We start from the raw sequence: 288,358 nt of genomic DNA on the forward strand, positions 1-288,358 counted from the left end.
ATTCACCACTGAAAGAAGGTCTGGGTTGTTTCCAATTTTTGCAAAGAAAGTTTCAATAAACATTTATGTGTGTGTGTGTGTATACATATATAAATATATATATTTGTGTGTATGTGTTAGCATGTCTCCATTTCTTTGGGATAAGATTGCTCTTGCTGGATGATTTGAAAGTTTATTTTATTTTATTTTTGCAAAACTGCCAAACTGTTTTCCAGAGTGACTGTACTATTTTACATTCACACCAGTAACGTATGAGTAATTAACTTCCTCTACATCCTCACCTACGTTTGATGTTGTCATTTTTAAAAATAAATTAGCTGTTCTGATAGACATGTAGTGATAACGCTGCTGCTGCTGCTAAGTCACTTCAGTCGTGTCCGACGCATTATGGTTTTCACTTTGTTTCACTAGTGGCTGTTGATATTGAACATCTTTTCATGTGCTAATCTGCAGTCTGTGTATCTTCTTTGGTGAAATATCTGTTTATGCCTTTTGCCCATTTTGTGATTGGAATGTTGGTTTTGTTGTTGTTGTTGTTTTTTACTGTTGATATTTGAGAGTTCATCATATGCTTGTTCTTTGTCAGATATGTGGCAAGTATCTTCTCTCAGTCTGTAGCTTGTTTTTTCATTCTCTTAACAGGGTCTTTTGTAGAGCAAAAGTTTTAAAATGAAGTTCAGCTTATCAAATTTTCCTTTCATGGATTAAACTTTTGGTGTCAAGCCTAAGGGCTCTTTACCTAGACTTGTATTCCAAAGATGTTTCTCATGTTTCCTTTTTTCTAAAAGTTTTATAGTTTACATTTAAGTCTGTGATCCATTTTGGTTTAACTTTATATGTTTCTTTTTTCTTATTTTTGTGTTGATAGATCTTCAATTGCTTGAGCACAATTTATTGCAAAGGCAATCTTTTCTCCATTGAATGATTTCGTACCTTTGTCAAAAGTCAGTTGGGCATGTTTGTACGAGTATGTTTCCGGGCTCTCTGCTTTGTCCAGTTGATCTATGTATTCCTCTGGTAATATCACTGTAATGGTTACTATAGCCAAATAGTAAATGTTGAAATTGAGTAGACTGATTCTTCATATTAGTTTTTTGTTTTTGAAATTGTTTTACTTTTATAGTTCCTTTATGTCTCTACATAAATTTTAGAAACATTTTGTCTATCTACAAAAGATATTGCTGGGGTTTTGGTAGAAATTTTGTCACAGCTGTACATCAATTTGGGGAGAATTGACATCTTTACTGTGTTTAGTCTTCCAATTCATAAATGTAGTGCATCTCTCCATTTGTTTAGATTTTCCTTCCTTTTCCTATTCCCTCTTTCCTCCCCCTTCATTCCTTCTTTCTTTCCTTCCTTCTTTTCTCAGTATTATATAGTTTTCAGCATGCATATCCTGTACGTGTTTTGTTAGATTTACATATAAGTTTTGCATTTTTTTGAGCAATTGGAAATGGTATTGAATTTCTACTTTTGGTGTCTATATACTCATTGCTAATATATAAAAGTATAACTGATTTTTGTATGTTTTCTTGTGTTTCATGACCTTGCTGAACTTATTTATTCCATAATTTTTTTTTTCAGATTCTTGGGCATTTTCTCTGTAAACTATAATGTCATCTGCAAGCATTTTAATTTTTTTCCTTTTTGATCTGCATGGCTTTTACTTCTTTTTCTTGTCTTCTTGCACTAGCTAGCATTTTCAATGCTCTGTTGGATAATAGTGGTGTGGGTAGACATCCTTGAATTGTTCTCAGCCTTAGAAAGAAAGCATTCTGTCATTGACCGTTAAGTATAATGTTAGCTGCAAGTTTATTTATTTATTTTTTTGTAGATACTCTTCATCAAGTTGAGGAAGTTCTCCTCTATTGCTATTATTCTGAAATTACTTTCTTAAAACTATGAATGGGTGTTGAATTTTGTCAGTTGCTTTTTTTGCAGCATTGATTTAATCACGTGATTTTTTTTTTTTCTTCTTCTTTAGTGTGTAATATGGCAGATTACACTGAGTTTTTAAAACTCATGGGTTGCAGTGGTGATGGGGGTGGTTGTTGTTTTTTGTTATTTAGTTACTCAGCCATGTCTAACTTTTGCGACCCCATGGACTAGTCTGCCAGGCAGGCAGAGGGGATGAAATTTCCAGCTCTCTACTTGGCCTTCTGTAACAGCACGTTGGTGTGGTATTGTAGCCTTCTAAGCATAGAAATATAAATTCTCCACTCAGCCGTTTCTGGGCTTTTGGTGACGGGGGCTGGAGCCACAGTTTTGTATTGTTTTTCTGGTGTTTGGCTACAACAGAGCAGTTATTATGTGAAACTCTTCTTAGGCCGCCCCTGATTTGGTTCTTTGATTGAGAGAGAGTAAGTTTAATTTATTTATTCTTTTACTTGTGGATGTTTCTGGTTGTTTGGTTTGGGATATTTGAGGCAAAAATAAGATTCAAGGAACTTACCACTGTGTCCTTCCCCTGGTTCTGTTGAGCCTAATTGGTCTTCTTTCCACCTTTCAGGGTTTCCTTGTCTTTGTGTATAATGGCCAGAGATTTTATTTTTTATTATTTTATTTTAAGATTTATTTTTTTAATTGATGTGGACCATTTAAAAAGTTTTTTTTTTTTTTTTTTTAAATTGAACTTGTTACAGCATTGCTTCTGTTTTATGTTTTGGTTTTTGGCCTTGAGGCATGTGGGATCTTGATTCCTCAACCAGGGGTCAAACTGCACCCCCTGCATTGGAAGGTGAAGTCTTAATCCCTGGACTGCCTGGAAAGTCCCACGTCCAGAGTTTTTAGTTGTACTTGGCAGGAGGAATAGGAGGAAGTATTTCTACTCCATATTCTCAGAAGTGGAAGCATGTAATTTTAGTTGTGGCCACGTTGAATGCATTAGGTTGAACTAGTCAGGATAAGACATTTATTTACACATGGCGACTTTCCTTCCTCATCGTTCTGCATGATAGAAGTATTATTTGCCTGCTTTAGCAAATGAAATCTTGATTACATGTTTTCCAGTACTGAAAATGTTGAATATTTTGTTTCACACATTTCACTTAAGCCTAATATCTGTCTCCAGAATTCTCTCTTATTAGTTATTATTTTGTTACTTGTCAACAGGACCCCAATTAGAGACTTTTGTGTGGAAAGAATGAAGGTTTTAGGGGAGGCATAACTCTTTTTGTGGGAACTGTCCTTGGGGATGGTCTTAGGGAAACACAAAGGGAAAGATAGGGAAGAGGGAGGGAGACAGACACTGTGTAGAGTCTATATGTTAGGTGCCTCACAAAGGTTATCTCATTTGATCTTACAGAAGTATTGTTACCATCTCTGATTTTCAGCTGGAACCTTGGCTAGAGAGGTTAGGATGATTTAAGTAGATGTGTCCAAATTGGTTTTTAAGCCTGTATATTGACAACAGCTTTAGTTGTTCTCCCAAGCTGCCTTCACCAGGTCATGAAATCATCACACATTTATATTGAAGTTTTGCCCTCAGTTTATGCCCATTTATTCTGAAGGATATACTGTGATAAGACAGTGGAGATAAGATCTATGATTACCTCGTCCTGCTGGCTTCAGTGACTATCTTGCACTTTATAAAATGATACCCAGCCGATGGAATACGACAGTTATCTTTCCTCATATTTCAACCTAGGCAACTGGATTCATGAAAAAACTTCTGAAGAGGAGTATGGGATAAGGATTTTGGGGAGAAAGAAAAAAATTATCAAAGGATGACAGCAAAAGAATATAGGCTAGAGAACTGTGTGTCTCAATAAAGCATCACTAACAGTCCAGCAGAAGCGTTTTAAGCATTAAAAATGAGAGTATTTTGACCTAGTCAAGTGTCACCCAAACATAAAGTTGTGGCAAATAGTGTATATTAGGTAATAGAATTTAGGTTCAGGAGAGAAGTATCAATCAGTTTGGTTCAGTCACTCAGTTGTATCTGACTCTGCGACCCCATGGACTGCAGCATTCCAGACCTCCATGTCCATCACCAACTCCCGGAGCTTGCTCAAACTCATGTCCATCTGCTATCTAACTATCTCATCCTTTGTCATCCCCTTCTCCTCCTGCCTTCAATGTCAATATAAAACACAAAAATTGTATGATGTGGGATTCAGTAACATAGGCTAAAGTACAGTAGTTTCATGAATTATTTTCTGAGATGTGACAGTGATATTGTGGCTTCATAGGAGAATGTCCTTGTTTAGGAGATGCCTGCCAAACTGTTTTGATGTCATATGTCATGATGTCTGCACCTGACCTTCAAATTGTTCAGTCAAAAAAAAAAAAAAAAACTTGGAATATTTTATTCCCATATTCACTTTACTTTGTTGCCACCTCTCCCTTGGACACAGTGCATAGGGCCAAGATACTCTGGAGGGTCTACAAAAATGTTTTTTAAACATCCTTCTAAAATTAAAAGACAAAAAATGAATTTCTAGGTCAAATATTTTAACTTATAGTATTCATAATTCACTTTTATGCCAACACATCCATAAAAGAGAGTTTTAAATATATTTTTATTGAGGAAAAGGCACACAAAAGTGTCTATGGCCCAGGAAAGCCATAAAGTGGTTCTCAATGCCACCATTAGGATTTAAACTTCAGGAGGTCCAAGATAAGTGGTTCCTTGGGTATTATGGGCAATCAGCACAGTGCCAGCTGTGACCATAGTCTCAATTAGCATTTGCTGATTGAATGAAAGGATCGCTGACAAATTTTATGAACATTGAACATATTCTTCTGCTAAAGGGTATAAAATGCCCTTCTAATAAGTGATGTATGTATTAGTTTTGGATTATCAAACGTTTTGAATTGTTAGTGTCTCATTCCCTCTTTGGGAGAAGGCAGTGGCACCCCACTCCAGTACTCTTGCCTGGAAAATCCTATGGACGGAGGAGCCTGGTGGGGTGCAGTCCATGGGGTCGCTAAGAGTTGGACACAACTGAGTGACTTCACTTTCACTTTTCACTTTCATGCATTGGAGAAGGAAATGGCAACCCTCTCCAGTGTTCTTGCCTGGAGAATCCCAGGGATGGGGGAGCCTGGTGGGCTTCCGTCAATGGGGTCGCACAGAGTCGGAAATGACTGAAGCGACTTAGCGGCAGCAGCATTCCCTCTTTATTGGATACATAGGATAATTGGATACATAGGAAGGAAAAGAGGGATCAATGGTTGAGGCATCATTTGTTGAATACTCACTATATCGGCATATATATATATATATATATATATACATATATATATATATATATATAATATAATATAATATAAATACAGATACATAGTGCATTTAGACACTCAGTTCAGTACAGTTGCTCAGTCATGTCTGACTCTTTGCGACCCCATGAATCGCAGCACACCAGACCTCCCTGTCCATCATCAACTCCCAGAGTTCACACAAACTCATGTCCATCCAGTTGGTGATGCCATCCAGCCATCTCATCCTCTGGCGTCCCCTTCTCCTCCTGCCCCCAGTCCGTCCCAGCATAAGGGTCTTTTCCAAAGAGTCAACTCTTTGCATGAGTTGGCCAAAGTCCTGGAGTTTCAGCTTCAGCATCAGTCCTTCCAATGAACACCCAGGACTGATCTTCTTTAGGATGGACTGGTTGGATTTCCTTGCAGTCCAAGGGACTCTCAAGAGTCTTCTCCAACACCACACTTCAAAAGCATCAATTCTTTGGTGCTCAGCTTTCTTCACAGTCCAACTCTCACATCCATACATGACCACTGGAAAAACCATAGCCTTGACTAGACAGACCTTTGTTGGCAAAGTAATGTCTCTGCTTTTGAATATGCTATCTAAGTTGGTCAAAACTTTCCTTCCAAGGAGTAAGCGTCTTTCAATTTCACGGCTGCCATCACCATCTGCAGTGACTTTCAGTTCAGTTCAGTTGCTCAGTCATGTCCGACTCTTTGCGACCCCATGAATCGCAGCACGCCAGGCCTCCCTGTCCATCACCAACTCCCGGAGTTCACTCAGACTCATGTCCATCGAGTCAGTGATGCCATCCAGCCATCTTATCCTCTGTCGTCCCCTTCTCCTCCTGACCCCAATCCCTCACAGCATCAGAGACTTTTCCAATGAGTCAACTCTTTGCATGAGATTTTGGAGCCCCCCAAAATAAAGTCTGACACTGTTTCTGCTGTTTCCCCATCTGTTTGCCATGAAGTAATGGGACCAGGTGCCATGATCTTCATTTTCTGAATGTTGAGTTTTAAGCCAACTTTTTCACTCTCCTCTTTCACTTTCATCAAGAGGCTTTTTAGTTCCTCTTCACTTTCTGCCATAAGGGTGGTGTCATCTGCATATATGAAGTTATTGATATTTCTCCCGGCAATCTTGATTCCAACTTGTGCTTCTTCCAGCCCAGCATTTCTCATGATGTACTCTGCATAGAAGTTAAATAAGCAGGGTGACAATATACAGCTTTGACGTACTCCTTTTCCTATTTGGAACCAGTCTGTTGTTCCATGTCCAGTTCTAAGTGTTGCTTCCTGATCTGCATATAGGTTTCTCAAGAGGCAGGTCAGGTGGTCTGGTATTCCCATTTCTTTCAGAATTTTCCACAGTTTATTGTGATCCACACAGTCAAAGGCTTTGGCATAGTCAGTAAAGCAGAAATCGATGTTTTTTCTGGAACTCTTGCTTTTTCCATTATTCCCTTCTCCAGTGGACCATTCCACACGGACCACAGCCTTGTCCAACTCAGTGAAACTAAGCCATGCCGTGTGGGGCCACCCAAGACGGATAGGTCATGGTGGATAGGTCTGACATTATGTGGTCCACTGGAGAAGGGAATGGCAAACCATTTCAGTATTCTTGCCTTGAGAACCCCATGAACAGTATGAAAAGGCAAAAAGATAGCACACTGAAAGATGAACTCCCCAGGCCAGTATGTGCCCAATATGCTACTGGAGATCAGTGGAGAAATAACTCCAACAGGGTATTAACCCCAGAGCATCAGATGAGGGTAAGCACCTCTGTACAGCTTTCTTTTTCACATCCAGTTCTCTTTCCTAGAATCACAAGGTGATTTCCGATACCTCAGTTCCAGGCATTACTATCGATAACATTTATAGATAAGGCACTTAATCCCGAATCATTCAGTCAACAAATGCTAAGTGAAAAGCTAAAAATAATCCCTGAGTTTTCAAAGGCAGCTTGCTCAAGACACTTGCAAATGACACATTCATGGGAGGCAGAGTGGAGTGAAGCAGACAAGAGAATGTGCATTGGAATCTGGTGAGCTGGCTTCAGGTCCTGGCCTGGCCACTTTCTCACTGAGTGATAATGAGGAGTTGCTCAACCTCTTGGGCCTCTCTTTGCTCATCTACAAAAGGAAGTATTGTTCATTTTTATATATGAGGTATTTTATAAGGATTAAATGAGGTCATTCCCATAAAGTGCTTTTGAGCATATGATAAATGTACACGTGAAAAATGCCAACAGATGCTTCTTGTTACATTGTTGCTGCTGCTGTTGTATGCAAATTATCTGCAGAAAAATGTTTGTAAACTCATCCTGTGGTTTCCTCCTACAGACAGACACATTGGGTTCAAAGCATGCTGAAAGAGGGCCTGAAATGCAGATATATAGTGTCTAAGTGCTTTGGCTCCATCCCTTCATTCTTTCTGGAGTTATTTCTCCACTGATATCCAGTAGCATATTGGGCACCTACTGACCCGGGGAGTTCCCCTTTCAGTATCCCATAATTTTGCCTTTTCATACTGTTCATGGGGTTATCAAGGTGTCCTCTGCATATTTGAGGTTATTGATATTTCTCCCGGCAATCTTGATTCCAGCTTTTGCTTCATCCAGCCCAGCATTCCTCATGATGTACTCTGCATAGAAGTTAAATAAGCAGGGTGACAACATACAGCCTTGACGTACTCCTTTTCCAGTTTGGAACCAGTCTGTTGTCCCATGTCCAGTTCTAACTGTTGCTTCCTGACCTGCATATAGGTTTCTCAAGAGGCAAGTCAGGTGGTCTGGACTTTAAGAAAGATCTTGGGGACAGTTAATGAGGACAGGAAACTGCTGGAGACGGTTGCAGGAGCTGCTGCAACACGATAGCATTTTGGTGGGCTGCAAAGCCACTGCAGGACCAGTGCTCTTGGCCCGGGTTCTGATGGGGGAGTTTCCCAGGCTGGGGAGGCGGTGTGATCAAAGGGCTCCAAGTTGAGGAGGACAGTGTCACAGAGCAAGCAGTCTGTGTGCAGGAGACCTGGGTCTATCAAGGAATTAATGGGAGTGTTGTGTTAGTTGCTCAGTCGTGTCTGATTCTTAGTGACCCCATGGACTTTTGCCTGCCAGGCTCCTCTGTCCATGGAATTCTTCAGGGAAGAATACTGGAGTGGGTTGCCATTCCCTTCTCCAGAGCAAGCAGTCAGTGTGCATGGCCCAGGTCTATCAAGGAATTAATGGGAGAGGAGGCTGGAAATGCAGGTTGGAGGAAAACAGTGACGCGTGGAAGGCTTTGAATGAATAACTAGGGGTAATGCAGGACAGGCAGGGAAGGGCAGCGTCCCAGTTAACTGTCAGCTACTCTGATGAAGTAGAGTACACACATCATCAGACCTGTGTTTTAGAGAGAATGGCAGATATCTAAAACCATGGAGAGAAGCTGGTGTTAGAAGGAGAGGAAAGAGGAGGAGGAGGAGAAAGAAGGAAACTATTGTAATAATATAGACAGAAGGTGATGAGACCCTGCACCAGGGCCAGGTCTTTAGACATAATTTTCAGGGGATAAATGTTAGATACTTTATACGACAACATCATACCTTAGTGAGGCTTGTTTGGCAGAAGATTTCTTCCCAGAGGCAGAGTTAACACAGGACACGTAGGCATGAATTACAGGAATTAGAAGGATGTATGCTCAGGCATAGCAACCCACTCCAGTATTCTTGCCTGGAGAATCCCCATGGACAGAGGAGCCTGGTGGGCTACAGTCCGTGGGGTCACAAAAAGTCAAACACAACTGAGTGACTAAGCACAGCATAGCACATGCTCACCATATCTATTTATAATTCTGATACCCAATGCGGAAAAATGATCGTCAGCACCAGTGTCCTAAGGTAAACAAGATCATAAGATCTCACACGTTATGATGTAGAGATAAGAAGTTAGTTTTCAATTTTTAGGTTTTTGTTGCGACTGTTTATTTTTAAGCTGAGAGTGAGGTTGATCCAACTTGGTGTGCCCCCTTTAACTGAAAGGAGTTGGGATTCCAGAATGCTTTCATTCTTTTACTCTTCTGTGTTAATATTCCTGTGCAGGTGTATGTGGTTTTGGGGGTGTCTCTTCTCTAGGTGGTGGCTACGTGGGGGTAGATGATGTAGTATTTGTTCTGAAAAGCAAAGGAGGTGATGGATGTGAATATAGATTCCATAATGCTGAGTGTGCTCTTCGTTTATAGCAGAGCACTTTGCACGCAGGCTCAGATTTTATAGGCGACTTTGTTTTAGTATGAGTGTAAAATTTTGCTAGATGTGTCTCCAGCAGACTTTCACCAGAAATTCACCTCTATTTGAACTGTGTAATCTTCCTTAAGATTCCAGGAGAGATTTTAGTACAAAGTAACTCTTAAGTTATGAAATGACACAATCACAGTTCATATGAGACCCAGTCCTAGTGAGGGGGCTCTGCAGGCTTTAAAATGGATTCTCTCTGTTTCTAAGTAGAAGTAGCAGCAGAAGTCAAGTCAGTATTTCTTTTCTTTTTTTTAAATTTTATTTTATTTTTAAACTTTACATAATTGTATTAGTTTTGCCAAACATCAAAATGAATCCATCACAGGTATACATGTGCTCCCCCTCCTGAACCCTCCTCCCTCCTCCCTCCCCATACCATCCCTCTGGGTCGTCCCAGTGCACTAGCCCCAAGCATCCAGTATCGTGCATCGAACCTGGACTGGCATCTCGTTTCATACATGATATTTTACGTTTCAATGCCATTCTCCCAAATCTTCCCACCCTCTCCCTCTCCCACAGAGTCCATAAGACTGTTCCATACATCAGCGTCACTTTTGCTGTCTCGTACACAGGGTTATTGTTATCATCTTTCTAAATTCCATATATATGCGTTAGTATACTGTATTGGTGTTTTTCCATGTCAGTATTTCTGTGTTCCCAAGGGCCCACTCTTTCATTCTTTTTTTTGTCCCTGATATCCATTGTGAATACAATCTTGCTTTACAAAATAAAATGGGCAATAGTATGGTAGATTGGGTGAAAACTCTCATTTCTTCACTCCCTTCCTGTGTTACTATTACACATCTACAGCCTCTGTTGTGTGACTTTGCAGAACATCTCCCCAGAGGGTATGGCTTCCTTCCCCATCCCTAGGTTTGTGACAATGTCCAGTTCTGAGAAGGATTCCCAGGTGGCTCAGTGGTTAAAAGTCTGCCTGCCAATGACACAGGAGATATGACTTTGATCCCTGGGCCGGGAAGATCCCCTGGAGAAGGAAATGGCAGCAACTCCAGTATTCTTGCCTGGAAAATCCCATGGACAGAGGAACCTGGCAGTCTATGGTCCATAGGGTCACACAGAGTCAGACACAACTGAGCTACCAACACTTTCATTTCACACTCTCATGGGTGCATGTTAATTTGCCTACTTGTCTATATCTCCATATGTTACCTGCTTAGAGGGTAAGTCTTGTCCCATTTCCCTTAGTAGGCCATACTACTTTGTACACTTTGATATCAACTTAAAAGTTTGTTTTTGTACTCTCTGCCTGCCATTAATAATAGTGATAGGAAAACAGCAACAATAGATTACATAGTGATTAAAAATATAAGCTTTGCAACCAGATTGCTTTTGTTCAATTATAGCTTTTCTTCTTAGCTGCTATCTGACCTCGATATCTTGGTGCCTCAGTTTCATCATCTGTGAAATGGTAATAGTAACAGTGTACCTACCTCCGAAGACTAAAGGAGTAAGTGAGCTAATACATGTAACATGTGCATAGTCTGTCTTTCCATTAGGTATAAGTTAAAGTGAAAAATGACCAAGCACATAAAATTTTAAATTAATTGATTTATTTTAATTGTAAGATAATTATTTTACAGTATTGTGATGGTTTTTGCCATACATTGACATGAATCAGTTGTGGGTGCACATGTGTCCCCCAGTCCTGAACCCTCCTCCCGTCTCTCTCCTCACTGCATCCCTCTGGGTTGTTCCAGAGCACTGGCTTTGAGTGTCCTGCTTCATGCATCAAACTTGCACTGGCCATCTATTTTATATAATATACATGTTTCAAGGCTATTCTCTCAAACCACCCCACCTTCGCCTTCTCCCATATAGTCCAAAAGTCTGTTCTTTACAACTGAAACACATAAATTCTTTAGTAGAGTCCTCAGAAAGGTATTGCCTCAGTAGTTTGGCAAAATTTATACTAAAGGCATTTTGGATTCACTCTAAGAAAATAAAAGTTCAAAGAATCAAACTAATTCCAAGTAATGTTACTGCACTCCTGAACAGAGTCCCCAAAATATTTAAAGTTATAGAAACTACAATTTTAAAAAAAGCCATTCAACCCAACAGTGTATAATTCATAATGTCTAGAATCCAATATAAGCTACCACTTGTTGCAAGAAGCAAGATAACTTCATCCATAAACAGGAGAAAAAGTATTTAATAGAAGTGTATATATATAAATGACAAGAATGAAGAATGACAGAATAAGTAGAGAAGGATGTTAAAATATTTGTTATAAATGTATATGTTCAAGAAAGAAGAGAGAAATACGAGCAAGTCAAAGGGAGATAAGGAAGATATAAAGAAGACAAATCGAGCTTCTGAAAATGAAATATACATTATCTAAAAAGAAAATTACACTGGATAGATTAACTGCTGACTATACATTATAGGGGGCTTCCCAGGTGGCCTTGTGGTAAAAAACCCACCTGCCAATGTAGGAGACATAAGACACATGGGTTTGGTCCTTGGATCTGGAAGATCCCCTAGAGGAGGCATAGCAACCCACTTCAGGATTCTTGCCTGGAGAATCCCATGGACGGAGGATCCTGGTGGGCTACAGTCCACAGGATCACGAAGAGTCAGACACACCTGAAGTGACTTAGCATGTACGCATGCAGACATTACAGAAGAAAAGGTTAGTGAATTTGAAAATGTAGCTATAGAAATGATCCAAAATGCTTAATCCCCAGAGGAATTTACTCCACTGATTCTCGTGTCAGGGATACTGAGTAAGGAAACTTCTCAGTATGTTCTCAGAAGGAAAAGGTGAAGGTGTGATAATGACTATAAGCCACCCAGCTCCTTTTTAGGAGGTTAAACTAATATATATTATTTCTGGAACTCCAAACTGGTAAAGTTGCGGAACTTAGAAAATCCCCATGGTGAGGAGTTCATATGTCCTCTAAAGGTAATCTTTTGGTCCTGGGTGGTCTCTCTCAAATACTGCTTCTTGAATAATCCTTTAGGTGGACATTGGGTGGCAGTGGGCTGCTCAAGACTTACTTTATTGAGGACATGGAAGAGGAATGATCTGTTTAGCATCAAGTAGATCTGCAATTATTACCCAGGTCTGACTGTACTGCCCTACAGCTGCCTAAAAAAAATGCACCTATTTGATAAAATAAAGGAAGTCACTTTTCAGACCATCAGCAGCAAATGTATTTGGCAGAATGATTGAAATTTTCATTTTAAAATATCCTTTGATATGAGGAAATACATGTTTCCTAGAAACACTTTAGTTATTCCATTGCCCAGATTTCTGTTTTATCCAGATTTCTTCCTGGATGCTTTAGAACTTTTCCAAAGAATGTCTTTGCTTCCATAATTCAAAAGGGCCATCTTAATGCATAGCCCTCTTATCCTTAGTAAGATCTGCTTCTTTACAGGTTATCTTTGCAGGTGTTTCCTTGTGCCAATACTGCTGCTCTCTCCTTGTTCATATTCTTCTTTGGTCTGGCCGTCAATCTGCCTCTGATTATTCTATATGGATCTCTTCTCTTCACTAGCACCATTTCCTCTCATATCTTTCTTCTTTGGAATTCAAATAAATGTATCCCAATTACAAAGAGAGTAATCTTCATTCTCTAATCAAAACTTATTAACTCCAAATGATCCATTCAACCAAGTTCCAATGAGAGATAGAAAAAGGTTTCTAATTCAAGTGATTATTATGATGCATAACTTACATGTGTATCAGAAATGTAATTAAATTGCGTGTTATTCACTGACTTCATCATTACAGCTGCATGAATGAAGCTTAATCACTCGGTTGCTTTTAACCACATTTAATTTATAAACTGTCATGCCAAAAATTTTACTTTTAAGCTTTCCATAAAATGGTTAAAACCCCAGAGGAAGGAAGAGATGATAAAGCCTGCATATATGATTACAGGATTATTTATAGTGTGAATCTGGTACTTCTGACTTCAAAGTTGTAGAGGTTATATAACAACATTAATCTCAATCATTCTCTGAGACCACTGGAGAATTGTCTTGTAGCTCAGTGCTTGTGCTAATTATTGTAAATTTTCTCTCGTGAAAAATAGGAACAATCATTATTGTAGTTTCTCAGGAGTTTGGTGAATATCATACAAAATCAGAAGGGGTAGAAATAGCAAACTATTTGGTGGCTGTGGCATGGCAGAACTGGAAAGGCCCTAGAGAGTATTAGACTGATGCTATTAGTCCAGTTTCCTCTTTTGGTAGATGGGTAAACTGTAAAATTGCAGGGAACTGTATTGATGCCCACCAGCCAAAGGGCCACCAGAGACAGTTCAGGTCACAAGCAGTTGGGTTTATTGCTTGATGCAACAGGGGCGATTAACCTGATGGGTAGGTATGGGCATCAGAATAAGAGGCTCCAGGAAGATTTGTTACAGAGTTTGGCTTTAAGTTCGATGACTTGAAGGAGGGTTCAAGGAGTAGAATTTTGCTATGCATAGGTATTATCAGGAAAAGGAACAATTCTATTTGAATTGTATTTAGGATGCAAGAGGAGCAGAGTGGGGATAAGGCTGTAACTGATTTTTCAAAAACAGCATATGGCACTCATTGTAGCTGGGAGTGGGAGATGTTTGGATATTTCTGTGATTTGCATGTTGTTCTTCTGTTTGTCTAGGATCAGATACGATTGCAAAGTGCTCTTGTGTTTTTCTCACTCCATCACCACGCTAGAGTGAGATCAGACGGTGTTGGTACTCTGTAATACCATTCGTGTCCAATAGAAAACCATATTCTAGCAGTACCAGGCCAGCTCCCAGCTTACAGCTCTCAAGACTTCTGTGCTGTTTCTCATTAAGACACCCAAATGGGAAGACTAGGGGTGGTAGTGTCCAGACTTGACCGTAAATCTCTTGAGTTCCAGGACGGAGGCCTTCTCATTACTGCATACCAGACCACGGACGTCTGTAATGTGAGGAAACCAACGAAGTGGACAATGTGCAGAATGTGGAATTTGATAAAATCAGGACCAAATCCTGGCAATGCCACTGAATTGATGTCCGTGAGTTTCTTTTCCTCGGTGAGGCCATTGAGTATCTTTAGATGAGTGTTGTTTCCTAATTCTGTGCAGTTAATTTTTCAGGAGGGTCTAAAAGATACAATTTTTCTTCAGCTTCAGGAAAACAGTATAACAGATGCCAGCTTATCCTGGCGGCTTAACTTTTATCTTAATTTAAAGTAGATTTAGATTTTTTTTAATCTTACAGTTTTTGAAATCCTTATGTCAGTACTGGCAAATAGCTGATACTATCAGGCCTTGGAATGTAATGAGATAATTTCCTGAATGGTATTGAATGTTAGGGGAAAAAACACCACGCAGTGTACTTTTCCTCTTGCCCAATTTTAAGGCAGTTATTCAGACATAATACCTCAGGTCAGTAAAGTTGTATTCTTTCCTATTAACCTCCAATTGGGAGTATAACTCTCAAGTAAAAAGTCTCAAGGATAATCTCCCTTGTTACATATTTCATTTCAACTCTTACCTTGAAAATTATTACAAGGTTTTTACTTCTAGAAGGTATTTACAAAGACTATTTTGTTTTTAAAGGACACAATCTTAAGAAAAGAATCACAACAAATATATACATGAAATAAGTTTAGAAAGTAATATGTCTATAATTTCTTTCAAACAAATGATGTTCCTATAAATTAAATTTATGAATAAAACCATGCACATTTTCTGGAAGCCTTAGGTTTTCCTTTCAATGTTTCTTATCCAAGGGATGAGATGTAGAAAAGAATTTCAAATTTCAGAGGGAAAATAAATTGCATAAATAAGGAAAATGATATTGAAACAGATAAAATGGGTAAGTGAAATTTCTAGAAATCACAAGTTATAAATAGAAAGTCTCTTCCTTTTACATTATAGTCACAGGAGGGTTCTGTTGGCACAGGGGTTGATTGTGCCCAGGGCACAGGGGCTACAGAGCTTGGAGAAAGGATTTGAAAGTAATCATTAGAAAGTAGAAGTCCCCCACAGCTCTTCCAAACCCAGAAATGCTGGATGAAATATACAACCACAGGAAACCTTAAGAGAGTGTCGATCTCAAAGATAAGGAAGAGAAATCCCATTTTCATACACCGCGAGGAGTTCAAACCTGAACAGTGAGGTAAAACTAAAGTCTAATTCACAAAAGCTGAAGACCCAGGCTGGGTAAATGTGGGTGGAGCTTCCCTATGAGGTTAGCTCTCATGATGAAAAGAATTCCCACTGAAGATGTCAAAAAGTATCAAGAAATTCTTGAGGAAGGAAACAAGTCATTCTATGAAAATACAGTCACAAGTGGATGTGTTAACAACCCAACAATTTCCAATAAAGAGCAATCTAGAGAGGACGCTAAGTATTTTAAAAGGATGATCAGAGATGAAAGAAGAATAGAAACCAAACATAAAAACAGGACATTATATAAAAAAAGGAAAAGTTTATATAAAAGAACCAAGTAGGAATTATCAAAATAAAAGATAAATGAATAGGACTTTAAATTTGGAAGCAACAATAACACCAATAACATATTTAGGAATTTAAAAGCAAGGGGACACTAAAAAAATAGAATATTTAGCTACTAATATTAAGTCCTAATCTATCATAATCACAGTAAGGCATAAATAAACAATTGGAAACAAATCCAATACCTGGATGAAAGAGCAGATTCTGTTGTGTTTATACAATGGTGTACTTAACTAGTGTAGTTGAAAATGAATAACATCAGTAAGTAGTAATTGAGACAGATTTTTTTTTTAAAGAAGCATTGAAAGTGAAAGCAAACTACTGCATATTGCATGGTAACATTCACATCCCATAATACAATACAATATGCTCTTGGATAGATAATAAGTAATTAAAATGTAAAACCATGGAGAGAGAGAATCACACAAACTTTAAACCGTGTTAACAGTTGCTCCTGGGGAGAGGTGGAGAAAAATTAAACTTGGGCCATTTTCAGCTGGATCTTCTAGTGTATCTGTAATGTCTTATTTACTTATATTGAAAAACTGAAGCAAAAATAACAGTTTATATTCCTAGAAGAGAGAGAATTTTTATTGTACTTTATTTTCGGGTGTGTTTAAAATTTTTCACAATTTAAAATATAGGAAAATATTTAAAATATGAAAAACAGAACAACTTTCAGGTGAACATGGAGTTTAATCACAACTCATAGTCTGTGCTTCCCCACACATAGGAGTGACTCTGCCATGGGAGGCTCATTTTTGAAGTATAGTATAGTGGCCAAAGATAAATAAAAGTTTTCTGTGTGAATTCATGCAACCCAAGTATGCGGAAAGGCGAGATTATTTTTTACTTTTTCTTCTAGCTTTATTTGAGATATAATTGACACTCAGCACTTTATAAGTTTAAGGTATACAGCTTAATGATGTGACCTACATACATTGTGAGATGGTATCACGATAAGCTTAGTGAACAGCCATCCTCTCGTATAGATACAAAATTAAAGAAATAGAGAAAAATTTTTTCCTTGTGATGAAAACTCTTAGGATTACTCTCAACACTTTTCATATATAACACACAGCAATGTTAATCATAATTGTATTTATCATGTTCTATATTATATCCCTAGTAACTATACATCTTACAATTCGGAGTTGGTACCTCTGACCACCTTCATATAATTCCCTCACCTGCCCTCGCCATCTATAGTAATCATCAATGCAATCTGAGAAGAGATTACCTTTTAAGTGCAGTGTTTCTATATTTACCCTGTCATCCCTTCACCTTTGTTAGTCTTGTTGACAAGTCTTTCCCAACATAAATAGAAGTGCAAGTGAAAGAAAAATAGAAGTGGTAACATCTGAGAGGCAGAGTACTCCTCTGAAGTTCTTTTAGTTCTCAGAGAAAAGAGGTCTTTCTCTTGACCTCTTGTTTTTGGTACAAGGTGCTATATGACAGCAGGTAAAAGGCAAGGATTATCTGCCTAGAGCTGTATGAACTTTGATCATAGTAGAATGAAGCCATTTGAAGAATCTAATCAGTATCAATAGGGAAAAATATTTAATTAAAAAATATTTGTGTTTGGCTGTGCCGGTTCTTTGCTGCTGAACGTGGGCTTTCTCTAGTTGCTGTGAGTGGGCGCTACTCACTAGGTGCGGTGCGCAGGCTTCTCACTGTGGCGGCTCCTCTTGTTACGAGGCACAGGGTCTAGGGCACTCGGGCTTCAATAGTTGTGGTGCACAGGCTCAGTTGCCCCGCGGCATGTGGGATCTTCCTGGACCAGGGACTGAACTGGCATCCCCTGCATTGCAAGGTGGATTCTTAACCACTGGACCACCAGGGAAGCCTCCAAGAGCCTCCAGCTCCACAATTCAGTGACCAAAGCCAGGAAGTATGTTTCTATAGAAATAGAAATTAGAGAACTGGTAATTAAATCATTTTAGGCAATTAATAATTTAAGAGACAAGTTTAACATGCCCTTTGCATTTAATGTTAACTATAGTTTAACATTTTAATTGCCCCAACTGGATGTGAAATAAAGCAAATTTAATCCTGCAACTGTTCTTTTCTATTTACTCTAACTGATAAGTCTTTCCTGGGTCTGCACATGAGATTTTTCTTTTTGAAATATTTGTAATTGTGCCGAATATGTGTAGATTTAAAAAAAATATCATGTTTTTCAAAGCAATTAAAAGTTAGGTAGGCCCTATTAAAATTCAGAAGTAAAACTTGTCATTAAATGAAGTAGTTTGTGTGCTGAATACCAAAGGACTTAGCAGTTTGAGGTTGATGACTCTGAGCCTAAGCTAAGGCAGAGTAACAAGGCTTTTGTGACTGAAACATGAATTAAGTCACAATTTTAGAAAGTCAAAGGGAAAATAATTTGCATATATAAGAAATAGAGTGGGGCAGTTTTTTCTTTAAACATCTTTTGAAATTCAGGTCGATCCAATGAATGTGAAGAAAGGAAAAAAGTACTCAGGCCTCAAAATAAATAGAGTGCATATAGAGTACATATAATAAAAAGAGATAATTTGGGCATATATCCATAGAACAAAGTTTCTGTTTCATTGGGGGTGGGGGGTTTCGCACAGTGAAGGCATTCCAAGCAGAGTAAAATGGAGGAGTCGTTGGTGCTGTAGAGGAACAAAATTTGCCATGCATCTTTCCACTACTGAGCCAGAGTTGTTGACGACACATCTCATCACTATTGAGGCCACACTCTACAGCAGGCATGCCGTTACTAATGATCTTGAATTTTGGATCACAAGACCCACCACTAAGTGCCTGACGTATTAATGACGCTCGCACTCTGTGATCATCTGTTTTAACTTTTATGTCTGACTTCTTTCATATCTGTTTAGTCTGTCTGCTAATATCTCAGTCACCCCCTAAGACATCTCTCTGTCATTTCTGCTTAACGTGTGTGCTTTTCTTTATTTGATTTTCATTATTTGATTTTCATTCTTCAACCATTCCTATTCTTTTTTTTTTTATTTTATTTTATTTATTTATTTTTTTTTATGCATCAGAAAAAATTTTATTTCACATGTTTTCCTTAAATGTTGCTAAAGAAATATTATAGAACTCAAATAGTATTACAACCACAATCCCCAATCTTCCTACTCCAATAATTATTTTTAGGCTTAATTTTTTTTTTTTTTTTGAAAATTTATGCCTTTATTTCAGTTGTTGTGTCGGCAATATCAATCTTAAAATAATGATGAAAAGTTAACTCTTTCCAAATATGGGTATTTTGGGTTATGGTGAAATAGCAGTAGCTTTAAAACAGTATAGTAGCTAGATCCTACCTATCTTTTCCTGGAATGCCCACTTCAACACCAAGCTGTCAGATACATTCCTGAACTTTTGAAGACATTATAATGATGGTAATGTCAGGCCAGGATAAAGAAAAACAGAAATGATCAGAAGACTGAGGGGAAAAAGACATGAGATGGAAAAAAAAATAGTTCGTATTGTCGACACCATCCAGTCTAGCAATTTTTACAGATGCTTTCTGTTTGCTTGAGACAGTTTATTGCTTATGTTATTTCTTCTGTTCCTTTTTTTTTTTAATTTTTCAGCACTTTATTTATTTATTTATTTTTTTATTTGATAAATTTAACGCCTTTTATTGCCATACCTCATTTTACTGTGCTTTGCTTTAGTGAACTTTATAGATACATGTTTTTTTTTCCTTGTTAATTTTCTGTTTAGTTGATCTATCCATAAGTGTGAGTGGGGTATTAAAGTCTCCCACTATTATTGTGTTATTGTTAATTTCTCCTTTCATACTTGTTAGAATTTGTCTTACATACTGTGGTGCTCCCATGTTGGGTGGATATATATTATATAATTGTTATATCTTCTTCTTGGATTGATCCTTTGATCATTATGTAGTGACCTTCTTTGTCTCTTTTCACAGCCTTTGTTTTAAAGTCTAATTTATCTGATACGAGTATTGTGACTCCTGCTTTCTTTTGGTCCCAATTTGCATGGAAAATCTTTTTCCAGCCCTTCACTTTCAGTCTGTATGTGTCCCCTGTTTTGAGGTGGGTCTCTTGTAGACAACATATGTAGGGGTCTTGTTTTTGTATCCATTCAGCCAGTCTTTGTCTTTTGGTTGAGGCATTCAACCCATTTACGTTTAAGGTAATTACTAATAAGTATGATCCCGTTGCCATTTACTTTATTGTTTTGGGTTCAAGTTTATACACAATTTTTGTGTTTCCTGTCTAGAGAATATCCTTTAGTATTTGTTGGAGAGCTGGTTTGGTGGTGCAGAATTCTCTCAGCTTTTGCTTGTCTGAAAAACTTTTGATTTCTCCTTCATACTTGAATGAGATCCTTGCTGGGTACAATAATCTGGGCTGTAGGTTATTTTCTTTCATCATTTTAAGTATGTCTTGCCATTCCCTCCTGGCTTGAAGAGTTTCTATTGAAAGATCAGCTGTTATCCTTATGGGAATTCCCTTGTGTGTTATTTGTTGTTTTTCCCTTGCTGCTTTTAATATTTGTTCTTTGTGTTTGATCTTTGTTAATTTGATTAATATGTGTCTTGGGGTGTTTCTCCTTGGGTTTATCCTGTTTGGGACTCTGGGTTTCTTGGACTTGGGTGATTATTTCCTTCCCCATTTTAGGGAAGTTTTCAACTATTATCTCCTCAAGTATTTTCTCATGGTCTTTCTTTTTGTCTTCTTCTTCTGGAACACCTATGATTCGAATGTTGTAGCGTTTAATATTGTCCTGGAGGTCTCTGAGATTGTCCTCATTTCTTTAAATTCGTTTTTCTTTTATCCTCTCTGATTCATTTATTTCTACCATTCTATCTTCTAATTCACTAATCCTATCTTCTGCCTCTGTTATTCTACTATTTGTTGCCTCCAGAGTGTTTTTAATTTCATTTATTGCATTATTCATTATATATTGACTCTTTTTTATTTCTTCTAGGTCCTTGTTAAACCTTTCTTGCATCTTCTCAATCCTTGTCTCCAGGCTATTTATCTGTGATTCCATTTTAATTTCAAGATTTTGGATCGATTTCACTATCATTATTTGGAATTCTTTATCAGGTAGATTCCCTATCTCTTCCTCTTATGTTTGGTTTGGTGGGCATTTATCCTGTTCCTTTATCTGCTGGGTATTCCTCTGTCTCTTCATCTTGTTTAAATTGCTGAGTTTGGAAGTCCTTTCTGTATTCTGGCAGTTTGTGGAGTTCTCTTTATTGTGGCGTTTCCTCGCTGTGTGTAGGTATGTAGAGGTGGCTTGTCAAGGTTTCCTGGTTAGGGAAGCTTGTGTCGGTGTTCTGGTGGGTGGAGCTGTATTTCTTCTCTTTGTTCAGTCGCGCTATGGGGAGGGAGAGAGGGATGCTGCAAACAAATGACACTGGCGTGCGCTCGCAGTGCCTCAGCCACACTGGGTCTGCCCCCGCTCACGGCGCGTGTAGCCTCCCTGCCCACACTGCTCGGGCTCTAGGTTGTTCCGCCGGGAACAATCCGAGGCTGGCCCTGGGTTGCATGCACCTCCCAGGTCCAAGCCGCTCAGGTTCAGGCACTCAGGTAGTCCTCAGAGGCGCAGACTCAGTTGGGGCTGCGTTTTGTGCTCTTCCCAGGTCCGAGCAGCTCAGGTGATGAGGTGTTTGGCGAGCGCCAATGCTGCGACTTATCGCCTCCCCGCCACTTGGTTATCTGGGTGTAAAACCGGCGCACCTTCTCAGGCAGATGTTGACCGTCCAGACCCCCAATAAGTTTTAGTTAGCAAAGAAGCCAGTTTTATAGATAATGTCTCTCTGGGGCTGCGATTTCCCCCTTCCGGCTCTGGCTGCCTGTCACCGGAGGGGGAAGGTTTGCAGCCGGCTACCTCTGTTTAGTCCTTTGTTCCGTGCGCGGGCTGGCGGTGTCTTAGGTTAGGGCTGGCTTTTCGCATGGTAGATATCCCACAGTCTGGTTTGCTAGCCCAAATTATTTCGCTCAGATAGTGCTCAGGGTATTCAGGCCAGATTCTTACTCTCAGCAATGCAGCCCACACCGCGCCTCCCTGCCCAGCCCCCGCTTGCTAATGGCAGATGCAGGCGTCTGCACTGCTTCTCCGCTGGAGGAGTTACCGTAGGGCTCGCAATCTGCGAGTTTTAATTGTTTATTTATTTTTTCTCCCTGTTATGTTGTCCTCTGTGCTTCCAAAGCTCGGCACGGATTCGGCAGTGAGAAGGTTTCCTGGTGTTTGGAAACCTCTCTCTTTTTAAGACTCCCTTCCCGGGACGGAGCTCCGTCCCTCCCTCTTTTGTCTCTTGTATTGTCTTTAATATTTTTTCCTACCTCCTTTCGAGGAGTTGGGTTGCTTTTCTGGGTGCCTGATGTCCTCTGCCGGCATTCAGAAGTTGTTTTGTGGAATTTACTCGACATTTAAATGCTCTTTTGATGAATTTGTGGGGGAGAAAGTGTTTTCCCCGTCCTACTCCTCCGCCATCTTGGCTCCTTCCCCCCCAACCATTCCTATTCTAATAGGAGGACTGAAGCAATGCAAGAAGTTGCCATATTTTCTTCATCATAGTTCAGTTGCTCGGTCATGTCCAACTCTTGTGACCCCATGGACTGCAGCACGTCAGGCTTCCCTGTCCATCACCAACTCCTGGAGCTTACTTAAACTCATGTCCATCGAGTTGGTGATGCCATCCAACCATCTCATCCTCTGTCGTCCCCTTCTCCTCCTGCCTTCAATCTTTCCCAGCATCAGGGTCTTTTCAAATGAGTCACTTCTTAGCAGCAGGTGGCCAAAGTATTGGAATTTCAGCTTTAGCATCAGTCCTTCCAATGAATATTCAGGACCAATTTCTTTTAGGATGGACTGGTTGGATCTCCTTGCAGTCCAAGGGACTCTCAAGAGTCTTCTCCAACACCACAGTTTAAAAGCATCAATTCTTTGGCACTCAGCTTTCTTTATAGTCCAACTCTCACATCCATACATCACTACTGGAAAAAACATAGCATTGACTAGATGGATCTTTGTCAGTAATGTCTTTGCTTTTTAATATGCTGTCCTGGTTGGTCATAGCTTTTCTTCCAAGGAGTAAGTGTCTTTTAATTTCATGGCTGCAGTCACCATCTGCAGTGATTTTGGAGCCCCCCAAAATAGTCTGTCACTATTTCCACTGTTTCTCCATCTATTTGCCATGAAGTGATGGGACCGGATGCCATGATCTTAGTTTTCTGAATGTTGAGCTTTAAGCCAACTTTTTAACTCTCCTCTTTCACGTTCATCAAGAAGCCCTTTAGTTCTTTGCTTTCTGCCATAAGGGTGGTGTCATCTGCATATCTGAGGTTATTGATATTTCTCCCAACAATCTTGATTCCAGCTTGTGCTTCCTGCAGCCCAGCATTTCTCATTATGTACTCTGCATATAAGTTAAATAAGCAGGGTGACAATATATAGCCTTGACGTCTTCCTTTCCCAATTTGGAACCAGTCTGTTGTTTCATGTCCAGTTCTAACTGTTGTTTGTTGGCCTACGTACAGATTTCTCAAGAGGCAGGTCAGGTGGTCTGGTATTCCCATCTCTTGAAGAATTTTCCAGTTTGTTGTGATCCACACAGTCAAAGGCTTTGGCATAGTCAATAAAGCAGAAATAGATGTTTTTCTGGAACTCTTGCTTTTTCCATGATTCAATAGATGTTGGCAATTTGATCTCTGGTTCCTCTGCCTTTTCTAAATCCAGCTTGAACATCTGGAAGTTCACATGTTTCTTTATTTGGTAGCTAACAAAATATTCTCTCCTTTGAAACTGAAAGTCACTCAGTCATGTCTGACTCTTTGTGACCCCATGGACTGTACAGTCCATGTAATTCTCCAAGCCAGAATACTGGAGTGGGTAGCCATTCCCTTTTCCAGGGGATCTTCCCAAGCCAGGGATAGAAGCCAGGTATTCCACATTGCAGGCAGATTCTTTACCAGCTAGCTGAGCCACCAGGGATGCCCAGGAATACTGGAGTGGGTAGCCTATCCCTTCTACATGGAATCTTCCTGACCCAGGAATCTCTTCTTTGGGTAAAGCCTGATTTGGATCTAAAATTTAAAGCCAGTTTCAGCCCAAATGTTGGGGTGGTTCTTAGACCTATGGGCAAATTTCATGAATTTAAGATTATTTTTTTCATAGTCTTCTGATTCCTGAAGGACTGTAGATCAACCAGACATGATACTAACATTAATAGCTAGACCCTAACTGTGGTTCTGTAGAACTCCATTGCAGAATAGATCTGTCTGCAAAAGTGGTAAACTAAAATAATTTTGCCTATCCACTGATGCTTTAGGAAAGCTCACCCTACTACAACATTGCACTCAATATGAAGACAAGCCACAGATATGGAATTCAGGGTCAGACGTCAGCAGTCCCCTGTGAGGACCACAGGGCAGATCTTTGGAAATGTTGTGGTGCCTACAGCTCAGCCTTTGTGAAAGAGCCCATTTACCTGTGTTTGGAGCTGTCATAAACTTTGATGACCTGACAAGGTTCAAGTGCCCCATGGGAATCACTTGCTAAAGCTCAAATTTTAAAGTTATCCATTTACAAACAGATAAAAACAATGAGCAAAACAAAGTAAACAAACAAAAAACCTTCCAAGTTACATGGCAGAATGTGGACTGCTGAAACCAAATGTCCAGAAGCAGTCTTTGCTTGGGCCATACCAGATACCTCAGTCTCCAGTTATTATTTTACTACCCAAGTTCCAGTCTTCGTCTTTTTTTTGGTCCTTGAACTAGGACATTAGAAGGACAGTATCTAACAGTTCCTTTGCCCATTCAATTAAAGACAGAGGAATTAGACAAAGGAATTAGAGACCAAAACACCAACTCATTACTAATAGGTGTTTGGAAAATACGACTTAGTTGTATGAGAACCGTGATCTTTTTAATGCCGCATCCCAGAAGTAGATAGGTTTATCAAGACAACCTTAGAAAGTATAGGCAATTCTTGAGGAGTGAAGCAGCCAGCTTCTGAGCAGACCACAGCATGTGCTTCCTAAAGTCTGGCTGGCATTTCTTAGGTTTTATCCCAAATTTATCAATCATCTTGTCACTTTCCTAAGAGTGTTCCAGTAACAGGAGTCCCTCAATATGAGAACAGGAAGCCAGAAAGGAGGGGGTTCCCTTTAACAAAGGAGGTAAGACATGAATCCAGATATCCTTTATACCAACAAGGGTGAAGGACCTCTTAAAAACAAACTCAGCTGCTTTAGTTCCTTACTTCTAAGGAAGAAAGAAGGATTCACTTATGATCATTGTCATGAGGAAGACAGCTCTTACATTAGATCTCTTTAAAAACTCAAGAAACTTTGATGAAGTAGCCAGTTATTTTAAAAAAATGTATTAATAAGAACAAATGATATAAGGGGAAATATGAGAGTGGGGAAAATCATTGACCAGGACCTTAAAATAAGTAGGAATAAATATAAACATTAGACCTTAGAGGACAGGAGACACAGCTCAAAGCAGGGAAATTGTAGAGGCATCCTTGGCATAAATATTGCAAGAGAGTAAGATAGAAAAGCTGATGGTGATGTGAATCTTCTCAATTCTGTCATCACAATTTAAGCTCCACTGCCTTACTCCACCCTTGGTTAGCTCATCTCATCCTGATTATCAAGTTAATCCTAGTTGTTATTCAGTTCAGTTCAGTCGCTCAGTCATGTCTGACTCTTTGCGACCTCATGAACTGCAGCACGCCAGGCCTCCCTGTCCATCACCAACTCAAACCCATATCCATTAAGTCAGTGATGCCATACAGCCATCTCATCCTCTGTTATCCCCTTTTCCTCCTGCCCTCAATCTTTCCCAGCATCAGGGTCTTTTCAAATGAGTCAGTTCTTCCCATCAGGTGGCCAAAGTATTGGAGTTTCAGCTTCAATGTCAGTCCTTCCAATGAATACCCAGGACTGATCTCCTTTAGGATAGACTGGTTGGATCTCCTTGCAGTCCAAGGGACTCTCAAGAATCTTCTCCAACATCACAGTTCAAAAGCATCAATTCTTTGGCACTCAGCTTTTTTTTATAGTCCAACTCTCACATCCATACATGACCACTGGAAAAACCATAGCCTTGACTAGATGGACCTTTGTTGACAAAGTAATGTCTCTGCTTTTCAATATGCTATCTAGGTTGGTCATAACTTTCCTTCCAAGGAGTAAGCATCTTTTAATTTCATGGCTGCAATCACCATCTGCAGTGATTTTGGAGTCCAGAAAAATAAAGTCAGCCACTGTTTCCACTGTTTGCCATGAAGTGATGGGACCGGATGCCATGATCTTAGTTTTATGAATGTTGAGCTTTAAGCCAACGTTTTCACTCTCCTCTTTCACTTTCATCAAGAGGCTCTTTATTTCCTCTTCAATTTCTGCCATAAAGGTGGTGTCATCTGCATATCTGAGGTTATTGATATTTCTCCCGGCAATCTTGATTCCAGCTTGTGCTTCTTCCAGCCCAGCGTTTCTCATGATGTACTCTGCATAGAAGTTAAATAAGCAGGGTGACAATATACAGCCTGACGTACTCCTTTTCCTATTTGGAACCAGTCTGTTGTTCCATGTCCAGTTCTAACTGTTGCTTCCTGACCTGCGTATAGGTTCTCAAGAGGCAGGTCGGGTGGTCTGGTATCACTTACACAATTTTTTCTAAGGCTCTTAAAATGCACAAGTGGTCACAACTGGATCTTAGTACTTCTAATCCAACATACTTTTCTGGTTCATCTTCTAATTAGGAGTCATATCTTGGCAAGTTGTGGTCTCAAAGGAGTGAATTCTGGACACTGTCTTAGGCACAAGGCAGGTGGTGATCTGCTGGATCATCCAGCCTTCTTGTGGGACCGTGCGGCAGGTGGTGATGACATAAGGAGCGACCTGAAGAAGGTAGTTTCTTTGAGCAGCACTACAAGTTTAAAATCAGGTAAAGATCTCTCCTCCTGCCTGGGCATAGAGAAAAAATGACTTGATGGGCTTGCATTCATGGAAACACATCCATCTCTGTCTTCCCCACACATCTTCGAAGGGAAGCACAAATTATTTTTAATGTAGCCATGTTATGCCTTGTAAACATAATTAGGAGACACATCATCATGATGTGACTCCTCAATGTTGTGAAAATCTTTTAGACAACGCACGTTCAAATATAGTAGATTTTTAGCCCTCCTTACAATCTTTACTTAGCTAGTTGTCAGGAAAATAAAGAAATCTAGACATATATTATTCAAATTTAATACATTAAAAATTCATCTCAAGTGAGAGTAGGGAGGTGAGCACAGTAGAATGCTAATAATCTTCAAAGGTGATAACTTTAGATAATGACTCTCATTGTCAAGTCTCGCTTGGGTCTTGATCTCTACCGCCCTTTCACTTCCCATAACTAGAGATATCTGGCTGCACACTTCAGGTTATCACTTAAATCAAGCCTTTGTGATTTAAAATGGAGGCGGCCATGTGGGTAATCAGGTCTTGATTATTCCGGTTCTGATAACTGAGCTTTTGCCCCTCATTCTCAGCTTTTGGCTTACATGTAGGACCCAAACTTCCAAGGGGGGTCCTCTTTGCTCTTACTAGTTTGCCCCCTGAGAGCATTTCACAATACTTTTTAAGTCTTACCATGTGTCCTGTTTTATTTAGCTGTGCTGGGTCTTCTTCACTGCGGTGTGTGGGCTCTTCATTAGGTGTGCAGTTTTCTCCAGCTGAAGTACGTGGGCTTCTCTAGTTGTGGTATGTAGGCTTCGTTGCCCTGCAGTGTGTGGGATCTTAGTTCCCTGACCAGGGATCAAACATGCATCCTCTGTTTTGGAAGGCAGATTCTTAACCGCTGGACCACCATAGAAGTCTCTCGTTGCTCCTATTTTAAACATGAGAGAGCCTCTTACCTCTTAGGGGCTGTTGTGAGGATGAAATAAGGTGTAATTTACGTGAACCACCTAGACCACAGGTACTCTAATGCGCGGCAAGGCCCTGCTGTCCTGCCTTCTCTTTCTAGGCATTTACTGAAGGCCAAATGTTGTGCTTATCATCCCAACGATTGAAGTCATTTGATGACAAATCTGTTCAGCCATCTGCTATAGCATTTGGAAGCTCCAAATATATAACCAGTACCGGGCACACACATCCCAGCCAAATGCCCTATGACCCTCCCAAAAGCTAGCGTGATGTTGGATTGTCCTTCTGAATGATAACAAGATTCCCCAGTAGAATTTAAGAGAATGCAAAAATTTCTGATATTAGTCACAAAAATATATGCTCTATAAACCTCAGTTTCCTACAATTTTATCTCTTGATCAACTACTATCAGATGCCTACTAACCTGCTCTTTTTTCCCTGATTTTCCTTACCTGGATATTTTGTACTATTTTAGTCAATTGTGTACATATCCAGTAGCTAATTATAGAAACTCTGGCACCCACTAACTGGCTAAATGACCTTAAGCAACTTACTTATTCTCTCTGAATCTCAGGCAGTTCATCTGAAAATCCAATAATAATCTCAAAGAATGATTGAAGATAAACTGAGGGGATATATCTAAGCAGCAGTTCTCAAACAGTTTTGACTCAAAGCTCCTTTCATTCTTAAAAATTATTGAGGATCTCAAAAAACTTATTTACATGAGTTCTGTTTATACTTACTCTTAAAGCTGAGAAGTATTTTTTAAAGCACTTATTTGTTAATTTATTTACATAAAGCAATAATAAACCCATGACATGTTAACATAAATGAAATTAAAATAACCATGTACTTTTTTATTTTTTAAAATTTTATTTTATTTTTTAACTTTACAATATTGTATTGGTTTTGCCATATATCAACATGAATCCACCACAGGTATACATGTGTTCCCCATCCTGAACCCTCCTCCTTCCTCCCTCCCTGTACCATCCCTCTGGGTCGTCCCAGTGCACCAGCTCCAAGCCAGAACTTTAGTGAGTGGCATTATTTTATATTTTGTCAATCTCTTTAATGTCTTGAAGAAAGCTGGATTCTTGTATATTCCTCTGCATTTGATCTTTTGAAATATATTGTTTTGGTTGACATACATGAAAAGAATGTGGCTTCATATAGATACGTTGCTAGAAAAGAGAAAATTGCTCTTATAGCCTTTTTAGGTAATCATGGATATGCTCTATTATAGATATTCTACGCAAACTCAACAAATGATGGTTTATAAGAAGGTTAGTTGCATTCTGGAATCTTAAACTGTATCAAAAAACATTCATACTTTGTAATATTCAAATCCATTGATCTGGCTTGTGCTTTGAATGGATCCTTCATTTAAGTACGGTTTAATGCATTGTGCATGGGTCAGTTGGAAAATATTGGTTTACTGAGTTGTGCAGGTCATCCAAATGTTGACATATTTTGTCATAGGATATTAAAAAAAAAAGATCACATTTGTTAAGCTCACTATCCATTGGATCAACAATGTCTTTAAGTATTGGAAAACTGTCAAGCTTGTGGTGGTAAATACAAGTCTTCAACATTCTAATTTTCACTTGAAAGTTCAAATTTTATCAGTGGCCACAAATATTGTTAGCTGTTTTTCTTGAGGTGACAGGTTTACTATGTTCATTTTCAAGAAAGTGTCTGCCAAATACTGAAGTCTGAAAAACATCATTTTGTGCTTTAGCTGCTCATTCAAGTACAAATGGTATCCCATGAAAGAAGTGGCAAGTGCAGCTTGCAGCTCAAATGATGAGACGAGTCCCTTTCCTCGAGACAACCATAGCACGCACTTCAGTATGTAGCAGATGAACTCTGTGTGCACTTTTCATTTAATCATATACTATATTAAAAAACGGGCACTCAGGGGTAAAACTTAGCAAAATTAATTCCTACTGCTTCATTAAAAACAATCTTAAATGAAGCTGGCTTTTAGTTTTTAATTTTTTTTTGTCTTTTAATTTTCAAAATTAAAGTCTTTGCTGTTCAGTTGTTCAGTCATATCCAACTCTTTGCAGTCCTGTGGACCGCAGCACGCCAAGCTCCCCGCTCCTCACCATCTCCTGGAGTTTGCCCAAGTTCATGTCCATTAAAGTCTTTAATTTTTTCTTACAAGTGCATTGCTATGAAGAGTACAATTAGTATGATACATTTTAATTTTGGTGCCTTGATTCATACTAAGGTGCCATCAGTTTTTCCCTTGATTATTCTTACAGCATCAATACAAATGCCAGCATAATGAAGACAGACATATTACTTCTTAGCATTATTCTAAAAACAGTTTTGACTTTATAGAGTCATTGATAGGGTCTTGCGGAGAAGGCAATGGCACCCCACTCCAGTACTCTTGCCTGGAAAATCCCATGGGCGGAGGAGCCTGGTAGGCTACAGTCCATGGGGTCACTAAGAGTTGGACACGACTGAGTGACTTCACTTTCACTTTTCACTTTCATGCATTGGAGGAGGAAATGGCAACTCACTCCAGTGTTCTTGCCTGGAGAATCCCAGAGATGGCAGAGCCTGGTGGGCTGCCATCTATGGGGTTGCACAGAGTTGGACACAACTGAGGCGACTTAGCAGCAGCAGCAGCAGCAGCATAGGGTCTTGAGGGTCCCAAGGATTCTTAAACCATACTTGGAGTAGCATTAGATATTACCTGACCTAGGACAGAGTAGGCCCTGAGTAAGGAACATCGATTCCATTATTAGAATGTAAATATTTTATTATGTATGTGTATGTAGCTCATCTTTCAACCTATGGTGTGGAGGGTTGAGTTCATGGTACGTTATCATCCTAGGTCTGTGGGAAAGGCCCTCTCTCCAAGTTTCTACCTATTAATAATTTGAATCTCTTCCCTTCATTACCCCAGACTGAGTACTAGCAGCTGCTTCCTGTGATAACTAAAGTTCTCCCTTTGTGCCTTTTTGGGTAACCAAAACCTGGTGTAGAAATAAGCAAAGGTCACCTGGATGAGAACAAATACAGGCTGTTTACTCTGTTTACTCAAGGTCATCCACCGTCACCTGCATTTGGCAGAGTCCTGAAGGCGGGAATGTGAGTGGGGAAGCTGGATAGTGAGAAAACAAAGGAAGGGCTTTGGGCATGCCCTGATGGGAGGTTTCTGTGTGAAAAAGCTGGAGGTGGGCTTGTTAGAAGTGGGCCTTCTTGTGTGGCTGATTTCAAGGGCATATTTGGCTTTCTCTGATTGGTTGTGAGTTGGAAGCGGGGGCAAAAATATGGAAGCTGGTTGTCACCAACCAACTCCTGACCAAACTTGGGTTGATCGCTGTAGTAGTTGTGGGGTCGGAGTTCCATTGTCACATATGGTCTAACCATTGCCTGTTTGTGTATCCAGTCTCTCACTGGTTAACAGTTCTTTTTATTTATTTAAAAATATTTTTAATAAATGTTAACCACTTACAATCATTTATTAATTTACTGTTTTGGGTTGTGCTGGGTCTTCACTGCTGTGCAGGGGCTTTTCTCTCGTGGCGAGTGGGGGCTACTCTCTGGTGGCGGTTCGCTGGCCTCTTGGTGGGGTGGCTTCTCCTGTTGCAGTGCACAGGCTCTGGGAACTCAGGCTTTCGTAGTCGTGGCTGAAGTGTCTAGAGTGCGGGAGCAGTAGTTGCGATGCCTTGGCTTAGTTGTTCTGCAGCATGTGGGATCTTCCCAGTCTGGGACCGAACTGGTGTCCTCTGCATTGCAAGACAGATTCTTAACCACTGGACCTCCAGGGAACCCCAACAGTTCTTTATATTAAGTTCTCTCTGTTAAAATAACTGGTACGTTCACTGTTGCCTAGGGGGACGCTGATGAAATCACTAAGCTATGTGCCCATTTTTTTTCTTTAAAGTCACTCAGTCATATTTGACTCTTTGTGACCCCAAGGACTGTAGCCTGCCAGGCTCCTCTGTCCATGGAATTCTCCAGGCCAGAATACTGGAGTGGGTAGCCGTTCCCTTCTCCAGGGGATCTTCCCAACCCAGCGATCGAACCCAGGTCTCCCGCATTGCAGGCAGATTCTTTACCAGCTGAGCCACCACAGAAGCCCAAGAATACTCGAATGGATAGCCTATCCCTTCTCCAGGGCATCTTCCCAAGCCAGGAATTGAATCGGGGTGTCCTGCATTGCAGGCAGATTCTTTACCAACTGAGCTACCAGGGGAGCCCCAAGCTGTGTTCCCACAGTTAATGGTTAATATAGTTAACCTTAAGAAGTTAATGGTTGATATAGTTAACCTTTAAAATTTCATGGCTAATATAGTTAACCTTAAATAGTTTCTTATAATAAGAAATAATTGAGTAAACTATTGGCCGGGTATTTAAATGATCAAAAGCCACTGTAAAGTTCTCCATAAAGATGAAATACTTAGAAAGGATGGAAGACGGTCCAGTGGTAGGATGATACAGAAGAACAAAATTTCCTACCCACAAATGTGTTTATTTGTCTTGAGGATTGATTTAGGCTGATTATTTTTTAAGAAACAGAGGCATCAGGAAGTTTTTCTTGTTACTTCCCTCTTTACTGCCTAAAAGAATTTAGGGAAAGGGCTTGCTCTGGGACTAGAGCTATCACCAGAGATAACAAAGTATATGGTCTAGGTAGGGTCAGGGAGACTTGGCAAGGCCTAGGGATCAGAGTCAGTTCTGTGTCCATTGCCTCTGCATGACCCAGTAAACATTTACTTACCAAGTATTTGCTTTTCCGTCTTGAAATAAATTGCCTTCTTCACCTTTGAAGTCCCAAACCACTCCCCCTACCCAGTATCCTCTCTGTCTTTAATGGTAGATGGCATTTAAGGTGAGAGCATCAGCTGTTTTGCCAAGTTACTCAGTTTTCCTGGGTCTCTTGTGTGCATCCATGCTATTGAATTTGTTGGTTTTTCTCCTGTTAATCTGTCTCATGCTAATTTAATTCTCCAACCTGCCAGAAGAACCTAGAGGGTAGAGAACAATTTCTTCATCCCTGACAGTGACCAACTCAGACTTGCTTTGGTGGCTCAGATGGTTAAAAAAAAAAAGTCGCCTGCAATGCAGGAGACCTGGGTTTGATCCCTGGGTTGGGAAGATTCCCTGGAGGAGGGCATGGCAACCCACTCCAGTATTCTTGCCTGGAGAATCCCCAGGACAGAGGAACCTGGTGGACTACAGTCCATGGGGTCACAAAGAGTCAGATACAACTGAGCGACCAACCACACAGCACAGAGTGTGTCTGGGATGCGTGATTTTCAGTGCTAAAATTGGGACAATCCAGGAAAACTGTGATAACTGGTTGTCCTATGACAGTGCCCAAAGTTGTACTTCATTAACAATCATTTGTCTTTTTCCTTCCTACACAAATAATACCATGTGCTCCAATCAATACAAACAGCATTCTGTTTCACTGAGTGGGGAAAATCGAACACATGTTAAAAATTAACACACAGAAACCCCAATTAAATAAAAAACCAGAAGGGGGAGCTCTTACACCCTCTGACTGTAGCAGAGCACAAGAGAAAAAACAGACTCCTCTTTTTTTTCCTGGCAAGGGCTCTGCCAATGAGAAGCTGAGAACTCTTTGTTTACTAAGCCCTCCCAGCCTCCTTTCCCCTCTGGAAAAGAATTCTCTTCCCTTGTGATGAGGGGACCTACACATGGCTGTCATGGTTGCAGACCCCAAATTGCAGTTCTCTGCTGATTCCAAATAAGCCTATGTTTGCTGGAGAAATATTTGGTGGTCTGTTTGTTTCAGGTCAACACTTCCAACCTGGTTGTGTGAGAGATGGGAATAGTTTCGTAGCCATCCTCCATTGAGAGTGTGCCCTTTTTTTCTGGGTAAACAATGATCTGAGTTTTGAGGAGACAAATCATTTCCTTAATCCAATCAATCCTTACAGGTGTTATTTAAACAGTCTGTGTCTGTTCCACACTTAATCATATTAAATATGATTCAATTTACCAAAATAATTGAAAAAAAAAAAAAGCAGCTTTCAGAAGTGTAGTACTATTTTTAGAAGTGGGAAATGCTCCCCACTCCTACTCCTGTGCATAATGCTGCCTGAGGATGATTACAAACATTCACAGGTGATATTGAAATTAGGCAAAAATGTGTATTTGTTCCAAAACAACTGAACAAAGGAAATGGAGATAAACGCAAAGTATTTCATCATCTGAAGACATTTTCTCTAGCTTCTTAACAGAGGCAATTTAATTCCAAAAGATTGCAGGTATTGATTGAAGTGCTGGCCTCTAGATACTTAACAGATGAATGAAACCCATGAAAAGGGTGCTTAATGTTCCCATTTCCCAATTTGAGACAACAAGTACTAATAAAGGGTGAGAGTTAATTTTAGAAAATTATACTTGTCCCCAAAAGATTGCATTTATTGAAAATGTTTTATAAAATAGGGTTGTAGGTTATTAGTCTAAAACAATACATCTCTTTTAATTCCGCTTAAAAGAGAATGAGGTCAGAGCAGCTTCCAGGGAGAATGCCTCCAGATACTGCTGTGGAGAGAGAGGTCAGCCTCAACTGCCTGAAGCAGAACTGGGTCCTGCTGCTGCTGCTGCTGCTGCTAAGTCACTTCAGTCGTGTCCGACTCTGTGTGACCCCATAGACATCAGCCCACCAGGCTCTCCCACCCCTGGGATTCTCCAGGCAAGAACACTGGAGTGGGTTGCCATTTCCTTCTCCAATGCATGAAAGTGAAAAAGTGAAAGTGAAGTCACTCAGTCGTGTCTGACTCTTAGCGACCCCATGGACTGCAGCCCATCAGGCTCCTCCATCCATGGGATTTTCCAGGCAAGAGTACTGGAGGGGGGTGCCATTGCCTTCTCCAACTGGGTCCTGAGAGAGTGTCTAAGCTAGGGAAAGGCTTTTGTAGAGTTGTAGAAGTGTGTAAATATCTGCTTCCCAATTTTAGGTCTTCTATTCACTTCTGTTCTGTTCTCTCCACATTTCCAGTTTACAGTGTTTTCAGCTGCTCCAGATTTTTGTATACCTATGGACTACCAAGGGCTTCCCTGGCGGTTCAGGTGGTAAAGAAGCTGCCTGCAGTGCAGGAGACCCAGGTTCAATCCCTGGGTTGGGAAGATCCCCTTGGAGAAGGGAATGGGAACCCACTCCAGTATTCTTGCCTGGAGAATTCCACAGACAAAGAAGCCTGACAGGCTACTACTGGTCCTAGAGTTGAGAGGAGTCAGACACGCCTGAGTGACGAAACACACACACACACAGCCTACCAAAATGGTACCTCTAGGCGAGCCTGCCTTAAGCAACGGGAGCCATGATCTCTCCAGGGAGTTTATATCTGACATTTATCCATTAAAAGAAAAGAAATACCTGCAGATCACATGCAGTCTCTTAAAAGGAGTATCAGTTTCTGACATAGAACATATAAAACCAATAAGTCATCTTGCAGTGTGTTAAGTGACTAAGGAGATGAGTTAGGAAGAGGCATTAACAGTGCTTTAGATGGTCAGGTTCTTTGGGCAGTGTGCTAGGTTTTATAAATGTTAGTGACTTTAATCTGTACAAAAATCCTATGATAATATCCATGATTGAAAGTGTGAGCAGACTAAAGAGGATACTTGGTCCAAGGTTGTTCAGATTGCTGTAAATGGGCTTAGTCTATTTGCTCCGTCTTAACTATTTTGTTCTTCTTCTTCTTTTTTTTTTTTAATAAATCATGATGCTGCTGCTAAGTCGCTTCAGTCGTGTCTGACTCTGTGCGACCCCATAGACGGCAGCCCACCAGGCTCCTCCGTCCCTGGGATTCTCCAGGCAAGAACACTGGAGTGGGTTGCCATTTCCTTCTCCAGTGATAAATCATGATAGCCACTGTCAAAGCAAAAAATTTGGTGGGATAATGCTAAACGGTGAGGAAGATTTTATTCAAGGTTGTGACTGTAGTTGTAGGAGACAACAATTGTATCTTAGCTCAACTCTGCTGTAACAAAGAGCTGAGTTAGGAGGATCTTAGGTCATCTTTGTTTGCTAATTGGCTTTATTCAAAGGAAAAATAAACTTTTTTGTATGTTTATGGCAGGAGATAATTTCACAACCTGGAGTAAGATGCCCTCCAGAGTTAGGCTCCTATCGTCCCATGGAAACTGGGAGACAGGGTCTTTATCTACCTCAGTGATTGCATTTCAGAAGGATGGCTCTCAGGTCTCTGAGAAGGATATTCCTGGGTTGTAAGACTAGCAAGAAGCTTTTGAAAAAATTTACATTTACAATTACAAATTTTTTGAGGTAAATGCTCTAAGAAATAGGTCAGGCGTCTGGAAGCAGGAAGGAGCATGTCTGAAATTTAGTCAGGCTGAGGGAAATGCTGAGGCGCTGGGCCTTGGCCAGTCCTCCCTTTTGTTCCAGAGAAGCCAGGCATCCATCAAAAAGCTTAAAAAAATGAGTCCCATGTAGTTTGCTCAGCGAATTTCTGTGATTGAAGGACTAGTTGAAACATCTGCTGAGTCTTGGCAGTAGAGAATATTTGCTGGATGGTGTAAGCAACCCATTCCAGTATTCTTGCCTGGGGAATCCCATGGACAGAGGTACCTGATGGATTACAGTCCACGCGGTTGCAAAGAGTCAGATATGAATGAGTGACTAACACTTTTACTTTAGACATTAGAGATGTTTTGGTGAGATTGTTCATATTCATGATTATTTTCCAGAGCAGAGCATGGAAGATGTGGGAGTTGCACTGAATTTCCTAAGAGCCCACAAAGCAGCAGCTTCAGGCATGAAGGTTATCCATGCATGATCTGCTGAATGATGAGACCTCAAAGTTTGTACAAAGAGACCCAGCTTCAGGTCACAGGGCTTCTTCATAGCCTGGGGGAGAGGCGAGCTACAAGGCAATCTAGGGTCCAGGAAGGATTTGGGGGTGGCGGTGGCAGTGTCAAGTTTTAGTTTTCAGTGACTCCAAGTCAGAAGGGTGGGAGAAGAATTAAAAATGTAAGTTTGGAGGGTTGAAGTTAGATGCTGAAGGAAACTGCAAAAATTTAAAATTTGGTAGGAACTGGAGAAGGCAAGGGCACCCCACTCCAGTACTCTTGCCTGGAAAATCCCATGGACGGAGGAGCCTGGTTAGGCTGCAGTCCATGGGGTCAGGAGGAGTCGGACACGACTGAGCGACTTCACTTTCACTTTTCACTTTCATGCATTGGAGAAGGAAATGGCAACCAACTCCAGTGTTCTTGCCTGGAGAATCCCAGGGACAGGGGAGCCTGGTGGGCTGTCATCTATGGGGTCGCACAGAGTCAGACATGACTGAGGCGACTTAGCAGCAGCAGCAGCAGCAGGAACTGACAATTTGTGCAAGATGACAGGATCTAGTATAATTTACAGATAGGTATCAATACCATGCAGTTTACAAAAAGGTAAAAAGAAAATAGCTTGAAGACAATGAATAGGACCAGGATCTGACAATGCGCAAGGCTGTGATGTAGTTTTCTACTGAAACAAAAAATTTCTGTCCACAGTCACCTCACTTCTGATCAGTGATAATCAAAGTAACAGTATTTTCCATCATAAAAGAAATCTGGCCTCATTAGGTTTGACCTGATTATTTACAGAGGTACAGCAAGAATGGCAATTAACCACATATACCTTTTAAATTTTGCTTTGATGAAAGCTTTTATAGGGAATTTCAGATTGGAACTTTAAAAGCCTCTTGAGCGCAGGAAGCTGAACTTGTCACCAGATTTTATGTGCAGTACTTATAGATTTGGATGAATTCCTCTCTTTTGGGGATCCCCAATATCTCCTATTTTCTTGGCTTGCCAGGAGTGACTTTTCTTACTCATCTCTAAGGCTGGGAACATATAACCTGGGTTCCAGGCTAGTTTTCCCAAGAGGATTTTGGAATTGGTTCCATAAAGTTGATCTTAAAATTCCTTAAAATTATCTAGTCATATCTGATTTTATGCAAATCATTCTCAAATGTGACAGTATAGTCAAAGCCTCGGTTATTTAATTAATATTTCTAATTATGTTCTGTTAAAAGGAGGACAGATTTTTGGTGAACATAAGCAGATAATTATATTGCTATGAAAATAAGAATACTCAAAAATTTCTGAATTCTAGGGAAATCAGGCAGGGAGAAAAGATAAATGTTTCATTTTTGTTTGTAAAAGATTATTTAATAAATTTTTATGAGTTATAGCTTAGGAGAAAACAGAAAGGGGTTCTTTATCTCAAGGAAAGATATTAAAGTACCAATAATGTTCCAAACAAGACGCATAATCTTCCTTTATCAGTTCATACAGTCCTGTGGACTAATTCTTGTCCTGCTTGATCTGGGGTTAGCAATCTCATGAACCCAGCAGTTTCTCTACCAGAGTTCTGGAAATCCTGACGCAGTTTGGTAGCATGGTGCGCTCAGTGTTATTTGAGCAATGTCATCAGAATCCAACAGAATTCTTCCCTGCATCTCTGAGACAGTCCCTTTAGGTTGAAGATGATGCACTGTGTCCTGTACCTGAAGGTCAGGTACAGGACAAAGGATTGTAAGAGCTTTCAGGGAAGCGTCGTTTCTCTGTGAATGACAAGAGACTTAAAATGGCTGTGTATAAAGATATTATGAGAATTAATTGCAAAAATAACGCAACTGACAAGGATATTCTGCTGTTTCTGAGACATACATTAAAGAAAATCTTGGAATTACAATTTGACAAAACCGTACTGTTGTTTGAGATCAGCCATAGCAGCACCAGGACTTATTATGGACATCAGGGACATTGACACATTTCTAGGAATTCGTATAATTTTTGAAATACACACACACACACACACACACACACGTATATATTTACCCATTTACCTATACAAACACAACCTAGGGAAGATTAGGTATCTTTTCTTATTTGACAGTGATTCCTAAGCAGTTTAACATATTAAAAAATCCTAGTCTTTTTTTTTAAATCTTTTTTTTTTTTTAGCAAGGTAAAAGATCCTTTGTGACCTTTTCTGGGGCCCTCTGGGAAATCTCACATACAATTTTAGATGTAAAAGATATAATTTAGGATTAGCTTTGGGAAAGGCAAAATATCAAATGTTGTTAGAAGGTTTGAACACCTGGTTAAACTGAATCATGAGTCATTCAGAAACCATGCTTGGCTGCCTATTTAATTAAAATGACAATAAAAGGTTTCAAAAGTAAATATAGGAGGTAACATAATTGTAAAATAAAAAAGTGATAAAACTTGGTTCTTTTAAATAATCAAGGACATGATATAGTCAACATAAAGCAGAGAGATTATTCTAGACAGAGTCTTTACTTCCTAGGTGGATGAGTCAGAAGGTAAAGAAAACCTTTTATAGCCTCTTAAGAGCAAACTGTGAGACAGAGTGAAAGACAGGGAAGCCTGGTGTGCGACAGTTCATGGAACTGCAAAGAGTCGGACATGACTTCGTGACTGAACAACAAAGAGCAAACCAATAACCCAAGAAACTTTTGTAATTTTATCAGAGAGGAAACCCAACTAGTTTTTCAACAGTTTACTGTTGATTAGTTCATATATAGTTGTTGTTGTTTAGTCACTCAGTCGTATTAAACTCTTTGCTGCCCCATGGACTGCAGTATGCCAGGCTTCCCTGTCCTTCACCATCTCATGGAGCTTGCTCAAACGCATGTCCACTTAGTCAGTGATGCCATCCAACCGTCTCATCCTCTGTCGTCCCCTTCTCTTCCGGCCTTCAATCTTTCCCAGCATCAGAGTCTTTTCCAATGTGTCAGTTCTTCACATCAAGTTACCAAAGCATTGGAGCTTCAGCTTCAGCATCAGTCCTTCCAATGATATTCAGGACTGATTTCCTTTAGGATGGACTGGTTGGATCTCCTTGCAGTCCAAGGGACTCTCAAGAGTCTTCTCCAACACCACAGTTTAAAAGCATCAGTTCTTTGGTGCTCAGCTTTCTTTATGGTCCAGCTCTTACATCCATACATGACTACTGGAAAAACCATAGCTTTGACTAGACAGACCTTTGTTGATAAAGTAATGTCTCTGCTTTTTAATATGCTGTCTAGGTTTGTCATACCTTTTCTTCCAAGGAGGAAATGTCTTTTAATTTCATGGCTGCAGTCATGAAATTTAATTTCCATCTGCAGTGATTTTTGAGCCCAAGAAAATAAAATCTGCTACTGTTTCCATTGTTTCCCCATCTATTTGCCATGAAGTGATGGGACCAGATGACATGATCTTAGTTTTCCGAATGTTAAGTTGTAAGTCAACATTTTCACTTTCATTAAGAGGCTCTTTAGTTCCTCTTCACTTTCTGCCGTAAAGGTGGTGTCATCTGCGTATCTGAGGTTATTGATATTTCTGATGGCAATCTTGATTCCAGCTTGTGCTTCATTCAGCCCAGCATTTCGCGTGATGTACTCTGCATAGAAGTTAAATAAGCAGGGTGACAATATACATCCTTGATGTACTCCTTTCACAATTTGGAACACGTCCATTGTTCTGTGTCCAGTTCTAAATGTTGCTTCTTGACCTACAGATTTCTCGGGAGGCAGGTGAGGTAGTCTGGTATTCCCATCTCTTAAATTTTCCACAGTTTGTTGTGATCCACACAGTCAAAGGCTTTAGCATAGAGAATGAAAAAGAAGGAGATGTTTTTCTGAAATTCTTTTGCTTTCTCTGTGATCCACAGATGTTGGCAATTTGATCTCTGGTTCTTCTACCTTTTCTAGATCCAGCTTGAACATCTGGAAGTTCTTGGTTCACATACTGTTGAAGTCTAGCTTGGAGAATTTGGAGCATTACTTTGCTAGTGTGTGAGATGAGTGCAGTTGTGCGGTAGTTTGAACGTTCTTTGGCATTGCCTTTCTTTGGTATTGGAATGAAAACCGACCATTTCCAGTCTTGTGGCCACTGCTGAGTTTTCCAAATTTGCTGGCATATTGAGTGCAACACTTTAATAGCATCATCTTTTAGGATTTGAAATAGCTCACCTGGGATTCCATCACCTCCACTAGCTTTGTTCATAGCGATGCTTCCTAAGGCCCACTTGACCTTGCATTCCAGGATATCTGGCTCTAGGTGAGTGATGACACCATCATGGTTATCTGGATCATTGAGATCATTTTTGTATAATTCTTCTGTGTTTTCTTGCCACCTGTTCTTACTATCTCTTTCTTCTGTTAGGTCCATACCATTTCTGTCCTTTATTGAGCCCATCTTTGCATGAAATGTTCCCTTGGTATCTCTAATTTTCTTGAAGAGATCTCTAGTCTTTACCATTCTATTTTTTTCCTCTATTTCTTTGTATTGATCATTGAGGAAGGTTCTCTTATCTCTCCTTGCTATTCTTTGGGACTCTGCATTCAGATGGGTATATTTTCCTTTTCTCCTTTGCCTTTCACTTCTCTTCTTTTCTCAGCTATTTTTAAGGTAAACAGTATGAAAGGCAAGTTCCTTTGTAGAAACTTGTAAATTTTTAGCCAGATTTGACCACTAGAAATTGAATTTTTTTTTCTGCATTTCGTGTGCATTCTGGCTGTTCCCACATTTTCCTCTTTCTTGTTCTGGAACAACTGTTCCATCCTACACACTTTGCATACTTTTAACACAATGTTGTTTCCATTTGCCCTATTGTTTCTAATAGTTTATACACATTGATGATAAATTTTAAGTACTAACTTTTCTAGAGAACTAAGGAATAGATAATTATAAATTATATATCATATGCCAGCATTTTATAACAGACTGGCAAAAGTTACGAGTATACCATCCCATAGTTTTTACCAGATTTGCTTCCTTATAGCTTCTCAAATATCTACCTTTCTGTACCATATAAAATAAGAAGCTAAAGCACATGAAATTTAATTATGCTTAGCAATTAATGTTTCAGTATTTAATCTTACTTAGAAATGATCTAGACATTTAGTGAATAGCTATTAGTTAATTTAGCATAAGTCTAAGATGGTGAGTCACCAAAAGGATGTTGGAAACTATTTTTAAATAGACATTATAAAACGTAATTATTGTTGAAATAAACCAATTATATAAGATACATGCTTCTGGAAGGACTGATGCTGAAGCTGAAACTCCAATATTTTGGCCATCTGATGTGAAGAACTGACTCCTTGGAAAATACCCTGATGCTGGGAAACATTGAAGGCGGGAGGAGAAGGGGACGACAGAGAATGAGATGGTTGAATGACATCACGGACTCAATGGACATGAGTTTGAGTAAGCTCCAGGAGTTGGTGATGGACAGAGAAGCCTGGTTTGCTGCAGTCCATGGGATTGCAAAGAGTCGGACAAGGCTGAGTGACTGGAGTGAACTGAACTGAGCATGCTTCTGGTTAGTCTACCTGCATGTTCCCCATGCCAACAGCCTCTAATCAAAGCATTCCCATTTCTCCCCTATGAAGGTTTCTTTCTCCTCTGTCTGCCTTTGATTCTCTGCCACATGTGAGTGATGGTGACTGGATCCCTTCTTATATAAAGCTATGAATAATACCTGTTACTTGCTCTCATTTGGGTGATTTTTACTTCCATACACCCATGAGACACCATTTATAGTATCTACTTTACTGTTTATGAGCTACTAATATTATCAATGGAAACCTTTCTAACATCCACTAAGCTAGTTCACCCAGTTTCTAGTCTAGCAGGAAATAAAGATGACTGAGGTATTTGTTAGACAAGGCTCTGGTCCATGTGATTAGATTGGTTAGTTTTCTGTGATTGTGGTTTTGTCTGTCTGCCCTCTGATGGAGAAGGAAAAGAGGTTTATGGAAGCTTCCTGATGGGAGAGACTGACTGAGCGGGAAACTGGGTCTTGCTTTGATGGGCGGGGCCATGCTCAGTAAATCTTTAATGCAATTAAAGAGTGCCAGAAAAACATCTATTTCTGCTTTATTGACTATGCAAAGCCTTTGACTGTATGGATCACAACAAACTGTGGAAAATTCTGAAAGTGATAGGAATACCAGACCACCTGACCTGTCTCTTGAGAAACCTGTATGTAGGTCAGGAAGCAACAGTTAGAACTGGACATGGAACAACAGACTGGTTCCAAATAGGAAACGGAGTACGGCAAGGCTGTATATTGTTACCCTAATTATTTAATTTATATGCAGAGTACATAATGAGAAATGCTGGGGTGGATGAAGCTCAAGCTGGAATCAAGATTGCCAGGAGAAATATCAATAACCTCAGATATGCAGATAATACCACCCTTATGGCAGAAAGTGAAGAAGAACTAAAGAGCCTCTTGATGAAAGTGAAAGAGGAGAGTGAAAAAGTTGGCTTGAACTCAACATTCAGAAAACGAAGATCATGTCATCCGGTTCCATCACTTCATGGCAAATAGATGGGGAAACAGTAGAAACAGTGTCAGACTTTATTTTTTTGGGCTCCAAAATCACTGCAGATGGTGATTGCAGTCATGAAATTAAAAGACACTTACTCCTTGGCAGGAAAGTTATGACCAGCCTAGACCACATATTGAATAGTAGAGACATTACTTTGCCAACAAAGGTCTGTCTCGTCAAAGCTTTGGTTTTTCCAGTAGTGATGTATGGATATGAGAGTTGGACTATAAAGAAAGCTGAGCTCTGAAAAATTGATGCTTTTGAACTGTGGTGTTGGAGAAGACTCTTGAGAGTCCCTTGGACTGCAAGGAGATCCAACCAGTCCATTCTAAAGGAGATCAGTCCTGGATATTCTTTGGAGGGAATGATGCTAAAGCTGAAACTCCAGTACTCCGAAGAATTGATGCTTTTGAACTGTGGTGTTGGAGAAGACCCTTGAGAGTCCCTTGGACTGCAAGGAGATCCAACCAGTCCATCCTAAAGGAGATCAGTCCTGAGTGTTCATTGGAAGGACTGATGCTGAAGCTGAAACTCCAATACTTTGGCCACCTGATGTGAAGAACTGACTCATTTGAAAAGACCCTGTTGCTGGGAAAGATTGAGGGAGGGAGAAGAACGGGACGTCAGAGAATGAGTTGGTTGGATGGCATCACTGACTCAGTGGACATGAGTTTGAGTAAACTCTGGGAGTTGGTGATGGACAGGGAGGCCTAGCGTGCTGTGGTCCATGGGGTCACAAAGAGTCGGACACAACTGAACGACTGAACTGAACTGAAGTATTTGTTATAGTTATGTTTTAGAATGTGGCCTTTCTCATCGTTAAAAATCTACAAATAACAAATGCTAGAAAGGGTGTGAACAAAAGGGAACCTTCCTACGTTGTTGGAAGGAGTGTAAATTGGTGCAGTTACTGTGGGAGGCAGCATGGAATATCCTCAGAAAACTAAAAATAGATTTGTCATATGATTGATAAACCCCTCTCCTGAGCATATACTTGGACAAAACTGTAATTTCAAAAGATACATGTATCCCTGTGTTTATAGCAGCACTATTCACAAGAGCAAAGTTGTGGAAATAATCTAAATGTCCACTGACAGATGAATGGATAAAGAAGATACGGAATATATACACAATGCAATATTACTCAGTCATACAAAGATTGAAATTTGCAGTAACATGAATGGACCTAGAAATTATCATACTAAGGGAAGGAAGAAATAGAAAGATAAATACTCTATGGTATCACTGTAAGTGGAATCTGAAACATGACTTAAATTAACTTATCTATGAAGCAGAAACAGACGCTCACAGACACAGAAAATGGACTTGTGGTTGGCAAGGAGGGTGGGGAGGGATGGATTGGGAGTTTGGGGTTAGCAGATGCTAACTATTATATATAGGATGGATAAACAACAAGGCCCTACTGTATAGCACAGGGAATTATATGTTTAATATCATGTAATAAACCATAATGAAAAAGAATATATACATGTATATATATATACATTATATATAATAAAGAATTATATATATATATGCACAAAAATGTGTGTGTACATATATATATATGTACACACACATATATATATACCCTGCCATAGTTTCCCTTTCCACTTAGAATAACGTACTTAGGGATGCTTCCTCTGGCCTCTCTGATCTCACTTTGTTCTGTCTTCTGCTTCACATGATAGACCAAAGCTTTACTGTCCATTCTGTTTCTTAAACATGTCAGTCTCCACCTCACCTGCACCTCCAACAAATACTTATACTTGGCTCAGAAAGCAAAAGTCTCCAAGATCATCATTGACTTTTCTCTTCCCACCATATCTTATGTCCATTCTACCCATAAAGTTGATCAACTCTGCTTGCAAAATATGTTCAGCCTCTAACCACTTCTTACACCTTCTGCCGTAACATCCTTATCCAAGCCTTCATCCTCTTTTGCTGTGATTACTGTTGTAGCTCCCTACCTGGTCTCCCGCTCTAAGTCTAATTGATAGAATGGTGGAGTCAGTCTGTTACACACATCTCCAGTTGCATCATCCTCTGACTCAAACTTACCTGTCTTGTTAGCCACTGCTCACAACCTTCCCATCTCACCCACAGTGAATGCAGTTGCCTGGGTACCATGGACAGGGAAGGCAGACCAGCTCTCCTCTGCACCCTAATATCACCTCCTCCCAGTCTCCCTGTCATCCATGTGCACTCCTGTCAAATGGGCCTTATTGCAGTTCCTTCTTCCCTGGTAGCTCAGATGGTAAAGAATCTGCCCACAATGCACGAGACCTGGGTTTGATTCCTCGGTCAGGAAGATCCCCTGGAGAAGGGAATGGCAGCCCACTTCAGTATTGCCTGGAGAATACCATGGACAGAGGAGCCTAGCGGGCTACAGTCCGTGGGGTCACAGTCGGCTACGACTGAGTGATTATCACTGCTATTCCTGTGACTTTTCTCTCAGAGAACTTTTGTACATTCTGGACTAGAATATTCTTTCTCCAAGTATTCGCATGGTTTTCCCCCTCATTTCTTTCAAATCCTTGTTCAAATGTGGACATATAAGCGAGAACTTCTCTGACCATCCTGCCTAAAACAGGAAACTGTTGGGACTTCTCTGATCGTCCAGTGCTTAAGACTCTGTGCTTCCACCGCAGGAGGTGAGGGTTCGATGCCTGGTCAGGGAACTAAGATCCTGCATGCCAGGTGGTGTACCGCCCCCTGAAGGAAGCTGTTTTCTGATCACTGTATACCCACTATCCCCTGGTTCTCTAACATGACTTTCATCCCTTATTCTACTTAATTTTGCATCTTAGGATGTCTACTGTTTGATATATTATTTATTTACCTATTTGCACTTTGTTTTATGGCTTATCTCTTTTCAGTGAAGTATATGTTCCGTGGAGGCCTGGACTTTTCCTGTTTTGGTCACACTTTGTCTCCTGTACCTATGACATTACCCAAACCTAGTGGGCACTTGATGTTCACTTGTTCAGTGAATGAGTATATCATTGGAGTTTTCAAATATATGGCCCTTTTTCTTGATATAAAGCAATCTAAATTGCATTTTCATCCTTTACAACAAGGTTTCTCGAACTTGGCACTTTTGGCATTTGAGGCCGTAGATTCCTTGTTGTGGGGGGTTGCCTGGTGCTTCGTAAGGTGTTTAATAGCATGCCTTCCCTCTACTCAGTAGAGTTAGGACCAAGCTCCCAGTTGTGATGAGTGAAGATACCTCTGGATATTGTCAGATATCCACTGGGGACCAAATTTACGCCTAATTGTGACTCAGCTCAAATATGATCTCCGTTAAGGTTTGACTGATTTTACCCTCAGTCTGAGTTAGTGCTCCTTTTTGTGTGCTTTGATAGTAATTTGTGTGTATCTCCCCTATTTGTGTGTGTGTGTGTGTGTGATTGTTTTCTATGTATCTACATAGTAATTACCTCCTTAACTGTCTATACCAACCAAATGGTGACACCCTTGAAAGCAAGAACTCTGGCTTTTAATCTCTGATCCTCATGTGTTTAGCATTGTTCTAGTACACACAAATGTATGAAAATATGAGAAAGTGTTTTTGAGTGATGGAGTGACTGAATGGCGCTTATTTTCCTGGCTAGGTAAAACCACTGAAAACAGGTTTGATACATTCCTCCCCATTTGGTAGTCAAGAAATCAACTAGGGCTTTGACAATCCTAGGATAAATAAACAGAACTATAGAGGGAAAAAATCTGAGAAATGAAGGGCAGTGAAGATTAGGGCTGAATGCCCACTGTAGGGAAGTAACTCCTATCAAAGAGAATCATTCAAAAGTCTGTGCAGACATAGGTGCTATGGATTATTTGAATAGTTTAGGCATGCCTACATCTAATGCACCAGAGGTGGGTAATTTTCTGCTCTATTTTTTCCCAGGACATGAGATGAAACTATCAGTGACGTTATTTCTCCTCTCAAAAATTCTCCTGAAAAAAGAAATCTGAGGTAAGTGATACAAAAACAAGCTTGTGACTCATTTGTTTTAGATATTGCTGAGCTATTTAAGTGAGAGTAAGAGCAACTTGATTCTTGCATTTGGACTATTTCACCAAAAGTGGGATGTGTAATTTTATACATATTTGAAGTTCTTCTTGTTTTTCTGGTTTGATGTTCTCTCCTGCTTTGCAAAAATAAAGAAAGAAATAAGTGAAGCTTGCCTATCCTGCATTATTTTTTCAAGTGTCCAAAAAGATTTAGTGTTTTGGTAATAACTGGAATAAAATTAAATTTCATTTTAAAATCACATTGAAAGTTTTCTAACATCTTTATCTAGAGAGATGTCAGTATGCATATTTTCAGGCAAAAGTGGAATCTACTGTGTATGTAAAATATATTTCTGGTGATAAACACTGATGGGAGGAAAAGGTACAAGCTTTCCTTTAACCCTCAACCCCAAAACTTCACACACATTCTGTGGGAAGGCTGAGTGGGAGAGGGATGAAACAGACCTGGAAAAGATAGAGTAGTTGCTAACGGAGACTGAGGAGGTAACTTCATATCCTTTCCTCCCCTGGAAATGTCAGAGAGTAATTTCATGTGCCTAATATAGCTTTATCCTTAGAATATCCTGTGAAATAGACAAGACATATTTTTTCCTCCATCTTACAGTAAAGGGTAATGATGTCTGCAGTGACTAAATGATTCCACTAAAGCTGCCATTCTGGTAAGGAGGCATCCATTCAGTGGAACTCAGCCATTCAGTCTCACTTTATGAGGAACACTGAGTTCACCTATTGCCTGACTCACTTCATGTAAAGTGGTGTGATCTCTGCAGAACCCTCAGGAGGCTCATTGATGTTCATGATCAGATTTCATGAGGTTCAGAGGAATTATGAAATGGATCACTGTGAAGGATGTCTTTACACATGCAAAAATCCACTGGAAACATGAGTGAGTTATCTTTGGTTGCTTCTGCCAAACTTCATGCTTCAACACAAGTCGTAAAGGAGAAGAGGTCAGATGACTCAGTTATTAATTTTTTTTTTGATGACTTGTGTATTCTGCTTTAGGAAACTAAAATAGAATGGCCTAAATTGAGGGTGATATCAGGAACAGTAGCCCAAGAATCATGATCTTGTTTTTCCTCTCCCATTCTCCTTCTACACATTTCTGAATAACTAATGCTTACTCCTTGGAAGGATAGTTTTGACCAACCTAGATAGCATATTAAAAAGCAGAGACATTATTTTGCCAACAAAGGTCCGTCTAGTTGAATCTGTGGTTTTTCCAGTAGTCATATATGGATGTGAGAGTTGGACTGTGAAGAAAGCTGAGCGCCAAAGAATTGATGCTTTTGAACTGTGGTGTTGGAGAAGACTCTTGAGAGTCCCGTGGACTGCAAGGAGATCCAACCAGTCCATCCTAAAGTAGATCAATCCTGGGTGTTCTTTGGAAGGAATGATGCTAAAGCTGAAACTCCAGTACTTTGGCCACCTCATGCGAAGAATTGACTCATTGGAAAAGACTCTGATGCTGGGAGGATTGGGGGCAGGAGGAAAAGGGGATGACAGAGGATGAGATGGCTGGATGGCATCACGGACTCGATGGACGTGAGTTTGAGTGAACTCCGGGAGTTGGTGATGGACAGGGAGGCCTGGCGTGCTGCAATTCATGGGGTTGCAAAGAGTTGGACATGACTGAGCGACTGAACTGAACAGAACTGAACTTGTTGTTCAGTCACTAAGTTGCGTCTGACTCTTTGATAACCCTCATGGACCCTCCTAGCCCTCCAGGCTCCTCTGCTATAAAGCCCTTCAAATGAAAAGAACTTCCTGGTGCTGGGCTGCTGAAAACACTAGATTAATATTGTTTTATTTTAATATCATTGATTTACAATGTTCTGCCAGTTTCAGGTGTAAAGTGATTCAGTTATGCATATATATAAATAAATATATTCTTTTTTTATATCCTCTTCCATTATAGATTATTAGACAATTGAATATAGTTCCCTGTGCTATACCGTAGGTCTTTGTTGGTTATCTATTTTATATACAGTATTAGCTATATGTATATTTTAATTCCAAACTCTTAATTTAGCCCTTCCCCCGCCTTGGTAACCATAAACTTAAAAAAACACAATATTGGCTTGAGAGAAGAAAGAAAAGTAGTTTGACTCTTTATTGACTGCTGCTACTAGGAAAAGAAAATTTGATGAAACAGCCTCAATCTGCAGGATATTTTAGCACAAATGTGAGCACAGAGGAACTCCAACTGTCATCAGCAAGCTCAGACTTGAGTGTTTTTTTCTTCTCCTGGTTCTGGCATAAACTCAGAGAAGTAAGGGTCTTTCCTAGTTCCTCCAGTTACTCCAAATTCTATCCTAAAACAGGTTGAGCCTTTAAAAAGCGAAGTATGTGGAAAACCTTTGTTATGCTCCTCATTATGTAGTTTTACCATGTTTTAATGTTTTCCTTCAGACTTTATCAAGTGCCAACAATGTCAGCATAAACAAGAAAAGCCTAAAACAGCCATGTGAAATTTATGACTACTGTTGCTGTAAAATGATAAGGTATACTATTTACATCAGTTATTCGTGGTTTTTTTTATCTTGGTGCTAAATACCTAGTAATTGTCTGGTAGATATTTGCTGAATGAAAGAATAAATGGGTTACTAGCAGAGCCTTTACTATTTCAGACCCTGTGTTATATGCTGGGATGTTTTGGCAAGTCAGACAAGGTCTGTACCTTTCAGAAGTTTGGAGTCTAATGGAATCAGACTCATTCATGATCATACACATATATAAACTGTGATTTGAACTGTGAAGGAAAATTATCTCTTCGAGAAAGTTTTCTACATTCTGTAGAAAAAGGAAAAGTTTTGTTGCCTTGAAAAAAATGGTTTGATTTTCCTGGGTGGTGCAGTTGTTAAGGATTCGCCTGCCAATGCAGGAGATGCAAGAGACATGGGTTTGATCCCTGGATCAGGAAGATCTCCTGGAGTAGGAAATGGCAACCCCCTCCAGTATTCTTGCCTGAAAACTTCCATGGACAGAAGAGCCTGGTGGACTATAGTCCATGGGGTCACAGAAGAGTCAAACATAACTGAGAGACTGAACACATAGATATACAACTGATTAAAATGGATCAGTTTTCTTCTTTTTATTCTATTTGCCAAGAAACTCAGACCTAATTTGAGTCTAATTTCATAAATTATGATGTATTCATTTTTATTGATCTTAATATTCTAGTTATTCATTTTTTTCATTCCATAAATACATATTGAATACCTGCTGTGTACCAGGCCACAAATATATACAGTATTAGACAGGCATATGGTATTAAAACAGACATGGTCCTTACCCCTATAGAGATTACAGTACAGAGGGGAGAAATAAATTATTTAGTAATTATGTTAGAAGTATAGTCCCCACATGCAAATAGTCTTATAGGGCTAGGGAAGGCATGGTACTAGGAAGAAAATAAGGGACAAGAAGGAAGACTGATTTCTTTCTTCAAGGAACTGATATTTTGAATGGAGACCTGAAAGATGAATTATGCAGATGGTGAGAGAGAAGGGGTGTGTGTGTGTGTGTGTGTGTGTGAAGTGGCTTGAGAATTGGAAGCGTGGAGGACCCAGTGAACCAGCGCAGGCAAAGGAGTATAAAAACTCTTGATGTGGAAAGATCTACTCTGTAACAACTAAAAGAAAGCCCAGTTGGCTTATGCTTATTGAGCTAAAAGGAGAAGGGCATAGGAGGTCATGCAAGGCTTGTAAGTCTCCTTTAAGGATTTGATTTTTATCTTAGGTTCATAAGAAGCTGTGGAAAGAATTTCACGGGAGAGGTGACGTGACTAGAATCGCATTTTATTGTGTTTACTCTCTCAGCTCTCTGTGAAGTAGATTTGTTATTGTTGTTCATTTGCTGAGATGTGTTCAAATCTTTTGCGACCCTATGGACTCACTGTAGCCCACCAGGCTCCTCTGTGGGATTTCCCAGGCAAGAATATGGGAGTGGATTTTCATTTCTTTCTCCAGGGTATCTTTCTCTGACCCAGGCATCGAACCCATGTCTCCTGCATTAACAGGCGGATTCTTTACTACTGAGCCACCAGAGAAGCTGTGAAGTAGATTAGAAAGAAACGAGTGAGAATTAAAAATATTGTGATCAACCATTCTTGTTAAGATTTTCAGTAATGTGTATAACATTGCAGTCTTTTTGTTTAAATTTAAACTTTTCATTGCCATGAGGAAGATTCTGTCTTTTCCTTTTGTGGTTGTTTGAAATAGGCCATTTAAACAGGTCACTGAATATTGTCAGGATTATTCTGAAAGGAGCTTTGAAGGCAAATGACTGAAAGGAGAAAACAGTAATAGAAAATAAGAAATAGTAGGGGAAAAAAAGAGGCTAAAGACCCTGAAAGTATTGTTTTATAAGTTTGTTAATGGCTGGCCATACATCCCTGAACTTGATTGGAGATGAAGTTTTTCTCGTTTTTATTCACCTGAGCATACAAAAACATCATTAGTAGTGGGACATTAATGTATGTTTGTAGAAATAATTAACTAATTAAGACATTCTTATCTTCTCCAAAAGTCCTTACACTCCGTAAAAGAAGCTATATTGGGGAGATTTTTCTTCTTTCCCTTTCCCCTGACTTCTCTCTCCATTAGGGCAGAGATAATTATGAAGTCTATAATGCTATGGACCTTGTCCTTTGTTTTTTGGTGAAAGTGAAAGTGTTAGTCACTCACTTGTGCCCTGCTCTTTGCAACCACGTGGACTGTAGCCCGGGAGTTGGTGCTGGACAGGGAGGCCTGCCATGCTGCCGTCCATGAGTTGCAGAGTCAAACACGACTGAGTGACTGAACTAACTGAGACTGTAGCCCGCCAGGCTCCTCTGTCCATGGGATTCTCCAGGCAAGAACACTGGAGTGGATAGCCATTCCCTTCTCCAGGGCATCTTCCTGACTGAGGGATTTTGGTGGGGAGGGCAATAAAGCAATTAATATAGCAATATGATCTTTACCTTTTCTTGTGATGGAATTGATTGTTTCTGTGAGTTCACTTTTGGTGCGACTCTCTGCCTAGAAAAAAGCCGACTCTAAAGTTTGGAATGCTTAAATTTCACACTGATGTCCTTAAGACCGCCAAAGAGCATGCTTGCATATGAATTCACGTTTTCGGCAAATGCAGAGGAGAATGGGGTCTGTGTTTCAGTCATGCCGTCACTTAGGCGGCTCCTCTACTCTGATAATAGCTCTAACTGGTTTATTAGTCCCTCACACATATTCATCTCACAATGAAATCATTTGTCTCTTGTTAGGGACGTGCACAATATTGGACAAGAAGTGCCACAGGCTACATTTCAACTCTCCATCACAACCTGACTGTCCAGCAAAAACCTTTAAAAAACACACTCCATATATTTCACACACAAAGTCCCCACAGCCAAATTAAGATGCTGATAGCTCCAGCTAAAGATGCTGGAGTGCTACTGAGAAGGAAATGTTTCTCCACTGCCATATCTATTTAGAATTTCAATTTCAAGCAATTGAACATTTTATTTTTGTGAAAAGTCTCTGGCTCTGTATGTTTTCAGTATAGGAAGATACATTTTATTTTTTCATCACTGAAGACTGTAATAGTTGTGATGGGTCAGATATGGAAATAGAATGTTCTGAATGTCATCTCAATATTTTTTTTCAACTGCATGAAAAAAACCTGCTCGTGACTTCCTGACCTCATTACAGTAACTCCTTTGGGAGAAGACATTCAGATATCCTGTCTAGACCCTGACTTCTTATTAGCCCCGTATTCCTGTCCTTTCTAATAACTCAAAATTCCCTAGTGGCTCTTATGTTTCCATGAAGCTGTAACTTATTCCAAAATATTTTCCTTCAATGGCACAATAAATTATTCAGCAAAAAATAGCTTAGTATAAATGTATTACCAACTTTCCATCTTCATATCTAATCTTCCTTTCTCACCCCACATCTATCCCTTTACTAGGCTTCAGTGGGACCTCTATCCATCATCAAGGCACTAATGCAGACATTATCCTCGATACCTCTGTCTTTTTCACTTCTTATATCTGACTATCAAATCTTGTTAATCATGATTTTAAAATATCTCTTAACTTTGAGCTTTCCTACATTTCCTGGTTGCTACTTTATTTCAAGACACATTTTCTTCCAATTGGACCAATAAGGTGGCCTCCGGATGGGTTAATATCTGTTTCTAATAGATGTAGAGTTTGCTAAGACAATGCAGCACTAGTAAGTAGGCGGAAAATACAGTTTAAAAAATTCTCAGGAATAAACAATGACAGATGTTCATGTTTTGGCATAAATTAAACCTCAGAACTTATTAGAATGTTGAAAGTGATATTAGAAATATTGAGTAAATGCAGACCCATGACATTCTCTTAGATGTGATAGATACCTATTTTCTCTCTATTTCATATTTCTAGTTCAATCCCAATTAAAGTGTCATGAAGATTGAGTTTTATGTTTCACAAAAATACATCAAATAGGATACAAATAGCTCTGCATATATGCAAATGCTTTTTAACATAAGCCAAAGAATATTTGGAAACATAGCCAAATTCAACACCAAGAGAGAGAAATCTCCATGAGACAAAAATGTAGAAAACATGTGACATCAAAGGTGTGAGCAGGGGCTTCTGCCAACATCTCCATAGGTTATTAAAAATATATTGATATCTTAGCAGTTTGGTTCTGTGTTTTAGATACACACAGAAAGAGAATTTTTTTAACCATAGATATCAAATGGCTAGGGTACTAGTACTAAGTATCTTGCCAAAAGTCAGAATGATCAAGGGTTGCCCTATCCCAGAAATGAACACCAGAAAGGCTCCAACCTCAGCCTATAGGAAATGCAAGAAAGTTTATCTTCCATTAGCTTGTCAGTGGGCACAAAATGCCCTTGAAAAATGAGAACTTCAGATTATGTCAGATGAATGTGAAGGGTCAAGAAATTAAGAGCCAGTGAAATACCTGGGACTTGCTGTGTTGAGCAGGAAACAGTCCAGAACATATTTTCCTTCCCCCCAAAGGAATACATAATAAGATAAAGATGAGCTCCTAGTAAAAGTGTTCAAATCACACAGAATGAACCATTATGGAAGAGAGTCACAGATCCAGTAAGTGGAGAACTTAGATGCTTAGAACTAGAAATAACTAAACAATCTGAAAAAAGTTCACAAAGCTTATTTAAATTATTCAAAGAGATAAAAACACATAAATCATGAGACAAGAACCAAAAATGATTAATTAGAAAGTTTTTTAAAGGTCTCTGTATAAAACATATTCTGGGGACTTTCCTGATGATCCAGTGGCTAAGACTCTGTGCCCTCAACACAGGAGACCTAGGTTCCATCCTTGGCCAGGGAACTATATCCTACATTCCACAGCTAAGAGTTTGCATGATGCAACTAAAGATCCCACAGGCCCCAACTAAGACTCAACACAGTAAGATAAACAAAAAATTAAAAAAAAGAATTCTGAATCCAAAGACTGAACAGTAAGTTAAACAACTGAAAAGAGAATTCATAAACTGGACAGTGAGTCTGAGAAAATGACTTCAACTGCACCATTAGGACAGAAAATGATGGAAAACATCAAAATATTATTTAAGGAATATGGAAGTATGAGAGACAGTATGTGTCTAATAGGCAGTATTTTGTTAGTAATGGGTAAGAATTTTATAAAGTTGAAGAAGAGTTTTATAAAGTTGACTTGCCCGTGACTGTGCAGGAGTCTCCGGTGGAGGCATGGGTCAGCCGTGGCCTGCTGCAGGGTGGGGGCACTGAGTGCAGCAGTGCCTACATGGGACCTTTTGAAGAAGGTCACCCTTATCTTCATTACCTCCATCATAGTTTGGCCTCAGATCAAACAACAGGGATCTGTTTGATCCGCCCATCAACAGAAAATTGGATTAAAGGTTTACTGAGCATGGCCCCACCTATCAGAACAAGACCCAGTTTCCCCCTCAGTCTCTCCCATCAGGAAGCTTCCATAAACCTCTTATCCTTCTCATCAGAAGGCAGACAGATGGAAAACCACAATCATAGAAAACTAACCAGTCTGATCACATGGACCACAGCCTTGTCTAACTCAGTGAAACTATGAGCCATGCTGGGTAGGGCCACCCAAGATGAACATGTCATGGTGAAGAGTTCTGACAAAACGTAGTCCACTGGAGAAGGGAATGGCAAACCACTTCAGTATTCTTGCTTTGAGAACCCCATGAACAGTATGAAAAGGCAAAAAGATAGGACACTGAAAGAGGAACTCCCCAAGTTGGTAGGTGCCCAATATACTACTAGAGATCAGTGGAGTAATAACTTCAGAAAGAATGAAAAGACAGAGCCAAAGTGAGAATAATACCCAGTTGTGGATATGACTGGTGATCGAAATAAAGTCCAGTGCTGTAAAGAGCAATATTACATAGGAACCTGATGTTAGATCTGTGAATCAAGGCAGATTCAAAGTGATCAAATGAGATGGCAAGAGTGAATGCTGACATTTTAGGAATCAGCAAACTGAAATGGACTGGAATGGGTGAATTTAACTCAGATGAGCATTATATCTACTGCTGTGGGCAAGAATCCCTTAGAAGAAATGGAGTAGCCATCATAGTCAACAAGAGTCCAAAATGCAGTACTTGGATGCAGTCTCAAAAATGACAGAACTATCTCTGTTCCAAGGCAAACCATTCAATATCACAGTAATCCAAGTGTATGCCCTGACCAGTAATGCTGAAGAAGCTGAAGTTTAACAGTTCTATGAAGACCTACAAGACCTTTTAGAACTAACACCCTTTTCATTACACTTTTCATTACAGGGGACTGGAATGCAAAAGTAGAAAGTCAAGAGATACCTGGAGTAACAGGCAAATTTGGCCTTGGAGTACAAAAGCAAAGGCTAACAGAGTTTTTCCAAGAGGACACACTGGTCATCACAAGGACCCTTTTCCAACAACACAAGAGAAGACTCTACACATGGACATCACCAGATGGTCAACACCAAAATCAGACTGATTATATTCTTTGCAGCCAAAGATGGAGAACTCTATACAGTCAGCAAAAACAAGACCAGGAGCTGACTGTGGCTCAGATCATGAACTGCTTATTGCCAAATTCAGACTTAAGTTGAAGAAAGTAGGGAAAACAGTAGACCATTCAGGTATGACCTGAATCAAATCCCTTACGATTATACAGTAGAAGTGACAAATAGATTCAAGGGATTAGATCCAATAGACAGAGTGCCTGAAGAACTATGAATGGAGGTTTGTGACACTGTACAGGAAGCAGTGATCAAGACCATCCCCAAGCAAAAGAAATGCAGAAAGGCAAAATGGTTGTCTGAGGAGCCCTTACAAATAGCTGAGAAAAGAAAAGACATGAAAGGCAAAGGAGAAAAGGAATGATATACCCATCTGAATGCAGAATTCCAAAGAATAGCAAGGAGAGATAGGAAAGCCTTTCTCAGTGATCAGAGCAAAGAAATAGAGGAAAACAATAGAATGGGAAAGACTAGAGATCTCTTCAAGAAAATTAGAGATACCAAGGGAACTTTTCATGGAAAGAAGGGGAAAATAAAGGACAGAAATAGTATGGACCTAACAGAAGAAGAAGATATTAATTAGAGGTGGCAAGAATACACAGAATAACTATACAAAAAAGATCTTAATGACACAGATAATTATGATGCTATTATCACTCACCTAGAGCCAGACATCCTGGAATGCAGTCAAGTGGGCCTTAAGAAGCATCACTATGAACAAAGCTAGTGGAGGTGATGGAATTCCAGTGGAGCTATTTCAAATCCTAAAAGATGATGCTGTGAAAGTGCTGCACTCAATATGCCAGCAAATTTGGAAAACTCAGCAGTGGCCACAGGACTGGAAAAGGTCAGTTTTCATTCTAATCCCAAAGAAAGGCAATGCCAAATAATGCTCAAACTACCACACAATTGCACTCATCTCACATGCTAGAAAAGTAATGCTCAAAATTCTCCAAGCCAGGCTTCAACAGTACATGAACCTTGAACTTCCAGATGTTCAAGCTGGATTTAAAGAAAAGACAGAGGAGCCAGAGATCTAATTGCCACCATCTGTTGAATCATTGAAAAAGCAAGAGAGTACCAGAAAAACATCTATTTCTGCTTTATTGACTATGTCAAAGCCTTTGACTGTGTAGATCACAACAAAGTGTGCAAAATTCTGAAAGAAATGGGAATACCAGACTGTCTGACCTACCTCCTGAGAAATCTGTATGTAGGTCAACAAGCAACAGTTAGAACTGGACATGGAACAACAGACTGGTTCCAAATCAGGAAAGGAGTACATCAAGGCTGTGTATTGTCACCCTGCTTATTTAACATACAGAGTACATCATGAGAAATACTGGACTGGATGAAACACAGACTGGAATCAAGATTGCCGGGAGAAATATCAATAACCTCAGATATGCAGATGACACCACCCTTATGGCAGAAAGCAAAGAAAAACTAAAGAGCCTCTTGATGAAAGTGAAAAAGGAGAGTGAAAAAGTTGGCTTAAACTCAACATTCAGAAAACGAAGATCATGGCATCTGGTCCCATCACTTCATAGCAAATAGATGGGAAAACAATGGAAACAGTGGTAGACTTTATTTTTGGGGGCTTCAAAATCACTGCAGATGGTGACTGCAGCCATGAAAGTAAAAGATGCTTGCTCCTTGGAAGAAAAGCTGTGACCAACCTAGACAGCATATTAAAAAGCAGAGACATTACTTTGCCAACAAAGGTCCATCTAGTCAAAGCTATTGTTTTTCCAGTAGTCATGTATGGATGTAAGAGTTGGACCATAAAGAAAGCTGAGCACCGAAGAATTGATGCTTTTGAACTGTGATGTTGGAGTAGACTCTTGAGAATCCCTTGGACAGCAAGGAAATCCAACCAGTCCATCTTAAAGGAAATCAGTCCTGAATATTCACTAGAGGGACTGATGCTGAAGCTGAAACTCCAATACTTTGGTCACCTGATGTGATAAACCAACTCATTTGAAAAGAGTCTGGTGCTGGGAATTACTGAAGGCCAGAGGAGAAGGGGACAACAGAGGATGGGATGGTTGGATGATATCACCAACTCAATGGACATGAGTTTGAGCAAGCTCTGGGAGTTGGTGATGGACCTGGAAGCCTGGTGTGCTGAAGTCCATGGGGTTGGAAAATGTGAGACGTGACTGAGCGATTGAACTGAACTGAACTGATAGAAGTTATCAGAAAGAAAATAAAGATGGCTTATAAGGATACATTTTAAATTGCAATATCTTTCTCATCAGTAGCAATAGTTCTCAAAATATAATGGGTTTACACCCTCAAAATAGTGAAGGAAAATACTGTTGGATGGTGACTTAAATTCTAAATTAAATATGCATGATTTCATTAAAATGGAATCTGAATAGCTTAGGTTATTCTGTGGATTTAACAGAAGTCTCAGTGGTCTAATGGAATGAAAGTTTCTCATTCTCACTCAATTTGCTGCAGAAATATCCAGATTAACTTTTCTCCATGCATTGGCTCCTTAATGCTGGCTACTCCTAACTCTTGGTTCTAGAAACTCACCAAGAGGCCTCCATTTTTTTTTTTTTTTTTTTTTAGCAGCTGGAGAGAAAGGGACACAGAGAGGTTTTCTGTGTCTCTTCTGGTTCAGCTCAGAATTGACATATGTCACTTCTACTCACGGTCCATTGGCCAGAACCAGGCAATTAGCCCACCTAGTTTTAAGGGATATTAACATTGGGAAAGTGTGTCTTTCACTTGCCTGGAGAAAGAGGCAGACTGGGCGTTGTGAGCACTAACAATTTCTACCATTGTTCAGCTCTCTTGTCATCAGATCTTCAGTTCACGCTTCTTCCCAAACACAGAGCTTACTAATCCCTTTCTCCTTTTTTAAAAAGAATTTTATTTATTTATTTTTAGTATTTGGCCATTTATTTTTAGTTTTTTACTTATTTTTGTTTTTTGAGTCTTTGTTGCTGCATGGGCTTTTCTCTAATTGCAGCAAGCGGGGGCTACTTTCTCATTTCAGTGTGCAGGCTTCTCACTGCAATGGCTTCTCCTGTTGTGGAGCACAGGTTCTGGGGCAGGTGAGCTTCAGTAGCTGTGGCACGTGGGCTCAGTAGTTGCGGTTCCTGGGCTGCAGAGCACAGGCTCAATGATTGTGGCCCATGGTCTTAGTTGCTTGGCAGCCTGTGGGTCTTCCTGGATCAGAGTTCAAACTGTGTCCCCTGCACTGGCAGGTGGATTCTTTACTACTGAATCACCAGAGAAGCCCCACTAATCCACTCCTTAACTGAGAAAACCCAAATGTCTTATTCAGTCACAAGATTATGATCTAGGTCCAAGATCTCTGGAAGATGCAAAGTCTTCCCTCAATTAGATCCAGGTATAGCAGAAGGCACTAATAGTAAAGAACCCACCCACCAGGGTAGGAGACATAAGAGATGTGGGTTTTATCCCTGGATCAGGAAGATGCTCTGGAGGAGAGCATGGAAACCCACTCCAGTATTCTTGCCTGAAGAATCCCATGGACAAGAAGAGTATAGCCTGGAGGGCTACAGGCTATGGGGTTGCAAAGAATCGTTTGAAGTGACAGCATGCATGCACATAGCCCTTCTTGGACTGAGGGAACTCTGATACCAAGTTCTCCTCTCTTAAGACACAACTGGTGATGGTGGAATGAGCTTTGCTTGTGTACGATAAGTACTTCCGATTAGAAATGGGGCTGATATAAAATGCACAGCAGTCACTTGTCTGTAATAACTGAAATCCTGATGGCAGACATTATGAGGACATGCTAGCCTAGTGGCGGGGAATGTTCCTTAATCAGGCCCAATTCTGACCTCGGAAGGGGCTTTCTTACCACTCCTTTCTCTACTTTATGGCTCCTCCTTATGGCAAGGTGCTTCCTTTTTGTTGCATATCCCCCTTAGCCACATCTGAAGTGCTGTCGTGAAATATGCTGTCCTTGGGAGATATATTGCTTTCTCATTATGCTACCTGCTCATAGAAATTTGGATGCTCAGGTTTATTTTAAAGCTTGAACAGTCACATGCATTTTTTTAATTCAAGCTTTTTAGTAAATCTCCATCAAAATTTGTTAGACTTCATTTTTATTTGGTTGAAGTCAGTTCCATATGCCAGTAATTACTTCTAGAGTTCTTTTCAAAGTAATATCCTCCAGACATGCTCTATATCTCTTTTTCTTCTCTGCATATAATTTTTTTTCTCTCTCTACTTAATGAGAGCTACAGTGCAGATGTCAGGCTCCTGAAGAGTAGATAAATCCTTTATTCTCACCTTTATTCTGAGTAATTTTATCCAGCTGAAAAGTTTTATGGGATGTTTTTCCTTAGTGCCTTTTAAAAAAAGTCTTACACTTTATGGCTTGCAACACAGGAAGATTTGACTTTTCAAACTTACAAGGTCCCGAATGTCTGAATTGCTGGACCTCATAGGCAGATGATCTAAATTTAAACCATGAACTTAACCTGATGCCAATCTGAAAATATGTATGATTATCTTGAGTATCATTCAGGGTTTTAGATATAATCCTGGAGAAAACTAGCAGCTCTGTTTATCCAAGCCATGGGCTTTCAACCGGTTGTGATAGAAGAATAGTTGGAGAGAAAAGTTGAATATACTGATAAGAGCGTGTCATACACAACAGAGTAAAGAATCTGAGCTGGGTTAAGTCAGAAGTGGATATAACAAAGGGCCTGAAGGAAAAAAATAAAACATCAAATGATTGGTCATCCATGTGGAGAGGAGGACAAATAGCTTTTCTTTTTGTGGATCCTTGGTCCACCTTTGTGGATGTTGACACGGTGCAAAATTGGGCCACTGAGACTATAGTTCCAGAAGGCCTACTCATTTGTTAGCACAGAAACCAGTGTTAAATATTGATGTACTACCACCCCCGCCTCCCCCACCCCAGAGGACTCCTAAAGTTTTCAGAAAAGATAATGCTGTTCTTCTTGGGGGTGTTATTATGGTTTACTGGCTACTCTTAGCCTCAGATTCTAGGGAATCCAAAATACCTCTAGCTGCTTAGATCACAAGGACAATGGAAAAGTGTCAGAGATAAAATGAGAAATGAATGTACCTTGAGCTGGTGTCATTGTCAGCCATCTCAGATATTTAGAGAAATCACCGGACAGGTAGTGCCTGGAGAAGACAAAGCCCAGGCAAACCTAACTCCTGAAATAGCTGACTGTGTACAGGGAGGCTAGTTCTGGACCAGGCCATTTGTGAAATGACAGCATCAGTGTGATTATCAGCACTATTATATATGTGTTACTGTGTCCTGGATGAAGACTAAGTCTGAAGTATCGCAGTAGTAACAATTGAAAATAGTATCTTGACAGAGGAACTTGATACAGTGTGACTTATACACCCCTTAGGGTAATAACACAGCTCTTCACATTTGATAGGTTGAAGTCTCCTGAAATATGCTTATGAAAGTTTATCTCCCAACTCACCCCTTGCCCCACCTTAATACCAAAAGATATTCTAGGACTTGCTTCCTGCCATAGTACATAGAACCCATGTGCTAGGGGCTTTATAGCACTCATATCACAGCCTGGATGGAGGCAGAGAGCAAAAAGAGGGGTGCATATCATAGACTAATCTGAGTCCAAGCCATATCCATATTTCATTCTTTGTTGCCTAGACCCAAAGCACCGAAGGAAAACTAAATTCTGTATTTTTTTTTTTAAATAGAACTATTTATGACAGAAAGTGGGAAACGGAAAGTGTACCCTGAGCTATTTTTAATACTAGGATGAATAAATAATTGCATTGCTAAATTCTCTTTAACTCATACTTTCCCTACCTAATTTAAAGCTGTTGTTCATGAGCAAAAGTGGGTACACAGCTTTCTGCCGTCTATAGTAAGCAGAGAATCTTCTGTGTTGTCCTGAATATAATAAAATCCATATAAGGTAGTATCACATATCATGTCTTCAGCTCAGATGGTTTTCACACAACACGTTATGTCATTGGCTCTGTGGTTTTACAAATGGCCTGACCCAGAACTGGTCTTGTATTCACGAGGTAGGTTTTCCTGGGTTTTGTCTTCCTCATCTACCACCTGTTTGGTGGGAGTAAGGCACTGTCTCCCCCTTACAAATCCAATCACAAAATGTCAACCCTAATATGAAGTCAAGAATCTGTATAGATTCACATTAAGACATCATATCTTGCCAGAAAGCATAAAAACCCATTTTGTTTTCTAGCTCTTGATGCAGATCTCTAAAAGGAATAAAATTAATGAGAGTACTGCATTCACAGAAATCTCTGGGTCAGGTCTGCAGATGCCAGCATTGTTATTATGGCGTCATCACTTGACAATCACAGAGACGGTTTTTAAGAATCCCCCAAGAGCATATTGCACATTATAACTTTTTCCTGTAGTCTTGAATCAGTTCAGAAAGCTTGTTAATTGCTTAAGCTACTCCAAACCTGTTTGGATAGAAAATCACCCAGAAACCTATTAACTCACTCCTCTCTCAGCATGGCCCTTTATACAGACCTGAGTATCAGTTCTAGATAAATTATTTTTTAAGGAGGTTATTCAATATTTCATCAATTTCCAGCACAATGGGTGCCTTCAAAATAGCCTCCATAATCTTTCTTCCCCCTGAAGTGTGTACAAATCTAATTCCTTGTTAGATGCTAATTGTAACTGCCATATAACTGTGTCTCTGAAACTTTCTAAAAGTGTTACCCATATGTCAAGGTCTTTCCCTAACTGCCTGGTTATCCTAATGAGAGAGTTATTTTTTCTTTCTCCTGCTGACTGCACCTCATTCAGTTTGTAAGCTAAATATATCGACTATAAAAATATCTTCACCATAACTAAAGATTACCAGTAATGGACCATGACAATAATTGTAATAGATAGTCCTGCAAAAGCATCATTAGTATAGGTTGTGTGAGGCTGGAAAATCTCCCTCATCTTTGGTATATTACTGAATTAACTCATTGCATATGGTAGTTGAAAAACCTCTGGAAAACAAACAAACCCAAGTGAAATTGATCAATGTATAAACATCTCTGAAAGCCTTTGGGTATGCAGAATTTTAAGAAAGAACCTAAACAGTTGATGAGAGAGAATGTAGGCTGAGAGAAGGAAATTGGTGTTCCAAGCTGAAATAAAATCCTTAAGATTGTTGGAGAATATGGTTCTGCATGTAGTGTAGGGGCTCTTATTTTAACCTGACCCAGTGTAATGGACACTGTAGTATGCTGCTGAGACTCCCTACGTAAGGACAATCTCCCAGCTGACTAACTGCCCAGGACTCAGAGCTGAATCTGCTTCCTATAACCACTCTTGGCATCACGTCTTGGGTTAAGTCTCTCTATGGAAACTGCCCTTGGCAGAGGGGAGCTACCTTGGTCAAGGTTATACTTTGGTTCCTGTGGGATTGGCTGATTCTGTTGCTATATATCTTAGTTTGTTTTCTCTCTTTGTGTAATCCTTATCCATGATGAGGGATCAGATCACAGTCCCTACAGACATTCTGCACCAAATCTCTAGACCTGAAATAGGTACACCATTGCTGTTCCTCATGTGGAGTTGTGTTGATGTTATTTTTATATCATATATAAAGTCATTTACTTGGGTAACTCTTACACTAGGGAAAGGGGAAGTCTCAGATATTTTAAGGACTATTGGGCATAGAATCTCAGCTGATGTTGATACCTAGCACCCAAATTGTCATCATAATCCCTTGGTTAGAATAGGTTAGCCAGGTGATAAAGTTCTGCTCCAAGTTGGTCAAAGAGCAAGTCCACTAGGGGCCATGGAGCAGTGGTCATTACCTAGTCTCTGTTTCTGAGTCTAATTAGAGCGGATATACTTATTATTTGACACAGCAGCAGTTTTAATTTCTTGGCCCGTGGAGTAACAGTTATTGTGGTCGGTAGGATCCGCTTCTTTCTCTTCCCAGTCCTGTCTTTTCTTTCTCTCTTTCAGACAGTGGTATTCTGATAACTCTTTAACAATGGCATCTCCCAAAGTGTGTGTGGGGATCACCCTTGCTTGTTGCATTTGCCAATTTCTGAGACGTAGATTTCCACCATGGCCAATTTTCAACTATCAACTTGGAATCATTGAACAGAATTGGGAAGAGACACACATAATTGCTTCTTGCTAGCTGGTACAGGTTGGTCCATTTTAGAGGCGTGGCCAGCAGCAGTCCCTAATGGAGCAGCTGTGGCATTGGTGGTATGGACTGTGTGGAGGAACCTGCCAGGCATGGAGTGTGTCTTAGCCAAGTAGTAGGTGATGAGCCTGGAGGAAGTGTGGGTGGTGGCCTGCGCCGGTAGTGGGGCACTGGAGCTGCCAGACTACATCTATTCAAAGATGGTGAGGTGTTACAGACAATAACATGTGATACTGATGTGGCTGGAAGAAATCAGTGCTGAGATCTGGGGACTTTTTCCCCCAGATGGTAATAGTAACTTTATTCCAGGATTTGTGCCATGCTTCTTATGTAAATACATACTGTAATATATTTAATACATATACTGTGATGTGAGATGGGAATACCAGACCACCTGACCTGCCTCCTGAGAAACCTATACGCAGGTCAGGAAGCAACAGTTAGAACTGGACATGGAACAACAGACTGATTCCACATAGGGAAAGGAGTACGTCAAGGCTGTATATTGTCACCCTGCTTATTAACTTATATGCAGAGTACATCATGAGAAACGCTGGGCTGGAGGAAGCACAAGCTGGAATCAAGATCGTCAGGAGAAATATCAATAACCTCAGATATGCAGATGATACCACCCTTATGGCAGAAAGTGAAGAGGAACTAAAAAGCCTCTTGATGAAAGTGAAAGAGGAGAGTGAAAAGGTTGGCTTAAGGCTCAACATTCAGAAAATGAAGATCATGGCATCCGGTCCCATCACTTCATGGGAAATAGATGGGGAAACAGTGGGAACAGTGTCAGACTTTATTTTTTGGGCTCCAAAATCACTGCAGATGGTGATTGCAGCCATGAAATTAAAAGACACTTACTCCTTGGAAGGAAAGTTATGACCAACCTAGATAGCATATTAAAAAGCAGAGATATTACTTTGCCAACAAAGATCTGTCTAGTCAAGGCTATGGTTTTTCTAGTGGTCATGTATAAATGTGAGAGTTGGACTGTGAAGAAAGCTGAGCGCTGAAGAATTGATGCTTTTGAGCTGTGATACTGGAGAGGACTCTTGCGAGTCTCTTGGACTGCAAGGAGATCCAACCAGTCCATCCTAAAGGAGATCAGTCCTGGGTGTTCACTGGAAGGACTGATGCTAAAGCTGAAACTCCAATACTTTGGTCACCTCGTGTGGAGAGTTGACTCACTGGAAAAGACTCTGATGCTGGGAGGGATTGGGGTCAGGAGGAGAAGGGGACGACAGAGGATGAGATGGCTGGATGGCATCACCGACTCGATGCACATGAGTTTGGGTAAACTCTGGGAGTTGATGATGGATAGGGAGGCCTGGCATGCTGCGATTCATGGGGTCACAAAGGGTTGGACTCGACTGAGTGACTGAACTGAGCTGAACAGTACACCACAATCCTGAGAACGACGCTGGAAGGCGGATGGGATTATTTCTTTTATAGATGTAGAAACTAAGACGGAGTGAGGTTAAGTGATGTTAAGTGACATATATATTCCTTAAAATATAAAGGAAGAAAAAAACAGAGTGGCTAAAGACAGTAAGTTGAAATGGCTGAGGTTTCCTTGATTATTATTTAATCCTTTGTGTTATTTATATATACTTTACTATATGTGCTTTCCAATTCTGTTGTTTTCCGCTATTTCTTTGCACTGATCGCTGAGGAAGGCTTTCTTATCTCTCCTTGCTATTCTTTGGGACTCTGCATTCAGATGCTTATATCTTTCCTTTTCTCCTTTTCTTTTCGCTTCCCTTCTTTTCACAGCTATTGTAAGGCCTCCCCAGACAGCCATTTTGATTTTTTGCATTTCTTTTCCATGGGGATGGTCTTGATCCCTGTCTCCTGTACAGTGTCATGAAGCTCTGTCCATAGTTCATCCGGCACTCTATCTATCAGGTCTAGTCCCTTAATTCTATTTCTTACTTCCACTGTATAATCATAAGGGATTTGATTTAGGTCATACCTGAATGGTCTAGTGGTTTTCCCCACTTTCTTCAATTTAAGTCTGAATTTGGCAATAAGGAGCTCATGATCTGAGCCACAGTCAGCTCCCGGTCTTGTTTTTGCTGACTGTATAGAGCTTCTCCATCGTTGGCTGCAAAGAATATAATCAATCTGATTTTGGTGTTGACCATTTGGTGATGTCCATGTGTAGAGTCTTCTCTTGTGTAGTTGGAAGAGGGTGTTTGCTATGACCAGTGAATTCTCTTGGCAAAACTCTATTAGTCTTTGCCCTGCTTCTTTCCGTACAATAAGGCCAAATTTGCCTGTTACTCCAGGTGTTTTTTGACTTCCTACTTTTGCATTCCAGTCCCCAATAATGAAAAGGACATCTTTTTTGGGTGTTAGTTCTAAAAGGTCTTGTAGGTCTTCATAGAACCATTCAACTTCAGCTTCTTCAGCGTTACTGGTTGGGGCATAGACTTGGGTTACCGTGATATTGAATGGTTTGCCTTGGAAATGAACAGAGATTATTCTGTCATTTTTGAGATTGCATCCAAGTACTGCATTTTGGACTCTTTTGTTGCTATGATGGCTACTCCATTTCTTCTAAGGGATTCCTGCCCACAGTCGTAGATATAATGGCCATCTGAGTTAAATTCACACATTCCCGTCCATTTTAGTTTACTGATTCCTAGAATGTTGATGTTCACTGTTGCCATCTCCTGTTTGACCACTTTCAATTTGATTTGATTCATGGACGTAACATTCCAGGTTCCTATGCAATATGCTCTTTACAGCATCGGACCTTGATTCTATCACCAGTCACATCCACAACTGGGTATTGTTTTTGCTTTGGCTCCATCCCTTCATTCTTTCTGGAGTTATTTTTCCACTGATGTCCAATAGCATATCGGGCACCTAGTGACCTGGGGAGTTCCTCTTTCAGTATTCTATCATTTTGCCTTTTCATACTATTCATAGGGTTTTTAAGGCAAGAATACTGAAGTGGTTTGCCATTCCTTTCTCCAGTGGACCACATTCTGTCATGGGAAATAGATGGGGAAACAGTGGAAACAGTGTCAGACTTTATTTTTCTGGGCTCCAAAATCACTACAGATGGTGACTGCAGCCATGAAATTAAAAGACGCTTACTCCTGGGAAGGAAAGTTATGACCAACCTAGATAGCATATTGAAAAGCAGAGACATTACTTTGCAAACAAAGGTCCATCTAGTTGAATCTGTGTTTTTTCCACTGGTCATGTATGGATGTGAGAGTTGGACTGTGAAGAAAGCTGAGAGCCGAAGAATTGATGCTTTTGAACTGTGGTGTTGGAGAAGACTCTTGAGAGTCCCTTGGACTGCAAGGAGATCCAACCAGTCCATTCTAAAGGAGATCAGCCCTGGGTGTTCTTTGGAAGGAATGATGCTGAAGCTGAAACTCCAGTACTTTGGCCACCTCATGTGAAGAGTTGACTCATTGGAAAAGACTCTGATGTTGTGAGGGATTGGGGGCAGGAGGAAAAGGGGATGGCAAAGAATGAGATGGCTGGATGGCATCACTGACTGGGTGGCCGTGGGTTTGAGTGAACTCCGGGTGTTGGTGAATGACAGGGAGGCCTGGCTTGCTGCAATTCATGGTGTTGCAGAGTCGGACACGACTGAGTGACTGAACTGAACTGAACTGAACTGATATGTGCTTAGTCGTGTCTGACTCTTGCAACCCCATAGACTGTAGCCCACCAGGCTCTCTGTCCATGGGGTTCTCCAGGCAAGAATACTGGAGTGAGTTGCCATTTCCTTGTCCAGGGCATCTTCCTGACTGGGATTTGAACCTGGGACTCCTGCATTGCAAGTGTATAGTATTTCAATACATAAGTAAAAGCCATTTGCTGTTTTCTACAGGATCTGGGAAATGCAGTAGTGGGAAAGCCAGTTCTTGTTTAGGTCCTAAACAGTCTTGGGTTTAATTTCTCATTGATTTGACTTTCTTATCTCATCAGGGTGACATTTTGTCTTGAAAGAGTAGTTAATCTATGTCAAGCAAATTGATAATAGGTGTCTTTATAGAATAGAACATAAATAGATTAATCATTATTTGGACAAGAGACAGCCTAGAATATCTTTGATCAGTGCATTCTCTTTGCCTTAGGACAATTATTTAAGAAACAGAATCAATTTTGGATGGTAGTTTTTGATAAGTATAGTGTCAAAATAGCAGGATGGCTTTATATCACTTTATGTATTATAAATTATATAATTCATATAGTTATAATGAACTAGAATTGCCTTATAAGCCAGAGAACTTCTCCCCTTATCAATATTATTGGAGCACATTCTTTTGTATCCACATGTAAAGATTCTTTTAATTACCCAAATTATCGGCATTGTCACATCCAGTCTTATAGCTTATGTTTCATTAATTACATTTTAAATTGGCAATTTCCACACTGATTCAGGAGTCAGTATAACCCTATCATCATTGTATTTACAAGTCATATTTTAATGAGGTTTTTTATGGGAAGATAGTTTCTTATGGACAGTCCCATGTGTCTACAGAGACCTTGTGGTCTTCTAATGAAAGATTAAATTAAAAGGAGATATGAAAGCGTGAAGTGTTGTCTAAAGCTCACTCAATCACCCCTCTCTCCCATAATCTAAGAATCTTGTGGACTGAATATTATGTTTATTTGAAAAATTCTTTGGCCCTTTATTCTGAATAGTCTATTTTTTATTTGCTGTATTAAATATCACCATGAAATCAATAATAAATATAACAAAGAATATTAGCAAAGCAAGGCATGCAGTACCCCATCTGTCTTGAAAAATGCTTACTTGTCAATTTTTGCTGACTCACGTTTTAATGGATCACCCTGTGCTATGGAAGCAATTAATGTTCTATGGAAGTAGCTAATGTTTTATGGTGTGACATCTGCAAAAATGAATCCTACTTTCTTTGCACAGAAGCTTAGAGATGAGTATTATACAGATTAAATGAATCCTACTTTCTTTGCGCAGAAACAAAGAGATGAGTATTACACAAATTTTCACAGCAAAAAGTAATGTTAAATTTAAAGTTTCAGTAACTATTGTAAAAGCCTGTGTCATTGACGTTTCTGAGTAAAATGGTAGGTTGTTTTTTCCTCTATGATTAGTACTGAGAACGTGCTTTTTACATGTGTGTGAATTTTGCTGTAAAAAGAATGTATTGTCCAAAGAGTACCATGAGCTAATGTGTTCTTACTACCAATTTCGCCTTTGCGCCCAGCCACGTCCCCTTTAAGAAAACCAATGTAGTCATTGATTATTTCTAGTAATTTTCTGGTGGATTCTTTAGGGTTTTCTATGTAGAGGATCATGTCATCTGCAAATAGTGAGAGTTTTACTTCTTCTTTTCCAATTTGGATTCCTTTTATTTCTTTTTCTGCTCTGATTGCTGTGGCCAAAACTTCCAAAACTATGTTGAATAGTAATGGTGAAAGTGGGCACCCTTGTCTTGTTCCTGACTTTAGAGGAAATGCTTTCAATTTTTCACCATTGAGGATAATGTTTGCTGTGGGTTTGTCATATATAGCTTTTATTATGTTGAGGTATGTTCCTTCTATTCCTGCTTTCTGGAGAGTTTTTATCATAAATGGATGTTGAATTTTGTCAAAGGCTTTCTCTGCATCTATTGAGATAATCATATGGTTTTTATTTTTCAATTTGTTAATGTGGTGTATTACATTGATTGATTTGCGGATATTGAAGAATCCTTGCATCCCTGGGATAAAGCCCACTTGATCATGGTGTATGATCTTTTTAATGTGTTGTTGGATTCTGATTGCTAGAATTTTGTTAAGGATTTTTGCATCTATGTTCATCAGTGATATTGGCCTGTAGTTTTCTTTTTTTGTGGGATCTTTGTCAGGTTTTGGTATTAGGGTGATGGTGGCCTCATAGAATGAGTTTGGAAGTTTACCTTCCTCTGCAATTTTCTGGAAGAGTTTGAGCAGGATAGGTGTCAGCTCTTCTCTAAATTTTTGGTAGAATTCAGCTGTGAAGCCGTCTGGACCGGGGCTTTTGTTTGCTGGAAGATTTTTGATTACAGTTTCAATTTCCGTGCTTGTGATGGGTCTGTTAAGATTTTCTATTTCTTCCTGGTCCAGTTTTGGAAAGTTGTACTTTTCTAAGAATTTGTCCATTTCTTCCACGTTGTCCATTTTATTGGCATATAATTGTTGATAGTAGTCTCTTATGATCCTTTGTATTTCTGTGTTGTCTGTTGTGATCTCTCCATTTTCGTTTCTAATTTTGTTGATTTGATTTTTCTCCCTTTGTTTCTTGATGAGTCTGGCTAATGGTTTGTCAATTTTATTTATCCTTTCAAAGAACCAGCTTTTGGTTTTGTTGATTTTTGCTATGGTCTCTTTTGTTTCTTTTAACAAGTGGTGCTGGGAAATCTGGTCAACCACTTGTAAAAGAATGAAACTGGACCACTTTCTAACACCATACACAAAAATAAACTCAAAATGGATTAAAGATCTAAACGTAAGACCAGAAACTATAAAACTCCTAGAGGAGAACATAGGCAAAACACTCTCCGACATACATCACAGCAGGATCCTCTATGACCCACCTCCCAGAATATTGGAAATAAAAGCAAAAATAAACAAATGGGACCTAATTAACCTTAAAAGCTTCTGCACATCAAAGGAAACTATTAGCAAGGTGAAAAGACAGCCTTCAGAATGGGAGAAAATAATAGCAAATGAAGCAACCGACAAACAACTAATCTCAAAAATATACAAGCAACTCCTACAGCTCAACTCCAGAAAAATAAACGACCCAATCAAAAAATGGGCCAAAGAACTAAATAGACATTTCTCCAAAAAAGACATACAGATGGCTAACAAACACATGAAAAGATGCTCAACATCACTCATTATCAGAGAAATGCAAATCAAAACCACTATGAGGTACCATTTCACACCAGTCAGAATGGCTGCGATCCAAAAGTCTACAAATAATAAATGCTGGAGAGGGTGTGGAGAAAAGGGAACCCTTTTACACTGTTGGTGGGAATGCAAACTAGTACAGCCACTATGGAGAACAGTGTGGAGATTCCTTAAAAAACTGGAAATAGAACTGCCTTATGATCCAGCAACCCCACTGCTGGGCATACACACTGAGGAAACCAGAAGGGAAAGAGACACGTGTACCCCAATGTTCATCGCAGCACTGTTTATAATAGCCAAGACATGGAAGCAACCTAGATGTCCATCAGCAGATGAATGGATAAGAAAGCTGTGGTACATATACACAATGGAGTATTACTCAGCCATTAAAAAGAATACATTTGAATCAGTTCTAATTAGGTGGATGAAACTGGAGCCTATTATACAGAGTGAAGTAAGCCAGAAGGAAAAACATAAATACAGTATACTAACGCATATATATGGAATTTAGAAAGATGGTAACAATAACCCGGTGTACGAGACAGCAAAAGAGACACTGATGTATAGAACAGTCTTATGGACTCTGTGGGAGAGGGAGAGGGTGGGAAGATTTGGGAGAATGGCAATGAAACATGTAAAATATCATGTAGGAAACGAGTTGCCAGTCCAGGTTCGATGCATGATGCTGGATGCTGGGGGCTGGTGCACTAGGACGGCCCAGAGGGATGGTATGGGGAGGGAGGAGGGAGGAGGGTTCGGGATGGGGAGCACATGTATACCTGTGGCAGATTCATTTTGATATTTGGCAAAACTAATACAATTATGTAAAGTTTAAAAATAAAATAAAATTAGAGGAAAAAAAAAAAAAGAAAACCAATGTAACAGTGAGTCTGAAAATAGATGAATTAAGAAATCCATCTATTAGAATTAAATTAAGAAATTAAGAAATAAATTTATGACATGCGTTATGAGGTAATCTAGAGGACTTACAACCTAAATTGATTCATAAAATTTACTTTCCACAAATTTTCCATACACTCAGGCATGCTACCAGATGACACAGGACTAAAAGCAATAAAGGATACAATTCTAGTGAAAGGAATTGAAGGCCACCTAAATGTAAAGAGACAGCCCGACTGACATTGAGACCAGGAAAATTATTTATATGAAAAGGTCTTCCCACTAGTTTGCCATTGTAAAATTGATGTCAGTATAAAATTACGTCTGTGACATGCTTTTCAAGAAAACACATGCAAAGATAGAAAAAATAAGTTTTCTGCTTTATTAATAATGTTAATAGAATATGTCCTTTTTTGTGTGTGAACATTAGTTTTTGTGGGAATATTATGGACCCAGATAAATGTGATTCTCATTACATGGTAATTAGACAGTTGTTATTAGAAATATTATTCATAATAAGAGATAAAATAAAATTTCAAATGTATTTTATGATGTGATTTTTTATTTTAATTGGATTCTTTCTAAAACTTGGTATCTTAAGTAGGATTTTTTAAGTCATCCACATTTTAATGATCAGCAAACTGAAACTCACAGATCTTAAAGGACTTGCCATGAGATCCACAGTTTATAATCGTTAAGGTCTTTCCTTTGCAATATGCTGTTGGCAATTTGGAGGAATAAAATATGAAGATAAATGTGGTTGTAAGTTAACTGACCATCTTCATTCTGGGACAGGAGAATCATTAATCAGGTGTCATCTTAAAAGCACATTAGTTATTTAAGTGAGAAACAATTTTTATATTTAATGGTCCCTGTTCACAATCTGCAATTACAATCTAATTAGTATATGCCAGGTATTACTTTCTTCATTACTAGCTTTTGTTGTTTTTGCCTAGAAATGTACTTTCCGCATCGTATAGCTGGGCTGTAGAAAATAACATGGGCATCATTTAAGATTTCAATCTTCATAATTTCTTCTTTTCTCAGTCAAAACCTGACTTTCTTTTGGTTATTGTTTTTCTTAATATACAATCAAAGTACATTTATATTTGAAAATTTAAAAATGAAGAAAAACTAACAGTAAGTTAAAAATAAATGCCTTCATTTACTACAAACCATTCAGAGGTAACCACTGAAATGCTGTGTTTGTCATCTGGTAATGTCTTTTAGGGAAAGTACTTTATTTTTTTTTTAACCAAAAACTGGATCTTCACATATTAACTTATTGGACATCTTTTTTCTCTCAGTTAATTTATTGTCAAACATTTTCCAATCAATGAATATACTTTAGCTCAGTTAGTTATAATGGCTCAAAGGCTGGTTATACCATGGAAATTCAAGCAAAAACTATATGTAATAAGCTTTATGTACGTGAAAGAAAGGAACAAAGGAAAAGACAGATATCATGTGTTTATGTAGAGATATAGAGTGTAGATACAGAGAGTCCCTTGGACTGCAAGGAGATCCAACCAGTCCATCCTAAAGGAGATCAGTCCTGGGTGTTCATTGGAAGGACTGATGTTGAAGCTGAAACTCCGGTACTTTGGCTACCTGATGCAAAGAGCTGACTCATTTGAAAAGACCCTGATGCTGGGAAAGATTGAGGGCAGGAGGAGAAGGGGACGACAGAGGATGAGATGGTTGGATGGCATCACTGACATAATGGACATGGGTTTGAGTGGACTCTGAGAGTTGGTGATGGACAGGGAAGCCTGGTGTGCTGTGATTCATGGGGTCGCAAAGAGTCAGACATGACTGAGCAACTGAACTGATAGAGTGCAGAGGACATAGTTTTACTTCCCAACTCAGCAAGGGAATTTTTGAGCCTTCAGAGTTTTCTCATTATGTTTGTAATGTGTCTAATTATATTGAAGCTACAATCTCTCTTATTGTACCCTATCACACGCAGCTACAATGAGCAGCTGATGCTTTTAGCATTTTACCTAAATACCACCTTGCTCAAGGTCATGAATTCATTAGGTATATTTTCTATCTTCCTAGTTATTATAGGTAATACATTGAACCAAATTTTTGCCTCTATATAACATGATTTGCTTTTTCTAGCTTCCTATAATGGTTTTCTCATTATTCTTCATTCTCCTTTGACAGGTTTGTTAATTTCCACTCAGCCCCAAAGGCATAGCTACATGGCTTTATTTCTTTTTATTATGAATTTCTGTATAATTAACCATTTCTACAAGAATGCTGCACGACAAACACCAAGTTTTAGTAATATTTAATAAAATTATATTCTTTCCCTCATCTGATTCTAGGTTCTTTGAATTTTCATGTAAGTTTTAGCAGCTTGCTGGTTTCAACAAAAAGCCTTGTAATTTTGGTGTGTGTGTGTGTGTGTGTGTGTGTGTGTGTTTGTAGTATTTTGATTGGGATTGCATTGCATTGGATTGCATTGCATCTATTGACTAATTTAGCAAGAACTGATATCTTAACAATATTGAGTCTTCTCATTCATTAAAATGGTATGATTTTCCATTTATTTGGTCTTCCTTAATTTCTCTCAGTAATGTGGTAATGTATAGTTTTCAGAGCAGGGTTCTTGCTATCATCTTTTGTTAAAATTTGGGTTTTGGAGATGCTATTAATATTATAGGTGGTATTTAAAAATTTCATTTTAAATTGTTATCTGATAATCTATAGAAATGCAGTTAATTTTGTTTATTCATTTTTGTCTAGCATCAGTGGAAAATTCACTTATTAGCTTAGTAATTTTCTTCTTAGAATCTGTAAAAAGTTTTTATTTACATGGCAATGTAATCTATGAATTAAGATATTACTTCTTTCTGATCTTTATTAAAGAGTATATTGAAAGATGCTTACTCCTTGGAAGGAAAGTTATGACCAACCTAGACAGCATATTAAAAAGCAGAGACATTATTCTGCCAACAAAGGTCCATCTAGTCAAGGCTACGGTTTTTCCAGTAGTCATGTATGGATTCAAGAGTTGGACTGTGAAGATAGCTGAGTGCTGAAGAATTGATGCTTTTGAACTGTGGTGTTGGAGAAGACTCTTGAGAGTGCCTTGGACTGCAAGGAGGTCCAGCCAGTCCATTCTAAAGGAGATCAGTCCTGGGTGTTCATTGGAAGGACTGATGTTGAAGCTGAAACTCCAATACTTTGGCCACCTCATGCAAAGAGTTGACTCATTGGAAAAGATTCTGATGCTGGGAGGCATTGGGGGCAGGAGGAGAAGGGGACGACAGAGGATGAAATGGCTGGATGGCATCACCGACTTGATGGACATGAGTTTGAGTGAACTCCGGGAGTTGGTGATGGACAGGGAGGCCTGGCATGATGCGATTCATGGGGTCTCAAAGAGTCAGACACGACTGAGCGACTGAACTGAACTGAACTGATAATGGTATATACATGGATATAGTTTTCAGAATTCTCTGAGTTTTCACAAACTCCCAAATTTCCTACTAATATTATAATATAATTGTTCTCTGGGATTTGTAATCTTTCTGAATTTAGGAAAATGGAAGCAGGACATAAGTGGATTTATATTCCTTTGGCACCTGGCAGGCATAGAAGAACAGTTAGATGATTTTCTGATTGACACAATCCCTAGTTTTCTGGGTCAGAAGCACAGAGAGTGTGAAAGAACAAATATTTTCCTGCCTATATTTTTAGGTTGTCTTTTTATTTTCCCGTAAATTGAAGCCAGTGTACGTCATTTGCTGAATTCCAAATTGTTTTTCTAAGCCTAGCCCCATAAGCCTTGCAGTTGTTGTCAATCCCTCCAAGATTATAGTGTGAGACTGTCTGATAGTTATGGTTTTCTTTGTGGTTTGGGGCATTTATCTTTTTCTGTCTTTGAGTATTTTGGTGAGAACCTGAAAGGAGGTTGCTGAGCCAGTTTCCAGAATGAACTGGAAGTGCTACTACATTTTACTGGAAACTAAATTCCCAAGGCCAATTAATTCATCAATATGTTTTAATCCATTTATGTTTTAGGATGAGACAATATTACCTTTTGCATAAGAAATCTTAGTCCTAAAAATTTCCCTATTGTTAAAGGACTAAGCACTTTGTCGGAGGCCCAGGGCAGGCAGCCCCCAAATATGCCTCATTGGCATATTGATTATTTCAAATGAAAGTTACTTAAGAAACAGCAAATGCAAGACCCTACTCTTGGTCTCCCTGAAAGCAGGAAATAAATCTGTCACGTGCAAGGTGCCATCTGCATATATGAAGGTCGATAGACAATCTTATCTTCAGAGATGGGGAGTTTGGGCCAAGAAGCCTGATTAAAATGCCCTTGTTATTCTTTAATTTACTACCCCAAGCCAAACCCTGTTTAGATTCCTCACTAATTAAGCATTCAAAGCCCAAGTTTTTTATTCTGTCAATTCCTCATAAATGTATTTTTTCTTGGCCTAAAAAGTATAAAAGCTGCCTCCTTTGTCCACTTATTAAGTCCCTTTTCCAAGACGTCCATGCATATGAATTAAAATTTGTATCTTTTTCTCCTATTAATCTGCCTTATGTCAACTTTATTAGTAGTCAAGCCACAAGAACTCATGAACTGTAGAGATGGAAATTTCTCCCTCCCTGACAGCCTTTAGCTTATTATTTGTTATAATTGTGCTTCTTATAGAAAGCACTTCCATGGTCTCATATGAGCTGAGGTTTGAATTACCCATATATTGCATAAGAGTCTGCCATAAATGATAGCTTTAGCGTCTTTTGAGGGTGGAGTTTTTGGCCCTTTGAAGTCAGAAGGTCATCCATCGGACACTCGTACAGGTCTGGTTGAATGTTTCATGGTCTCAGCTGATCTGAACTGGGTAAGAACTAGCTCTAAGTTCCTGAAAAACAATTTAAGCAACTGTTACTATAGTAAACCATATGTTGGAGGTATTATATCTAAGTAAGCTAGTGGGCCACGCTGAAGACCTTCTGTGTTCTCCATGACCTAGATGGACCATGGGATCCTCTAGGCAAGAATACTGGAGTTGGTTGTCATTTCCTTCTCCAGGGGATCTTCCTCACCCAGTGATTGAATCCGTGTATCCTGCATCTCTTGCAAGGGCAGGCAGTTTCTTTACCACTGCGCCACCTGGGAAGCCCCAAGCTAGTGGAAGTTTAGTTTAAAATCAATTAAAAACAAGCAACTAAAAACAACAACAACAACAATAAAAAACCGCAAGCAACTAAAAGCAGGCAAGGCAAGTTAGATACAGGGGACCCAAGCAGATTAGCCCTCAGTTTCAGCACCACTACCTCTGAGCGGTCTTCCTTGACAGTCCTATTTCAAATTAGGAAATTTTCTTTTTCCCTCTTTCCCCCCTCTTTCTTTCCTCTTATGTGGCCTTGTTTTTCTTTGCAGCACTATTATTACCTGTATTTTTGCCCATTTATTGATAGATTGATTGCCTGTTTATGCACTAGGAGTTTATACACTTACTGTTTTACACAATAAGTTCTATGAGAACAAGAAGTTTATTTTGTTCACTGTGCAGACCTCACACCTAGAACAGTGCCTGGCACTTCACAGGCAGTAGGTAATTAAAAAAAAAAAAAAAAGTTAACTAAATGAATGATGCATTCCTTGATCTTTCTAACTAGGCAGCATCCTCATTTCCACATCTCACAGAATTTATTACAATTAGAAAATACACACTAATATTAATCTCTCTCTCTCTTATATATATATGTATGTATATGCACAACCATAGGCTTCTCGGTGGCACTAGTGGTAAAGAACCCACCTGTCAATGCCGGAGCCATGAGTCTTGGATTCGATCCCTGGATTGGGAAGATCCCCTGGAGGAGGGCATGGCAACCTACTCTAGTATTCTTGCCTGGAGAATCCTATGGACAGAGGAGCCTGGCAGAATATGGTTCATAGAGTTGCAAAGAGCCAGACCGCACTGAAGTGACTTAGCATGCACAAATGTGTGTGTGCATGTGCACACACAAACACACACACACTCTTTCTCTCTTCCTCCATTCTGTGTAATAGAGACTTCAAGTAAGTGGTTTAAGCAAGAGGGAAGCTTATTTCTCCTGCATGTAATAGTGCGTAGGTAGGCTGGCAGAGCCTCTCTGATCCTTGAGGCCATCTAGGGATACAACACCTTCTATCTTATTACTCGACCCTCAGGGTCATAGCCCTCCTGCGCACATACAGGTAATCATCACGTACACAAGCCTGCCAGCTGAAAGGAGGCAATTTCCTGTTATAGTGTGACAATTATCAGCAGCAAGGAAGTCTGGGAAACACAGTGTTTATTCTGCTCATATAAAAACTCACTTATCAGAAGGTGAAAGAAATGATATTGGAGGACAAGCAGCAGGCCCTGCTGCAATCCTTTTGTGTAATAATTTAATGGTTGTTCCTCTTTCCCACCGAACTCTTGAACACTGGTGATTTTTCTTTCCTTTTTACCCTTGACCCCTAGAACAGTGCCATCAGGTAGTACTTACTCAATGACTGTAGAGTTAAATGATTATTTTACCACTCATTATCTATGTAGGTAAATAATTGTTTTTATTGATGACACAATTCTCAGTCAGCCATGCCCATCTGTCACTAGGGGCACTTTTTCAGGAGGAGGAAGGTAAAAAGGTTATTCTGTTACTCTAGGTGGGAGAAGAGGGAAGTTCAAGGTAGGGAAGTGTTGATGAGGATGAAGCAGGAAGAGTTGAGGAATTTTGAATTTTTTCAAGAGGAGGAACCCAGAGGTGGGAACTGTCTAAGAAAATCAGGGTGGTCCTTTGGGGGTAGTCCCTAGGTACTCTTACAGGGAAGAAGTGGGAGAGACACCCAGGTGTGTTTCTGGGGACCCTCGAGCTGCCTGGGTCTTGTGGTCTCTCCTTCCATTCCCTGAGACGCTCAGGTTCTTCATAAAATCACCATTCTGCTGAACATAGTTTCTGTTATAATTGTCTCTTTCAAACAAACAGAAAATCCTGACACATTCCTCAGAGAAGAGTCTTGAAACTTGTTTTTGGATTTATAGATAGCTAAGTTTACAATGTAAACATTTTATAAGCAAACATTTCTGGAATGTTGAAAGAAACATGGATTTCTGATGGAAGTTAGGCTTAAACTAATAGGAAAAGTATTTCTTGATTTAAAACTTGTAGGTACACTAAAAGGATTAAAAAATGAATGACATTGAGTATTATAAATATTTTCTATTAAAAATAAAATTATTGGTGAAAAAACTCATTTTCTATAACATTAATCACATAAATATCCTACATAAAGAAGTCACATTTGAAAGTTATTAAAAGGGAACAGAGTTTTTAACCTCTAAATTTATCTCTTTGACATAGGATTATTTTAGGTGATTATTTTTAAGAAACAGCATTTGTTGTTGTTCAATCACTAAGTCATGTCTGACTCTTTGCAAGCCCATGGACTGCAGCACACCAGGCTTCCCTGTCCTCAACTGTCTCTCAGAGTTTGCTCACTCATGTCCATTGAGTCGATGATGCCATCCAACCATCTCATCCTCTGTCATCCCCTTCTCCTCCTGTGCTCAATTCTTCCCAGCATCAGAATCTTTTCCAATAAGTTGGCTCTTCGCTGCAGAGGACCAAAGTATTGGAGCTTCAGCATCAGTCCTTCCAATGAATATTTAGGGTTGAAATTTCCTTTAGGATTGACTGGTTTGATCTCCTTGCTGTCCAGGGGATTCTTAAGAGTCTGCTCCAGCACACAATTTCATAGCATTAATTCTTCAGCACTCAGCCTTCTTTATGGTCCAACTCTCACATCTGTACATGACTACTGGAAAAACTGTAGCTTTGATTAGGCAGACCTTTGTCAGCAAGGCGATGTCTCTGCTTTTTAACACACTGTCTAGGTTTGTCATAGCTTTTATTCCAAGGAGAAAACATGTTTTAATTTCATGGCTGCAATCACCATCCACAGTGACTTTGGAGCTCAAGGGGGGAAAAAAATCTGTCACTGTTTCCACTTTCCCCCCATCCTTTTGCCATGAAGTGATGCGACCAGATGCCATGATCTTAGTTTTTTGAATGAATTTTAAGCCACCTTTTTACTGGCTTAAGAAACAGTATGCATGTGTGCCAAGTTGCTTGAGTCATGTCCAGCTCTTTGCAGCTGTATAGACTGTAGCGGCCAACCTCCTCTGTCCATGGGATTCTCTAGGAAAAAATACTGGAGTGGGTGGCCATGCCCTCCTCCAGAGGATCTTCCCAACGCAGCGATCAAACCTGCATTTCTTAATATGTATCCTGCATGGGCAGGTGGGTTCTTTACCACTGGTGCCACTTGGGAAGCCCTAAGAAACAGCAGACATAGTCAAAGCTCTGCAAACGGAGTAGAAGTTGTCCTTTTGTAAGACATGTTTATATTTATAAGGAAAATCTCCATTTTTAAGGATGTCTCCCTCTCTGTACTAAGAAGGAAGAGGATGATGACTAAAATCTGTAGAAACTCTTACAAAGGGGAAGGCAACAACCTAAATTTTCGTGACAACCTTACTCATGGTTTAGGCCCCCATCAAGAAAAGACTTATTTTTTCTTTAACTGGAGATGATATTTTAAGGTGGTGGCTTGATTCTTTTCAAGGGGTTCCTCAGTCTTCTGGCTATTTCCCGTGTGTACAAGAAATTTACACATCATTAAACTTCTGTTTATTTTTATTTCAGGGAGGATTCGGCCAAGAACCTAGAAAGGTAGAGGGAAAACTAATTTTCCTCACCTACATTATGAAAAATAATTTTTCTTGAGGACTTTACATACCTAAAATAATAATATTAATAACAGGAGTGAGCAATGATCCTTAAAAGGAATAAAGCAAACAAAACAAGAAAAAACAGAGTCTTCTGAAAAGGCTGATATTAACTTGAACAGGAAAAAAAATGACAAAGACAAAGGGCATTTTAACTATCAAGCCTTTATCATGTTATTATCATAGTAAGATTTGGTTGGCTTTGCCTGAGGTGAAAGCAATTTTGCATCTTACTTTGAGTCTCATGTTAAAAAACTGCAATGTGAAAAGGTCACTTTCACAACAAATCATACCAAGGATGAAAAGTGAACAATAACGCTGTCTTATTTTGCTGAAGTTGTCTGAAGTAGCAAAATTTGTGACTAAATGTGTGGGTGGCCATGTCAGTATAGTATCAATATTTGAATCTAGAAATCTTGAAAAAAGAAAAGTACATTCTGTTTAAGTTGAAGTATATTTAACCAAATTCTAATACATCACAAGATCCATTTATATGCTTCTTCCCTTACTTAATTTCATTCTTATTTTATGAGTTAAAAATGAGTCATGTTGAGAATGGAGTTGTGGACACAGCGTGGGAAGGAGAGGGTGGGATGAACTGAGAAAGTAGCATTGGCATATGTATATTACCATATAGAGACAGCTGGTGGGAAGCTGCGATATAGCACAGTGTTAGAGCTATAGGGCTCTATGATGATCTAGAGGGGTGGGATTGGGACTGGGTGTTGGGAGGGAGGCTCGAGAGGGAGGGAATACACACACACACACACACACACACACACATAGTTATGGCCGATTCATGTTGTTATATGGCAGAAACCGACACAGCATTGTAAAGCAATTTTCCTCCAATTAAAAAAAAATCAGTCTGAGACAGAAGGGCCTTGTGTGATAGGCTAAATAACTGGGACATTTTTTGAAAGGAAATGTGTGTGCTTAGTTGCTTAGTCATGTCCCTCCAGGCTCTTCTGTCCATGGCGATTCTCCAAACAAGAATACTGGAGTGGGTTGCCATGCCCTTTTCCAGGGGATCTTCCCGACCCAGGGATTAAATCCAGGTCTCCCACATTGCAGGCAGATTCTTTACCTTCTGAGCCACCAGGAAAGCTCATGAAAAGAGATGGTGGGCCATTTAAGAGTACAGGGGAGTGAAATAGTGAGAGCTTGTCTTCAAAAAGATTTCTTTGTGACAATAAAGAAGACTAATAAGAGGCAGCCAGGTGGTAGGGAGGGAGATTTGTAGCAGGGGATTGACATTTGAAATCAGGTGTTCTTTTTCTCTGTTTTAATGTATTTACTAAACTGCTGGGTAATGTTTGACCTTCTCCTCTTCCTACATTTCCTCCTCCTTGTTCTTTTGTCTTCAAATTGCAGTTACCTTTCTGAGAGGAATGATTTTTACTTAAAATCTTTGCTGTCCTAGTGACAGACCTCCCAGAGGTCAGGACTGACCCTAAGGAGAGATTTGAGTCCCTGCAACCATGCTGAGTTCAACATTATTATTCTTCACTGACAACTGGAGCCTTGCATTGGCTTAAACTCCTTGTGCTATACTCCTTCTTATGGAGGAAGAGTTTGATTATATAGACGGGTGGAATGGGGGAGTGTTAGGAGGGAGGCTCCAGAGGGAGGGGATATGTTTATACATCTGGCTATTTCATGATGTCGTAGAGCAGAAACTAATACAACATTGTAAAGCAATTACGTACATATATAAATATATATATATATATATATATTTTTTTTTTTTTTTTTTAAAGCTTTAAAAAAGGAAAGGTTTTTTTTCTACAAAGAGTTTTCAGGTTCCTGCTTACAGATCCTCAATTTGCCAGACCTGCCCAGATATGTCTGAACTTCAGGAAATGGTGTAGCGCAAGGCTTTCTCAGGGGTCCTAAGACCTGTAAATAGGCTTCTGACAGGCCTATCTTATCAGTTTGCTAAACATGCCGGAACCTGTCTGAGTCCCACCAGTGAGCAGGAGTGTCTCAAACTGAATTCTGTGTTCTTTACAGCATAGTAAATGCTATTTACAGCAAATATGGCAAAAATAAAAAAGCCAAATTGAGTATCTTTGTATCAAATTTAGTATCTGTTGATCAGTTTCACCAAAATAATCTTCAGAAGAACATTGTTGGGTACGCATATTTCTTATGATAACATGTCTTCCCATCCTATTTCAAAGCCAATAAAATAGTCGGACTCATGACATGAGTGAGAGAGACAAGGTTGGAAAGCAGCTTTGTGGTCACTGAAATGGAAGGTAACAGGATTTTGTTACCGCAAGAATAAGAGGGAGAGGTATGTGAAAAGATACAGAGATAAGTGACAACCAGAGGGACTGAGGAGCAGGAGAGGAAACCCCATCTGGAATTCAAAATCAATACGAGGTTTCTGGGGGGATAGAAACATAACGGAACAACATACTTGTGACTTTGTCTTCAACAAATTACAGAAAAAAGAAACCCAAACCCAAGAAGGTAAAGATCATTTAGTTGAAACATATTTATTACATCTGACTGCTTTTACAGAACTCTATAGTGTTTTGTTACTATTGAAAGTAATCCCCTGCATGATACCATAGTGAATATAAGAGACACTGTTGTTTTATGCATCATCATTTTTTTAAACAAATTCTGTCAATTAAATAAGGCAAGCTAGTAATTTTGATTTCAGAAATGGTAAAATATTAAAAGTATTGATACTGAAAACTTGGCCTCTGTGTACCAGTGCCCAGTCGAATCTTGAAGACAAGAGTTTTGGGTAGAGTAGAATAGTTTTATTGCTTTTCCAGACAAAGGGAGACACAGCAGGTTCATGCCCTCAAAAACTTTGTGTCCCCACCTGAGAGGATTTGGTGAGGAGTTTTACAGCAAGGGTTGGGGTTGCTGAAAAGATTAAGCTCTGTGCAGGGGCTGCATTCCTTTAATCTGGTCTCAGGTAATCTCTCTTTAAAAATTTTTTTTTAATTTATTTTAATTAGAGGCTAATTAATTTACAATATTGTGGTGGTTTTTACCATACATTCACATGAATCAGCCATGAGTGTACATGTGTTCCCCATCCTGAACCCCCCTCCCACCTCCCTCCCCATCCCATCCCTCAGGGTCGTCCCAGTGCACAAGCCCTGAGCGTCCTGTCTCATGCATTGAACTGGACTGGTGATCTATTTCACATGTGATAATATACAATGCTATTCTCTCAAATCATCCCACCCTCGCCTTCTCCCACAGAGTTCAAAAGTCTGTTCTTTCCATCTGTGTCTCTTTTGCTGTCTTGCATATAGGGCCATCATTATCATCTTTCTAAATTCCTTATATATGCGTTAATATACTGTATTGATGTTTTTCTTTCTGATTTACTTCACTCTATATAATAGGCTCCAGTTTCATCCACCTCATTAGAACTGATTCAAATGTAAATTCAAAAAAAGAATTTTTAATAGCTGAGTAATATTCCATTGTGTATATGTACTCGGGTAATCTCTTGATGAGCTTCTCTGGTTCCTTTAACCTGGCCTCAGGAGGTCTTCTCTAGAATGTAGAATGCTGACATCTTCCGTTTATTGGGGATTTTAGGTCTGTAAGGAGCTCAAAGATAATGTTATGTGTATCCCCTGAGGCAGAACCAGAACCTTGCCAAAGTTGTACTCTTGTTTCTTGGCTGCCCCTCCCTTGTCTCTGTATCCCTTCCCTTCCCTGATTAACAACTATCTGGATCCACTCTTTGGAAATTCAGGAAGGTCATAGAGGCTGGAGTCTATTTCCCACAAACAAAAAACAGGGGATAAGAAAAGGCTTCCATGCCCAGGAGCCCCACAGAGTCCTGCTCGATTTCAGTATGAATCTCAGAGGAATTGAATCTCAAGACCTATCTTCCACTTGTAGATCTGCTATGTTAGATCTATACCATCTGCAATGATTTTGGGGCCCAAGAAAATAAAGTCTGTCACTGTTTCCATTGTTTCCCCATCTATTTGCCATGAACTGATGGGACTGGATGCCGTGATCTTTGTTTGCTGCTTCTTTTTGTTTAGCGTTTCCATACTAACTTCTAATTATGGAGAACCATCTGGAGGTTCCTTAAAAAAATAAAAAATAGAACTATCACATAACCCAGAAATCCCACTACTGGGCATATTCCCTGAGAAAACCATAATTTAAAAAGACGCATGTACCCCAGTGTTCATTGCAGGACCATTCCCAATAGCTAAGACATGAAAACAACCTATGTGTCTATCAAAAGATGAATGGATTAGAAGATGTGGTCCGTGTGTATAATGGAATATTACTCAGTCTTAAAAAGAAATGAAACTGGGTAATTTGTAAAGATATTTATGGACCTAAAGTCTGTCATACAGAGTAAAGTAAGTCAGAAAGAGAAAAACAAACATCATATATAAATACATATGATGTTATCTAGAAAAATGATACAGATAAACCTATTTGGAGGGCATAAATAGAAATGCAGATGTAGCGAATGGGCATGTGGACATGGTGGGGAAGGGGATGGTAGGACATATTGGGAGATTGGAATTGATATATATGTATATATACACACACCATGTATAAAATAGATAGCTAATAGGAAGCTGCTATAAAGCACAGGAAGCTCAACTTGTTACTTTGTGATGATCTAGAGGGAGAGATGGGGTGGGAGGGAGGTCCGGGAGGGAGGGAATATGCGCACACACACCACACACACACACACACACACATATATATATGTACCTATGGCTGATTCACTTCATTATACAGCAGAAACTAACAACATTGTAAAGCAATTATATTCCAATAGAAATTAATGAATAAAATATATGACAACAATAATCCAAGACATGAGAAACATGGAGTTGTAATTCTAAGGTCATAACACTATCAGGAAAATGACAAAAGTAATAATGTATATATATATAAGAATATGTATATTAGATCATAATAAGTCAAGGAACTATAATTTAACTCAAAGACTTTATTTAAAGAGTAATAAATAAAGAAGCTAATCAAGGAGAAAATGTGAATAAAAAAATCAATTCTTTTCAGAAATTACAATAAAAGAGTAAAAAGAAACAACCTGTAAAATAACCACATGGTAAATTTAAATCTAAATATTATGATAATTATGTTAAATGCCAGAAGATAAATATTCTAGTTGAAAGACAAAGATTACAAGTGGATGAAAAGGAAAAAAATACCTGTAAGTTTGCTTACAAAACACAGAACTTAAATATGAGCAAACAGGAAAAGCGAAAAGTATGAAGAAGTATATACAATGCAAATTCTGTGTTGTCAGGATGTGGAGAAACTGGAACTCTTATATACTGCTGGTGGGGATGTAAAATGGTGCAGCTCCTATGGAAAACAAGGTGCAGTTCTTCAAAAGATTAAAAACAGAATTACTTTATGATCCGGCAGTCTTACTTCTGGATATAAATCCAAAATAATTGAAGTCAGGATCTCAAAGATATATTCACACTCTCATGTTCATTGCATCATTATTAACAATAGCCAAGATACAGAAACATCCGAATGTCCATTGACAGATAAAGAAAAATGATATACATATCATGGAATATTATTGAGCCTTAATAAAGAAGGAAATCCTGCTAAACTGTGACATGAGCCTGGAGGACATTATGCTAAGTGAAATAAACCAGTCCCAGAAGGACAAATACTGCATGATTCCATTTACAAGAGGTATCTAAAATCGTCAAACTCATAGAAGCAGAGAGTGGAATGGTGGAACCCAAAGGTTGGGGGAAGAGGAAAATGGGTAGTGATTACTCATTGGGTCTAAAGTTTCAATTATGCAGGATGAATAAATTCTAGAGATCTGACGGACAGTATAATGTCTATAGTTAACAGTACTGCATTGTACTCTGAAAAATCTGTTAAGAGAGTAGATCTCAAGTGTTCTTACTACACTAAAAAGGGACAGGAGGAAACTTGGAGATAATGGATTGGTGTTTTTATTTTTTAATTGACTGAGAGATTCTTTAAATTCTACAGTGCTTTATATTTTCTAGTTTCACACACATGATTTCATATCATCCACTAATGTGCTCACTCAGTCATGTCTGACTCTTTGTGGCCCCATGGACTGTAGCCCACCAGGCTCCTCTGTTCATGGGATTACCCAGGCAAGAATACTGGAGTGGGGTGCCATTTCCTACTCCAGGGGATCTTCCCAACCCAATCCTCTAATGCTGGTGCTGCTACTGCTGCTAAGTCTCTTCAGTCATGTTCGAATCTGTGTGACCCCATAGACAGCAGCCCACCAGGCTCCACTGTCCCTGGGATTCTCCAGGCAAGAACACTGGAGCGGGTTGCCATTTCCTTCTCCAATGCATGAAAGTGAAAAGTGAAAGTGAAGTCTCTCAGTCGTGTCTGACTCGTAGCGACCCCATGGACTGCAGCCTACCAGGCTCCTCCGCCCATGGGATTTTCCAGGCAAGAGTACTGGAGTGGGGTGCCATTTCCTTCTCCAATGCATGAAAGTGAAAAGTGAAAGTAAAGTCACTCAGTCGTGTCCGACTCTTAGCAACCCCATGGACTGCAGCCTGCCAGGCTCCTCCATCCATGGGATTTTCCAGGCAAGAGTAGTGGAGTGGGGTGCCATCGCCTTCTCCAATAGTTATTCTATATATTTTCTATTTAGATATATCTGTATATCTTTATCTATATCTAGGTATACCTATCTATCTATATATCTTTTTTTTTCTTAAAACTCAACATCCAAAAAACTAAGATCATGGCATCCAGTCCCATTAATTCATGGCAAATAAATGGGGAAACAATGGAAACAGACTATTTTGGGGGGCTCCAAAATCACTGCAGATGGTGATTGCAGCCATGAAATTAAAAGATGCTTGCTCCTTGGATGAAAAGCTATGACCAACCTAGACAGCATATTAAAAAGCAGAGACATTACTTTGCCAACAAAGGTCCGTCTAGTCAAAGCTATGGTTTTTCCAATAGTCATGTATGGATGTGAGAGTTGGACCATAAAGAAAGCTGAACACCAAAGAATTGATGCTTTTGAACTGTGATGTTGGAGAAGACTCTTTGTGACCCCATGAACCATAGCATGCCAGGCCTCCCTGTCCATCACCAACTCCTGGAGTTCACCCAAACTCATGTCCATTGAGTCAGTGATGCCATCCAACCATCTCATCTTCTGTCGTCCCCTTCTCCTCCTGCCCTCAGTCTTTCCCAGCATCAGGGTCTTTTCAAATGAGTCAGCTCTTCGCATCAGGTGGCCAAAGTATTGGAGCCTCAGCCTCAGCCTCAGTCCTTCCAATGAACACCCAGGACTGATCTCCTTTAGAATGGACTGGTTGGATCCCTTGCAGTTCAAGGGACTCTCAAGAGTCTTCTCCAACACCACAGTTCAAAAGCATCAGTTCTTTGGCACTCAGCTTTCTTTATATTCCAACTCTCACATCCATACATGACCACTGGAAAACCATAGCCTTGACTAGATGGACCTTTGTTGGCAAAGTAATGTCTCTGCTTTTCAATATGCTGTCTAGGTTGGTCATAACTTTCCTTCCAAGGAGTAAGCGTCTTTTAATTTCATGGCTGCAGTCACCATCTGCCGTGTTTTTGGAGCCCCAAAAAATAAAGTCCACCACTGTTTCCACCGTTTCCCCATCTATTTCCCATGAAGTGATGGGACTGGATGCCATGATCTTTGTTTTCTGAATGTTGAGCTTTAAGTCAACTTTTTCACTCTCCACTTTCACTTTCATCAAGAGGCTTTTGAGTTCCTCTTCACTTTCTGCCATAAGGGTGGTGTCATCTGCATATCTGAGGTTATTGATATTTCTCCTGGCAATCTTGATTCCAGCTTGTGCTTCCTCCAGCCCAGTGTTTCTCATGATGTTCTCTGCATATAAGTTAAATAAACAGGGTTACAATATACAGCTTCCTCCAGTCCAGTGTTTCTCATGATGTTCTCTGCATATAAGTTAAATAAACAGGATTACAATATACAGCCTTGACGTACCCCTTTTCCTATTTGGAACCGGTCTGTTGTTCCATGTCCAGTTCTAACTGCTGCTTCCTGACCTGCATACAGGTTTCTCAAGAGGCAGGTCAGGTGGTCTGGTATTCCTATCTCTTTCAGAATTTTCCACAGTTTATTGTGATCACATATATAATTTATATATGTATATATAATATATATTGGCTTTCCTGGTGACTGAGAGAGTAAAAATCTGCCTGCAATGTGGGAGACCTGGGTTTGATCACTGGGTTGGGAAGGTCCCTGGAGGAGGGCATGGGAACCCACTCTAGTATTCTTGCCTGGGGAACCCCCATGGACAGAGGAGCGTTTTAGGCTGTAGTTCATGGAGTTGCAAAAAGCCAGACACGACTGAGCAACTAAGCACAATGTATATATATATATCATATCTTCTTTATCAGTTCATCTCTTGGTGGGCACTTAAATTGCTTCTATATCTTGGCAACTGTAAATAACACTGCTCTGAACATTAAGGTGCACGTATCTTTTCAAATTAGTGTGTTTGGCTTTTTTTTTTGGATATATTACCCAGGAGTGAGATTTCTGGGTCATGTGGTAGTACTGTTCTTAATTTTTTGAGAAAATAATGGATATGTTTTTACCTTGATTATGGTGATGGTTTCATAAGTATATGCATATGTTCAAATACATCAGATTATATACATTTAAAGAAATGCCGCTTCAGTTTGGTGGGAAAAGGATAGCCTTTTCAATAAACTGTGCTGGGTTTTTGAATTCTTATCTGAAGAAAAACGGGCCCTTGCTTTGTAAAATACATGAAGATATATTTCTGCTGGATTATAGGCCTAATTGCTAAAAGCAGAACAGACGATGAAAGAATATGTTTATTACCTTGTGGTAGATGAAAATTTCTTTGTAGAATATTAAAAGCATTAATGATAAAGGAAAAAATATAAATATCAGATTTCACCTAAGTAAAAAACTATTATTCATTTAAGGATGATATTAAGAATATAGAAATACAAAGCACAGGCTTGGAGAAGACATTTGCAATAATCTATCTGAGGAATGTCTTATATCCAGAATATATAATTGCCATAACTCAATGGGAAAAAAAAGACAGACAACCCAGTTAACAAAATGAGCTGTCTCTCTCACTCCCAACAAAGATATCCACATGGTCAATGAACAAACAGTAATATACTCAATCTTTCTGTTGCTCAGGGAAATGAGAGTTAAAACTTCAATGTCAAAATTAGATACTATTGTAATACACAAGAATGCCTAAAATAAAGACTGATCATCCCAAGAGTTGGTGGGGATGCAGAGCCACTGGAGCTCTCATCCACTGCTGGTAGGGATTTAGGATGGTAGAACCACTTGGAAAATTGTTTTAGCAGTATCTAATAAAAGTGGATATATTCAGCATTTGATCCAACAATTTCACTCCTAGGTATACTCCCAAGAGGAAAAAATGCACAGAAATGTGTGACAAAAATGTGTACAAGAATTTTCAAAGCAGCACATATTAATAGCCTCAAGCTGGTAATGCCTAAAGGTCATTTAACAAAACATGCATGTAAAAGTTGTTATATCATACAATGGGATAATATATAGCGCTAAGAACAAATGAGTTACTGCTGCATAACATGACTGACTCCACAAGATTAATGTTGAAAGAAGAAACCTAGTGAATATGATATATTATACAATGATATTTATAAGGAATTAATAATACACAAAATTAATCTATGATGTTGGAAGTCAAGATAATGATTATTTCTGGTAGCACTGTTAATGACTTGGATGCTAAGAAGGTGGGCTTCTTGTGGCTAGTAATATTCAGTGTTTTGATCTTGGTGGTTCAGTTCAGTTCAGTTGCTCAGTCACGTCCGACTCTTTGCAATCCCATGGACCGCAGCATGCCGGCTTCCCTGTCCGTCACCAACTCCTGGAGCTTGCTCAAACTCATGGCCATTGAGTCGGTGATGTCATCCAATCATCTCATCCTCTGTCGTCCCCTTCTCCTCTTGCCTTCAATCTTTCCCAGCATCAGGATCTTTTCCAGTGAGACAGTTCTTCACATCAGGTGGCCAAAGTATTGGAGTTTCAGCTTCAGCATCAGTCCTTCCAATGAATATTCAGAACTGATTTCTTTTAGGATTGACTGGTTTGATTTCCCTACAGTCAAAGGGACTCTCAAGAGTCTTCTCCAACACCACAGTTAAAAATCATCAATTCTTCGGTGCTCAGCTTTCTTTATGGTCCAACTCTCACATCCATACATGACTACTGGAAAAACCATAGCTTTGACTAGATGGACCTTTGTTGGCCAAGTAATGCTTCTGCTTTTTAATATGCTGTCTAGATTGGTGATAGCTTTTCTTCCAAGGAGTAAGCAAGCATCTTTTAATTTCATGGCTGCAGTCACCATCCGGAGAAGGCAATGGCACCCCACTCCAGTACTCTTGCCTGGCAAATCCCATGGATGGAGGAGCCCGGCAGGCTGCAGTCCTTGGGGTCCCTAAGAGTTGGACACGACTGAGCGACTTCACTTTCACTTTTCACTTTCATGCATTGGAGAAGGAAATGGCAACCCACTCCAGTGTTCTTGCCTGGAGAATCCCAGGGACGGGGGAGCCTGGTGGGCTGCCGTCTATGGGGTCGCACAGAGTCGGACACGACTGAAGCGACTTAGCAGCAGCAGCAGTCACCATCTGCAGAGACTTTGGAGCCCAAGGAATAAAGTCTGTTACTTTTCCATTGTTTGATCTTGATGGTAATTATATAAATATGTTCACTTTGTCTCTTACACAATAATGAAATATTTAAAATACTCATTAGGTTGTAGATAACAGGGTGGCAGAATTTATGTTTAATATTCTCAAAGGAAAGGTCAAATTGAAAGTGAGGATTCATAAAGTAAATATTTGCTGCCTCCCATTTTAACTTTAAATAAAACACAAAATGTCTTTGAATGTGAGGCAATAAATTAGATTAAAATATATGGTCAAGTTGCAGTTATAATCTGAAGATTAAACACCTGATTATTTAAGAAGAATAGTGCAGATGTAATGAACTTTGAGATAGTAAAATGTCAGAAATGATTATAGACTTTGATGTATTAACAATAGATATCTGCAAAATAGGTGGCGTGAGATACATCCTCTTATTCCAAGCTTATTTGAGTAAGCTCCGGGAGTTGGCAATGGACAGGGAGGCCTGATGTGCTGCAGTCCATGGGGTCGCAAAGAGTCAGACACGACTGAGTGACTGAACTGAACTGAACTGAAAGTGAAGGTCATTTAAAAAAGTTATTTGACTGCATTGGGTGTTAGCTGCAGCATGAGGGCTCTCAGTTGCAGCATGTGGAATCTAGTTCCCTGACCGGGGATGGAATCTGGGCCTCCTGCATTGGGAGCGTGGAGTCTTTACCACTGGACTACCAGGGAAGGTCCAAGTCATTTTGTTTGACGACTTGCCTATATTTCCCTTTTGCTCTGCCTGTCAAATCTTCCCACTTCCCCCCACCTTTCACTGCCACCCTTCTGGTAAGCCACCATCAGCTCCCACTTGAGATCTTGGTAGAATCTTTTAAAAATTTTGTCCATTTGTGGTTTGCCCCCTCCTAAATCCTTTCTCCATTCTAGAGGCTAAGTAATCATTTTAATGCCAAAGGGCATTGTGGGATTCCTTTGTTTAACCCTCTTGACTGATGTCACATTGCATTGAGGATGAAAACCACATTCAAGACACAGCATCCACAGGCCTGGGTGATGGAGTCCCCCCAGCCTCATCTCACAGAGCCCCTCCTAATGCTGCTCCAGCCACAGACACCTTTTCCCCATTTTTCATACACTCCCGACTTGTTCTGGCTCCAGAGAGCCTACTCATACTTGGGACAATCTACCTTCTGTTCCTTTCTCATCCACCAAAATAAATAAAGTCTCTCTGTAACCTTTACTTTTTTATTAGAACTCAGATTGTATGTATTTCTGTGTTTATTCATTTTAAATGCCCCCATCCCTCTAGAATGCATACTCTGTGAAGGAGAGGAGTATGATTGTTTGGGTTTTCCTTACATTTCTGGTGGCCAAGACAATGCCTGGCATATAAAAAGTGTTCAATAGGTTAAATGAATAAATATATAGTTATATAAATGAATAAATATGATATAAAAATATCCATCAGAATCCAAATTACTAGTTTTATCTTATTATCTATTAATTTAGGTTTTAATTCAGATTTGTTTCTAATATTAAAGAAAATTCCCTCCTGTTTCTTCTCCATTAACTCCTATAGTTTAGAATTTTGAATGTAGGAGGAAGATAAATATTGTGAAATTTAAATTTCCCATTTTATAGACAAGGGAGACACTGACTTACTTGAGCCTCTCCTATGAAAAATATTTTTATGAAATTTATTAGGTAATTTATCTATTGGGTCCCAACTTGAATTTTTGTGGAAGATAAAGGCAATTGCAGTATAAGCTTTCCCTATTATAGCCTGACATTTATTCCATAGAATGCAATATATTTAGGGAACAGATTGACTTCTGTGTATTCTAACCTAAAACAAAGCATCATGCCTTATAAACTGTGTTTCACAAGAGATAAAATTTTTAGAATGCAAATACTTTTCCAGATCATACATATCAAGGCTTTTAGTCATAATTTCTATTTTCATTAATTCACAGTTAACATTGTCAATTAGATAAGACAGTTTCTTTCCAGGTGTTTCCCAAGTTGTCTTTGATTGATATTTTGATTATACCTTTTTCTAATTTCCCTAATAAGTAGGTAGTCTTTGTGCATTTTCTTTAAAATGTGTCATTTTCATTGTAGAGCTTCAGAGTTTCTGTGCAAAGACTAGGATTGTCCCTTAAACTCTGGGTTGCTGATGTGAGGGTGTCTGGTTGAGAGGTTGATCTGGACTTGAGTTCCTCCCTTTTTTCTAGCTTAAGGAATAGTGCCTAATCTCAGCATCATTTAGAACCTGTGGATTTTTCCTGGATAAAACATCCCCTAACATCTCATGCTCTCCCTACACCCGTGCACTTGCTTCTTTGACTCTCAGTATCATCTTCATGTACTCCATTTTTCAGAGCTAAATCTTACTCATGCTTTGGGTCAGAGCATATGGCCCTGATTACTATGACACTGGGTTAGCCACTCCTCAAATACATTCTTAGAACTTTCCTACTATCATCATTATAGTCTTGTCAAAGTGCGCTGTGATGCTAGTCACTTTTCTGCTTGCCATGAGATGTTAGAGTTTTCCTCTGGACCTGGTCTGGGTCTGTTGCTCACCCAGTGCTTAGCACAGTATCTGTTATGTTTCTTCATAAACATTTGTTGCCTGAAGAAGTTGCCACTTAACAGCATAATTTAAAAAGAACATGAGAAAATACCAGAACTTATCCTACATCTTACAGAAGTGAATATCCTGCAGATAAGCATGAAGTAGGCATTCTTTTTCAAATAATGCTAAGAGGGCAGCAGCCATAATAATATTCACTAACATGTCTTGTTAGGACTTAATGACTCATAGGATTTATATTTGATACCAAAGTCAATCTAAAATCACAAGTTAAGGCAAAGTGTTTTCTTTTAGATCAGACTGATAGAAGTGTGGGAGAAGGCAATGGCACCCCACTCCAGTACTCTTGCCTGGCAAATCCCATGGACAGAAGAGCTTGGAAGGCTGCAGTCCATGGGGTCGCTGAGGGCCGGACACGACTGAGCGACTTCACTTTCATTTTTCACTTTCATGCATTGGAGAAGGAAATGGCAACCCACTCCAGTGTTCTTGCTTGGAGAATCCCAGGGACGGGGGAGCCTGGTAGGCTGCCGTCTATGGAGTCGAACAGAGTCGGATACGACTGAAGTGACTTAGCAGCAGATAGAAGTGTGAGACCAAGGTAGAAATTATTTTTAGGTTTGCATCGGTCTGATATTCTTCAATTTTATGTTCCCTCACTATTAAGAGAAAAATCTGAAAACCAAGAATTCACTAGCATTTTAATCACTTCTCCACTCTCAGCTACAATTGATTGGTACAGGGTGGACCTTACTATCTCTTTTGTTATCTGTGATGTGTGTTATAGCTACAAGGACCATTTACTCCAGTCTTTCCCTATTGTCCTGGACTAATTATTTATATATTTTTTTATTTTGCATATATATTTTGCATATATATATTTATATATTATTTATTTTTTAACTTTATTTTATATTGGAGTATAGCCAATTAACAATGTTGTGACAGTTTCATGTGGATGGCAAAGGGTCTCAGCCATAATACACATGTATCCATTGTCCCCCAAATTCTTCTCCCCATCCAGGCTGTGAGGTAACATTGAACAGAGTTCCCTGTGCTATATAGTAGGACCTTGCATGCGTGCGAAGCCACTTCAGTTCTGTCCGACTTTGTGCGACCCTATGAACCATAACTCGCCAGGTTCCTCTGTCCATGGAATTCTCCAGGGCAAGAATACTGGAGTGGGTTTCCACACCCTCCTCCAGGGGATCTTCCTGGCTCAGGGATCCATCGAACCCTCATCTCCTGCATTGCAGGAGAATTCTTTACCGCTAAGCCATCCAGGAAGCCTAATTACATTGTTATTCCAATTACAGATTCAGAACTAAAAGAATGTCTGATTTATTGATCTTGTATTCTTCCTACCTTATCCTTTGATGATAGAGAGGGGTGGGTGTGTTAGCAACAGGAGTGGCTGATCAGTATCTCACCCTGCTAATGTTATGAGTCCCCTGATGCCTTAAGTGCTTTAGGGAGAGGCTGGGACGGACAAGAGGGCTGCTGGTTTGCTCTAGGCTTTGCCTGTCTGTCTGGACTGGAGGATAAGTGACCATGGTCTCACACAACACACCTCTGGCATCTTGCACATGTAGCAGTGGGTGTGAGGGAAGCTGAGAGGAAACAGCTTTCACTGAGGGCCTAATACACTGTGTGCCAATGATTCACCCTGGGCTTGGTCTTTCACATTCATTACCTCATTCAGTTTTCCCAACAGCTCTCTGAGATAGATAACGTTCATGTCAGATTTACAGATGAGGAAACTGAAGCTTAGACAAGTGAGATAATTTCCAAAGGCCAGACACATTGAGTTGGTATTTTAACATGTGTTTTACCATTTGGACTTCCCTGGTGGCTCAGACAGTAAGAGCATCTGCCTACAATGCGGGAGACCTGGGTTTGATCCCTGGGTTGGGAAGATCCCCTGGAGAAGGAAATGGCAACCCACTCCAGTACTCTTGCCTTGAAAATCCCATGGACGGAGGAGCCACTGATGGATGCTACAGTCCATGGGGTCGCAAAGAGTCAGACACAACTGAGCCACTTTACTGTATCACCCTAGATCCTGCAGGTGGAGAGAAGATGGGGGGAGGAGTACTAGAGTATAAGTTATCATGTGTGAAGATAATTTGCCAAGGTTCTTTCCATCAAAGGGCTTCCCTAATAGCTCAGTTGGTAAAGAATCTTCCTGTAATGCAGGAGACCCTGGTTTGATTCCTGGGTCAGGAAGATACCCAGGAGAAGGAATAGGCTACCCACTCCAGTATTCTTGGGGTTCTCTTGTGGCTCAGCTGGTAAAGAATCCGCCTGCATTGTGGGAGACCTGGGTTCGACCCCTGGGTTGGGAAAATCCCCTGGAGGAGGGAAAGGGTACCCACTCCAATATTCTGGCCTGGAGAATTCCATGGACTGTATAGTCCAAGGGGTTGTGAAGAGTTGGACTTGACTGAGAGGCTTTCACTTCACTTCCCATCAAAACTAAGTGAGCTAGGCGCAAAATGGTACTTCATTCTTATGTTTGAATTTCTGTTAATTGCCCTGAGAATGAGCATTTTTTCCCCCTAAGAGGCATAATATGGTCTCTAAGGCTTTACCTGCCCCACCTCTCCCATTCCAGACTGATCTCACTCCAGACACACCCCTCACTCTCTGTTCCAGCCACATTAAAAGTCTCTTTGTTTCAGAATCACACATGATCTTTCTGCTCCAGAGAATTATGCCCAGTGCTCCCTTCACGAGAATGTTTCTTCTGCCACCATAGCCCCTGTTTCTGCCGGACCATCCCTGCATTATTGCTTCTGCAGCAATGTCTCCTCTGGCTTTTCAGGCCTGAGTTAGTCCTTTTGTCTCACCCTGCTTCATAGCACATGGGGCTTCCCTGGTGACCCGGCAGTAAAGAAACCACCTGTAATGCAGGAGATACAGGAGACGTGGGTTCAATCCCTGGGTCGGGAAGATCCGCTGGAGGAGGGCAGGGCAACCCACTCCAGTATTCTTGCCTTGAGAATCCCATGGATAAGAGGAGCCTGGCGTGCTACTGACCATAGGGTCGCAAGGAGTCAGACACGACTGAAGCAACTGAGCAGGTTATAGCACAGTATCTCCTTTTTGGTAAGGTGCATCACACCTGCACTTATTTATAAGCTTTACATTGGCAAAGGTGATATGATGTGTACAAAATGCCGCCATTTTTCTAGTACTCGGCACAGACCCTAGCGCATCGTATTCGCACATATACAAGCCAATATTAAACACTGGCATTCTACCTGCTTGAATATGTTAATAATTTCCAGTTATTCTGACAGTGCCTTCATGTCTAAAGTGTAACAAAGCATTTTCTAAAAATTTTAAGCGTGAAGCAATATGTTTGTGGAAACAAACAGAACCAGAAAGCTTTAACTACATGTGTTGGAAAGACTTGCTCTTACTTGAATCTAGGAAGATAAAAAGAAATGCATTAGCCTTTCTGTTGCTATGGAATTGTTTTGCTAAATTTGTGATCGGGTTCACCAAAAGCTTTATTAGCACTCTTTAGAGCAAAGAAATAATGTCTGACATGGTTCACCATCTATCTGGAGCCAAATTAAAAAGAAAAATGTAAGGTGCGATGATTTGGGGGCACTCAGAATGTATCAATTATTTATGTTGACATTCATTATCAGAATAAAAGGCAGGATAAAGGCTTTGGGGGAATTGTAGGGTTCATAAAATTTCTAATTATTCTAATTTACTGTAATTAAGACACTAAAATCATCCTGACTAAAAGCAGTGATGTCTTTTAATATCAACTGAGAGGGAGGGAAGTTATTTTTGAGTTTTGGCTTTATTTACTATAACTTTTCAATATGACAGAAAAACTGGTCCTGATTTGTAAGGTTTTAAAATGATGGTTTTTAAAACTCCTAATGTGAAACTGGATAAAGCACAATTCAGAATTATAGCATTTAAGTTAAAGTATTTACAGATTCATAAAATCTATCCCATCAGTACTACATATAAACTCTATTAAAATCATAGACTTACAGAAAAAAAGGCACCTTTAATATACATTTTCATAATTTCAAGAGTAGAGAAAATACAAAGAGATATGTATTAGTTCCATATTTGTAGTAGGAGTTAGCTATCCTCTCTACAGAGGTCATTTCTGGATTCTGATAAGGATTTGGAAGGCAGAATTAGTACAATAGATACAAAACAGTATGATATTTATTATTTTTTAAAAAGCACAGGAACTATCAAAGTAATGCCGTGCTGTATTTCCCTTATGTAATTTTCAACCAATTCCTATTACGGTTGGGTTGTCTTGGATCAAGAGAAGCATAGTTTACAATGAAAGTCTACACATCTGTTCCCTAGTGCAGATCATGTTACCACTCAAGCTGCTGCCCCGGCATTTGGGAGTCTTAAAAGACTTTAGGGCATCTGCTAGTGTTGTAGGCACAGTATGGAAATACGGCAACTTAGGATCATTCAAAGACCTTTCAGAGAAGGGCAAATTGAGGCTTTCTTTGAATTCTTGAGGTATTTTTACAACATCTATTTGTCTGAATAGTGTTAATTCAGAGAAGTCGAAGAAAAACTGTTTTTAATCTTTCTTTTCCTAAAATATCCAAAGTCACATCAGATAGAATGATATGTATCTTTTGAATTTTTGTTCCCACTGGAACAAAAATATAGAGAGGGTGTATACAATATATACGCACAGTGTCAAGGATGTTCCTGACAGTGCTTCTGAAGCCCTCCATCATCTCTCTCAACCTCTGCTGTCTGAGTCATTTCCTGTTCTTTATCTGTCCTCTGGAAATGTGGGACAGCTCTGGACATATTGTTAAAGTTTGATGTTTTTGAACTATAAAAGAATGTGTGTACAACGTGTGTACAGCAGTCTGCTTTTTTTTCCCATTCAATATTGTATTTTTGAGATTTATCCGTCCTGATGTATGTAGCTTATTTTATTTCATTTCACTACAACTCATTAAATGAATGCACCAAATTGTGTGAATTGTTCAAATCCCATTCCATGCATTTCATCATATGAATATACAGCAGTTTATTTACCCATTTTGCTGTTGCTACACGTGAGTTATTTCTCATTTTCCACATTTAGAACAGTGTGACTGTAACCACAAAGATCCATCTTATACATATTCCTGGTACATACATACGGGTTTTCCAGAACTGGGTGTTCAATAGCTAGGAGTGGAACTTCTGGGCCACTGGGTATATGCTTGTTCAGTTTTACTCTTTAAAGTCAAATTGTCCTCTCAGTTGGCTTTTACCAATTTCCACATTAATTAGCACTGCATAAGTGTTCCCATTGTTTCATATACTTGGCAAACAACATCTATTCTAATTTTTCCAATAGACTTAAAATTATTCAAGAGAGATAAAATTCACATATAGTTTTGTTTGGGATGAATTAATATTAGTTCTGTATATATTGTAAGAAATATCTGTATTTTAAAATATCAATGTACATCCATACTTAATTATAAAAATACTCTGCTCATGGCATCACCGTGAGTCTATTGAATTCTTACTATGCACTGGTTAAACGCCAAGAGAAGTGAGTTATGATATGTTACATACTGAGACACCAAAATCTTCCTGTTGCTTACAGTTAAGCAGTTAAAAATTATAGACACCTGGGGGAGAACTCGGGACTTCCCTGGTGGCTCAAAATGGTAAAGAATCTGCTGCAATACAGGAGATGCGGGTTTGAGCCCTGGGTCGGGAAGATCACATGGAGGAGGCACGGCAACCCACTCCAGTATTCTTGCCTGGAGAATCTCACGGACAGAGGAGCCTGGCGGGCTACAGTCTGTAGGGTTGCAAAGAGTCGGACATGACTCAAATGACTGAGCATGCATGCCTGGGGGATAACTCATGCCTTATGTGTCAGAAATATGTAATTAGTAGCAAGATATTCTTTTTATAAAAAAATACTTATTGATTTTTTGGCTGCACCGGGTCTTAGTTGGGGCATGTGAGATCTTTAGTCATGGCATGTGAACTCTTAGTTGCCACATAGTAGCAAGATATTCTCAATGTGAAATGTATTTCAGTACATTGATTTTTGTACATTCAGTCACTGAGAAGGAAGAATACATTAGAAAAGAGTTATTTATGAAATTTATTCCATAAATTGATGCTTCAGTCTTTATGGTATAATATATATGCATATACATATATGTATATATTCATATGCATATCTCTATGTATATGCACATATGCATATATTTTGTCAGATGAAGGAAAAAATTAGGAGTATTATTTTATGTCATGTAGATGAGGCATGTAATTTATTTATGAAATCTGTAACAAAGAAATTGACAGTGTGTAATTTATCTTCTGCTAACTTGACATTCTGAATAACTTCAATGTAAGCCCTAAATTCAGGTTTAAGTCTTCTTGTTATGAGTTAGAGGGTATAATTGGCAGTTACATGAGCTCTATGTTTAGCTCAATATATAGAATATGTATAATCTAGAGCTCAATAGCAAAACACAAAAAGCCTGAGTAAAAAATGGGCAGAGGATCTGGAGAGACATTTTTTCCAAAGAAGATGTACAGATAGCCAACAGATAAATGAAAAGGTATTCAACATCACTAATTATCAGGAAAATGCAACTCAAAAGGACAACATTATCACCTCACACCTGTTAAAATGGCTGTTATAAAAAAATAACAAGGGTTGGCATTTAAAAATACTCTATGTAAAAGCTTTATTTTTAGAAGTTCAGTGATCTCATAAATAGAAACACTTACTGGGAGTTTCACTCATAAAGCTCCTTAGCAGGTGCCTTAGTAAGATGTGAAGGGGAGAGAACCCCTGTGCACTGTTGGTGGGAATGTACACACTGGTGCAGATATTGTAGAGGCTCCTCAAAAAATTAAAAATAGCAGTAGCATATAATCTGGCAATTTCACTTCTGAATATTTACCTGAAATACTCAGGTGAATATACATATAATACTGGAAAGGACAGTATTAACTGGAAAAGATACATGCACCCTCATGTTCAGTGCAGCATTATCTGAAATAGCCAAGACATGGAAGCAACCTAACTGCCCAGTTGATGGATGAATGGATATAGGAAAGATGGTTTAAGTATGCAGTGAATATTATATGGCCCCAAAGAAGGAAATTGCCATTTGTGACCACATGAATAACCTTGAGGACATTATGCTAAGTGACATAAGTCAGACAAAGACAAACACCAAATGATCTCGGTTTTATGTGGTATCTAAAAAAACAATAAACAAAGAAACAAAAATATGAACTAGATACAGAGATACAGAGAACAGATTTGTGGTTGCCAGAGGTTGCTGATGGTGGGGTAGGTGAAATGGGTGAAGAGGGTCAAAATGTACAAACCTTTAGTTATAAAATAGATGTCCTGAGGTTGTAATGGTGCATGATGACTATAGCTAATAATACTGTACTATATATTTGAAATATGGTAACAGCTAGATATTAATAGTTCTCATCACAAGAAAAAATACTGTAGCTATTGTGGTGACGGATGTTAACCAGAGTTATTGTGGAGATGATTTTGCAATATATACAAATATTGATGAATCATTATGCTGTATTCCTGAAACTCATATAATATTATATGTCAATTATACCTCAATTAAAACTATCTTATCTCAACATGACAAGCTTTGAGTGGCATTTGATGGCAGTAATGTATTAAGATTAATTTTTCTGATTTTGTTGCTTGCATTATTGGCATAAATAAGAATGTCTTTATTTATGAGAAATACCCATCAAAGTTTTTGGGGTAACAGGGAATCAGTTTACTAATCTATTCTCAAATGGTTAAGGAGAATAGTTATTTCTGCTAACAACTTTTTTTAAACTTTCTAATTCTTTCCAACAATATTTAATAAAAAATATATGAATAAAAAAGTGCTACCAGAAAAAACATAAAATATTCATTATATAACATATTCCTTCTAATGAACTAAGCATATTTTAATTTCTATTTAGAAGTATATTGACTGAACTATTTATGAGAGTAGTTTTAACAGTGATAAGATCGTCTTGACTTGTAAGCCAGAACTCCCCAGAGACCAACATTGTATCTCTTTTTCATCACCTCGTTGGGTGTAAAATTCTCAAATTATCAAGCTGCTTTCTGGCCCATCTTACACTGGGATATTTGCCAAAATTTGTACAAAGCACATCATTGTAAGTCTTGCTTGCTGTGGTTGAGAGGAGCAGTTTATTATATTCCTTTTAATTTAGAGGTTCCAAAACATTAGATTGCAACCCACTTTAGGTTTTGGAATTTTATCTTTATATTTTTAAGTGTCTTTCTATGGCCATACTTCATAATTTACCCCATTGGTCTCTACAGCTTAGACTGGATTCCCAGGCATGGGGTGGTGGTGGTAATGGTGGCAATGCCATACAGTGTCCTTTCTCTAATTCACTGCATGTTTAATTAGAACCTACTCTTCCTACAATCACTTGAATCCCAAGCCTTGAGGAAAATGAAAATCTGTTTTCTGTCAATAGAGCCAAAGCTCATTCATCTTTATTTATTTATTTTTTACTTTATTTTTATTTTTTTTAATTATGAAAAAAATTTTTTTTTTTTTTTACTTTACAATATTGTATTGGTTTTGCCATACATCAACATGAATCCGCCACGGGTGTGCACATGTTCCCCATCCTGAACCCCGCTCCCACCTCCCTCCCCATACCATCCCTCTGGGTCATCCCAGTGCTCCAGCCCCAAGCTTCCCGTATCCTGCATCGAACCTGGACTGGTGATTCATTTCTTATATGATATTATACATGTTTTAATGCCATTCTCCCAAGTCATCCCCCACTCCCTCTCCCACAGAGTCCAAAAGACTGTTCTATACATCTGTGTCTCTTTTGCTGTCTCGCATACAGGGTTGTTGTAACCATCTTTCTAAATTCCATATATATGCATTAGTATACTGTATTGGTGTTTTTCTTTCTGGCTTACTTCACTCTGCATAATAGGCTCCAGTTTCATCCACCTCATTAGAACTGATTCAAATGTATTCTTTTTAATGGCTGAGTAATACTCCATTGTGTATATGTACCACAGCTTTCTTATCCATTCATCTGCTGAAGGACATCTAGGTTGCTTCCATGTCCTGGCTATTATAAACAGTGCTGCGATGAACATTGGGGTACACATGTCTCTTTCAATTCTGGTTTCCTTGGTGTGTATGCCCAGCAATGGGATTGCTGGGTCATAAGGCAGTTCTATTTCCAGTTTTTTAAGGAATCTCCACACTGTTCTCCATAGTGGCTGTACTAGTTTGCACTTCCACCAACAGTGTAAGAGGGTTCCCTTTTCTCCACACCCTCTCCAGCATTTATTGCTTGTAGACTTTTGGATCGCAGCCATTCTGATTGGCGTGAAATGGCACCTCATTGTGGTTTTGATTTGCATTTCTCTGATAATGAGTGATGTTGAGCATCTTTTCATGTGTTTGTTAGCCATCTGTATGTCTTCTTTGGAGAAATGTTTGTTTAGTTCTTTGGCTCATTTTTTGATTGGGTTGTTTATTTTTCTGGAATTGAGCTGCAGGAGTTGCTTGTATATTTTTGAGATTAGTTGTTTGTCAGTTGCTTCATTTGCTATTATTTTCTCCCATTCTGAAGGCTGTCTCTTCACCTTGCTTATAGTTTCTTTTGTTGTGCAGAAGTTTTTAATTTTAATTAGATCCCATTTGTTTATTTTTGCTTTTATTTCCAATATTCTGGGAGGTGGGTCATAGAGGATCCTGCTGTGATGTATGTCAAAATGGATTAAAGATCTAAACATAAACCAGAAACTATAAAACTCTTAGAGGAGAACATAGGCTCATTTATCTTTAAAGGTTTGTCACTGATGTTAGGGCTTCCCTGGTGGCTCAGTCAGTAAAGAATCCACCTACATTGCAGGAGACCTGGGTTCAGTCCCTGGGTCAGGAAGATCCCCTGGAGAAGGGCATGGCTACCCGTTCTAGTATTCTTGCCTGGAGAATCCCCATGGACAGAGAAGCCTGGCGGGCTGCAGTCCATGGGGTTGCAAAGAGTTGAACATGACTGAGCGACTAAGCACATCACTGATGTTAACTTCTTCCAAGATTTTCTGACCTATGTCCCTCGTAGATGGCTTCTGGTAACCAGCCAGTCACATAGAGCACAATGCTAATTCATTATTTCTCAGTGTAAACTAACAGAAAGCCATCTAGATCAAAATATTTATGACAACCTTAAGGGCACACTTCTGCCTTTATTAAGGTTCCAAAGACTCTAATCAGCTGCTTCTTGGCAATGAGTTAAAAACCGTGGTAGCTAACGACACCAGGTAATTATAACTGAATGTGCCTACCTCCACTGTGGGGCTGGACCTGGTGTGCGGACCATTCTTCACCTTGCTGGAATAGTTTCTCTCCTCTAGGGCAGTACTGGATGGGTATTACCAAATTCTACCCCACTGATCTCATTTTCTCATGACTTCTTACCAAATAAATCCTTTTTTGTTGATTTCTTCCTTCTTTAGATACTTTTCCTTCTGTTAAATTAATTTTAAAACATTCAACTGAAATTAAGTCCTGCTTTTTCTGTATTAAGTCTAGATATGTTGTCTGGAGGTGCCTTCTACTTGTAGGTGATCTCTCTAAAGAATGGATTTTAAATATTTCTTTCTTAGTTCTGAGAGTTATTGCTGTTGTTGTTTTGCCAAGTCATGTCCAACTCTTCTGTGACTTCATGGACTGCAGCCCACCAGACTTCTCTGTCCATGGGATTTTCCAGGCAAGAATACTGAGTGGGTTGCCATTTCCTACTCCAAGGGATCTTCCGACTCAGGGGTCAAATCCACATCTTCTGTGTCTCCTGCACTGGCAGGCAGATTCTTTACCAGGGAGCCTCCAGGGAGGCCTTTAACAGCTTAGGTTAAATCCAGGGAGGCCTCTGACTGACTGTTTCCTAGCTCTATGAAAATCACTTTTGGCCATCAAACTTTAGTCTTTTTTGCATGAAAAAAACACAAAGGTAAGAAATCTACATAGACTCTCTCACTTGTATCTTTAAATTATATATTTTTTTCACCATGTATGTGCTGGTTTGAATATAAATCAAGGTGAACACAACTTGAGGGGGGCTAAGACATCTTTCCCACCAGTCTTGACTGAAGAACAGGCTGCATGCCTGGTTCAGCTCAAAGTGCCATTCTATAATGACATCAGGATGACTTTGTAATGTTGTTTGGAGACTTGAATACTTTATTCATAGTCAATTACCCTTCCCACAGGGCTTCCTAGGTGGATCAGTGATAAAGAATCTGCCTGCCAATGTAGGAGATGTAGGTTCTATCCCTGGTTCAGGAAGATCCCCTGGAAGAGGAAATGTAAACCCACTCCAGTACTCTTGCCTGGGAAATCCCACGAAGGAGGAGCCTGGTGAGCTACAGTCCACAGCATTGAAAAAGAGTCAGACATGATTTAGCAACTAAACAACAAAAACTCTTCCCATAAGGTCTCTAAGAGGGGAAAAGAGTTGTGTAAAGAAAGCAGCGTGCAGAGGAGATTTGTCTCTAAATCCCAAATCAGAGCTCTGATAATCCTGCTGGGGCCAGCAAAAGGCTTCCCTGATCTAAACTCCATAAGAAATCTTAGAGCTGCTTCTCCAATCTGAGCAGACATGAAGTCCTATTTATTATTCAGTTCAGTTCAGTCGCTCAGTCGTGTCTGACTCTTTGCGACCCCATGAATTGCAACACGCCAGGCCTCCCTGTCCTTCACCAACTCCCAAAGTTCACTCAAACTCACATCCATCGAGTCGGTGTTGCCATCGAGACATCTCATCCTCTGTCGTCCCCTTTTCCTTCTGACCCCAATCCCTCCCAGCATCAGAGTCTTTTTCAATGAGTCAACTGTCCGCATGAGGTGGCCAAAGTACTGGAGTTTCAGCTTCAGCATCATTCCTTCCAAAGAACACCCAGGGCTGATCTCCTTCAGAATGGACTAGTTGGATCTCCTTGCAGTCCAAGGGACTCTCAAGAGTCTTCTCCAACACCACAGTTCAAAAGCATCAATTCTTTAGCACTCAGCTTTCTTCACAGTCCAACTCTCACATCCATACATGACCACTGGAAAAACCAGAGCCTTGACTAGATGGACCTTTGTTGGCAAAGTAACGTCTCTACTTTTGAATATGCTATCTAGGTTGGTCATAACTTTCCTCCCAAGGAGTAAGCATCTTTTAATTTCATGGCTGCAGTCACCATCTGCAGTGATTTTGGAGCCCAGAAAAATAAATTCAGCCAGTTTCCACTGTTTCCCCATCTATTTCCCATGAAGTGATGGGACCGGATGTCATGATCTTCGTTTTCTGAATGTTGAGCTTTAAGCCAATTTTTTCACTCTCCTGTTTCACTTTCATCAAGAGGCTTTTGAGTTCCTCTTCATTTTCTGCCATAAGGGTGGTGTCATCTGCATATCTGAGGTTATTGATATTTCTCCCGGCAATCTTGATTCCAGCTTGTGCTTCTTCCAGCCCAGCGTTTCTCATGATACACTCTGAAATCAAATCCCTTATGACTATACAGTGGAAGTGAGAAATAGATTCAGGGGACTAGATCTGATAGGCAGAGTGCTTGATGATCTATGGATGGAGGTTCCTGACATTGTACAGGAGACAGGAATCAAGACCATCCCCAAGAAAAAGAAATACAAAAAAGCAAATTGGCTGTCTGAGGAGACCTTACAAATAACTGTGAAAAGAAGGGAAGCAAAAAGCAAAGGAGAAAAGGAAAGATATACCAATTTGAATGCAGAGTTCCGAAGAATATCAAGGAGAGATAAGAAAGCCTTCCTCAGCGATGAATGCAAAGAAATAGAGGAAAACAATAGAATGGGAAAGACTAGAGATCTCTTCAAGAAAATTAGAGATACCAAGGGAACATTTTATGCAAAGATGGGCTCAATAAAGGACAGAAATGGTATGGACCTAACAGAAGAGAAGATATTAAGAAGAGGTGGCAAGAATACTCAGAAGAAATGTACAGAAAGATCTTCATGACCCAGATAATCACAATGGTGTGATCCCTCACCTAGAGCCAGACATCCTGGAATGTGAAGTCAAGTGGGCCTTAGGAAGCATCACTATGAACAAAGCTACTGGAGATGATGGAATTCCAGTTAAGCTATTTCAAATCCTGAAAGATGATGCTGTGAAAGTGCTGCACTCAATATGCCAGCAAATTTGGAAAACTCAGCAGTGGCCACAGGACTGGAAAAGGTCAGTTTTCATTCCAATCCCAAAGAAAGGCAATGCCAAAGAATGCTCAAACTACCACACAATTGCACTCATCTCACACACTACTAAAGTAATGCTTAAAATTCTCCAAGCCAGGCTTCAGCAATATGTGAACTATGAACTTCCAGATGTTCAAGCTGATTTTAGAAAAGGCAGAGGAACCAGGGATCAAATTGCAACATCCGCTGGATCATGGGAAAAGCAAGAGAGTTCCAGAAAAACATGTACTTCTGCTTTATTAACTATGCCAAAGCCTTTGACTGTGTGGATCACAATAAACTGTGGAAAATTCTTCAGGAGATGGGAATACCAGACCACCTGACCTGCCTCTTGAGAAACCTATATGCAGGTCAGGAAGCAACAGTTAGAACTGGACATGGAACAACAGACTGGTTCCAAGTAGGAAAAGGAGTATGTCAAGGCTGTATATTGTCACCCTGCTTATTTAAATAATATGCAGAGTATATCATGAAAAATGCTGGGCTGGAGGAAGCACAAGCTGGAATCAAAGTTGCCGGGAGAAATATCAATAACCTCAGATATGCAGATGACACCACCCTTTTGGCAGAAAGTGAAGAAGAACTAAAGAGCCTCTTGATGAAAGTGAAACAGGAGAGTGAAAAAGTTGACTTAAAGCTCAACATTCGGAAAACTAAGATCATGGCATTTGGTCCCATCACTTCATGGGAAATAGATGGAGAAACAGTGGAAACTGGCTGAATTTATTTTTCTGGGCTCCAAAATCACTGCAGATGGTGACTGCAGCCATGAAATTAAAAGATGCTTACTCCTTGGGAGGAAAGTTATGACCAACCTAGATAGCATATTCAAAAGCAGAGACATTACTTTGCCAACAAAGGTCCATCTAGTCAAGGCTCTGGTTTTTCCAGTGGTCATGTATGGATGTGAGAGTTGGACTGTGAAGAAAGCTGAGTGCTAAAGAATTGATGCTTTTGAACTGTGGTGTTGGAGAAGACTCTTGAGAGTCCCTTGGACTTCAAAGATATCCAACCAGTCCATCCTAAAGGAGATCAGTCCTGGATGTTCATTGGAAGGACTGGTGTTGAAGCTGAAACTCCAATACTTTGGCCACCTGATGTGAAGAGTTGACTTATTTGAAAAGACCCTGATGCTGGGAAAGATTGAGGGCAGGAGGAGAAGGGGACGACAGAGGATGAGATGGTTGGATGGCATCACTGATTCAATGGGCATGGGTTTGGGTTTACTCCAGGAATTGGTGATGGACAGGGAGGCCTGGTGTGCTGCGGTTCATGGGGTCGCAAAGAGTCGGACATCACTGACTGACTGAACTGAAGTGGATGAATCAGATTAAAAAATAAAGCAAGGATCTGCCAATGTCAGGCATTTTTGTCTATTATTTTTCTTTCCCTTTAAAAAAATGGAAGCACTAATTATGCTGCTTTTTGGAATTCAGGTAGAATCTATCTATATATCCATATCTTACTCAAAGTATTATCATAATGAATCATAATGGATTTTCCATTTTAATATCAGTCTCTCAATAAACTCGACTTTTTCCCATTACAATCAATTAAGTTATTTTTCTAAGAGTGTTAAAATATTCTACTGAGAACCATGCTGATATTTTGATTTATTTCCCCAGGGTAATTCTTTAAGAAATATTTTCAAAAAGTGAAGTGAAAATATATATTCTGAATGCTGATGTGTCTGAATACACCTTTTTTTGTGCCCATGGCTGGGGATAAATCTGTCTGGGTACAACCGATAGTCACAGTCCTTTTTATCCAGCACTCCATAACATTGCTCCATTGTTTGCTAGCATTAATTTTATATACAAGATCATAAATACAGTCTAATTTTCTTTCCTTCATAGACAACCTGTTTTGGTACTATTTTTTTATGCAATCTTGTGGGATTTCTTCTGCTGTTGCAATTCAGAATTTCCCCTAGGCTCTAAGTGTCCATTTTCTATCAATATTCATGTTCTGTCCTCAGAAGGAGCTCTTTTTATCTAAAGATCCAAATTCAGGTCCATTTCCTTGTATTATTTTATTATTGTTTCCCTGTTTACATACCAGGTTTATCTTTTGCCTTCTCACTTGGGAAATACTCTTATAGAAACATGGGAGGGATGATCAGGGCTATTGCTAATGTTCTTGTGGCAGGAGTTTCTATGCTCTGTTCATGATCTTTCTAAACTTGGATGTGTCCTATCCTTTTAGTTTCAGAGCTGTGAAGCTCAGAGAGAGTTGAAGACAAATTTAAAAATATCTTCATGTTGAATACAGGGAATTTTCTAGAAGAATTTTTAATTTACTCTTATTACTTGACTAGACATGGGCTAAAAGGAACCAGGTGTTAATTATAACTGATAACTTTTCCCTCTCTTAGGAATCGTCATTAAAATGGCATTTTATGTGTAATAACTTAAATAAATTTGTCTTGTTCAAAAAATGTTTGTATTCCTGTCACCCTCTGGTGATCAGATCATGTCAATCTTCTATATTAATAGAAATTATATATATATATATATATATATGTCTATTCAGACGGTCAATTTGATCTTCTCAGAAAATTATCTTCCTTGGACTACTATTTTTTTTTTTTTTTTGCCTTTACTATTTAAAAGAACACATTTAAAAATAATCTACCTGGTAGTAATATGCATATTGTTTCTAGGTACCTTACTGCTACTGCTGCTGCTAAGTCGCTTCAGTCGTGTCATGACTCTGTGCGACCCAGAGATGGCAGCCCACCAGGCTCCCCCGTCCCTGGGATTCTCCAGGCAAGAACACTGGAGTGGGTTGCCATTTCCTTCTCCAATGCCTGAAAGGGAAAAGTGCAAGTGAAGTCGCTCAGTCGTGTCCAACTGTTCGCGACCCCATGAACTGCAGTCTACCAGGCTCCCCCGTCCATGGGATTTTCCAGGCAAGAGTTCTGGAGTGGGGTGCCATTTAGATCAGTAATTATCAACCTGATTTGTTCATTAGACTCACTGGAACTGTGACTGTGCCATGTCGCAGAACAATTAAACCGCTGGAGCTGGGGGCTGGGCTTCACTATTTTTCGCAAGTGCTTCAGAACCAATGGGAGAGAGAGAAGCACTTAGTATAAGGAATTGTCTAATATAATTACCGAGGCTGAGAAGTCCAAGGTTTGAAATTGGCAGGCTGGAGAAGAGCTAATGGTGTAGTTCTAGTCCAAAAGCCAATAGTCTCAAGATCCAAGAAGAGTGAATATTTCAGACCAAGTCCAAAGGCAGGAAAAGGCCAGTGCCCTAGCTGAAGCAGACAGGCAAGAAGGATTTCTCTTACCTGTGGAAGGAGGTAGGCTGCCCTTTTCTTCTATTAATATTTGGCCCTTCAATCAATGTGATGAGGGCCCCTCACATTAGGGAGGGCCATCTACTTTACTCAGTCTATTGATTCAGAATATTAATCCCATTCAAAGACACACCCAAGAAAATGTTTGAATGGCTATCTGAGTATCCCACGTCAAGTAAAGCTGACACATAAAATTAACCATCATAAGAATTTATCATTTCCCCATTTTGTACCTGCTGCAGGAAGGTTACATAAAATCTTACGGATGGCCAACTTTCTTAGTTTATTCTGATATTTTAAATCATCATTCCAGCTGGAAATTGAAAGTGAAAGTATATTGCTATTTCAAAACCTTTAAATTGGTTTGCTACAGGGAGTTACTACATTAGAGCCATTGTTTGTCCCTGAATTCTTGGATATTCTGAACTGAAAGGAAATATAAACTGCAGCACTACAGATCAGCTAGAAGTAATAAGACTGTCAAATTCTTTGAAAAGATATGGCAAGGAACCAGAAGTGTCAAAGAAGAAAGGAGATAACAGAGAAAACAACCAAGTTTCTGCTAGAGAAGTTGACATTTTGAAACCTATATTTCTCCTTGGAGAAGGCCTCACAGCTTCTATAATTAAAATTGTTCTGAGGGGGGGAATGTAAGGGAGATGAAGAAATGAAGTATAAGAACCTTTGTCGTACTCAGTCCCAAGTGAGTGACACTCGTAGAAACTGAGCTTATATCCATGACTGGAGAACAGATTTGAAAGTCTATTTTGAAAGTCTATTACATTTTACATGCTTATGTAATGAATTCTATATGTTTTCCCCAGAGAAATTTAATTGAAATACTTGAAATCAAAGTCTTTTGGGGAAAGGCAAACATTAGAATGTTAAAATTCATCTCACATGGATCAGTCTAATGAAAAAGGAAAGCCAGACTCAAATTTACATAATTTCATTCTTCTATTCAACAAACATTTATTTCCTACCCTAATATCATTATTTTCTGTACATAAAACATGTCTATGGGATGAAAGAGAGGAAAAGAGAGAAAGAGTAAGCATGTGGAAGTGAGGTGTGTAAGCCTACAAAATACGATGAATTGCTAAAGAAAATGATCATAACGGTTGTTTTGTTGTGGAGCAGGAGTAGAGTGGCCACCTACTCTTTACTTAAAATAATACTAAACGCTGTGTATTTATTTATCTTTTACTGTATGTGAGGCACTATGTTGGGTACCATGAGAGTCATTGGTAAAGAAGACAGTCATGCTTTATGACATCATGGGGCTGAGATAGTAACTAATTACATTAAACCATGAGGTGGTTTTGCTGCATGCTGTGATCCTAATTGTATGCTATCTATCTTTTGCCTTTATGATAATATCAATACTAAAAACATTTATATTTTCTTGGAACTGTTTAGACATAAAAATGTAGAAAGTCAGCTTTAGTGAGAAATATCTAGTTTCTAAGAAATATTTTAGGAATAAGTTTTCAGTATGATTCATGATGTAGTAAATACTCATCTACATAAGTGATACATAAGTCCCATGATTCTCCATTTATCTTTTGTCTGATGCATATTGGATGAGACAATATTTTCAAGCTCTTTTGTTGGAACATTTCATGCTGTTTTCCTTCTAAGTTGTTTAGTTCACTTCACTCAGTCACTAACTTACTCATTCAATACAGGATGATTGATTGGTGTGTGTATGGCTCCTTAATAGGAGCTGTATATGAAAAGGAACCAAACATTAATAAAACATAAATCCAGTCTCATGAACCTTATTGACCAGTCATGTAATGAAAAGAGAAAGCATGTACTTAAGATGTGATTATGGAAAGAAGGGTTAAGTGCCATAAAAGAAGAATGAGTAGAGTTTTATTTCTGTTCATGCAAATTCAGCAAAGGGGGCATTTGACATAATACCTGAATACTAGTTACTGTTTTGGCATGTGGGGAGGAAGTGGAGAAACTTCCATGTAGAGAGAACAATGAAAACCAAACAGAGGGTGCCAGGGGAAGCAGCATTCAGTTTTATCATGCATGGAATCTTTTAACAGCATTTATTAGAGATAAGACTGGTGTAACTGGGAACACATTGGAAGGCCTTAAAAGTATCTCAAGATGTTTTTTGTTTGTTTTCAATGGGAAACTATTGAAGATTTTCAAATAACAACATCCTTAGCCTGAATGACTAAAGAAATATTGCTGCTGTTTCCTGAAATAGTGGGTACAAGGGATGTACCCATTTGAGAAGCTGTGTATGTGTTCAGGATGGGTTCTGGTAAGTCTTTCTTGGAATGTTCTATTCAGACAGGTGGAGATGCAATACCAGAAACAGTAAGTGAGGTATGAGCTTTGGCAGTAAGTGTCTTTTCAAAAGAGTCAGCTCTTTGCATCAGGTGGCCAAAATACTGGAGTTTCAGCTTCAATATCAGTCTTAAAAAAAAAAAAATTCATTTATGGCTGTGCTGGGTCTTCGCTGCCGAGCACGGACGTTCTCTAGCTGCAGTGAGCTGAGCTCCTCTCTAGTCGTGGTGCACAGGCTTCTCATTACAGTGCCTTCTCTGGTTGTGGAGCGTGGGCCCTCAGGTGTGCGGGCTTTGGAAGCTGTGGTGCACAGGCTTAGTTGCCTGTGGCATGTGGAATCTTCCCAGACTAGGGATCGAATCTGTGTCCACTGCATTGGCCGGAGGATTCTTAACCACTGGACCGCTAGGGAAATTCAAAAACAGCCATCTCGAGTGCCCTGACCATACAGAAGGGAAAGAGATAGGACTTCTCTTCCTTTTAAGGAGATGCTTGGGAAATATTCACATTTCTGCTTGAATTTCCTTGGCCAGAGCTTGGGCACATGTCACATCTGGCTGTAAAAGAAGGTGGAAATATTGTCTTTTAGGTGTGTGGCAATATCTCCTTAAACTACAGCCAGAATCATCATGTTGTTTTGCTATATGTAATCTTCTTATAGACTTTCCATTAATGATAAATCAATTTAATAATCCTGCAGCTTGGTGTTTAAACTCTTCATAATAAACCCAAATATATTCTTTCAAATTTATTTTGCATTGCTCTTATACACACACACAAGCACACACATCTCAGCCATATTAAATTCAAGAATGTTTTACACATCTCTTGCTTTTCTTATTGTGTATTTTTTTGTATGTGCTTTTTTCCACTTAGTGTTTTCATTTTCAACTATTGCTTATTGAAATTTTATTTGTCTAATAAAGCCAATGAAAAATACCACATCTCTAAAAACATCTTTAATTCTTGAATAGTACATAAGTTTTACTCCTTTGACTTCCTATAGCTTTTGATTTGTATATTTTTCATAATATTTTATAAATTTTACCACTTATTTTACTTTGGACTTGACCTAACTTTCCTGTAGGCAGTAAGCTCCTTGAAGAGTCAAAGATATATTTCATCTCAAGTATTTCCATGCATCTTCTCTGAAACACCTAGTTTCAGATTTCTGCTTAAGTACACAAAATAGAATCACAATATTTAACTGAAATTGAATTTTTGCAGAAGTTTATGCCTACTTCTTAAGCACTATGGAAAAGAGTACAGTTATATCTAGAAACTTTTCTGGAGTTAAGATTGTGATATATTTGAAGTATGCATTTTTGAAATATAGCAGAGGACGGAGCATGTCCTTATGAAAGTGGGTAAGGGTCATGGTGGAGCTGGATATTGCTTATTCTTCGTGGGCAGAGAGGAGTTCATTTGTGTGGAACTCAGAAGCTCAGGGAAGCAACGGAAGCATGTATGTTGGATAACCTAGTCTATCTCTCATCTGTTGGTTTAGAAAGAGGTACTCCCTGAGCCAATATGATATTGCAGGATTTGAGCTTAGCATCTGACCCTAAGAACCCTGCAAAATTCCTTATGAATTCCCAAGAATTATTAATACAAACCCACCCTAATTTTCTTGTAGATATGATAATTCATATACATTGCTTAAGAGAATTCTACTCCTAATTTAAAACAGGAGATAAAAACTTTGTTCTACTGGTGGTAGATAGATTATTGCAGAAGAGAATTCTGGATCAAATGTCTTGTGTGGGAAGGAGTGGCATTGAGATTCCTGCAGGAGAACCGAGTCTTTTTGTGTCAGTGCAGTAGGTGAAAGATCCAGATTTAAATCTCTGCTTTACCACTTTGTGAGCTTGGGAAAGTTGCTTAATCTCTGAGGTCTAAACAATAGGTATTGTTGTAGAGCACTCAGCATTGTAATAATTTATCAATATCAAATTTATCAACTGTAATTATTTATCAATACTGAATGCTGCAGATCAAAATAAAAATCATATCACAAAATCACTGGATTAAGGTGTTTGGAAGGCCAGAGGGACAGTTTCCAAGAGAACTGATAAGGTAGAAGTTGTTTGATGGATTCAGATGCTATTGAACTAGCAGTCTGTACTATCCGTTTCCCCAGAAATATGCACCCTTTTCCATAGTGATGGGCAGAATTGTGGAGTGGAAATCCTCTTTATTGGCAAGAAACTCAGGAAATGAAAGAGATGCTGAGGCTAGTTTATCTATTCTATTTGTTACTATTACCAATTAAGATAGAGGGGAATAAGAGATCAGGAGTGTAACCATAATTTTGCTCCCTCGACAAATTTCTATTCCAACACTCCCCAACTTGGTATTCTCTTAATCTATTAGACTTAATCACCCAACAATATGATTAAGCAGAGTATAGTCATGGACAAACTTCATCCCAGGGGTGAGCAATCCTTAGTCCTAGGACAGTCGTCTTCCAACTTTAAGAGATTGCTCCCTCAATACCCACCAAACCTCCCTTGAATCATTCTTCCTGGGATCATTGAGTATTATACTCTGCAGTGATTCCAGCCTCTCAGCAGTGGCTCCCAAAACTCTCTGCAGTGGTTCAGAAGGATATATTATTATATCATTTCCATGATTTACAGGCTGAAACTTCATACCTTGTTCTATATCTCATCCAAAGTCTATGTAGCCACATTGTCCAATATAAAGAAGTTCTGCGGTGAGAATGAGTGCTGTAATGAAACTCACAAACACATAAATACCTCCCACCGACAACATCCCAGTAACACCCAGTCGCCTCAGACTGGTCCTTTGTTTTTCTTAAATTCTCTAGGAGAAAATAAAATTCAAAGATAGAATCCGTGTATAAATAAGGTCAAAGATTATAATTCCAAAAGTATCAAATCTGCAATAAAATTGTATTGCCCTCAAGTGTAAATCTAAAGTCCAAAATTCTTAGCTTAGATGCAAATCCTACATCCTTCTCTCTAGCCTGTTATTCTGCTCATTCTTAGCTAGAGTTTCTTTACGCCTCAGTAAACTTTGGATTCTGTTAGCTGCTGTAGCCTAGAATATATCTCATGGGAATGGACATTGCTTTAGGGCCTCAACAACTGTATTCCCATAAATGCAATGCATTCAAGGTTAGCTCGGCCAGTTTTGTTTCATGGCCTTTGATAAAGTTGGTCAGTGCTACTCTGACAGCCTTAACAGAAAAACTAGAACCCCATTAATGCCTGGAAGAGAGGTGGGAATCTTTTCTCTAGCTTTTCAAAGCAGCAATTATTGTCCCACGCTTGGAGATACAGTAGATCTGTAGTCAACTTTTCCCTATATTGGGTCTTTTCACAGGGTGAATTTCTGTACTTCGTTCTTATCGTTTCCTGTCTCCATCTCAAATCGCCCTTAACACATCACTTTCTTTTGATCACATATCATTGTCTAAGACTATATGTGTGTCTTTTTTTGTCTTACTTGTTACTAGAATACAAAGGAAGGGAAGGACATTATTGTCTTACCCTTGGTGCATACCCAAAGGTGAGAGAAACTCCTTGGACATAAAAGTCAAGCCGTGTTTATGAAATAAACAAATGGAGTAAAAACCAATACCCTACTACTTACCTATATTTAATCACCATTCTTAAGGGAAAATTACCTCTAACACTGTAATTTTTCTGATTATTATATATATTTATCAATGTATCAGCTTAGGGAATTATTTTGACTTCTTCCTCTAAATAATGAAGAATTTTAGCTCAGTTGAGCTGTGCGCCCACCTCCTGAGTGTTGTTAGTAATGCGACTTTGGAGACTTCATATTATGTACTAAAACTTACTTTCCTCATTGTGGCAGATGTTATTAAGTGACTCACTCAATACCCACTTTCTCTTAAGCTTTGGCTGCGTCGCCTTCACCCTGTCTGGAATATGAATATAAATATGGGAATATGGGAGGGGCGGCAGTCATTCTGTGACCCTGTTGGAGAAGAAAGACAGACAGGTCCCGGGTCTTGATGGGATTGTTGGTAAGATGCGCCAGTCCAGTCCTGAGGTAGACTTATCTGTATTCTCTTTTCTCTTAATCCTTGCTTCCCTGTAACTTATAGTTGAGTACCTTTCTGCTGATAAATTGTTTTGTCAACTTTGAGCCATAATTCTTGACACCCCAATTTGCAAAATGAGAAAAAAAGTGTTCCTATATTACTCTCCTGCCTTCTCCTCTGCCAATTTCTCTCAGCTATATCATTATTTTGCTATCAGAGTTTATAACTCTTACATGCTGTTCTATTATGGTAATTAATCCTCCTAGGATTTGCCTTCAGAGTTAATCTAAAATTTGATAAATAATGAACAGCAATATAATTATGTAAATATCAGTCACAGTTAGAAACTCATATTGTGATTGGACTCAGAGAAAAAAATATAATCATAAGCCACAAAACCTGAGTAGCTCAAAAGAAGAATCTTGAAGTATTGTCAAACACAGTCTTGCAATTCACTAAATCATGTTTCATTTGATTCATCTTTGAGCTTTCTTTCATATTTTTTCCTGAAGATTTTCTTTTTCTTGTCATCATTTAAAAATGGTTTCTTTGAGACTGCCCTAGTGGTTCAGTGGTTAAGACTCTGTGCTTCCAATGTAAGGGTCACGGGTTTGATCCCTGGTCAGAGAACTAAGATCTCACATGCTGTGTAGTGCAGCCAAAAAAGGGGAAAAAAAGAAATAAAAATAGAGATACTTTTTTCATTATGTCACTAATTTTTAAGCCAGTTTCTTAATTAACTTCCTTATTTTGTGTATTTAAAATTATTTCCAAATTTACCCATAGTTTACTCACAGACATATACAAGTTCATTCTCCTAAGACCAGTGCATAATGTTGCCTCTTCTTTCCTACCTGCCTTCTAGGGATTTTTTTTCATCTTTGCTAGTAGATATATATATATATATATATATATATATATATACACACACACACACACACATATATATATATAATATTTTAAAATTGAATTTATTTGATTACCAATAATTCTAAACAATTTTTCTTATTGTTTCATTTTTCTTTTATGAATTATGTGTTCCTTGTTTGTGTGCATTTTGATATTAGGATAGCTGTTTTTATAGTTCTTTTATTTTGATATATAAGCTTTCTCATTTTATTACAAGCATTCTTTCAGTTTGCTGTTTGTTTTCTATTTTTATAATAGATTTGTTTTTCTGTGTTAAAGATACTATTTTTTCATACAATAGTTTTAAGGTAAGGTAGAAGTTGGTTAAAAAAAATTCCCTATATGACCTTTGTCTTGATGTTATTCTAGCTAAACTTGAAAGTTAACTTTATCAGGTCATGTACTAATGTTGCTAAGTGATTTATCACAGAAATATTAGTTGTGCTTCAATTACATGCTAAACAGTGACTTTTTGGACAATTTTGTTGATGTGGGCCATTTTTAGTCTTTATTGAATTTGTTACAATATTTTTTAAAAATTTATTTTTCACTGTACCAGATCTTCATGGCTGCACAGGCATTTCTCTATTTGTGGCAGGCAGGGGCTACTCTCTGGTTTTGATCCTCGGGTTTCTCGTTGCAGTGTCTTCTCTTGTTGCGAAGCACAGGCTTTAGGACACGCAGGCTTCTGTAGCGGCAGCACATGGGCTCAGCGGTTGTGCTCCTGGGCTCTAGAGCACAGGCTCCGTAGTTCTGGTTCATGGGCTTAGTTGCTTGGTGGCATGTGGGATCTTCCTAAGTCTGGGGTCGAACTCTTGTCTCCTGCATTGGCAGGCCGATTCTCTACTACTGAGCCACCAGAGAAGCCCCTAACAATGTTTTAACATAGAAAATAATGAAATATAAACCAATGTAGTCATTGATGTCATGAAGCATACATTCAAAATTAAATTTGTTATTCAAAGATCTCAAGATTGTTTATGAACACTGTCTAAGTAATATAAACAGTTCCTTGAGGTTAGGCTTAAGATCATTAAACATATGGAAAGAATATGTTCTCTCCTATACCAATTCTCCTATACCAACTTAGCAACTTACCAATTTACCAATTGGTATAGCTGTCTCCTATACCAATTTCTGTTAGCTGTGGACTTTTGGTCCACAGTTATGAGTATTAACTAATCCTGCAAACACTTTCTTAGGTCAGTTAGGTGTCAAAATTGTGAAGAAAAAGAAATGTATCTTCATTTCTCTCCTCATGGTTAAAAAATTATACAAAAGTATATGTATATATATCCTTGTCATCTTAACACTGTGTTATTGCATGTTCTCTAAAATTAAATAATTTTCCAAGTTATGGTATATATACTTGGTATTCATTTGCTTTGCTTTAATAAGTTATATCTTACTGAAAAAATACCTTTGTCTTAATAAAGAAATAATCAACTAGTTTTGTGGCACTAGTGGTAAAGAACCTGCCTGCCAATGTAGGAGACATAAGAGATGGGGTTTCGATCCCTGGGTTGGGAAGATCCCCTCAAGTAGGGCATGGCAACTCACTCCAGAATTCTTGCCTAAAGGATCTGCATGGACAGAGAAGCCTGATGGGCTACAGTCCATAGGGTCGCAAAGAGTTGGACATGACTGAAGCGATAGCACGCATACATGCATGTTTTGTTTTGTTTTTGTTTGTTTGAGATGATAAATCCTTAGCAATATCAGGGGATGCACTATGTGTTTCCAAAATATAGGCAGGCACTGCAATGCAGAGAGGAAACAAAGGGTTTTAGAGTCAGATACTTAGGTGAGTTTTTGGCATGAAGTCTCCACCACTTGCTTGATGAGCTAATCCATACATGACCACTGGAAAAACCATAGCTTTGACTAGATGGACCTTGGTTGGCAAAGTAATGTCTCTGCTTTTGAATATGCTCTCTAGGTTTGTCATAGCTTTTCTTCCAAGGAGCAAGCATCTTTTAATTTCATGGCTGCAGTCACCATCTGCAGTGATTTTGGAGCCCAAGAAAATGAAGTCTGTCATTGTTTCTACTGTTTCCCCATCTATTTGCCATGAAGTGATGGGACTGAATACCCTGGTCTTAGTTTTTTGAATGTTGAGTTTAGCGCCAGCTTTTTCACTCTCCTCTTTCACTTTCATCAAGAGGCTCTTTAGTTCCTCTTCACTTTGTGCCATAAGGGTGGTGTCATCTGCATCTTTGGTACTTGAAAATGTACCAAATAGGTTTTCTACCTATATGCATATTTTGTTAAAGCTGATCATTCCTATGGATACTTGTTTCAAACCCCAAATAATGTAAATATTCCACCATTAAAAACAAGTTATTTCTTTATCCTATAATGTATGTATGGATACAGTGACTCTGAATAATTAATAAGTTTTTCTTCCAGTAGTTTCCCAGACCTAAACACAGTGAAGGACTGAAGCTGAAGCTGAAACTCCAGTACTTTGGCCACCTCATGTGAAGAGTTGACTCATTGGAAAAGACTCTGATGCTGGGAGGGATTGGGGGCAGGAGGAGAAGGGCATGACGGAGGATGAGATGGATGGATGGCATCACTGACTCGATGGACATGAGTTTGGGTGAACTCCAGGAGTTGGTGATGGACAGGGAGGCCTGGCGTGCTGCGATTCATGGGGTCGCAAAGAGTCGGACACGACTGAGCAACTGAGCTGAACTGAAACACAGTATATGTGCTTTCCGTCTTGTATTTTTGATTAGCAAATTTTGCAAAGACAAGTTATTGAACCACTATGTAAAACAATTGTCTTAAGTTTCTTCTGTTTTCACAGGTTACTTAATGCTTTCTTTGCTATTTGCTAATTTTTTTATTACATTGCTGCTGCTGCTAATTCATTTCAGTCGTGTCTGACGCTGTGCTACCCCATAGATAGCAGCCCACCAGGCTCCTCTGTCCCTAGGATTCTCCAGGCAAGAACACTGGAGTGGGTTGCCATTTCCTTTTCCAATGTGTGAAAGTGAAGTCACTCAGTTGTGTCTGACCCTCAGGGACCCCATGGACTGCAGCCTTCCAGGCTCTTCCGTTTATGGGATTTTCCAGGCAAGAGTACTGGAGTGGGGTGCCATTGCCTTCTCCCTAGTAAATAAATGATATGTTCAAACAAAAAATTTCTGTGGAACTAGTACTGACATGTGTGCTGTGGGCTAAGTCACTTCAGTTGTGACCCCGTGAACTGTAGCCCACCAGGCTCCTCTATCTATGGGATTCTCCAGGCAAGAAACTGAAGTGACTTGCCATGTCCTCCCAGGGGGATCCTCCCAATCCAGGGATTGAACTTGCATCTCTTAGGTCTTCTGCATTGGCAGGCAGATTCTTTACCAGTTATGCCACCTGGTAAATACTAATATAGCATGAGACATAGTCTGCGGTAGCTAGTACTGTGTGAGGAGAGTTTCAAATTTTAAAGACAAAATTGAATTAATTCAGAAACCAAAAAGCTTGTTAGACAAACTTTTTAGGTGCTTTAAAGTTATAAATTGTTTTCCAAAGTATTGAAAGAAACGAGATGACTTGAAGGTATGCTAAATTAGTGATTTCTCCTATGAACTATTAATAAAAAACAAGCGTTTGAAATACAGCTTACTTTGTTGACTGAGGAAACATTCTTATATTGAGAGATAAGGTGAGAATGTATCATACAAACAAGAAAACTCGACTTGCCAGATATTACCCAGCCTTTGCGTGGAGGTGATATTCTAAGCCTTTTTGTGAGCTGAGAAAAAAACCTTTTGTGAGAAAGGACCTTGGTATACTTAAGAGTTTTGTTGATTATGAAAAATAAAAAATTGAATAGATAATTTTTCTCTAGAAATTTTAAGGACACTTGTTTCCGTCATGTACATTTCTATAAGGATTATGGCACTTAGAAGAAAAGTGTATGGAAATACAGGAGTAAATTTCTATTATGTTGTAACTTAATCAGAAATCAATAAGACAAAAAAGCATTAAAAAATGAACAAAAAAAATGAAAAATTGCATGTTGTGTTAGTTGAGGGAAGAGTATTCTGGTTACTATTTCTATGTAACAAATTACTCCCAAAACGAGTAGTGTATGACAATTACCGTTTTGTTATTCACAGATTATGTAAATTTTGACAGGCACAAGGGGATAGCTTTTTTCTGCTCCATAATGCTTGGGGTCTCAAAGGCTGGAGGCTGGAATCATCAGAAGGCTCATTCGCTCGCTTGTACAGTTCTTGGTCTGGGATGGTTAGTGTTGCCAATATGAATGTCTACACTTGGCCTCTCTGCATAGCTTGGCTTCCTTGCAGTATGGCAGCTCAAGGTAGTCACACTTTTCATGGTGGCTGAGAGCTCTAAGTGTGAGCTCGGAGGGAATAAGACAGAAGCCCCAACACATTTTATGACATGACATAAGAAGTCAAAGCAGTGACAAGTTTTCTAGATTCAAGTGTAGAAGACATAGAAAGTGCTTTTCAATGGGATGAATGGCAAAGGTATGTAGAAGGGAATATGAGATGAGAGATGGGGCTATATTTAAAATACCTTTATGTTTTAGAAAGCTTTAGGCACTCCAGTCTATTTAATGCTCTTTTGGGTCCTAGAATAAAAAGTAGATTTTAACCATATGTAGTTTAAAGAGGAGAACATTATAATAAGTAAAATTGTATTATATATAATATAATATTAAATATATTTAATAAATATTAATATATTTAAATATATTTAATATAATATTAAAAATATGTCCTTATATTTTAAAAATATTTTTCCCTAAATAGGAAAAGATTCTATTTGACTTTTGGCTTCTTCACAAAACACATAAAACAGGCAATAGCAACCTTTGACTTCTTCACGAAACACATAAAACAGGAAACAAAAAAGTGCGGTTAACTTCATACGAGTGAAGGTGTTCTGAAGGGAAGAGCTGTTGAGCTTTGGAATGGGTGGCTGAAAGGGTCTGCAGGACCAGAAACACGTCCTGAAGAGCTGCTCTTTCCCCTCTCTGTGACTGCTTACAGGAGAAGAGAAGACAGAGTCCTCTGTCTTATGCTGCGTCATTCACACTGATGTTACTACAGAGTGACAAAAAGGCTCGTTTCACTTTTGTGTTTAAAAGAGAAAACACATTATTCTGTTCCCTTTCTAAACTAATGGATAGTGATTCTTTTAAGAATTTACAAGGTTTTTTTTTTTTTTTTTTTTGCAACAGCTAATCATCACTTGATAAAAAGCACAAGCAAACAGACTGATGTCTCTGTAAGGCTCCAGTTTCACTTGGTTCTGAAAGGTGAAGCAGTTAATACATGCACAAAATTAACAATACTGCCTAAAATTGTCATACAAACCTCAGTTTACAGTGACAAAGTCAAGTGCTTTGTAAGGTAAAGCTCTGTGACTTCTGGGAATGAGGTGACTTATTCTGGAGAAGTCTTAGGGAAGGACACAGAATAGGGCCAGGAACATGCCCACGTGACCACTGCTCAGTCATACTAAGGGGGCTCTGCCCTTACCTTTGAGATAGAGATGGAGAAGCTTAGGAAAATCCGTGCCCTCTTAGAGCACTCGTCTTGGGTTTTCCTTCTTATAACAGAGACTGATACTTAGCAGGATTGTGTAAATTCCTAAAGAAGCAAAACTCTGTGGGAACTCTGTTTTACTTGGTAGAGGAAACGCCTGTCTATCCTTGAACCTTAACATGGGGAGGGACCAGGCATGGGGTATGCTTTCTATGTCAGCTTTCGTATTCATATAAATCACATGCAGCCATTATTCTTTTGTCTCTTCTGTCAATAGCATTGACCATTTCTTTATTGAAATTAATCTATGAAGATATTTGAGTGAAATTGAGATGTGTGCAGTAAGAGAAAAGGTCTCATATATTGGACAGGCTTATGTTGGAATTCTAATCTACCACATACTAAATGTATGTCTGTGTGTGGCTCAGTTGTGTCCGGCTTTGGTGATCCATGGTCTGTAGCCCACCGGGCTCCTCTGTCCATGGGATTTTCCAGGCAAGAATATTGGAGTGAGTTGCCATTCCCTTCTCCAGGGGTTCTTCTAGACCCAGGGATCAAACTCAGGTTTCCCACATTGTGGGTGGATTCTTTACCATCTGAGCCATAGGGAAGCCCTATACTAATTATATAGCCCTCAGCAATGTACTTAACCTCACAGACCCTTCATTTATTTTTCTGTAAAAATCACAGAGGTTTGTAATACGGACTAAAATTAGAAGTATGAAAAGTGTGGCTCATAGTAATAGAAACTTAATAATACATATTACTTGCCTTTTTATTTCAGACACAAAAATGCTTTTGTATTGATTTTTGGAAATAATTATAGAGTTGGATAACTATTATGGATATAGATATAAGTGTAAACCTTAATAGTTGAAGCCATTCTGAGCAAAATTATTTAATGCCTCAAAGAAAGTTAATTGTTAAAAATTGTACCAACAGTTTATTTTTGTTTCTTAAAGTTTCCATTCAGTCTTAAGGCCTTGATATAATTTATAAATCCATAGAGATAGTTTTACATAAAAATATTTAACAAGTGTGAATTAATAACAGAAAGGAGCCATGATACTTTCAGGCATCATTTTGACAATATTCTTATTCTAATTATAAGTGAATAATACTTTTGTTCTTTGTCTACTAGGATTAAAACATGTTCTTTTTTGTCTTTTGTAATGCTTTGTTTTGGAGGGAGGCTAAATATTAAACATTCATATCTTAACTAAGTCTCATTGTTTTTAGGATGATATTAACTGCATAACAGTTTTCCTCTCACTATCTTACATTTATATACATATACCATATATATATATATATATATATATAATTTAGTACAGTTCAGTTGCTCAGTTGTGTCCGACTCTTTATAACCCCATGGACTGCAGAATGCCAGGCCTCCCTATCCATCAGCAACTCTCAGAGCTTGCTCAAACTCATGTCCATTGAGTTGGTGATGCCATCCAACCATCTCACCCTCTGTCGTCCCCTTCTCCTTCTGCCTTTAATTTTTTCCCAGCATCAGGGTCTTTTCCAAGGAGTCAGTTCTTCACATCAGGTGGCCAAAGTATTGGAGTTTCAGCTTTAGCATCATTCCGTCCAATGAATATTCAGGACTGATTTCCTTTAGGATGGACTGGTTGGATCTCCTTTCAGTCCATGGGACTCTCAAGAGTCTTCTCCAACACCACAGTTCAAAAGCATCAATTCATCAGTGCTCAGATTTCTTTATGGTCCAACTCTCACATCCATACATAACTAGTGGAAAAACCATAGCTTTGACTAGATGGAACTTTGTCAGAAAAATGTCTCTGCTTTTTAATATGATGTCTAGGTTGGTCATAGTTTTTCTTCCAAGGAGCAAGTGTCTTTTAATTTCATGGCTGCAGTCACCATCTGCAGTGATTTTGGAGCCCAATAAAAGAAAGTCTGTCACCGTTTCCATTGTTTCCCCATCAATTCGCCATGAAGTTATGGGACCGGATGCCATGATCTTCATTTTATGAATGTTGGTATTTAAGCCAACTTTTTCACTCTCCTCTTTCACTTTCATCAAAAGGCTCTTTAGTTCTTCTTCCCTTTCTGCCATAAGGGTGGTGTCATCTGCATATCTGAGGTTATTGATATTTCTCCTGGCAATCTTGATTCCAGCCTGTGCTTCATCCAGCCCGACATTTCACATGATGTACATTGCATAGAAGTTAAATGAGCAGGGTGACAATATATAGCCTGATGTATTCCTCTCCCTATTTGGAACCAATCTGTTATTCCATGTCCAGTTCTAACTGTTGCTTCCTGACTTGCATACAGATTTCTCAGGGGGCAGGTCAGCTGATCAGGTATTCCCATCTCTTGAAGAATTTTCCACAGTTTGTTGTGCTCCAGAGAGTCAAAGGCTTTGGCATAGTCAATAAAGAAAAGTAGACGTATTTCTGGAACTCTCTTACTTTTTCTATGATCCAATGGATGTTGGCAATTTGATCTCTGGTTCCTCTGGCTTTTCTAAATCCACCTTGAACATCTGGAAGTTCATGGTTCACATACTGTTGAAGCCTGACTTGGAGAATTTTGAGCATCACTTTGCTAGCGTGTGAGATGAATGCAGTTGTGTGGTAGTTTAAGCATTTTTTGACATCGCCTTTCTTTGGAATTGGAACGAACACTGACATTTTCCAGTCCTGTGGCCACTGCTGAGTTTTCCAAATTTGCTGACATATTGAATGCAGTATTTTCGCACCAGGATCTTTTAGTATGTGAACTAGCTCAACTGGAATTCCATCACCTCTGCTAGCTTTGTTCATAGTGATGCTTCCTAAGGCCTACTTGACTTCACATTCCAGGATATCTGGCTGGAGGCGAGTGATCACACCTTCATGGTTATCTGGGTCGTGGAGATCGTTGTGGATAGTTCTTCTGTGTATTCTTGCCACCTCTTCTTAATGTCTTCTGCTTCTGTTAGGTCCATGCCATTTCTGTCCTTTATTGTGCCCATCTTTGCATGAAATATCCCCTTGGTATCTCTTGAAGAGATCTCTAGTCTTTCCCATTCTATTGTTTTCCTCTATTTCTTTGCATTGATCACTGAGGAAGCTTTCTTATCTCTCCTTGCTATTCTTTGGAATTCTGCATTCAGATGGGTATATCTTTCCTTTTATCCTTTGCCTTTAGCTTCTCTTCTTTTCTCAGCTGTTTGTAAGGCCTCCTCAGACAACAATTTTGCCTTTTTGCATTTCTTTTTCTTGGGGATGGTCTTGATTACTGTTTCTTGTACAATGTGCAATGTCACAAACCTCTGTCCATAGTTCTTCAGGCACTCTGTCTATCAGATCTAATCCATTGAATCTATTTGTAACTTCTACTGTATAATCGTAAGGGATTTGATTTAGGTCATACCTGAATGGCCTAGTGGTTTTCCCTACTTTCTTCAATTTAAGTCTGAATTTGGCAATAAGGAGTTCATAATCTGAGCCACAGTCAGCTCCCAGTCTTGTTTTTGCTAACTGTATAGAGCTTTTCCATCTTTTGTGGCAAAGAATATAACCAATCTATTTCGGTATTGACCATCTGGTGATGTCCATGTGTAAAGTCTTCTCTTGTGTTGTTGGAAGAGGGTATTTTCTATGACCAATGCATTCTCTTGGCAAAACTCTGTTAGCATTTGCCCTGCTTCATTTTGTACTCCAAGGCCAAATTTGCCTGTTACTCCTGCTATCTCTTGACTTCCTACTTTTGCATTCGAGTCCTGCATGATGAAAGGACATCTTATTTTGGTGTTAGTTAGAAGTCTTGTAGGTCTTCATAGAACCATTCAACTTCAGCTTCTTCTGCATTATAGACTTGGATTCCTGTGATATTGAATGGTTTGCCTTGGAAATGAACAGAGATCATTCTGTTGTTTTTGAGATTGTATCCAAGTACTGCATTTAGAACTAGTTTTTTTTTTTTTTTTTTTACTATAAGTTACACCATTTATTCTAAAGGATTCTTGCCCACAGTAGTAGATATAACGGTCATCTGAATTAAATTTGCACATTCCAGTCCATTTTAGTTCACTGATTCCTAAAATGTTTATGTTCATTCTTGCCACGTTCTGTTTGACCACTTCCAATTTACCTTGATTCATGGACCTAACATTCCAGGTTCCAGTGCAATATTGTTCTTTACAGCACCTGACTTTATTTACATTACCAGTCACATCTACAACTGAACAGTGTTTTTCCTTTGGCTCTGTCTTTTCATTCTTTCTGGAGTTATTTCTCCACTTTTCTCCAGTAGCATATTGTGCACCTACCAACCTGGGGAGTTCATCTTTCAGTGTCATATCTTTTTGCCTTTTTATACTGTTCATGGGATTCTCAAGGCAAGAATACTAGAGTGGGTAGCCTTTCCCTTCTCCAGAGGATCTTCCCAACCCAGGGATTGAATCCAGATCACCCTCATTGAAGGTGGATTCTTTACCAACTGAGGTATGAGGGAAGCCCATATATAATTTACTATACATAAAAAACTGGATATATGTATATAATTGAATCACTTTGCAGTATACTTGAAACTAATACAACGTTGTAAATCAGCTATGCTTCAATTATATCCCCCAAATTCTATTAAGTACTTTTAGATCTCATCTGGTAATAAGTTAGCAATATATAGTCCAATTCTTCACTCATATTTAAAGAAATCGAAAATCCAAATAAAAATAAATTTCAGTAGGAGGTAAGCAAAATTTTTTGTGTAAAAAGAAAATATTTTTTGCAAATTCCAATTGTAAATGTGTGATGTTTTTATGTCTCATTTGTCCCAGTATAACTTTCTTAAAAGAATATACTTCAATACTTAGATAGGAAATTATTTAATTTAGTGTTTTATTTATGTTTTTGAGATTGTAAAGTTTATTTCAGTTAAGATGGTTCTGTGAGTTCAAACTTTGCTGCAGCTCCTTCTACTAAAGCTGACTCTTGAATAGCACAAGTCCTCTTATAGTCAGATTTTTTTTTCATTAAATACTGTAGTACTTCATGATCTGTGGTTGGTTGAATCTGCAGCTGTAGAACTGCAGATGCAGAGGGCTGACTTTGGGACTTGAACATTTGCAGATTTTGGTATCCATGGTGGGTCCTGAAATGAATCCCCCATGGATACTGAGGGATGAATGTAGATAACAATGATAGACAAAATATTGAACTAGAAACAACCATGAATGGACTAATTTGAAAAAACAGATCATCTTGGTATAAACTTTTCAAGGCACATCAATTTGAAATTCCAAACACTTTAGACTGAGAAGTTTCTTAACTTCCAGGGAAGAAAAAAGTAGGCTACAGGAGTACAGGCAGAACTTAGCTGCATTCTTCAACTGGGCTTTCACAAGGCTTCTGTCAAGTTTGGCTTCTGAGGAAATACTGGTGTCTAACCTCCCTCAGGTTGTTGGAAAAGTTCATTTCTTGTGCCTGTAGATCTCATGGTGGCTTGCCTCTTCAAGGTCAATGAGAAAACATCTCTGACCTTCAGGAGTGCCCCAGTCCCTCTTTCGAGGGATTTTTCCCAATTAAGTCAAGCCTATCCAGGATGTTCTTCCCCTTGATCAACTCAAATTCTACTAATTTGGGCCCTTAATCACATTATAAAAATCCTTCCCCTTTGCAAGGGCCTCTGGATTTGAAGCAAGTCATAAATTCATCCAGCACTTGGGGATTATATTAAGAGTCATAAGGTGTTACTTAGGGTGTGTCTGCCACAAAAGAGTATATGCATGGTTATGTGATGAAGGCAAAGGGAGAAAGGTGTCTCACTCTATGGTGACAAACCCATATCTATAATGCTTAAAATGAAAGAAATTAATTATCAATATTAACAGACATAGAGGAAAATGTTAAAATGATGTGCTAAAAGAGGGGAAGATGGTTTGTTTGAAAAGATGGATATGGGAGGGCAATGATGACAACTGCTGCTTTTTACAGGAGAATTTGTGTAATCACATGAATTTTAGAGTAGGTGATGGCAGAAGTTTGGTAAAAATGAAAACATTAAGGGAAGAAAATAAGAGGTTTTTCAACAGTTCAAGGAAGATCCAAGTTTTTAGGGAAAAAGTACCCTTCAAGTTACAAGCAGAATAAATGTTCAACAGATTTTAATGCAGCTGCAGAATATCATAAAAGTACAGAGGTTTCTTATATGGGTTAAGATAAAAATTCCAAAAAATACTTGGAACATAAAAGTCAACATTTAGTATTAAGGATGATTAAGAAGAAATCTTCAAAGATATCACATAGAAAAGGCAGATTATCTACAAAGAAATGACAATTAGGACAGGTCTCAATAAAATAAATGTCAAAAGAAAATGGAGAACCACATTGAATATGTCTCAAACAGTCTATCATTTTATATTTATATAAATTAGAATTTAAGAATTAAGTTAAAATAGAGGCATTTCTGGACATCTGGAAATTAAGAGCTTACCATAACTCAAAGGTTTTTCAGTAGCAGAACTATGAGAGAGAAGAGTGTGGGGTATATAGAGCAGTCCTGAACACAAAAATTATTTTTAAAATATCAATTAATTATAGTAAATATTAATTATAAAAGTAAATAATAATTTTGAGAGCTTAAGATGGATAGAACTGGAACTCTGGACAAGAATAAGTTATATTGGAATAAGAATGCTATATGAATAATTAACATGTGCTATATCTGTGTTTTGTTTTGGAGGACAGAAATTAGAAGCCTTATACTTGACTAACTTATAATTATGTATATTAAAAATTAATGGCAAATGATTGAAGCTATATACAACTATGTTTTAGATCTTCAGACCTTATTTATCTAATAACTAGAATTTTGTATCCTTTTATCAACCTCTGTTTCTCTGTGTTCCACTATCCCATCACCCCTGCCAGACACATTCCTCCTTTACTCCTGGCAAACACTTTTCTACTCTCTCTGTTCATGAATTCAACTTTCTTAAAGAATCCTCGTATAAGTGGTACCATGCAGTATTTGTCTTTGTCTGGCTTATTTCACTTAGCATAATTTGCTCCAAGTTCCAGTTGTTTCAAGTCACAGGATTTCCTTCTTTTTAGGGTTGAATTTCATGTGTGTGTGTGTGTGTGTGTGTGTGTGTGTGTGTGTGTGTATAGCCACATTTTCTTGATCCATTCACCCATCAGTGGATATTTGGGTTGTTTCTACTCCTTGGCTATTGTGCATAATGTTGCCAAGAATGTGAGAACACAGATACTTCTTCAATACAATGGTTTTGTTTCCTTTTTGATATGTACCCAGAAGAGGCATTCCTGGTTCATGTGGTAGTTCTATTTTTAATTTCTTTTTTTTTGACAAGTACATACACAGGTATTTTTATTGTTAAGGTATAGTCGATTTAATGTTCATGCAGTTTTCCATAGTGTCTTAGCAGTTTACATTCCCACTAATAGTGCACAAGGGTTCCCTTTTCTCCACATCCTCATGAGCCCTTATTATCTTTTGTATTTTTGAGACTAGCCAGTCTAACACGTGTGAGGTGATACCTGATCATGGTTTTGATTTGCTTCCCCTGATGATTAGTGATTTTGGAGCCCAAAAAATAAAGTCTGACACTGTTTCCACTGTTTCCACATCTATTTCCCATGAAGTGATGGACTAGATGCCATGATCTTAGTTTTCTGAATGTTGAGCTTTAAGTTAACTTTTTCACTCTCCTCTTTCACTTTCATCAAGACGTTTTTTAGTTCCTCTTCACTTTCTGCCATAAGGGTGTCATCTGCATATGAGGTTATTGATAGATGGTGATTGCTGTCATGAAATTAAAAGATGCTTACTTCTTGGAAGGAAAGTTATGACCAACCTAGATAGCATATTCAAAAGCAGAGACATTATTTTGCCAACAAAGGTCCATCTAGTCCAGGTTATGTTTTTTCCAGTGGTCATGTATGGATGTGAGAGTTGGACTGTGAAGAGAGCTGAGCGATGAAGAATTGATGCTTTGAACTAGGGTGTTGGAGAAGACTCTTGAGAGTCCCTTGGACTGCAAGGACATCCAACCAGTCCATTCTAAAGGAGATCAGTCCTGGATGTTCTTTGGAAGGACTGATGCTAAAGCTGAAACTCCAATACTTTGGCCACCTCACGCGAAGAGTTGACTCATTGGAAAAGACTCTGATGCTGGTAGGGATTGGGGGCAGGAGGAGAAGGGGACGACAGAGGATGAGATGGCTGGATGGCATCACCGACTTGATGGACGTGGGTTTGGGTGAACTCTGGGAGTTGGTGATGGACATGGAGGCCCGGCGTGCTGCGATTCATGGGCTCACAAATAGTCGGACACGACTGAGCGACTGAACTGACTGACTGACTGATGATTAGTGATGTCCAACACTTTTTCATATACCTATTGGCCATTTGTATATCTTCTTTGGAAAAATGTCTATTCATGTCCTTTGTCCATTTTTATTTTCTTTACGTTTAAAAATTTTATTTTATATTGAATTATAGTTGATTACCAATGTTGTATTGGTTTCAGATGTGTAGCAAAATGATTTAGTTATACATACACACATATATATATATTCTTTTTCAAATTCTTTTCTCATTTAGGTTTTTATAGAATGCTGAATAGAGTTCCCTGTGATACACAGTAGGTCCTTGTTGATTGTCTGTTTTAAATTTAGTAGTGTGTATAGATCAGTCTCAAACTCCTAGTTTATCCAGTTCTCCATCTTTCCCCTTTGGTAACTATAAATTTGTTTTCTAAGTTTGTAAGTCTGTTCCTTTGCCCACTTTTAAACAGAGTCATTTGTGGGTTTTTTGCTATTGAGTTGTTTGAGTTCCTTAAAATAATTTGATTAAGGCTTTCAGGTGAACTAGAAGACAATGTTTGTCTGTTTTAAGATGATATTCTTAGAAAAAGGAGTACCCTCAGGTTTGTGTTCATCAGTTGTCTATCTCAAAAATCTGCAACAATTAATGTGATGCAGCATTTGGAGCATTGTCAAACAGGGATATTTGTTTTGAACTCTCTGCTGCCTATCTTAGTATGCAGCCTAAGTTTCATGATTGAGTGTAAAGAGTGGATTAGCCATGCCTGTAAATGTCTGTGCTCTGTCAGATTGCTTCCAATGATATTCTTACTTTCTCTGATATTATTTCTCTATCACAATACATCACTAAAAATTCTTCGTGTTATCATGGCCCTTTAAAGTCTATCCTGCTTTGAGAAAAAACTGGTTATAGTCTAAAGATATAGGAGCTTTGATTAGTATTTAACATTCTACTGAAATTAAAACCTATATTATAAACCACCCTTAAAAATATTTTCCATTTTATTAATTGGGTTACATTTAAGATTATTTTCCTTATTTTCAGTTAACTATATATAAGATCTTTCCATAGGCTTGGCATCTTGTTAAGCCCAGTAGATTCAAATATTTTTATAGTATAGCCTTCCTGCCAGCTAGTAAAAATGTTTTCCCCTCTCACCTATATCTATATATGTATTTGCCTGTATGGTCAGGCCAATCAAGATGGCTGTTCTCTTGCTCTCTGTACATCACCTGCTTGAGTAGTTCTTGCTTCATTCACATGACTGGCTAACCCTTTTAATTTTAGGGCTTAATCAGTAACTACCTACATGCTTCATGATTTCTTGGTGGCTCAGTCAGTAAAGAATCTGCCTGCAATGCAAGAGACTGCCTGTAATGCAAGAGACCTAGGTTTGACCCCTTGGTTGGGAAGATCCCTTGGAGAAGGGCATGGCAACCCACTCCAGTATTCTTGCTTGGGGAATCCCATGAACAGAGAAGCCTGGCAGGCTACATGACATCACAAAAGAGTTGGAGATGACTTAGTGACAAAACTTCCACCACCAACAAATGTTTGACCCCTGCCCCAGCCCCTGGTTTTCCTGGTAACTGATGAGAGAATCTGGCATTGATTTCCCCTATAAATGGTAGCCTTCTTCTCCCCCAGGAGCAATGATTGCTATTGTGTCTTGTGAGCCAACTGCCATCCTTAGTGGGATGTTGTGCCAGTACTTCGCTTAAGACTAGTGAAATTCCTTCTCCAATAAACTGTTGATGTCTGTCGCCATCTCCAGGCTCACAACTCGTTCTTGCGGGCTGAAGCAGTTCCAAGGTTTACAGGCCTGTGGGGTGCAGCTGTATCTATAAATAAATAATCAAACTGAAAAATCAGGATTGCCTTTGATTGTGATCAAGCTGTGAGAAATTTCTGAAACACACGTGACATTGTTTGAAGAGGGAAACAACTCTGAATATGTGGCAAGGGGAAGGCTGGTTCAGAATGTGGGCGCCATCCCGAAGTGATTGAGATGTGGTGATGGCAGAAACCTGGAACCGGTGCCTTTGGGCTGCTATCCTGCCGTAGAACATCCGATGGGTCCACACCTCCTCCAGGCCTCTCCCCCTTGGGTCAGGTGGCAATAATCAGAGGATCTGCCATTGGGTGTGGATATTGAGTTTGGGAACTTGGATAGGAAAAGAAACACAGAGAGTCCCAGGTGACGGGGGCACTAGGAAGAGCTGGGGGCACCCAGGAGGCTAGCTAGGGGTACACACTGGGTCGCAGCTCCTTCCTTCAGGACGCAGCAGACGGGAGAATGCAAGTCACCTGAGTGATGAGCCTGCTACAAAACCTAATGAATTCCCAGACTAGACAGTTTTCTCTGAGCTGAGTTGATCGTGTACATAGGTAATGCTGAGCTGTTAACTGAATCTAAAGCACGTCCCAGTGTGAAAACGGAACTCGTGGGACGTGACAACTCATTGCCTGAGGTTGCCCAGAGGCAAGTCACATGTGTACTTCACTAATCTTGAGTGAAGACTGCTGGCTGAGACCTGAGATTCATGGGATTCTCATTCCGCAGCTCAAATCTTTGAACTGATAAGAGCACAAACTACGTGTCAGATTCAGTACACATGCTCTGCATTGAAACCTGATAACAGCTCTCTTCTGTCAGATGAAGAAACAGTACTGAAGATATAAGTGGTAAAAGCAGGGTGCAAACCAGCATTCCTAACCTAAAGTTACTGCACTGAAACACTTAAGAGAGAGGTCAAGATCAACTTGAATCAGTAGCCAAAAAGGAAGAAACTTGGGAATATTCTTGAAATGACATCGATTTCTCTCTGCTGGGAGTTAGTGAGGTGAAGTGGGAGAAGAACTTGGGCAGAGTTCTAACAACTGAACAGCTACCCCAGGAAAAGAGAAAGACAACAGTAATCGTAAGAAGAGTTGAATGTCAACGAACGTTTGAACTCTGAGTAGATTTTCTTTATTCAGCTTTTTCTTCTCAGGTTAAAGTTCATATGTCTTGAATTTATTTTAACGTATAAAACTTTGATACTCTGATGTTGTGATTTAGCTGTCATGAAGATCTTCAGTTTTTACATTCTCTAAGGTGTTGTGTGTTTGACCTTGAAATGACTGATAAGTTCTTTAGCTTTGGTGTTTCTCAGTTAATTAGTGTATATATTCAAATAAGTAGTCTAATCTTAACTACTGCCTGGTATTTTCTCTATGTTACATAGCAGATTCATTTAGAGTTTTTCATTTCAACTTTTACCTTCAGTGATTTAGAAATGTACGGAGTGTTTTCTGCTTCTCCACTTTTAGGACTTAAGAAGCTCTACTTAGAGATCAAAGAGGTGGACTACACTAATAAGCAGGAGGAGAGGAGATAGGAAATGAATAATTAAGATGGATTTATCAGAAACAAGTAAGTACAAACCCTGTTAGTTTTAAAAGCCTGTGTCTGATTACTTGATAAAGGAATACTAAGTCGTGTAGTAGCTTCTTCCATAGATGAAATGTCTCTTCTAAACTTTTTGCTTTAATAATTGACACATATATTTAAAACTTGGCTATTTTCAATATCTAAGCACATTTTATTTTTAATTACAATTATATTTTCAAATTTAGAAGTATTTTCAAAATAAGATTATTTGCCAAAATATTCTACTCTTCTACCCTGATAGTATTTGAGGATATCTAATCTGATCTCTCTTTTCATGTTGTTTTTTTTTTTTAATATTATGCATATGGAAAAAGCAAAGCAGAAGGGATTTTATCTTTGCCTAAATACCATGTTTAGGTCATCATCACTCTTATATTTTTAAATTGAAATAACTTTAAGTAGAATTTATTATATAGCATTTTGAAGATAAACAAATGTCATGATCATCTTCTAAAGAAGAGGCAAAGCAGTTTGCTAAACAGAGACAGAGCAAAGTGCCAGTCATTGCAATTTACTTTTGATTTTGCTGCGGAAAGAATGTGAAAGTCCCCAGAGCATATGATAATGTTTGAAGTGCTAGAACACATTTTTCCCCATTAATTCTTTATATTACCGCCCACATCAAATAGGCTTTCCTGCAGTTTACTGTTAGCTGTATACTCTGAATTTAAATAGCTATAGGACTGTTCCCCTGCCTAAGGGTACAACAAATGTCGTGACTACTAATTGAAACTGTAAAGCGAGGGCGATTATTTCTTCTCTTGGTACTTTGTACTTAAATATCTGACTATGATTAAGAAATAGGCTGCTCTGTTGTGTACGCTGCCTTCCCTAGTAATCACAAACAGCCAAGTAGAGTAGAGAATGCATGGGTTGTTAGTTTTTAAGTGCAGGTATAAAACCAATTGAAAATGGAACACCCTGCAGCATTCACAGGATTTCAAATATTTTATGATAAGAAAATACTTGGGAAAATAAGGGTTATATTCTTCATTGTTTTTATTTGTTCATTAAATTAGTATTTATTGAGGATTTGTTTTGTGTTAGCACTGATCTAGGCACTGGGAAAACATCAGGGAAGCAGAGAAGAAAACAGTCCCCATCCTCATGGATCTTACATTAAATAAAATATTTAAGTTTACATGTAACATAAAATATTCTAAAAGGTAGAAATGGAATAGAAAATAGAATTTTTGTATGGAGAAAAGTGAGCTGGGACTTGAGATGGCCAGTGTAAGTTAGACAAATGGCCAGGAAAGACCTTGCACAGAGGGAGACGTGTGCATAAAACCCGAAGTGAGTCACACAGAATATTGAAGGAAAAGAGCTCAAGCAGAAGGAAGAAAACAGTGAAGTCCCTAAAGCATGTGTGTGCTGGAAATAGGCAAGAAACCAGCAGGAGAATGGTATTGCTCAAGAAAATTGCCTCAGAGAAGAATAAGAGGTGGCCTTCAAAATAGGAGTTTTGGAGGTGGGGCTTTGTAGATTTTTATGATGTGATGGGGAGAGAAAATCACTGGGACCTTGGGGCAGCCATCTGACAAGCTCTGTGTTATATTTTAATAAAAATTCTCTAGCTGTGTTCTTGGGGGGAAAAATAACAATAATGGAACAAGGGCAGGAGTGAGGAGTAATGATGCTAGAAATCATGCTCCCCTCTCTTCCTGCTCTGTGCCTCCCAAGAGTGACATGTGTGGCATATATTAACTCTTAAGTGGCTTCTCTGAGTCTGTCTTGCATTGGGGTCAACTAAGGAGAGACATCTACAGGGGAGAATGGGAGGTGAGTAAAATTTACATCCTTATCACTCCCCTCTCCTGCTGTTTCCGGTCCCCAGTGGTTGTCTGTGTCCATCCCCCAGGGACTGGTTCTTGCCAGTGGTCCTCTGTGTTATCTACATCTATGACTTCCTGTAACAACTTCTAAGCGTGAAGGTTGTGATATCTTCCTGCCAGAGCTAACATGGGGATATCACGTTATCCCTTGTTGATTTTCTAATATCTGCTCATGCCTGCGTGTGTACTCAGTCACTTTAGTCATGTCTGACTCTTTGCAACCTCATAGACTGTAGCCCTTCGGGCTCCTCTGTCCATAGGATTTCCCAGGCGAGAATACTGGAGTGGGTTATCATTTCCTCCTCCAGGGGATCTTTCCAGCCCAGGGATCGAACCCGCATCTCCTGCACTACAGGCAGATTCTTCACCAGTAAGCCATTAGGGAAGCCCCAGTGTCTGCTCATACCTCTGTAAATAGCTCCTTTGTTATGTCCTCCTTAACTGTTCATGTTTGCCATCTGTTTTCTGCCTGGAATTGCCTGATGCACCAGATAGGGGACATGCCATACTCTGGGGACATAGCATGGTGCTTTGATCCAGGGTGATAGCAGTGAAGGTGGTGAAATGTGGTTGAATTATGGAGATGTGTAGACATCAGAATCTCCTGGATTTACTAATGAGTGCAATGTAGGGTGAAGTGTAAAAACATCTAGGTAATGCCTAGATTTTTGGCCTGAGGAACTCAAATAATGGAGTTGACTTTGGATATACTCTCTTGAAGTTCAAGGGAGAAAACTGAACTAGAGATAGAAAACTGGAAGTCGTATGTGGAGAGATGGTTATTACACCTTGATATAGGGTGAGATCAGTAAGGGACTGAGATCTAATAAGAATCTGGGTCTTGGCGCAGCCTAATATTTAGAATAAATGAGGAAAAATCTGAAAAGGAGAGTGAAATGCAGTTACACAGTAGGTAAAAGGCATTCCGAAAGATTGTTATATTCTGGAATCTAAGTAAAGAAACTATGCAATGAGAATGAGTAAGAAAGACTGCTTGTAAGGTTTTGAGAAACTGATGCTGGCTGACTTTCAGTGTGGAGTATTAAATTTAAAAATATATGTATATGTATATATATATGTAAATATTTTTGATACATAAGTTACAGATAGCACAAAGAGATATTTGTTTAGTCCTGACAGCTTCATAAGACAGCTTGTATTTAAGATGTGAAGATACAAATGTGACTACTTCTTAGCATCTTACAGTGTCCATCTATATGATAAGCCCTGACGGATTCTAGTGTCAGAAAGTTAAAAGTTATTTACCCTAAAGTTGCTATGTAACACAGGGAGCTCAATCCAGTGCCCTGAGACAGCCTGGAGGGGTGGAGTGGGGTTGGGAGTGGGAGGAAATCTCGAGAGGGAGGGGACATATATGTATGCTATGGCTGATTCACATTGTTGTACGGCAGAAACCAATACGACATTGTAAAACAATTATCCTCCAATTTTAAAAAAGTTATTTACCCTAAAGAAGTAGAAGCATCTGAATTAGGGGGAAAAACACAATATTCAGTGACTTCTACAGGACAAGTTCATGAATTTAATGGTATGAAGGGGAAGGAGGTGCTGCTTTTCAGCCCATCCTCAATAACCTAAATAGTGAAGAATAAGGAGAACTTGGAGCTCACCTGTTGGGAAACATATTTATAGCTACTGTAAATAATTTAAGGGAGAACTTCAGGTAAGGAGGGCAGCCATAGGCTACTTTGTTATGTCTTAAAATTCTTAACTCTCCATATCTTTTGTCTTTAAAAATAGCTAGTGATTAATTTAGTGATTAAGTAAAAATAATTCAATGAGCTTATTTTCTTGAGTTTTAGTTGATACATTATTTTTTGATAGGATACATTATTATAATTCCAATATTTCAGTTCATTGGAAAAATCTCACTTTTTATGAGGTTACTCATTAATCATTACAAAAATGCTTACGTGTGTCACACTTTTATAATTAAATTATTCTGCAGAATGAGCTATTGCTGTGTGAAAGATTGGCCTCAAAACCTAATTCAATACTAGATTAGCAAATTTCTTTCCAAAGGGATTTGAATCAGAAAGCTCACAGGAATCATGTAATATATAAAAGGAGATTTATATTTACTGACTGACACCAGTCTTAATTTGTACACATATGCCAAGGTGACTAATCAAAAAATCGATATTAATAGTCCTATGTGAAACTTTTGATTCAATTCATTTCAGGCATTAAGGATACAATTTTCTAGGACCACACTTGAACTGCATTTCATTTTACTGTGAAATTTGAGAGGAGGCCTGAGATTTTCTGATTATTCTTTTCATAAACCTTTATGTTCTACATGATACTCACTTCTCCCTAGAATTATGGTTTTCACAAGCATGCTAAAGATTTAGATGCTCTCTCTTACCAGCAAAATTTTTCTTTTTTAATCTTTCAAAAATATATTCAGCATGCTTCCCTTTATTTAAGAAGGTAGAGAGTTAAATAAGTAGGGGGAGGTGGCTGAACCTAGAACCTCTTATACAGAATGAAGTCAGGAAGAGAAAAACAAATATCGTATATTAATGCGTACAAATGGAATCCAGAAGAATGGTACCCTGATGAACCTAGTGAAGAGCGGACTTGTGGACATACTAAGGGAAGGTGATGGTGGGACGAATTGGGGAAGTAGTGAGGGGGTAACAGGCAGGAAGGCTAGGGGCCCCCAAGCAGAGGAAATAGACGGCAAGGGTCAGCCGTTTTTTGTTTTTTTTTTCCTTCTCCATACAAAATTTAAAGGGGATTTCTTTTAAAATCCTGTGTTGCCATGATGACATCTGGTTCCCCCTGAATGTAAGTTTTCTCAGACCTTGAGCTAACCAATGCATTTTTCTTATGGAAATGTTTTTCTTAAGCTATATTAATGAAACTATGTTGCTTGGAAATCTGCCTTTCTTCAAGATTCGCGTCCATTGTTTTATGGCCTAGAATGACCCACTTGTGCCAATGCTATCTCAAAATGCGTGTTGTGGGCGAGGTGTCTGTTGCCACTCTCAGTTTTGAGGCGTTTCTTTTCTCTGTTTAGCAGCTTGCTAATAGGCATAGAACTCATTGCTAAAAACTAGTGAGAGAGTCAGTTCCTAGGTAGGTTGATAAGGAGTCTGGGGGTCCCCAAGGAGAGAGGGGTCTGGAATTCTCAAGGAGGAAGAAAGGACAAACTTTTTTTCTTTCTCCACATTCCTTAGGATTATATAACAATAATGTATCCTGCCTAAAGACAGTCTCTGGATTAAACCTTCTGTTATCTTAAAATGTAAATTATGGGAGTAGACCTGGTCTTTACAAGGATGTATCCTGCCTGAGGACAGTGTTATCTTAAAATGTAAATTATGGGAGTAGGTCTGATGAGGTCTTTACAACCTCCAGACATTCTTTGGATTATATAACTTCATTGTTAACACTAGCAAGCGGGTACTCTTTCTGCCCCCTTCTGATGCCTATGTCAGAAGCTTTCTCTATCTCCTTTATACTTTAATAAAACTTTATTACACAAAAGCTCTGAGTGATCAAGCCTCGTCTCTGGCCCCGGATTGAATTCTTCTCCTCCAGGGGCCAAGAATCCTGGTGTCTTCGCGTGATTCAACAACAACCTTTCACTAGCAAGGGCACACTCTTTCTGCCCCCTTCTGATGCCTATGTCAGAAGCTTTCTCTATCTCTTTTACTTTAATAAAACTTTATTACACAAAAGCTCTGAGCTATCAAACCTCATCACTGGCCCCGGATTGAAATCCTGTCCTCCAGAGGCCAAGAATCCCGGTGTCTTTCACAGCTCATAGCAACACCTTTCTATCATATGTAAAACAGTGGGAATTTGCTAAATAACACAGGGAGCCCACCTTGGTGCTCTGTAATGACCTAAAGGGGTGGAGTTGGGGGAGGAGAGGGAGGCTCAGGTGGAAAGGGATATATGTGCGCGCACGCGCGCGCGCGTGTGTGTGTGTGTGTGTGTGTGTATGACTCTCTCATGTCATTGTATAGCAGAAACCAACACAAAATTGTAAAGCAATTTTCCACCAATTAAAACATAAAATAGAAAATAAAAAGGATAATAATTACAATGGGCTGAAACATGTCAAATGCTAAAATCCATGAGTTCATGATGATATATATTTTGAAAAGCTCATTGTTCTGAACAGAGGTGAAAGAGGGAAATTACCGAGGTTTTGCCCTGTCTGTTAATATAGTGTATCTCTCGGTGGGCTTCCTAAGTGGCACTAGCGGTAAAGAACCTTCCTACCAATACAAAAGACATAACAGATGAAGGTTCAATCCCTGGGTCAGAAAGATCCCCTGGAGGAGGGCACAGCAACTCACTCCAGTGGTCTTGCCTAGAGAATCCCATGGACAGAGGAGCCTGGCAGACTACAGTCCATGGGGTCGCAAAGAGTCAGACATGACTGAAGCGACTTAGCATGCACTCACGCACATATCTCTCAGTGACCAGAGTTGCTGAGGGGAAGTTTATCTTACCAAAAGATAAATGAAGCTGAGCAATGCTAATGCTGTTGATTAAAGATCCCAGGCTTACTGAAGTTACATGTTGTTCTGTAGACTTTTGTCTAGTAGATAAACAAATTGTTTCTGTCCAGTGGAAAAGATAACCCCTAAAGTAAGATACAACCAGTTTAGATATAACCTAGCAAACTGACTCTAACATTTCTTTATTAAACTGAAAATGAATCTGTAGCCCCTCAAAAGTGTACTTTGAACTGCTCTTTTTATCTTACTATTTTCCTCATTAATGAGTTGAGTAAAATCCTAGATGTGTGTTTATGCTAAATTTGATGAGAGTCATTATTTTATGTTTTTGAAAGTTATATTTTAGCAGCAATAAGTAATAAAACTAGTAAGTGAAGAAGAAATGATAGATTTGGATTGTCACACTGCTTTGCAACTCCTACGGAATTAATGGATTAGGCAAAAATCGTCAATTGCTAATGATGTAACACACAGAAGAGATAATTAAGTGATATGTTCGTTATGATGGAAATACACAGTACCACCTTGAGAGCAGCTGTGCCAAAAATACTGAACCTGGATCTGAAGATATAGGTCAATTAATAAACAGGTTTTGGAACAAATGGCGCTGTATTATTTTTAGTGATAATAAAAAGCACCTTTTTATTAAAATTTTTTTTAATTAAATTTAATTTATTAAAAAGCATCTAACCTTTTCAGTCAAAGCTGGCAGTGTCATGATGGTTAACATTCTCAAGAACTTCGTAGCTGTCTCATGTATATCTTGGGATTCACCTCACTGGGCAAGAGCCTCCTGCTTCACACATCTCCCCTGGTTATCTCCTGTCTCTATTCCTGGCTTCTGCTTAGCTTGCTGAAGGCATCTATGAGTCACATGCTTAATCTTTTAAGTGTCTCAATACCCTGACTTACTAATTTTTTTCTAAGTTATTAGTGAAACGATATTCAGTGACACCCTCAGGGTTTTTTTCTTTCTTCTTTGGAGCATAATTTCCTGAGAATGATCTCTTTACTTTCACATCTTTTACAATCTGAGATAGAATAATAATTTCCCAAAGTATCAAAATCCTGGTCCTTTTTGTTTAAAAGTTCTACCTTGAACTTAAATCTTTCCTCCCGCGTTTTATGAGGACCAGCAAGAAGAAAACCATTCATACCTTCAACGCCTTGGTTGGAATCTCCTCAGTGAAATATCTAAGTTTATCACTTACAGCTTGTGCTTTCTATATGATGATAGAACACAGTTCTCCTAAACTGTCTGCCACTATGTAACAAGAATTCCCTCTCCCAGACATTTGAGGAAGGTAGGCAAAATAATAGAACAAGGCAAACATAAAAAGTGACCTAGAGGAAGCAGAATTTAAAAAAATTTCTTTCTCCCCTTCATGCTCTGTCACGTCTGAGTCTTTGTGACCCCATTGACTATAGCCCACCAGGTTCCTCTTTCCATGGGCTTCTCCAGGCAAGATTCCTGGAGCGGGTTGCCATGCTCTCCTCAAGGCTTTCTCCTAATACCTTTCAATTAATAACTTAGAAGAATTCAGGAATGCATGAATATTCTACCCATAGAATACCATTGTACGCATTAAATTCTACTCATGAAAAGAAATAATAAAAGACTGATTGATATGATTCTAATTTCCTTCTAAGTTCTCACTAGAGGCACCTTTAATATCTGTAATATTTCTACTGGCAGTATGCTCATGATTTACATGTTCTCTGAAGGGATGTTTCTTCTACCCTACTCCTCACTTCCTGCTGAGTCCTTACTGGCAGCATCATTTTTTTTTTTTTCCATTTTTCTTTTAAATTGGAGTTCAAATGCTTTTCAGTGTTGTGTTAGTTTCTGCCGTACAGCGCGTGAGTGAGTTATGTATATACATCTCCTCCCTCTTGTGCCTCCATCCCTCCTGTCTGGATCATCACCGAGCACCGAGCTGAGCTCCCTGTGCTCTATGGCAGCTTCCCACTAGCTATATATTTTGCACATGGTAGTGTATATATGTTAGTGCTACTCTCAGTGTAGCAGCATCATTTTTTATCCACTTTTGTACTCTTGGTGTATTCAAAATGCTCTAGACTTTTCCTATCATGCTCCTCAAAATTCTTCTAGCCTCTGCCCACTGCCCAATTCTAAAGTCACTTCCATACTTTAAGGTATTTATTAGAGTAGCACTCTACTCTCAGTACTAAAATCTGTTTAGTTTTCGACTACTGCTGTATCAAATAACCACAAAGTTAGAGATTTAAAATAATATAAATGTATTATCTTACAGTTCTGTGGTTACAAATCCAACATGGGTCTCAGCGTGACAAAATCAAGATGTCAGCAGGACTTTGTTTAGCTTTCAACTGATCAGATTTCAGGAGAGTGCTGACAAAGTGGTGTGGAAACATGCCTCAGAGGATGGAATTTTAAACTAAATTTCTAGAACTGAGGGAAACACATGTTTCTCTCTACATGAGGGAAGGCCTCTTCATGAAAAAAGAGGTAAACATAGATATCTGTGAGGAGTTTTTGGAAATCAACTATTTAAATTTAGGAAATCAAGAATGCTAAAAAGCTTTCATAAAAGAAAATAATACACACAAGAAGACACATCTAGTTTGGGCATGTCATCAGTACCACTAGCAGATGATGAAGTAGAAACACTTTTAAAGATGTAGGTTTAAATAATTTTAAACACAGAGTACCTAGGCCAGTCAAATTATTAGTTATGAATGAATGTAAAATTAAAGATACACATGCGTTAAAGTACTCAGAATGTTTACCTCCTACACACTCTTCCTTGGGTTTTGAGTTTTAGTAAAATGAGGCACAATAAACGACAGAAATGGTACAGACCTAACAGAAGCAGGAGGTATTAAGAAGAGGTGGCAGGAATACACGGAAGAATTGTACAAAAAAGAGCTTCATGACTCAAATAACCATGATGGTGTGATCACTGGACTAGAGCCAGACATCCCAGAATGCAAAGTCAAATGGGCCTTAGGAAGCATCACTTAGAATAAAGCTAGTGGAGGTGATGGAATTCCAGTTGAGCTATTTCAGATCCTGAAAGATGATGCTGTGAAAGTGCTGCACTCAATATGCCAGCAAATTTAGAAAGTTTTTCAGTGGCCACAGGACTGGAAAAGTTCAGTTTTCATTCCAATCCCAAAGAAAGGCAATGCCAAAGAATGTTCAAACTACTGTACAGTTTCACTCATCTCACACACTAGCAAAGTAAAGCTCAAAATTCTCCAAGCCAGGCTTCAACAGTACGTGAACCGTGAACTTCCAGATGTTCAAGGTGGATTTAGAAAAGACAAAGGAACAAAGGCAGAGGATCAAATTGCCATCATCACTGGATCATAGAAAAAGCAAGAGAGTTCCAGAAAAACATCTACTTCTGCTTTATGGACTATGCCAAAGCCTTTGACTGTGTGGATCACAACAAACTGTGGAAAATTCTTCAAGAGATGGGAATACCTGGTCACCTGACCTGCCCCCTGAGAAATCTGTATGCAGACCAAAAAGCAACAGTTAGAACTGGAAATGGAACAACAGAATGGTTCCAAATCAGGAAAGGAGTAAGTCAAGGCTGTATATTATCACCCTGCTTATTTAACTTATATGCAGATTACATCATGTGAAATGTCAGGCTGGATGAAGCACAAGCTGGAATCAAGATTGTCGGGAGAAATATCAATAACCTCAGATATGCAGATGACACCACCCTTATGGCAGAAAGTGAAGAACTAAAGGGCCTTTTGTTGAAAGTGAAAGAGGAGAGTGAAAAAGTTGACTTAAAACTCAACTCTCAGAAAACAAAGATCATGGTATCTGGTCCCATCACTTCATGGTAAATAGATGGGAAAACAGTGGAAACAGTGACAGACTTTAATTTTGGGGGCTCCAAAATCACTGCAGATGGTGACTGCAGTCATGAAATTAAAAGACACTTACTGCATGGAAGAAAAGTATGACCAACCTAGACAGCATATTAAAAAGCAGAGACATTACTTTGCCAACAAAGGTCCATTTAGTCAAATGTATGGTTTTTCCAGTAGTCATGTATGGATGTGAAAGCTTAGTGCCAAAGAATGAATGCTTTTGAACTGTGGTGTTGGAGAAGACTCTTGAGAGTCCCTTTCACTGCAGGGAAATCCAACCAGTCAATCCTATAGGACATCAGTCTTGAATATTCATTGGAAGGACTGATGCTGAAGCTGAAACTCCAATACTATGGCCACCTGATGCAAAGAACTGACTCTTTTGAAAAGACCCTCAGGGTAAGAATGAAGGCAGAAAGAGAAGGGGACAGAAGAGGATGAGATGATTGGATGACATCACCAATTCGACGGACATGAGTTGAGCAGGCTGCAGGAGTTGGTGATGGACAGGAAGCCTGGCATGCCACAGTCCATGGGGTCGCAAAGAGTCAAACACGACTGTGTGACTAAACTGAACTTAACTGAAAATGAGTAAAGACTCTCCAGATGAGAAAGACATGAGAAAGAAATGATCCACTATTTACCCTAGTGGATCAACCAAACACAGCTGTTTGAGAAGGAGCTTGAGAATAGCAGCTGTGCACGTGACTTAGAAGCCCAGCCTGAAGCTGAGGGTGGAAGCCTCTGGGGCTGGGTGAGAGGAGGATGTTTTTAACTATGGAGAAGACAACTGAGAGATTTGACATCTTGATAATGCAGTAAACAAATGGAGGGCAAGAAGTATAGGATGAAAACCTCCAGGAGGGACCAAAAAAAAAAAATTGTATTCCAAAGTGTTATTCCAAATAAGAAGGGAAAAGTTTCAATTAGTACAGAAAAACAAAATGATTAAGAGATTGGGTGACATCAGAGATAGGGTGGGAAGTCATGTGATTCTTCTGCCCCATAACAACAAAAAATATCAATCATCAATAGTGAATGGGGAGTAGGGGTCAATAAAAAATGTACAAGAAAGGCATGGTATGAATCTGAAGCAAATCAAAACATGGCAAAAATTAAAAGAAATATAATGGAAATATGCTACTTGAACTGCAGCAAACAATATTTCCTAACCATAATGCTAGGATTTCAGATTTGAACTTTAGAATATGAAAGACTTTGAATACCACGAATTCAATATTCCTTATGTTAATACATAAATACAGTTATAATTAAAAGAGGTTGGGATGTGAGTGCCAGGTGAAGAAAGGAGGGCTGTTTCATGACAATTATCAGGTGACCAAATAAAGCTACAGATGCCATAATATAGAAATTATCTGTGTATTGACTGGTAATTCAATTTAGGAAAATGATACTTCTGTTTCAACTTTGTTTTGTAATTTTTCCTCCTTTATCCCTAAGTACAAAATAGGGCAGTAATATAAAAGTCTTCACTGAGAAAATTAATCATTCCCTCCTACTTAGCCATCCTTCTCCACTTTTAATTCTATATGCAGAAGCAATGGTTCAGATTTTGCTGTTTTAAATTTTTAAGGTGGTTTATTCCTGTTTTGACCAAATAAGGAATCTAGAGTTTTGTTTTTGTCCTTTTTTGAAAGTGCATGAAACTGTAAATGGAGGTTTAATTACACTCTTCGAAGTTTCAGGGTAGTTCAGTACAGAAATCAAAACTAAGATTGATTTAAAGGATTATCTAGATCTTTGGTCTTTCTTGTTTTGTCTCTTATCATTTTTGCCTCTATATTTGTCTTACAGTTTTTTTAGGCAAAATTTACATACGTTGAAAGGTACAGACGTGTATCTTCCGAGATCCGTCTGTGTTGTGAGTGCTTTGGTGGTTTGTTGCTTTTTCAGTTGAGTGATATTACATGGTAAGAATATACCACTGTTTATTCACTCTTCCGCTAATGATATTTCCAGTTTGGGCTATTATGAATTAATCTGCTATAAACACTCTTGTATAAACATTTTCATGAGCATATGTTTTCATTTATTTTATTTATATGCCCGAAGTAGAGTTGAGGGTCAAAAGGTAAGAGCATGTTTAATGGGATAGGAAATTGCCAGACTTTTCCTAAAAGTGAAAGTGAAGTGAAGTGAAGTGAAAGTCGCTCACTTGTGTCTGACTCTTTGCTACTCCATGGACTATGCAGTCCATTGAATTCTCCAGGCCAGAATACTGGAGTGGCTAGCCTTTCCCTTCTGCAGGGGATCTTCCCAACCCAGGGATTTAACCCAGGTCTCCTGCATTACTGGCAGATTCTTTACCAGCTGAGCCACAAGGAAAGCCCAAGAATTGCAGTGGGTAGCCTATCCCTTCTCCAGCAGATCTTCCCAACCCAGGAATCGAACTAGGGTCTCTTGGATTGCAGGTGGATTCTTTACCAACTGAGCTATCAGGGAAGCCCAAAAGTGGTTGTACCGTTTCACATTCCCAACAGAAGTGTATGGGTGCTCCGCTGGCTTACATCCTTGCCAGTATTTAGTTTGGTCAGTGTATTTAATTTTAACCATTCGAGGGGATGTGTAGGGGCATCTTGTTATGATTCGAATTTGCATTTCCTTCATATGACTAAGGGCGCTCCAGGTGGCTCAGCAGTAAAGAATCTGCCAGCAATGCAAGAGACACAGTAGATGGGGGTTTGATCACCGGGTAGGGAAGATCCCCAGGAGGGAGACAAGCAGCCCACTCTAGTATTCTCGCCTGGAGAATGAACAGAGGAGCCTGAGGACTGCTGTCCATAGGGTTGCAAAGAGTTGAACTTGACTGAAGTGACCAAGCATGCACCCATATGACTAATGTTATGCACCTCTCTGGTCCCTAATTGGCTATTCAGATATCTTCACATGTGGACTTATAGTTTAGTGTTTTGCCCATTTTAAAAATGAATTATTGTTCTTATTTATTTGTAAGAGTTATTTATACCTTCAGGATAGAAGTCACTTACCAAATTTATATTTCACAAGCATTTCCCTCCAATATGTGCCTTATCTTCCATTTATAAACAATCTTTTTGTTTGATGAAAGTTTTAAATTTTGATCAAAATATTATTTTTAGTGTTTGCTTTTCTGTGGGGTAAGAAATGTTTTCCTTTCCATGGTCACAAAGGTATTCTTCTATGATTTCTTCTAAAAGCTTCATAGTTTAAGCTCTTACATTCATGTCTGTGATCCTTCTTGGAATAATTATAATGTATGCTATAAGGCCAAGGTTAATATTCATTTTTTTTCCATATGAGTTTTCAGTTGTTCCTCCCTACTTGTAAAGACTTTCCTTTCCTCTTTCTATTGCTATGTTGCCTTTTCTGGGGAGCAATTATTCATATAAAGTTGTACCTGTTTTTGAACTCTCTATCATGCTTGTTTTATTTATTTTTCTATTCTTATGCCAACACCACACTGTCATGACTTCTGTTAACTTTATCATGTCTTGAAGCTCAGTAACATAAACCTTCTAAATTTGATTCTCATTTTCAAGGTTGTTAAAATATGAAGAAACATAATTTTGCATATAAGTAGCTTCTTTTTGGTATTTACATATCTAGAAATGTTTTTGAAGTAATCTAAATTATTATCTATTTTAGAAAGTTTGGATTATACAGATAAACAGAAGAAAATTATAAAAATTATTCCTAACCCTCAGTTGGCTTGGACATACCTAAGGACACTTGCAAAAACACTATAAATAAGAGCAAGTCTATAACTACAGTTGGCAAGTGAGTGTAATTGTCAATTAATCTAGTGTTTTAACTGCACGGTTTTAAGAGCAGTCCTACACTGGGAGATACATACATACATTTTTGCCCATGCAGAGGTTCAATTGGCAAGAGCTAATATTGTCTTCTTCTTCAAAAAAACTTTAGTATATCAAGTGAAGTGAAGTCTCTCAGTCGTGTCCAACTCTGTGCGACCCCATAGACTGTAGCCCACCAGGCTCCTCCATCCATGGGATTCTCCAGGCAAGAATACTGGAGTGGGTTGCCATTTCCTTCTCCATAGTATATCAAACTGGGTTATAAATATGTTCTCTCTGTCAACAATTCAGAAAAGCAGAAAATATTAGCGGGATTCTGGTTGTTTCTGCCTTAGCTGAAATTCTTAAATTATACATGATTGAGAAAATCAGGGTCCACTAGGTTTTATATGTGTGTGTGTTTGTGTATGTGTGTTAGTCTCTCAGTCGTGTCCAACTCTCTGCGACCGCATGGGCTGTAGCCCACCAGGCCCCTCCATCCATGGGATTGTCCAGGCAAGAACACTGGAGTGGATTGCCATTTCCTCCTTCGGAGAATCTTCCTGACCCAGGGACCCAACACATGTCTCCTGCATTGCAGGTGGATTCTTTACTGTCTGATCCACCAGGGAAGCTGGTTTTGTACATCATGGCTTAGTATTCATAAAATAAATATTGCCTCTGTTCATGTGAATTTGGAGAAAGATGGGGAATACATTTTGGTTGTCAGTGTAAAGATGCACTGGCTTACATTAAGTAGAGAAAGAGCAGTCACAACATGTGGAAAAGTACCACTGTGCCTAAGAAATTTGTATTTCTGTTTTTAGAAAAGTCCAGAGTTAGTTGCAGTCCTCCCCTCCTTCTCCATCTGGCATGTATCTGAGTTTGTTGTCACTGACCCTTTCGTCTTTTGTTTAGCTTACTGAGCCCTCTAAGCGTCAGCTGGGAGTTATAAGCTGCTATGGTGCCAGCAGCCTCTTTGTCACCCAAAGGCTTGGGATTTCCTCTTTGATATTTCTAAGTTTTAGGGTGAATTCTTCTTGATTCTATGGGCATATTTACTCTTCTCAAAGGCTAGACTGTGGATTTATAGCACATTCTTGGTTTTTAGCATTGAAATATTTGAATATTTCTTTGGTCTTTAATGTAGAAAATTGGAATTTAGATTGGTTGAAAACATGGATTCAAACCACCATTGCAAAATCAATTATCTATGTTTTATGTTGTGTAAGGAAGGCTTTGAACTAGGGAATTACCAGGAGTGTTTCTTTATCTATTGAGCACATTTATACTTTGATCAATGAAAATAAAATGTATTTTTAAAACTTTTTCTGTACTTAAACCTACTCTTATCTTTAATATAAATAGCTATTTTTTTTTAAAAAGAACTGTGCTGTTGAGTATAAGTTTTGATTTAATTTCTTAATAAAACTTGCCAAGTAGACAAAAATCATTATGTCTTCTGTAATGATCACCAGAAATTAAATAGTAGTCAACAATTAGTTGGATTCTCTAAGGCCCAGAGAATTTGTAACATCTAGGAATTAGAACCTTGTATCTTAGTTTTCTATTTATACAGAAATCAAGTGAATTTCTAAGAAGTACTGCTCATTTGCTCATGAGCAAAGGGGAATAATTGAGCTCCTCATTGGGCTTCACGAAAACCATATCAATTGTTATTAACTATAAATGATGAAGGTAAAGTGAGTTATTTCTTCAGGAATTTTCACTTTTCTCCTAGAACACAGACTGGTTATCCATTTGCTTAATTTCTATAGCTACTCTTGGCAGTCTCAATAATTGGCATTTAATCAGAAGCTGCCTTAGATTTTGCTTGAGCTTCAAGCTTATGTGAGGAGGGTAGTGGAAGAGCTCTCTCCCCAGCAAAGTCCATGGTTGACTCATTTTTGGTGACTTACAGATTGCTTGTCATAATGCAGCAATATATTATGCCACAATATGCCTGCCATACTCTAGTAGTGGATGGGTATATTTCCTGCAGTGACAAACAAGGAAAAATGTGGTTCTAGAGGATGCTAGATACTGTGTCAGAATATTTGCATTTTATTGCATAAGTCATGAAAGGTGAGTATAGTGTTTTAAGAGGACACAGTAAAAGCAGCATATGCAATGCTTTTTCTTAAATAGTTTGTGTGAGGAATGATACAAGATGGAGCCAACAGCATCACTTAGGAGGCTGCTACATGAAATAATGACTTCCATGGGCCCTATGACTCATGGAAAGCAAAATTCTCATGGCTTCTCTATCATTCTGTTTCTCTGGGTTTTGTCTTTATTTTTTTCTCTGTATCTTCAATATCTTGTTTTTGTAGTCCCTCTGCTCAAAGCTTTCAAGGCATGAATGACTGTGATGCCCTGATGAAGTACCTGTCTCCTTTACTAAGACTTTTCTGACACCAGTAGTTGGTGGCTTTCATTCTTGTCTTTGAAAAATCCCAACACATTATCTCTGGAGAAAACATGACATCTTTTAACCCTTTGAGAATCTGAGTTGCAAGGAGAAACCACTCACTTTCCTCAGTTATTGAAATAGTCTCATTGTGATGGTGTACAAGGTCCTTTGTGTTGTGTTTATTCCTCGTTCCCCCCTTCACTCTGGGTTTCCCTTCTGGATCTCATTTGCACAATTGAGGGAACATTGATTATCTGTTTAGTTCAATTCAGTTGCTCAGTTGTGTCTGACTCTTTGTGATCCCATGGACTACAGCACACCAGGCTTCCCTGTCCCATCACCAACTCTTGGACCTTGCTCAGACTCATGTCCATCGAGTTGGTGATGCCATCCAACCATCTCATCCTGTGTTGTCCTCTTCTCCTCCTGCCTTCAATCTTGCCCAGCATCAAGGTCTTTTCAAATGAGTCAGTTCTTAGCATCAGGTGGCCAAAGTATTGGAGCTTCAGCTTCAGCATCAGTCCTTCCAATGAATATTCAAGACCAATGTCCTTTAGGATTGACTGGTTGGATCTCCTGGCAGTCCAAGGGACTCTCAAGAGTCTTCTCCAACACCACAGTTTAAAAGCATCAATTCTTCAGCACTCAGCTTTCTTTATAGTCCAACTCTCACATCCATACATGACTACTGGAAAAACCATAGCCATGACTAGATGGACCTTTGTTGGCAAAGTAATGTCTCTGCTTTTTAATATGATGTCTAGGTTGGTCATAGCTTTTCTCCCAAGGAGCAAGTGTCTTAATTTCATGGCTTCACCATCTGCAGTGATTTTGGAGCGCCCCCCCACCAATAAAGTCTGTCACTGTTTTTATTGTTTCCTCATCTATTTGCCATTAAGTGATGGGACCAGATGCCATGATCTTGATTTTTTGAATGTTGAGTTTTAAGCCAACTTTTCCACTCTCCTCTTTCGTTTTCATCAAGAAGCTCTTTAGTTCTTCACTTTCTATCATAAGGGTGGTGGCATCTGCGTATCTGGAGGTTATTGATATTTCTCCCGGCAATCTTGACTCCAGCTCGTGCTTCATCTAACCCAGCATTTCGCATGATGTATTGTGCATATAAGTTAAATAAGCAGGGTGACAATATATAGCCTTGACGTATTCCTTTCCCAATTTGGAACCAGTCCGTTCTATGTCCAGTTCTAACTGTTGCTTTTTGACCTGCATATAGATTTCTCAGGATGCAGGTAAGGTGGTTTGGTATTCCCATCTCTTGAAGAATTTTCCACAGTTTGTTGTGATCCATACAGTCAAAGGCTTTGGCGTAGTCAATAAAGCAGAAATAGATGTTTTTCTGGAACTCTTTTGCTTTTTCGATGATCCAGCAGATGTTGGCAATTTCATCTCTGGTTCCTCTGCCTTTTCAAAGTCCAGCTTGAACATCTGGAAGTTCATGGTTCATGTACTGTTGAAGCCTGGCATAAATAATTCAATTTTGGAATCCTGCTCTTAAGAAGGATGACTAGGAGTAGAAAGGAAATTCAACCCAATGTGTATAGATTCTGCCAAAGTCCTGAGATCCAGCAGTGGAGCCCATAAGGTGTGCTGAATCTGTGTGCTGTGTGCCTGTGTCCTTCCTCTGGCATCTCCATCATGGTTGGGGCTGGTCTTCACACTGAGTTCCTCACAGGGCACTGAAGAGGACTGCAGTTCACATAAGAAATTGGATTGGGGAGGAGAAGAGAAGAACTCTTAAATGTTGTTAAGCTTCAAGTAATTGTTGAGACGTGATTGTTAGATTAACAACAGAAATCTTACTAATGACCTCAAAAAGAGTAGCTTTGGGAGATGATAGGCATATTAGCCTGATTGGACAGTGCTTAAGGGAGTATGGAAGAAGACGACTTGGAGTAAGAAAGTATATACTCCTGCCTTGAGATTTGTGATGAAGAAGAGCAGAGAATCTTCCCCAAATGTCCCTCTAAACTGGAAGACAGCATGACTAAGCAGAAACCCAAATCATTTTTCAGTCATACATTTTGAATGACAGAGAGATGAAACAACCCTAAAGAAATCATAAAAGTAGAATCAACATAAAATGATAAAATTCTCTAAGTCCTATAAGTACTTATATTACTTGCATACTCATTTATACTTATATTTCTAAGGAGAACAGCTATTATAGCTATAATAACTTGTCTTATATAGGGTCTTTGGGCTAAGTAGGTATTGTAGTTAGATAATTCAGAAGAATTGGACAACTTTTGATTTGAGAGTCAAATATGTTTAACTGTATTTTCAAGGTAATAAAAAAATTTCCCTCATTCTTGTGTTTTGTGTACCTGCTGATATATGGAGGGTCATGAAAATAATGCCAGGTATTATTTTCATCACTTTGGAGTAAAATGAAGCTGGCCAGAATGAGAATAGTAGAATAAGCATTAGTTACTGAATTATGGCTCTTATAATGCATTCCATTATTATAAAACATCACCCAGTGTTGCATTATTTCAGTCACTCAATAGTAAATGGAAAAGCAATTCTTAATTAAATTAATGAAACCTAGCACCAGGCTGACCTTTCAATAATTTATTTTATGGCTGAACTGCAAGATAGATTAAAAATGCTCTATGATCTTTGATATTTTGGATTTAAATAAATGGAATTAGTGTAATACACATGCAATTGAAAGAGTATGGAGATAGGACTATTTTTATATGTGACTTTTCTAATTAGGTAGTGAAATAGGCTATTAACAAAGGATCACATTGTTGCCATTACTTTCCTCAAGGCACTGTAACTAGAGGAAAGGCTTAACTTGAAGGCTTTATTAAAATTCATTGTGCCTTACCCCGACCCGTGTTTCAAATTCTAAGTATAAACAGAAAGAGGAATGTCTAGTTTTAGCTTAGGTCTTCAAAGAAGTTTCTAAAACTTCTATCTAGACCAGTTCATTAACAGCCCACTGAATTGTGGCAAAGGAGGCAATTAAGAACCCACTTTGTTTTTTTCTTAACTTTTTGTTTTATGTTGAAGTATCAGTTCAGTTCAATTCAGTTGCTCAGTTGTGTTTGACTCTTTGCGACCCCATGAATCGCAGCACGCCAGGCCTCCCTGTCCATCACCAACTCCCGGAGTTCACCCAAACTCATGTCCATCAAGTTGGTGATGCCATCCAGCCATCTCATCCCCTGTCATTCCCTTCTCCTCCTGCCCCTAATCCCTCCCAGCATCAGAGTCTTTTCCAATGAGTCAACTCTTCGCATGCGGTGGCCAAAGTATTGGAGTTTCAGCTTTAGCATCAGTCCTTCCAAAGAACACCCAGGACGGATCTCCTTCAGAATGGACTGGTTGGGTGTCCTTGCATCCAAGGGCCTCTCAAGAGTCTTAGTTGATTAACAATGTTGTGATAGTTTCAGGTGGACAGAAAAGGGACTTATCCACACTTATATGCATCGATTCCCCACCAAACTCCCCTTCCCTCCAGGCTGCCACCTAACATTGAGCAGAGTTCCCTGTAGAGGGCCCACTTTTCCTTCTACACATTTACTTCCTCTCTGTTCCTTCCCAGCTATAGTGTCTTCCGCTACCCTTACGGTTTGTGTGTGTGTTCAGTCACTCAGTCATGTCCGACTCTTTGCAAACCCATGGACGGTAGCTCACCAGGCTCCTCTTGTCCATGGAATTTTTCAGGCAAGAAGATTGGGGTGGGTTGCCGTTCTCCTCCGCTGGAGGATCTTCCCGACCCAGGGACTGAACCTGCCTCTCTTGTGTCTCCTGCATTGGCAGGCAGATTCTTTGCCACTAGCATTACCTGGGAAGCCCATTCTTATGGCTTATTTTTCCACAAATAACTCTTTAATGAAGATCTAAACATTTTTCCTTTTATAGAGTTAATCAGTACTAGACTTACTGAATAATACTTTATTTTAAATATTTGGCATGGTATTCTTTCCTTCATTCTATATAAAATTGATAGCAAGTGCTTATATAAATATAAGATATAGATATGGATAGATTCTGGTTTGATAAATTGGAGTTCCTTTACTCTGCCCAGGTGATCTGTTTCTTTGTCCTTATTTCCAAACTCAGCTATTATAACTAAAGGTTTATAGTATATTCATTACCTGATAGAGAAATTCAACTCACTACTTTTTTCAAAATTATTTTAGCTAATCCAAAGGTTTACTTTTCCCAAAATATTTTGAAAATTTTAGAAGTTAAGTAAGTTTCCAGTTAAGCTTTTAAACTGTTTTGGCATAAATGGGCATATTTTCAATATTTGACTTTCTCAGGCACTTACAAGGTGTGTCTTCTCTGTCTTCTCTTGGCATTTCCCATGAATATTATAAATACACATTTAAATACATGTGCCTTGTACATTACCCTTCTTTTTTTTTTTAAGTCCTTCAAACTTCTCTTTGCTGTTCTTACTATTTGTTGGCATTTTTTCCCCCCACCTTTTCTCCTCCCTGAAACAGACATTGAAAATGGTTAGAGGAAGCTTATTATATCCACATATCACTTAGTTCTGTCATGTCAGAAGTGACAAATAGATACCATTCTTGAATCAATGAAGGATAATCGTGGTTCCTTTACTATGATAGAGAAGTCATAGAAAGTGATTTGTCCACCAATATTATTCAAATATAGTAGGATTTATATCACAGATTCTAAGTACAATATAAAATGTGATAATAAATCGTTTAATATTTTGCTTCACTTACCAAGCAAATTACTAGCTATTTTCCTCCAGCTCACCAAGATAGATGTTGCATTTTACAATTTGTACTTCTTTTTATTGTAGGTATAAAAATGAAACCATTTGACAAGATACATAATGACAAGAAAACAGGAAGAGTTCAAGCTTTATAACACACAATTTAATTAAAGGTTATAAAAATACTGAGATTAAACATTTTTTCATAATCATATATTGTGATAACACAACTAATCTTCAGTGAAAAGAGCTTGTTTTCACAAACTAAAATCAGAAGTACTTTCTGTCTAAATAATATACTTGAGCTGGTAAAAAAAAAAATGTAGCTAAAAAGAACATATTTATAGACTGCATACAATTTTATGATAAAAAACATTAAAGATTTTATGCTGCAGGAACTGTAAGGCATCTTTTATATTTTCAAGGTACTTTAAAAATAATATAACTTTTCCCAACTTTTTACATATTAATTTTTTAATGGAAAATTTCAAGCATTATAGACACATTAAGATTTTGGGACAACCCAGGAGTAGAAAGACAGGAGAACAAGGTAATCATAGATTATAGAGAATTTCCTAGAGAAGAAATGAGATTGTAGTTGAGAAATATTAGCCATTGTCCCAGAACGACTTGGTTGCAATTTGAAGTTATGGTAAGTGGAAAAGTCTGCATATAAGCGTCTCCGTGTTTTAAGAGGCTCATAAGTCAAATTTATAACAAAGTCATTGCCTGTTTTTGCTTTTAAGGATTCCCAGCACAGTCAAGTGTTAGATGAGAAACTTCTCTTTGAAAATCAGTAATTCAGAAGAGATGAGAAACATGTCCTACATTGAGTAAATAAAAATGTGTCATTTTAGTAATGATAATCAGAATTCTATTAGTCACTGAATTGGTAAAACCATCTATCAGTCCCTATTATTGTAGGAGGAGTCCTTGGAAAATTAACACATCTATTCTTCTTTGTAGTTTGGAGAATAAACTCAGTAGTAATATTTCTTGCATCCAAAGTAGTGATTTGTTTGCTATTAGCAATGGTTTAGTAGTTTTAATGCAAACATATAGCTCTTTTCCCCTAGAAAGTTCAAATCACTAGTACAGTTTAATCACTTATTACTGGAAATTTTGGTGAAGTTGGAAAGCAACTGAGCCCTAAACATATATTTATAATCCTCCAAAATGATATATTCTCCAAGGTCTTGAGCAAACACAAATGGGAGGTTGTGTGATATCTGAAAAAAAAAAAAACAAACAACTGACTTGGGGGGATTGTTTCCCCTGTTTTCATGTTTGATGTAGTTTAAAGCAGAATGCTAGTAGAATTGGTGCTGTTTGTCTTGTTAGAGGAGAAACTGGTGGACTCTTTGCGTGTGTTCATTTACCACACCAAATGGGTACTGATGCAGCAAGACAGCCTCCACTCCCCACTTCCTATGGGAACCTTCTGCTCCAGGAAGTGCCTTAGTTGTGTTGATGTGGTAGGTGGTGATGAGTTAAGCAGTCACATGCTAGGCAGGGAATACAGATTCTAAAGGACTTCATACCTCCTGGGTCCTCCCAATAAGCTCTGTCTTCAGATGTCCCTGGCTTTCATACAATAAATTCGGATCCTCTGGGTCAAAGAAGACAGATGTAAATGTCTTCCATGATCATTCACTCTGCTTGCTGGTTTTAGGTTTTACCTGGCAAAAGGCCCATGGCCCTTGTGTTTTCTAGAATTCTAAGCTTTAACTCAGAATTGAAAATGACTGAACTATGGCACAGTTCTGGGAATTTTCTTCAAAGAAGAATGTAGTTGGTTCTTTACAAGGATTATGGCTCTAACATACTTCTGATATTCAGGACCCAAGGAGAATTCCCTTCAATCCAATCCCAAGCCTGAATTTTTCAGACTGAGAATGTCTGGTAGGGCACTGTTTATCCCTCAAAGTCCCAAAGGTTATCTCTATGAACTGTAAGGAAGAAATACCCACTCCTTGGTTCAGCTGTCTTTCTATTTTAATCCTTGCTTTGAAAGTCAGTCACAACAAAAGGAATATAAACAGATCAATCAATCAGTAGTAACACCTCCTTTTGTGTTGACTCATGCATGCACCAAGCCTTTATTGGCACTTGCTATAATCACTGCAAGTGATTATAATCATAGCTGTGAGGCTATCACATAGTGTAAACAATAGGAGCTGGGACTCAAAGGCAGCATAAGTAAGTCAGCTTCTTTCCCTGAGATGTGAAGAGTTGAAAAGATCCATCTAGATAGGGAAATATGGGGATAGCACAGTAGGTGCCCTCAGCATTTTTAATGAAGCAGCCAACAAGCAAATTGGCTAAGACATAAGTTTAAAGGTTTCTAGGAGTGGTTTGGGAGAAAACAGCTGTAACAGTTAATCAAAATTTGCTTTGGAGTGTGCTAAAATACACTGCTATTTCAATGTGATGTAGAAACACATCAAGAAATCTTTTGGAATTCAGAATTGTGAGGGGTGGGTGGGAAGAACCAAGGGAACCCTGTGGGTATAGCATGAGGAAATGGACCTGTAGGAAACATATAGCAGAGTCCTATATTTCAGGAATAAAAAATTCTAAGTAATTAATTATTTTGGGCTGTGCTTGGTCTTTGTTGCTGCGTCCAGGCTTTCTCTAGCTGCGGCGAGTGGGGTGTTGCTTTCTCTAGTACAAGTTGCTTTCTCTAGTGCAACTCTCTAGTTGCGGTGCTCAGGATTCTCATTGCAGCAGCTTCTTTTGCTGTGGGGCACAGGCTGTAGAGCAGGCGGGCTTCAGCAGTTGCAGCACACAGGCTCAGGAGTCATGGCCCAGGGGCCCTCGAGTGCTTGGGCTTAGTTGCTCCTCGGCATGTGGTATCTTCCCACACCAGGGACTGAGCCCATGTCCCCTGCATTGTCAGGTGGATTCTTATCCACTGGGCCACCAGGGAAGTCCCAGGAAGAAAGTGTTTGAAGAAGAAACTCCCTTTGCCATGGAGAGGTAACAGCAGGATTCACTTACTGGTGGGATAGCATCGGGAAGACTTCTATTGAGAAGCAACTTGACCTTGACATTGCTGGCTCTTCATCCCTCTCTGTGCTCTTCCTTTCTAGTTCTCCCCAGTGTCATCCTGAGGTGCCTGGGTCCGTGTATTCTGTCCCTTAATTGTTATTTTCAGTTGAGAGGTAGACAATATGTAGATAAAAGGAATGACCCACTGCTGATAAGGTGGGTCATTAAGGTCTTAGGATGAGGGGATGAAAATGGACTTTGAGGAGGGGTACAGTCAGAGACTTCCCTGGTGGCTCAGACAGTAAAAGCATCTGCCTACAATGCGGGAGACCCGGGTTCGATCCTTGGGTTGGGAAGATCCCCTGGAGAAGGAAATGGCACCCCACTCCAGTGTTCTTGCCTGGAAAATCCCATGGACAGAGGAGCCTTGCAGGCTGCAGTCCACGGGGTCGCAGAGTCGGACACGACTGAGCGACTTCACTTCACGTCACAGTCAGAGAGAAGATGCTGCCATAGGATGGTATGTCTGTCCCTGTTCAAATGAGAGGGAATTGACATGTAAAATGGACCCGCTATGACCAGTCGTTGTGTTTAGTACTTTCCATCTGTTATATCTTGTAATTCTCAAAACATTTCACAAGGCAGGTATAATACTCCCCTTTTACAAACAATGTAGTTAGAAACTAGACGTGTCAAAATGCTCGCCCAAGCTCATCTAGCTGGAGAGCAGCAATAGTGAGGTTTTGTCAAAGCCCATTTATTTCAAAAGACCACGTTCTTTCTTCTATAATACATTGACATTCATGTGAAATGTGAGTGTATTTTAAAAAATCTACTATTCAAGCTGATCCTAAAATTCGGAGCAACTGTTAGTTAAAATGATGTATTTATATGTTCTGATATACTCCATTAATTTTTAGTGGCCTATTAGTGTAAAACTTTTTAAATGTTTCCGAGAAGATATAAAATGATGATTATTGTTACTACCAAGCATCATGCATTGAGAGTTCCCTAAAATTTTACTGTAGCTCTGTTAACCCCATCTTCCCTTGTTGCTGTTGTTGTTCAGTCATTAAGTAGTGTCTGAGACTTTGTGACCCCATGGACTGTAGCACACCAGGCTCCTCGTCCTCCACTATCTCCTGGAGTTTGCTCAGATACATGTCCATGGAATCAGTGATACTATCTAATCATCTCATTCTCTGCCCCCCCGCCTTCTCCTTTTGCCTTCATCTTTCCCAGCATCAGAATCTTTTCCAATGAGTCAGCTCTTTGCATGAGGTGGCCAAAGCATTGGAGCTTCAGCTTCAGCATCAGTCCTTCTAATGAATATTCAGGATTGATTTCCTATAGGATTGACTGGTTTGATCTCCTTGCAGTCCAAGGGACTCTCAAGAGTCTTCTCCAACACCATAACTGAAAAGTGTCAATTCTTCGGTGCTCATCCTTCTTTATAGTCTAATTTTCACATCTGTGCATGACCACTGGAAAAACTAGCTTTGACTATACAGACCTTTGTTGGAAAAGTGATGTTCCTGCTTTTTAATATGTTGTCTAGGTTTGTGATAGCTTTCCTTCCAAGGAGCAAACATCTTTTAATTTTGTGGCTGCAGTCACTGTTTGCAGTGATTTTGGAGCCCATGAAAATAAAATCTGTCACTCTTTCCACTTTTTCCCCTTCTATTCACTCTCTTCTTCCACCCTCATTAAGAGGCTCTTTAGTTCCTCTTTACTTTCTGCCATTAGAGTGGTATCATCTGCATATCTGAGGATGTTGATATTTCTTCCAGCCATCTTGACTCCAGCTTGTGCTTCATCCAGCCCAGCATTTCGCATGATGTATAGGTTAAATAAGCAGGGTGACAATATACAGCCTTGTGTACTTACCCAACTTTGAACCAGTCCATTGTTCCATGTCTGGTTCTGTTTATTCTTGACCTTCATACAGGTTTTTCAAGAGACAGGTAAGGTGGTCTGATATTCTCATCTCTTTAAGAGTTTTTCAGTTTGCTGTGATCCACATAGTCAAAGGCTTTAGCATAGTCAACAAAGCAGAAGTGGATGTTTTTCTGGAATTCCCTTGCTTTCTCTATGATCCAGTGAATGCTGGCAATTTGATCTCTGGTTCCTCTGCCTTTTCTAAATCCAGCTTGTACATCTGGAAGTTCTCAGTTCATGTACTGCTGAAGTCTAGCTTGAAGGATTTTGAGTATCAACTTGCTAGCATGTGAAATGAGTGCAATTGTACAGTAGTTTGAATATTCTCTGGCACTGCCCTTCTTTGGAATTGGAATAAAAACTGATCTTTTCCAGTCCTGTGGCCACTGCTGAGGTTTCCAAATTTGGTGGCGTATTGAGTGCAGCACTTTAACAGCATCATCTTTTAGGATTTGAAATACCTTAGCTGGAATTCTATCATCTCTACTAGCTTTGTTCGTGGTAATACTTCCTGAGGCCCACTTGACTTCATATTCCAGGATGTCTGGCTCTAGGTGAGTGATAACACTATCATGGTCATTTGAGTCATTAAGACTTTTTGGTACAGTTCTTCTGTGTATTCTCGCCACCTCTTCTTAATCTCTTCTGCTTCTGTTAGGTCCTTGCTGTGTCTTCCCTAAAGAGAAAAAAAAAATCCAGTAAAATCATGCTTACATTTACCCAGATATTGCTTCGGATGACAGTAAATCAAGTATGATTTTAAAAACTTCTGCTAAGAAAATAATCCAGTTCACTTGCTGGCTGCACAGTGTAAGTGCATTGATATTCTCGCCACCCAAAGAGCTCTAGCAAAACTTCAACTTCCCATACAAATTTCTTTGTAGCCTCTGCTACAGTATATCATCCTCATTTATTTCCAATAAAATATGTGCGGACAACACTAATCTTTAAATTTAATCGTGACACCACAGTGCCGTTTCTATACGGGACCCTGGTCATTTGGTCTATTAACTGATTAGCTGTCAGTGCTTTGGTCTAGTCACCCCTCCAAATGCCGTCCTAATGCTTTACTATTTTCATGGCAAGAAAGTCATGCTTCCTAGCAGAAAGCACCAGCTGTCTGGAAATGCTTCAGAGTTTCCACATGTAAGAGAAAACGACATCGTTTGTTAAGGGTACTGTGTACCCTTGGCTATCTCGATATTCTAAGAAGCAAGATGTGCCTCAAGCAAAGAGGCTGGATTCACATGGGGGCAACACCTATCAAGCCTGACGAGTCTGAAAGAGCGTTCTGTGATATTTTGTGGTTAACCTTCTGCTCCTTAGCCTCCTGTTAGATGAAGCTGCCTTATGACTGGCTCAGGAATGCTGCTGAGAATGTGTGCATGAAATCACTCAACTCATGTCTCTCAGTTCTGATTTCAAATGGTTCGTACTCTGGTTTCTTGTTTCTTCTAGAACAGCCTGCTTTTTAGCCAAGACAGATGGCATCAGAACCTTTGATCCTTGGTTTTCGCATGATTCACAGTATCTTCCAGGCTTATAGTTCATTGGTTCCTTCATTTAGTCATCTCCTTTTAGGGTCAATGAACTGAGGTGGGCACTGTGCAGATAGAAATAAACAAAACAATTTAACTGTAGCCTTGTAAGACCTATGCCAGATTTCTGAACTCCAAAGTCATAAGACAACAATTGTGGATTGTTTTAAGCCATGATAATGGCTTACAGTGATAAAGTGCTGCAGTAGCAATAGGGAAAAAATGCACCATCCTTTTCCTTGCCTTTCTGAGTATTTCAGTGCATTCGGCATTAAGCCAATCAGTCAGCTTTGCTGGAAATTATCACTTTTAATTACTTTTGTCTTAAATTTGATTTGAACATGTGGCAGTTTAATTACCCTCTTAAATATGTGAATCATGTCATTGTCCTTTCTACTAAAATCTCAAGAAAGAGCCATCCAGCAATATTAATTATGTGAGAGGATGGCATATTTTTTCATATTTGAATTATGTCTTATTTATTGGATTATCTTGCTTGTATGTATGGTTATTAAGTATGAGAAAGCATCGCCTAGTGTGAGTTATGCTAACAAAAGTATAATGCTGGATGCCTCATATTTTATTGAATAACATTTATTGTAAGTTAAAGAAAAATATTAATTTAAATATGTATTGTAACATGAAAAATCTGAGGCATTTCTATTTGTAGAACTACACTATGTCAGTGTTCGTGGTAGACAAAAATAATGTGAGCAGCAACCAAGGGTGATGATTTTTCTGACTGAGATAAAAGATAATATAAAGTGTATTAAAAGAATATCTATATCAGGATCCATTTGTTTCCCATTTCAATTGAACTTAGTAAGCTTAATATTGGATGACAATCATTAGAGCATTTTAATCTAAGGTTATTTATTCATCCGTTTATTATGAATCTTTATCTTGTTCTTAATGCTGAGAACTAAGTTCATCTGTTAGTGTTCCTTTTAAAAGTATTTGATAAATTATGGAAGTGTTGAGGCTTAATAGTTGAAGACAGGAATTATTAGAGAAGATTACATAGTCTAATAACATATCTAATATGAAAAATATAATTTTTCTAAGTTTTTAATGTATAATAATTACGATAATTATTATGCGTGTGTGCTAAGTCACTTCAGTCGCATCCAACTCTGTGCAACCCTATGGGCTGTAGCCCACCAGGCTTCTCTGTCCGTGGGATTCTCCAGGCAAGAATACTGGAGTGGGTTGCCATTTCCTCCTTAACCTAGAGATCAAGCCAGTGTCTTTTATGTGTCCTGCATCAGCAGGCGGGTGGGTTCTTTATGACTAGAGCCACCTGGGAAGCTCCAAATAATCATTATGCAATTTAGTAACATTGGTGGCATCAATTGGCTCATAAGTGTCTTTTAAGACAAGAAGATAATTGTAATCCTCCTTATATGATGATTCATACTCTCATGAATGATTTATTTACATGGAGAATTAGAATAGAAAATTTTGTATATAGGATACATCATCTAAGATGCATTAATTCAAAATATCTATTACTATGCAACCATATTCATTTGTCTGTTATTATTCCTTGTTATAAAGCTTTTCAAGATCTTAAAGTTCTACAAAACTAATACTAAATTCTTAAAATTCTAAGTATAAAACTATTAAAATTCTAAAAATAATTAAATCAAATAATCAGTCCTTTATAGTAAAATGCATTGTTTGGGACACTACGTGTGAATAGTTTTACCAAACTCAGTGAAGAGAAGTCTGAACAACAAACTTTGCTGAAGGCAACCTTATTTTGATTAGTAAGAACTCTGAGAATCATATATAATGATTGTAATGATGATAACAAATATATAAAGCCAGAAATTCAAGAGATGAAACCCTGAAGGGGAAAAATTATAAAAGAAAAACATATAAAACATTTGCTTTCCTCAACTTTGTTTTTTGGAAGAAAGTGAAAAAGACTTTCCTGATTCTTTAAAAAAATTTTTTTTTAAAAATTTAATGTTTATTTTATATTGGACTATAGTTGATTAGCCAAGTTGTGTCTGTTTTAGGTGCACAGCTAAATGATTCAGTTATACATAAACATGTATCTCTTGATTCTTTATAATCTCAAGGCAGTTGTCATATGAGTGGGAATAAAACTCTTACAATTATCTTAGCCCAAAGAAAACCTGAAGAAGGAAGCCTGAAAATGTTTAAATTTGGATTTCATTGGTAGTGCTGAAGACATCTGATAAAAACAGATGTATACATCATCTGGAGGAAAGCTTTAAATTTGGGCATCAAAGAATTCCACAAAATTTTCCAGAGGAAAATCAATTTACAATCAGACATCTTAAAATATATGAGAAAGTAAGTCACCATGCATGAGAGCATTGGAAACAACAAATACCTGATTTATCCACAGAGACTGGTGGTACTAAGTATCACGTATAGGATTTTAGATTAGTATATTTGGTGTATTTAAAGAAGAAAAAATAAATGGAACCAAGAATATATGTAAGGAAAAAGAGACCATTCAAAAGTAACCAAGAATATTTTAATGAACACAACTAATCTTTTAGAAATAAAAAAATATATATATTTGGATTTAGAAACTCAGAGCAGGGGTTAAGCATCAGAGTAGACACAACGAAAGAGGGAATTAGTGAACTACAGTTTAAGTCTGAAAAAACGTATTCAGATTGTAGCACAAAGGACTTTAAGGGAACATCATTATTAAGGATGAAACAGTTAAGACTTTTCTCAGATGCTGAAAATAGTCAAGGGTACCCAGTAATGCCACTTTTCTTCATTTACCTGGACATCCTAACCAGGATTATGTGGTCAGAGAAAGAAATAAAGAATGAATGGATGAATAAATACTTGAGAGATTGAAAGATTGGAGAGAAGAATTAAAGTCACTCTTGTGTATGTAGACAATTCAAAATATCAGAAGCATTATTTGAATTAATAAGGGACTTTGACAAAATTAGAGATATAAACTAAGTGTAAAATAACCAATTGTATTTCCACATACCAGCAATAAAGGAAGTATCTTAAAAATATAAAGTTACCCATTGGATAAATAATATGTAAATCTAATAATATAAATATAAAAAATGAGAAAAAGAGAGCCAATCCAATAGAAAAGTCTGAAAACATCAAGTTTGGGTGAGAATATGAAACTTTTTAGAAAACAAAAGAACAGTCTTTGGACTCTGTGGGAGAGTGAGGTGGGGGATGATTTGGGAGAATGGCATTGAAACGTGTATAATATCATATAAGAAACGAATCGCCAGTCCAGGTTCAATGCAGGATACAGGAAGCTTGGGGCTGGTGCACTGAGATGATCCAGAGGGATGGTATGGGGAGGAAGGTGGGAGGGGGTTCAGGATTGGGAACACGTGTACACCCATGGTGGAATCATGTTGATGTATGGCAAAACCAATACAATATTGTAAAGTAATTAGCCTCTAATTAAAATAAATAAATTTAAATAAAAAAAAAGAAAACAAAAGAGTTTGACACTATCTGGTAAAGTGGAAGATATTCTTCCAGCTGATGTGTGTGTGTATACTCATTTGCTCAGTCATATCTGATTCTTTGTGACCCCATGGACTGTAGCCCACGAGCTCCTCTGTCTATGGGATCCTCCAGGCAAGAATACTGGGATGGATTGCCATTTCCTCCTCCCGGAGATCTTCTGCACACAGGGGTCAAATTTGTGTCTCCTCCATCTCCTGCATTTTCAGGCAGAGGAAGCCCTATCCACTTGGTGAGCCCTGATACAAAATGGAGGGTTCAGGATGGGGAACACGTGTATACATGTGGCAGATTCATGTTGATATATGGCAAAACCAATACAATATTGTAAAGTTAAAAAAAAATACCTGAACAACTTAAAAGAAAATTATTTCAAATCATAATAATATTAATACAATTAATAAAAATGGAATATCAATGGCCAAGAAATAAATATAAAACAAATGTTCCACATCATTAGTAAATAAATATAAATTAAGATGTCATTTCACTTCTAAAATTTGTAAAGATTAAAAATAGAAACAGTATCAAGCTTTACCTTTTTGCTGTAAACTGTTGTCATAGACTTCATATGAAAGTATTAATGGGTACAACTTTTCTAGAATGTGGTTTGGCAATTAATACAAAAACATCCCTCACTTTTGGCCTCGTAATTGGGCCTTTTAATCTAGGAAATAATAATAAACAGGCACAGGAATTGTCATGCAAGAATGACCACTGAAGATCATTTTTGAATAGCAAAACAAATTTCGAATTTTCAAAAAGTACAGTAAAAGAGGAGACTTAATTTTGCATATCCAAACTGTGAACCATGCTGTATAGTTAGCGTTATGAAGAAATTCTCAGCACAGAATGTCACACGATGCAAACTTGTTAGAGAACAGAAGTGTTCATAGCATAACCCAATGCTATTTAAATTTTATGTGCATGCATAAAAATGGTGAAGTGTTTATGTGCTAAGGTAACAGGCAATTAGACAGTACGTTCTCTTTATTGTTTTCCATATTTCAGCAATGTTAGATATGATTTTTTGTATATAAAGATTATTTTTAAAATGTAGGAAAATCAATATCATAATTATTCAGCATAACAGCATCTCTAATAGTGTATATCTGCTTTCTCAAAATTTAACATTTGCAAGTATGTTTTCTTTGAGTCTTGGTTCTACCTTATATATATATAATTTATTCTTGATTTCTTTGCATCATGAGAACACTCAATTCTTTCCAAAATACATTTTCAGTAAATTTCCTCTCATTTATAATTATGTATTGAAGAGGATCAACATTATGATTAAATATTCTGTAATAAAAAAATGCCCACAACTGCCTAAAATATAAGGAATTCCTTGCGCATCAGGAATAGCATCCAAATAAGATGGTCCACTTCTGCATTAATTCAGTTTATTCAGCAGTTTTGAAATTAACCAGAGCAACACATGATGTGGATATTAAATTCCAGGCAAAAGACTTATTCAGTATTTGTTGTAGTATGAGTTATTACAGCAAATCTGCCTTTACTTCTGCCATCAAAACAAATACAGCTCAATCCTTTAATGTATGCATTAGGAGAAAAAATTCTAAAGAAACAGCTACTTATAGTTCATTGGCATTGGGGTAAAGCTGGATTTTTATTATACATTTTAAATATAAGCCAGCAAATGTATCATTGTGAATAAATTTGTTTAATTATTTGGTAGTGGGTTGAATGGTGGTCCTAATTCCTGTAACCGATAAATATTACCTAATTTGGAAAAGGTTTTTTTTTTTTTTTTTGCAGATGTGACTAAACTAAGGATCTTGAGATGGGAAAGTTATCCTTGATTATCCAGTTCAGTTCAGTCACTCACCTGTGTCCGACTCTTTGCAACCCCATGGACTGTGGCGCGCCAGGCTTCTCTGTCTATCACCAACTCTCAGAGTTTATGCAAACTCATGTCCATTGAGTCGGTGATGCCACACAACTGTCTCATCTTCTTTCATCCCCTTCTCCTCCCACTTCAATCTTTCCCAGCATCAGGGTCTTTTCAAATGTGTCAGTTCTTCCCATCAGGTGGCCAAAATATTGGAGTTTCAGCTTCAGCATCAGTCCTTCCAATGAATATTCAGGGCTGATTTTCTTTATATAGACTGGTTGGATCTTCTTGCAGTCCAAGGGACTCTCAAGAGTCTTCTCCAATACCACAGTTCAAAAGCATCAGTTCTTCAGCACTTAGCTTTCTTTATAGTCCAACTCTCACATCCATATGTGACTACTGGAAAAACCATAGCTTTGACTAGACAGACCTTTGTTGGCAAAGTAATGTCTGCTTTTTAATATGCTGTCTAGGTTGTTCATAACTTTTCATCCAAGGAGCAAGCATCTTTTAATTTCATGGCTGCAGTCACCATCTGCAATGATTTTGGAGCCCAAGACAATAAAGTCTGTCACTGTTTCCACTGTTTCCCCATTTATTTTCCATAAAGTGCTGGGACCAGATGCCATGATCTTAGTTTTCTGAATGTTGAGCCTCAAGCCAACTTTTTCACTCTCCTCTTTCACTTTCTTCAAGAGGCTCTTTAGTTCTTCGCTTTTTGCCATAAGGGTGGTGTCATCTGCATGTCTGAGGTTATTGATATTTCTCCTGGCAATCATGATTCCAGCTTGTGCTTCCTCCAGCCCAGCATTTTTCATAATGTACTCTGCATATACGTTAAATAAGCTGGGTGACGATATATAGCCTTGATGTACTCCTTTCCCTATTTGAAACCAGTCTGTTGTTCCATGTCCTGTTCTAACTATTTCTTCCTGACCTGCATGCAGATTTCTCAAGAGGCAGCTCAGGTGGTCTGGTATTCCCATCTCTTTAAGAATTTTCCACACATTTGTTGTGATCCACACAGTCAAAGGCTTTGGCATAGTCAGTAAAGCAGAAATAGATGTTTTTCTGGAACTCTCTTGCTTTTTCAATGATCCAGCGGATGTTGGGAATTTGATCTCTGGTTCCTCCGCCTTTTCTAAATCTAGCTTGATTATCCAGGTAGGCCTTAAATGCCATTGGATATACACTGGATCAATACTTCCCATGTCCTTGTAAGAGAAAGGCAGGGAGAGCATTGACATTCACCCAGAATAGAAGGCAGTGTAACCATGGAGAGACAGAGATTAGGGTGAGGCAGATACAAGCCAGGCACCAGAAGAGAAGGCAGTATAACCATAGAGACAGAGATTAGAGTGATCCAGACACAAGCCAAGCATCAGAAGAGAAGGCAGTATAGCCGTGGAGATGGATTAGAGTGATGCAGACACAAGCCAAGCATCAGAAGAGAAGGCAGTATAGCCGTGGAGATGGATTAGAGTGATGCAGACACAAGCCAAGCAGTGCTGGCAACCACCAGAAGCTGGAACAGGCAAACGTGAGCAGATGATCCCCTACAGCCTCCAGAGGGAGCACCACCCTCCTGACGCCTTGGTTTCTGACAATCCTCCCGAGAAATGTGGGAGAAGAATCTTTGTTTTAAGCCACCCAGTTTGCGGTAATTTGTTACTCTTCCACAGGAAAGTAATACATGGTTCATAATATAAAGACCATTATCAGTGACCCTAAGTCATTGTTATAAATCATTGGCTACATATTTGCAGGAAAAAAGACAGGTTTAACTGGCAAAAATACTAAAATGTTTTTTTCCTAAGAACAATAATTTCTTAAATGTCATTTTTCATAGTCATTTGTATGGCATATTCTTTCTCTCTTTAATATGACTTTCTCTCCTACATTAGCAGTTGGATTTTTCTTGGCAGTCTCTAATGATCCATGCTTCCCAATTCCAATTCCCATTTATCTTTTTGTTTTAATAAGTATAAATGAGTCCATGACCTAGAGAAGAAAACACAAAATCATCATATAGGCTTTTCAAAACATGAGAGCCTGAGGTTACTAATGCTAGAACTCACTATTAAGTTCATAATATTATTTTATTTTCTCATTATGTAATAAGTGGTCCTAATCTTCTCGAGAAAAATTGATAAGCTTCTTGTTGTTCCTGGAAAGCACAATTTGGAAGCTGAGTGATAAGTGCTCAGACATTTGCTTGTTCTTTTTTTTTTTTTCTCTCTCATTAAAAAAATATTTTTAAATTGGAGTATAATTGCTTTGCAATGTGTTATTTTCTGCTGTACAATAATGTAAATCAGCTGTATGTATACACATATCTCCTCCCTCTTAGCCTCCCTCTCGCCCTCCCATCCTACCCCTCTAGGTCATCACAGCCCACCAGGCTGAGCTCCTGTGCTATGTAGCGCCTTCCCACCACCTATCAGTTTTATGCATGGTAGTGCAGGTATAGCGATACTACCCTCTCAGTTTGCCCCACCCTTTCCTTCCCACCCCTCACATTGTGTCCACAAGTCTTCATCTCTATTCCTGCCCTGCAAATAGGCTCATCAGTACCTTTTTTTTAGATTCCATGTGCTGTATGCTGTGCTTATTTGCCCAGTCGTGTCTGACTCTTTGTGACCCTATGGACTGCAGCCTGCCAGGCTTCTCCGTCCATGGGATTCTCCAGGCAAGAATACTGGAGTGCGTTGCCATGCCCTCTTCCAGGTTATCTTCTCAGCCCAGGGATCGAACCCAGATCTCCTGCATTGCAGGTGGACTCTTTATGGACTAAGCCGCCAGGGAAGATTCCATATATATATCACATACACACACGTGTTAATATATGATATTTGTTTTTCTCTTTCGGACTTCATTTGTATGAGAGACTCTGGTTCATCCACATCACTGCAAATGACCCAATTTCATTCCTTTTTATGGCTGAGTAATATTCCATTGTGTGTGTATATATATCTCACAACTTCTTTATGCATTCATCTGTTGATGGATATTTAGGCTGTTTCCATGTCCTTGCTAGTGTAAATAGTGCTGCAGTTAACATTGGGATACATGTGTCATTTTGAATTATGGTTTCCTCATGCACTGGAGAAGGAAATGGCAACCCACTCCAGTGTTCTTGCCTGGAGAGTCCCAGGGATGTGGGAGCCTGGTGGGCTGCCGTCTATGGGATCGCACAGAGTTGGACACGACTGAAGTGACTTAGCAGCAGCAGCAGCAGCAAGGTATATGCCCAGTAGTTGGATTGTTGGGTCACGTGGGGGCTCTGTTTTAGTTTTTGAGAAACCTCCATATTGTTTTCCATAGTGGTTGTATCAGTTTACATCCCCACTTCATTCTTACTTTTAGCTTTTGGTTGCTTTGTTATTTTTATCAAAGTAAAACAAATATATGATTAAAAAAAAAAACTTTTTTAAAGGGTTGTAACACATACATCCTCTCCACTTCTAATCTCCACAGAAATACCCTTTGATGGCTTTAGTTTTAAAATTTCCAGTTGCCTCCATTTATTAAATAATGCAATTCTACTGTTACTGCTTGATTTAGTATCTTTTCCATGTTTTCTATTGTGTCATAAAAGGTGGGGATTTAACTTGAAATGCACATCCGACCATTGTCCAGGATTTTTGGGTGTTGGGCTGTGCACAGGTGATGGGGCTATTTTCTTCCTCACCTCCTTTTTTTTGTATTCACATTACATATATTGACCCTACTTATTTTACCTTTTACCTCTATAAACTATTCATTCAATTAATTAATGGCTGTCTTGGGCCTTTGTTGCTCTGCTGGGCTTTCTCTAGTTGTGATAAGTGGGGGCTGTTCTCTAGTTCGGGTGCTCTGGCTTCCCGCTGTGATGGCTCTAGGGCTGGGTTTCAGTGGGTGCAGTATATGGGCTTAGTTGCCCTGTGGCACAAGGGATCTTCTCAGACTAGGGATTGAACCTGTGTCACCTACCTTGACAGGTAGAGTCTTAATCACCGGGCCACCAGGGAAGTCCCTCTATTTTATTTTGAGTGTTGTAGTCTCATCTTTAACTTCGGTTGGACCCTTGCGTCTACCTAGCACTCTTTCTAGTTTTCTGTGATTTGAATCTCCTTGTTTCTCCATCCTAAACTTCCAACCTCTCTCCCTCTCATCTCTCCTCAGAGAAGATCTTGCCTCCCTCAGATAAATGTATCTGAAGTAACCAAGAGAGGTCTCACGATTTTGTACCATAACTACAAAGTAACCACCTCCGTCATGACTTTTTCCTACTTTTTTCCTGCTAAAATGGAGGAAGTGCATTTTTTTCCCGATTTAATCTACTTTTGACTCTACTGAGTCACCCAATGCATTTAACCCCTACCGAGTCCTCTGGATTCTGCTTCTAAATTCTGTCCAATTCTCTTCCTATCTCCTGTCACACTTATCCCAGCTGTATCAGACGACAGTGGACCTGTGTGGTCTGCTATTCCACTCTTGCTCCCTCCCAGTCCACAGAGCACCCAGGGTGAGTTTTCATAAGTGTGATTTCTGATTGTAGCTCCCTGTTGCTTAATGTATTTCAGTGGCTTCCCACTGCCCTTGGGGTAATGTCTAAACAACTTAGTTATTTAGTGTATGCATGCAGGCTCAGTTGTGTCTGACTCTTTGTGACCCCGAGGACTGTAGCCTGCTGGGCTCCTCTGTCCATGGAATTTTCCAGGCAAGAATACTGGAGAGCATGGTAAATCTTGCCTTTGCTTATCTTTTTATTTTCTCTCTTGCCGACTATCCATTATATCTTTGCTTCGAGTTAAATTATCTGATGGGAGAAATTTTTTTTTGAATTATCAAAATTATTAAAATACTCAAAGTTATATGAGAGGCGAGTAAATGAATAGATGGGTGGATTATAAGGATTGTGGGATTTTGTTTATGCATACATAGTTTACAAAATAATTTACCTGCAGAGATAGTCTTGTTTATATTTTATAATTGTTAACTCTAAAAGATTAACTGAGTCAGAGAAAAAGTGTACTTCAGCAACATGTTAAAATGTCTTTGTTTACCACATTCAGTGAGCCAAATGCCATCAACTTCAGGACTTTCACTGATAAGCTGAATATTTGAATGACTCATTTCACAAGTGAGTTTGAAGTGATTTGCAAATATTCCACAGTTTTCCTTTTTCTCATTTTAGCTGGTTAAAAGCCATAAATGACCGTTTTGTATTTGTCACAATTAATATATCTCAGAAATAGGGGTACAGCTCATTTCCAATGCAGTTTACATAAATCTCCGAGTCAGACATGCCACTTTTAATGAAATAGCATTCATTTTTCTGTCTGAGAAGAAATTTTCATCTGGGGAGATGTTATTATGTCAAAAGGGCATTTTCATCCAGAAGGCTTGTAACATTAGATTGATAAAACTTATCTCCTCCTTGCTTAAATTCTTTATCTCATGCTGTGCTCAGATGTTGGTTCGCTAGGCACATATTCTCATGGTTCCACACTGGAAAATTATTAAACTGAATTCTTTAAAGGCATTAACCCTTCAATCCTCTTTTTAATTAGTCAATAGCAAGATAAAATTGCATTGATTTTGACCCCAAACCCCTGAGAGTCAGTACAATTTATTTTGCATTGGCTCTATGTAGACATTATAATTATGATGAAAGTAATTCCTAAGGAACAGATGATACAAGTTAAGACCTTAAGTGGCAATTTGTGGTAGTAACAATTACACATGAAAGCCCCCAAGTTGTCTTAAGAAAGCTTTCATACAATCATGAGCCAAAGCAACATTCAGAAATCCTCTTTAAAAGTAAATAGGTGGTTCATGAATATTGTGTGATCCAGGGATTTCAAGATATGTCTCTTTCTAGTTCTGAAAGGAAATCTTTGGTAATTTATGCAGGGAGATCATATTGAAATGTATTCCTGGAGCACCGGGGCTTCACTGACCTCTCTGCTGTGGCTGGAGTCAATGGTGATTTCGCATCACAGCACACCAAGGTACTTTGTGTGTGTGTATGGAAGTGTGATATGGACTGGCTCATGTCCCTGCCAATATGCAAATGCTGAAGCCTAATCCCCAATGTGGCTGTATTTGGAGATGAGATTTTTAAGGAGGTAATTAAGTTTAATTAAGCCATAAAGTTATATCTCTAACCTGATGGGACTGGTGCCCTTAGAGAAGAGGAGGAGACACCAGAGACCCACATGCACACAGAAATAAAGGCCATAAGATAATAAGGGCACTATGAGAGGCCTCATCTGTGAGCTGAAAGAGAGCTCTCACTAGAAGCCCACACTGCTGACACCTGAGCTTGGACTTCTAGCCTCCAGACTGTGAGAAAAGTAATTCCTGTTTTTAAGCTACCCTGTCTGTGGTATGCTGATGAAGCAACCTGAGCTAATACAACGTGTGTGTGTGTGTGTGTGTGTGTGTGTGTGTGTGTGCGCGTGCGCGCACACTAGAAAGAGTGAGCAAAAATGAGTGCCTGGGATACTGAGCTCTATACAACTATGATTTGATTGACAAAAAGATGCCAGTGGTGGTGGTTTAGTTGCTGCTGCTGCTGCTAAGTCGCTTCAGTCGTGTCTGACTCTGTGCAACCCCATAGACGGCAGCCCACCAGACTCCTCCATCCCTGGGATTCTCCAGGCAAGAACACTGGAGTGGGTTGCCATTTCCTTCTGCAATGCATGCATGCATGCTAAGTCACTTCAGTCGTGTCTGACTCTGTGCGACCCCATAGACAGCAGCCCACCAGGCTCCTCCGTCCACAGGACTCTGTAGGCAGGAACACTGGAATGGGTTGCCATTTCCTTCTCCAGGTTTAGTTGCAAAAAGTCATTAAAAAGTGTAAAGTTTCTGTAAAAACATAGGATATGGAAACTGGCAGAAAGAATTTCATAAAGAAAAATGCAATACAGTGTACAATACTTCCAGGATTCTTAGGGCTGCTAATTGTTCTCCACTCCCTAACAGCTGCTGCTCCATGGTCTGCAGGGAGTGAGGGATCTGCCAGGTGTGAGAGACTTGCTCTTGTCATGATAAAAGGTGGTGTGTGTGCGTGCTCAGTCACTCAGTCATATCTGACTCTTTGCAACCCCATGAGCTGTAGCCTGCCAGGCTTCTAACAGGTTGCTGATATTCATTACTAGCAGTTCTGGAGATACTGAAGAGATGCCTATCTGTGCACTGGGTGTATTTAGTTAGTCTCAAACAGCCCAGTATATTCCTGAAAGTTATTAAGAATGTGGGTGAAGCAAAGATCAATGTTTTAAAAAATCACTGAATCCATAGAAGGTAGTGACAAGTTGCAATTATAATGGAGTAATCACAGCTCAGGCACACACAAGGGAAATCAGGTGGCCATTGAGGATCTGATCTCAGACACCTCCCTGTACCACTGAGGACTTGAGCTTTGAGCTATACCAGTCTCGAGGAAACCACACCTGCCATCTGCAACTTCAGGGTCTCAAGATCTCCCTGGTAACTATGTGACCACTTCAGACCCCAACCAATCCTTGTTTGATTAACACCGTCACATCTTGCCAGCTCCAGTTATAATTTTTGACACACAACTTGGGTAACTAGCTGTGGCCTTGTAGCTTTTGCCTTTATAAGCTTCCTCTACTTTGTCGTCTCAGTTCAGTTCAGTTCAGTCGCTCTTTCGTGTCCGACTCTTTGCGACTCCATGAATCACAGCACGCCAGGCCTCCCTGTCCATCACCAACTACCGGAGTTCACTCAGACTCACGTCCATCGAGTCAGTGATACCATCCAGCCATCTCATCCTCTGGCATCTGGTGGAACACAATTCAAGTGCTTCTTGACACTGTGTCTCTCTGGCTGCAGTCTTTTTTTTTTTTTTTTTTTAAGCTGGAGTATAGTTGCTTTACAATGTTGTGTTAGTTTCTGCCGTACAGCAAAGCGAACCAGCTGTATGTATACATGCATCTCCTGTTCTTTGGATTTCCTTCCCTCTTGGTCCCCCCACAGCACTGAGTGGCATTCTCTGTGCTCTACAGTGGGTTGTCTTTAGTTACTTATTCTATACATATTAGTATATGTATGTCCGTCCCAATCTCCCAGTTCATCCTACCACTTCCCCTTTCCCACTTGGTAACCATAAGTTTGTTCTCTATATCTGTGTCTCTGTTTCTGCTTTGCAAATAAGTTCAGTTCTAGTGAATCCCAAGTAAATGCCTCTTTATTTCTATCAGGTTTCCATTTCTGAAATTTTGGCTAATAAGAGACAAACACAAATGTATAAAATTAAAAATGTAGTTTCATAAATTTGAAAGCCTAGATAACACAAAAATATAAAGTACCACATTAACTTAAGAAGTAGAAAATCTCAGTAGATTTATCATTTTGAAGGAAAATAAAAATATTCTTTGAAGTCTACTCCCTTGACTCCAAAATACTTGAAATACGTAGATTTATTGGTGAGTTTTTTAAAATTTGGGGGGAAACATCCCCTTTCCTCTTAGCTTTTCCAGAAAATATGATTTTGAGTATGGCAGAAGAGTCCAATATGTGGAAATCTAATAAAGCAGACTACCTCAATAGATTAAATAAGAGAATTTGTAATATCATCTTAACAAATATTTATTGAGTAATAATATTGACTACAGAATTTTGCTAAAAGAGAGAGTAAAAAGTATAATCAACACTCAGGCCTCCCAGATGGGAAGACACAGTTGTAGTATTATTAAAAAATAATATTGTAGTTCAAAACAGTAAATAATTAAACACCAACATGATTCACTGATGCTTGTGAAGAATTGATGCTTTTGAAATGTGGTGCTGGAGAAGACTCTTGAGAGTCCCCTGGGCAGCAAGGAGATCAAACTAGTCAATCCACAAGGAAATCAACCCTGAATATTCACTGGAAGGACTGATGCTTAACCAAAACTCCAATACTTTGGCTACCTGATGTGAAGAGCCAACTCATTGGAAAAGGCATGATGCTGGGAAAGACTGAAGGCAAGAGGAGAAGGGGGTGACAGAGGATGAGATGGTTGGATGGCTTTGACTCAATGGACATGAGTTTGGACCAACTCAATGGACATGTGAAGGAGATAGTGAAGGGACAGGGAAGCCTGGTGTGCTGCGGTCCATGGGGTTGCAAAGAGCTGGACATGACTGAGCAACTGAACAACACCACCAAATACATATAACAAGAACTCAGAAACAGAGGAGACTGATATGGCTCTAAAGGTAATTTAGGCTGGACTATTAGACATTTCTCCCTAAAATCAAAAAGAGTCATATTGCCTGCTTTAATAATCCACATTTGGAAAAAAATGCAGCACTTTCTGCCTAAACTGCTTGGTGTGAATACATATCTGAACCTTTGTTTCATAGTATAAACTATGAAAACATAAAAAGAGCAGGAGATTTTAAGAGTGGGAACACATGTATACCTGTGGCGGATTCATTTAGATATTTGGCAAAACTAATACAATTATGTAAAGTTTAAAAAAAAAAAAAAAAAGAGTGTGTTCCAGTGACCCCTGACAATATTGTGAATTAAGCAATGAGGGTATTTTTGCTAACTCTAGCCATTTTGTCTGTTATTTTACCAATACTGGCCTTGTAATATCCAGGGAAAGCCTCTCAAATATCCAATTCTCCACTGGTTGTTGACACATTAGTTTAAACTTAGTCATTATGTAAATGTGCCTTGAGGTTTAGTTACCCTTAGGAAATGCAAGATTTTGTCCCTTACCAAAGCCGCATTAATGTCAGAAATTTTACATTAGAAATTAGATAGGACATACGTTTTGGGAAATATTTAGAAGCATTATAAGGGTAGACATTTCTGTCTTGATGCCCTTGGCCCTTGGCCCCCTGCTCTCCTGCCTGGGGGCAAGGACACAGAGATGAGTAGTAGTAACAGCTTAGACAGGAAGCCGGATGGCCTAGGTTGAAATTCCAACTCTGTTGTTAATTATTTGTGTGACCTGGGGCCTTCTTAACATCTTTGTGGCTTAGTTTCCTCATCAGAAAAGTGTAGTGTATATACACAACATATACAAATGGTCTACGTTTCCATCCTGTGCAGATGCAGTGATGTCATCCATGTAAAATGCAGCATTTCTGGCGAGCAATATGCCCTTACCAAGGATTAAATGCTTCCTTGATAGTTCAGCTGGTAAAGAATCCACCTGAAATGTGGGAGACCTGGGTTCCATCCCTGGGTTGGAAAGATACCCTGGAGAAGGAAAAGGCTACCCACTCCAGTATTCTGGCATGGAGATTTCCAGAATTCCTGACAGACTTTATTTTTAGGGGCTCCAAAATCACTGCAGATGATGACTGCAGCCATAAAATTAAAAGATGCTTGCTCCTTAGAAGAAAAGTTATGACCAACCTAGATAGCATATTAAAAAGCAGAGACATTACTTTGCCAACAAAGGTCCATCTAGCAAAGCTATGGTTTTCCAGTAGTCATGTATGGATGTGAGAGTTGGACTATAAAGAAAGCTGAATGCCAAAGAATTGATGCTTTTGAACTGTGGTGTTGGAGAAGACTCTTGAGAGTTCCTTGGACAGCAAGGAGATCCAACCAGTACATCCTAAAGGAAATCAGTCCTGAATATTCATTTAGAGGACTGATGCTGAAGCTGAAACTCCAATACTTTGGCCTCCTGATGTGAAGAACTGACTCATTTGAAAAGACCCTGATGCTGGGAAAGATGGAAGGCAAGAGGAGAAGGGGACAACAGAGGATGAGATGGTTGGATGGCATCACCGACTCAATGGGCATGAGTTTGAGTAAACTCCAGGAGTTGGTGATGGACAGGGAGGCCTGCGGTGCTGCAGTCCATGGGATTGCAAAGAGTCGGACATGACTGAGCAACTGAGCTGAACTGAACTAAAGGATTAAATAGTAATCTGGGGACAGCACTAGTCATGCTAATAAAGTACCATTGCACACACACCACAGTAACAATAGGAGTAATCCCCTTCTCCTTCACGTTTGACACACACTTCATAACACGAGTGACATCCTACTAGTGGTTCTGATACGGTGTGGTCAAACTCTGATGGAAGTTTAGTACTTTCTACCTGCACAATAGCATTCTAATAGTTCTATTATCAATGATTCTCTTTAAAATGCTCTATGAGAAGCACATCCGTGTGCCTCTAGGGTTGCTTTAGTTGCCTGAAAGTTTAGGCATGGGACTGGTTCTCTCCTGAGTAACAGCTTCATTGTGTTCTGTGTCGCTAGGACATGCCTGGGTGTCCGTCCTGCAGCCCAGGGCACGGGAGAAGCACTCCTTTTCCTTATGCAACCATGTTTCTTCACATGCTGTGATCTGGCCTCAGAATAAAGAGCCCCCATATCTACCTCTTCTGATTTGATGTTACCATATAGTGGGGAATATGGATCACAAAGGTAGCATAAAACATCTGATTTGAGGGCAGCCAACCATTTATTGCCACATTATCTGCTTCTGAAAAAGAGACTACAAAAGCTGTCCCCACCCCTCCTCCCTTTCCCAACACAAAAAACTTGATGAGATATTAACATCTAAATTACAGCACTCTTTATTTTCATTCTTTTCTGTTCCAGAGGCATTAGATTGTTTCAAACTGTCTTCTGGGGAAGCTTAATAAGACCTCATGCTTTTATGTGGGTCTTTCCCAATGCGGCAACCTGATGTCACTCCCTGTGTCCATTAAGGGGAATATCAGAGATTGCTGGCAATTTGGGCCCTTGTTGTCCGTATCTCAACACAAATTCAACCTTACAGGTGCTTGAGCCCAACAGCTTGAACCAGATAAAAGGTAAAATTTTTGCTCTCCTCCACCTGTGAATACCCTGGGTGTTTAGGCCCTTTCTTGCCTGTTCTCTTCCTGTCGGCATACCTGTAATATGAACCCAAGATAGGCTTTTAATTAGCAAGTTGGAAGGACTGAAGCCATGCTGTCACTGGGCCTGTTGAGGCCTGTTTTCCATGAACAGTAAGTGAAGAAGAGTGTTATCTAGCAAGAAAGCCCTACTGCCCCTGCCTCCCCAGCCATGGTCACACTTTGGCCATACCGTGTGACTTGTAGGATCTTACTTCCCAACCAGGTTTGAACCTGGGGCCTTTGGCAGTGAGAGAGCATAGTCCTAACCACTGCACCACCAGGGAATTCCCTAACTCTTCTTTTAAGGCCCAGCTCAGATGGCACCTTTTTTCTATGGTTTTTCATAATACCTTGTCCTTTCTCCACTGTCCTCTGAGCTAGTGAGCAAATGAGTTTGCCCATCTGTCTTTCTCAGGATTGTATGTATAATATAGATTTATTAGTTTGTGCCTATGCCCTGTTTGCTAGTCTATGATGACACAGTTACTTTATTTTTTCAAATTAATTTTTATTGGAGTATAGTTGATTTACAATATTGTGTTAGTTTCAATTGTACAGCAAAGTGAACCAATTATACATATACCCTGTATTCAACTCTTTTCTTTTTTTTCAATTCTTCTTCCATATAGGTCATTACAGAGTATTGAACAGAGTTCCCTCTGCTACCCAGTAAGTTCTTATTGGTTATCTGTTTTATATACAGGAGTGTGCATATTTCAGTCCTAATCTCCCAATTTATCCCTCTTCCATTTCCCCCTCTGTAACCATAAGTTTGTTTTCTATACCTGAAACAGTTATTTTGTTTCCATTTGTACCATATGTACAAATGAACAGATCCATCTATGGTACCATAGGGCTGACATGTAAGAAATGATCATTGAATTGCTCGCTGAACTAAAATGACCTAAAATAATAGATTATATATGCAGTAATAAGTAGAGCTTAACTATATTTAAAACTTTCTTCTGGTATCTACTACCTGGATAAAAAGCTTGCTTGAATAAATCACCGAAGCACTGACTTAGTTACATTAATATTACAGCAGCTATCATTAATTGAGTGTTACTTGTACCAGGAACTACCATAGGTACTTACCACAACTCCATGTAAATGATGAGTTATTCTGCCTATCTTAAAACTGAGGAAACTGAGGCTCAGAAAGGATAAACCACACCTGTGAGATCTAGTAGAGTCATATTAGACATACCCTCTTCTTACTTTGGTTCTCCGCTCAACTACTTTATTTACTGACTCTTCCGAAGCTCACAATACCTCACTCCCAAGATATTTGCAGCTGCCCCCAATTCCGTATGTGGGTGACGGTGCAGGTGGAGTGCTCAGAATTCTGAGAACTGAAATGCAAGCTGGAGTAAAACTCCCTTATGCCATTTTCAGTAATGTGTGCTCATATCCCCAAGGAGCATGATGTTAAGATAAAGACACTGATCATGCTATTTAGTGTTGCAGAGGTTAACTGTTTTGTGGCAGTGAATGAATCTTAAGTCCTCTCAGAACTTGTAGAAAAAACCTTAAAATACATAAAATAAGGCCATCTATCTGTAAGCCCTTCAAAAGGGATGAATAAAAAGGCTTTTAAGATGTTGGTCATCTTTAAAATGTTAATTTATTAATTTATTCATTCAAAAGTATTTATTGAGTGCCCACAAGGCACTAGCTACTATCTGAGAAGCTAGGGCTACTGTGGTGAACAAGAAATATAAATCCTTGCTCTTGGGTTATGCTATTTTGTGCTTAGTCGCTCAGTGGTGTCCAATTCTTTGTAACCCTATGGACTGTGGCCCACCAGGCTTCTCTGTCCAGGGGGATTCTCCAGGCAAGAATACTGGAATGGGTTGCCATTCCCTTCTCCAGGGGATCTTCCCAACCCAGGGTTTGAACCCAGGTCTTGTGCATTACAGGTGGATTTTTTACCATCTGAGAGACCAGGGTAGCCCCAAAATACTGGAGTGGGTAGCCCATCCCTTCTCCAAGGCATCTTCCAAACCCAGGAATTGAACTGGGGTCTCCTGTATTGCAGGCAGATTCTTTATTAGCTGAGCTATCAGGGAAGTCCACTCTTGGGGTATATTCTACGCTGAAAGGAGATGTAGAAAATAAAACAGATCATTATAATGTTATGTGATGGAAATTCTACTGGAAGAATTAGAGCATGCTGTGAGAAGAGACGGGGAGGATTATGTATTAGTCTGCCAGGGCTGCCATAACAAAACACCGCAGAACTTAACAACAGAAATTTACTTTCTCATGGTTCTGAAAGTTGGAAGTTCAAGATCAAGGTTGGCAGAACTGGATTCTCCTAAGGCTTCTCTCCTTGGCATGCAGATGGTTACCTTCTCACTGCACCCTCACATGTCCTTTTGTCTGGGTGTGCCAAGAAGTTGGTCACTTAAACTCCTAATTTGGCTCTTTGAATTCTTCTGCTCTCTCCTAATAGATACGTTATCCGTCCTTAAGTAAATAGGAGTTATTTGAGGGCAGGAACTGTCCTCTATTCTACATACTCTACTATATTTCAGAGGCATGTTGAGTGAAGATCTAGAGTTCAGATTTCTAGGGTCAAGCTGCCTGAACTTGAAGCCCAGCCCAGTCACTTACTAGATGCAGAAACTTGGACAAGCCATTTATTTTCTCTTTGCTTTGATGCCCTGATTTTTTAAAATGGGTATAAAATAATTATCTGTCTTGTTGAGCTTTTATGAAGATTAAATGAATTACTTTAAGGAAAACACTTAGAAGAACCCCTGGCATGCTGGAAGTACCCATTATTCTAGTTGTCGCATTCACAAGAACTTATCCTGTCCGTGTGAGCATCTCATTCTATATATTATATTGTCTCTATTGAAATGGTTTAAACTATTTTGAACTTTGTACCAAAGCAGCTAAACTTTGGTCCTGTCAAAATCAGCCCTTGGTAGCAAGCAAACTGGGGTTATGTGGATCTTTAGAGGCTATTCAGCATCAGAGATTGTATGTGAAAGTAAGGAATTCTCAGAATGACAGGGAAGGTTAGATTAAGAAAATGTGGATTCAGTAGAGCAGGAATGGTTTCTTCTGTGTCACCTAATGTCAGAGCAAATTTATTTGAGTTCTCTAGGCTTGCTGCTGCATCTGAGATGATGGTATTACAATTCAAATGCATATGTAGGAGCTAAACTTGCTTAGATAAAATACTTTTGGGTACATTGCTGAAAGCATTATCCTCAGGTTACTGAAACGACAAGTGCTCTTTTTGTGGGTTTTTCTTTTGAGAGGGTGGTTTGTATGCATTTTAAGAACTTTATTGAGAAACAATTTATATATCATAAAATGCAGTCTAGATTTAGAGTGTATATTTCAATGGATTTAGTATTTTAACAAACTTGTGCAACCATCACCACTAATTCCAGAATATTTCCATCACCCCAAGAACTCATTTCACATTAACAGTCCCTCCCTTTGCCTCTCCTTTCCTTCACCGCCTTCTCAATCCTAGGCAATCTCTCACCTCTCTGTCTCTAAAAATCTGTCTACTCTAGATTTGTATATAAATGGAACAACATAATATGTGGTCTTTATAGCTGCTTTCTTTAACTTAGCATACTGTTCTCGAGGTTTCTCCATGTTGTATCATGTATTAAGATTTCATTCCTTGTTATAGCTGGGTAGCCATTCATTACATGGATATGCCATATTTTGTTGATCTGTTCTTCAACTGAAGGAAAGAGTGTTTGTTGCACTGTTATAAATAATGATGCTATGATCATTTGCAGACATTTTCTTGGTGTGTGTGTGTGTGTGTATGTTTCTTGCATATATACCTAGAAGTGGAATTTATGTGCACCTTTAGACCATATTAATATGGCTTGAATATTTTTATAAAGGAGTAAACTCAAAGAACTTTATGCTGCATAGAAAGATGAGCACAAGGAAAACCTCCCTGAAGGTAACAGGATATCTTCAAATATTTTTCTCAGCTGTTTCCACCACTGTGTTCTGAAGAGGCAAGCAAAGATAATTCCCATTTTACAGATGAGGAAATAGGTTGTGCTGAGAAACTTGAGTTTAAATCACATGTCAGTCAAATGGAAGAGAAGGAAGAATAACCATTGTTTGTATGTTTTATTCCAAAATTCTAGCCGCTGCTTTATTAGGATATTATTGTGTTCCTACAGCTATAGAAATTTTTATAAGCTGATAACAAAGATATATTTATAAGATCAAGCTACTTATATAGCAAATTCAGTTTTCTTTTTTATGGATATATGTGGACCTTGATGTCTATACTCTGACACTTGGGCTGCTGAGTGAGTCTAGACAGAATTACCAAACAGTATGCCATATACCAATTTCAGGTTTTTAACCTCAACTGAGACCTCAAGACCATCCTGCAGTTGTCATGTTCCTGGTCAATCTCTACTTTAGGAGGTAAGAAGCTGTCAGGGGCTATGGGATGTCACATCTGATGTCTCCAGCTAGATTTCAAGATTTTTAGTGCAAAGATCGCCTTGTGTATTTTTCACTGTTAGTGTCTACTGGAGTGACTTACATTGAGGGTATTCAGTAGGGATTTTCTGATGACAGTTATTCTGATGACCTTCCTTCCTATTTGGTGTCTACTGGAGTGACTTACATTGAGGGTATTCAGTAGGTATTTTCTGATGACAGATATTCTGATGACCTTCCTTCCTATTTGGTTTGATCGATCAAACCCTTTGCAAGATCAAACCCTTTGCAAGAAGACTTTTATTTGCAATTTATCAGGCATTTAATACAGATAATGTCTTCATTATATATGTCAGTATGTTGAAAGAATTACCAAAATATTTATATATTAAGGGATAGATATTAACTGAGGCTGAATATTTTCTAGGATTTAATATTGGTAATAATTTATAAAGAGAACCTTAGTGCATTACTTGTCTAACTTTATCCCTTTCTTTCCTTTTAGCTGTACTCATTCTCAGTCTAGCACTGGAACTGATCCTGATGTTTTTCCTACTAAAACTGAAAGGGATCTGATGGTTCGTGGCCCAGTTTGGTTTAATATTTTCCTTATTGGTTTTGGTTTTCTAGGTAAAGAAATGACTACCTTTGACCTTAAACTTAACTTTGAAAATGCAGAGCATTTGAGGATTTGAGAATGTGGCCAACACAAGCTAAATGCGCCAGGGCTTCTTATAGAGCTGAAAGTGAGAAGGACGTGTGCAATCATTGCCCTGGCTTCTCCCTTTCCAAGTGACAGCCATTCTTACCCTTTATCTACAGGTTTTTATTTGTTAGAAGATTAGTCAAGTATGAGATGAGACAAACATGAGACTGGGTAGGAATGAAGGAGACAGAAAGTGAAGCACCCCGTCGAGCTGACCTCTTGCTTTGTTTCCTGTTATCTTGTTTGACTCCTGGCCAAAAACTTTTATCCTGAACTTAGTGAGTAAATCATAACAGACAGGATTAGACATTTCAAACTAGTGCTAATCCACCTAGATGCAGCTTTAGTCATAGATTCATACATAGCAGCTTATAAGAGATTAATTTTACATGCCAAGATCTCTGTACATGGAAATATTAATGCCAGAGGCTCTAGGATGGTTTCAACAAAAAACGATAAGTGTGCAAAATATAATGAATGTATTGCTTTGAATAAACTCATATACTTTGAGTTATCATTGGCAATTATCTTGAAAACTCAGGTCACAGACAAAATTTATACTATAGAATGTATACTGTAGAATCACAAGCTTTTCTCAGTCATAAAGTCCAGATATCATGTGCCTATAATAATAAGTTCATTGGTCCAGTTTTAGCTTCCTAATAAGCCTTCAGAATTAACTCATAAATACAAGTTACTGGTTCCATCGTCCTACTAATTAAGATGAAGCCATTTTCTAATGATATTACATAGTTTAATGGCTGGACATCATACTTCCAAGGTGCTCCATGTGTCCATGCATGCTAAGTCGCTTCAGTCGTGTCTGACTCCTTGTGACCCTATGTATCATAGCCCACCAGGCTCCTCTGTCCATGGGATTCTCCAGGCAAGCATACTGGAGTGGGTTGCCATGTCCTCCTTTATGGGATCTTCCTGACCCAGGAATCGAACCCACATCTCTATGTCTCCTGCACTGGCAGACGGGTTCTTTACCACTAAGGCCACCGGGGAAGCCTGGGGTCTCCATAGTCTATGGCAATAGGAACGGGAAAATTCAAAGCACCCATGCTTCTGTCCTAACAGATAAAAGAAGGATAATTTTTTAAAAAGTAAGTTAAGACTAAGAGTAATCAGAAATTTATTTTTTTAATTTTTAGTTTTCGGCCGCATGGCATGTGGCATCTTAGTTCCTTGACCAGGGATTGAACAGGCACCCCTTGCATTGAAAGTGTGGGGTCTTACCTACCAGGCTGCCAGGGAAGTCCCCAAAGAAGGGTATTTTAGTGACTGACTTATAAAAGTGAATTATATTTTTGCCAGAGAGAAGTAGAAAGACAAATAATAATGTCTGATTATATTCTAAGGGTATTTTACTTTAGTCAGCTTAATTTACTTCATAAAGAGGACACAATCAGTTTTACTTTCTAATCACCTTCTTGAAATTCATTATTGCTTGGAGGGCACCCTGCTTTACTATCATCGATTTTTTTATATTGGGAAAATCTCCAACTGTGTGAGTTTGTGATCCTATCTTATGAAAACCCTGGTACACCACAGACTCTTTTGGCTGGCACAAATGAGTTCAACCTGAAAGGCTATAGCCAGAGTTTATTGTTTACAAAACCAGATTTCTGTTAGTGTGGCTCTGCATGTTTCATCAGCCACTTGGAGTAACGTGGTCCTTGGTGTATTTTTTTTCTCCCAGATACCAACAGGAAAAGAATCTGAGTTGTAGCTAAGTGCTCCTGACATGGCAGACTGTTGATGTAACTGGAGACGCTTCTGATTCTGATAGAGGTCACAGGGGTATGCTAGCCAATGACTGGGTAAAGAGATAGAGGTTCCTTCTCACAGAGGGAAGGAGCTATAACGTGAAGACCGTGGTCTTTGCTTTATTATCTCTGAACATGTAAAGGGCACCAAGTTCATTAGTCTAGATGCATTGAAATTTCTGATAATGACTGGCCATTTACAAGCAAGAAAAAAAAAAAAAAAAGGAAACAAGATGAAACAAAGGCATGAGGGGAAAACCAAACAGCCTATGTTCTCTGAAATGCAAGAAAAGAAAGGTGGGGGGCGTGTGATGGTTCCCAATATCCCCTGGAGAAGGGAATGGCTACTCACTCCAGTGTTCTTTCCTGGAGAATTCCGTGGACAAAGGAGCCTGGCAGGCTATAGTCCATGGGGCTGCAAAGAGTAAGACATGACTGAGTGACTAATACTTTCACACTTTTCAGATTTGGAGGGGGTTTCAGGGGTCAGATCTGCCTGTGAACTGCAGAGCCTGAATCCAAGAGAGATGCAAAAGGCTGAAACCAAGGGATCAAAGCCAAAATCAACAGTCAACCCCCCCAGATTCAGAGTAAGCATTTCTCTAAAGGGGCTGAACTCAGAGGAAGGAAAACTGAAGTCACCAAGGCTAAGCAGATAGGACCAGACATTTAAGAGACAGAGTCTGGAGGGAATTCCAAAGGAGATGGAGGGTGGCTTCATGTGTGTCCCATTAGGGCTGAAGGGAGAGGCTAAGAAGAGCACAGAACACTTACATGTGTAAAGAGAACGAAGATCAGTGGCTTACAGAGAGACCCTGTCTGGAAAGACATTAGGGAGATCGACCATTTGCATGTGCATAAAAAGTCTAGGAAGAGACCTAGAGACTAGTTCAGTTCAGTTCAATTCAGTTGCTCGGTCATGTCCGACTCTTTTCGACCCCATGAATTGCAGCACGCCAGGCCTCCATGTCCATCACCAACTCCCAGAGTTCACTCAGATTCATGTCCATCAAGTCGGTGATGCCATCCAGCCATCTCATCCTCAGTCGTCCCCTTCTCCCCCTGCCCCCAATCCCTCCCAGCATCAGAGTCTTTGCCAATGAGTCAACTCTTCACATGAGGTGGCCAAAGTACTGGAGTTTCAGCTTCAGCATCAGTCCTTCCAATGAACACCCAGGACTGATATCCTTTAGAATGGACTGGTTGGATCTCCTTGCAGTCCAAGTGACTCCAAGAGTCTTTTCCAGCACCACAGTTCAAAAGCATCAATTCTTTGGTGCTCAGCTTTCTTCACAGTCCAACTCTCACATCCATACATGACCACTGGAAAAACCATAGCCTTGACTAGATGGACCTTTGTTGGCAAAGTAATATCTCTGCTTTTCAATATGCTATCCAGGTTGGTTATAACTTTCCTTCTAAGGAGTAGGCGTCTTTTAATTTCATGGCTGCAATCACCATCTTCAGTGATTTTGGAGCCCCCAAAAATAAAGTCTGACACTGTTTCCACTGTTTCCACTGTTTCCGCATCTATTTCCCATGAAGTGATGGGACCAGATGCCATGATCTTCGTTTTCTGAATGTTGAGCTTTAAGCCAACCTTTTCACTCTCCTCTTTCACCTTCATCAAGAGGCTTTTTAGTTCCTCTTCACTTTCTGCCATAAGGGTGGTGTCATCTGCATATCTGAGGTTATTGATATTTCTCCCGGCAATCTTGATTCCAGTTTGTGCTTCTTCCAGCCCAGCGTTCAGAGACTAGTAGGATTGTTTATCTCTGGGGAGGGAGACTGGGTGATATCTCCTCCAGGAAGAAGAGGAGTTTTAACTGTATTCTGGTTGTTTTTTGTTTTGTTTTAATTCTGAGCTACATAAATATAGCAAACAGAAGTTGTGTTTTAAAGAAAATTAAGTTTTTAAAGTCAAGTTTTAAAATTTAAAGTTAAACTAAAAATTAAAGTGTTTAAATTTAAAAAGTTTAATTTAAAGTTTTAAAGTTAAGTTTTAAAATCAAGTTTTTAAAGAAAATTAAGTAAAATTAAAACAAAAACAAAAATTTCCTCCAAGAAGAGTGGGAATAAAAGGGTAGGGAAGAAAAGAGAAGTCGAATATAAATGGGAAATAAGAGACCATTTTCTTCATGGTTTAGTTTTAGTTGGTAAATTCATGAATGTTTCTAAAGCCAGCAAGTATGGGTCATCTTTGCTATTTCCATCATGAATTAAAAAGTGAAGGTGTAAAAAATGTATCAATGTCCCTATTCTTCTTTAGAAGAGTACTTTAAGTTATGACAATGACTGAAAAATTGGGCCCATAATCAAGTGGGAATTATATATAAACAATCTGCTGGTCACCTAACAACATATTTGGTTATTCATAATAAATGTTATCAAAAAACATTTCTAGTTTCACACCGATGCATTTTTTGAAAATGCTGAAATCACACCAAATCTTAAAAACCACTGCTGGAAATGTGTGGTTCAACCCAGATAGCAAATAATGATACTTGAAATAACGTTAACATAGTAATCTGTATAGGACAAAGAGTCAATATATACTGAGGAGTATTAACTAAAGAAGGTTAAACATGGTAAATCTTGGCAGTATTATGGGAAATCCATCTCTCTCCAGTTACTATGGAAAGTTTTCTTGGAGAAGAGAAATTGCTATTGAATGAACAAAGAGAGGAGAGGGAATGCCAGGCATGTAATACCTGGGAACTTTCAGAGATGCACGAGGGATGACTAGGTAAAGCCCAGATAAGTAGATGTTCTTAGGGGAAATGAATTGTCCAGAGGATGAAAAACAGGAAGAGAGTCAGCCTAGCAAAGACATGGGAGAAGAGGCTGGAAGAAGAGACAGGATAGAACACACATCATGTTCAATGGAATACGACCCAGCTATAAAAAAGAACAAAATGTTGCCATATGCAGCATCATGGATTCAGCTAGAGATTATCATATGAAATAAAGTAAGTCAGAAAGAGAAAGATATATATATATATATATATATATATATATATATATATATATATATATGCTCCAATGGCACCCCACTCCAGTACTACTCTTGCCTGGAGAATCCCATGGACGGAGGAGCCTGGTGGGCTGCAGTTCATGGGGTAGCGAAGAGTCAGATATGACTGACCGACTTCACTTTCACTTTTCACTTTCATGCATTGGAGAAGGAAATGGCAACCCACTCCAGTGCTCTTGCCTGGAGAATCCCAGGGATGGGGGAGCCTGGTGGGCTGCCGTCTCTGGGGTCACACAGAGTCAGACATGACTGAAGTGACTTAGCAGCAGCAGCATATATGATACTGTTTATATGTGGAATCTAAAATATGGTGCAAATAAACGTATCTACAAAAGAGAAACAGACTCACAGACACAGAGCTCAGACTTGTGGCTGCCAAGGGAGAGGCAGGGGGAGAGGGGTGGACTGGAAATTTAAAGGTGGTAGATGCAAGCCGGACAAGACTGAAGCAACTTAGCAGCAGCAGCAGCAGTAGATGCAAGCTATCACATTTAGAATGTATATACAAGGTCCTACTGTATAGCACAGGGAACTCTATCCAGTCTCCTTAGATAAACCATAATGGAAAAGAATATTTTAAAAGAATGTACATATGTGTAAAACTGAGTCACTTTGCTGTACAGTAGAGATTGGTACAACATTGTAAATCAATTATACATCAATTTTAATAAAAGAATATACACATGTTCAGAATGTTAAGCTGCACAGTCCCCTAGCAAATGACAAGAGTATGAACAAGCCTGTTGGCAAGAGATTGTGAATGGGATGAGGAACCAGACGAAGAGAGTGTTTCAATAAAAAATTGATCAGCAGTGTCAGGGCTGCATAAGATACAAGAAAAATAAAGACCTACCAGAATCCTTTCATTCATCAGCCACGGGTGACTGGGGACCTTAAGAGCAGAGTCAGGGCAGGGTGGAGCAGGAACAGACTTTTATGATTTGCAAGCTGGGTGAGAGCTGGAGACATCGAGTTCAGGCAAATCTTAAAAGAAGCATGGCTGTGAAGGGAATAAGGAATTTGAATGGCTAAAAGTGTCAAGAGGGGATTTCTTTCATTTTGTAGATGAAAGGATATTGAACGCTACATGGAAATGAACAGTAATGAGAGCCTGACCCCTATCTTGAGTTAGTGGTACAGTAAGGTGGCTAAGTGTGACAGCCATGAGCACAGGAAAACTGGCCTTGGAAAGAAGACATTGTTTACAGAGAAGGAAGGAATAACTAAGTTTTTAATTCACATCCTATGGCCTCTACCTCAGCTTAAGCACCTTCAGTCCTTAAGGAGGTATTGCATTATTTTCATGCATGTTTAGTCCAGAACCCTTACATATATCTGGATATCCTGAACACTCATGGGACTGTTTGCATGCTGGCTCTTCAGCATCTGGAGACAACCCAATTAAAAAGGATTTAGAGAGTTCTAGGGTCAAAACTGCACTTAAAAGTGCAGCAGTGAATGTTCCTAATTGAGGTTGAACAAACCATCCCCCTTCAGTCCCACTACTGTGCTCAAAGTCCCTCTGGCCAACTCTGTGGACCCAGGAACACAGAGAATTATTGACAAAAATTCCTAAGACCAGGCCAGTAGAAAAGTCCTCTTGACCAGAGGTCCCCAACCTTTTTGGCACCAGGGACCGATTTTGTGGAGGACAATTTTTCCATGGACCAATATGGAGGGGATGATTTCAGAATGCACATTACATTAATTGTGTTTCTATTATTATTTAAACTTTATTTATTTATTTTTATTTCTATTATTATTGTATCAGCTCTACCTTAGATCATCAGGCATTAGATTTCGGAGGCTGGGGACCCCTGCTCTAGACAATGCTATCAGGAGTCTGGGTTGTATACCTAGTAAGGGAGGAGGTGGGCCCAGTCTCTTTCCTAGGGCCCATTTAGGTCCGGAAGCTCCAGAGCCAACCAGTTGAGGACCAAGGTCAGAGCTGTGTCTATTAGAATGAAAACTCTATGGGGGGCAGGTGCTTTGCTTGTCTTTAGTCCCTGACATATACTAAAAAACGAAGTGAGTAAATGGAAGCATTCTACCTGTAGCACCAGCACAGAAGCTTGGTGATGGTTCTGCTGAACTCTTACTAGACAGCTCACAGATGAGAACAGGGGATCAGGCAGTTCTCTGGCAGCACAGCAGCAGTGCTGGGGCATCTGCAAAGGGATTGACAGGTGGCAGAAGGTCAGGAGTGGTCTCCAAGGGACAAGCAGGGGCAGATAAGGGTTGAGATTCAAATTAGGGACATTTGTGTCCTCAACACAGAAGTAGTGTTCATCATCAGTCATACAGAGCCTTGATTTTCTTATCTATAAAATGAAGATAATAACAGCAAGTCCCTCACGTTTTTGCTGTTAAGATTAAACAACAGCATGTTTAAGTGTAAAGGTCTTAGCACAGTTGGTGGAAAACTGTTGGACCTTAGACAAGAGCCTCTTTTCTTCCCATCCTCAGCACCCTGGACAGAGTAAGTTCTTATCATCAGGGAGAAGAATATGCAGTGTTTGCATGGAGTCAAGTGTAGTTTCATATGTGAATGCAGTAAGGTGATTATGACAGTTATTTCCCTAAAGACCATGAGTGACAGTAAATGTAAACTCCACTGCTGACAGCCTGAATCAATACATATCAGGAGTAATGATCCATTGACTTCTAGGTGATGAGAGAAAGTTATGATGTTGTGGATGTATTATGGCTTCTTGGAATTTTTATTGTGTTCCTCATGCATTAATATAATAACAAGAAGTATGAATCATTTGCTTCTGGACTGCAAGAAGCTTCAGACTGAGATATTGATCATTTAGTGTCAGAAAGTCAGCCCTGGAAGAAAAACAACCTGCACAGTGCCATGGCACCAACTGACAAGTGCTTTTAATTTGCAGCTAGCCACATTAGGTGATTTGCTTCTGGAATTATTTGGTTCCTGTTTGGGAAAAAAACACCTATCATGTTAGAAGGGGAGTACATAAGTCAATCAAATATGGGCACTGAAAGTAAATTTTAAAGTGGAAAATTGAACATTATATCCACAAACATTTTGGGTATCCACTGTGTGCTTAACTTTGTTCTAGGCATCAGAATACAGACTTTCATATCACACATGCCCTGTCATGAAGACATTTGTGCTGCGGTCACAGATGGAGCCAAATTAATGATGAATTGGAAGGCAAGATGGTAAATAGGAAGTTTAATGGCAGATGACAGATTGAATAAGATGGGAGCTCAGAGGAGTGAATCTTAACACAAACGTGAAGAACCATGGCAGACAGTGTCCCTTGAATATTAAAGGTTGATTAAGAATTACCTCTATACATAGGAGAGATGTGAGGATGCATGCCAGATCACTTCAATCATGTCCAACTCTGTGTGACAGCATGGACTGTAGCCCGCCAGGCTCCTCTGTCCATGGGATTCTTCAGGCAAGAATACTGGAGTGGGTTGTCATGCCCTTGTCCAAGGGATCTTCCCGATGGCATGAGCCAATACGTAGTTGAGAAAAAGCATAGTATTTGAATGGAGAGGAGAAGAGGCCGCTGGAAAGAGTTTGCTATTACATATGTTGCAAGGCCAAGGGTGTTGGGAGACAAATATGCAGAAAGAGGAAGAATTTAGGCAACAATCTGACTTGCATTTCATGTTGAGATAAGTAGCCTTTATCTTTTAAGTGAATTTTACTGAAGCCACGGCTGGACCTTTAAGAGTTTTAGGCAGAGTTATCACCTGATTACATTTAATTATGTCAATATTTCATGATGTAGTAAGCTAAAAGGAGAAGGATATTTATATACCATGGAAGTGAAGTTGACTGGGCACTCAACTCTGAGGCAGACTCCCTTGTGATCACCTCTAGTCATTTATGGCCAGTGTTCCACCTCTCTTGTTTTCTCTCTGAGCATACCATCGAGTAACATCCTGCATTCTCTTTCATGCTGCTGCTGCTAAGTCGCTTTAGTCATGTCTGACTCTGTGCAACCCCATAGATGGCAGCCCACCAGGCTCCACCATCCCTGGGATTCTCCAGGCAAGAACACTGGAGTGGGTTGCCATTTCCTTCTCCAATGTATGAAAGTGAAAAGTGAAAGTGAAGTCTCTCAGTCGTGTCCGACTCTTCGAGACCCCATGGACTGAGTCTACCAGGCTCCTCCGTCCATGGGATTTTCCAGGCAAGAGTACTGGAGTGGGGTGCCATTGCCTCTCTTTCATGCTAGGCATACCTAATAATCTCCTGTGACTGGGACATAAGTGATGTTTGTATAATTTACATATCCATAGTCACTTGTTGAGGTTTTGTGTGGTATTAAAGAAGAACACACAAAACTGTATACAAATATTCCTCCCTTTGCCAATCACTTATATTTTTGAAGCTGAATTTTTAAAAATCATTTACTTAACAAAATCAATGCATCATCACAGACTGAAGGCAGGATATATATGACAATTCAGCTATTTTTTCTCAAGTCAGATGTGAAAAAGATTTGCAAAAGAGGTAAAATGAAGACATGCTTCTCCTTGAAATGTTTTGTTTCAGAAGATATATTTTCAATAACTTATTATTTATATTAGCATACAAGCAGTCTATCTGTTTCAGTCTTGAATACAGAAAGCATCAGTAGGTATAGCCTATATAAAAACTCCATTTGGGGGTCCTCAATAATTTTTAAGAGTGTAAAACAGTTCTTAGAACAAGAACAAAAACTAAAAACTGAGAACTAGTATGCTAGAACAACCAGGTGATTGAAATCTTACATTTTATTCAAACGTTTTATTTATGTTCACCAGTTTCCCTAAGCCAGTAGCAACTACTTCCCTTCTCTTAAATCCTGTTAGCACCTTATTTGTACAGTATCATTTATTACAACTTATTATGGCTTCTTTTTGTGGTCGTTTAGTCACTTAATTGTGTCTGACTCTAGCCTTTCCCTTCTCCAAAGGATCTTCCTGGCCAGGGATCAAACCTAGGTCTCCTGCATTGGTAGGAGGACTCTTTACTAGTGAGCCACCAGGGAAGCCCATGGCCTCTTTTACCATGTATTAAATCTCTTATTAGAGTGTAAGCTTCGTGACGGTAGGATCTATATGTAATTTATCTTTCTGCCTCCCACTGTATCTATCACAGTTGTAGCACTAAGTAAATACTAGTTTGGTGAGCACAACACATAAAATGAGCACACAAAACTTCCATCGCCAAGACCACTCATATTTGGTATTTGAATCACGCTTCTTGACTACATTTTACCACCAGACCCAAATTCAGATTGCAGGTGTATCTCACTCTTTCTTCTGTCCCATGTTTCTCTTCTGAAAAAAAAAAAAAAAGAAAAGAAAAAAAAAAAACAGATTCTATATAGTACTAGTATCAGATATTTTTTCTCAAATTAATCAGAAGAAAAAGCATCAGTGCCCAAAAGTCTCTGGGAAATAAGCCAACAAATATCTCAGTATTCTATCATGTTAGTCACTATTGACCATATAAGAGAGAGAGTTATAAGAGAAAAGGGAGAAAGTCAATCTCGTCTATTGAAAATTATATAATTTTTGCTTCCTGCATTCACATTCTTTGCCATCTGAGCCACCAGGGAAGCCTACATTCACATTCTTAATGATGACTAATTAAGTTCTCATTAATCAGGGGTTATTATTGACCCCTTATTAAGGGATCATAGATATGATTAAATGAAAAACTATGGGCATCAACGAACAGTAAAGAGACAATTTAAAGGTGTTAATCTAAGTGCTTTCTTACAAAAGAATTTAATCCCTCCTTCCTTTATTAAAGTGATTATTAAAATTCTTTGCATGACCTGCATTTGAGTTTTAGTTAAACACAAACAAACAAAAAACAAAACTAAGCTCCTTATGAAAGAAATTTCAGTAGAAAATTCAGGTGGTATGGTTTCATTTCAGTGAAAACATAAAATTTCTCATTAATTTCCTCAATTATATGCAAACATTTGAGTAGATCTTAGGATCACAGTGACTAGTAAAAGGTAATCCGTCACTATAGGAAATTATTTCTTGGACTCTAACACTTTGCTGCATTATTTTTTCAATAGAATAAAAAGTTATTTTCTTGATATAAATCTGATCTATTAATATCTGATTTATGTGCTTGCTATGGTGTTTCATCACGGAGAGAGAACAGGCAAAGCTGCACAGCATGTTGTCAATAGGTCTTTGTTCTGTCAGAGAAAAAAATACAGCTTTTCCCTTGAAATACTTCTTCACATGCATGGGGTGCTTATGGAATCACCAAGACTTAGGTGTATTAGCTACAGTGAAATAGCTCTTTGAGATAATTTCTTGCTATAAAAAGCATGCATCACAAATTTTAAAAATATGTAAAAATATGAAGAAAATTGAAATATAAATACCAAGAAAAGCCTCTGACAGAAAAGCTGATCATGACTGCCTGAGGCCTGAGGTGACTATTGAATTGAAAGCTTCTATTTGCCTTTTCTCTACTTTTTTTTTTTTTTTTTACTCAGCAAAAGCCATTATGACCTTATATGCCAGTTAATATCATGCCATTTCATTAATCATTTTCCATTGCCCTGAGGACACATACAGAATGTTAACATGGTCCCAACCCTGCCTGATCCAACCTGATTCATGGCTCCAGTTCCAGTTCTCATTCTAACTCAACAGTCTCTTCACTATCTTCTACATGTGGGATGATTCCTATTTGTTCTTCAAGTCTCAGCTTAAATGGAACTTCCTGAGAGAAGGCTTCCCTGATTCCTCAATCTAAATTAGGTCCCCCAAGTTTTTCCATATCTTTAGGTTCCTTTATACTGTTTCTCAAACTTTGTAATTATACATTCACTTATGCATTTAATTGTGTTTCCCCTCCAGATTGAAAGCTCCCTGAAGAAAAGGAAGCTGTTTACCAGGTTCTCCATTGAGTGAGAGGAGTGTGCAGGCCAGTGACTGATGTCTATTAAATAGTGGGCATGTCCCTTTTTTTAAACTTTTTATTTTGTATTAGGGTATTGTTAATTAACAGTGTTGTGATAGCTTCAGGTGAATAGTGAGGGGACTCAGCCATAACTATACATGATCCATTCTCCCTCAAACTCCCTTCCCATTCAGGCTGCCACATAACATTGAGCAGAGTTTCATGTGCTATACAGTAGGTCCTTGTTGGTTATCTACTTTAAATATAGCAGTGTGTTCATGTCCATCCCAAACTCCCTATCTCATACCCAGCAACCATAAATTCGTTCTCTAAATCTAGGAGTCTTCTTTTGTTTTGTAAGTAGTTTCATTTGTATCATTTCTTTTTGGATTTCACATATAAGGGATATCATGCAATATTTCTCCTCCTCTGTCTGACTTACTTCATTCAGTATGACAATCTCTAGATCAATCTATGTTGCTGCAGATGGTATTGTTTAATTCTTTGTAATGACTGAGTAATAGTCCATTGTATATATGTACCACATCTTCTTTATTCATTCCTCTGTCAATGGACATTAAATTTGCTTCCATGTCCTGGCTATTATTGTAAACAGTGCTGCAGTGAACATTGGGGTGCATGTATTCTTCTGGATCATGAACATGTCCTTTTTGATGGAATAAACCTTTAATTAATAGACGTTCAGATGATCATGCCACATATTACCAGTGTGCACCTCCCCTTTCTCATGAAGACTCTTACCAAGGTAAAGTCTGGCAAACTTCATCAATGAGAAGACAAGATTCCGAATTCTAGTGACCAAGATGGACTGAAAAACTTTTTCTTTAATTTTCCTGGACTCCCCTGAACCTTTGAGGAAGGCAGAAAAAGTCTTTGCCTCAAGCATTATTTTCTTCAGGTGACACCATCTGGGAATACAGGTAGCTATCAGGTACCACCAGACCACTTCTTTTGGTATCTGCAAGATTAACTTCTCTTCTCAGCCACAAATAGGTTCTTTCTTTTCAAACCCTTGCAGAGACTATATTCCCAATATCCCAACCTGCCCGAGGTCAGAGACTGTTGATCAGTGGCCAGCTGTATCTTGGGTCTTAGTCTGATTGTGAAGAAGGATGAAGTCAGGAAGAGCTCTGTGAACACACTATGGAATGCAGCCTTTTGTAACAGCCCCCTGTACAGGAAGAAATGTTTTTCTTCAAGACCATTCCTGATTCTGGTTTCCTAATTCCGTTTCTGAGCAGCTTCTCTCCACTGTGTTGGCTGTCTTTGGGAAAACAGAAGGCCCTCCTGAAGATGGTGAAACTGTCCCTTGTCTCTCAGTAAGTTCCCTTGATCTTGCCTCTTTGTCTTGATTTGGACTTTATGTTGAATCATCTATTTTCCCATGCTCTTCCTAATTAATTTGCTAGGCTAAATTAGTGCCAAATAAATAATGAGTTTCCAAATTAACTGACACCATAATGGAACAGAGGTGTAATTAATTTACTCTCAGGGGCCTTCTACAGACAATTGTAAGTTTACAGCATAAAGTGATGGTATTTATTAATGTGGAAAGTTGTCTTATTTTAACAGGCAATTTTAATAACCAGACATTAATATGGAGAATTAATAAATTAATTAATTTATTAATTAATTAATAAATTCTTATCTCTGTAAACAACAGGATTCAGGTCAGGCAAAGATGTACTAATATTCAGTACACTTAATTTCATATAAGGTTATTTGATTTTGCTTATGTAGCATTGAGAATAGTTGACAACTCTTTCAGCCTTAATAGTTTAAGTAATCAAGATGATTTTTAATGCCTACTCATATATTAGAGGCATAAACATATGCAGACATCTCTGGTATTTGCCTTTCACTAAAGCACGAATTGGAAGCTTTCTACTAAGACTGCCTTTAGTATATGCACTGTTTCCATCTCTTCTACTTCCCTAAATAGATGCATGTCAGCTATTTCTATACAACCCTAGGTGGACCATAAAGTGGTGGAGACTGTATAATAGCTGGTATCTTCTACTTGGTAAACATATGATTTGGGAAAATCATATCCTCTGAGAACTCTGATTTATTCTTGCATTAAATGTAGATATTGTAGACATTCAAACACCCTCCCTATTAAATCCATTGGGTTGTTTGGACCATCTGTATCAGTAATACAAATTGGTAGTAATAACAATGATTCCCATTATTTTGTTATCATTTAGAATTTCTACCTTCTGGAGAAATCAAAAGCTTTTCAGACAAGCAAAAGCTGAGAGAATTCTGCACCACCAAACCAGCTCTCCAACAAATACTAAAGGATATTCTCTAGACAGGAAACACAAAAATGGTGTATAAACTCGAACCCAAAACAATAAAGTAAATGGCAACGGGATCATACTTATCAGTAATTACCTTAAACGTAAATGGGTTGAATGCCCCAACCAAAAGACAAAGACTGGCTGAATGGATACAAAAACAAGACCCCTACATATGTTGTCTACAAGAGACCCACCTCAAAACAGGGGACACATACAGACTGAAAGTGAAGGGCTGGAAAAAGATTTTCCATGCAAATAGGGACCAAAAGAAAGCAGGAGTAGCAATACTCATATCAGATAAAATAGACTTTAAAACAAAGGCTGTGAAAAGAGACAAAGAAGGTCACTACATAATGATCAAAGGATCAATCCAAGAAGAAGATATAACAATTATAAATATATATGCACCCAACACGGGAGCACCGCAGTATGTAAGACAAATGCTAACAAGTATGAAAGGAGAAATTAACAATAACACAATAATAGTGGGAGACTTTAATACCCCACTCACACCTATGGATAGATCAACTAAACAGAAAATTAACAAGGAAACACAAACTTTAAACGATACAATAGACCAGTTAGACCTAATTGATAGCTATAGGACATTTCATCTCCCCCCCCCCCCAAAAAAAAGACTGCTCACTATGGCAATTATTGAAGCTGACTTAGGGTGACATAGAGGCTTATTTCCCTTTACCCTTTTGAGTTCTTAGCTGAGGATCTCTGTAAGAAATGACAGAATAGCAGGACAAAATCAAATAGAAGTTTATTAACATAAAAAAATAAAAATAAAAAAAATAAAATTAAAAAAAAAAAAAAAGAAACTGAGAGAAACTCAAAATGTCTCACCTGTAAAGTCTGGTCATTAAAAACCTTATATGTTTCAGAGGAAACATCAGTATTTTAGTGAAAATACTAAAAAAAGATTCTAGTTGACAATTAAAAAAAATAAATAAATAAATAAAAAAAAAAAAGAAAAAAAAAAAAAAAGAATTTCTACCTTCTAAGGCTCTGATAGGTTCCTCTTTTGGCCAGCTCTAACCGAACCAGATGGTGATAGGATTCTGAAATGTAGGTCTCAGTATACTTCAACTAACCTGAAAGACAGAGTGAAGTTTGTAGAAAAATGTCTGGTTAGAAAAGTATATGCCTCTTAAGATCAATGATTTGAGAGGGTAATTAATGAAGAAGGGGAGATAGAATTTGCTCAGTCTTTAAAGAGTGTGGAGCAGAAATAGGTGGGGCTATAAGTAATATTGAAAATATAGATGATTCATATGACAGAGAGGAGGGGAGAAAAGATGAGGACATTAAATAAAGTTAATGTTCTGTCATGTAAGTATTCAATAAAATTTCTAGTTAATATTTCAGTATATTTTTTAAAAGGTGTGGTTTTTCTATTTGCATTAAAGAAAAAGTGTTACAATTTATGCTAAGAGAAGATGTGAAAATCTGTGTAAATGTTACTTAGGATTTCTCTATGAAGCAGCAATAAGCAGTTTAAACAAGTATGTAAAACCCATCACAGAATATGCTCAAGAGAGGAAAGATAGATTCCCATGACCACTAAAATGGGAGCAGTTACTTGATGTTCTAAAGCTGAAAAAATTTTATATTCTAAGATTTATTTCTCTCATGAATAAGTTACTTAAAGAAAAGTAAAAATTTGAGGGGAAAAAGGTGGAGAAAGGAATGAAGGAACTATAAATGTTCTTCTACTTCAAAAATTTTCTGACATCTGAGCCAGAAGACTTTCTGCATCTATCAGTGACTTCTTCTTCATGTGTCATAGAATGAGTTCAGCATGCTAAAACTGAAATTTATGAAGAGTTAATATGCATTAGTCAGGAGAAACTTTGTGCCTCTGCATAGATAAACTCCACAAGAAAATTCTAAAAAGGAAAAATTAGCTGCTGGCACAGGATATATGTCTTAATAATATTACCTGTACTCTCTTGAGACTCATATCTTTTTCTCTCTAGATAGCAAAGATAGAGTCCATGGTAGAACATCCAGTATGTATTTTTATATTTAAAACCTCTTACTGATTTATCTGTCATTCAAAATAAAATCTGTTGTACTCAGCATTACTATTTTCATTTTAGAAATGAGGCAGATTTAGAGAGGTTTAAGAACAAGAACAGAATCATTCAGCTAGTAAGTTGCAGAACTGAAATTCAAAGAGGGGCAATGTTTTCATGTTCCTTGTGCTTTGCTGCTGCTGCTGCTAAGTCGCTTCAGTCGTGTCTGACTCTGTGTGACCCCATAGATGGCAGCCCACCAGGCTCCCCTGTCCCTGGGATTCTCCAGGCAAGAACACTGGAGTGGGTTGCCATTTCCTCCTCCAATGCATGAAAGTGAAAAGTGAAAGTGAAGTCGCTCAGTCGTGTCCGACTCTGTGTGACCCCATAGACAGCAGCCCACCAGGCTCCCCTGTCCCTGGGATTCTCCAGGCAAGAGTACTGGAGTGGGGTGCCATTGCCTTGTGCTTTAGCTATAGTGTAAACCTGGACTAATGAAAATATGTGCCCTTTGGCAAATATGTCTCATAATCATGCCTGGTTTTAATGCTTGTGGGTCTTAGGACACAGATATCAATGTAGGTCCATAAATCTAAGTGTTATGGCACCCTACTCCAGTACTCTTGCCTGGAAAATCCCATGGACGGAGAAGCCTGGTGGGCTGCAGTCCATGGGGTCGAGAAGAGTTGGACACGACTGAGTGACTTCACTTTCACTTTTCACCTTCATGCATTGGAGAAGGCAATGGCAACCGACTCCAGTGTTCCTGCCTGGAGAATTCCAGGGACGGCGGAGCCTGGTGGGCTGCCGTCTATGGGGTTGCACAGAGTTGGACACGACTGAAGCAACTTAGCAACAGCAACAAACTGTTAAACTATATTTTTATCCTTGTATCCTGAGAAATCTACCTTTATCAAGAATTTTTTTTTAAATTTAATTGAATGATAATTACTTTACAATGTTGTGTGAGTTTCTGTTGTACAATGACATGAATCAGCCTTATGTATACATATATCTCCTCCCTTTTGAGTTTTCCTCCAACCCCACCCCTTCATCCCACCCCTCTAGGTTAACACAGAACACCAGACTGAGGTTCTTGTGTCATATAGCAATTTCCCACTAGCTATATGTTTTACACGTATACACATGTGTGCATTTCAGTGCGACTCTCTGGATTCATCCCACCCTCTCCTTCTCCCACTGTGTCCACAAGTCTCTTCTCTACATTTGCATCTCTATTCCCATGGACAGATGAATGGATAAAGAAGTTGGGGTACGTATATACAATGGGATATTACATGGCCATGAAAAGGAATGAATTTGAGTCAGTTGAACTGAGGTGGACAAACCTAGGGCCTGTTATACAGAGTGAAATAAGTTAGAAAGAGAAAAAAAACTCATATACTAATGCCTATTTACGGAATCTGGAAAAATGGTAGTGATGAATAAGGCCAGCTTTGAATTGAGAACTCTTGGTCTCCTTGTATTTCCAAGATGTGACTCATATCCCAGCTCCCGTCTCTTCGCACCCTAGGCTATGTCTTGTGCCCTGAAGGGCCTTACATATAACTGTGTAGATACTCCAGGCCCTGTAGCCACACCCTATCCATCACCTCCCTGCCAACAGCTGGCTTCCCTTTGGCCTGGAGATACACACATGCGCCCTGAAGTCCACCTCAAAAAAGCAGACCCACACAGGCTCTGCAAGTGTGTGCAGGACAGTCTGGGTGGAAATTTCAGTTTCCCTCGTATCCCAAGTCTGGTCTAGAAGTAGGGGGTCTGGGGGTGTGCACTCTGCATTAGCTACATGCATTTGCTCCTGTGGATTTCTTAATCCCCAAGGAGGGGCACAATCAGAGGAGGGGTGAGGAGGGGTAGAGGCCCCTGATGTTGGGTATAAGGATGGTTCTGCTCACACTTGTAATTTGTAGTAGCAGGGACAGAAATGGTTCCCATAACTTGAAATAACCAATCATTCATTACCTGTTCATAGGTCAGCACTCTTTTCATTCATCTCAGAAAGCAGTGGTTGAGGATCTTTCTAACCTTCTCTCTAATCTTCACCTACTACTCCTCTGTACTCAGGAATTGAGATAAAGAAAGAGAAAGCAAGTGAAAAACATATCAGTTCAACTCATTTGACATACTCTCAAATTTTCAAAAGAATTCTGGTCTACATTAGCTACAAGGCCAGTCTGAAATCCTGTCAGCAAATGCTTGAAAAAATGGACCAAGAAAGAGCAAAAACCCACTTCACTATAAGCTAGCCCAGCAATGTTCTCCGTGGAATCTGGGCAATAACTCATGATGCTACTTACCAAACTGTTCTATGCCCTTCCCTTTACATCCATCATAAGAAATGTGCTAGGCCCCAAGAAGCTTCAGAATTAAAGAATTAAGACTCTAGGACTGAGATGACTGAAAAGTTATCACCTTATGCCTTTTATCAATGTATATCAACATAAATTATTTGAGAGAAAAAATTACTTCCTGATGTTCTTCATGTCGAAACATATGGAGTGCAGGCTCTGCCAGGAAGAATGTGTAGATTCCTGTAGTCAGTACTTATTAGCAGTCTGAAGAGACTGTTGAGTATGAAGCACATAATATGGGAAATTGATCAAAGACCTATCTCTAGTTTCTGTGGAAATTAGCATATTTACCTAAACAATGATACTGTTGCAGGAAGGGGGACCCCTTCCAGGGCCTGAAAGTGCACTCTTGGCTAACACTCAGAAATGAGTTGTCTGAGGAGACACACATGCTGACAAAGCAAGAGATTTTATTGGAAAGGACGCCCAGGCAGAACCAGGAGGTAAGGGAACCCAGGAGAACTGCTCTGCCACGTGGCTCATGGGCTTGGGTTTTAAGGAATGGGATTGGTTTCTGAGTTGTCTTTGGCTAATCATTCTGACTCAGAGTCCTTCCTGGCAGTGTATGCATTCCTCAGCCAAGTTGGATGCCAGCAAGGATTCTGGGAAGTGGTTAGACACGTGGTGTCTCCTTTTGACCTTTCCCAAACTCTTCTGGTGAGTGGTAGCTTATTCATTCGGTGTTCCTTACCATGACCTCCTGTCATAAAATAACTCACACAAATGGTTACTATGGTTCCTGGCCAAGGTGGCGGTTTCAGTCTATGTGCTTTCCCTAACTGTACAGGATAAAATTTCAGGATGAATTTAATCTAGCTCAATCCCTTTGCTTTTAGAAATGTAATATAGATGCTGAAGCTAAAGAGAAAATAAAGCTGAAGTTAGAAAAAAGCTATCATAAAATCATCATTAGTAATAAGTATTTTAATAAACAAGTCTACTTTAAGGGAAGCTATATATTTAAGTTTCAGAGACTGGTTGGTGAAAATACTAATGTAAGACCTTTTCCTCTTTTTCCTAAACATAGTGGAAAATTAAATCAATTTATTTTATGAACAGGCTATTACTAAGAAACATGAAATGAGAACAGAATGAAGATGGAATGAAACTTTTTAAACACACATTTTTTACTTAAAACATAAGTGAAAGCAAGTCCTTGCTTAATGAATTTACCAAATTTCCTAACGTGTGCATTAACCACTGTTGGCATTTAGCTGTTGCATAAAGTTGTGATGTTGGTTGCTGAATGAGGCCTTTGTGGTACTCTGCGTTGGTGGTCCCTATTACTTGGCTTATTGTGAAATCATCTACAGTAATGCTTTCAAACTTTAATGTTCCTGTTACCTGTGGATCTTGATAAAAATAAGTATCCTGATTCAGCAGGTCTAGGGTGGGGCCTGATATTCTGCATTTGTAACACATTCTCCGATAATACTCAGTTGCTGGTCTGTGCACCATACTTTGATAGCAAAAGCCTAGAGGCCTGCATATAGATACATATTCTATGGTCTCACTTCTAGAGAGTCATACTTAGTACAATAGACCTTGTGAAGTTTCTTATTTTATGGATGTGCAAACTGAGGCTCAAAGAAATATAGTGACACGTAGCAAAATAGCAGTCAAACCAACAGTAGATCAAAGGCCTCCTCATCCCTCAGCCCACTGCTGTTTTCCTTACACAACATCTCCTGTGTTGTGGAAACTTTCCGCCTTTGCATTTAGGATGTGCCACTTGTGCAGCTGCATTAAGGCTCCATGTTCAGAAGGGCCCCATGATTGGGGGCTAATGTTCTATGGTTGACATCTTGAAATTTGTAATTATTTTATCTTAAATTTACGATTTAGAATTAAAGTCCAGTGGGACAATGGAGCACATGTAGAGGGAGAGCTTGCGTGGACTTGCCTCCTGCAGCCTCCTTACCTCCCTAGGATAGACGATTGCCCCCTGCTATCAATCCCTGATGCCCCAGGCTTTGCTTGGCCTCCCTTACCCCAGCTCTGCTCTAGACCTCTGCCATCTTCCACCTGGAGTGGTGATCAGGTTGAACTGGGGAGAGAAGTCTCATGTCCCTCCAGCATCCTCCTCCCCTGTGGAGACTGGGATATGCATGTGGGGAGGATTAGTGTTGAGTGTCCTGTGATATCTCAGGGTGCATCAGTATAGCAGTGTAATGGGTTGGCAGGAACTTCTCATCTACCCACATTCAAATACCAAGCATGTCTCTGAGCAGAGGTTTAGATCCCTTAGGTTTACCCATGTCATGGGTTAGAAAGATATTCTAATTATATAATCTAATGTTTGCATTAGATATTATACAGTATATTGATATTAATAATTAACAATATCAGTTATATATTCATATTGATTGTCTATATATTAATATTAATGCATAATTTTAATATTAGATATTATTATTCTTATTATATAGATAATACCGTATCAATTGCTCAGTCATGTCCAGCTGTTTGCAACCCCATGGACTGTAGGCCACCAGGCTCCTTTGTCCATAGCGTTCTCCAGGCAAGAATACTGGAATGGGTTGCCATTCCCTTCTCCAGGGGATCTTCCCAACCCAAGGACTGAACCTGGGTCTCTTGAATTGCAGGCAGACTCTTTACCATCAGAGCTACCAGGGAAGCCCAGATACTAGATTATATATAATTAGAATATCTTTCTAATTTCAGGGAATGCTCTATGTACACATGCAAAAAATCTAAAATTTAAAGTTATCTCCAATGATTCCAAAGTTGTTAAGCCTTCCTTTCAAGCTCCATACTAAATAACTTGGTTCCCTGGTTAGGAAAACTTTTGTTCATCTTAAAGACTTCATGTGCACAGTATCTTCAACAAGCACAAAAAATTGGTTTATTTGCTTCAGTTTTGTCTGTTCGAAATATCTGCCCCTTCCAGAGTTTTCGTCATTTTTACATTTCACCTTGGAGAGTTTTGATAGATTGTAGCTTTTGAGAAATTGGCTCATTTCATCAAAGTTGTCAACATCATGTGCATAGAGTTGTTTGTACTAACACCTTACTCTTTTTTTTTTTTTAATTATTTTATTTTTATTTATTTATTTATTTTTACTTTACAATATTGTATTGGTTGTTTGTGTGGTATGTAGTGGTATCTCCCATTTTGCTTCTCAAACTGGTCATTTGTACATCATTTTTTTTCTGTCAATTTTACTGGAGATTGATATATATATATATATATATATATATATATATATATATATGTTTTTTTTTTTTTTTTTTTAGTGAGCTCTTATGTTCATATTTTTTTTTTCTATTTTTTTTTCTGTGCTTAGTGTCATTGATCTGCTCTTACCATTTCCTCCTTTCTGCTTGCTTTGGGATTATTTTGCTCTTCTTTTTCTCTGGTTTCTGTGGGTGGAAGTTTGGGTGATTGATTTGAGACCTTTCTTATTTACTAATATAAGCATTGAATGCTGTATTTTACTCTAAGCACTATTTAGCTGCATTCCACAAATTTTGATATGCTGTGCTTTCAATTTTGATCAATTTAAAATACTTTCATTTGTTCTAGAGCAGGTGTACCAATGATGGAGTCTCTGTTTTTATTTATCTGAGAACATCTTTATTTCACCTTCATTCCTAAAGGATATTTTCACTGGATATAGAATTCAAGGTTAATAGCTATTTTTGGTAGACTCTCTAAAAGTGTTGTCCTACTGCTTAACAGCCTCCTTGATTTCTGATGATTGTCATTCCAATTATATATTCCCTATATATAATATGCTTTTTTCCTCTGACTGCTTTCATGCATGTGGAAGGGGTGGTAGAATTTGGTTTTCATCAGTTTGATTATAGCATGTCTGGGCATGAACTTCTTTGAGTTTATCATCTTTGGGTTTTACTAATCTTTATGAACCTGTAAGTTTATATATTTTTCAAAGTTTCTATGTATTACTTCTTTAGTTTTTTTTTTTCTAAACTACCCTCCTTGTTTTCCCCTTCTGAGATGTTGGTAACATGAAAGTTAAACCTTGTAGCATTTTTACACAGTTCCATGGGAGAGGGTATGATCATTTTATTTCAATTTTTTTTTTTTTTTCCTTTTTGGTACAAATTGAATCATTTCTGTTTATCTAGGTTTAAGTTCACTGACTCTTTAGCCATCTCTATTCTGCTGTTGGGTTCATCAGCTGTATTTTAAATTTTGGTTTTTGTGTTTTTCAGCTCTAAAATTTCCATTTTATTCAATTTATACCTTATATTTCCGTGCTGAGATGATCCATCCTTTCAGTGTTGGTCTTTAGGTCTCAGAGCCTGGTTATCATGGCTGCTTTGGAAGTCTTTGCATCATAATTCCAACATGTGTGTCACCTTTGGATTGGTGTCTGTTGCTTGCCTCTTACTTTGTGAGTTGTTGAGATTTTCTTCATTCTTCATATAACAAGTAATTTTATATTATATCCTGGAGATTCTGAATATTGTATTAATAGATTCTTACATCTTATTTAAATCCTAGAGACATTGTGTATATTTTCCTTTATTTTAGCAGACAACTAAATTAACTTCAGACCACAAGTTCTAACCCATGTCTTGTGGTCTGTGGATCCAACTCAATTCATTTCTCACTTTGCTCTATTCTTTAGACCTGCTTTGGTTGCCCACTTTAGAAACTACACAGATTTCTGCTCTGTGATTTTGGGTTACCAAAGCTTTGGGATTTGTTCATGTCAGATTCATACGCATCGAGCCCTCTCCTCAATATCTTTGACACTCTCTCATTCCCAAAGGGCCCTCTTCTAGGTCTGATGGCCGAAAGCCTAGAGCTTTAGTTTCTCTTTTTGCATGCACTGCCACAGCTGAATATGCCTCCAGAACCAAGCAGTAGGGAGATAAAGAGAAACAAAAAGCATTATGAGTCTTTTCAACAAATGGGGTTTGGCAGCTGGATATCCACATGCAAAAGAATAAAGTTGGGCCCCTACCTCACATGGTTTTATTAACATTATAGAGTGATTAGTAGTTGAGTTAGCTGGTTCATTGGGCACACTTTCAAGCATAAATATGTGAAAATCTTTTAAACCTTCCACTCTTCTCTTCAGGCATGGAGGGAAAGTGGTGGTAAAATATTCTGGTCTTCTGTGAGCTGAGTGGATGAGAGTAGTTGAAGGCCCCACCATTTAGTGTGAAGACGTCCTGGAATTCTACTATGCATCATGCAGTGGCCCTGCAAACTTTTATATAGTTATAGTCTCTCTCTCTCTCTTTTTTTTTTTTTTTTTAAAGATAAGGGGGTTTGTTCCTGCCTCTTTGATGTTGGTTGTCCAAAACCTCTCTAGGTCAATTTCTCCAGAGAGTAAAAATTTGACCCCCCTGCCTAAGAATGGGGTACAACTGGTTTTCAGAAGTAAGAGGGAGGATCATGGATTCTAATTGCTTCCTATATTTATATTTAACCAGTTTGATCCTTGCCCACTGAAGAACTTTCTGTCTCCAAGTCCTAAGCACATTGACCAGGGGTGCATATTGTCACTTATCATTAGCATTTCTCCCTACAGGTGCCTTGGTTGGGTTCCTTAATAAATCAGTTCTTTCTCTCTGTGTTATCCCCATAAAAGTATTCTATGGCTACTATCTTTTTTTTTTTCCCCTCCTATATTTGTCTGTACTAACTTAAAACTTTGTTTTCATTCCTGTAAGATCATTTAATGTGTTCCTGGGAGAGAAAGGTGATAAACAAGGGTTTTTAATATGGCATGTTTAACTAGAGGCTTAATGTATTGTTTTATTTAAATAAATCAGAGATAACTTAGAACTGATAAAGCCCAAAGAATGCCTTGAGCCTCAGTATTAAACTGTATCTGTCCAAATTAGATAATGCAATTAGGAGAATAATGAGGAAACCACCCTCCCCTAGTTCTCCAAGGAGGTGCAAGGGATGAATTAGTCAGAGATAAGTCCTTACATCTTATGCATTATTTTGGGTGAGATGGTCCTGTGGGGAAGTGGCTCTGTTCTAATGGAAAGTGTGAAATGTGAAAATGAATTCATGAAAGGAATGAATTATGGTTATAGATATGATTGCTAAAATTTGCATATCCTTTCTGTTTGAAGGGTATCTTGGTACTCAGCCTGACCCATTGGAGTTTCCTTGGACTAGAGCCTTGGCAGGGACCCAGCCTAAGTAATTTATGGCCTGAGAGTGGTAACTTATATCACATCCATCATCTTCTACCTCATTCCAAGGGAAGAATGTCCTGACTGTGAAAGAATTCTGGGCCAGGACCAGGGAGCAGGGCCGATGTGTAATATTCTTGTATCTGCATTATATAAGTGAATTAGGTAAAGTTAAAATAGGGCATCTTTTGGTTATTTTAAGAGCCATCTGTAAAATACCACCTAAAGTTATACAGTCTCTGTGAGGCATCTTGATGGTAACTTCTGGGTTGCTGTAAGCATCTCTGTTCTGCTATTCCATTAACATGTAAATAGACTTGCTCTGTGACTTGTTTGTGGTGGTTTGAACAAAGCATTTCACTTTCAGTCACCAAAATGCAACTGCTTGAAAGCTGTTCTCCAGGACTGATGACAGTGAAGGTCATGGGCTTCAGCGAGGGAATTAGGAAGTACAGCAATGAGTGTCTCTGGTTTGCAGAACATTTACCTCTGAGATAAAACCTTGGTTTTTATTTTCAAGGATATCTCAGAGTAGGCAAAGGTAATGCAATTATTCTCAGAGGAAGTACACAGTGATAGAACAATGGGAACACTTAAAAGGTGCCCTTAGCCATTTTCATATAAAGGGAAGGCTGAAAAGTCTCTGTTCATTCATTTATGTTGTCATTATAAAATGTCTTGGAAACCAAGGTTCATGAGTGTAAATTGCTGGGGAAGCAACTGACATAATTAATGGAGGAGAAAATGTTCTTTTAAAAACGTCCCTATAATCAGAGTTTGGATATAGTGTTCACTGAAGTATGTGGATGTTGGTGTACATATTTGGCTTGGAGATACATTTTTTTTCCTCTGATGCATCCATTGGGCATAAATGAGTATTAGATCCTACACCCACTTCATTAATTTAGGACAGTACTCTGTCTATGATATCAGTAGTGCCCGAGCATGTATAAATTTTGATCATCACATTCATATACACATCATATCTCATACATTACTTAAATTGTTAAAATAAATTTCCAGGCAAAAGTGACACAATTTAAAATGTGATGACAAACTTATAAAATTGTCAATTTATTTTCTTTTACAAGTATCCATGACAAAAGCAAACACAGGAAAATACCTCAATGTCTACTTCATTTGATATCTTTTTATAGCAGTGATTATAAAAAATAATCAGTTAAATCAATAATGTAGTTTATCACAAATAATTTTGACAAATACTATCCTCAAAATGTAATATTTACAGCTGAGATTCAAAGTACAGTTGAAACTAAATTGGCTTTGCCTATTAATTTTATATTTAAAGTGTTATTGGAAAATACAGTTAATAATAGTACCTACCTTATAGGATTGTTATAACATTTCCTTGATTAGTTCATGCAAAATGCTTAAAACTGCCTGAAGAATAGTAAACACTGAATAAACTGTATTTATTATACTGTTAACAATATAACTTACAGTTGCTGCTGCTGCTGCTAAGTCGCTTCAGTCGTGTCCAACTCTGTGCGACCCCATAGACGGCAGCCCACCAGGCTCCTCCATCCATGGGATTTTCCAGGCAAGAGTACTGGAGTGGAGTGCCATTGCCTTCTCCAATTTACAGTTAGGCTGACAGTTACAGTTAGAATTGAATGTGGTTTTATATTATACTCTTAAATACTTTTGGCACTTGTTTGACATTACTGTACTTAGATTAAGCTCTTAATCTTCATTTGAAAGTCTGGGATTACGTTTTTCATCCCAGTAAATATTTCCTCCACATTTACAAATGTGGTAAATGCTGTATCAATCCCAAATATTCTCTATAACTACAATTTGGTAGCTGTATCCCATAAATAAAAATAAAAACTTGCAGAAAGTCACCAGTTAAATATACTACAGCTATATCACATGAGTAAATAAATTTTTTATTTTCAAGGAAATGTGTATGGTGAACCGTGTTTTAGAGTACAGTACACAGTACTCCACTAAGTAAATGTTAAATCAAAGGCAAGTTTTGTTAACGTGAGATTCTTACACAGAAAGTTTATGATTAATGTCAATGGGCACAAAAACTAATGAAAGATTTATTAGATGCTCTATTCCCACAAAACCCATAGACAAAAGTGCTGATAGAATGATTCATACGCGTCAGACTTAGTTAAGTCCCTAAAACCAAAGTCAAATTGAATTTGGGATACAGTAAAATGAGGGCATCATTATCTGCATTCCCTCAGACTGTCTTAAACGTTAGTCCATTTATCATTGACCATCCCATTTCAGTGGGATACATAAAAGGCTATGTTGAGGATTTTATCTGGGAATATTATGTTGAACCTAAAACATAATATTCTTTCAACTGCTTTAAGTTACCTGTACCTGATGCTTCCTTTATAAAATGTTAGCAAGTCTGTTTCTATACAAGTGGCTGCAAACCATGTGACCTAAGTAAAAAATTTTTGGTTTGAGATAGAGTATTGCTGGCATACTAACAGGGCTCAACATGTATTTGCAAAATTTTAAACTCTTCTCTCAAGAGGTATAGTGGTCTCTTTGGAACACGGGGTCCATCGAGTATGAACCAGGACAAAGATAAAACTGAAGGACATGAGATCTATTCTATAGAAAGAAGGTTCTGGCAGACTCAATGAGTTGTCAATTCCTTGCCCAAGTAAGATTCGAGATTATCCTAGTGGATGATCTGCTGTAAATGATGAGTGGAGGGAGAGCCTTATTAATATATAGATTAGGCATGTGTGGAAGAGATTATGCATACATACGATAAGCTTCCAAAGGACACATGCCAGATACACAGGATATGAACTTAAGTCAAGGCGCCTAATTCTGGGTCCTGCCGATACAACTGACATCATATGTGTGTGCTAAGTCCCTTCCATTTTGTCCAACTCTTTTGTGGTCCTTTGTAGCCCACCAGGCTCCTCTGTCCATGGGATTCTCCAGGCAAGAATACTGGAGTGGGTTGCCATTTCCTTCTCCAGGGGAATCTCCCTGACCCAGAGATCGAACCTGAGTCTCCTGCATTGCAGGTGGATTCTTTACTAATGAGTCACTGGGAAATCCCATTATTTATACCACTACCCAAGAAGAGGTTAAGGTCTTAATATATAACCACATTCAAACTCACCCCATCCCTGAGCTAATCCAGGACACACCTGCAGGTGAAGGTCTCTAATCTCTCCACTGACTAGAGGAAGGGGTTGACAGGTACTGGGCTCTCAGCAGCAGGACTGACAAGCCTGAAGAGTGGGGAATATTTGTTTGCCTTACCAGAAAATTCCAAGTTTGGTTTTATGGCCTTAAATCCAGATTAAATCCATCAAAAGTTTTGACTCCTCTACCTCTTTCAGAATGAGAAAGTTCACTGATTTAGCTTCCTTAAGATGACTTCACATTATCCTCTTGAACACTGAAATTTGGAGAACTTGATATGCTTTCCCAAATGGACCATGCTCCTTATACCAGCCTCATTGGTAGGAGGTTGGTGGCTAGTCCATTCCTCTGGGGCTTGCAGTCATTCACTCTGTCTCCTTCCGAACTTTGACAATCAATTTATAGCTAATTAACTACAAACTTTAAAATATGTATCTGCTTGAAAGTGAAAGTGAAATCACTTAGTTGTGTCTGACTCTTTGTGATACCATGGATGGTAGCCTACCCATCTCCGCCGTCCATGGGATTTTCCAGGCAAGAATACTGGAATGGGGTGCCATTTCCTTCTCCAGGAGACCTTCCCAACCCAGGGATTGAACCTGGGTCTCCTGCATTGCAGACAGACGCTTTACCGTCTGAGCCACCAGGAAAGCCCATGTATCTGATTACTTCACCTAAATGGGAAAAGAATTTGAAAAATAATAGACACATATATATGTATAACTGAATCACTTTGCTGTACACTTGAAACTAACACAACATTATTAATGTACTATCAGTTCAGTTCAGTGGCTCAGTTGTGTCCGAATCTTTGTGACCCCATGGACTGCAGCATGCCAGGCTTCCCCTGTCCATCACCAATACCCAGAGCTTACTTAAACTCAGGTCCATTGAGTCAGTGATGCCATACATCCATCTCATCCTCTGTTGTCCCCTTGTCCTCCTGATTTCAATCTTTCCCAGCATCATCAGGGTCTTTTCCAATAAGTCAGTTCTTCACATGAGATGGCCAAAGTATTGGAGTTTCAGCTTCAGCATCAGTCCTTCCCATGAATATTCAGGACTGACTTCCTTTAGGATTGACTGGTTTGATCTCCTGCAGTCTAAGGGACTCTCAAGCATCTTCTCCAGCACCACAGTTCAAAAGCATAAATTCTTCAGTGCTCAGCTTTTTTTATGGTCCAATAATCTGACGATGGTGTGATCACTGACCTAGAGCCAGACATCCTGGAATGTGAAGTCAAGTGGGCCTTAGAAAGCATCACTATGAACAAAGCTAATGGTGGTGATGGAATTCCAGTTGAGCTATTTCAAATCCTGAAAGATGATGTGTGAAAGTGCTGCACTCAATTTGCCAGCAAATTTGGAAAACTCAGCAGTGGCCACAGGACTGTTTGAAAAGGTCAGTTTTCATTCCAATCCCAAAGAAAGGTGATGCCAAAGAAGGCTCAAAGTACCTCACAAATGCACTCATCTCACACACTAGTAAAGTAATGCTCAAAATTCTCCAAGCCAGGCTTCAGCAATACATGAACCGTGAACTTCCAGATGTTCAAGCTGGTTTTAGAAAAGGCAGAGGAGTCAGAGATCAAATTGCCAACATCCGCTGGATCATGGAAAGAGGAAGAGAGTTCCAGAAAAAGATCTATTTCTGCTTTATTGACTATGCCAAAGCGTTTGACTGTGTGGATCACAAGAAACTGTGGAAAATTCTGAAAGAGATGGGAATACCAGACCACCTGACCTGCCTCTTGAGAAACCTATATGCAGGTCAAGAAGCAACAGTTAGAACTGGACATGGAACAACAGACTGGTTCCAAATAGGAAAAGGAGTATGTCAAGGCTGAATATTGTCACCCTGCTTATTTAACTTATATGTAGAGAACATCATGAGAAACACTGGGCTGGAGAAAGCACTAGCTAGAATCAAAATTGCTGGGAAAAATATCAATAACCTAAGATATGCAGATGACACCACCCTTATGGCAGAAAGTGAAGAGGAACTCAAAAGCCTCTTGATGAAAGTGAAAGTGGAGAGTGAAAAAGTGGGCTTAAAGCTCAACATTCAGAAAACAAAGATCATGGCATCCAGTCCCATCACTTCATGGGAAATAGATGGGGAAACAGTGGAAACAGTGTCAGACTTTATTTTTTTGGGCTCCAGAATCACTGCGGACGGTGACTGCAGCCATGAAATTAAAAGATGCTTACTCCTTGGATGGAAAGTTTTGACCAACCTAGATAGCATATTGAAAAGTAGAGACATTACTTTGCCAACAACGGTCTGTCTAGTCAAGGCTATGGTTTTTCCAGTAGTCACATATGGATGTGAGAGTTGGACTGTGGGTGTTGGAGAAGACTCTTGAGAGTCCCTTGGACTGCAAGGAGATCCAACCAGTCCATTCTAAAGGAGACCAGTCCTGGGATTTCTTTGGAAGGAATGATGCTAAAGCTGAAACTCCAGTACTTTGGCCACCTGATGCGAAGAGTTGACTCACTGGAAAAGACTCTGATGCTGACAGGGATTGGGGGCAGGAGGAGAAGGGGAGGACAGAGGATGAGATGGCTTGATGGCATCACTGACTTGATGAGAGTTGGAGTGAACTCCGGGAATTGGTGATGGACAGGGAGGTCTGGCATGCTGCAGTTCAGTGGGTCGCAAAGAGTTGGACACTACTGAGCGACTGAACTGAACTGAATCTACTATGCTCTAATATAAAATACAAATTTAAAAAACACATATAGTTGCTTAAGTTTATATTTGCTCTACTGCACATCCACCAATTGTCTTTTAATTCAGCTCCTCCTACTTTATGGAATCTAGTCCCATCTTTTTTTGGGGGGAAAGTGAGTGGTGCTGCCAAATGCTCAGCATTTACAAAATCTTGCTCCCCAATGTATTTTCCCAAGGAATTCAGCTTCTTCCACTGTGTTTCTCTGATCAGTAGGGTGTGCCTTGCTGCTACTGCTGAGTCACTTCAGTCATGTCCGACTCTGTGTGACCCCATAGACAGCAGCCCACCAGACTCCCTTGTCCCTGGGATTCTCCAGGCAAGAACAGTGGAGTGGGTTGCCATTTCCTTCTCCAGTGCATGAAAGTGAAAAGTGAAAGTGAAGTCGCTCAGTCCTGTCCGACCCTCAGCGACTCCGTGGACTGCAGCCTTCCTGGCTCCTCCACCCATGGGATTTTCCAGGCAAGAGTACTGGAGTGGGGTGCCATTGCCTTCTCTGAGGGTGTGCCTTAACCATCTTTAAAAATTCAGAAATTGTGCATTGACACCTGAGTCCTCAAATCACCTGAACTTTTGGATGGGTAAATTAAGTTTACATCCTGTTAGTAGCCCTTTGTTTTAGGATTGCCTCATATATCTCTGGGCTTGGCTGCCGGGGTTAGCCTGTTTTGAATGGATACATCCTTTATTCCTTATAGAAGTCAACACTTTGGCTAGAAGTGGATTTACCTGGAGACTAGTTGAGCTAAAGTTTGGGTCTCTCCCTTACATAGTCCCAGCCAGGGCTGAGAGTTTAAGTGTCCTACCTGAAGAAGGAACACTTGAATATAACCAGGCAGCATCTACAGAAGGATTTCTGGCTACTTTTCCAAAAAGACCTAAGAGGAAAGACCTGGATCTCTTAGAACCCAGTCATTTCTTATTATTCCTTTTCTTATCTCAATAAATATTCATTTGTACCTAATTTTGTGTTCTTGTGCTTAAAGTATCCCCCTTCTCCAAAGAGTTGAAGCTTTAGGCAGGCCTCACACAACCTGTGTCAATCCCTGCTCTTGGCATCACCTATTTTTTTTTGCAGCCTGCACTGTTCCTGCCTTGTTAACTGGCAAGTGCACGGTAGGAGGCTGCCTCTCTTCATGCTCCTCACTTCACGCTTGGGGATACATTAGCTGTGCAAGAACTTGTACTAGTTGTCTACACTTGACCTCCAATAGGTTTTGTCTGGGACAGCCTACTGCATCCCTTTCTTCTTAATTGGCTCAGTGGTGACTTATATTATCTGATCCCTTACTTTCTTTTTTCTTCTGCTTTTTTCCTCAGCTTCTTAGACTGTTCAGCATTTAATTTCTTCCCCATAGAACAGTCTTTGATGAGAAGTGTTACCAGGGAATCATGGTGACTCTAAGACAGTCTGCAAAGCAATTGGAATTCATGGAGCATTCCCTATAGAAGCACCTTTTTATATAAGAAGGTGATTCTCCAGCCTCAACAATTTCTATATCTTTGGAACACAGTCTACTTAAATATGCAAAGGAAGTCTCCCTCCTGTGCCCTGGTTCATCTTGAAAACTGACTTCTCTGACTAAATTCTTCCATAAAAAGACAAAGGTTGTCATATTAGTTTAGAAAACAAAATCAGGCCATGTGTTGTTCACAGGAAACTTGGTTCAGGTTGTAGGAAAGGAAAATATTCTTCTCCAACCTAGTTCTTTGACTGGCTTAATAATTTAGTTGACACAAAACAGATTAATAGAAGAAAGACAAACAAAAGTCTAATAACAGGTATATGTTGCAGGAAGGGGGACCCTTTCTAGAACCTAGGAGTGGGCTCTTGTCTAACACTTGGAAATGAGTTTTCCAAGGAGACACATGTGCTGACAAAGCAAGAGACTATTGGGAAGGGGTGCCAGGGCAGAGAGCAGTAGGGTAAGGGAACCCAGGAGAACTTCTGCAGTCTTGGGTTTTATGGTAAAGAGGTTAGTTCCTGGGTATCTCTGGCCAGTTGTTCTGACTCAGGGTCCTTCCTGGTGGCACATGCATCACTTAACCGAGGTGTATTCTAGAGAGGAGGATTCTGGAGGTTGATAGGATATATGAACTAGTGTCTCCTCTTCTGGGCGGCTGCGACCGGTGCATTTAGCGCGGGCAGCTGCCCCACGTCCAAGGTCAGGGGCAGAAGCCAGGAGGACCCCATGCCCGAGAGGAAGCGGCCAAGAGGAGTTACCCCACGTCCGAGGTCTGGGGCGGCCGAGAGGAGCTACCCCATGTCCGAGGTCAGGGGCGGCAGCTGAGAGGATCTACCCCATGTCCGAGGTTAGGGGCAGCGGCCAAGAGGAGCTACCCTCGTCCCAGGCCAGGGGTGGCGGCCGGGAGGACCTACCCCATGCCCAAGGCCATGGGCAGCAGCTGGGAGAACCTGCCCCACGCCGGAGGCCAAGGGCATTGGCCGGGAGCAGCGACCCCACCTCCAAGGAGCGGTGGCTGTGTGGGCGAAGGAGGGCCTAGAGGAACTATTCCACATTCAAGGTCAGAAGGGGTCACGGTGAGGCGATACCCGTCATCCAAGGTAAGGAGCAGTGGCTGCACTTTTCTGGAGCAGCCGTGAAGAGATACCCAACGTCCAAAGTAAGAGAAACCTAAGTAAGATGGTAGTAATTGTGAGAGGGCATCAGAGGCAGACACACTGAAACCATACTCACAGAAAACTAGTCAATTTAATCACACTAGGACCACAGCCTTGTCTAATTCAATGAAACTAAGCCATGCCCATGGGGCCACCCAAGATGGGCGAGTCATGGTGGAGAGGTCTGATAGAATGTGGTCCACTGGAGAAGGGAATGGCAAACCACTTCAGTATTCTTGCCTTGAGAATCCCACGAACAGTATGAAAAGGCAAAATGATAGGATACTGAAAGAGGAACTCCCTAGGTCAGTAGGTGCCCAATATGCTATTGGAGATCAATGGAGAAATAACTCCAGAAAGAATGAAGGGATGGAGCCAAAGCAAAAAGAATACCCAGCTGTGGATGTGACTGGTGATAAAAGCAAGGTCTGATGCTGTAAAGAGCAATATTGCATAGGAACCTGGAATGTCAGGTCCATGAATCAAGGCAAATTGGAAGTGGTCAAACAAGAGATGGCAAGAGTGAATGTCGACATTCTAGGAATCAGAGAACTGAAATGGACTGAAATGGGTGAATTTAACTCAGATGACCATTATATCTACTACTGCGGGCAGGAATCCCTCAGAAGAAATGGAGTAGCCATCATGGTCAACAAATGAGTCCGAAATGCAGTACTTTGATGCAATCTCAAAAATGACAGAATGATCTCTCTTTGTTTCCAAGGCAAACCATTCAATATCACAGTAATCCAAGTCTATGCCCCAACCAGTAATGCTGAATAAGCTGAAGTTGAATGGTTCTATGAAGACCTACAAGACCTTTTAGAACTAACACCCAAAAAAGATGTCTTTTTCATTATAGGGGACTGGAATGCTAAAGTAGGAAGTCAAGAAACACCTGGAGTAACAGGCAAATTTGACCTTGGAATATGGAATGAAGCAGGGCAAAGACTAATAGAGTTTTGCCAAGAAAATGCACTGGTCAGAGCAAATACCCTCGTCCAACAACACAAGAGAAGACTCTACACATGGACTTCACCAGATGGTCAACACTGAAATCAGATTGATTATATTCTTTGCAGCCAAAGATGGAGAAGCTCTATACAGTCAACAAAAAACAAGACCAGGAGCTGACTGTGGCTCAGACCATGAACTCCTAGAAAGTAGGGAAAACCACTAGACCATTGAGGTATGATCTAAATCAAATCCTTTATGATTATACAGTGCAAGTGAGAGATAGATTTAAGGGACTAGATCTGATAGAGTGCCTGATGAACTATGGACTGAGGTTCGTGACATTGTTCAGGAGACAGAGATCAAGACCATCCCCATGGAAAAGAAATGCAAAAAAGCAAAATGGCTGTCTGGGGAGGCCTTGCAAACAGCTGTGAAAAGAAGAGAAGTGAAAAGCAAAGGAGAAAAGGAAAAAAGGAAAGATATAAGCATATGAATGCAGAGTTCCAAAGAATAGCAAGAAGAGATAAGAAAGCCTTCTTCAGCGATCAATGCAAAGAAATAGAGGAAAACAACAGAATGGGAAAGACTAGAGATCTCGTCAATAAAATTAAAGATACCAAGGGAATGTTTCATGCAAAGATGGGCTCGATAAAGGACAGAAATGGTATGGACCTAACAGAAGCAGAAGATATTAAGAACAGGTGGCAAGAATACACAGAAGAACTGTACAAAAAAGATCTTCATGACCCAGATAATCACGATGGTGTGATCACTCACCTAGAGCCAGACATCCTGGAATGTGAAGTTAAGTGGGCCTTAGAAAGCGTCACTATGAACAAAGCTAGTGGAGGTGATGGAATTCCAGTGGAGCTATTCCAAATCGTGAAGGATGATGCTGTGAAAGTGCTTCACTCAATATGCCAGCAAATTTGGAAAACTCAGCAGTGGCCACAGGACTGGAAACGGTCAGTTTTCATTCCAATCCCAAAGAAAGGCAATGCCAAAGAATGCTCAAACTACCGCACAATTGCACGCATCTCACACGCTAGTAAAGTAATGCTCAAAATTCTCCAAGCCAGACTTCAGCAATACATGAACCATGACCTTCCAGATGTTGAAGGTTTTAGAAAAGGCAGAGGAACCAGAGATCAAATTGCCAACATCCGCTGGATCATAGAAAAAGCAAGAGAGTTCCAGAAAAATATCTATTTCTGCTTCATTGACTATGCCAAATCCTTTGACTGTGTGGATCACAATAAACTGTGGAAAATTCTGAAAGAGATGGGAATACCAGACCACCTGACCTGCCTCTTGAGAAACCTATATGCAGGTCAGGAAGCAACAGTTAGAACTGGACATGGAACAACAGATGGTTCCAAATAGGAAAAGGAGTACGTCAAGGCTGAATATTGTCACCCTTATTTAACTTCTATGCAGAGTACATCACGAGAAATGCTGGACTGGAAGAAACACAAGCTGTAATCAAGATTGCTGGGAGAAATATCAATAACCTCAGATATGCAGATGACACCACCCTTATGGCAGAAAGTGAAGAGGAACTAAAAAGCCTCTTGATGAAGTTGAAAGAGGAGAGTGAAAAAGTTGGCTTAAAACTCAACATTCAGAAAACGAAGATCATGGCATCTGGTCCCGTCACTTCATGGGAAATAGATGGGAAACAGTGGAAACAGTGTCAGACTTTATTTTTCTGGGCTCCAAAATCACTGCAGATGGTGACTGCAGCCATGAAATTAAAAGATGCTTACTCCTTGGAAGGAAAGTTTTGACCAATCTAGATAGCATATTCAAAAGCAGAGACATTACTTTGCCAACCAAAGTCCATCTAGTCAAGGCTATGGTTTTTCCAGTGGTCATGTATAGATGTGAGAGTTGGACTGTGAAGAAAGCTGAGCACCGAAGAATTGATGCCTTTGAACTGTGGTGTTGGAGAAGACTCTTGAGAGTCCCTTGGACTGCAAGGAGATCCAACCAGTCCATTCTGAAGGAGATCAGCCCTGGGATTTCTTTGGAAGGAATGATGCTAAAACTGAAACTTCAGTACTTTGGCCACCTCATGTGAAGAGTTGACTCATTGGCAAAGGCTCTGATGCTGGGAGGGATTGGGGGCAGGAGGAGAAGGGGACGACAGAGGATGAGATGGCTTGATGGCATCACTGACTCGATGGACGTGAGTTTGAGTGAACTCCGGGAGTTGGTGATGGACAGGGAGGCCTGTCGTGCTGCGATTCATGGGGTCGCAAAGAGTTGGACATGACTGATCGACTGAACTGAACTGAACTGAATTTGTTCAGTGGGTGGTAGCTTGTTAGTTCCAAGTTCCTTATTAGAACCTCCTGTTGTAAGATAACTCATGCAAGCAGTTAGTATCATGTCTGGCCAGGGCAGGTAGTTTTGGTCAGTGGTTCATCTAATAGATGCATGGGAGAAATCAGGGAAAACTGAGTAACTCTCAAATAAAATGGAAGCCCTCACCTTAAATACTATCTTCAACTAAGACAAAAAATGATATTGGGAGTGGGTTGTCAGTTATAGGACATTACAGAGAAAAGCACAGTAAATCAAGATAAGATCTCTAAGCAAATTTAAGTCATTGCCTTCTCCATTGATAATAGTCTCTAGAGATAAGGTCATCTCCGTCTTCACAGTGTAGCAGGAAGACACCCTACAAACGGAGATTTCTCTTATACAAGTAAATTTCCTTTGCAGGGTAACTTCTACTCAGTGCTCAAAGTTTCTCCTATGTATGCAGTTTCTTAAAAATACTCAGTCCAAGATAATCAATATGCCAAAGAGACAAGATTTGGCATAGCAAATTCTGCTCCCCTGTAAGACCAAGCCATAAAGAATTTGAAAAATAATGAGATTAATCGAGATACAAGCCAAATGTAAGTATTAGAAAAGACAAGAATGTCAATATTCCATCAGAAAATTTAGCTATAAGTTTAAAAGCACTAACATGTTTTAAAATTATAATAGGCACAATTCTTATTGATGTAACAGTCATAACCCAGTATGCATCTAGTAGCAAAGGAAGTATGTATGAGGAAGATATATTAAAAATGTAAAGAGACAGTGATAAAAAATCAATTTGTAGTATAAATTAAGTAAAATTACTTGAGGGTTAAAAGTCAAAACAGATAAGGAAATTGAAAAACTAAGCAACATTGATGAACGATATAGCGTGTGTGTGGTTGTGCATTCATAAACACATACTCAATTGTCAACTGAAAAAAATAGAGAACCTGAAGGTTGAGAATTATGTTTTATTCAGTGGACATATTGAGGACTTAAGTCCAAAAAATAATCTCACAGGTAACTGAGGGACAGTTCTGAAGAGGTACGAGAGGAGCCAGAAAATACAGAAGTTTTTGCAAAAAAACCCAAAAAAACAAAAAACCAGATAGTTGGAACATCCCAAAATTACTGTTAATTAAAGAAAATTAGATACCTTAAGTTAAGGAATTTAGTGCTCTTCTATGTATGGGAAGATGCAAGAGTCTGGGCTCACTGAAACTATTCCTTTGATGTGTATTTCATCTAGGGCCAGTATCCTGTTTTCTTCATCCTAAACCCTCAGGGTGCATCACTGTGGCAGCTGAAATGTCTGGTGGCTTAATGGCTGCAACATACTTTACTTACTGATATAGAAGGCAACTTTCTTTGCCCACTGTATATATATTACCCACTTTTCTTATGTCCATTTAAAAAGAATATAATGTATTTCCTTGAAAAGAATACTTTATATTTAAAAAGTAGAGATTGTATAGGTCTTATTCTTTGATAATAATTGAATTAAAACAAATAAATTTCTAAATTCCTAAAATTGTTAACATTCTTCAACATTCATGAAACAAAGAGGAAATTTAAAAATACATAGGGACAGATACAGCAAAAGTTATATTCAGAAGAAATATATAGTTTAAAACATAAAAGAAGAAAAATACAAGAAAATTAGCAGTCATTTTAAAGTTAATAAAAGAACAAAAAGATAAATGAAATCTAGAAGAGAGAAAGGATAATGGTAAAACCTAAAATTAATGGAAAGGAAATAAAAATAGTAGAAATGATATACTGTAAAACTCTTTTGAAAAGATATAAAATAGAAAAAACTGCTGTGAGCATGATTAAGAAAAATGAAAGGTCAAACCCATATAAGATTAAAAATGAGAAAGGAAACCATAGATGTAAAAAAAAGTAAGATGACAATAAGAAAACATCACATGTGACATTAGATAGCAAATTTGATAATGTAGGAGAAAATTATTTACTAAAATTAACTTATGTAAAAATGAAAACCTTTAGTCAATATACCAAAAATTAAGAGAAATGCGATCTCTAGACTTTCCCTTTAAAAAGCCCCAGTAATCAATGAATTCACAGACATATAACAGATAATTTCATTATGTTTAAATTATGCCTGACTAGAAATAATAGAAGATCCTTACTTATTCATTAGCCAGCATAATTCTAATGCCAGAACCTGTTTTTCTTTTAAGTGAATAGCTACTTAAAAAAAAAAACAAACAAATATCCCAATAAAATTTATTTTCATATTAGAAAGTAGATCTAGTAATATATCAAAAGAAATATATGTAAGGTTATTCAGAAATATTAGGATGGTTCATTATCATACAATAAATCAAGTAGGTGGATTAAATAAGAAAAAGCTTATGATTATATTCATATATCCTGAATATCATCTTATAAAATTTATTTGGCATCCCCCCATCTCCCAAAAAAGCTTTAATTAAATAGTTCACAAGAAAGTTATCTTAATAGAGTGTAGATTATTTGTACCCAAACCTAGATTACTAACCTAGAGCTTGTCAAGGATACATTTAGAATTTCATTGCATTTTTTTCCTTGGTAGTTTCAGTTTATTCTACAGTTTAGTAAAACACTAGGGATAGGAGACTATAAATATGTCTTTATCTCATCTTTTAAAGATTACATTTTCTTGCTGTTACTGAACTCAGGTTTGGCTACTTGCTGCTCAAAAGCCAATAATCAAGAGGTAAGTGTTGGTAGAAAGGAAAGTTGCTTTAATCAGAAGAGCCAGCACTCTGGGATGAAGGTGGACTCATGTCCTGAGACAAACTCCAAAGATTTTCCTCAGCCATGACAGTTTTTAAAGGGAAAAATGGGGAAGTAATCTCAATTAATCACTGAGACAGATTCTCCATCATTTTCCATTGCACGCAGGCTGTCTGACTCTTTATGATCTTTCTCTAGATGTTATCTAACCCTTTGGTCTGCTGCATAATTGCTAAGGAGATTGGATGGGTGTAGAGAGCTAGTCATTCTTTAATTACATGATTCTTCATTCCTACTTCTTTTAATCTAAGAAAAGAACCAACAAGATAGGCAAAGTATTTAGTCAGGAGTTAACGTTAATGTTTTATAGGTTAATAAGCTTTTTCTTATTTAATCACCTACTTGATTTATTGTATGATAATGAACCATTCTTATATTTCCTGAATAACATTACATATTTTTATTTTGATATATTATTAGATTTACTTTATAATATGAACCTATCTCATGATCTCATTTTTTATAATCAAAGTTTGCTGCTGCTGCTGCTAAGTCACTTCAGGCATGTCTGACTCTGTGCGACCCTATAGACGGCAGCCCACCAGGCTCCCCCGTCCCTGGGATTCTCCAGGCAAGAACACTGGAGTGGGTTGCCATTTCCTTCTCCAATGCATGAAAGTGAAAAGTGAAAGTGGAGTTGCTAAGTCGTGTCTGACTCTTAGTGACCCCATGGACTGCAACCTACCAGGCTCCTCCACCCATGGGATTTTCCAGGCAAGAGTACTGGAGTGGGGTGCCATTGCCTTCTCTGATTAAGGTTTGAGGGGAACAGAAATAGACAAACAGAAAAGGGGAAAAACAGCTACTTACTTCACCACAGTTCTGGAAACTGCTGCACTTTTATGTGGTTGAGATTTCTTCCTTTCTGAGTTTTGGGGTCTGAAAATCACTGAAGTGCAGTTATTTGCAGTGTTTTCCTTGGGGAGTAGGATTCTTGGAGCACCCATTTTCCCCACTAGCCATTTTCAGTAGTTGTTCGACCAATTTCTGTTGTACTTTCAGAGGCCAACTGATCCAAAGGTAATTTTCAATAACTCAGTTTTGCAATTGTGCTTTCATAGACCAACACAGTGGTGCCCAATTCAATACATAAATTAGAGGATCTGCTGATCAAGAATATTGTGCTGTGCTTAACTACAGAAATGGGTAACGTAGAGGTAACATTCCAGGAGGAATCTGTTTACGTCTCTGGGCACAAAATTTTGCCCATAGTAGTCAGATAAAATCCTTCCAGGTCATTTGTCTTTGACAAGATCTCCTGAGGATTTTTAGAAATGACAGACACTAGCTGTAGAATGTGAATCACGTAGTGTTTATTATGTGGTTAATAAGCATAATTAAAAACAAGTTGCACATGACTTGTAGCATACCTCGTATGAAATACAAATTACTCCTCTGTTAAGTGGGCACTGAGGACTTGGAGTCAAGTGTGACTTTGAGGATGGTCATCTTTGACTTTGAACCCCCTGCTTCTGTTGCCTACTTCTGCCGTCCTTTTGTGGGCACCTAGGTGTTCTTGCCACACACCGGTCTGTTACAGGAGGTCATTTTTATGACATGTCCCTAATCAGAGTTTGGAATTTTCTCAGTCTCAATAATCTGTAACTATCCTAACATCACTTTAAATATGGAGACCTTACTAATAATATTTCTAAGGAGAATCTCCCCATCACCTAATATGGTCTGTAAGCGCCACTTGCTAATTATTGTTTACTCCAATAGATTCTCTTGGTTGCTGGCCAGCTCCTCTGTTTCCTGCTTGCTTCTTTCTTCTCTGTGTTCCAACACTGAAGTGTTGAGACATTATCCGATTGTTTTCAGAAACTCATTCACTTCTGAGTTCGAAAGAAATTTGGCTACCAGTGATTTTTTTTTTTTAATTTATTTATTTATTCAGTTCAGTTTAGTTCAGTCATTCAGTCATGTCCGACTCTTTGTGACCCCATGAATCGCAGCACGCCAGGCCTCCCTGTCCATCACCAACTCTCGGAGTTCACTCAGACTCATGTCCATCGAGTTGGTGATGCCATCCAGCCATCTCATCCTCTATCATCCCCTTCTCCTCCTGCCCCCAATCCCTCCCAGCATCAGAGTCTTTTCCAATGAGTCAACTCTTCACATGAGGCGGCCAAACTACTGGAGTTTCAGCTTTAGCATCATTCCTTCCAAAGAAATCCCAGGGGTGATCTCCTTCAGAATGGACTGGTTGGATGTTCTTGCAGGCTAAGGGACTCTCAAGAGTCTTCTCCAACACCACAGTTCAAAAGCATCAATTCTTCAGCGCTCAGCTTTCTTCACAGCCCAACTCTCACATCCATACATGACCACAGGAAAAACCATAGCCTTGACTAGATGAACCTTTGTTGGCAAAGTAATGTCTCTGCTTTTGAATATGCTATCTAGGTTGGTCATAACTTTTCTTCCAAGGAGTAAGCGTCTTTTAATTTCATGGCTGAAATCACCATCTGCAGTGATTTTGGAGGCCCCAAAATAAAGTTTGACACTGTTTCCACTGTTTCCCTATCTATTTGCCATGAAGTGATGGGACCAGATGCCATGATCTTCATTTTCTGAATGTTGAGCTTTAATCCAACCTTTTCACTCTCCTCTTTCACTTTCATCAAGAGGCTTTTTAGTTCCTCTTCACTCTCTGCCATAAGGGTGGTGTCATCTACATATCTGAGGTTATTGATATTTCTCCCGGCAATCTTGATTCCAGCTTGTGCTTCTTTCAGCCCAGCATTTCTCATGATGTACTCTGCATAGAAGTTAAATAAGCAGGGTGACAATATACAGCCTTGACGTACTCCTTTTCCTATTTGGAACCAGTCTGTTGTTCCATGTTCAGTTCTAACTGTTGCTTCTTGACCTGCATATAGGTTTCTCAAGAGGCAGGTCAGGTGGTCTGGTATTCCCATCTCTTTCAGAATTTTCCACAGTTTATTGTGATCCACACGGTCAAAGGCTTTGGCATAGTTATTATTTATTATTTATTTTTATCCATCCTGGGTCTTCGTTACTGTGTGAGCTTTTCTGAGGGTATATCTTGTTGAACAGTATACCCTTGTGTTCCTTCTGATTGTTCCTCCAATTACAAAGCTGTTTCTGGTACTCTTACCTCTGATGGTGCCTAATGGTAAGGACACTGCCTGCTTTTACTTTAATACAAGCGTGAAAACTTAATCCAGATCGCTTCTTTCCACCGCTTGACCTGGAAGGCAGCACTGAGTGGACACGCCTATCAGGTGCTGTGTCCTGTGACCTTGGTGGTTTTGGAGGCCCAAAGATAAGGGCAAAAGATGGAGAAATTTATTACGGCAGCTGGTGGATCACCTAAAGGCACCTCATCCTTTTCTAGGAAAGACTGCTTTCCCTGCCACAAGACATCACCCTGACAAGATATTCTTAAAAGGATTTAGAAGGATTCAATCTTAAAAGAATTCTTAAATGATTGGTGGTAGTGGTTTAGTTGCTAAGTCATGTCCAACTCTTGTGACCCCATGGACTGTAGCCTGTCAGGTTCCTCTGTCCTTGGAATTCTCCAGGCAAGAATACTGGAGCGGGTTGCCATTTCCTTCTCCAGCGGATCTTCCTAACCCAGGAATTGAACCCGGGTCTCCTGCATTGCAGGCAGATTCTTTACCAACTGAGCTACAAGGAAAGCAACCAACCATCAGCTGTACCCAGATGACTTACTCTCTAATCACAGCAAAGAAGTAAGCACAAATTCAAAACATAAACCAACAGTTATACCACCATGAAAAGATTGTTTACAGTAGTAAGTTTAAAGGCTTCTATAGTTTAAGTCAATAATCTGGTGACTATCTGGAGAGTAGTCTATAAAAGCTGAAGAAAAAGCAGATCTTTGAAGATATTCCCAGTATTATTAGAAAGATATGAGAAAAATTTTCTAATTATATCCCTAGATTTAATATGAAGATGAGTAGCATTTATAAAGTCTACATAAAGCATGTGTCAATTCATACCCTAAGGCTCCTCCATGTGGTAGGAAAGATGGCTACCAGTGATTTTTTTGTTAAATAATTTATTTATTTATTATTTATTTTAAGCCATCCCGGGTCTTCTTTTCTCTAGTTGCAGAGAGTGGGGCCTACAGTTGCAGTGCGTGGGCTTCTCATGGTGGTGGCTTCTCTTGCTGTGGAGCGAGGGCTCCAGGGCACACAGGCTTCAGTGGTTACAGCACGTGGGCTCAGTAGTGGTGGTTTCTGGGCTCTAGAGCACAGGTTAGTAGTTGTGACACACAGGGTTAGTTGCTCCGCAGCATATGGGATCCTCCTCGACCAAGGATCAAACTCATGTTTCCTGCATCGACAGGCAGATTCTTTACCACTGAGCCACTGAAGCCACTACTAGTGTTTCTGACCTTCCACATTTAGAGCACCTTGGTTGGAAGGGGGGTTCCTATTCCCTTTATTGATTTCTCATAGTTACAAGAGTGCATTTTAATTTGGTCTCTTGACTTAGTGGAGGTCTGCATCCCTAATTCCACCAACTATTCTATCTTTGACACTTGAGTTAATACTTCAACTAATCCTAAAGCAATTATTACTTATAAAACAGAAAGGAAGAGGATAGGGCACAACCTTTGAAAGAATGACATAGCCTGAGGACACAGCATAAACAGATTAGAACTAAATGAGTCTAAGATGTCAGACAAGTCAACTTCCACTAGATCCTGAGCCTCTCTATAGCTCACTGTAACACATCAATAAGCTAAAAAACACACCTACAGGGACCATGACAGTTCTAAGGCTGACCATCAAAGACCAAAAAGTGAGCAGTGGCCCAGTTCCTGGAAATCTCTGCCCCTTCCCCTAGATAGTTGGAATAATCCTTCCACTCATTCAGTCAGTTCAGTTCAGACACTCAGTCGTCTCCAAATCTTTGCAACCCATGGCCTGCAACATGCCAGGCTTCCCTGTCCATCACCAACTCCTGGAGCTTGCTCAGACTCATGTGTATTTCCACTCATTAGCCTATGACATTACCCAGCCCACCCACACCACATTTCGAGTCCATTCTTACCTTCTGAGATGGCCTACACTCTGTCTGAGGAGTGTGTTTCTCTCTGACTTTTTCCACTTTTTACCTATCACTTTGTCTCTCATTGAATTCTTTCTAAGATGAGACATCAAGAACCTAAGCTTAATTAAGTCCCAAGATGAGGTGTGTGATCCTAGCTGGAGGACTGTGGGTTCAAGTCACAATCAGGATTTTGCATGTTTGAGTCCTGGTATGTGTGTGTGTATGTTAGTCGTTCAGTCATGTCTGACTTTGCAACCCCATGGACTGTAGCCCGCCAGGCTCCTCTGCCATGAGAATTCTCCAGGCAAGAATACTGGAGTGGGTAACCCATTTCTTTCTTTAGGGGATCTTCCCAACCCAGGGATCGAAGCCAGGTTTCCCAAATTGCAAGCAGATTCTTTATCATCTGAGCCACCAGAGAAGCCCAATCTGAGGTGAATGGTTTTGAGTATGAATTTCATCTGTGAATAGAAATAAGGGTGGTTTTTAGGGAGTGTCTATGTTGTTTGGACTCCTTATCTTCTTTGCATTTTATATTTTGCTCATGTAGACACTGGCTTGTTTAGGTTTCAGCTCAGTAGTGAACACCTGTGAGTGGATTTAACTGAAGAGACTACACCAGGTATTTTAGAGATTTTTCAGAATTTCTGATATCACTCTGTGAGTGGCCCTTGTTGGTTTTGTATTCCTGTCACTTGACTCTGCAGCCTGAATTTTTGGGATACCAGCTCTTAATTTCCCAGAACTTAAAGAAACTATGTGGAGAGTGGTTATTTTAATGAATAAAATTTAGATGAAAAAAATTAGCACAGGGCTCTGCTTCTCTTGGAAATAGCCACAGGGGAAGACAAAGAAACCAACATCTACTGAGGGTGGTAGACAGAGTTCTAAATGTTCCTCAAATTTTTCCCAACTTCATACCTGAAACTGTGACTATGATGAGAAATCACAATTGTTATTCTGTTACCTCATAGAGCAAAAGGGATTTCAAAAAGATCATTATGGTTAGAAATCAGTTGAGTTAGAGTTGGGAATCAGTTGATTTAGAGTTGGTCAAAAGGGAGATTATCAGGGCAGTTCAGTTCAACGCTCAGTCGTGTCCAACTCTTTGTGACCCATGAATCACAGCATGCCAGACCTCCCTGTCCATCACCAACTCCCGGAGTTTACCCAAACTCATGTCCATCGAGTCAGTGATACCATCCAGCCATCTCATCCTCTGTCGTCCCCTTCTCCTCCTGCCCCCAATCCCTCCCAGCATCAGGGTCTTTTCCAATGAGTCAACTCTTTGCATGAGGTGGCCAAAGTATTGGAGTTTCAGCTTCAGCATCAGTCCTTCCAATGAACACCCAGGACTGATTTCCTTTAGGATGGACTGGCTGGATCTCCTTGCAGTCCAAGGGACTCTCAAGAGTCTTCTCCAACACCATAGTTCAAAAGCATCAATTCTTCGGCGCTCAGCCTTCTTCACAGTCCAACTCTCACATCCATACATGACCACTGGAAAAACCACAGCCTTGACTAGACAGACCTTTGTTGACAAAGTAATGTCTCTGCTTTTCAATATGCTATCTAGGTTGGTCATAACTTTCCTTCCAAGGAGTAAGCCTCTTTTAGTTTCATGGCTGCAATAATCATCTGCAGTGATTTTGGAGCCCAGAAAAATAAAGTCTGACACTGTTTCCACTGTTTCTCCATCTATTTCCCGCGAAGTGGTGGGACCAGATGCCATGATCTTCGTTTTCTGAATGTTGAACTTTAAGCCAACTTTTTCACTCTACTCTTCCACTTTCATCAAGAGGCTTTTTAGTTCCTCTTCACTTTCTGCCATAAGGGTGGTGTCATCTGCACATCTGAGGTTATTGGTATTTCTCCCAACAATCTTATTCCAGCTTGTGCTTCTTCCAGCCCAGCGTTTCTCATGATGTACTCTGCATTGAAGTTAAATAAGCAGGGTGACAATATTCAGCCTTGACGTACTCATTTTCCTACTTGGAACCAGTCTGTTGTTCCATGTCCAGTTCTAACTGTTGCTTCCTGACCTGCATATAGGTTTCTCAAGAGGCAGGTAAGGTGGTCTGGGATTCCCATCTCTTTCAGAATTTCCCACAGTTTATTGTGATCCGCACAGTCAAAGGCTTTGGCATAGTCAATAAAGCAGAAATAGATGTTTTTCTGGAACTCTCTTCATCTTTACATAATCCAGTAGATTTTGGCAATTTGATCTCTGGTTCCTCTGCCTTTTCTAAAACCGGCTTGAACATCTGGAAGTTCACGGTTCATATATTGCTGAAGCCTGGCTTGGATAATTTTGAGCAGTACTTTCCTAGCGTGTGAGATGAGTGCAATTGTGCAGTAATTTGAGCATTCTTTGGCATTGCCTTTCTTTGGGATTGGAATGAAAACTGACCTTTTCAAACAGTACTGTGACCACTGCTGAGTTTTTCAAATTTTCTGGCATATTGAGTGCAGCACTTTCACAGCATCATCTTTCAGGATTTGGAATAGCTCAACTGGAATTCCATCACCTCCACTAGCTTTGTTCCTAGTGATGCTTTCTAAGGCCCACTTGACTTCACATTCCAGGATGTCTGGCTCTAGGTGAGTGATCACACCTTTGTGATTATCTGGATCATGAAGATCTTTTTTGTACAGTTCTTCTGTGTATTCTTGCCACCTCTTCTTAATATCTTCTGCTTCTGTTAGGTCCATACCATTTCTGTCCTTTATTGAGCCCATCTTTGCACGAAATGTTCCCTTGGTATCTCTAATTTTCTCGAAGTGATCTCATCTTTACCATTCTGTTGTTTTCCTCTATTTCTTTGCATTGATCGCTGAGGAAGGCTTTCTTATCTCTCCTTGCTATTCTTTGGAACTCTGCATTCAGATGCTTATATCTTTCCTTTTCTCCTTTGCTTTTCACTTCTCTTCTTTTCATAGCTATTTGTAAGCCTCCTCAGACAGCCATTTTGCTTTTTTGCATTTCTTTTCCATGGGGATGGTCAGGCCTCATCTAATCACTCAACCTGATAACACCACATTTTCTGCATTGATCCAGAAGAGAAAATGTGAAAGTGTTAGTCACCCAGTTGTGTCAGACTCTTTGCGACCCCTAGACTGTAGCCCTTTAGGCTCCTCTGTCCATGGAATTCTCTAGGCAAGACTACTGGAGTGGATAGCCATTCAAGTCAGAGAATTAAGGTACTGGAGAGATGGCCTCATGCAAGGACTCCCATACCTTCTCCAACATTTATTGTTTGTAGACTTTTTAGTGGTGGTCATATATTTGACTTCTTCTTGGTCTCAGTATTCCATTTCTGAATGATGGATTAGGAGCACTGCATTGCTTTATTTATGTAGAGTTACATTTTTGTTTTCTGCAACGACTTGTCTTTAGGTACCTCATATTTTGCTTTACCTATACAGAATAGTGGCTTCCCTGGTGGCTATATGGTAAAGAATCCACCTGCAATGTGGGAGATCTGGGCTTGATCTCTGGGTCAGGAAAAGCCCCTGAAGAGGGGAATGACTACCCACTCCAGTATTTTTGCCTGGAGACATGGACAGAGGAACCTTGCTGGCTGCAATCCATGGGATCTCAAAGAGTCAGAGGCAACTGGGCAACTGACACTTTCACTTTTCACTTCATACAGAATAGTACTAATCCCAGCTGACAGCCTATTTGTAGTTACATGTTCCAGCCAGGTCCCTTCCCACCCCTCCTTACCCCTCCTTACAATCACCGGCAAAAGGGAAATAAGTTCCAACTTCTTATACCACATGAAATTCACGTACTTTTAAAATTGTAATTTTTCAGAGGAAAGCCTAGCCTAGTTCACTTGAGAGTAATCAGATTCAACTGTTAAATCTTTGATCACCAGGGCATAGGCATAATTAATTGATAACAATCCTTGAAAGCATTAAATATAACCCAAAGATATCATCTCAGTCTAATTAAAATGCAGCAGTTATCTTTTCATATAGTAATGTTTTGTTTCTAGTATTTGATTTCATTTACAAATAAAATATAACACTTGCTCTATGAGTCCTACTTTGGTCTCATATATGTTAAGTGAATTTCTATGATTTTCTTTTAAGAATATAAAAATGAAACAGCTTTAAAGAATTAATCATTTTGTATAAATAATTTGAGACAACTCTCAGATGTATCATATGAATGCTTAATTCAATTTTCATGGTCCACATGGCCAAATTAATCTTTCTTTGTAAATTGAATATTTTCTGTGTTGAATTATTTTTTTTTCCACACCAGAGAGCTCTAGTTGATACTCTAGAAAGAAGCATTCAATTGAATTCCACAATGAAGAACATTTACCACTACATTAGATGGAGGACTTAAAATTCTGCATTTATAAAGAGTGAATCAAGTAGTATGTGCTTATTAAAAATATGAAATACAAATAATTAAGGAGAAAATATTACTCTGAGTCCTGACTCAAAGAAGGTATACTAAATATACTAACATATTTTTAATTTCTTAGATATGAATTATTTATAGAAGTATAATCATAGTACAGACAGACTCTGACTTATGATGGCTCAACTTAGAGTTTTTGACTTTAGGATGCTGCAAAAGTGATATGCATTCAGTAGGAAATGTACTTCAAAATTTTGATCTTTTCCTGGACTAGCAATAAGTGGTATAATCCTGTCTTGTGATGCTAGGCAGGGGCACAGAGCCTCAGTTCCCAGTCAGCCATGCAATCACTACGATAAACAACCAATACAAGTACATTCATTCTTTCCCCATATAGCCATTCTGGTTTTCACTGTGAGTACAGTATTCAATAGATTACTTAAAATATTCAGCACTTTGTTATAAAATAGACATTGTGTGAGATGGTTCTGCCCATCTGTAGGCTAATGTAACTGTAATGGGCACATTTGAGGTAGGCTAGGCTAAGCTATTAATGTTCAGTAGGTGAGGTGTATTAAATGCATTTTGACTTATATTTTCAATTTACAGTGAGTTTATTGGAATATAACCCCAATGTGAGCTGAGAAAGGTCTGTATCTGCAAAACTAATTATGATTTTCATCTGAAATTTAAACATAAGTACTTACTCATGTACCTAAGACTCTAAGAGCATCAATGATTGAATAATTTGCCAGGTGAGGTTATACCTGACTTCATTAATCATTTTGTTATTTTTAGATTGTTAGATGTGTCTAGTTTTCTTCTACCATGATATTTTGATGAGTATTTATTTTGTATAAATCTTTTCTTGAGATAATGCCACTTTTTATCCACTGTGATGGATACTATTCAGCTTAATTTCCACTTATGCATATAAGCAAAATTCATTATACATTTCTTCTTCTAGGAGTTTGACTCATGTAATCCCTTAATTTTCACTTGCTTTGTATCTAGCTTTCTCCATTCTCTGATATAGATCCTTTAGCATCCAGTGATTAAATCCTGGCATTCCTCTCTCAGTCCATCTCTATCACAATATTTTCTGCTCTGCAGTATAACTGGTGATTAACTTTAATTACAATCATGACCACCTTATACAGCAGAGGCCAAAAGGCTGGTTACAAATCATGTTTCATAATATTCTTCAGTAACATCAAGCTTCAATGCAGCTACCAGGCTAAGATAACTAATTTGCATATCATTACACAGAATTCAAATGAACTTATTTTATCCACTCCCCCCACTAGTCATCTTATTGCAGTTCAGAAAATCTGTTAACTTTGTACCAGGAGTCTGCAGGTGAAAGTAAGAGGGCAGGATTCTGTTACTAACATGGTTATAGTTTTGAGAGAAAATGTCCCCAAGTGTTTCTGTATTCTTCCTGATTTAATTGATTATATCACTCATAAGCCATCGATAAATCATTGGAAAGTTTATAAAAGATTTAATTATTTAAGCAAAGACACTTATAATTTACTGAATGTATGCTGTAAATCTGGTATTATGCTGAGGTTAGCTCATTATTCCATTTAAATCTACAAAAACACTATAAGTCTACTTAATTACTTTTTTAATGGCTATTAATTTTTAGTCTTTTTTTTTTTTTTTTTTTAATTTGGGATGCTCTAGGTCTTCATTGTGGTTCACGGGACTTTCTTTAGTTGTGGAGCATGGGCTTAGTTGCCCTGCAGCATGTAGTATCTTAGTTCCTCAGATCAGATCAGATCAGATCAGTCGCTCAGTCGTGTCTGACTCTGTGCAACCCCATGAATCACAGCACACTAGGCCTCCCTGTCCATCACCAACTCCTGGAGTTCACTGAGACTCACGTCCATCGAGTCAGTGACGCCATCCAGCCATCTCATCCTCTGTCATCCCCTTCTCCTCCTGCCCCCAATCCCTCCCAGCATCAGAGTCTTTTCCAATGAGTCAACTCTTTGCATGAGGTGGCCAAAGTACTGGAGTTTCAGCTTCAGCATCATTCCTTCCAAAGAAATCCCAGGGCTGATCTCCTTCAGAATGGACTGGTTGGATCTCCTTGCAGTCCAAGGGACTCTCAAGAGTCTTCTCCAACACCACAGTTCAAAAGCATCAATTCTTCAGTGCTCAGCCTTCTTCACAGTCCAACTCTCACATCCATACATGACCACAGAAAAAAACCATAGCCTTGACTATAGACGGACCTTTGTTGACAAAGTAATGTCTCTGCTCTTGAATATGCTATCTAGGTTGGTCATAACTTTCCTTCCAAGGAGTAAGCATCTTTTAATTTCATGGCTGCAGTCACCATCTGTAGTGATTTTGGAGCCCAGAAAAATAAAGTCTGACACTGTTTCCACTGTTTCCCCATCTATTTCCCATGAAGTGGTGGGACTGGATGCCATGATCTTCATTTTCTGAATGTTGAGCTTTAAGCCAACTTTTTCACTCTCCACTTTCACTTTCATCAAGAGGCTTTTGAGTTCCTCTTCACTTTCTGCCATAAGGGTGGTGTCATCTGCATATCTGAGGTTATTGATATTTCTCCCAGCACTCTTGATTCCAGTTTGTGTTTCTTCCAGTCCAGCGTTTCTCATGATGTACTCTGCATATAAGTTAAATAAACAGGGTGACAATATACAGCCTTGACATATTCCTTTTCCTATTTGGAACCAGTCTGTTGTTCCATGTCCAGTTCTAATTGTTGCTTCCTGATCTGCATACAAATTTCTCAAGAGGCAGATCAGGTGTTCTGGTATTCCCATCTCTTGAAGAATTTTCCACAGTTTATTGTGATCCACACAGTCAAAGGCTTTAGGGATCAAACCCACCGGACCACCAGAGAAGTTCCTGAGTCTATTTTAAATATGTGGGAATTGAGTGTTAGAGAAAGATAGCAGCTAACTAGGGTCATGTTGTTGACTTCAATCTCAGGTTTACCTCACTCCTGAACCAAGGCTCTAAATCGGCAGTTTCCTATAGAAATCTCCTTGGGGGTGCTGTGCACTCATTGTTGTTACCTTTTTGTATGTGTTTTATGAAAGTAATAGTCTTATGCATGTAGTCATTGGTTTTTAAAACCATCTGTATGGAGGGTCCACTCTGTGACCTGTACTGAGCATCGCTTGTAATCTTCCTCAGTATTGACATTCCTGCTGTGTTGTTACATGAGGAAGCAGTTAAAATTACCTGATAAGGGAACTCAAATTTTCTCTTTTGGACATGATATCTGAGCCTGCTGAACAGGGTTAAAGGCTGTTTTTAACTGGGGGAGAAGTTGAACAGATATATGAGTTTAGTGTAAGACTTACTGAAAGTCTAGAGTATGCTGAAGTTTGAGCCCGGCCAGCAGAAATAATTCTTCCCATAAGGAGCTTTCCTGTTTCTGGTAACTCAGGGGGAAAAATGGCCAAACATGAAAGTGGGAGTTTTTTGGCTGTGAACCAATAACTCACAGAAATGTGGATGCAGCAGCTGAAAGCCTTCTAGCAGAAGGGGATGTTCTCTGTCCTCTTGGGTCACACACTACCTGCACTGAGAAAGGTGATAAATTTGGTAAAAGAAAGGTGAAACAAAGAGCTAGAACCGATCTTCCTGATCAGATTCACACTCCATATCTCTACCTGTGCCTCTCACAGGCAGGAGCATGTTCATATGCTTACTATTTCACAATAAGAAAAAGAAAAAAGAAAAGGTATTAAATGACCTCCCTCCTTTTTTTAACTTTTGGAAAATTCAATCATCCAAAAAGACAAACTCTTTTTTAAAAAATTATTTATTTTTAATTGAAGGATAATTGCTTTATAATATTGGTTTCATTTCTGACATACATCAACATGAATCAGCCATAGGTATACATATGTCCTTTCCCTCTTGAACCTCCCTCCCACATCCCACACTTTCTCACCCCTCTAGGTTGTTACACAGCTCCAGTTTGAATTCCCTGAGTCATACCAGGGAAATTGCCAAATTTCCTATGGCAATCTATTTTACATATGGTAGTGTATATGCTTCCATGCTACTCTCTATCAAGGTTTTAGCCATATGATTATCTAAGAACTCTAACAAGATAAGAAATTAAAAGGTCAAAGAAAATCATAAAGTTAGAAAAAATGATGAGGTTCAGAGCAGGGATGAAGCAGCAGAGAGAGGAGAAAGTACATGTGCAAATTCTAAAATTGTATGACCCTGTCTACTACTTCATGGATATGGAGGGTGCATACCTATAAACATTTAAATGAAAACTTAATGGACAGATTCAGATATTTGGAACTTTACAAAAGTTTGATACCAGTATTATTTGGTCATCATTTCAAAAATAGCTTCATTTATATTGAAGAGATTATGTTTGACCATTATATTTGACCAGTGTAGAAAAATTAAGATCAAGGACAGATTTTTAAAAGACAAGGAAGAAATTTCTCTACACCCTAGCCAACACTTATCCAAAAAACAAAAATCTTTTTTTTTTCTACTTGATGAGTGATAATTAAATTTGTGTCACCTGCTAATGAGTTTGACTCCTTTCATTTCTTTATAGTCCTTTTGTATTTCTCACATGTGAACTGCCAATTTTATTGATCAAGATGATGATGTGGACTGACTCAACAGATTTGACTTTATAGATTTCGTCATTTTGAGCCCTTGGCTCCTACCTGCTGCCTATTGGTGCCTTGTGTATGGTGCTCAGTGCAGAAGAATCATGGTGGATTGATGCTTGGTGGATAAGAAAGTTTCTGACCTCATGGAGCTTGTCCTACTAGAGGAAATAAGTACATTTAATGATAATAAATTGAGATAAGCACTAAGAGTGGGACATGACTGAGCGACTTCACTTTCACTTTTCACTTTCATGCATTGGAGAAGGAAATGGCAACCCACTCCAGTGTTCTTGTCTGGAGAATCCCAGGGACGGGGGAGCCTCATGGGCTGATGTCTACGGGGTCTCACAGAGTCGAACACGACTGAAGCGACTTAGCAGCAGCAGCAGCTATCACAAAGCTCTTATAAAACAAGTAATCTAGTTATAGTACTAAGTTAGGGTGTGAGCAACGTGGCTTGGAGTAGTAAGAAATAATTTCAGAGAGAAAGAAAAACATGCAAAGCCTTCATAGACAAAAAAGTAATATATATCATGCAAACAAATTTTATAGAGAAATTACTCTCCTCTTAAAATCTCACCCTTGCTACTTACTTCCAAGTCACTTGTTAGGCTAAGGACAAATAAATGCTATTTTATCCCTTTGCAAGTCCTTCATGGGTATTTTAACACCTTATTTGGAGGTAGGTGACACCTACTGTTACTATTCAATTACACACCTATTAAAAAGTAACAAGCTTGCTCTGTAACTTTATAGTAGAAGTGAATATAAGATGTCCTGTCACTCTTTTGATTTGTAGGTTGGCCCCAGTGAGTTGGTCTCACCACCTTTCATTAAAGGAAATTCATTATTATAGACACAAATTGAATTTCTTTTGGAATCAGGACTTGAATATATCTAATAAGATAATTATTGAATTAAATATTTGGGCTTCCATGCTAGTGATGATATAACAGCAGAATTTATGGAATGATTGATGCTACTGCCGGGAATATGCATATGTGAACTAAGAGCACCTGTATGTTTTAGGGTGTACATGCTGATGTTTCTTGTCAATTCTATTTCTATTTCATGCAGGAGCACAGGTTATCAAATGTCCCAGGAGCTATGTTAGAGATGAATGAAGTGTGCAATCAATGCCATATGTAGAAAGAGCATTTCATTAAACCAGATGAATTGCTGATATTCAACCCTTTCTTGAACCTATAGCATAGCAATTTTGTATGGTTTAAACTACTAATAATAAGTAGAGAGATTCTATATACAGTTTGTAACAGAGAATTTTAAATACATTTTCCACTCTGAGAGGCAGCAGAAAGTTGCCTTTCCAAACAAGGTGGGGTATACTGAAATATTTTTTTCATCTGGGAAGCACAATAACTTGATCATTACCCTATCTTGAGGATACATTGAAATTTCTCCTAAGATTAAAGCAATGAGGAACCTCAACTTCTTATAATGGCAAGAAATTAGGTCTCTTTAAGCTGGATACTCAGAGAAGGCAATGGTAACCCACTCCAGTACTCTTGCCTGGGAAATCCTATGGATGGAGGAGTCTGGTGGGCTACAGTCCATGGGGTCATGAAGAGGCGGACATGACTGAGCAACTTCACTTTCACTTTCATGCACTGGAGAGGGAAATGGCAACCCACTCCAATGTTCTTGCCTGGAGAATCCCAGAGATGGGAGCATGGTGGGCTGCCATCTATGGGGTCACACAGAGTCTGATATGACTGACGTGACTTAGCAGCAGCAAGCCAGATACTACATTGATACATAAATGTATATGAATTCCTTGGTAGTATTTGCATACTTGATTATAGTTATAAAACAAGTACATTTTCTTTGAGCAAAAACAGACTGTATTTAAGACATGACAGTTCAGTTCAGTTGCTCAGTCAGGTCCGACTCTGGGACCCCATGGACTGCAGCACACCAGGTTTCCCTGTCCATCACCAACTCCTGGAGCTTGTTCAAACTCATGTCCATTGAGTTGGTGATGCCATCCAGCCTTCTCATCCTCTTTTATCCTCTTCTTCTCCTGCCTTCAATCTTTCCCAGCATCAGGGTCTTTTCCAATGAATCAGTTCTTCACATCAGGTGGCCAAAGTATTGGAGCTTCAGCTTCAGCATCAGTTCTTCCAATGAATATTTGGACTGATATCCTTTAGGATTGACTGGTTTGATCTCCTTGCAGTCCAAGAGACTCTCAAGAGCCTTCTCCAATACCACATTTCAAAAGCATCAGTTCTTCAGCACTCAGCTTTCTTTATGGTCCAGCTCTCACATCCATGCATGATTACTAGAAAAACCATAGCTTTGACTAGACAGACCTTTGTTGGTAAAGTAGTGTCTCTGCTTTTTAAAATGCTGTCTAGGTTTGTCAGAGAGTAAGTGTCTTTTAATTTCATGGCTGCAGTCACCATCTGGAGTGATTCTGGAGCTCAAGAAAATAAAGTCTGTCATTGTTTCCATTGTTTCCCCATCTATTTGCCATTAAGTGATGGGACTGGATGCCATGATCTTAGTTTTTTAAATGTTGAATTTAAGACATGAAAGAGGCAGATAAAATACTAGTGCTTTTCCATTTTGATCTTAGTAACCATTTACTTTTCAAATTTTTTCTTATGAAGTTTCAAACTGAATAAAACAAATTTCATTCAATTCACCAACTTGGGATATAAATATGATGATACCTCTTATAATCTACAATTGTTTTTAAACTAATTGCTATTTTTACTATTGTTAAGTAATGATATTGCTATTTTACATTATTTGCCAATTCCCTTCTGCCCTAATTGTCAGAACATTCAGCATCTCCTTCTTAAGACTGTAAGAACCTCCATCTCCTTATTTACATCAAGAATCTTCTGGGGCTACCTCATTTAAAGGGGTCGGTCCTGCTTGTACTAACAGGAGGTGAACTGGGAAGTCTGGTTAGGTACCTACGCGATGGTTTTCATCACACCTACCAGCATTGCTACTAAACACTGTTGAAGGACAGGACAGAACATATATGTCCCTTGATGCCATGAAGTTCAGATCCATATCAATACCCCATTAGAACCACAGATATGAGCTTCACAGTCCTAGCTCTTTTAGTTCATTTACATACTATCAGTCATTGTCCCTAAGATGTGACACCATGCCTCAACAGTTTCGTCCCTAGACCCTTCATTCTTAGCCATTCAAACACAAGGCTATTGTGCAGAACATACATTTTTTTAGGGACCATCACTCTCTCTTTATTCATCAGGAGTTCTTCCTTCTGACCTCATAGGCTCAGAATCATGACAGTCCTTCTTAAAATACTTCTTTGGATGTCTCAATACTCAGTTTTGTTTTGTTTTCTGTCTCAGTGGCTCCTTCAAAGTATCCTTTCCTGACTCCTCCTCTTCTGAGCTCTCTGACCTCTACATACCTCTCATTTTCTTTAAATATGGTCTCTCACTTGGTGAGTTGTTCTAACTTGAAGACTCTGCTGCTAAGTCACTTCAGTCGTGTCCAACTCTGTGTGACCCCATAGATGGCAGTCCACCAGGCTCCCCTGTCCCTGGGATTCTCCAGGCAAGAACACTGGAGTGGGTTGCCACTCTAAATATTGTCTATATACTGGTGGCCTTCAAGTTTATTTCCCCAGACTTGCCATCTCCTCTGAGTTTCATACTCCTGCTTGACATCTCTGGGTGGCTGTTTCCAGATGTGTATGTATGTGTGTGTTCTTGCTGCAAACAACAGAGCCTACTCTACCTGATTAAGTAGAGGATATCAGGTAGCTCACAGACTTTCTGGGAACAGTAGAAAGTCGGGTCTGGGGCATTTTATCCTGCAATAATACCAGAATTGCACTGCCCTGGGGCTGCTCCAAAGACTGCACTATAATTGAGTGCAGGCTTGTAAGCTCATTCTGCTGAGGCTGGACACTGGACTCCAGAATAGCTAATATTGCTCCTTCACAAAGAGAGATACAGACAAATGGATTCCACTTGTCCTTTGCTTCCTCAAGTAGCTGAATTCCTCATCAAAATCTTGATGAGTACATGTGGTGGCCAGATTCAAGGTCAAATGCCTGACCTGGGAAGATTTCCTGGAGGAGAGCATGGCAATCCACTCAAGTATTCTTGCCTAGAGGATCCCATGAACTGAAGAGCCTGGTGGGCTTCAGTCCATAGGATTGCAAAGAGTTGGATACAACTGAAGCAACTTAGTCAACACATGCCTGACCTTAGCTACAAAGGAGCCTGGGAAAGGGAGTTTTCTGGTTTCAACTTTTGAAGATGTGACTCTAAGAAGATAAGAACACAGAAACATGAGAAAAGATTCTAGACTGGCTGTCTTGGGACTTCCCTGTGGATAAGAATCCACCTGCCAAGAGAGGGGACATAGGTTCAGTCCCTGGCCTGGGAAGATTCCACATGCCAAGGAGCAACTAAGCCCATGTGCCACCACTTCTGAGCCCAGGAGCTCTAGAGCTTGCATGCCACAGCTCCTGAGCCTGAAGCTCTAGGGCCCACAAACCACAATTACTGAAGCCCACGTGCCTAGAGCCTATGCTTTGCAGCAAGAGGAGCCACTGCAATGAGAAGCCCACGCACCGCAGTGAAGAGTAGCCCCCATTCACCACAACTAGAGAAAGTCTGCACACGGCAACGAAGACCCAGTGTAACCAAAACAAGACTGGGCAGCTGAATAGGATGACAGTCATCCACTAAGATGAATAATACCGAACCCGGTCAAAACAGTGCCATTGACTTTCTCTTGAAAATTTTCCCACAACCTTCTCACCACCTTGCTCTTCTGCTCATTCTCCTATTTATTCAATCAGTAAATCCTCTTAGTTCTTGAAACACAATATCCCAAAACTGACCATGTCTCCTATAGCTGCTACTAAAATCATAGTTCAAAGCTCCACTATCTCTTGCCTGAACTGTGGCAGGAGCCTCCCAGCACTTCCCACTACCTCACTCTTGTCCGTTTGACGACGGACCAACTGTCAGAAAGTGAAAGTGAAGTGAAGTCGCTCAGTCATGTCCAACTCTTTGCAACCCCATGGACTGTAGCCTACCGGGCTCCTCCGTCCATGGAATTTTCCAGGCAAGAGTACTGGAGTGGGTTGCCATTTCCTTCTCCAGGGGATCTTCCTGACCCAGAGATTGAATCCAGGTCTCCCGTATTGCGGGCACACACTTCACCATCTGAGCCACCAGGGCAGCTAACTGTCAGAAAGGGTTACATTAAATCTCACAAGGGAAATGATCCCAATCTCTACCTCATTTTAATTTTTCTTTTTGTCTCTAGGTACACCTCTAAATGTTTTGCCTGCCTAGGAAAAGAACGAGAAGGTAGAGATGCCTGTAAAGGGTCCCACATACTCTTCTCTGGGAGTTTCAAATTCACCTTTACTAGTCAGGGACGCTTCCTCAAAAATTCTGTCCCAGGTTGAAAGACTATGTTGACTCATGTCAAAAAGTGCTGACTACATTTCTTATGAAAACTTTCTGCCTCTTTAGTTTATATTAGAAAACCTGTTTAATGGTAATCATTTACAAAGACACCTCAATCATTCATAGTACCACAGAGTTACAGATGCTTCTATCAGTGATAAATAGCATTAATTAAAATACTTTTCTCTTTCAACATATAAAGATTTATATTCAAGTAAAATAAGAATAAATAGCATTATTTAAAATACTTTTCTGATATTTGGGCTTCCCTGGTGACTCACACTGTAAAGAATCCACTTGCAATTCAGGAGACCAGGGTTCGATCCCTGAGTTGGGAAGTTCCTCAGGAGAAGGGAATGGCGACTCATGCTAGAATTCTTGCCTAGAGAATTCCATGTACAGAGAAGCCTGGTGGGCTACAGTCCATGGGGTCACAAAGAGTCAGAAATGACTGAGTGACTAACACTTTCAAAATAAGAATACTCAATTCCCAGAGACCATTGCAGTGAAGGTATTTCTGGAATCTTTAATGCCTCGCTCTCTTGTTCTACTCACCAATCTTTTAGACTTGTTTTTGTTTCCACTGTACTTGTAGAAGTTTATCCTCAAAGAAGTTTTCATCTCAAAGGACCTTCTTTGGTTTTTTTCTGACTGTTTTCAGACTTTTTTCTGACTGACCACTCACTCTGTGGTTTACTTCTGTGAATCCTGTGGGGGTCAGAATGACTGCTGTGTTAAAAGTTATTGCATTCAAATATACCTGTGGTGAACAGTTCTCAGAGAAATGGAGGGCGCCCTGTTACAGATCATTAAGGTCACTAGGGCAGCCTTCCTACCTTCTTCAAATGTTCCCTCCCTGAATACGGGTGGATACAGATGATTACAGTATATGGTACTCATTCTTGCTTTCTATTCTGATGTTTGCTTTCTGTAGATAACACTTTAAAAGATGTTGCATTAGTTATACTAATATATCTTAAATAGCAAACACCTTTCTTTTTTGGTATCTGCAAAATGCTCTAACAGTCTTCTTGTTTTTATTTTTAGTTGGAAGAGAACTGCTTTATAATGTTGAGTTGGTTTCTGCTGTGCAGAACGTGATCAGCTATCTGTATATGTATATTCCCTCCTTCACGAGCCTCACTCCCATCCTACCCCTCTAGGTTATCACAGAGCTCTGACCTGAGCTCTCTGTGCTATACAGCATCTTCCTACTAGCTATCTGTTTTACACATGACAGCATGTATATGTCAATGCTACTCTCTCAATTCATCCCACCCTTCCTTCCCCCGCTGTGTCTGTAAGTCTGTTCTCTACATCTATGTCTCTATTTCTCTAGCAGTCTTCTTAACTAAAGAATTCAAAAGGTCTCACTCTCTAGGAGTTTAAGTAAAGTTCAAGTAAAGTAAAATTCGTAATCTAGTACTTAAAATACAATGGTTTATCTCTTTGGATTTTCACAGTATAATCCATTGAGACAGAATCTCTCACTTGTTGTAAAATTCATATTTGCTCAAAATAAAGTAGCTCCCAGGAGTTGTTACAAAGACTTAGATAGTTTGTATGCGTGTGCATCTTTTGAAGAGAGGCCAGCTAGGCTTGAAAGGACAGGGTTCAACCAAGTTGAATTCAAATGATGTTACAAGACACATCTTATTTTGCTCTTTAGCATGAAGAAAAATTTACAAATTAGGTATGAGGCAGCCAAATAAATCTACACTGATTATAATCACCATACTCTATTTATGCTACAACCGAAGACTTAAAGTTTAGTTTTACAGTTCTGGACTGTTGGGATCTTTCTAGAAAAGCCCATGGGCATATCAATGCTTATTTGATACAAGTCATTCCAGGTCTGTTAGTCATGTAAAAGCAAAGTTATTTTTCATTTGCATAGCTGCCTATGTAGGCTGCTCCAGTGCTTTACTTTCTGGGTGACTGCATTTGCAAATGTGTTAGAGTCTTCAGTTAATGTATGCTATCCTATGCATGGATGGGAGAAAAAGCCCAGGCTATTTTTAAACCTAATAGGCTTGGAGAACCTGGAATATAATTTGAGGCTCAACCCTTTAGGGATGGGAGTTCTGCTACTTGCCTGTCACAACAAATTTTCCATGGCAGAAATCTTCCATAGGAATAGCTGCAGACCACATGTTGACCTGTGGGAAAGTCGAAATCTATGTATAGAAATGATTTTTGAAGTAGCAGTATGAGGGTTAAGCATGAGGCTTGCAATGGGACAGCCCAGTTTCCAATCTGGGAATCATCACTTATCATTTTTTTTTTTTTTTTAATTTTATTTTATTTTTAAACTTTACATAATTGTATTAGTTTTGACAAATATCAAAATGAATCCACCACAGGTATACATGTGTTCCCCATCCTGAACCCTCCTCCCTCCTCCCTCCCCATACCATCCCTCTGGGTCGTCCCAGTGCACCAGCCCCAAGCATCCAGTATCGTGGATCGAACCTGGACTGGCAACTCGTTTCTTACATGATATTTTACATGTTACAATGTCATTCTCCCAAATCTTCCCACCCTCTCCCTCTCCCACAGAGTCCATAAGACTGTTCTATACATCAGTGTCTCTTTTGCTGTCTCGTACACAGGGTTATTGTTACCATCTTTCTAAATTCCATATATATGCGTTAGAATACTGTATTTATGTTTTTCCTTCTGGCTTACTTCACTCTGTATAATAGGCTCCAGTTTCATCCACCTCATTAGAACTGATTCAAATGTATTCTTTTTAATGGCTGAGTAATACTCCATTGTGTATATGTACCACAGCTTGCTTAGCCATTCATCTGCTGATGGACATCTAGGTTGCTTCCATGTCTTGGCTATTATAAACAGTGCTGCGATGAACATTGGGGTACACGTGTCTCTTTCCCTTCTGGTTTCCTCAGTGTGTATGCCCAGCAGTGGGATTGCTGGATCATAAGGCAGTTCTATTTCCAGTTTTTTAAGGAATCTCCACACTGTTCTCCATAGTGGCTGTACTAGTTTGCATTCCCACCAACAGTGTAAGAGGGTTCCCTTTTCTCCACACCCTCTCCAGCATTTATTATTTGTAGACTTTTGGATCGCAGCCATTCTGACTGGTGTGAAATGGTACCTCATAGTGGTTTTGATTTGCATTTCTCTGATAATGAGTGATGTTGAGCATCTTTTCATGTGTTTGTTAGCCATCTGTATGTCTTTTTTGGAGAAATGTCTATTTAGTTCTTTGGCCCATTTTTTGATTGGGTCGTTTATTTTTCTGGAGTTGAGCTGTAGGAGTTGCTTGTATATTTTTGAGATTAGTTGTTTGTCAGTTGCTTCATTTGCTATTATTTTCTCCCATTCTGAAGGCTGTCTTTTCACCTTGCTAATAGTTTCCTTTGATGTGCAGAAGCTTTTAAGGTTAATTAGGTCCCATTTGTTTATTTTTGTTTTTATTTCCAATATTCTGGGAGGTGGGTCATAGAGGATCCTGCTGTGATGTATGTCGGAGAGTGTTTTGCCTATGTTCTCCTCTAGGAGTTTTATAGTTTCTGGTCTTACGTTTAGATCTTTAATCCATTTTGAGTTTATTTTTGTGTATGGTGTTAGAAAGTGGTCCAGTTTCTTTCTTTTACAAGTGGTTGACCAGATTTCCCAGCACCACTTGTTAAAGAGATTGTCTTTAATCCATTGTATATTCTTGCCTCCTTTGTCGAAGATAAGGTGTCCATATGTGCGTGGATTTATCTCTGGGCTTTCTATTTTATTCCATTGATCAATATTTCTGTCTTTGTGCCAGTACCATACTGTCTTGATAACTGTGGCTTTGTAGTAGAGCCTGAAGTCAGGTAGGTTGATTCCTCCAGTTCCATTCTTCTTTCTCAAGATCGCTTTGGCTATTCGAGGTTTTTTGTATTTCCATACAAATTGTGAAATTATTTGTTCTAGCTCTGTGAAGAATACTGTTGGTAGCTTGATAGGGATTGCGTTGAATCTATAAATTGCTTTGGGTAGTATACTCATTTTCACTATATTGATTCTTCCAATCCATGAACATGGTATATTTCTCCATCTATTAGTGTCCTCTTTGATTTCTTTCACCAGTGTTTTATAGTTTTCTATATATAGGTCTTTAGTTTCTTTAGGTAGATATATTCCTAAGTATTTTATTCTTTCCGTTGCAATGGTGAATGGAATTGTTTCCTTAATTTCTCTTTCTGTTTTCTCATTATTAGTGTATAGGAATGCAAGGGATTTCTGTGTGTTGATTTTATATCCTGCAACTTTACTGTAGTCATTGATTATTTCTAGTAATTTTCTGGTGGACTCTTTAGGGTTTTCTATGTAGAGGATCATGTCATCTGCAAATAGTGAGAGTTTTACTTCTTCTTTTCCAATTTGGATTCCTTTGATTTCTTTTTCTGCTCTGATTGCTGTGGCCAAAACTTCCAAAACTATGTTGAATAGTAATGGTGAAAGTGGGCACCCTTGTCTTGTTCCTGACTTTAGAGGAAATGCTTTCAATTTTTCACCATTGAGGATAATGTTTGCTGTGGGTTTGTCATATATAGCTTTTATTATGTTGAGGTATGTTCCTTCTATTCCTGCTTTCTGGAGAGTTTTTATCATAAATGGATGTTGAATTTTGTCAAAGGCTTTCTCTGCATCTATTGAGATAATCATATGGTTTTTATTTTTCAATTTGTTAATGTGGTGTATTACATTGACTGATTTGCGGATATTGAAGAATCCTTGCATCCCTGGGATAAAGCCCACTTGATCATGGTGTATGATCTTTTTAATGTGTTGTTGGATTCTGATTGCTAGAATTTTGTTAAGGATTTTTGCATCTATGTTCATCAGTGATATTGGCCTGTAGTTTTCTTTTTTTGTGGGATCTTTGTCAGGTTTAGGTATTAGGGTGATGGTGGCCTCATAGAATGAGTTTGGAAGTTTACCTTCCTCTGCAATTTTCTGGAAGAGTTTGAGCAGGACAGGTGTTAGCTCTTCTCTAAATTTTTGGTAGAATTCAGCTGTGAAGCCGTCTGGACCAGGGCTTTTGTTTGCTGGAAGATTTTTGATTACAGTTTCAATTTCCATGCTTGTGATGGGTCTGTTAAGATTTTCTATTTCTTCCTGGTCCAGTTTTGGAAAGTTGTACTTTTCTAAGAATTTGTCCATTTCTTCCACGTTGTCCATTTTATTGGCATATAATTGTTGATAGTAGTCTCTTATGATCCTTTGTATTTCTGTGTTGTCTGTTGTGATCTCTCCATTTTCGTTTCTAATTTTGTTGATTTGATTTTTCTCCCTTTGTTTCTTGATGAGTCTGGCTAATGGTTTGTCAATTTTATTTATCCTTTCAAAGAACCAGCTTTTGGTTTTGTTGATTTTTGCTATGGTCTCTTTTGTTTCTTTTGCATTTATTTCTGCTCTAATTTTTAAGATTTCTTTCCTTCTACTAACCCTGGGGTTCTTCATTTCTTCCTTTTCTAGTTGCTTTAGGTGTAGAGTTAGGTTATTTATTTGACTTTTTTCTTGTTTCTTGAGGTGTGCCTGTATTGCTATGAACTTTCCCCTTAGGACTGCTTTTACCGTGTCCCACAGGTTTTGGGTTGTTGTATTTTCATTTTCATTCGTTTCTATGCAAATTTTGATTTCTTTTTTGATTTCTTCTGTGATTTGTTGGTTATTCAGCAGCGTGTTGTTCAGCCTCCATATGTTGGAATTTTTAATAGTTTTTCTCCTGTAATTGAGATCTAATCTTACTGCATTGTGGTCAGAAAAAATGCTTGGAATGATTTCTATCTTTTTGAATTTACCAAGGCTAGCTTTATGGCCCAGGATGTGATCTATCCTGGAGAAGGTTCCATGTGCGCTTGAGAAAAAGGTGAAATTCATTGTTTTGGGATGAAATGACCTATAGATATCAATTAGGTCTAACTGGTCTATTGTATCATTTAAAGTTTGTGTTTCCTTGTTAATTTTCTGTTTAGTTGATCTATCCATAGGTGTAAGTGGGGTATTAAGGTCTCCCACTATTATTGTGTTATTGTTAATTTCTCCTTTCATACTTGTTAGCAGTTGTCTTACGTACTGTGGTGCTCCCGTGTTGGGTGCATATATATTTATAATTGTTATATCTTCTTCTTGGATTGATCCTGTGATCATTATGTAGTGACCTTCTTTGTCTCTTTTCACAGCCTTTGTTTTAAAGTCTATTTTATCTGATATGAGTATTGCTACTCCTGCTTTCTTTTGGTCCCTATTTGCATGGAAAATCTTTTTCCAGCCCTTCACTTTCAGTCTGTATGTGTCCCCTGTTTTGAGGTGGGTCTCTTGTAGACAACATATGTAGGGGTCTTGTTTTTGTATCCATTCAGCCAGTCTTTGTCTTTTGGTTGGGGCATTCAACCCATTTACGTTTAAGGTAATTACTGATAAGTATGTTCCCGTTGCCATTTACTTTATTGTTTTGGGTTCTAGTTTATACACCGTTTTTGTGTTTCCTGTCTAGAGAATATCCTTTAGTATTTGTTGGAGAGCTGGTTTGGTGGTGCAGAATTCTCTCAGCTTTTGCTTGTCTGAAAAGCTTTTGATTTCTCCTTCATACTTGAATGAGATCCTTGCTGGGTACAATAATCTGGGCTGTAGGTTATTTTCTTTCATCATTTTAAGTATGTCTTGCCATTCCCTCCTGGCTTGAAGAGTTTCTATTGAAAGATCAGCTGTTATCCTTATGGGAATTCCCTTGTGTGTTATTTGTTGTTTTTCCCTTGCTGCTTTTAATATTTGTTCTTTGTGTTTGATCTTTGTTAATTTGATTAATATGTGTCTTGGGGTGTTTCGCCTTGGGTTTATCCTGTTTGGTACTCTCTGGGTTTCTTGGACTTGGGTGATTATTTCCTTCCCCATTTTAGGGAAGTTTTCCACTATTATCTCCTCAAGTATTTTCTCATGGTCTTTCTTTTTGTCTTCTTCTTCTGGAACCCCTATGATTCGAATGTTGTAGCGTTTAATATTGTCCTGGAGGTCTCTGAGATTGTCCTCATTTCTTTTAATTCGTTTTTCTTTTATCCTCTCTGATTCATTTATTTCTACCATTCTATCTTCTAATTCACTAATCCTGTCTTCTGCCTCTGTTATTCTACTATTTGTTGCCTCCAGAGTGTTTTTAATTTCACTTATTGCATTATTCATTATATATTGACTCTTTTTTATTTCTTCTAGGTCCTTGTTAAACCTTTCTTGCATCTTCTCAATCCTTGTCTCCAGGCTATTTATCTGTGATTCCATTTTAGTTTCAAGATTTTGGATCAATTTCACTATCATTATTCGGAATTCTTTATCAGGTAGATTCCCTATCTCTTCCTCTTTTGTTTGGTTTGGTGGGCATTTATCCTGTTCCTTTATCTGCTGGGTATTCCTCTGTCTCTTCATCTTGTTTAAATTGCTGAGTTTGGGGTGTCCTTTCTGTATTCTGGCAGTTTGTGGAGTTCTCTTTATTGTGGTGTTTCCTCGCTGTGTGTGGGTTTGTACAGGTGGCTTGTCAAGGTTTCCTGGTTAGGGAAGCTTGTGTCGGTGTTCTGGTGGGTGGAGCTGTATTTCTTCTCTCTGGAGTGCAATGAAATGTCCAGTAATGAGTTATGAGATGTCTATAGTTTTGGGGTGACTTTGGGCAGCCTGTATCTTGAAGCTCAGGGCTGTGTTCCTTTGTTGCTGGAGAATTTGCTTGGTATGTCTTGCCCTGGAACTTATTGGCCCTTGTGTGGTGCTTGGTTTCAGTGCCGGTATGGAGGCATTTGATGAGCTCCTGTGAATGAATGTTCCTTGGAGTCAGGAGTTCCCTGGAGTCAGGGTTTGGACTTAAGTCTCCTGCTTCTGATTATCGGTCTTATTTTTACAGTAGTTTCAAAACTTCTCCTTCTATACAGCACCATTGATAAAACATCTACATTAAAGATGATAAGTTTCTCTACAGTGAGGGTCACTCAGAGAGGTTCACAGGGTTACATGGAGAAGAGAAGAGGGAGGAGGGAGTTAGAGGTGACCCAAATGAGATGAGGTGAATCAATAGTGGAGAGAGTGGGCTAGCCAGTAGTCACTTCCTTATGTGCACTCCACAACTGGACCACTCAGAGATGTTCACGGGGTTATACAGAGAAGAGAAGAAGGAGGAAGGTAACAGAGGTGGCCAGAAGGATAAAAGGGGGGAATGAAAAGGAGGGAGACAGATCCAGCCAGTAATCAGTTCCCTAAGTGTTCTCCACCGTCTGGAACACACAGAAATTCACAGAGTTGGGTAGAGTAGAGAGGGCTTAGGGAGGAGACACAGGCGACCTGGTGGAGAAAAAGGAGGGTCCAAAGGGAGAGAGAGCAGTCAAGCCAGTAATCTCACTCCCTAGTGAAAAATGGGTCCTGAAGATTGGGTCCTTAAAGGTACAAAATTGGTAACAAATACATAAAAGCAAAAATTAAAAATCTAGAGTAGAGTTTGGAATTTCAAAAATACGATGTTAAAGAAAAGAAGAAGGAAAAGAAAGAGAGAAAGAACGAACAAACGAAAACAAACAAGGTCGCGAAAATTATAAAGAAAGTACAGGTACAAAATTGATAACTAATACCAGAAAGTGAAAATTAAAAATCTAGAGTAGAGTTTGGAATTTCAAAAATACGATGTTAAAGAAAAGAAGAAGGAAAAGAAAGAGAGAAAAAACGAACAAACAAAAACAAACAAGGTCGCGAAAATTATAAAGAAAGTACAGGTACAAAATTGATAACTAATACCAGAAAGCAAAAATTAAAAATCTAGAGTAGAGTTTGGAATTTCAAAAATACAATGTTAAAAAAAAAAAAAAAAGAAGAAGAAGAAAAATATAGAGAGAAAACAAACAAACAAATACGAACAATGTCACAAAAATTATAAAGAAAATACAGGTACAAAATTGATATCAAATACCAAAAAGCATAAATTAAAAATCTAGAGTAAAGTTTGGAATTTCAGATATACAATGTTATATAAAAGAAGAAGAGAAAGAAACAGAGAAGACGAAAAAAAAAAAAAAAGTCACAGAAATTATATAAAAAAAAACTATAGGTACAAAATTGATAACATATACCAAAAAGCGAAAATTAAAAATCTAGAGTAGAGTTTGGGATTTCAAAAATACAATGTTAAAGAAAAGAAGAAAAAAACAAAAACAAACAAAAAAAACAAGGTCAAAAAATTATAAAATATATATATATGAAGTTTGCTGAAGAAGAAAAAAAATAGGGTCTTTTTTTTTTTTTTTTGCAAAGTAATAGGTTATAAAAGTGAAAATTAAAGGAACAATAGAGGACTTAAATTTTTTTTTTAATTAAAAAAAAAGAAAGAATGATCGTAAAAATAATAAAAATATATCTAGGACTTTTTTTTTTTTTTTGGGTGTTGTGGGTTCAGTTCATTTTTGGCTAGTTCCTTGGTCAGATTTATATTTCTCAAGATCTATAGGCCCCTTCCTATGTAGTCCGTAGTAACCACAGGGTTTTGATCTATTGCCTGTAGCTTCCAAGGCGTTTCCCTCTGTTATATCTTCTTCTGTTTGCTAGTCTCTTCAGTATCTGGTTTCCGCCCTGACTCAAAGGGCACGGTGGAGGACACTTTTTTTTTTTTTTTTTTTTTAGGCTTACTTGTTCAGTCGCGCTGTGGGGAGGGAGGGAGGGATGCTGCAAACAAATAACACTGGCGTGGGCTCGCAGTGCCTCAGCCACCCTGGGTCTGCCCCTGCTCACGGCGCGTGTAGCCTCCCTGTCCACACTGCTCGGACTCTAGGTTGTTCCGCCGGGAACAATCCGAGGCTGGCCCTGGGCTGCATGCACCTCCCAGGTCCAAGCCGCTCAGGTTCAGGCACTCGGGTAGTCCTCAGAGGCGCAGACTCAGTTGGGTCTGCGTTTTGTGCTCTTCCCAGGTCCGAGCGCCAATTTGCTCTTCCCAGGCGAGCGCCAATGCTGCGACTTATCGCCTCCCCGCCACTCGGTTATCTGGATGTAAAACCGGCGCACCTTCTCAGGCAGATGTTGACCGTCCAGACCCCCAAGAAGTTTTAGTTAGCAAAGAAGCCTGCTTACAATTTTATAGATAATGTCTCTCTGGGGGTGCGATTGCCCCCTTCCGGCTCTGGCTGCCTGTCACCGGAGGGGGAAGGTCTGCAGCCGGCTATCTCTGTTCAGTCCTTTGTTCCGTGCGCGGGCCTGGCGGTCTTAGGTTAGGGCTGGCTTTTCGCGTGGTAGGTATCCCACAGTCTGGTTTGCTAGCCCAAATTATTTCGCTCAGATAGCGCTCAGGGTATTCAGGCCAGATTCTTACTCTCAGCGATGCAGCCCACGCCGCGCCTCCCTGCCCAGCCCCGGTTTGCTAATGGCGGATGCAGGCGTCTGCGCTGCTTCTCTGCTGGGGGAGTTACTGTAGGGCTCGCAATCTGCGAGTTTTAAATTGTTTATTTATTTTTTCTCCCTGTTATGTTGCCCTCTGTGCTTCCAAAGCTCGGCACAGATTCGGCAGTGAGAAGGTTTCCTGATGTTTGGAAACTTCTCTCTTTTTAAGATTCCCTTCCCGGGACGGAACTCCGTCCCTCCCTCTTTTGTCTCTTTTTTTTTGTTTTTAATATTTTCTCCTACCTCCTTTCGAAGAGTTGGGTTGCTTTTCTGGGTGCCTGATGTCTTCTGCCGGCATTCAGAAGTTGTTTTGTGGAATTTACTCGACGTTTAAATGCTCTTTTGATGAATTTGTGGGGGAGAAAGTGTTCTCCCCGTCCTACTCCTCCGCCATCTTGGCTCCTCCCCCCACTTATCATTTTTTTAACTTTGCTGTGTCTCAGTGTTCTCATAGGTAAAATGGGAATACTAGTGCCAGTCTCATAATCTCATAATTAAAAATGAAAGAAGAAAAACATAGATAAGTGCTGTGCTTAGTAGATATTCCTGCCGCAAAGGGTTGTTGTCGTGATTAAACTACCAGGGTTCTGTTGAAGGCTATGTGTATGTATGCTCAGTCATGTCTGACTCTTTGCAACCTCATGGACTCCAGCCTTCCAGGCTCCTTTGTCCATGAAATTTTCCAGGCAAGAATACTGGAGCAGGTTGCCACTTTCTATTCCAGGGGATCTTCCTGACCCAGGGATCAAACCTGAGTCTCTTGCATCTCCTGCAGTGGCAGGCAGATTCTTTACCACTAGTGCCACTCGGGAAGACCAGGGTTCTCTTGATGGCTATGTGTGTATGCATACAAAGTCCCTTCAGCTGTGTCTGACTCTTTGTGACATTATGGACTGTAGCGCCCTTCCCTCAGGCTCCTTTTCTGGGCAAGAATACTGGAGTGGGTTGTCATTTCCTCCTCCAGGGGATCTTCCCAACTCAGGGATCAAACCCGTATCTCTTACGCCTCCTGTATTAGCAGGTGGGTTCTTTATTTAAATCATCTTCTGACTGGGATTTTTCTCTATATTGAAAAAGTGTTATCTGCATAATCATCTGTGGCAGAGGAATGTTACCAGGAGGAAATATCATTCCCAAGGGTTAGGGTCATACTCAAAGTCATATACAGTCATCTGCCAATATCTGCAGGGTATTGGTTCCAGGGCCCACCACAATACCAGAACCCACAGATGCTCGGTAGGTTGGTTGAGTCTGGATGTAGAACCAGTGGCTGTGGAGGTCTGACTGTATTAGAAACTGAGCTCCCTGTCCTTCCCCTACACAGGGCTAGTCTACATTTCTGTCCCGACACAGGGCCTCTTAGGGAGAGGACAGTCTGATCATCAGCAGAGAAAATCACTGCCAAGATGGCTGGGTCTCTGGAGTTAAAGTTACAGTCACTCACACAGTCACTTCCTCCAAGTGCAAGTCCGTCCTCAGGGGGCTGGATTGGGTGGCCTCCCTTTTCCTCTCTCCTTTCAGTACCCCTGCCCCCTCTCAGATTGAGTGCTGGAGCCAGCCTGCAGTCTTTCTCTTTTGATGCTGATGTCATTTTAGTTCAGGGCCCCCATGACACTGACCTGCCCCTGAATACTGGTTCGCATCATCCTGATATCCTCCAATATGGTTTTCTTAACTTTGAATCTTAGGATCTCAGTGTCCTCCCTTCCAGGTTCTCCTGGGGACCAAATGCAAATGGTGTCCCTCCTTCCTAGATATCTACTTGACAAGAGGTAGTGAAAGTACTGCTTTACTAAGACATTGGATATGGGCTGCAAGTTGACATTCAATTTGACTTCCATATGTAGAAATCTCTAGCATAATTTTCCTGCTCCAATTCATCCATTACCCTTTTACATTATTGCAGCTAATTGCCAAATAAATATTATGTGAGGGAAATGGTATCATCGTTATTTATACTTGAGGAAGTTGAAGCATGGTTCAGTTACATGGCTCAAGGCCACCCAACTAATAATTAAGGGAGTTTGGGCCTAAACTTGGAGTGCTAAATTTAGCATTTATTCTTCAGAAATACAGAAGCCCATTTTTTTTCCTTTGGTCATAACTAAACGTCCATCTAGTCAAGGCTATGGTTTTTCCAGTGGTCATGTATGGATGTGAGAGTTGGACTGTGAAGAAAGCTGAGCGCCGAAGAATTGATACTTTTGAACTGTGGTGTTGGAGAAGACTCTTGAGAGTCCCTTGGACTGCAAGGAGATCCAACCAGTCCATCCTAAAGAAGATCATCCCTGGGATTTCTTTGGAAGGAATGATGCTAAAGCTGAAACTCCAGTACTTTGGCCACCTCATGCGAAGAGTTGACTCATTGGCAAAGACTCTGATGCTGGGAGGGATTGGGGGCAGGAGGAGAAGGGGACAACAGAGGATGAGATGGTTGGATGGCATCACTGACTCGATGGACGTGAGTCTGAGTGAACTCCGGGAGTTGGTGATGGACAGGGAGGCCTGGCGTGCTGCGATTCATGGGGTCGCAAAGTTGGACACGACTGAGTGCCTGAACTGAATGGAACCAAAAGTAATATTTTATATATAAGAAATATAGTTGCCTGATTTTTTATTAGATAATTTTAAGATAACTTTTTTTAACAAGCAGACTGCCTGGCTGAATCAGAAAAGTATCAACATTCATTCAGTATAAAATATAGTGATTTGTATTGATAGAGACATATTTAAAGAAATAACATCAGAATACTCTGATCAACTATTATTTAATGTAAGCCTAACATTTTTTCATCTGGTTGGAAAAGAATTATTTGCTCTAAATGTCCTCCTGGGGCTTCTTACTCCAGAGTCCTGGACTTAACTTTACTCAGATGTGAGTCTTCTAAATGCTTGTTCTGACCTCAGTCTTCTCCATCCATTTGTAAAAAAAAAAAAAAAAAAGGTCACAAAAAGTTGCTCAGTTCAAAAGTTACTATTCTAGAAACTGAATCCTTGTTTATTTCACTTCTGAGCTGATGTTCAGTCCTCTAGACCATGCTGCCTCCTGGGATCTTTCTCTGGCTCTTGTAAGCTAATTTCCAAAAAGAAAGTTATGGGGAATTCTCTGGCGGTTCAGTGGTTAGGATTTGGCACTTTCATTGCTGGGGCCTGGTTTCAATCCCTGGTCAGGGAACTAAGATCCTGCAAGCTGTGCAGTGGGGCAAAAAAAAAAACAAACAAACAAACAAACAAAAAAACAGGAAAGGAAAGGTATGAAGTGGCAACTGAGTCTGCCACAGCTCTTGCCCTAACAGTCCTACCTCTCCCTTTTTCTTTATACTCCTTTTAGTATCACAGATGAGAAACTATAATCCTTGATGTAGAATGTAAATTGTTTTATTGAAATATAGTTGATAGACAATGTTGCATTAATGTTTCTGCTGTACAGTAAGCTATTAAGTTATATCTATATACATATATAATACATATTCTTTTTCATGTTCTTTGCCATGTTGTTATCAGAGGATATTGAATGTAGTTCCTTGTGCTATTCAGTAGGACCTAGCTATTTATCCATCCTATGTATAATGGTTTGCATTTGCTAACCCCAGACTCATGATCCATCCCTGCTCCTCCACCCCTACCCCTTTGGCAACCACAAGTTTGTGCTCTATGTCTGACAGCCTATTTCTGTTTCTTAAATGGGTTCATTTGTGTCATAGTTTAGATTCCATATTAAGTGATATGATATGTATGGTATTTGTCTTTCTCTTTCTGAACTACTTCACTTAGTATGATAATCTCTGGGTCCATTCATATTGCTGCAAATGGCGTTATTCCATTCTTTTTTTATGGCTGAGTAGTATTCCATTCTGCCTATATACCACATCTTCATTATCCATTCACCTGCTGATGGACATTTAGATTGTTTCCATGTCTTGGATATTGTAAGCAGTGCTGTTATGAGCATAGGAGTGCATGTATATTTTAGAATTTTAGTCTTATCTGGGTGTATGCCCAGCTGTGGGATTGTTCTATCACATGGCAACTCTATTTCTTTTTTTTTTTTAAGGAATATTCATTCTGTTCTCCGTATTGGCTCTACAAGTTCTCATTCTCACTAACAGTGTAGGAGGGTTCTCTTTTCTCCACACCCTTTCCAGTATTTGTTATTTGTAAATTTTTTAATGATGGCCATTCTGACTGGAGGGCTTCCCAGGTGGCGCTAGTGGTAAAGAACCCACTTGCCAATCCAGGAGACATGATTCGATAAGAGACATGGATTCGATCCCTGGGTAGGGAAGATCCCCTGGAGAAGGGCATAGCAACCCACTCCAGTATTCTTGCCTGGAGAATCCATGGACAGAGAAGCCTGGTGGACTTAACACACAACACACATTCTGCTGGTGTGAGGTGGTACCTCACTGTAGTTTTGATTTGCAGTTCTCTAATAATTAGTGATGTTGAGCATCTGTTCATGTGTTTGTTGACCATCTGTATGTATTCTTTGGAGAAATGTTTATTTAGCTCTAGATTGTAAAATTTTGAATGTCTAATTTCCTTATTATCAGTTACAAATATCTTTAGAGTTTCATATGAGTCCTTGTATGAAATGTTAAAAACCAATTCCTTGTAATCTAAAATATTTCCCTACCTCAAATAGTGAATGACTTATGACTGAACAGGGAAGAAGTAGGTCCAATACTGTAGGGCCTTGTTTGGGTGCTTGTACCTAAGGATCCTGACATTTGGAGAACGTGCCCTAAATCAACATTCATTTGGAGTTTTGGAGTCCATCCCAAAACACTGGCCAGCTCACTATCATTCTAGCAACATCCTTTTTCAAGGTCACACATATATTATGTACATTAAGGATCGAATGTTAAATATTAAGAATTTATAGAGAATGGTGAGAAAGGATGTATGGAAACAGAGAAAGCTCTGCAGGATGTAGCAGAATTTAATTAGGACACTGATAAAGTTGAGCAGATTCTGTCATGTTTCATCCTTTTCTGATGTAGAGTGATTGCCTTTGGAAGAGTGAGGTGAACGGTGGGATTTGGGAGAGGGGATGGAAGTGACAACTGTGCATGTTGCCAAGGGAAGGTAAAATCATTGGCAGTGTCAGTGCCCTGCTCAGGGCTGGGGATGTGGGTAACCTCCTCAAGTTCTGGAGCTGTTTGCAGAACAACTGCTCATATCTAGACCCAATGTGATCAGTCTGTCAGTCATGTCTGATTCTTTGCGACCCCATAGACTGTAGCCCACTAGGTTCCTCTGTCCATGAAGTTTTCCAGGCAAGAGTACTGGAGCAGGTTGCCACTGGAGCAGGTTCTTCTTTCAGGGGATCCTCCAAACCCAGGGATTGAACCTGCGTCTCCTAAGTCTCCTGCATTGGCAGGTGGATTCTTTACCACTGGGCTGCATGGGAAGCCCTGAGACCTGACAAGAATCCCCTATCTGCAAATGGTTTGTTTTCATGGAGATTTTTTTTTCCTTTGGGAAAGGGGACAGTTCACTTTTCTTATAGGGTAAAAGAACATGTCTATTGATGGTGGCAACATGATGGAATTTCTGGAACAAATAAGAGTATAGTCTATAATGTAAGAGACTGTGAAACAGGCTGGGATCTCATTAAGATATCTTATAAGTGGAGAAAGTACATCTTTGGATATTTAAAGAATTAAATACATGCTTTTCTATGTTAAGGGTAATCCATCCCTGTTTTCTTTCATAGAGCTTCACTCCATACCCAGCCTAACATAGATTAATTTGCTTAAGCCACATTAAAAAAATAAAGTCTAAAAAATTCCTTTCCTTGCACTAAGAAAGAGAATGAATGTTTGATGAGTACCTGTGATGTGACACATAGTGGTTGGCCATTCCCTTCTCCAGTGGACCACATTCTGTCCGATCTCTCCACCATGACCCGCCCGTCTTGGGTTGCCCCATGGGCATGGCTTAGTTTCATTGAGTTAGACAAGGCTGTGGTCCTAGTGTGATTAGATTGACTAGTTTTCTGTGAATATGGTTTCAGTGTGTTTGCCCTCTGCACGGCTCCTTGGACGGAGCTGTGGCTGCGCGGGTGCAGGAGGGCCTAGAGGAGCTATCCCACGTTGAAGGTCAGGAAGGGCGGTGGTGAGAGATACCCCTCGTCCAAGGTAAGGAGCAATGGCTGCGCTTTGCTGGAGCAGCCGTGAAGAGATAACCCATGCCTAAGGTAAGAGAAACCCAAGTAAGACGGTAGGTGTTGCAAGACAGCATCAGAGGGCAAACACACTGAAACCATACTCACAGAAAACTAGTCAATCTAATCACACTAGGACCACAGCCTTGTCTAACTCAATGAAACTAAGCCATGCCCATGGGGCAACCCAAGACGGGCGGGTCATGGTGGAGAGATCTGACAGAATGTGGTCCACTGGAGAAGGGAATGGCAAACCACTTCAGTATTCTTGCCTTGAGAACCCCATGAACAGTATGAAAAGGCAAAATGATAGGATACTGAAAGAGGAACTCCCCAGGTCAGTAGGTGCCCAATATGCTACTGGAGATCAGTGGAGAAATAACTCCAGAAAGAATGAAGGGATGGAGCCAAAGCAAAAAGAATACCCAGCTGTGGATGAGACTGGTGATAGAAGCAAAGTCCGATGCTGTAAAGAGCAATATTGCATAGGAACCTGGAATGTCAGGTCCATGAATCAAGGCAAATTGGAAGTGGTCAAACAAGAGATGGCAAGAGTGAATGTCGACATTCTAGGAATCAGCGAACTGAAATGGACTGGAATGGGTGAATTTAACTCAGATGACCATTATATCTACTACTGCAGGCAGGAATCCCTCAGAAGAAATGGAGTAGCCATCATGGTCAACAAAAGAGTCCGAAATGCAGTACTTGGATGCAATCTCAAAAACAACAGAATGATCTCTGTTCGTTTCCAAGGCAAACCATTCAATATCACAGTAATCCAAGTCTATGCCCCAACCAGTAATGCTGAAGAAGATGAAGTTGAACGGTTCTATGAAGACCAACAAGACGTTTTAGAACTAACACCCAAAAAAGATGTCCTTGTCATTGTAGGGGACTGGAATGCAAAAGTAGGAAGTCAAGAAACACCTGGAGTAACAGGCAAATTTGGCCTTGGAGTACAGAATGAAGCAGGGCAAAGACTAAGAGTTTTGCCAAGAAAATGCACTGGTCATAACAAACACCCTCTTCCAACATCACAAGAGAAGACTCTAAACATGGACATCACCAGATGGTCAACATCGAAATCAGATTGATTATATTCTTTGCAGCTAAAGATGGAGAAGCTCTATACACTCAGCAAAAACAAGACCAGGAGCTGACTGTGGCTCAGACCATGAACTCCTTATTGCCAAATTCAGACTTAAATTGAAGAAAGCAGGGAAAACCACTAGACCATTCAGGTATGACCTAAATCAAATCCCTTATGATTATACAGTGGAAGTGAGAAATAGATTTAAAGGCCTAGATCTGATAGAGTGCCTGATGAACTATGGAATGAGGTTCGTGACATTGTACAGGAGACAGGGATCAAGACCATTCTCATGGGAAAAAAAATGCAAAAAAGCAAAATGGCTGTCTGGGGAGGCCTTGCAAATAGCTGTGAAAAGAAGAGAAGCGAAAGCAAAGGAGAAAAGGAAAGATATAAACATCTGAATGCAGAGTTCCAAAGAATAGCAAGAAGAGATAAAGCCTTCTTCAGCAATCAATGCAAAGAAATAGGAAAACAACAGAATGGGAAAGACTAGACATCTCTTCAAGAAAATCAGAGATACCAAAGGAACATTTCATGCAAAGATGGGCTCAATAAAGGACAGAAATGGTATGGACCTAGCAGAAGCAGAAGCTATTAAGAAGAGACGGCAAGAATACACAGAAGAACTGTACAAAAAAGGTCTTCATGACCCAGATAATCACGATGGTGTGATCACTGACCTAGAGCCAGACATCCTGGAATGTGAAGTCAAGTGGGCCTTAGAAAGCACTACTACGAACAAAGCTAGTGGAGGTGTTGGAATTCCAATTGAGCTAATCCAAATCCTGAAAGACGATGCTGTGAAAGTGCTGCAGTCAATATTCCAGCAAAGTTGGAAAACTCAGCAGTGGCCACATGACTGGAAAAGGTCAGTTTTCATTCCAATCCCAAAGAAAGGCAATGCCAAAGAATGCTCAAACTACCGCACAATTGCACTCATTTCACACACTAGTAAAAAAATGCTCAAAATTCTCCAAGCCAGGCTTCAGCAATATGTGAACCGTGAACTTCCTGATGTTCAAGCTGGTTTTAGAAAGGGCAGAGGAACCAGAGATCGAGTTACCAACATCCCTAGATCATGGAAAAAGCAAGAGAGTTCCAGAAAAGCATCTATTTCTGCTTTATTGACTATGCCAAAGCCTTTGACTGTGTGGATGACAATAAACTGTGGAAAATTCTGAAAGAGATGGGAATACCAGACCACCTGATCTGCCTCTTGAGAAATTTGTATGCAGGTCAGGAAGCAACAGTTAGAACTGGACATGGAACAACAGACTGGTTCCAAATAGGAAAAGGAGTTCATCAAGGCTGTATATTGTCACCCTGTTTATTTAACTTCTGTGCTAGTACATCATGAGAAATGCTGGACTGGAAGAAACACAAGCTGGAATCAAGATTGCCGGGAGAAATATCAATAACCTCAGATATGCAGATGACACCACCCTTATGGCAGAAAGTGAAGAGGAACTAAAAAGCCTCTTGATGAAAGTGAGAGTGGAGAGTGAAAAAGTTGGCTTAAAGCTCAACATTCAGAAAATGAAGATCATGGCATCTGGTCCCATCACTTCATGGGAAATAGATGGGGAAACAGTGGAAACAGTGTCAGACTTTATTTTTCTGGGCTCCAAAATCACTACAGATGGTGACTGCAGCCATGAAATTAAAAGACGCTTACTCCTGGGAAGGAAAGTTATGACCAACCTAGATAGCATATTCAAGAGCAGAGACATTACTTTGCCAATAAAGGTGTGTCTAGTCAAGGCTATGGTTTTTCCTGTGGTCATGTATGGATATGAGAGTTGGACTGTGAAGAAAGCTGAGCACTGAAGAATTGATGCTTTTGAACTGTGGTGTTGGAGAAGGCTCTTGAGGGTCCCTTGCACTGCAAGGAGATCCAACCAGTCCATCCTAAAGGAGATCAGCCCTGGGATTTCTTTGGAAGGAATGGTGCTAAAGCTGAAACTCCAGTACTTTGGCCACCTCATGCGAAGAGTTGACTCATTGGAAAATACTCTGATGCTGGGAGGGATTGGGGGCAAGAGGAGAAGGGGACGACAGGATGATATGGCTGGATGGCATCGCTGACTCGATGGACGTGAGTCTGAGTGAACTCCAGGAGTTGGTGATGGACAGGGAGGCCTGGCGTGCTGTGATTCATGGGGTTGCAAAGAGTCGGACACGACTGAGTGACTGATCTGATCTGATCTGTGATGTGACACACTCTAGGAAAAGAATGATTACATTCTAATCTTAGTGAATTATCACAATTCCATTCTTGTATGATGCCCAAAGTGGAAATAACAGAAAAGAGAGGTAAGTCATGTTCTTCTGTGACTCAGCCTGTAAATAACAGTGCCGAGAATCAAACCAGCTCCCTTCATTCCTGTTCACTGAACCATTCATTGCTTGACATTTGATTAAGTAGAATTCCAAATAGGAGGGAGTTATTCCCTGTGGAGTTGAGTAGAGGAATTATTCTATAACAAAAACTGATCAGCATTTTAACATGGAGCAAAGTTTCACATAAAACCCCTGCTAAAGTACACCACACTCTGTCAATGGCATTCCTATTTTGATAGTGTTCCCAAGTGGAAAGTGATGAAAGTGACGCCACATTTTTCTACTGTAGGAGTAACCATCATTGTAAAAACTAATTAATGAATATTTTATGGGCAGAGTAAATTAGCATACTGTAGCAATAGTTTATCACATTCAATTATTATTCATTTATTCACTCAACACCTGTTTATTGATAGACTCTCTATATCAGTTCTGTAGTAGGTGCTGGGAAAACCACAGTTGAAAAAAACAGCCTTAGTCAAATATGTATTATTTAATGGAAAAGCACAGTCATTTAAATTTTTCTATTTTCTGATAACATAAATTATTCTTAACAACTTTAGGGCCTGGCAGGAGCAAGTCTTGCTTCGTGCAGGCACAGAAAATAATGGTGCCTTGCTATAAGTTTGAGCTCAAAGACCAGAATAAATGCAAAATAAGAATATTGCCATTTAATTGCTATTTGGCCTTATATCACACTGCCATCCGGAGCTGTAGAGAGATAAATGTGGCAGATTTCAAATCAGCAATCTGAACAAACAAAATGAGTCCTGGATTTCTACTGTGGAGTGCCTTATATAGAAAGACAACAAGCTAATATTTAATTAATTGAACTAATCTCAAGTAAAATCTTTAGGGGTGGGAACTGATATTTACCTGTTTTCCTTTACAAAATCTGCCAATTTTTAAGTGACAAATCTAGACACCAAGACACTGAACAGAGGTTTGGGAAGTCTTTGATGTGAAGATAAAATTTTTAAAATCAAAGTGACTTACAGTGTACCCAGCAAAGTTAAAGAAACAAGGCTGATACCTGCATGTATGCTGAAAAAATAATAATTATTATTTTCTTTAAAAAACCCTAAACTTATGAATATGCAGTAGTACTCAGCCCTCTGTTCTCCCCTCACACCCTGAAAGATTTATTAGAGGAGAAATACCAGGTAATCTTCAGACAATTTATTATGTTAACTTCATAAATAGGTGTGTGTATTTTCTTTGTAAAATAAAGTACTAATGTATAAGTAAATATTCTTACAAGGCACAAAAATTGAAAAAATAATGGCAGGCTACATGATGGGTTATGGCTGGTATTCTACATTATGAATTTTACAAAGCATTCAGGGGAAAAAAAACACATTAGTAAGAGAATTTTGTAATAAAAATTGGAAATCACAACAGGAAAAATACAAGTAACAGTTAAATAACAGACTCTCAATAATGTTATTAAATAAATGGATGCACAAATGAAATATTTTATTGATAGTAAATTTAGCACAAAATAGGCATTAAATAAATATTTTAAGTGAAAAAATTATAAATGAATTATATACTGACAGTAGATCTATAAAATGCAGAATAAAGCAGTAAATAAAGTTTTGCCTTTTTGGTATGTCAAAACAAAAAAGTTCACATGTTAATATCCAGTGTGAGCAAAAGAGGGAAAAATCTGATATCCTCAGAGTTTACTATTGAGAATATAATCTATTAGAAATACTATAGAGATAAATTTGCATATAGAAAGTTGGACTGTGAAGAAAGCTGAGCACCGAAGAATTGATGCTTTTGAATGATGGTGTTGGAGAAGACTCTTGAGAGTTCCTTGGACTGCAAAGAGATCCAACCAGTCCATCTTAAAGGAGATCATTGGAAAGACTGATGCTGAAGCTAAAACTCCAATACTTTGGCCACCTCATGCAAAGAGTTGACTCATTGGAAAAGACCCTGATGATGGGAAGGATTTGGGGCAGGAGGAGAAGGGGACGACAGAGGATGAGATGGCTGGATGGCATCACCGACTTGATGGATGTGAGTTTGGGTAAACTCCGGGAGTTGGTGATGGACAGGGAGGCCTGGTGTGCTGTGATTCATGGGGTCGCAAAGAGTCTGATCTCCTTCAGAATGGACTGGTTGGATCTCCTTGCAGTCTAAGGGACTCTCAAGAGTCTTCTCCAACACCACAGTTCAAAAGCATCAATTCTTCGGTGCTCAGCTTTCTTCACAGTCCAACTCTTACATCCATACATGACCACAGGAAAAACCATAGCCTTGACTAGATGGACCTTTGTTGGCAAAGTAATGTCTCTGCTTTTCAATATGCCATCTAGGTTGGTCATAACTTTCATTCCAAGGAGTAAGCGTCTTTTAATTTCATGGCTGCAGTCACCATCTGTAGTGATTTTGGAGTCCAGAAAAATAAAGTCTGACATTGTTTCCACTGTTTCCCCATCTATTTACCATGAAGTGATGGGACCAGATGCCATGATCTTCATTTTCTGAATGTTGAACTTTAAGCCAACTTTTTCACTCTCTACTTTCACTTTCATCAAGAGGCTTTTGAGTTCTTCTTCACTTCTGCCTTAAGGGTGGTGTCATCTGCATATCTGAGGTTATTGATATTTCTCCTGGCAATCTTGATTCCAGCTTGTGCTTCTTCCAGTCCAGTGTTTCTCATGATGTACTTTTGGAACCATTAATTCCATTTATTTTATAAAGATCTCGATGAAAACATATTCAGCAGAAGATAATTTATAAATGATTAAATTTTGGAAGAACTTAAATGTCAAACAAATTATATGAACAAACTCCTGTGTAGTCAATAGTTTAGAAGGATATTTAAAGATGTTTAAATATCTTCACAAGGTAATATTAAAGGAGAAATGTTGCAGTCCTTTAATGGACTGGAATCTGGTGGTCCAGAGTCGACCAATAAGAAAGTAAAGGAGAGAGAAAGAGGCTGATATTCCTTGGTTTATGCAAAAAGCCAATAAAGTCCCTGCACGGGGCTTGCTCTGTTCACGGAGGCATCAGGCACCCTCTCGATGGGGTGAAGGCGCAGAGTGCCTTCTCGAGAGGGTCTTAGAAGCCCAGGCAGGAAAGTGAACTCAGAGAGCCTCTGTGCTCCAAAAAAATAGCCTGAGAGAGCGAGAGAGCGAGAGAGCGAGAGAGCGAGAGCGAGAGAGCGAGAGCGAGAGCGAGAGCGAGAGAGAGAGAGAGAGAAAGCAAGACACGGGGACCAAAGCTCTGATGGAGCAAAGGTGTTTTAATCAACATGGTGTGGGAAATATATACTGTAGTTATTCTCAGCAAAGATAAAGATTAAAATTCCAGACTTACAAAACATAGGTGATCCATATTAAACAGAGAGAGAGTTGTAAACAATCACTTTAACCATATGGTTCACAAGAAGGAAGAGGGTACTTATCACCATATTGAAAAACTAACGAGGGAAATGCCTGGATTCCTCAGCCCCGAGAGGCTTGCCTCTCCTCTTAATTCCTGAATATTCAGGAATTAATAAGGAACAGAGGATTCCTGACAGATCCAAAACAGCACACAGGAAGCCTCCTGTTAAATGCTTCCTGACAATGAGAAATAAAAATAAAAATAGCATATTCTTAATTATAATTTATTTCCATATATTATATGGATTCATAAAAGACTAGAGGATCTTCCATTTATCTTCATGTTATCTGTGTTTCCATCTAGATCATGAGATTACTCCTGATTGTATGCACACTCAAAGTTATGTGTATCTTCCAGATTTTCATAATGAATATATTTTACTTGGGTAATAAAAGGATATGGACAGTAGCCCACCACTTCTACTCATGGAGTTTTCCAAACAAGAATACTGGAGTGGTGTGCCATTTCCTCCTCCAGGGGATCTTCCCGACCCAGGGATCAAACCCACATCTCTTATGTCTCCTGCATTGGCCAGCAGATTCTTTACCACAAGTGCCACTTGGGAAGCCCATAAAAATATAGTTGTACAAATATTATGAATGTATAACAAAATAAAACAAAGATGGTAAGGTGGACAGAATTTCAATGCACATTTGTTTTTACTCTGAGTATTGCCTAGGTTTCTGCTAAGAGGTGAACACATTATGTTTTATGTCTAAGTGCCAATATGGGTCATTATACCTAATTGCCACAAGGTAAAGTCATCTTCGTATAGCACAGGAAACTACTCAGTGCTCTATGGTGACCTAAATGGGAAAGAAATCCAGGGAAGAGGGGGTATATAGATATGTGTAGCTGATTCACTTTGTTGTACAGCAGCATTTACACAACATTATAAAGCAACTATTGTTCAGTCACTAAGTTGTTTCCAATTCTCTGAGACCCCATGGACTGCAGCATGCCAGGCTTTCCTGTTCTCACTGTTTCCCAGAGTTTGTTCAAGCAGAAGTCCATTGAGTCGATGATGCCATCCAACCATCGCAACCTCTGTTCCTCCCTTCTCCTCCTGCTCTCAATCTTTCCCAGCATCAGGGTCTTTTCCAACGAGTTGGCTCTTTGCATTAGATGGCCAAAATATTGGAGCCACAACTTCAGCATCTGTCTTTCCAGTGAATATTCAGGGTCGATTTCCTTTAGGATTGACTGGTTTGATCTCCTTGCTGTCCGGGGGCCTCTCAAGCGTCTTCTCCAGCACCACAATTTGAAGGCATCAATTCGTTGGTGCTCAGCCTTCTTTATGGTCCAACTATACTTCAATTAAAAAATAAAAAAAGATGTCATCTTTGGAATAGTAAATTTCACATTTCTGAGCCAAAGAGTTAAGACCAGGCAATATCCTAAGAACATCACATGAGTTATCACATTGCAGCCACAATCAGGTCTAAGAGGTAGCTCTTATTATCATGCCCATTTTCAAATAGAGAACTGTAGACATAAATGCACTGTTTTAGTTAGCTAGTACCTGGAAAGGTTGGATTTCCTGATGCTCCCATGAGGAAAGCTTACAAAACTCTTTCCCTTTTGGAAATTTAGTAAATTCACTTCCTTCACTTTTTTAAACTTGAGGCTGATGGTACCGCCTGTCTGAAGCCAACTGACAGAAAACCCGTGTTGTCTTTGGATGCTGGAGGAGAGTAATTCAAACTGACATGCCTGCCTCAGATTGCTCTGGCTTGGAATTCATGAAGGAGATTCTGAAGTCAATTTGCTCAGGAAGTGCATGTAGGAGGCAGTGCCTTGTCATAGTGCTGTCAAATCATGCCAGGCCTCTCCACAGTTCATTCCAAGAGACACCTGCCAAAATAATGGGCCAGCAATCTGGCATGTTCATGACCACACGAGGAAGAAAAGTGCTTCTCTCTTCTACAGAGCTATTGTATTCTTATTTTTTAACACTTTGTGATGACTAATTCTGCTTTCTATCAGAAGGGCTAGGCATGTGAGTTTCCATCCTGTGTGCATTTCCTATACATGGTCCATGTTTGGGGAAAATATTATCTTCCTTGAGAATAAACATTAAAATTTCTCAGAATAAAGCATGTATAAGCTCTGTGTTTTTCCTTTCTCATTGCTTGAATTAGACAGTAGTTGCTAAATTAATATTAAAGCATATTTCAGTATTGAATTGAGGGCATCTGAGTTTATAAACTTGAAGCTATATAAGTATTTTCTTTTGTTTTTGAAATTAATGTACTTAGGTCAGTTAAAATCCCAAGAAACTTGAAAACAAAACCAAAAACTACATGATAGCTGAAAAACAAGAGCAGACGTTTGTTCCCTCCTGAAACAATTCAAAAGTGTTTACTGAAAATTTAGTGTATTAGGTGCTAGGGATACAAAGATGAATGATACAAGGATCTTGTTAGGTAGGAACTCAGAGTCCAGATAAAGATGCATAACTGTAAACTAGTAATTTGACATAAAATGTAGCCTCAAACTTTGTTTAGGAAGAGGGAGATTATAAACACATACATATACACAGTGAGAAAAAAAATTACAACACAGAAGAGCAGAAGTAGGATCACAAGTATTGGGGGAACAGAAGGAAGGCTACTTATGAAGAAGGAAGAAGGCATGGCTAGGGAGGAGGGAGAGGGAGGAAGAGGGAGACAGAAATGGGAAGATCAGATCAGATCAGTCGCTCAGTCCTGTCCAACTCTTTGCGACCCCATGAATCGCAGCATGCCAGGCCTCCCTGTCCATCACCAACTCCCGGAGTTCACTGAGACTCACGTCCATCGAGTCAGTGATGCCATCCAGCCATCTCATCCTCTGCCGTCCCCTTCTCCTCCTGCCCCCAATCCCTCCCAGCATCAGAGTCTGTTCTAATGACTCAACTCTTCACATGAGGTGGACAAAGTATTGGAGTTACAGCTTTAGCATCATTCCTTCCAAAGAAATCAAGGGCTGATCTCCTTCAGAATGGACTGGTTGGATCTCCTTGCAGTCCAAGGGACTCTCAAGAGTCTTCTCCAACACCACAGTTCAAAAGCATCAATTCTTTGGCGCTCAGCCTTCTTCACAGTCCAACTCTCACATCCATACATGACCACAGAAAAAACCATAGCCTTGACTAGACGAACCTTTGTTGGCAAAGTAATGTCTCTGCTTTTGAATATGCTATCTAGGTTGGTCATAACTTTCCTTCCAAGGAGTAAGCATCTTTTAATTTCATGGCTGCAGTCACCATCTGTAGTGATTTTGGAGCCCAGAAAAATAAAGTCTGACACTGTTTCCACTGTTTCCCCATCTATCTCCCATGAAGTGGTGAAGAAGGAAGTGGTGGGACCAGATGCCATGATCTTTGTTTTCTGAATGTTGAGCTTTAAGCCAACTTTTCACTCTCCACTTTCACTTTCATCAAGAGGCTTTTGAGATCCTTTTCACTTTCTGCCATAAGGGTGGTGTCATCTGCATATCTGAGATTATTGATATTTCTCCTGGCAATCTTGATTCCAGCTTGTGCTTCTTCCAGTCCAGCGTTTCTCATGATGTACTCCGCATATAAGTTAAATAAACAGGGTGACAATATACAGCCTTGACGAACTGCTTTTCCTATTTGGAACCAGTCTGTTGTTCCATGTCCAGTTCTAACTGTTGCTTCCTGACCTGCATACAAATTTCTCAAGAGGCAGATCAGGTGGTCTGGTATTCCCATCTCTTTCAGAATTTTCCACAGTTTATTGTGATCCACACAGTCAAAGTCTTTGGCATAGTCAATAAAGCAGAAATAGATGTTTTTCTGGAACTCTCTTGCTCTTTTGATGATCCAGCAGATGTTGGCAATTTGATCTCTGGTTCCTCTGCCTTTACTAAAACCAGTTTGAACATAGGGGATGTATACTCCATGGGGCACTTAGGTCTGATGGATTCAGATCCTTTACAAGGATATGCATATCTTTTGACACAGAAACTGTGCCTTAAGGAATTTATACTGAGGAAATAGTCTTGGATATTCACAAAGATTTAGCTATACTTCACTGTTATTTATAGTAGCATAGAATTATAATTAATATGACCCAAAATGTGTTTAATATGACATCACCATAAAATGTATATTATTCTATTATTTTCAATGATGCTTATAAAGAATAGATACTAGCATGGAAAAACACTCCCAATAAATAGCCTTAAAGTGAAAAAGCATGTCTTATTTTAATATTCCTTTTTTTAAAAAATTATATAGTACATATATACTCTGAAAACTCTCCATTCAAAATTGCATGATTTGTCCAAATTTCTGAAATCATGTTGTGTCTTACAATTGATATTAATATATTTTTTGCCAGCCACATGATGGTGTGATCACTCACCTAGAGCCAGACATCCTGGAATGTGAAATCAAGTGGGCCTTAGAAAGCATAACTATAAACAAAGCTAGTGGAGGTGATGGAATTCCAGTTGAGCTATTTCAAATCCTGAAAGATGATGCTGTGAAAGTGCTGCACTCAATTTGCCAGCAAATTTGGAAAACTCAACAGTGGCCACAGGACTGGAAAAGGTCAGTTTTCATTCCAATCCCAAAGAAAGGCAATGCCAAAGAATGCTCAAACCACCTCACAATTGCACTCATCACACACACTAGTAAAGTAATGCTCAAAATTCTCCAAGCTATGCTTCAGCAATATGTGAACCATGACCTTCCAGATGTTGAAGGTGGTTTTAGAAAAGGCAGAGGAACCAGAGATCAAATTGCCAACATCTGCTGGATCATGGATAAAGCAAGAGAGTTCCAGAAAAACATCTACATCTGCTTGACTACGCCAAAGCCTTTGACTGTGAGGATCACAATAAACTGTGGAAAATTCTTCAAGAGATGGGAATACCAGACCACCTGACCTGCCTCTTGAGAAACCCATATGCAGGTCAGGAAGCAACAATTAGAACTGGACATGGAACAACAGACTGGTTCCAAATAGGAAAAGGAGTATGTCAAGGTTGTATATTGTCACTCTGCTTATAACTTATATGCAGAGTACATCATGAGAAATGCTGGGCTGGAAGGAGCACAAGCTGGAATCAAGATTGGCGGGAGAAATATCAATAACCTCAGATATGCAGATGACACCACCCTTATGGCAGAAAGTGAAGAGGAACTCAAAAGCCTCTTGATGAGAGTGAAAGTGGAGAGTGAAAAAGTTGGCTTAAAGCTCAACATTCAGAAAATGAAGATCATGGCATCTGGTCCCCTCACTTCATAGGAGATAGATGGGGAAACAGTGGAAACAGTGTCAGACTTTATTTTGGGGGGCTCCAAAATCACTGCAGATGGTGACTGCAGCCATGAAATTAAAAGATGCTTACTCCTTGGAAGGAAAGTTATGACCAACTTAGCATATTCAGAAGCAGAGACATTACTTTGCCAAAGAAGTCCGTCTAGTCAAGGCTGTGGTTTTTCCACTGGTCATGTATGGATGTAAGAGTTGGACTGTAAAGAAAGCTGAGCGCCAAAGAATTGATACTTTTGAACAGTGGTGTTGGAGAAGACTCTTGAGAGTTCCTTGGACTGCAAGGGGATCCAACCAGTCCATTGTAAAGGAGATCGGTCCTGGGTGTTCTTTGGAAGGAATGGTGCTAAAGCTGAAACTCCAGTACTTTGGCTACCTCACGCGAAGAGGTGACTCATTGGAAAAGACTGATGCTGGGAGGGATTGGGGGCAGGAGGAAAAGGGGAAGACAGAGGATGAGATGGCTGGATGGTGTCACCAACTTGATGGATGTGAGTTTGAGGGAACACTGGGAGATGGTGATGGACAGGGCAGCCTGGCGTGCTGCAATTCATGGGGTTGCAAAGAGTTGGACATGACTGAGCGACTGAACCGAACCAAAGCAAAGGAGAATGTTCAGGCATGGTTATCATTATTTGCTCAAACAGAGCCTCATAGTGTATAGGGGGTGCTTGTTGATTGATTATCACTTCAGTTATGTTCATTGGTAGCATCTCAAGTATTTATACGTTAAATATGGGGTGTTAATTATTGTTAAAAAATAAGTTCCAAAATATTACAATAAGATAAAATGTTGAAGTTAATAATTATTTTTCATACAGCAGACAACTTGTCATGCACAAAGTCATGCGATTAAAGACAGAAACCACCACTTCAAAAATGATCTTTGAAATATGCTAAAAAAGAGTTTATCTTAGGTGTTACCACATACATGTCCATGCACAGATACACACACCCACACACACACACAGACACACAGAAAGGTAACTATGTGAGGTGAAGCTAGTTAACCTGATTCTGATTGTTGTAATCATTTCCCGATGTTTATGTTTATCAAATAGTCACTTTGCAGACTTTATATTCAGTTTTGTTAACTCTACCTCAGTAAAGCGAGGGAAAAGAAGGATCTTAGAAATTTCAAGGATGTCATTCAGGTGCCAAACATCATCTGTGAAAATCTTCCATCAGACTTGCAAGGAAAGTCTTTTTTTAAACATTCTACTTATTCAATTTAAATAAAATAAAGTAAAACCGGGCCTTTAATGAATTTGGAAACAGAGTTGAAACTCTAATGTCCTTTGATTTCTCTTGCGATTTGATTTGTGATCATAAAGGGCCTCAAAAGGTCAAACACCGGACTCAGAATTAGGAAAAGCAGTGTGCTTTCAAAATACTTACATCAAGGTCTGTGGCCAAAGTGATTCACACAGTTTAGTCTCTGAGGGTAAAGGAGGTTTAGATTCAAACTTTGTGATATAAAAGAAGAAAACGTTATAATATGTATTAATGTGAATGTTTTTCTGAGCAAAAATATTTTCTCTGAATTAAATATAAAGTTTCTTGTTTCTCAAAAAACTTTTGTTGAATTTTTAAGTGGTGTTACATAAAATGACATATTGGAAATAGATGTGAGAATTAAGAAATTATGATATATATTATGTTATATTCATTCCATATACAGATATACTTTCTTCACACCTGCATAGCTAAAATATTATCAGATCAGATCAGATCAGATCAGTCGCTCAGTCGTGTCCGACTCTTTGCGACCCTATGAATTGCAGCACGCCAGGCCTCCCTGTCTATCACCAACTCCCGGAGCTCACTCAGACTTATGTCCATCGAGTCAGTGATGCCATCCAGCCATCTCATCCTCTGTCGTCCCTTTCTCCTCTTACCCCCAGTCCCTCTCAGCATCAGAGTCTTTTCCAATGAGTCAGCTCTTCGCATGAGGTGGACAAAGTACTGGAGTTTCAGCTTTAGCATCATTCCTTCCAAAGAAATCCCAGGGCTGATTTCCTTCAGAATGGATTGGTTGGATCTCCTTGCAGTCCAGGGGACTCTCGGGTCTTCTCCAACACCACAGTTCAAAAGCATCAATTATTCGGTGCTCAGCCTTCTTCACAGTCCAACTCTCACATCCATACATGACCACAGGAAAAACCATAGCCTTGACTAGACGAACCTTTGTTGGCAAAGTAATGTCTCTGCTTTTGAATATGCTATCTAGGTTGGTCATAACTTTCCTTCCAAGGAGTAAGCATCTTTTAATTTCATGGCTGCAGTCACCATCTGTAGTGATTTTGGAGCCCAGAAAAATAAAGTCTGACACTGTTTCCACTGTTTCCCCATCTATTTCCCATGAAATGGTGGGACTAGATGCCAATATTAAATATTATTATATTTAATAATACTTTATCATATAATAATAAAATATATTCTATTTTATAATAATTAAAAGTATTATATCATATACCAAAACATGATTATCTCATAAATAAAATTTAACTTGGCTTTCAGTTTTTCCTTTTCTTCTTCATACTGTTCTAAGTTACTTTTACAACTTAAAGAGTTACTCGAACTAACATTTATCTAACCTCTTTTAAAATTTATATTCTCCTGTAAACCAACTTTAGTTTTTTTAATTTATTTTTTATTGAGGGATAATTGCTTTACAGAATTTTGCTGTTTTCTGTCAAACCTCAACATGAATCAGCCATAGGTATACATATATCTCCTCCCTTTTGAAACTCCCTCCCATCTCCCTCTCCATCCCACCCCTCTAGGTTGATAGAGAGCACCTGTTTGAGTTTCCTGAGCCATACAGCAAATTCCCATTGGCTATCTATTTTACATATGGTAATATAAGTTTCCATGTTATTCTTTCCATACATCTCACCCTCTCCTCCCCTCTCCCCATGTCCATAAGTCTATTCTCTATGTCTGTTTCTCCATTGTTGCCCTGTAAATAAATTCTTCAGTACCATTTTTCTAGATTCTGTATATATGCATTAGAATATGATATTTACCTTTCTCTTTTTGACTCACTTCACACTCTGTAATAGGTTCTAGGTTTATCCACCTCATCAGAACTGACTCAAATGTGTGCTGATTAATATTCCATGTGTATATGTACCACAACTTCTTTATTCATCTGTTGATGGATGTCTAGGTTGCTTCCCTGTTTTAGCTACTGTAAATAGTGCTGCAATGAACAATGGGATATATGTGTCTCTTTCAATTATGATCTCCTCAGGGTATGTCACCCCACTCCAGTACTCTTGCCTGGAAAATCCCAAGGACAGAGGAGCCTAGAAGGCTGCAGTCCATGGGGTCACTGAGGGTCAGACACGATTGAGCGACTTCACTTTCACTTTTCATTTTCATGCATTGGAGAAGGAAATGGCAACCCACTCCAGTACTCTTGCCTGGAGAATCCCAGGGATAGGGGAGCCTGGTGGGCTGCTGTCTCTGGGGTTGCACAGAGTTGGACACGACTGAAGCGACTTAGCAGCAGCAGCAGCAGGGTATATGCCGGAGAAGGCAATGGCACCCCACTCCAGTACTCTTGCCTGGAAAATTCCATGGATAGAGGAGCCTGGTAGGCTGCAGTCCATGGGGTCGCTAGGAGTCGGACATGACTGAGCGACTTCACTTTCACTTTTCACTTCATGCATTGGAGAAGGAAATGGCAACCCACTCCAGTGTTCTTGCCTGGAGAATCCCAGGGACGGGGGAGCCTGGTGGGCTGCCATCTCTGGGGTCGCACAGCGTCAGAGGTGACTGAAGTGACTTAGCAACAGCAGCAGCAGCAGGGTATATGCCTCAGATCAGATCAGATCAGTTGCTCAGTCGTGTCCGACTCTTTGCGACCCTATGAATTGCAGCACGCCAGGCCTCCCTGTCCATCACCAACTCCCGGAGTTCACTCAGACTCATGTCCATTGAGTCAGTGATGCTATCCAGCCATCTCATCCTCTGTCATCCCCTTCTCCTCTTGCCCCCAATCCCTCCCAGCATCAGAGTCTTTTCCAAGGACTGGTTGGATCTCCTTGCAGTCCAAGGGACTCTCAAGAGTCTTCTCCAACACCACAGTTCAAAAGCATCAATTCTTCAGCACTCAGCCTTCTTCACAGTCCAACTCTCACATCCATACATGACCACAGGAAGAACCATAGCCTTGACTAGACTGACTTTGTTGGCAAAGTAATGTCTCTGCTTTTCAATATGCTATCTAGCCTAGGAGAGTGAATTGCTGGATCATATGGTGGTTTTATTCCTAGTTTTTTAAGGAATCTCCATATCATCTTCCATAGCGGCTGTATCAATTTACCTTCCCACCAGCAGTGCAAGAGCATTCCCTTTTCTCCACACCATGTCCAGCATTTATTGTTTGTAGACTTTTTGATGATGGCCATTCTGGCCTGTGTGAGGTGATATCTCATTGTGGTTTGATTTGCATTTCTCTAATAATGGGTGATGTTGAACATCTTTTCATGTGTTTGTTAGCCATCTGTATGTCTTCTTTTGAGAAATGTCTGTCTAGGTCTTTTTCCCACTTTTTGATTGTATTGTTGGCTTTTCTGGCATTGAGTTATATGAGTTACTTGTATATTTTGGAAGTTACTCCTTTGTCAGTTATTTCATTTGCTATTAGTTTCTTCCATTCTGAGGGTTGTCTTTTCACCATGCTTATAGTTTTCTTTGCTGTGCAAAATTCTTTAAGTTTAACCAGGTCCCACTTGTTTACTTTTGTTTTTATTTCCATTACTCTACAAGGTGGGTCATCATAGATTTACTTATCATAGATTTAATTTATGTCCTCTAGTGTTCTGCCTATGTTTTCCTCTAATACTTTCATAGTTTCTGGTCTAACATTTAGGTCTTTACCATTTTGAGTTTATTTTCGTATATGGTGTTGGGAAGTGTTCTAATTTCACTCTTTTTCATGTAGCTGTCCAGTTTTCACAGCACCATTTATTGAAGAGGCTGTTTTTGCCTCTTTATATATTCTTGCCTCCTTTGTCAAAAATAAGGTACCCATAGGTTCATGGGATTATTTATGGGCTTTCTATCTTGCTCCATTGATCTATATTTCTGGTTTTGTGCCAGTACCATACTGTCTTGATGACTGTAGCATTGTAGTATAATCTGAAGTCAGGAAAGTTGATTCCTCCAGCTCATTCTTCTTTCTCAAGACTGATTTGGCTATTCAGGGTCTTTTGTATTTCCATATGAATTGTGAAATTTTTGCTCTAGTTCTGTGAAAAATGCTACTGGTAATTTGATAGGGATTGCATTGAAATTGTAGATTGTGTTTGGTAATATAGTCATTTTCACAATATTGATTCTTCCTACCCAAGAACATGGAATATCTCTCTGTTTATGTAATCTTTGATTTCTTTCATCAGTGTCTTATAATTTTCTGTGTACAGTTCTTTTCTCCTCTTAGGTAAGTTTATTCCTAGATATTTAATTTTTTTCATTGCAGTGGTGAATGGGATTGATTCATTAATTTCTCTTTCTGATTTTTCATTGTTAGTATAGAAATGCAAGTGTTTACTGTGCATTGATTTTGTATCCTGCTACTTTGCTAAATTCACTGACTAGCTCTAGTAATTTTCTGATACTATCTTTAGGGTTTTCAGTGTACAGTATCATGTCATCTGCAAACAGTGAGAGCTTTACTTCTTTTCTGATCTGGATTCCTTTTATTTCTTTTTCTTCTCTGATTGCTGTAGCTAGGACTTCCAGAACTATATTGAATAATAGTGGTGAAAATGGACACCCTTATCTTGTTCCTGATCATAGGCGGAATGCTTTCAGTTATTCACCATTGAGAATAATGTTTGCTGTAGGCTTATCATATATGGCCTTTACTATGTTTAGGTAGGTTCCTTCTATGCCCATTTTTGAAGAGTTTTAATTATAAATGGGTGCTGAATTTTCTGAAAGGCTTTTCTGCATCTATTGCTTTTTCTGAATCTATGATAGGTGGTAAAATCCATCCATCATATGGTTTTTACCTTTCAATTTGTTAATATAGTGTATTACATTGATTGATTTGCATATATTGAAGAATCCTTGCAATCTGGAAAAAACCCAACTTGATCATGGTGTATGAGCTTTTTGATGTGTTGCTGAATTCTGTTGCTAAAATTTTGTTGAAGATTTTTGCATCTATGTTCATCAGTGATATTGGCTTGTAGTTTTCTTTTTATGTGTTGCCTTTGTCTGGTTTTGGTATCAGGGTGATGGTGGCCTCATAGAATGGACTTGGAAGTGTTTCTTCCTCTGAAATTTTTTGAAAGAGTTTTAGAAAAAGCAGCCCACTCCAGTACTCTTGCCTGGCAAATCCCATGGACAGAGGAGCCTGGTAGACTGCAGTCCATGGGTTCGAGAAGAGTTGGACAAGACTGAGCGACTTCACTTTCACTTTTCACTTTCATGCATTGGAGGAGGAAATGGCAACTCACTTCAGTGTTCTTGCCTGGAGAATCCCGGGGATGGGGGAGCCTGGTGGGCTGCCACCTCTGGGGTCGCACAGAGTCGGACACGATTGAAGTGACTTAGCAGCAGCAGCAGCAGGTAATAGCTCTTCTCTTAATGTTTGATAGAATTCTCCTGTGAAGCCGTCTGGTCCTGGGCTTTTGTTGTTGGGGAGATTTTTGATCACAGCTTCAACTTCAGTGCTTTGGGTTGTTTCAAAACAAACTCAGTGCTTCATTATTTGGGTTTTTCATTTTTTATATTTCTTCCTGGTTCAGTCTTGGAAGATTGAACTTTCTAAGAATCTGTCCATTTCTTCCAGGTTATCCATTTTATTGCCATATCAGTTCAGTTCAGTTCAGTCGCTCAGTCATGTCTGACTCTTTGCGACCCCATGAACTGCAGCACGCCAGGCCTCCCTGTCCATCACCAACTCCCGGAGTTCACTCAAGCTCACATCCATCGAGTCAGTGTAGCCATCCAGCCATCTCATCCTCTGTCGTCCCTTTCTCCTCCTGCCCCCAATCCCTCCCAGCATCAGGGTCTTTTCCAATGATCAGCTCTTCGCATGAGGTGGCCAAAGTACTGGAGTTTCAGCTTTAGCATCAGACCTTCCAATGAACACCCAGGACTGATCTCCTTCAGAATGGACTGGTTGGATCTCCTTGCAGTCCAAGGGACTCTCAAGAATCTTCTCCAACACCACAGTTCAAAAGCTTCAATTCTTCGGCGCTCAGCTTTCTTCATATAGTTGTTCATAATAGTCTCTTACAATTCTTTGTATTTCTGCATTGTCTGTTGTAACCTCTCCTTTTTCATTTCTAATTTTGTTGATTTGATTCTTCTCTCTTTTTTCCTTGATGAGTCTGGCTAACAGTTTGTAAATTTTGTTTATCTTCTCAACGAACCAGTTTTTGTGTTATTCATCTTTACTATTGTTTCTTTTCTTTCTTTTTCATATATTTCTGCTTGGACCTTTATGATTTCTTTCTACTAATTTTTTTTTGTAGTTGTTGTTTTTATTCTTTTTTCAGTTGTTTTAGGTGTAAAGTTAGATTGTCTATTCAATGTTTTTTTGTTTTGTTTTGTTTCTTGAGATAGGGTTGCTATAAACCTCCCTCTTAGAACTGCTTTTGCTGCATCCCATAGGTTTTGAGTTGTCATGTTTTCATTGTCATTAGTTTCTAGAAATTTTTTGATTTCCCTTTGAATTTCTTCAGTAACCTGTTGGTTATTTAGAAATGTGCTATTTAATCTCCATGTGTTTGTGTTTCTTACAGTTTTTTCTTATAATTGATATCTAGTCTCGTAGCATTGTGGTTGGAAAAGATGCTTTTATGATTTCAATTTTCTTAAATTTATTGATGTTTGATTTGTGACCCAAGATGTGGTCTATCTTGGAGAATGTTTCAGGTCGCTTGAGAAGAAGGTGTATTCGCCTGCATTTGCATGGAATGTCCTGAAGATATCAATGAGATCCATCTCATCTAATGTATCATTTAAGATTTGTATTTCCTTATTAATTTTCTGCCTTGATGATCCGTCCATTGGTGTGAGTGGGGTGTTAAAGTCTCCTACTATTATTGTGTTACTTTCAATTTCTCCTTTATATCTGTTAGTGTTTGTCTTATGTATTGAGGTGCTTCTATGTTGGGTGCATAGATACTTAAAATTGTTATGTCTTCCTCTTGGATTGATCCCTTGATCATTATGTAGTGTCCTTCCTTATCTCTTGTAATCTTCTTTATTTTAAGGTCTATTTTGTCTGAAATGAGGATTGCTACTCCAGCTTTCTTTTGCTTCCCATTTGCATGGAATATATTTTTTCCATCCTCTCACTTTTAGTCTATACGTGTGTTGAGGTCTGAAGTGGGTTTCTTGTAGACAGCATATGTATGGGTCTTGTTTTCGTATTCATTCAGCCAGTCTGTGTCTTTTGGTGGGAGGGAGGAGGGAGGAGGGTTCAGGATGGGGAACACATGTATACCTGTGGTGGATTCATTTCGATATTTGGCAAAACCAATACAATATTGTAAAGTTTAAAAATAAAATAAAATTAAAAAAATAAAGTAATTATTGATACATATGCTCCTGTTGCCATTTTCTAATTGTTTGGGGTTGATTTTGTAGGTCTTTTTTCTCCTCTTGTATTTCTTGACTATATAAGTCCATTTAACATTTGTTATAAAACTGGTTTGGTGGCACTGAATTCTCTTAACTTTTGCTTGTCTGAAAAGCTTTTTATTTCTGCATCAATTTTGAATGAGATCCTTGCCAGGTACAGTAATTTTGGTTGTAGATTTTTCCCTTTCAGTACTTGAAATGTATCCTGCCATTCCCTTCTGGCCTGCAGAGTTTCTTCTGAAAGATCAAGAGTTAAGCATATGGGGTTTCTCTTGTATGTTACTTGTTACTTTTCCCTTGCTGCTTTTAATATTCTTTTTTCGTGTTTAGTCTTTGTTAGTTTGATTAGTATGTGTCTGGGTGTTTCTCCATGGTTTTATCCTGTATGTAAATCTTTGTGCCTCTTGGAATTGATTGACTATTTCGTTTTCCATTTTGGGGAAATTTTCAACTATAATTTCTTCAAAAATTTTTCATACCCTTTCTTTTTCTCTTCTTCTTCTTGAACTCCTAGAATTCGAATGTTGGTGCATTTGATATGGTCCCAGAGGTCTCTGAGACTGTCTTCAGTTCTCTTAATTCTTTTTACTTTATTCTGCTTTTCAGAAGTTATTTCCACCATTTTATCTTCCAGCTCACTGATTTGTTCTTCTGCTTCAGATATTCTGCTATTGATTCCTTCTAGAGTGTTTTTAATTTCAGAAATTGTTTTGTTTGTCTCTGTATGTTTGTTCTTTAATTCTTTTAGGTTTTTGTTAATTGATTCTTGCATTTTCTCCATTTTGTTTTAAAGGTTTTTGGTCATCTTAATATCATTATTCTGAAGTCTTTCTCTGATAATTATTCAGAATTGCCTATTTCCTCTTCATTTATTTGGACTTCTGTGTTTCTAGTTTGTTCCTTCATTTGTGTAGTATTTCTCTGCCTTTTCATTATTATTTTTTTAAGTTGTTGTGTTTGAGGTCTCTTTTTCCCAGGCTTCAAGGAAAGTTGAACTCTTTCCTTGAAGAAGGTTGAATTCTTTCTTCCTTTTGGTTTTTGCCCTCCTAAGTTTGGTCCAGTGGTTTGTGTGAGCTTCCTATAGGATAAGATTTATGTTGAGTTTTTGTTTGTTTTTCCTCTGATGAGCAAGGCTGAGTGAGGTGGTAATCCTGTCTGCTGATGACTGGGCTTGTATTTTTGTTTTGTTTGTTGTTTAGATGAGGCATTTTGCACAGGGTGCTACTGGTGGTTGGGTGATGTGGGGTCTTGTATTCAAGTGGTTTCCTTTATGTGAGTTCTCGCTATTTGATATCCTTTAGGGTTAGTTCTCTGGTAGTCTAGGTTCTTTGAATCAGTGCTCCCACTCCAAAGCCTCAGAGCTTGAACTCTGTTCAGGAATGAAGATTCTACAAGTGGTTTGTTATGGCATTAAGTGAGATTAAAACAAATATCCAACAAAGAGAAACCAAAAATGAACCCCAGACAAATGGCAGTTACAAAATCAGGCAGTTCAGTTCAGTCACTCAGTCGTGTCTGACTCTTTGTGACCCCATGAATTGCAGCACGCCAGGCCTCCCTGTCCAACACCAACTCCAGGAGTTCACCCAACTCATGTCCATTTGAGTCGGTGATGCCATCCAGCCATCTCATCCTCTGTCGTCCCCTTCTCCTCCTGCCCCCAATCCCTCCCAGCATCAGGGTCTTTGCCAATGAGTCAACTCTTCGCATGAGGTGGCCAAAGTACTGGAGTTTCAGCTTTAGCATCAGACCTTCCAATGAACACCCAGGACTGATCTCCTTTAGAATGGACTGGTTGGCTCTCCTTGCAGTGCAAGGGACTCTCAAGAGTCTTCTCCAACACCACAGTTCAAAATCATCAATTCTTTGGCGCTCAGCCTTCTTCACCATCCAACTCTCACATCCATACATGACCACAGGAAAAACCATAGCCTTGACTAGACGGACCTTTGTTGGCAAAGTAATGTCTCTGCTTTTCAATATGCTGTCTAGGTTGGTCATAACTTTCCTTCCAAGGAGTAAGCGTCTTTTATTTTCATGGCTGCAGTCACCATCTGCAGTGATTTTGGAGCCCCCCAAAATAAAGTCTGACACTGTTTCCACTGTTTTCCCATCTATTTCCCATGAAGTGATGGAAGCAGATACCATGATATTTGTTTTCTGAATATTGAGCTTTAAGCCAACTTTTTCACTCTCCACTTTCACTTTCATCAAGAGGCTTTTGAGTTCCTCTTCACTTTCTGCCATAAGGGTGGTGTCATCTGCATATCTGAGGTTATTGATATTTCTTCTGGCAATCTTGATTCCAGCTTGTGTTTCTTCCAGCCCAGGGTTTCTCATGATGTACTCTGCATAGAAGTTAAATAAGCAGGGTAACAATAAACAGCCTTGACATACTCCTTTTCCTATTTGGAACCAGTCTGTTGTTCTGGCAAATAATAATTAAAATAATGGAATATAAACATATACATATACACCCATGAGCAAAGTCAAAACAGTCCAACAAAAATAAAATATAGTAGACTGATCCGGTGAACAAATGAAGTAAAAACTTATATTTACCAGTTAAGAACAAAACTAACTTAAACACAAACTGGAAAACAAAACTAAAGCAAGGTTACAAATGGGGAATAAAGCAATGAAAACAAAACAAATATGTTGAGAGGAAAGGTAAGAAGGAATAGATATGCAAAGTTAAATAGAGGTAGATGAAGATTTATAAACATGAAAGATTAACTGTAAGGGGGAAAGAACAGTAGGAAACACAAACAAAAGAATAAATGTAGAAAAAATATAATTGATTTAAAAACATTAGAATTATAAAACAGAAAAAAAAAAAAAAAACCAACGGAAGAAAGGAAAAAAGAAAAAAAAAAAAAATCCACAGAACTGCAAAAGCCCAATGTAGGCAGAAGTTTGTAACAGTATAAAGTGTAACTGAATATACACATATATACCCATAAGCAAAATCAAAACAGTCCAACAAAAATAAAGTACAATAGATTGACCTGGCAAACACAGGAAACCAAAAATTATATCTACCAGAACAATACTAATTCAAGCACAAACTGGAAAACAAGACTAAAGCAAGATGCCAATTGGGGAATAAAGCAATAAAAATAAAACTAACAGATCTGTTGAGAGGAAAGGAGAGAAAGAAAAGAAAGAAAGAACAGATATGAAAACTTAAATAGTGGTAGATAAAGAAGATTTATATAAGTTGAAGATTAAGTGCAAGGGGAAAAGAACAGTAGGAAAAGAAAACAAAGGAATAAATGTAGAAAAAACAATAATAAACTTAAAAATTAAAGTTAAAAAAATAGAAAAAAAAAAAAAAAGGAAAACTCCATAGAAGTGCAAAAGCCAATGTAGAGGCAGAGGTTAGTGACAACAATAAAAAATGTGACTGAGGAAAAAGAAAAGCTCAAAAGCTTAATTGGATTTCTTAGGGCCAATAAAATCAACAGCTAGAACAGAGGGGGGAAAAAGGAAAAAAAAGAAAAAAAATTCCAAAAGAATCTACAGAACAAGTCAGAAAATAAGAATAATAAATGTTTTTCTTGAGTCACTGCTGTCAGAGTCCTTCCCCTTGCTGGGAGTCAAAGTCCACCTTACCTCCCTAGGATGCCCTCCAACACTGTGCTGATCTCTGGACCTGCTGTGGGGGCAGCTCAGATTCTAATCTGGTTCTATTCCTGTGTGTTCTTGCCTCCAGTGTCCACAGCTATCAGAGCCAGTGCGTTTTCTTCTGTGGGAGCTCTCAACGTCCTTTCATATAGTCCATAGACAGAGTCTGCTTAGTTGACCATGTTGATTTAATCTGCAGCTTGTATGGCTCGTGGGGAGGTTTTGGGTCTTTTCCCTTAGCCACACTGCCCCAGGGTTTCAACTGTGGTTTTATTTCCACCTCTACATGTGGGCTGTCTACTGGGGTTTAGCTCCTGAGGCTGCCCTGGAGGGCTTGGGTTTGCCCCTGTGAGGACCAGGGGTTCTGGTAGCACCAGGTACTCAGGAGGGTTGGCAGCTAGGGTAACTAGAAATATAGTGCTGTAGAAGGGTATGGCAACCAGTATTGGCCAATATGCTCCAGTATTCTTTCTTGGAGAACTGCCTCTCTGACAGAGAAGCCTGGCAGGCCACAGTCTACAGGGTCGCAAAGAGTTGGATGTGACCGAAGTGACCCTATGGGCATAGACCCAAGACTTGTTTTGCCTGTGGCAGCTCTGCCCCAGTGAGAGCTGACCATGAACGTGGTGCAGCTGCTTGGCTTTCGGGGACCATGATGGCGCCAAGTGCGCAAGGACAGGGAATGCCTCCACCGCAGGAGTTATGGCCCTATCAGTCTTTTTTTCCAAGCCTCTTGTAGCTGGCCATCAGAAGGCCTCTTTGGCTAGTCTTTCTCCATAGCTCTGCCCATTCAGGCACTTAGAGGCAGCCCCTGACCTGGGTCCTACTCTGTAGATCTGCATGTTAGGTACTTAAAGGGGCACCCTGAGTGGGGTCCTACTCTGTAGTTCAGTGTGTCAGGCATTTGATGGGCCAGCCTCTCTATTGTTCAGTTGCCCATGCTGGCATGTGGAGAGAGAGAGGCTATGGTGATGGTTCCACGTGCCCCCCCGCCCCCGACCCCGCGTGACTCAGCAGTATCCCCTTGCTTCCTTGGCTGCCCGGCTTTACTCCACCGGCATTTCCCACACATCCCTTCTATCCGTCTCTCCACAGTCAACAGCAGCCCTTACCCTGGGGTTGCTCCACAGTCCCTTAACTCCAGCTCCCAGCTGCTGCCCCTTCCAGGGGACCAGCGTTCCTTTCTGGCATATGTATGGCTGCAGCAAGGACTGTCTGATTCTCATTCCATTTAGGCTGCCACAGATCAGCTGTTTCACTCTCAGCCTTAAATATTCCTCCTCTGACTCAGACAATTACCCCGCTGTGAGGATCAGACCCCTGCTTCAGTTCCCTCACCCGCCAAGGGCAAGCCCAGTCCAGCTAACACTCCTGTTTTTCCCCATAGTTCCTTCATCCTACTGACTTTTGTGTGGTTGTATACATTCTTTTCTACTGGTCAGGTACTCTTGCCTGCTTTCAGCTGGTGTTCTGCATGCACTTGTGTATCTGAAGGTGTATTCCTGATGTATCCATGGAGAGCAATGTACTCCACATCCACTGACTCCGCTGCCATCTTGTTCTCTCCCTGTGGCATTTCTCCCAGCTTTAGTTTTTATTTCACTTTTACCTTGTAACATTATTGTGACCCCCTCATTTCGTACAGTTTGTATTTTCTGAAACTCTACAACTATGTTCTTCCTCTAATGCTTGATGCATTTATTTCTTTTCACAGAGTATATGCTATATATGCTAAATCGCTTCAGTTGTGTCCGACTCTGTGCGACCCCATAGACAGCTGCCCACCAGGCTCCCCCGTCCCTGGGATTCTCCAGGCAAGAACACTGGAGTGGGTTGCCATTTCCTTCTCCAATGCATGAAAGTGAAAAGTGAAAGTGAAGTCTCTCAGTCATGTCCGACTCCTAGTGACCCCATGGACTGCAGCCCACCAGGCTCCTCCGTCCATGGGATTTTCCAGGCAAGAGTACTAGAGTGGGGTGCCATTGCCTTCTCTGAGTTCACAGAGTATAATATTTTGTATTTTCTGTTTACCCCTTCTTAAATAAGAAGAGGTAATTATATATGGTATTTACCTAAAAATATTCTCTTTGCATTCTCTCTTTGTTCAGAATGCATTATAATCATTGATGTTTTCAGCTCTTGAAATAAAGCAATCTATATAGGAAATGCAGAGGAGACTGGGCCATAAGCAATTCAGCAAGGAAGATCCATTTGTCTGGTGACTTCTCAGCTGTTTCTTGACATGTCTGGAACAAGGGGCTGACTTTCTGTTCGTGACTCCAAAGCCCAGTTTAGAACTCAAGTGTAGCATATCTGACCTCCCTTCCCATTTGACTTGGTAGTGTTGGAAAATATAAGTTTTTCAATTTTAAGCCATCCTCACATCCCTGAGGTGAAATTTACTTGATCATGGTACATAGGGCTTTTAATATGCCATTTAAATCTATTTTCTAGTATTTTATTTACACATTTTCCTTCTACATTCTTAAATGAGTTTTGTCTTTATTTATTTCTGCTGATTGTCATATTTTGGCTTCAAGGTTTTTGTAGTTTCAGAAAATGAATTGAATAGTCTTTCATCTTTTCCTGTGCACCAAAGAAAATTATACAGAATTGAAATTGCCTGTTTTTTGAAAATATGAAATAAATTGTCCTAAAAATGATCAAAGGATCTCCAGTGCCAATATTGAAATGACTCTTTTTATATGATTTTAAGGTATATAGACATGTAGGAGACAGATATGATTGTAAGTCAAATCAAGAAAGAAATTCAGTTCCTAATAATATTAAGTTGCCAGTTTTGTGGAAGTCATTTTGAGTCATTTTTGATTTGTTCTTATTTCTCTATGCTTTCCAAATTATATATTATGAGCATGTTATAGTTATAACAAAAAGTTAAATATTAACAAAGCTTATAGGTTCCCATATTAATGCTTAGCTCAGATATGCTTTTTGAGCCTTCAAAGTGTCTATTCCTATCAATTTTCATTTTCATTAATACTAATATATATATACGTGTGTGTATATATATGTATGTGCACACACACACAGACACACACACACACACACATATATATACATACACAAACACACACATATATAGATGTATGGGCTTCCCTGGTGTCTCAGTGGTAAAGAACCTACCTGCAATGTGGTAGCAGCACAAGACCCGGGTTTGATCCCTGGGTCGGGAGGATCCTCTGGAGAAGGGCATGGCAACCCACTCCAGTATTCTTGCCTGGAGAATCCCATGGACAGAGGAGCCTGGTGGGCTACTGGCCCATAGGGTCACATAGAGTTGCACACAACTGAAGCGAGTTAGCATGCACACACACACACACACACACACACACACACACAC

The 288,358-nt window shown here is 39.2% G+C and overlaps 1 long non-coding RNA gene across 1 annotated transcript; it reads left to right on the top strand.

Annotated features, from left to right (window-relative positions):
- The first annotated feature begins 47,093 nt into the window (after window positions 1-47,093).
- LOC113896936 lies at window positions 47,094-174,368 on the top strand. The gene is made up of 3 exons (XR_003512188.1): window positions 47,094-47,174; window positions 135,293-135,395; window positions 174,275-174,368. It is a non-coding gene; the product is annotated as an uncharacterized LOC113896936 (long non-coding RNA).
- The last annotated feature ends 113,990 nt before the right edge of the window (window positions 174,369-288,358 follow it).

Source organism: Bos indicus x Bos taurus, chromosome 8, assembly GCF_003369695.1.
Source record: "Bos indicus x Bos taurus breed Angus x Brahman F1 hybrid chromosome 8, Bos_hybrid_MaternalHap_v2.0, whole genome shotgun sequence".
NCBI lineage: Eukaryota > Metazoa > Chordata > Mammalia > Artiodactyla > Bovidae > Bos > Bos indicus x Bos taurus.